We start from the raw sequence: 288,358 nt of genomic DNA, 5'->3' as shown, positions 1-288,358 counted from the left end.
ACTTTTTCACCCATATGGACAAATACATTTTTTCTCTCCTGTGTCACTTTTCTGTCAGTGGTAACTATACCATCTCACCTAATAATAGACAATATTTTTTAGGATTCTTTTTGTTATGTAAGTGAAAAGCTTTCTTGCAGTCCTTAAATGTACCAGCCACTGACATTTCTTTTCTGATTTTTGCCTCCCTTTTCAGTTTTCTAGAACTGTAAATGTCTATTCTGCATTCATTGGTATTGGCTTCTTCTTTAGTAACTATTACTCTTTTTAAAGCTGTATAGGTACTTTCATGCTGTTCTCTACATGTGGGGGTTTTTTGTTTCTTTTTAAGACACAATCTTCTTTCTAAGCTATAAAAATGGCTTTTGGGGGCTCTCAGAATTTTCTTAAATCCTTCAGTTCTCTTCTTCATTAGCTGATTAGTGGCCCTTTTTACACATGACAAATATGCATAAGGGCATGTCACAGTGTGTATGTTTCTACTTATTTAACATACATATGTAAATACAGCAGCAAAATGTTATTCTTTTCTCATACAATAAAGGCAGCTGTCTCAATCACATCAACTTAAAAAAACCCCACTGATTATGCGACATCATCATTCCCTCTAATTTTTAGAGTAAGGTCTAATACAAGATTTTTCTATTGAGGGTACAATATCTTTTCCACTTGGAAATAACAATTTTAAAGTGTTTTGAAAATCCAGATATTTTACTTTTATATTGTGTTATTTCCAACACATTGCTCACACTGAAGTCTGCAAGGATAACACAATATATTTTCCATTATTAAAAAGTACTCATTAGGGACAGTACTTTGGGGTTTTTGTTGCTGCCACAGTAGATGACAACTAAATTCTTTGTCATGTTTTTGTCTTTTAAGACCCTGACCAGCAAACACCTAAGATTACCAGCTTTGAATTGTCTGTCACTTGCAGACTTCTTTTCCTTTGACATACAATGCTAATCCTTGGGGGGTTTTGCTCAACTGGTCCTTCCTTTGTTTTAATAATAAATTTTAACTCTCTCCATCATGCTTATTTCCATCTTGCGTATAATGAGATGGAAAACAGCTGAAGTCTGTGGCTTCTTCTTACCACAGAAGGTGAGAAAACATTGCATGAACACCCCCTCCTGTTTGTTCAGTACATTTCTGCTCATCACCTTCTGTCTCCTGCTGTATACGATGGTACCCACTTCTCCTGCCTGGGGTGATTAATAGCTGACTACTTTCATCCTGGTTTTCATTTTCTTTGGTTCCTCAGCAGCCAGATCCCTTCTTCAAAGATCCGGAGAAGTGCTGCCACTCATAGCAAGAACTCCAAGAACTCCTAATGTTCTCTGATATGCCACGCTACATTAATTATCCTTTTGTTTAATTTCCCTGCCCTTTACCTGCTAGACCCACATACTGATGTGTTTGAACAAAAGTGGCAGCAAAAAAGGGACAGATTTGTATCTTACTCCTTTCTAATTTGTCACAATTCTCATACTTTCGACTTTTTGGTCTTTGTGGAGTTCTGTTTTGTTAAAGACAATTTTTGTCAACACATATATTCAGAGAAGGCCCAACATCTTCCTTACATATCTTCCTTACTGTCCACAACAATCTGTCTTTGTATCTAAGACATGATATTACATGGCTGTGATTAGACTTGCACAGCTGCAAATATATTTGCTTAAACCGATTTATTCCTGATATTACATAAATGTCAGAGCAGTAAGCCCCATAATTTCATAGCATAGCAACTCTCTTTTTAGCTAAAATAGGGGGTTATTATTATTTTGTAAAAATAAGATACTTTCATTCAGACCTAGATAGGAATCTCCCCTCCCTCCTCAAGACAACTATGAAAATGATATTGTAAATCTCCTATGGAGAAGAGACTTGGACAAATCAATAATTTATGTTACGATTTTGAAAGATTTTCACCTTGAGGAAGTTCCAGCCCTATCCAATTCTGTAGATCTTGTTTGAAAATGTTTTCCATTACTAATCAAGAGAACCCTTTTCTTTTTCTTTTTATTTATACAAGACTCCTTTGATTTCCAGTGTATGACACTTCAGAATGAAAATGGTGTCTGCATTAATTAAAAACAGAGACGAGGACTCTTACTTTCCTTCCCCCTCACTTAAAATCCAAGTAAAAAGCTGGCAGGCAACACTCAGCATGTAGTGCTCTACTTCCAATCATGAACCCCTTTTATAGATTTCTGTCATTTTAGCTACTCCTGGCTAAAATCACTGGTTATAACAGTGAGTTGGAAAGAAAAATGAACAGACAGTTAAGAGCAAAACAGGGGATAGGTACACATGGCAATTAAATAAGCTTTCTACAAACCTCAGGCAGAGAGTATAGAATCATAGAATCGTTAAGGTTGGAAAAGACCTTTAAGATCGCCAAGTCTAACTATTAACCCAGCACTGCCAAGTCCATCACTAAACCATGCCCCTAAACACCGCATCTTTTAAATACCTCCAGGGATGGTGACTCAACCACTTCCCTGGGCAACCTGTTCCAATGCTTGACCACCCTTTTGGTGAGGAAATTTTTCCTAATAACCAATCTAAACTTCCCCTGGCACAACTCCTAAACAAGACCCTGGAAGTGCAAGGTTCATGCTGTGGCCTTTGGGGGAGAAAATCTTAATGAGTTTATGCCCAACCATTTCTTTTGACCTCCAGAGCTTTGTCAAGTGTAGACTGCCATGTCAACAACTCACTTCCCAAAATCTCCCATTGTTTCCACAAATCTTCATTATGACTTGTAACAGCATGTTCAAACTGCTTGCTTGCTACCTTCCAAAGGATCTCCCAGGGATAAGATTATTACTGGTTACCTTTTCTTATGCGTTGCACCATAAGTCAAAACCACTCAAAGTGAGGCACCATGCCTAGGTATGCCCACATAAAGCACATACACAAAAGCTCCTGGAATGGTATAACCAATATAAGGGCTGGGACAAGTCTCCTGGTCAAAGTCCCACATTTCCATCTCAGCCACTGCATGCAGCTGTGACATTTCTGAACCCTACCTAGAGACAGAAGATGACATTCAGGCCTTCTGGAAGTTCTAGAACTTGTGTCTGACTGCTGTATGCCAAGTAAAATTATTCCTTACCTCTTTATAGCAAACCACATCTAAGATGTGCCAAAGAGCTATGAAATCTGGCAGAATAGGAAATATGAAAAAAAAAGCAATCAAGGGAAGAGTTCTTTGGGCTGGGATTGGGTTAGCACTGACTTTCAGCTTCAGTAGATTTAGCATTTGTTTACAATAAAGCACCATACTGCATAATTTTTACAGATTTGTGGGATGAAATCAACTGCTTTGTGCAGATATTTGCCTATCATTCCAAACACCTTTTCTACCAATTCACTGTTAACACCATGAAAAAAAACATGAGCTACATGATGCTGGAAATATTCATCTATTTTGGTTCACGATCTGAAGAAATAAACCCATGCTGTATTGAAAGAAAAAAAAAAAACAAACCACAAAACCACAAAAAAAAGAACCAAAAAAAACCCCACAAACCAAACCCCACCTCATTTAACTTTCCCAAACTTCCCAAGTCTTGATAAAGCTTTATGTTGTGGTCTCACATTCCTAACGTAACAGGACATCACATCAAGCAGGACACAGATCTAAAACAAACTCCAGAAACACAACTTTTGATCAAAACAGAAAGCATGGTTTTATTTAAATATTTTCTTTTTCATGCACAATTAAAAACAACACAAGTAATGAATTAACAGGTAAAATGACAAATAACTTCATGGTTTTTAGTCAATTTTAAGATTATTTAACCATTATCTCAAGGTGAAAAATAATAACCATTGGGTTTTTAATAACATAAAAAATTGATCAAAACTCCCAGTACAAATCAAGAGTTATACTGGGAAAGGAAACTCTAAAACATCTAAAGATTCAGAAGTGTAGTCTGGGAACGATATAGCTCAGAATCTCTCCTGACTTATAGTCCTACTTACTCCCTCCCATTTCTCATACTAGGTTTTTTCCTTTTTCCTTACCTCCCCTCACCCCTACAAAGCAGCTCAGATACCCACTTATCTACACAGCATTCATGGAGGCAACTCTGTGACTAAGACAAACTGATGAATATGTAACATGACCTTAAAAAATGCATGTGAATTATGCAAAGGCATCAACTTAATGAGTACTTTTATTTTGTCCTTTATCACATTGAGGGGTCAGTTTATCTAATAAAAAGCATCAGATTAAATCACTTGTATTCTGCAACCTAGATAACTTATCTGGTTAAAGAAGGATAATTATATGAAATTAATCAAAGGACTAAAATTCTTCTGCCACAGGATAGGATGGGATGTGCCATGGCACAGGGCATCGAGGACATTTTGGTATGCCATCAGAGGTCTCAAAAATGTGACAGAAGTAATTAACTTCTGTCTTAGCAGTCAGAAATAAGAAACCTTTTAAGAATCTTTATTGTGTTTAGAAGATTTTCATAACTGTTATTCATTTTGGTTTCTGGAACAGAAGGGATGATGTCAATATTTTGCAGAATGTAAAACCAAAAAATATGACATCATTTATCATGCCTTGTTATTTCACCTACCTGCTCGTTATCATAAAAGTGGGGTTTGTGCAGACTCTTTAAGTGCGAGAGATGAGCTTTTATTTGTGCAGTGGTTCATTATGATTATTCATATAGGAAACTACAGGTATCTTAGAAATACTCAGAAACCTCACAGATTGCTGCCTTTGTGTAGTGCCTATGAGTGCAACTATTAACTTTAAAAATAAATAAATAGACAAAAACAAAATAAACAAGGAACGATATCCGATTCCAGTCAGCCTGGCAAGATAGACAATACCATGTAGGTTGGGCAGGTATCTCAAAATGTCATCATTTGCAAACATTAGATTGCAGAAGCAATAGTCAGTGTAAAATCTGACATTAATTACCTTTGCATGAAAGTGTTCTAATAATTTTGAATTAACACATTCCTAATAATTCCCAGCCATGTTTGTTTGGAAACAATTAAACAAAATTGGTTTAAAAAAATAATCTGTTGATGCATTTTCTCCATCTCTACCAACTAATAATTCAACTCTAGAAGTTTCACTGCTCTTTTTATAATGTATGCTTTTTTTTTCACCTGGGTCATTTCTTACCCATGTGAAAGTTCTAGCTCACTTTTCGCCTTCAACAGTTTGAAAACTTTAGAGAAATCATTAATATTAAGAAGAATGCAAAAGACGATAGTTTTCTCATCTTGTCTTTGTTTCTCTTTTCCTCTGGGCCACATAAGGATGTTCAAGTCAGCAGAGACAGTGTTGCTCTTTAAAAAAAAACTGCTGATTTAATATTTAGTAGGTGATGGATTCCACCTCAACAATCAGACTCAGGAATAAAAATAGTCTGAATCCCACTCAGTACCATGCACAAATCCATAGATAGAAACCCAAAGTATTGTAGAGCACATTTCCTGCTCAGTGAGCTAGAGACAAGCTGCTGTGATTCCCTATATATACACATATATTCTGAGCTGATGCCTGTCAAACCAGCCCCTGGTTAAGTGGCAAGCATAATATAGCTTCCTTTCCCTAGAGGTAACTGTCCTCATTACTGAAGCGAATGAACCCCTAGGTGTATAATAGAATATTCTTTAAAATATTCATCATATGACAGCTGATATTTCAGCCATATTTGGCTGGAATGCTACATTTTGGGGAATTTAGGACTCCATAGTCAATTAACCTAGTATTTTACTCACCATCTTTTTTTTTTTTTTTTATCATAAATCATTAAACATTTATGCTAGTATGTAACTTGTTACTCTCCTACTCCGGGCTCAGCAAGACGTGCAGAAAAGGGTTTCTCTACTGCAGCCATGTCCATTAAAACATCTGGACTAGCAAGGCTGAAACTTTCCACTTCCACTCAGACAGAAAACACCAGCTCCTTCAAGGTGAGTCACATCACCCAGCATGGCTCTGTTTCCCTCACACTTCTCAGAATCAACAGCGCAGGCTGTGAAAACCTCCCCCTGCCAGCAGGTCTCAGGAAGACCATGGGCGGGTAGGGGGGAATAAAAACGGGGGACAGAATACTTCTCCAGGGATCAGAACAAAGAAGCTGTGTGGGGAGAGAAAAAGAGACAAACACAGCGGTGGGTTACTCAGCCTAAACATTTCCATCCTTAAACACCAAACAATACTTTTCTTTTTCTGTCTCTATCCTTACTTCTTTCTTCAAAAAACACTGCCCTTTTCCCTGCCTCCCCACTCCCATTTGATTCCCTACCTGTTCTTAATTACAGCCACAAACTCCACCAGGTCCTATTCCACCTGCCCTTCCACTGTCCCCCCGCCCAGCACAAGGACCTGCTGCCTCTTTGGTTTAACCTGTCACAACCCTCCCCAGTCCCAGTTCCACGCGTGGCACATCAGGCCAGCACACAACCAGCCCCACCCGCACAGAGGGAGGCTGTCACAGACACGCAAGGCTGTGCGGGAAGTTTATACAGCGCTCGCTCGCACTCTGCAAGCCTTCCTGACACCAACACGGTGCACCTGTATTATTTTTAAGAGATTTCTCATGTGATTAGGACTGTCTCTCCATTCCCACATCCTACTCAAATACTGGTGGCAAAAAAATCATCCTTACTCTCATCAGGACTTGTCATCAGAATCCCTCTTTAGTTTTAGTCATTTGCTTAGCCTTAATCTACTGTGCTCATTATGCTGGTCTAATTAAAATTGTTTGCTGATGAATATTGTCAGTAATGTTACAGTTGGCTAAATTAACAGTGGCTTAGCTTTAGCTTTTTTTATCAGCTTAACTATGAAGCACTGATTGATGAGCATTTAAAAGCAGGAATTCCTTTCTTCAGGTCAAATGCATTAAAGGAAAAGCTGGAGATTTGAATGTGATACATCAACAAGTATTACCAAAGAAAGTCTGATATAATTGTGCAGGAGGCAAACCAAATGCACCTCTCCACAACTTCTCTGCAAGCTAGGTCGCAACAACAAAGATGCATTTGGCCCAGACTGTTAAAACAGCAGGAGCAGAGCTTGCTTTTGCTCTAAAACTGCTGTTATAAGCAAAATATCTTGTGGTCTGACTCTTATTTACTTTTTTGGCATAAATAGAATATTTCTAGACCACAAGTATTCCTACAGACAAAAATTAATTGCAGTATTCATCACCATATATGTCTAAATGATAGGGATGCTGGAGTGTTTTACAGTGAAAACACATCCAATTTTAATGAAGTTCAAAAGAAGAAATGTTTATTTATGGATTAAAGTACACAAAGATCTGCTGCTCACACTTTCTGAAATACTGACAGCTTCTTTTTTTTTTTTTTTTTTGTTTGGGTTTGTTTTTTTTTTAAGAGAGAAAGAGAGTGCAAGGGAAGGAAAGACTTCACATCTCTTACGCAGTTGTGGTGAGTGGATCAATGCTCCCAGCAGACAGCCAGAAACTCCTGGGTCTTTTGACACTAGTTGAGAATAGATGATATACAACCGAAGTCTGAAGACAAAGTTGCCTCTGAGAGGTTGCCTCTGGTGAAAGGGTGGAGATGTTGTGCTGATAGCCCATCACAGCTGCAGGAGGATGTCTCAACACGTCTTAAGAAAGACTGCATATTTCTCTGTTCGGGGCTCAGCTTTGCTACTGCGCAAATTCAGTGACACTGTTTTAAGACTCCTATTCTACAGAAAAAAAGGTGGAATCCAAATTAGAAGAATATCCTGAAGAAATTTATTTTCTATTTAGTAGGTCCTTCAGAGAAAAAAGCATAATTGCCTATCTAAAATTACACCTGAAGACCTAAACAACAAAAAAACTGCAAGAGAAGATGTGAAGGCCTCACAGTGACAGGTAAATATAACAGAACTGTGAAAAAAAAATAAATTTAGAGAAAAATCCAGCTCTTGGATAAAATTCCCATAACGCTTTTCCCCACTTCAGGAATTTGCAGCCACTGCCTGTTGAACAAGAGCTGCTGCTGGTGGTCTTCAGAATGATCCATTAACCGATGGTGCATAGAAATACTAGGGGGAACACCAGCCTCTCCAAAATACAGACTGAGTCTGCTTAGAGTCAGACAGTGGGAAAGAAAATGCTAACACCACTAGAAAACTGTGGCTGTGCATGGCCTTGACAGTGCTCCACTGGATCAACAAGAATCCAGGTTTCCAGAGGCTACAGCAAGTTAACTAGTGCAAGAATTCCTGACTGTTTGTTTTGGGTTTTTTTTAAGTTTTTCTTCGATTCCTCTGTTCAGGCTGTCTGTCTTGACAATTCATTTTTGGGAGGGGTATAAAAGGGAAAAAGAAAATATGACAGGCAGGTAATCCTTACTGCTCTGATAACCACTGCTAACACTGACCTGCTGTCAAACCATCCAAAGACAAGAAAAGATACAATCTGTTGCCGTTATTACAGTACAAATCCTCTATGGATTCAGCCACAGGAAAACCAGTAAGTCCAGAGTTTGACCTTAGCTTACACTACATGGACAGAGAAAGAAAAGAAAATGACAAATAATTTTTGCTAAACCAGCTAACAGCGTGCTGCTTCAATACTCTGCCTCAGGCCATGCAGCCTCAGCTGCACCATCTGCCCTGGAAAGACTCCAGAGAGGCAGGAGCAGCTGAGAGTGCAACAAGTTGAGGATCCAGTATAACCATGACTGCTCTGTGCTATGAGTTCACCTGAAACCTCATCTCCCCAGATCCAATTTCTTGTTCTTAGACACGGACTTCATTAAAATTGTTATTTTTAATGTTTCCACCTCTATTCAGCTGACTTAATTACTTATTTCCTTATAAGTACTGGTTTCATATGCCTTTCCAGTGTGTAACCTTCTCCCCGAATTCACAAGGGACAGCATCCTGGGTGATATGCCACTTAATGATGGAGGTATTAGGCACCAGGAATAAAACACAAGAGATTTTTGTAAGACCAATAAAGCCCATCCAAAGTCTCAGTGACATCAATTTTCAGAGACAGAGGCAAAATGCTTTCTCCTATATTCAGCAGCAAAATTCCCATTGACTTCAACACTGCAGCATATGTCCCTGTGCACTGAAACAAATCACGTGTATATGAATGCAGACAGGAAGAAGTGGCCTCCAGCAAAGCATTTTGTTACCTTTTGGTTCTGAGGAGCAATAGCAAAAACATCTCTTTCTTCAATCTGCATCTCAGAGAAGTCACTCACAAAGAAGTATAACATTCTGGATCACAGTCTTGTTTTCCTTCCCTTGACATCTTACCATGTTTCCCATTTTGTTTATACATTTCCTTTTTATTCTTGACACAACAGAAGAGAATGACTTCATATGAGGCCACAATGCAAAGACTTTTGTGCTTTCTGAGGGTAGATCGTGTGAGCTAAGGAATAAAACCCAATGGTCTCCCACAAGGAAGAAATAAGGCAGTATGAATCACCTGCAGACATCAGTGTGAAAACCTCCATTTTGGCTAACAGATCAGAGAGCAGGCTGGGGATATTTCAGTTGTAAAAGTGCAAGTCTACAAATTCAGCTGGAGAACATGACTGTCCTGTTTACAGTGCCACAAGACACACACCCTTTGCAACTCTCCTTCACACAACAGAAAGAGTAAGAAAGAGCAACCTGTAGCTGGGCTGCCTCAACCTGCAGAGCACAGGAGCAGCAGCTGTCCCCTGATTACATGCCTGTACACCCTGACACCCCTTCTGCCGACTGCAGAGGCAGCACTTCCCATGGGGCACCTCCACATCAGGCCAGAAGACACTCCTGGCAGTGCAGAGACTGTTCTAAAACCCCTCTATGCTCCTGCAGCTGCACACAGGTCCATGTGACAGGGATGGATTCCTCACACTGAGGTCTGAGTGTAATACAATGGCTGAAATATTTTGCTACTGTCTTCATGATATCAATGTCGAACCTTACACTGTCTTTAGCAGAAGCAGGGCAGGAACCTTGCATGGCATCAGATGAGTTGCTGAATGGAAAATGCACATTACCTGGAAACTGTCTTCAAAACTCATTTTAAAGAGACACTGCAAAAATCTGCCATCATTTTCATCTTTACAGATGGATTAAAGAAGACACCTGAAAATAATTTAGAAAGCTGCCTATTTGTACATGCGTACAAATTATTTTCTGCTTATGCTTTTCAATAGCTGAATCCTGATTACTTCCACTAGTCTTACTGCTCTGCAGGAAAGCACTGCTGCTCTGCTGCTAGCTCCTCACATCCCCGAGGTAAGGGCAGGACCTGTTCTTACTTGTTGAAAATGACTCTGTTGTCTCAGAGCACAGAGCAGAATTTAATGATCAGAAAAGTACCTATTAGATAGGCAACCGTAAACAGTTTTGTGCTCAGGATTTTGAAGGAGGTTATTTCTATAGAATAGTTATGTGGAACGTTTTCTGAAGTATTCACATGTATATTTGGATCCATCCTTGGGGCCTGGATGTATAGCAGACGGATTACAAAATCTGACTTGCAATTGTTTTATTATCACTGCTTACTGCTGCCAAAGCCATTTCCTTTGATATCTCCGATATCATCCCATCATCACTTCAGGGAATACAAAGTGATACCCAGCAGACTAGGAAAGGGTAGAGGTGTTCAACAGCTACAGGAGAGGAAGTGAAATTCCATAAGTCAGAGAAGAATGTAAGGAGAGGTAAAGGAGAAGGAATGAGCAAAATGCAGCGGGTCTGTGTGTGCACATGTACGTCTCTCACCTGAATTCACGTTCGGTTCTGAGACTGAAGCCACCATTACCTCCTTGCTGCTCATGGAGAGGTACGTGTGGCTGCATGTGACCTCTGCCAATGAACATCAAAAACACTATGAGGCTCAGACAGGTAGCTGTTAAAAAAAAAAAAAAGGGGGGGGGAAAAGCAGCATAAAAATACTTCTGTAGGGACAGAATAGGTCAGAAGAGTAGTCACAGGATGCAGATCCAGCCATTCATTGTCATTCCTTACCCAGTGCAGTATTTACCACCTGAGGGCCCTCTGGCAGTAACCCATTTGTTGCAGTCCATATCCAGGGAGCATCCACAAGTGCTGTATTACCACCACACCAGCATCAGCTGGCATTGCTTTGGCTGAAGCATAAAGCAGAAGAGCAAACCAGGCAGGGAGATTTAATTTCTGTTACTGAAATGGAGAAGACGAGGACACATTAGGAGGACAGAAAGGAAAGGCTGCCCGTAATGACTCTATCCTTAGCATAAATGGAGGGGCTCACAAGGCTATCACTTTCCAGAAACACATTTATAGGAAGAAGGTTACCTGTTTGGTGCATTCTGCCAGCTGTGTGACCTATTAAATTCCGTTGTCTTTTCCACAAGTGCAAATGTGCAAAAGGCAAATTTCCACCCATCTGAACAAAGATAGTAAGACAGAGCTGTCCTTTGATACCACAGGATACTCCTCAGCAGAACCTATAGTAGGAGGTTCAGAAGCAGTAAGGAGGAGGACACTTCTGCTCACAGCATGATTGCTTTCTTCTCCTGTGGTCATACCAGAACACTGCAGACTGCGCTGTCTTTCCATGCGTGGAAAAAACAATGCCAAGGAATCTTTCAAGATAGCAGCCTCACTTACCATTGCAGTCATGAGCTTAATGAACATGGCTTTCACAAATCAAGTGAAGAGCTCACAACACGATCCCAAAGAGGATGTTGGGAAGCAATTTACTGCACTGACAATAAATGGTGTTGCTTTGTCCAAATTTAAAAGTTTGTAATTGTATTGAATTTTGTGGCTATTTCCCTCTGTAACAGCCAAGAAAGGTGAAGGGACTCTGGACATAAATTTATTATAGTTGCTTTACAGACTGTATCTGAAACTGCCGTTTGCCGCACTTACACCCTTACCATTGAGATTCACAGTCCTAAATCCTTCCATGAAATTCTCACCAAAATAATGCTACTGTAGTTAGTTCAAGCAGTGCAACAGTCTATACAAGTTTAGTTACAATACAAAAAATAGTACATTTATTAAAATGTACCTGATGCTTTTTAACTTAAATCTTAAATATACAGCATTAATTAACTACCTCTATTTAAAAAAACTATACTACCCATGACCCAAATGGTAGTATCCAGATAATGACAGGCACTGAAATCTATGATCCAGGTTTCCAGGTTCTTGCAGGTGGAGATCAATGGGGTGAGCCAGACACAGCAAGAATTTACACAGAATACAACCACAGGATCAGTACACTTTCCTCTTCTTAGATGATGTTTTACATCTGTCTATTCCTTTAGGATCTACTGCTTTTAAGGACAAATATGATTTTACTTCAGGGACAAACTGTGCTTTTACTTAATGGGAATAATTTGTAGCAACCACTTGTCACCTTTTTAAGAGCTGCCCATTCAAAGGCATGTCCCAGAGAATCACACTAATCATATGAAAAAATATGTTCTGTAGTAAGCTCTGACATATTGCAATGCACTGAATGTTTGACATTTTTATGATTATGCTAATATTGTGACATTTGATGTGCTTGTTTTTGAAAAAACATAGTGCAATTAAGTCTTCTGAAAGAAAACAGAAAGAAACAAATCAAACACGGAGAAGGCACGAAGAATGAAAACTGCTTCTACCAGCTTTGGAAACAAATGCCTGCTAGTCAATGGCAAACAACACGTTTGAACTAGATATTTCAGGATACTTGTCAGTTTTACTCTGAAAGTAAAGAGTACTGATAGTGTGACTCAATTTTTAGCACAAGCACTGGCTTGACTTTCACCTGTTCCCTCTACCTTTGAAGTATATTAGCATTTGTCATAAAATGACTCCTTCCAACACTGAAAGAATTAAAAAAAAATATCTGGTGCCTCTTAGACAACTTCAAGCTATGGATAACCCAGTTAGGGCAGGGAACCTTGCTTTTAACTTCATCCCTATTTAAAGCACATTGCCTGCTTCAGTTACACCCCAAATTAAAGTAGGAGAGGACTAAGATTTATAAATACCAATACAAATAATTTTGCAATTCCTCTTCCTGCAGACCGGAAGACTACCAGGAAGAACCAGAGAACTAAATGAGGCGCTACTGGAACACCACAGTGCTTGACTGCCGGAAGGCTAAATGGATCCGTGCTGTGGAGTCAAGAAGAAACACAGAAGAGCACCTTTGGTAAAGGATTCAGAGAACAGATGTTCAGAACAAAAAAAATACCTAAGGGAGTTAGAGTGAGAAATCCCCAAATGCCTGAAGAATGTGCTATTCACCTCATCAAGCACCCTAACATCAAAGTGTGGATGGGGAACTCTGCAGAGCTCTAGCAGAATCTTCAGAAGAGAAAGAGGTGATAGTTTCTGATAAACAAATCGTAAAAAACCACATCTACATCAGAGGTAACTGAAGACCCACCAACATCTGATCTTAACAGCGCAGCAGACACTGGAGGAGAACCAAAGGGGGAACCAACTGCATAGTTTTGGTACAAAGCTACAGGAGACATAAGAAATGTCGACAGTCCAGCCAGGGCGATGCTAAGCAGCAAGGTCCACCCCCCCTGCCAGGTCCTTGAAAGCAGTAGCTCACTGAAAACACTGATGTAACTCAGTAGCAACTTGGGAAACAAATTAAAAGAACAGTCATACCTAACCTCAGGGACTGTGTCCGTTTAATCTCTTGTTGAAGACAAATACTGGCTGGACTGAGTTTAGTAAATCTAACTTGATGGAGATTTACTATTATTTATGAAATCAAGAATCAGCTTAATTCCCAGAGATCCAATCCCTTACACAATACATACTCAAAGCGACAATAACAAGTTTAGGAAACTGCTGAAAGTGACTAAAAAAAAAGTGGTTTGATCCAAAAAATTGAACTCACAGTCAACTATTGGCAAATTCTGAAAAAAAAAAAAAGTTATGAAGAGGAAGAAGCTAGAAAACTGTAGGAGAAGTTTCAGCTCTTTTCCTTGAGACAGTGCAAGATAGCAGATTTAAGTTAAAGAATTTGTCTGGAATTCAAGGGAAGAAATAAAAAGATTATTCAAAATCAAAATGAATGAACCAGCATAACACAAAGCCTAAGAAAATAATCCTTTCAGCATGCTCAGAGACTCCTGCAACCTTTTCTGTTCCTAATAAAATGTGTACACCCAAACTTTGTTAATGTTCTCAGTTGGCTTTTTTCAGATCCATGCACTCTGGGATTAATAACGTAGAGCCACCTGACCTACAGAAAGAGCTCCTTCCCATTGGCATAGTACCAGATGCAGCATTTCTTTAACAGAAGTAACAGTTTGTGGGTACCTTTTCTGCCACCCATCCAGTATGACACAAAACCTTTCTGAGTTACTTTCCTATACTGTAAAAGTAAACCCAGCATTTCCCAGATCAAACATCCTTCCCTTGAGATGGTTTAACGTGGGACAGCTCAGTGACCCATTTATTTCTTTCCTTGGGCTTAGTCTCTAACAAACACTTTCTCCTTTTGCTGGCTGTAAAGCCTTTGAGAAAGTTGACCCATTGGCCAGTGGTGGTCAGAACTGAAGCAAAATCTGGAGGGTTCTGGAGAACTCCGTTCTTTTTGAGTAGGTCTATGCCAACATGTAAGCCCAACTACAAACACACTGCTTACCTACAGGTATGCACTTAGACAGAAATTTACCCCAAAATCTTAAGCTTTTAAAGGTGCCAATTAGCTTTTCAGTACAGACCAGTATCTCAGCCACATGTCCTGGAAAGACTAAGACTGAACCAGAACAAACATACTACACCTACTTTATCCGCTTAGGATCAGCTAGTTCCAAGCTGTGAATATTCTGGGTGGGGTTCATCTCACATTATTTTAATCACCTAGAGTGTAGATGTCTCTATCTGAGCTAGTTAATTTAGGCTTTTTTTAAAAGGTAAAGAAGAAAAAGAAGCATTTCGATATGATTCATCTATTTTAGTTGATCTACATTACAATAAGATTGATTACACTTTAAATTTTATTAAGTCAAACGACTGAGTCTCTGTCTGACTTAGTAAATGGAGCATAACTACTGGCTCAGATATTTTGAACATAAAATGCAACCTTCTCCTGACAACGGAGGCAAGACACATTCAGGTTACTAGAATCAGTACATCTGTTCTTCTCCTAGCACTCCACACATAACCTACACAGAAGGTGTGAGTCCTCCACTTCACTTTGTTTTCCACCAGCAAACAGGACCTTTGGCTTTCTCCATGTTAGCTCCCTTACATGATTTTTGTAACGTAGAGGGGTAAAAAAGGTATTTTGCTTTATTGTTTTCCTCAACCTTTGGGAAACCAAATCAGAAAAGGAAGTGTGTATAAGGTATTCACTGCTGAATATCTGGATGTCCCAGGTTCTACTACATACAGAAAACTGCCAAATTCTGCATCTTGGTTTGAATCCATTTTCCTAGCCAAGCTCTACTACTAGAAATAAAAAAGGATCTAATGCAGTAGAGTATGAGTCTTTAGACCCACCATGAACTGGTGGGTTGTTTTAAACCCAAATCTGACTAACAAGGTTATTTTCAAAACCAAAACTCATTATAATTAAATGTAATTACAATCCGCACAGCTTCAAATCAAGGTTCACTCAGAATGAAAACAGCTTCTGCTAAACTAAATTATTTTTCCCTGTAGGCGGCACAGTAAAAGTTGAACCAAATAGAGGAAGCATATAAAAATATAAAACAAACAAGCTCACAGATATATATATATACACATTTTTCTTAATCCAGTGGCATTGTAAACACTAATTAATGAAGCAGCCATAATTATTACAGTAAAATGAAAGAACTAAAATTTAAAATAAGACCAATACTTTCCCAACTATCCGAGATTTTGGCTAACTCTACTTTTGCACTGCCAGGTGTGAAAAGCCAGTTCCCTTATTTCAAAGTGCTGAATTCACTGCCATGAAAACTAATGTAATGACAGCTGAGGTTAGCCAGCATCTCTGAATATTAGATCCAGAACACCATACTTTCTTCCAAATTTAGAATCTCCTTTTGACAATATTTGCCAAAGTAGTTCCCTACTATACTATATAACTCCTCAAACTACTAACAAGAAAGTCCTTATACCAAAAAAATAAAACTTCAGTTCTGCTGAATGCAGAGGGAGTCCTGACACTAAGCGCAAAGAGGTAAAAAATAGCCTCTGGTGCAGAAATAAATGGAGGGGATGTATATGAAGTTATTTGTTGCATTTCTTATAAGGAGTCAGCCTTACCTTTAAGTCATTCTATAATAAATACCGTATCATTGTTCAATTGTATGGAAATGGTGATTAGTGGTTTGCAAATGTTTTGTTTGGGATTTGCATTTTCTCATCAAAGGATACTTCTCTGCCTTCATATGCTGTCAGCCTCTTTCAGATGAGACGGCTCAGCAAAGAGATGCCTCAACTATATCAGGAAGAGAAGAAAATGTATTAAACCACAAAAAAAGTACAAGCTAAACACAGAGACTCTGAGTTCAGCCACAAGGATTTGGACATGGAGGGAGCTGTGGCAAAATATTTTGGGTTGACTAAATACCATGCCCCAAAATTTTAGCTACTGGCAGTTCTTAAAAAAGAAATTCCAGAGACTAAGGCAAAATGAAAACCAGCAGGGAATTTTAGCTTCCACTCCCAATTTCTGGCTTTAAAATATTTTTACGTTAAGATATTTTACAATTCAAACTTTAGAGGTTCTGCATAGTTTAACCAGCTGTCAGATACATGTGCTTATAGACCCTCAGCCATCAGGGAGTGGTTGATAATGGGGAAGGGGTAATAGGGTGGGGGCAGCATCTGTTTCAGAGCTCCTGAGATAGACCTGGTTTTTAATAGGTCTCTCCCACCACGCTGGTATGGTCAAGGAGCTCCAAACTGATTTGAGTTATGAGGATCATGTTGAGCAGAACTTGCTATAGCACTTCCTTTGTTAGATAGACCATGTAGACAGGGTTCAGCTGGTTGGATTTTTTTCCCTTTTTCTTTGCAGGGGAGGGAAGGTGGCCAGGGACAGGAGAGGTCACCTTCCATCATTTTGTTGAGATACAAACTAAACCTAAGCAGTTCTGAATTCATTACTGCACCCAAAACCAAAAGACAGCTCTTCGGTTTGCATTGGTTTTGCTAAAAGGGATTTCACACAGATTGACTGCTGGCTATCACCACAATGCTATGATATAAATATCCATTTATAATGCTTTTTAGCTTTACAAAAGACAACACAACAAACTGCTTCCATTTTTTCAGCATGTCTAAAACTAAATCTGCAATAACCCATCATGTCCTTTGTATAAGCATTTATTCGAACTACTTTTAAATACACATTGTGTAGCCAGTACAATCATAACAACAGTTGGGAATCAATGGACCTTGACCGCCCTTAATTCTGAATGGATACTACTCTGAGTATTATGAATGTGAAACAGCCCTTGCAGTTGAGGAAGCAAGGTGTTCATACAGGATAGAAAGACCGAGCCACAGATTCTGGCTATGAGACGCTCCTGATCTGAAAAATTTCATTTAGAACCCGTTGCTTATTTAGGTATGCAGTATAACAACATTAACAGTAGCCATCTGAAAAATGTTGCTCTGCCTTTGTAGAAGCAAGTCTTCAGTTTTGTGATTTATAAAAGTCTTTTGAGACTCTAACAAACAAAATTATTGATGGGCCTTTTTCTGTGAAAGGATGGCTCTGGACTCTAGAGCATGACATCCTATACACAAAATATAACACAAGCAATGGGCATGCTTTTTCCAATGGTCCTTAAAGACGGAGGACAAGTGAGCACAATGCTGAATTTTCTAATACCAGATCTAAGTCTGAGAACACCAGAAATGGTGTCACCTGGAGCTAACAGAGATGTAAATTAGAGTTCAAGGACACCTGTCTATCAGGTGTGACATGAGCCCACAAACTCATTCCACTGCACAATGTGAAGTAATAACAACCTCAGTCACTAAATGTAAAGCCAGACTAAAACTAGCAACCCAGCAGCCACACACTACATATTGTTCTGCTTAAGGTTTCCATTTCCACTCAAGTCTTGGGGAACTATTTCATTTCACATGATCAATAAATGGCTCCTCAAACAACATTCTCTACTGATATAGCCTACATTTGATCTGTCACTGGATCCACTGCCTACGGAAGTCTGGAAAACAAATACAGCACACACTCAGACCACTGAATGGTTGAGGCTGGAAGGGACCTCTGGAGGTCATTCAGTCCAACTCTGCTACTCAAAAGGCTTTTGAATATCTCCAAGGACAGAGACCACCAGTTTCCTGGGAAGCCTGTGACAATGGACAGACACCCTCACAGTGAAAAACTCCTTCCTGATGTTCAGAGGGAGCCTCCTGTGTTTCAGGTGGTGCCCATTGCTTCTTGTGTTGTTACTGGGCACCACTGCAAAGGGGCTGGCTCTGCCCTCTTAGCACCTTCCCTTCAGGTATTTACATTGATAAGATCCTCTCTGAGCCTTCTTTTCCCTGGGCTAAACAGTCCCAGCTCCATCAGCCTTTCCTCACAGGAGAGTCCCTTGTTCATCTTCATGGCCTTTCATTGGACTGTCTTCAGTATATCCATGTCTCTCTTGTGCCGAGGAGGCCAGAACTGGACACAGCACTCCAGAAGTGGCCTCATCAGTGCTTAAGAAATGGGAAGAATCAACTCCCTTGACCTTCTGGCAATGCTTCTCCTAATAGAGCCCAAGATATCTTTAGCCTTTGCTGCAAGTGCACACTGCTGGCTTATGATCAACGTGGCATCCACCAGGACCCCCAGATTAATTTCTGCAAAGTTTCTTTCCAGCCAGTTAGCCCCCAGTACATACTGGTGCTGGCACATGGGGCTGTTCCTCTGCAGGTGCAGGGCCTGACTGGCACCTCCCCTTGTTGAACTTCATAAGGTTCCTGTCGGCCCATTTCTCCAGCCTGTCAAGGTACGTCTGGACAGCAGCACCACCCACTGATGGACCATAAGATAAACTGGTACCTGAAGTATAAAACCTGGGACAGTTTCCTCATTATTTCTTCTACGATATACAACTACAAAACCTCAGGACTGGACTTCAGTTGAATGACCAGACCACCCCTCCCCAGGGGAGGTTTGGGACACCCAGGCTCACTCAGTATACTCACCCAGTTCGGTGTTCATACCAGCAGCACAAGGGATAACAGCACTTTACAGATAACTTTTTAATTAGGCAAATTACATTCCTCATTAGAATGCCATCTTTAAAGCTCTGAAGTCAAGAAGGATTGTGCTTTGCACTAATTCGTTGACAGCGATTCCTGTTCTATCAAAAAAAGCTTCATATAGACAGATTCTTTCTCAAACATGCCAGCAGTTCTTTTAAGAGAAAACAAAAAACAGTATTTGAGCAGGGAAAAAAAAGGTAGACTTATAGGAAAAGTGAGGAGTTCTTTCCTGTGGAAAAAGATTAGTGTCATGAGGTTCAAGTATTTAAAAATATTAAATTTATTGCCTGGTTGAAATTCCCTATAAAAAAAAAAAAAAATGTTTTTCAAGGGAACTGATAAAAACCCATGCCAAATAGTAACATAAAAAATGAAAGCTTTGATTTTTGCTAGCAAACAAAAAAAACCCAACCCTGTGGCTTAATACTACTCTGAGGTTCACTCTACCTCTTCTTTACAGCTTTTAATTAAATTTCATTAACTTATGATCAAATCCTGAGGTATATTTAAATTTCCTGATTTCAGGAATCATTCCAACAGCACCAGACTAATGAGAGAATCAGGCCCTAAGAGTTTCTTGTATAAATACGGTCACACCTTTACATAGCAACTTTTGGGAGTGTTTTTTTTAAGGTTATTAATTTTAAGTGGGAGGGCTCTTGCAGGCTGCATATTCCTCACTCATCACTGCCACTTTGTAAAGCATGTGTTTAATGAGGCTGTGATCTAAATCAATTTTTCATGCTTGCCTGGATATCATAGGCAAAGAGCTTTTGGGCTACAGTGGTGTGAATGACTACAATACGTTAGTCTGCAAACAGGTCTCCAAAAATAGAAAGATGACCGAATACTCAAAGGGGAGTGGAACTTTACGGTACCCCAAAGAGAAGCTTCTATGAGCTCTAGAGGAGACACTATATCAAGGCAAATTGAATTCATCCAAAATGTATTTAACAAGGCTGGACTGATATGATTCGCCTGCAGTTTACTTCACAGCTGTTAATCATTAAAACACATTTCAGATAATCATCTGATATTCATTTTACATGCAGTAACATTTTTATTGAAGTTAACATAATTGTACAGCTTAAGAACATTGTTGAAAATGTTCCCTTGGGAACAAAATTATCTGCAAAGTAACGCCATGAGTTGTGTGCCTCATGGGTTAGCCACTTTTGTAAATACACATGAAGTGAACGCAATATCATTACAACGATGCCATACGTAGGTCCTGCTTTAATATGCATAGTATATATTTTGTCTGGGGGGGGGTTGTGAATATTGTCGATTTACTCATTCTGGAGAGGTCAAGAGAGGAAATGCAGAGATTGTAGGCTACTGTTTTACAGTTATCTTGTTCTTTCCTGTTTTGAGACTGAATTTTTTCAGACGACCTTTTTTCTGCTCCCCTAAGATCCTTCTCTTGACTTCAAGGAAACTCCTCCCGGAAAAATTACTTTGGCCCTAATCCTGGAATCTGATCTGTGTCAATGGACATACACAATAGCCCACTGAACTCAGCGGAGTTCAATATGAATGTGAAGGTTTTGTGGATTTAGTATGAAGAGCAAAGTAACGTTCAAAGGTTTTCCAAGGTGAGGGCTATACTTATATCTACAGTGATTAACTGGCTAGTGTTTAGCTTCAAGTTACTCTAAACTGCTTTCCTAATGGAATGTAACAGGAATCCAAGGAGAACAATAAAAATGTTTCAGATTCTCACAGATAATTTTCTGTACTGGAATTATATTCATTCCAGTGAGTTTCTGATAAGTTTGTTTCTAAAAAGGTTTCAAAATGAGCTTATGGAAATACATATTTTTGTAAACCCTTTTTCTCCAAATCACTCAATTTTGTTACACAAAAAGAAACACTCATAGTTAATCCTTTGCCTGAAAATTCTGGTTTTTCTGGTGAATAATGTCATTAATCAGAACTGCAGTGAAGATGAATGGCATGTACCTGCCAAGAGATGATTCTTGACAAAATCCTACACTAGTTTTAAAGCTTCCTTAAGTAGAAATCTAATAAACCTATAGTCACAAAAAGCTGAAGTTTTTTCAAAAGACTTTAACAAGCTGCTTGTAATTTTTTCTGAGTTACTGAAGGAAGGGGAGTCAAGAGGAAAATTCCAATAAAACTGTATGTAAGCCAAAGGTTTGTTTATGTTTGTATGGATTAGCATTCGCACGTTTCCTGTTACTAGACTTCCTATTAGTGATGTTTAACTTTAACCACATATCCTGGGTTGAGGAGTAACTCTTAAAGTCAATTTCCTGATTAGGCTAAGAAAGGTCAAAGGTTAATTTTGCAACCACATGGTTAAGCTACCAACAGCTACTGCATAGCCTTGTTTTAACATATAAAGTTACTGCAAATATTGGCTAAAGGAGGTGGCACGCTGTGGTGATTACACAAAAGTGCTGGGAAAAAAACTACCCCAGAGGCTTATTCACTCTAAGTGAAATTTACTCTCTTCACATGCACAGACAAAATACAGGAGTGGAGATATCTCTCAAATATGGTGAGGCCAACCTGGCAACGACAGGCAGCATCCATCTTTTTAAACATGGCTGTGTGACCACTGCCAGAGCCAAATTTTCATCTCAGAAACTTCCCACTATGTATCCTGTTATAGACTTATTTCCTACACTTGAATACAGACTTTCAAGAAGAAACAAGGTTTAGTGGTAATACAAGAATCCACAAACCTGAATTTATCATATTCTTGAACAAGAGGCACAAGGATTTCTGCTTCCTTAGAAAAAAAGCAGATGGATGATGAATTTGCAAACAGCACCAGTTATACCAAATCAGCAGGAATTAATAGATCAGTATTTCTTCCATTTAAATACTAAAGTGAACAGTCCTCTGCCCCAACACTGTAGATGAAACAAGAAGTATCTGAAAAAGTTTGTGGGGCTTCTGTCTGGAGGGATACTTGTTTTCAGCAGTGAAATCAATATTTTTAGTAGTGACATGACTAACAACAGCATATTCATACATACCAAAACCAGTGAGGAACTCTAGAGCTTAAGCTGATAATTCAGATTTGTTCACACTGCACAGCATTCTTCTCCCCTGGCGAATTCTCATCTACAAATTATTTCATTCTGATTCAGTTTTGGTAACTTTGCCAGCACAGAAGATGACAGTCAGATGAATGCAATCCCATGTACTGACATAATTATTTTTTTTAAGACCTGTGAGAGACATGGTGGGGAAATTTGACATTGGATTTAGCGAAGTTAGTCTTGGTGTTTAGTTACCTCATTACAACCATTGTAGACTAAAACAGAGGGCTCACAAGTCACTAAGAAACTTGTGTAGCAAGGCATAGTTTTAAAAGTGAAACTTGGTTAGGCTCTTATCCAAGGCCTAACATTGCTAATAAAAACACTTTTTGCCATGCATTCTCTGTTCCTGTGTCTCTCATGTTACCATTTACACTTGCATCAGTGTGGTGGCATTTTACACTCGTTTTGCACAGTGAAGGCCTCTAGATAAGATGCAAGATAGCAGAGACAATTGGTCATCAGTCTTAGGATTTTCTAACTGCATGTGAACAACAAAATCTACTTTTTTGTAAAAAATAATGCTTTTGAATATATCTAGAAATAGAGAACATCTGTTTCTTACACTTAAATCTGGTTAAATTCCAGTCACAAGGAACTGGCTCAGTTTGCACATTTAGGCTCTTTGCAAGTAAGACATAATTTTTGTGAATCATTCATTGGTTATAGACAGAGCAAATGTAAGTGGATGCACATGAGCTGTCCTCTATTCACTTGTGGACTTAACATTTGGAATTCACTTTTCCAGCCACATGACTGGTTCTACCAGTCAGACAGTACAACTTCTATTCTCTGACTAGATTTCCTATACTTTAACAGGCATAGCAGTTGAAAATACCCTCCAATAAAAGCAATGAAGATTACCTGAGAAATATCAGCTTCAGACAAAAAGAACAATCTAACAAAATTTGTTATATTTTATGAAAACTGAATTCATTTTTTTGTGCTGACAGATATTTCTGTCTGGCTAAAGGTATCCATTTCAGATTTTAAAAATACCCTATTTCTTTTCTAACATGCAGTGGAGCAGGGGAGAAAGAGGAAAGATACCAACCAAATATATTGGCTGGATTTCTCTTGTCACATTTGCAATAACTCATCACTACAAACATAGCTTTCCTGTCTGCCCAGGAGCTGCCACGTTACAGACCGGCTCCTCCTTCCTCTCCGTGTCTCCCCTGATTTAGTTTAGCTCGATGGTTCTTTCTGGTCAGCAGCTTTGACATTTTAGCAGCTGATTTTGATTAGTTATCCCAAAACATGAAGTTCTAGGAACATTTCCATTTTTTCATTGTAAACTCTTTTGTAGAACATGTGACAACATTTCAGCAGCACAAGTTCCTCTGATGTAAATCCTCCTGTCCCAGTATTTGACCACACTGCAGGCACAAATTCCCGGTATTCTCCAGCTGGAATACAGCGATGCCTACGGCCAAGGAATCTCACTTTCTGCAGTGCCTTTGCCCTCTTCTTTATTCTTGTTATTGGAAATGCCTGTACTATGGCACCTTGGAAAATCACTGCATTTTTCAGTCTTTTGTTTCCTTACTGCCTATAATACCTGCATCCACACATCCAGCACATACAGAATTACTGGGTAAATGACTTGGATAAAAATACAGTCTTTGGCAGCCAAACTACTTAATGTCCTGTGTCGTGTGTCTAACAAGTAGCCTACAGAAAGGCTAACTATCACGGTGTTCTAACAGTTCTCATCCTGCAACCCAGTGAATGGACATAAATATTTTGATCATAAAGTTTCAAGTTTCTGTCACTGCTTTTTTTGGTTAGGGAGAGTTGAGGAACTAGCACAAGCTCATTCATGTGGAAATACCTCACATTTCTCAGCTCTATTTCTTTGAAATGCCAGGCAAACGGCCACTGCTCATGAATAGTGGGACTCTCTGCCACACGGGCAGTGAGACAGATTACCTGTTTCTCTCCCATGAGAAGACATTTTGCATGCTTCTGATACTGACAGAAAAATTGTCAGTGCCCTTGGTTTAAATAACAGTGGAGCCACTAAAGCGTATAGTCAGATCCTGGGAGACTTGGGCAATAGGTTCTCTTGAGATAGAAGGCGTTCATCTCCTGTTTTCAAAGAGAGGGCCCTAACCACTAAATTAAAGCTTGATGAAAGTGCTCTAGTACGGCATTGCACTGCATCACACAGCAATATAGGAGCATCTACAGCATGCACCTAGAACCTGAGTCTGACTTTCGTTTCCTATTTGGAGATGAAGGGAGGAATCTGGCCTGTGGTTAGATATCGCTATTCAAGATTTCCTAGAATATATACTATATTCTTCATTAATCACTCTCTACTTCTGTCAAGATAATACCACAGTAACTCCAATGAAGTTACAACACACTTACAGTAGTACAGCCGACAGCAAAACTTGGCTCGATATCCTCAAACATAAATGGATATTTTATCTGTTTAGTACATGCTGTCTCTTATTTAAACCGAAACAGTGAAACAAAAGTTATCCTGAAGAGACCAAAAGAAACTTAAATATGTATTTTTTTCTAAGCATATGAATATTTTATGATCTATAGTTTCCATAGTGCTTGCTTACTTTGTTTGTTCAACATTTTGAGTTGTCAGAATAGGCATTAGACAGAGCAACAACAGAAACATGGAAACAAAGTCAGTAACGGAGTTCTTGCATTTTTTCTTGGGACACAGACATGAGGATATACCCACTATCAACGCATTGCAAGTAACATATTAAATGTTCATTTGGCCCAAACCTAAACCAAGACTTTAACAAACCCAGAGAGAATTTAATATATAATTTGAAAATTATTCTGGTCATATTAAAATGTAGAAAAGTCTCAATAAAAATAATCATAGAAGGAGAAGCCAAATCAGGAATATTTTGGAAAGAAAATAGCATGTCTTCAGTACAATCAGTTTATCAGGTTAGCAAATTTCTTGCTAGTATCTACAATGAGGTATTTTCAAATCACTTATTTGTGAAAATAGTTTCAGAAAGTGTTAAAATTATCAGGGATTTTTTTAAATCCATATTATCATAATTTCCTCCATTAATCATTCTTCATCAGAATTAAATCCTGATTTGCACTTAGCATTTTGGTATTGGTTTTAAACATATCAAAATTTTCTTCTTCCTTTCAGGTAATGATGGAGTAGGTAAAAGCAAAGACCAGCTTGCTTGGGAGATGCACAATATTTTTGACTGTCTTTTCTAAAATTTGTGTTGTCTCCCAGTGAAAAACAAACAGAAGTATTTAAATTACTTAATTGCCTTCCAAGGCTCCACCTAAACTCTTCCTTCAGTCACACTCTCTGCTTTCACTGAACCTCCACAACAAGGCAAACTGAAAGCTTTCTTTGTTAGCCTGGTCTACAGCACCTGAATGGTGCCAAACAAAATTAATTCAGAGCTCTTAAGGAAAGGATTTCTTTCTCTGACTCCTCCCTGATACCAAATAAAGAAAAAAAACAACCTTCTTTTTCCTCTCAGTATTATTAACTAACAGCAGAGACAAAAAAAATATCATCTCCCTGACATGACAATTTACGATTTACATTCAGCTTCCTCTCTTATTTTTTATTTCTTCCAAGTCTTCATTTGATTTCTCATGGTTATTAATGGTCTACATAAAGGCGTTACCTCTTATGCTATGAAGTGGTTTTACATGGAATCCTTGTAATGCAGCAACTCATAACCATAATCTAGGCTAAAATGTGTTACCTAAATTGCTGTGGTTTCAAAATTTACAAAAATGTATTTCCTAGAGCAATTTAACTTCTCCTTTTACAACAACAACAAAGTAAACCCATTAGAAAGACTATGAGTTTCAGCAATTAATTACACCTTAATAATATTTTATAGTTTTCTAAAGACTTTAAAGTTCTTTCCAAACATTATGATTCAGATCCTGCCACCATTCCTCACACAGACTAGGAAAATAAATGGAACTACTCCACAAGCCAATTATATTTATGTTCTGGGTAAAATTTGGGTTCTGATTCAATACTTTTTTCCTAACAATTCAGTACAAAAATTTTGACTGTATGCATTTTGCAGAATAGGAAATGGAAACACAGACATTAAGCAAATTCACTTAATAAAATAGCAGAAAGTCAAGGTTTCTTTCTTTTAAGAAAAAGCTTTGACTCTCAGTATCTCACAGAATTGAAGAGTTCCAAAGGCACAAAAGCAAAAGGTGGTCAGCCACATGATCATTATGGAAAGCCTGAGAGCTGCATGCTACCTCACATTTTATTTCTGTAAAACCTCCCCTTGCTGTGTTACTGTACCATAAGAACATAAAGAATTAATAACTATTGCTCAGAGTTTTATGTTTACTACATAACTAATGACATAATCATATCAAGAAGATGCATAAATTAAAAGATTATAATCATAATATCAAAAAATCTTAAATATCTCAAGTGTATCACTGACATGACGAAGACTTCAGCAGCTACTTAAATCACAATTTGTAAAGGCATCATTTGTCAAATTAAATAATTAAAATTTAGGTTCAAAGTTAGAAAAAAACACAAGGACAAATAGTGGTTCTGATATACCTGAGTTAGAATATTAAAAATATTAGGCAAATATTAGTCATGTAAAAAAGATGTAGATTCAGTAAGTATTAGCTATTTACTGAACGCTTAATAAAGACAGGTACAAATTAAAAAGCTCAATATGTATTTCTCAATTCTGTATAGAAATCCTCGATTTGGTTGTTGGAACCATGTCAAATCAAATTTTTACTAGGTTTGAAAAAAACTGCATATATTCATGGTTTCCACAGACTAGTCAAGAGCTTGAAATATTGGTCTTGACTATCCAGTCAAGACCAATTCTTTCCACCGGAAAGTAATTCTCAAAGGAAATTCTTTGTCATGCTACTTCCAATCTGAAGATCTAAACACAGTCTTTCCTCTAGCCTTTGGCACAACCCATAATAATTGGACCATAGGAGAGAACAACAAAAAATTGGATCCACAAGATGCATGCCAAACATCACTACCAGCTCAATCATTTGCTTTCTCACCTTTCCCCCCCATCAGGAATAATCAGTAGCTGAAGTATTAAATGACATGTCATACTCATTCACTGATGGAGAAGCAAGACAGAATGACATGTTCTGCTGATCATTTATAGCTATTGGTTGTTATAGGGTATTAATTTGCAATACACAGACCTGTTTGAATTTCAGATGAGCCGATGGCCAGATGGATTAGCCTGTAAAATTAATATTCCAACCCATACACATGTTGTATGGGTACTGTCTGCTTCAAAATCCATGAAGACCGTTTAGTGGATTTTATTTTTCAGGCCTCACTTATTATTTCCTCCACAAATGATGAAACCTGCAACAGAAAAAGGCAATCCTGGAATACTTTGGTATTTTGGTGCCACGGCTTCCTGGCGATTTCTTTCACAGTGCCAGGAGCACTCGTTTCCAGTGCACACCCAGTGAAAAGACCAAATTTCATTTATTTAGCTTACATTTGAATTTGTATACTCTGATTGTACAGTGAGGTGTACAGTGCATGGGAGCTATAGACATTGGGTGCCTGCTTTTGGCAACAGGTTTTAGCAACACCATTGAAATTATTCCCCAATAAACTTCTCAGTGCTTTTCAGAATGGTTCATGTGCTCCCCCTGTTTCGCCCCCAAATGACTGTACACGTACAGATAACTGGCAAATGTCATCCACAGTTCCCAAATTGACTTGAATACCAACGCAAACATGCTGAAACAGGCAGGAGCAACCCACCTGCCGGTATTCACAGTGATAGAGGCTGCAGTCGGCAACCACAGCCCTGGAAAAGGTGACAAGCTGCAGTTATTAGAAACTGCAAATTTTTCCTGTCACCTGGACCTTTCAGAAAAGCTCACCTCCATTGCAATCAGTCTGCCTTGGCCTCTGACCCACTGTGGATGAACATGATCCAAATCTTGAGAGAAACTGCAGTATTTCAGAGCCACCAGCTTGATTACTATTGATTATCTGCTTGCCTCAATGGTAATTTCCCTTTGACAGTAGTGTTTCTACCTGACTGTTACTTCTGGGATTTGGGTTTTCTATTCTTTTTCTTTTTCTTTTCCAGATTGGTTCCAAGAAATATATTTTGATTACCATTTTGGGCAGGGTAAGGGGGGTAATAGAAGGGAAGGGCTCAGCTCTAATAATGGCAGGAATTTATTAAAAAAATCCCTCATTGTTCTAGGGTAACTGAGAAGATAACTCTACTTTTGAAAATTAGACTGTCTCATGAGGTAAATTTTAAATCTTCCCCTTTGATAGGGGAAGAAAAAATCATTTAAAATAAATAATACATGAGACATTAGAATACTCCTATATCGTTCTAATCTCACTAGATGTATGGACTGAAAGGATTCCTACAGCTAAAACACTGTGTGGTGGAAAACTAAGTTTAGAGCTGACTCTCCAATATGATGACCCAGTTGAGTGGTTCAGTAACAATGATGTTGGGCCTCCAAGTGGCAGATGAGGCTTTTGTTTTATTTGTTTGACAGTAAATATCTGGCCTGTTGCTTAGCAGCCATACACAGAAACAAAGGCGTTTCCAGACAAAATAAACTACATTACAGCAGGTGAATTTTTCACAGCAGTTACCAAATGGAAATAGGAACTAAATTGATTGTTGAAAAACAACCCAACACCTTTGTTTCCTGCAGATGTTTTAAGCACACAAATGGCAGTTCAGGATTTCTCGATGGCAGTGTGAGAAGACTTCAGAAGTTTTAAAAAAATGAGTACACTGATTCTGAAAAATAGTATGCTGAAAGTCCTAGACATGGAGACCAAAGTTTTCAAACTTCCGTCAGCTGTTAAATCCATATTTAAGTACATTAAATAACTAGATTTGCTCTTGGATACAATGAGCACTTAGAACTGTCACCAAATTCCAGGGAATTTTCACATGCCCTAGGAGCACTGCACTCATCTGGAACTGAAATACAAATAACAGAGCACTAAAAACCGAAAAGCTTTTGCAGTAGTTTTAATACATTTATATTAATACTGTCAAGCCTTATTTCTACCTCTGCTGTCAGAAATGCATTTTCACACCCCAAGTTCTCAGGCCAAAACTCATGCATGACACTCACCCCTGCACGTTCATTTCCATGCAAAAGTCTGCAGCTTTTGCAGGACTGGCCTCCCATACCGACAAAAAGGAAATGCCAAAGCTACTCTTGCATATCACAGCTGTACAGCTTTAAGGCAGGTATTTCACTGAGAAAGCAGCACTTAACCTCGCTGAGCAAACAGAAAGGGCCAAATTCTGCTCTCAGTTACCCTGGGGCACTCCACCACAAGAAGGAATCTGCATTTGAATAACCTAGAGAAGAAATGTGTTTCTAGGTACTTGAGCTTAAAGACTAAAAAAAAAATGCTGGTGTGAATTCTGTCATCTTATATTTTCATTGATGGGTTTTGGGGGGTGGGTTTGTTGTAGGATGGGGTTTTTTACCCTCGAAATTGATCCACTGAGCATTGTCATTGTGTTGCTGTCTCACCTTTCTGTCGATAGACTTCCTGCTGGAGAGACATTATTATTTAACCGGATCCACTCATCCTGCCACTGATTTGTTTTACTTTTGTTCCTGGAAAAGAACAGCAGCTCTAGGTAATGTTTCTTTTCTCATTTGTCTAAGTCCTTCAGAACACTTTAGTAAATGAACCCCATGTCGTTCACTTAGTAAACACAGGATCTCCTGAAAGGATTTATAAAACTAAATTACTTCAGAATTTCCAGACAATCTTTGTTTTTCTTCTGTTTTCTCTGATACAAGCTTAAGAAAAGACTCAGGAAACAAACCTGAATGTTTAATTCCTCATCAAATAGGAGCTGTAAGAACAGCACGAGAGAATCAAAGCAAAAAGGCAGGGGTTTAATAAACAAAATAGATGAAGACATGCCAACTCTGTTTCTGAATTAGAAGTATTATCAATGTATCTGCAACAGTCTGTTTTTAATTGCATCAGCCTTGCCTAGCTGGAGTTACCCTTTAGCAATTGTAATCCCTCTGGAAATACACATCTTCAATTTGACCACAACCAAATTTTCAAATTTTCATTCATTGAGTTTAAGCTGCATGTACATAGAGTTGTGTATCTGTATTTATGATAGATCCTGTACTGTACACCGCCACTCAAAGAGAAGTAATAGGCTTCCTAAAAGTATCACTGAGTAAAATTTTGTCATCTCAGTAACATCAGGCCAGACAAATATAATAGTCTCTTACATTCATCTACAAATCTATTAAGAAAACATATTCAGCACAGCTGTGTTCAATGGAATATTCTCCCTCCCACACTGACAGATTTTAGAAACTTTTATCAGATGGTAAAAAAGCTTTAAAATACTAGGTTGTAGATGGCATTCATAAAACCTTCCGGGGGAATCCAATCCCAGTTTACATAGTAGACAACAAAAATAATCCAGTTAACCTAAACAAGCCTTGGTCTGAACTACAGAGTGACCAGCTACTCACCACTAATTTCATACATATTTTCTTCTTTCTAGCTACAATTATGAACATTTGCTCAGTTTGCCTGTATCCTAACAGAAGATTTCGTTACTACAGTGAGCCAAATGGATCCCAGAGATACAAAGGAATCACAGTACAGTGAAATCATAGTGTGATGCAAGTGGCCCTGCAGGATGCCAGCACATTCAGCACCTCATGCCCCACTGGGATGGTACATGACCATACCACAGCAGTACTGCGGTGGCTCCCTGGCAAAAATGTGTACACTGGCTGGACCACAATTCTTTTACGATCATGCGTATATTTTCATTTGCAAGCAAGTTACCATGACAAAGTCTTGTGAATACTTATCAAAAATACATCCAGACATGCTGAATATTCCCACACAGACATTTTGAATGGCCTCTGATTTAATTCCTCTATCAACAGAGGAATCAGTTGCTCTGTCAAGGAGAAGAAATAATACCATTTGTCCTCAAGTAATGAACAGCAAGTAAACAAAATAACTTATAAGTAACCCATAGATTAAAGTATTTTTGTAAAAAAAGCATTTGTATAATTCAGATAATTGCTAAAAAAACCCCAGGACCTACTGGAATACAGTAGATGAACACAACAAAGTGATGGACAGCCTGAACATGTTATCTCTGAATCCTTTGCACTGACTGTATTCAGCCTAGGGAGCTGGAGACCCAACAACCAATTTTTCACAAGGGAAATGTGAAATCTGCAAAATTAACTGAACTGGAATTTTCTGTGGGGAGAATGTATAAGGGTCTGAGAGAAATACACATATCACTTTCTTCTTGCCTCCCCACTCCCCAAATGCTCCAAGAATCACCAAGACAACCAGACACCTTGCAAAGTCTTCACTAATGCAGACACAAAAGGAAAAAAAAAAGAAAAAAAAGAGAAGGATTTGTGCCCTAATCCAGAGAACTGCAGCATCATGGTGAGTAACTATTAGATACATGGGCACAAGGGAAGAACCATAGAATGACAGGCTAGTCCTTCAACCTCACCCTTAAATGCTGTGTATATCCAAAGAATTTCCAGTAGTGCGACCTAGCACCAGTAACTTCTCTCTGCACGTGGCAGTAAATCTATACAGGTATTCTTTTTTTTTTGCTTAAATACTCTGCCTCAGTATATTTATAGCTATGAATACTTGACGTTAATAGCTTTTGATCTCAGTCCATAGGCAGTCCAGGATCAATTTCCTAATTACATATATAACAATGTTTCCCCTCACCAGAAGAAAAAAAGTAGTAATAATGACCTGAGTACTGCCATAATAACGAACAGACTTTTATTTAGAATGAAGTCAGGACATCTGAACAAGAGAGATTTGCAGCAAGTTTTTTTGTTAAGTATAAACTCCATTTCCTTTCACTTTCAGTCTTCCTGCCACAGTTAACAATTATTACACTTAAAGCCAAAGCCGCCCTGAAGGAGAACAAGAGCTGGAACTGCCAGAACAGATGCTTAGATATCCAGTTAATAATTTAGTAGCAGCAACCTATCAGGATATACCATTTCACATTCCTCCTTTTCCCCACAGAAACGTCTTCTTCATGAAAGAATTTCTTAGGGAGTTCACTGCTAGAGAAGAGAGTGGAGAGCACTATCTGCAAGGAAATGCCTACTCCAAGCTCAAAGGTTTAATCTTGGTAATTTGCACAGACTTCTTTAAATGTATGGTAGTAACATTCTTTAAGAATATTAAATCGTCCATACAGAACTCTTCTGCCATGTTGCAGCATTTTATCTGATTTGAAAATAATCTAATTCTTACACTTGTGCAGACCTATCAAGAGATCCATATAAAACATGCAACTGAAAAGAAGGAAGTATAATTAAGCTCTTCAAAAACTAAATTTTAAGTTTAGATAGAACAAGATTGAGAGTGAGTGAAGTATATCCATAACCTAATGTCAAATTTTGGACTGCTGAAAAGAGATTATTCTTTTCTTGTTACAAAAGAATGTTTATTCATATGCATTATTATTGTCTATTAAATATTCCTCATATTTTGCAGGACTTTCTAGCTGCCAGTTCAGGTAAATATAGAACCATTACTTCTATTTCTCCTTAAGAGAGTCATCCAAATGAAACAATATTTCTGCAGAGCACCATCAAATATGATATACTCATCAACTATGATATATAAATGGAAATTTGTAACTTCAGACTGTAAAAATATGCTCAGAAGTAATAAAGGTGGTAGAAATGAAAATCAGCTGGAAAAAGAAAAGTTCTATGCTTCGACTCATCTCCTTAGCCAAGCAAGGCAAGGCACTTATCAAAGTAAGTTTTAGTGATCAACTTTCCAGATTAAAAATATACCTTTCTGTTAAATTAAATTTAAATGCTCCTATGTTCTTTGACATATTTTTTTGCTAGGTACAGGAGAGAAAATTGAGGAAGTTTTATTTCACTGAGATCCAAATCCATCTCACTAACTGCAGGAATTTCTCTGGGGTGCCTAATTAGGAGCCCCATCAACAAAGGTTCCCTATATAAGTCAATGCTGAGAGACAGCTTTAAAGGATAATTCAGTGTTGCTGCTCTAAAATTGCCGCTTCTCATGGGCTATAGAATAGGGCTCCTAATCTCAGCTGGGTATTACAATTAGTTGAAATTAATTCTGGCCCCAGTCCCTAGGGTTCTTTCAGTAAAAGGGTATTCCTTTTTCCTCTTCATTCTCAAAAAACATTTCTACTCACAAACCCAAGAAACACATGGGACAGATGTTCCTGTCTTTCACTTGGCCCTGTAGGCTTCAGGCAAACTATGAAAAATCCCGTTCTCACTGGTGCCATGGCTTCACAGAGCCATAACCACTGCCGCCACCTCGGACTGCATTCAATGCTCCTGGTAGACACTTCTAGCTAGCTAGCCTGAACTTCACCCCATTTCTAAGTCATTGCAATCCCAGGAAGGATCTTCAACAGTCTGATGTTGAATAAATGAACAATGACATGGCTCTCCACTGCAAACATGTGGTGTTTTTGAACACAGATGGAAAAAGTCAAACAGAGCCCAGAGTAACTCTTCATCCACAACCCAGGAATCAACTCACCCTGGAGTCCTGAGGACGTCCAGGATACACAGCTCTCACAAACATGCTCTGCACTGGAAGTAACCTGTGAATCTGACATGGGAAGAACATAAGAGCCAAGCAACCAAAAATTATCAGATTCATGTATTATCCTGAGACTTCTCAGGATACACTTTACCACAGTCAAGGGACACAGCCTTGCAGAACCCCATTCCAAGCTCCATGAATTCACCCAACTTCAATATTCTTTCAAAAAACAGGCTATAAAAAAATCCAGACTAGTGACATGCCAACAAATAAGGGTCATTTAGGAATGCTAAATGAGAATATTCAGCTGTTTAGGGTTTGGATGGGGGCAGGGGACAGACAAAACTGCATTTCCCCATGCCCCTTTCCTCGAGAGACTAATTTTTTTCCCAAAAAGATGCCTTGCTAAGGAACAAACAGTGATTTCTTATCCTTTCATACTGCTCTATAAGATATATGAAAAGCTAAAGAGAAGAATAAAGAAGGTGATTTAGCTTGGTTTTACAGTCGAAATTCATGTCTGTGTACTCTGGAAAGGCTGCAGTGACTGAAAAATTTATGAAATTGTCATGTGAGAAAAAAGAAACAGAAAAGAGAAAACCTTACAGAAATAGATTGTGTTGTCTAGTGTCCTTCAGCCAAGATTTTCAAGAATGACTAATGATTTTGGCTGTTACAAAGCCTGAATCGCCTTTGTGGGGATTCATTTCCAGAAAGTGCCAAGTATCTTTCCTCTGAAAATCAAGACTCCTAATATTGTATATAGCTGGGAAACCAAAAAAGGAGGCAAGGAAAACCTTTTTTTTAAATTTAGAATATTTTTTTAAACACCCGCTTAACTACAATGCCCAAAAACACACTTGGAAAAAATAATGTCATTGTTAACGGATCAGATTATCTGCTATATAGTTACAGTATTGCAATATATACCCCTGAGGTATTCAAGCAGCTCATGAGGAAAACTAGAGATGATAATGTATTATCTGAGACATGTAGAGTTTAAAAATAGACAAAAATATATGCCTCCAGACATTTTCTTTCCTATACCAAGACTGATACTTTTAAAGTATTTTGTACATTTACTAGACATTGAATTTACCACATTAGTGATCGGCCATAATTTAAACTAATTCAAAAAAGTGTTTTTTGCAGAAATTAGTGGGGTTTTTTTCAAATGCAGACAGCCTCCTGATGTTATAGATATACACCTTGAAATCATACATGAAGCCTGCAGAAACTGGTAGATCTGATTTGCATTTAAGAGTTTGTATAAATATCAGACCAAGTGGGACTACACACATGACTTCAATGAAGCATGTGCTTGGCTGTCTTTATAGGATTAGGACCTTAACTATTTAGCCTGACTTTAACTTATATTCAAGCATTCAAATACTCTAATATCTGACCATTCACTACAATCCACTTGAAAATACGCCACAGCACACAGCTTTATTATATGCTACAGGATACCACTACTTAGTTTCCAAGTTCACCAGGAACTTACAAATTCCCAGCAAATTACAAGATGCAAACAGCTGCATGCAAGATTAAATCGCCTACCTCCAGCAGTTTTACAAAACTTTTTCATGATATATGTTCATTACACAAAGCTAAGTGCCCACCAATCAAACTGCTATGAATGCCCCCAAACTGCTTATCTCTTTAGAAGATAAAGTGTGCTGTTTATATAACTTATTAAAAATTGCACCCTTGCATTCCTTTTTCAGATAAAAAGTGTGAGGGCACCGCTTTATCACTTTAACTATGTGTTTCTTTGAACATATTTGTGCTTTAAAGTAAACACCAATGCTAGTTTTTTTACAACTACTAAAATCAAAACACATCTTTCCAAACTAATCTGTACAATGGTTCGGAAGAGCCTTTGATTCAGTACCATAATTATAAACAGGCACTTAAGTCAGACATACTAAAAGAGCATCAGTCATTTAAAATCAAATTAACAGTTTGATTAATCAAACACCAGACTGTCAAGTCAGATAACATACCTGATGGCTTTGTTCAGTTACCAAAGAGGGTTTCCATTTTAAGCACCACAGATTTCATCAGCAAAACAAAACTTACACAAGGAAAAATTTTGGTTTCCTTTAAATTCGCTCTATAGTATTACTAGGAAAATTCTCCTGGAGAAGCCAAGTTCTGCTTCACTTTCATGTGGTCACACGGCAGGAACTGAGAGACTTTACAGACATATTTCCTGCCTCTTTCAGGCCCACTTTTCAAGCAGAAAAGTGCAGTGGGATTCAGGCGGATGCACATTAATAAAATCAGGTCATGCTTATGAGATATACCAAAGTGGTAGAAAAATAGTTTATTGGCTTACTTCTAAAAGTCAGTGATTATGTACTAAAATGAGAGGTCCACCCACACCATATGATACATTGCATGCATTTTCACACCTGAATCCTCCTCCCCTCCATTAGAGTATTTTCTTTCCTAGCATAAGACACAGAGTCTGAAGATCAGATTTCTCTATGGAAGTTTGGAAAGACCCTTTGCATTAGGGAAAATATAACTGCTGCCATGATGTCAAAAACACAAAATGGAAAAGGCCATGCTATGTCACTACTCCCCCAGAGTAACTAAATATATCATGCTAAAACAGCCACACATCTGTAGGACCATTATGGACAACACCAGCCCTGTGCCACAAAGCAGGGTACTCCTCTGGGCTACTGGGATCAACCAAAAGCAAGAAAGTGTTGCTGAAGAACTGTCTTCTGCAATGAAGTAACTGATCATCAATCCATGCAAGAACAACACAATGCCTGTCAGGAGGTGTCTCAACATATGTTGCATTTGATTATAAAGAAAAGTTATGGTAGTCAGTACACAAAGAAGGCATACACTTCAATTGACTAGAAAGATCTCAAACGAGAAGACAGAGAAAGCCCTCTTTCTTCTGCAGTATCCAAATTCTCCTGATGCTGGATGGAGGCAATCAGGCAAAGATTCTTTCATGCTCATAGCTCTTGCATAGCCTTCACAAATAGTCTGAAAACATCTATGAAAGTAAAGCTAGAGTTTCTCACTCTAGTATTGGTTCACCCACTATTATTAGACACCGAAAGATTGCACCTATGACAACCACTCTGAGTTGTGAAGCAGCATCAAGAAGCAGATGTGTGCTTATGGGGATAGGCCTGTTTTCAAAAGAATGATTGTAAATGCATGTCCTTTGCAATGTCTGATCCAGAGCCCATTTCCAGCATGGCAAGGAAGGATAAAATGGAAGTATGCCAAGTATACCAACATAAAACCTCTAAATTCATAGCAGACAATTAAAATGAATGGGAACAGGGACCAATTCCAGATTAAACAGCAGCAAAGAAAAAACTGAAGAAACAAAACCCACCACCTCACACACCAAAGATCTTTCTGTCGTGATTCAGTATGCAGCCTGCATAATATCTGTGAATGTGTAAGCAAAGAAAAATCAAAAATGCCTCTTGTAAATGGTGTTTTGAAAAACCGATAAATTCTTGGCTTCATTCCATCGCTGTTTTTGATACTCGTTCACTTATGATTACAATTCAAACGTTAAATGCCTCTATGCTTTCAGCCTAAAATACGTATTATTTACTGGTTCCATACTAAGTGACAGTTCTTTCAAGGAGGTTTCTGCTTATGGGGCCATTTGGGGGCTGAACAGTCTAATTCAACTTCATGCATTTTAATGTTCAATGCTGTCCCATTGATATGCTGTGATTGAATGTGAGAGGCCTAAAGATGCACAGAAAGTAATTGGCCAGTAGGATATCCCCCCCCCCCATTACAAGAAAAACACCTAAAACTGTGTAAAAAAAAAAACAACAAAGGGAGGGGGTGGGGGGTGGCAAGGGAGAGCAGAAGGAAAAAAGCTTTCACCCACTGCTTAAGCATGTTAAGAGTAAAACAAAAATCATGGGTTATAGGAAAGCTAAAGACTTATGGTAAAAGCATTTCTCTTGCTTACATTGGAATAAAGACAAAAGGTTTCTAAGAAAACATATATGGGTTTTGACAATTCATTATAGTATTTCTGCTAAAAAGAAATTCCAGCATAGGTCAAAATCCAATGATATATGAACCACAATGTCTTCTGAGGTATCAAGATGGTGATCAAGTATGCCCTAAAAATTATGGCTGCTTATCTAATCTCTGAAGACTCTTTCCCTCCACAGTCTTGATCTCACCCTCCACAGCCTCATCCCAGTTTACTACTACTCATACCCGTCCTCAGTGTTTTCAAAATATCACATGTAAATCCCACCAAAGTCTTTTTCTTCTTCTTCTAACCACAAATATCGGTTTGACGGCTGTTTCAGGTATCAGATCTAGGAAAAGCGAAGTAATAATGTATTCCAACAGCGAGATTCAAATCCTATATCTGGTGGACTGTCTTCTTTCATATCCACAGATGCTTCCTCAGGACTGAATGAACCAGAAATCATCATCTCCATCCCACAACCCCACAATCCCATAACTGCAAAAATATGCCCTAGAGATCTATTGTATATACCATATACAAAAATTCACCTATGTACTTCCACAACTGTAAAGGGAATTTGTACTTCTCTTTTTTTTCCAAACTCATTACACCTGGAATTGATAACAGTTTGCTGGTGGTGTTCCCAGCAATGTGAAGAAGTGACTTCTTTTTAAAGCAGATGCTTGATCTTCAGGCTAGATGGATCATCAGATAATGATGGCTAAGTTTTGTTTAACCTTTAATCCTCATTGATATTAATGGACGCCCAGTTTTCAAAATGGGGCATGTAATAGCAAGCAACAACCTGCTCAATTCATGCTTTAAATGTCTACCATACTGATCTAAGAACATTTTAGATCAAAGAAAATGTGATCAGGTACTTTCTCTGGAAAAAGCAATTTTAACAAAACCCAAAGTTTTTAGCAGTTTTGATGAGATCTTAGACATGATATCTTCTAATGAAAAATTTCTGTTGTATTTTTTTAATTTGTATTTTATTTCTAATTCATCACTTCATTTATATTATACCTTTGCCTTAAAATACTGATATGTAGCAGGCTTCAATACTAACAAAGCAAAATCACTGAAGTAGCAGGTTACCATGATTCAACATTTTAAAAATAAAATTTCTCAGAATTCCCATGCCATGGAAAACTTCAAGTTTTGCTCCAAGTTAGGTCAAAAAGAGAAGGCTTCAACACATTTCATGCTGAACAACAGAAAAATGTCATTTTCAACTATGAATACAATACCTAATTTAGGAATCTAATTTTAATGGACTTACATGAAAATGAAAGTGCTTAAGATAGATATGGGCTTCATTTTCAGAAAAACAAAATAATAACCAGTGCTCAGGACTAAATTTTTAAGCACTTGTGTTCCTTATTTTTCTTCTCTCTTTTTATAAAAAAGAAACAAACAAAAAAACCCTTTCCCAACAGTATTGTCCCAGCTACAGGCAGTGAGGAATCATTCTCTTCCACATCCTAACAGACATTTGGCTCTGTCACTGACACCCTACCAATCTTGGCACTTGTATAGGAAATGTCAGTATGAAGGGAAAATAGGGATGGACTAACCCCTTTAACCTTAGCGTCTTGACCACGTGAAGATTCAGACCAACATATTTTGTCACCCCTGTTCCAGAATACCTTCCTGTGCAGACACAATACCCTAGAACGACACAAGAAAACTGTATTGTAAGGTAACAATTTTGCTCATAAACTGAAATTTTATTCTATAACAGAATCCCTGCATAAGAAGCTATTCTGGAATATCTGCAATAAAATAGCTTATTTTCATATACATTGGTCAGTCAGTTTACCCAAATTCCATAGAGAAGGTCACTTTTAACTGGTGACCAGGCAAATCGTTACCACACTAACACCTGCATGACCACTAACAACAGTAGTACCTGACTCAGTTTTTAGCCTCATATTTTGCAAAGCCTAAATTCACTTAAAAATATTTATCACACTTCATAACTTTTCTAAATCATATTAGCTTAAAGTACAAGCATCTGAAATGAACAACAGAAGAGAGTTGAGATAATTGAGTAACTTCATGATTCTCATTTGCTGTAGACAGAGGTTACTCTTTTAAAGTCTGTTGAAGACTCAGAAAAAACTTATTCAGACTGAATTAGTTCAATCACTTGCTCTCAAGCACCTGATCAATACAACAGGATTTTAAAAGTATCAGAAAGACAGTGAACTTCTCCAGAAGGCCATCTCAACTGAAATCTACACTAAAAATCCATTTGCTTTAATCCGGCATATATAACATATATGTCATCCAGCACACCAACATATATATTCCTCACCATTCACAAGAATTTGTAGGAGTCTGGACCATTTCCTTCATAAATCTTTGGGGTGTAATAAAGAGAAGCCTTTCACAGTATGTCACTGTGATTCTAATTCCATTAACAACTTTATTTCAACAGAAACTGTGCCCCTCCAGATACGTGCTCCTGAGACTGCAGGATTTTCTTTTCCCTTTTGCATTAGTTTTAAGTACAGGCTCATACAACTGCACAGAAACATAACACTCGGGTGGGGGGGGGGTGGGGGGGGGGGTGGGGGCGCAAAGAAAAAAGAAAACCAAAAACACACACACATACAAAAAAAACCCAACCATGTTATAGAAGGAGTTCTAATCAGCAAAATTCCAGAAAAAGGGGAGAAATTGGATTATTTTAATAGCTTTTTCATATTGGTACTTGCTGTATCTTTAGAATAAACATTTATGGAAATTAAATCAAGACTTTCTCAGACTTCCTGCTTCCTTTGCAACATTCTCTCCTTTTTTGGTCTACATACTGCAGAATAGATGTAGCTCCCTGTTCACTTGCCACCTTTAGATCAAGCTATCCAAAGGGCATTTGAAGGACAATTGCACCTAATTTGGTCAGCCCAGCAGTACCAAACTGCATGGGATAAGAAGCCCTTCCCACAGCAAATAAACCATAACATACTATTCTTTATATTTTTAATTATAGCTGGTACTTCTTAGGCACTAATCAAAGGACAGCTTGGTCATCTATGTGAGAATTTATACTGCTGTAACATTGGTTTAAATATCTGAAAGGTCAATACTAAGAAAAATATGTGCTCACAGTAAACCTTCCTTATCTGACATCAGCTGCCCAACACATCTTGCTTCTGTCTAAACAGTATCCAGTCTAAAGCCAGAGACTGGAAATAGCTATTGGCTCTACAAGGACAATGCTATTCACCCCTTTTCTCCACTTTTTGCTCACTGCAATGTGAATAGCTACGGTTAAAGCAGCACTTGACCATGCTCTCTTTAAACCAAATCTGAATTGACTTGCCCCCTTCCAGGGCAGTTTTCCCTGACTGTGGGCATGAGGAAAGCGATTTGACAGACAGTGTCAAATTCAGGCATTTTTTCTTGTATAGTCACCAAGAGACAATAATCTAGGGCCAAGCCTACTTTCCCGACAGCAGAGATTCAGGAAAGAGGGTGTATTATTTAAACAAAAGAATGAATTATTTATTCCATTGCCAGCAAAACTCTAACTTCCACTTTTACAGGCTTACGTAAAGGTCTATGATCTGGAAAGAGAAGTTGCATCACAAACAGACTGCATAACCTCAGAAAAACGGGCTCCCAGTACCTCAGCTTAAAATATTGGTTACGTGTGCAATGCAGCAATCCCTAAAGACCCCCAAAGAAACTTGGGACTCCTTGTGTTATATGCTTCAACTATAAATGCTAGGGGATATTGCTACAAAGAAAAAAATATTAAAAAAAAGACAAGGAGAATGAGAAAATATGTTTATTTTCAGATTATTACTGTAGAACTGAGGTACATGCATATCAGCCTATGCTGGAAGGGTATAGTAAGTTAAGTATATAACACTGATCAAGGTATCTCATGTTGCTGAAACACAAGGAAACAATTTCTTTGTTATTCCAAATCCTTCTAGAACATACGAACATATATAATTTACTTCTTCTGAGTAGGACTGTATATCCAGTGGATTTTCATATTTTTGGACAGCACAACATTCCTTGAAATGACTCCAAACCTGAATAAGTGTTTTAAAATTAACTCCGGTCACAATTTCATTCATCCTCAGTCGTGATCCAGCCCTGGAAGGGGCTGGAGATCAAAACCACCCATGATCACATGTATTCTTACATAAGAGCGGCCATGCCGGGTCAGACTCAAGGTCTATCTAGTTGGATATCCTGGCTCTGATAGCAGCCAGTAGCAGATGCCTAAGGAAAAGTATCAGAGCAAGGCAAAGCACGCAGTGATCCTTCCCCTGGTTACACTTCCAGCATCCTGTGGTCTCAGGGCTTCCTGAGCCAGAGGTTCTGACAGCAGTTTTATATGCTGAATTACAGGATTCAAATCCCCAGCCCTTTACTTCGCGTAACAATGGCAGAAAGAAATGTTTTGCAGTTAATTAATTCATGTGATAAGCAAGATCTGGGTTTTTTTAGTCTCAACACAATTTTAAGTGCTCCTGCTGTAAAGTTACATTTGTTTAGGCACATTTCCATGTCACACATCTAGACACGAATTCCATCGATCTTCTCATTTCTTTTGCTGTTTGAAGCTGCAAAGAATCCACAGTTTGTCCATAACAGATGCCAAAAGCCTAGAAACTTATTACACACTGCTCACAGTGTGGGTTCAGATACATTAGCAGCATAAAAAGAAAAAGGCAAATTAGGCCACAGTAGGAGAACACATTTTTAATATTACAGTCTGCAGCTTGCATCTCTAATTTAATGCTGCTGTTTCCCAAAGTTATGCTGCATCATTCTACATTGCTGAATTGAAGAGATGACAGTGAGCTCAATTTTTACAAGCAACTGGCCAATTCAGATAGTCAGTGCACTTGATGAATTCCAGAAAAATTTTCAGGGCCAAAGTGAATGAGACATTTTCAAAGAATTCTTTAGGCATTCATATTGACAGAAATTAGGTATGAATGTTTGGTGTCTCAGCCTTGGGAAAAGGGGAGATTTTAGTGCATTCTTCCAGAAGAACAGAAAGGAAAAACACTCCGTAGCCGTAATCAAAATGCATATACCCTCTATAAGCCGTAAATGCTCAGTCCTGTTGGTTAAATACACACAGCACACACAAACTTCACATAAATTATCATCTCAAGAAATCATTGCTTACTGAGAGAATTATCTGTGCCGTTATGGCTTCTCTCTGGAGTTGATAGAGAGTTATCTTCTACATCATATCTACTGTTTACTTCAGCTACAGCCGAAATTTTGAAAGTAGGTATCAAAGAGTAGCAAAGAAATCAAGTCATCAAGGAAAAATAAGTTGCAGAATTTGTAGTTTCATGATGCATCTTCCCAAGATTCTGATCATCTGGGGCAACTATGTTTTGTTTAATTTAAAGTCTCCTTAATGGAGAATCTCCTGGCTACGGATTAGATAACTGATATTGAAGAATACATCAGAGACAATGAAACTTTAAGTTATGTTATTTTTATGAAATTATAGATTTTTCTGTTTAGGAAATAAAAAAACAGGCAGCTCATATATATGGAAAGTTTTGACCTGATCAGATGGAAGCAGAAAGGCAAAAGCCTAGCACCTGTTGACTTTAGGCTAAATAGAAGTCTTGAGTATTAGACAGGTTCAACTTCAACAGTTTCAGTACCCTGAGATTTTGCAATACTGTTCAGAAGAGATGAGCTCATCAGAGTTTACCTGATAAACTTACTGCCAAACAATGACGAGTTCCCACCTTAAATGTGTATTTTGTTAATATTCAGAGGATGCACATGCATGTACCACAAAACCAGTCACCAATGAACACCACGTGCTCTGGCTGCTAGCTACCAAATGGCAGGCACAGTAGAAAATTATTCAGAGTTGTAATTAATCTCAGGATTATTCAGCCAGCATTTCATTTAAGATGCTTACAGCAGGTCATTTTACATTGTCCAAAATAAGCAGTCTGCTACCATTAGATATTTCCCACATGCAAACTAAAGAATTCACAGCACACGATGATTTCAAAAGCACTACATACTAGTCAATTTTCATGTCAGCAAATTGTTATCAAAAAAATGGCAAAAAAGTGGCTGTGCTTCATGATGTATATTCAACATGTTTGGGCCTCTTCTGCATTTCTTGGTTTGCTCCAGGGAACAAACTGTTTGAGACCTTTTGGTCTCTATTATAATCCAAAGTACTGTGTTACTTGAGCAAACAAATTAAATACAGAAATTAAGTGGGAAGAAGGTGTCTGTGATTCTTGATATCCTGAAGTGGAATTACGTTAGCACTGGCACTCACGTTATCAAACATATTGTTACTGTTAGATGTTTATTCAGCAACCGCAGGGCCTCAGAGCCTTTAAATAAAATTTGCATGGCCAGTTTGTAAATAGAGACTCAATAGTGCGTACGTCTGCAGTGTCTGAGGTATGTACGGTTTGCTGGAATGAATCATCAGGCAATCTTTTAATTGACATTTTTATCATTATTTTTTCAGGAAAATATATAAGAAGATAGGAAATGTTTAAAGATATCAGGCCCGCTTATCTCTCTCAGAAAGAAATCAGGATCCATTCTCGGAAATACTGGATGTGTGAAAAAACATCTAGTCGTTTCAGGCCTAAACTAACCTATGAAAAGGACTTCTTAAGATGTGTATTTTAGAGATATTAGACTGGAGTATAGAAAAATTAATGCACTCTGAGTGACAGAGAAATACTGGAACAGTGAATTGACAGGGTTCAGCAACCACTGCCAGACAAAAAGTTCTGTAAATTAATTAGTAAAAGTAACAAACCTTCTACACAGTCTCCACAGAATCCAGACTGAAACAATCACTGCAACTACCAGACTTTTTCCCCCATGTAAGTAATCTTACAAACGAAGAAAATAGTCTAGAGCACACTTGACTCATAAGAACATAAAACTGGCCAAACAAGGTCAGACTGAAAGTCAACCTTGTGCCAGAAAGTGGGCAGCACAGGATATTTGAGGAAAGGCTATAGAAACAAAATAAAAATTTCTTCTATGGTACCCTTCCAGTTTTGACAACTTGCATTTTAGGTATACCCTGACTCAAAAGCTGTATCCCCCCACTTCTTTACGTTTAGGAGTTCATCATAAACTTTTACTAAATTAATATGTTGAATAGTTCAGGTTGTACTGTAGACTTTATGAAAACCTGTAATTTTTTCTACCTCCTGTTTTTAATTTTTAACTAGTTATTACTCTATAAGAAGGCAACACATTTTAACACTATTCATTCGTTTAATATGAGACTGATTAGAATGTAAATTTCACGCTGTAGCTAATAATTTAAGGATTCCATATTTCAGTTCTCCTAGAACACCTGCAATGGCACTGTGAATCCTGGGACATAATTCATCGCATCCTGCTGATCTGCTATTTGCACTTCTGAGTAGTATCTTGTTGCTGTACTGCTGGCCAAGCTGGTTTTAGGAATAGGTTCTTTTTTAATTTTTTTCTTTGTTAGGTAGTACACTTTTACTCTGAGCCTCTAATGTAGGGTCTTTAATCATTTTACCCTGTCGGCTGCTCTTTTAAATTTCTTTTTAAGAAGCTTTCTCATTTTTAGGCGTTTTCCCTTTTTGAAGGTAAATATTACTACAGTGTGGTTTTTTCTTTCCACAGGACTCAAACTTTGAATTTGTCCTGATCTCTTCAGCCTGACAAGTAGCAAAATCTTGAGCTCACTATGTGCCATGCTGAGGATTCAGAGGACTCAGACATCACTTCTCCTTTTTTTGATTTTTGACTCATCACTAATAGAGGAAAACTTTCTAGAAAATACCAAAGCCAGTCCTTCTTAGTGGCAAAACTACAAGCCTGAACTGCTTCTGATGCATTAGAGAAATTCCTATGCTGCTGAGTCAACTTCTGTGCCTATAAGATTGTCACAAACTACAAACCATAGCTTGCTGATGAATAAGGTTCATAAACATCTTTCATACTATAGGACAGTATTTTTTAATGTAGAAAAAAGAAGAATTGTTTAAACTGCTTGCTCGTAATTGTGATTTTGCTGCATAATACTAAGATTTCCTCATTTTTTATATAAAACAGCCATAAAGTTATTCCAGTATGCTTATATTTTAATACATATGTAAGGATAGCCAAGTTAAATGCAGCTTCATATTCAACTTCCAAGAAAGTCCTCAATGGCTGGGGTTTTCTGCAAGGTAGCAAATAGAATCTCAAGAAAACTAAACAAAACCTAAGACTTGCCCACAACGGAAACTTTCAATGCCATAGCTTTTAAAAAAGTAGAAAAGAATTTGATAGACCAATAAAAATCCTGGTGTAACTGAAGCAGTATCACCCCCCAAAAATATCCCTTTTTTATTAATTCAATAGTCAAATAAGCTCTGGCAAAATGGCTCATTTGCAGCTGTAATTATGGAATCTGCAGTCTTAATTATGGAAATTTGTAAGCATAACACAACCAATAAACCTTGCATAGATAAATACAGCCTTAGCCGCATCCATGAATTAGCAGTTAGCAGTACAGTGCTTCCTAAAAGCAAGTAGAGCAAAGGCTAATACTGGTTTAGCACCAGATCCAAGGCCCTATGCACATGAAAACGAACATGATATAATCTGTATTGCAATGACTACACTACTGCAAATTGATTTTGAGACATTCTGGAAAGACTAATTTTAAAATTCAAAGACAACTTCCTTTTCAGAAATGTGTTGTATTTTTATTGAACTAAATGTTAGACCTTACATTGTTTAGAATAGACCTACATTTGTGTGTCTAAAGCCACAAAATCAATAAACAACAGCAGCCCATGCGTTTTTTAGTTTGTATTAAATCCTCCACCTTAGGACATGTAAATGACATGTAAGATTGGAATAAAAATACTGACCGCATGTTTCTGCTGAAGTGGTTATCAGTAAAAATTACCAGGGTTGATATTTAAAGGCTAGATTCTCAGGAAAACTCATCATTCAACATTTAGACATCCAATTCAGCGGACAGGTTTTCAAAAGAATTTTGTCCCCATTTTGGCACTGAAATGTATTAATTAGATATCCAAGGACTCGGTCCTACAAGGCATCAGGCATTCTGGCTTTGCAGCAGTGAAGCACTTCAGCACACATTTAATTTAAGCATGTAAACGGTCCCACTGCAGCCATGCCGCTATTTGTGCATTTAAAAGCCCTCACACAATCTATTGTGCTGCTGGCTCAGGGCCAGCATTTTCAGAACCTCACAGGACCCCAAAAGTAGTAATGAGGCCTCAGCACATTTGAAAATCTGCCACACGTACAGAGGCTTGATTAAATTAAGGAAAGTTTGTTTCCCGTTTGCCAGTAATTGGGGCCTTGCTCACTTGCTTCTATTTGGAGGAGGAAAGAATGTATACGAAGTCCTATTTTACTGAACAAAATTTAAAAACAATACCAAAGGTGAATATAATTATTTTGAAATCTAAATCTGCCCTTCCATTAAGTACTATACATCTAAGCTCTACAAACATCTCCACGTTCCCTGTTGCCATCTCTGCCTCTCTTTATTCATTTAGCTTTCTGGTCACTGATGCACCTCATCCACAGACAGCTAAGATCAGCTGAACTGGCAAGTGTTCCCTCGGAAATTTCTTATCCCATTGGTTTTAGTTTGTGTTTGGTTTTTCCAGTCTTGGACATTGGCTTCTTATTGTTCCTGCCACCACCACATAAAGGCAGAGGTCACTGTTCTTTCTCTTTAGCTTGAGTGAAAAGTGATTATCGCTGGTGAAGAGCAGCTGGGCAGATGCCACCTTTAATAAACACAAGATAAAATGCTGCACAGAAATTGCCCTAAGGGCTGTCATAGCATCAGTGTAAACTATCAGTCATAACTGGGTCTGTGATCACTCTACAGATTAGAGATGGCAGCCATTACTGCCAACAGAAGTTGTCCCCTCCTATGCTACATGGTCATACTTCTTCCCTCAAGTCTCCATAGCCACAGAAATTCTGCAACAATGGGACTACTCCTGCGCTGCTCACCCATACGCATGACCCATATGAGCCATACCATCTGGCTCTACAGCTTACCTAAGTAGCACTGTAACAGCATTTGCAACTGCTTCGGTGGGACATTTGCTTTTGTTTCTACGAAGCCTGACAGCCGCCCAGCTGTAGCTCCTCTCTAATGCACTGGTCAGGGATGCCAAGACGATAATGTCAGTTCCAGCATTACATCTGATGGCATCTTTCTGCTACCATGTGCAAAACTTCACACAGCCTTTTATCACTAGTCTGCACTTTCACACACATACGTAGACAGCTGTTAAAGTTGCCAGCATTCTTCACCGAAAAGATGTTAACTCCTATGAATTTATCACTTTTACAGAAAGCTTTTTGGATAAAGGGAATTAAAACTGTTCTTCAAAATGACGCATATTTCTATTATGTGTAGTAAACATCATGCTGAATGAGGGGAAAAAAGAAAAAAAAAAAGAGCATTCCATGCAGCCAGCAGCTGTCAAGCATCAAAGATTTCATTTCAACATTATGTCAAAAATCATGATACTTTAAGGCTCATCAAAATATGAGTACATCTCCAAGGCAGATGTTTTGACTCTCGAGGCTGTTGAATGGCTGGATTATAAAAAACTTACAAAAAAAAAAAAAGAGAAAAGAAAAAAAAACAAACCCACACACACATCTAAAATTTGCAAGAAAGAAAAAGAAAAAGTATCCATATAAACACAACAGTAACAGTTATCATTATTTTTGGTTACCTTTCTAATTTGTCATCTGCATCTACTATATCTAGCACTTCTTTTCTCAGCCGCTAAGGCCCTTTCGAAGTGTCTTGGTATACTCTCTTGGTTCTGATTTCACTTGCTCTCCAGCTCTAAGCAATTGTTACTGCTCTTTAGTGACATTTTTCCTCATTTCTCTTTGTGTGGGTCATACAGATTTTTATACATATTCAAATATACACTAATAGACTCTGCAAGAACGTATCAGGCTAAGGATAAAAAATTCGTATCAGTACACAAAAAAAAAAAATTGCGTTTAATTTAACTTTACACTTAGCTAACATGTTACCAAGGATACTGCTTCACAGAATGTTACATACCTGTGCTCTAAAACTAAATAGTGGAAAAAATAATGTTCTCCAGAACTCACTGAGATTCAAATAGGTTATTTCTTCAAATCCAGTGTCTTTAACTTGGCCTCAGCACCACTTGAAACAGTTAAAAAAGCTAGTAGCAGAAGTGTTAAAGATATAAAAGATGTATTAATTGCATAAAGATGTATAAAACCAGATCATATTGGATTTATGAACCAAATTACATCAAAATATTTTATTAACTTCAAGGTTCTAGGGGAAATAGCCACTGACACAAACTATAGCAGCAACAGATATCCAGACTCTCAGAAAGCCTTTGACAATTTTTCACTTGATGGATTAGTGCATACAGTATTAAATATAAGCTGCCCTAAGGAAAATGTTGAGACTGGATAAGGAAAATTATAAGACTAAATAATTGGTTTATAGACAGAAAGCAGAAGATCAGAATTTAAAGTATCCATTCACCATAACATGGCATGAATTGTTTCGCATGGAATTTATATCAGATGGTTATTCTTAATATTTTGATTAACAATTTACAGAAAAGAATTTTAAAAGATTAAATCCATCTATTGCCATCGGCATCAGAGTTAAGGAACTAGTTAAAATGAGAAGAAATATTTACATTTTTATCAAAATATAAGCTCAAGGTGATACGGAAATTTTAAGTTTCACATGTAAAATGATGAACACAGAAATGGTAATTCCTTAATTAAGTACAGGTCAAATAACAGGAAAACAGTGTAATGGAGAATGTGATCTAATTAGGTATGGTCACAATTTTTACATTCACTGTCTAACACAAAGTAGAAATTTAAATGTATATTGTTTTCCTCAGAAAGGTTATTTTGTAAGAGAAAAATCCTCATGGAAATTCACAGGAGTTTCCCCACTAGTTTCACCAGAAGCATCTATCATTGTTGGCTCTAACTAAATAAAGAAGAAAAATGTCACGTGGCTAAATGGTAAGGTTAAACGCACCAGGAAAGCTTTTCCACATGACAGAAAATAGGAACATATGCCGATGGGGTGGGAAAATTTATCCTGATGAATTTAGTTGACTAACTTAAGGATTTATTTTCTGCAAATTAACCACAGTCAGATGCATCAGATGCAAACAGGTCTGCCTGAAATTACCTGACAAATAGTTCCTGTAAATATACATTACACTCTTAGAAAGTTCACTTCCCTAACATGCTCCTGGCTCACACCTACCTCTTCCCTTTGTGTGCAGAAATGAATGGCTATCACCTTCTGGATTGTTTCCAGAAGGTCAATAGATAATTTAGATGAGTCTCACAGTTTTTGTAATGAAGATGCTCTCTCCTTGAGCCTCAAAGATAAAAGTAAGCAGAAGGTCATTAGAGTCTAAGTATGAGTGGGTTTTTTAATTGCACTGGAGCTGCTGATGAAAGCTATATCCCTATTTATTGGAGAGGTGGGGAGCCTGGAGAGGGAGAAGAGAGGGTTGTCTTTGAAGAACATCGCCTTGATGTATATCCTCACAGACAAAACCAGGATTTCATACAAAAGACAACAGGTTTCGTCAGAGGATACAGTTCACTGTTACCTTGCACCATGGTATTCCAGCGCTACCATAGGAACTGCAGTACCCAGATGACTATTACTCATTCCTCATGCCAAGCTAGAGCATTTTGTTTGAATTCAGTTTCCAGCTTGCAAATTCTGTCAGATGTAGGTATGGAATCAAGAGAAATCGCTGCCTCAACTTACATCCCACCTGCAGTATGAACAGAAGTTTCATGAGGTCACTCAGCCACCACGACTCACTACCCAGCAGATCTGAGAAACTGCAATCCCGTTCAAGACAATGCCTTTGTCTTTTGCTTCTTTACTCTCCTGAATCAACTCTCTGGGTTTCCTCTTGCATGCCTGTGTCTTCGGTTCTTTCCTCTGCATTTATCTACAAACACTTTCTTTCACAAGTACCATCATTCTCCTTACACACACTCACTTGCTCCATTTTGAGATACCACATACTAACTACAAGTTTAACTGGAACTGAAAAATCACGGCATTTTGGTGTCTGCACTACGATGAAATTGAAAGCAGGGCAGAAATCACTGCTTCAGTGATACTGAAACTACACAGTAAATTTTTTCTTAAAAATTACAAAGAGAACTGTAGAAAATAAAACCACACTAGGAGACCTGGAAAAAGCCATGGTGTCCTAGAGGCTACATAAATATATCAATCAAAGCATAAGTCTGATCATCATCTTCTGTGCAGATGGAGGTCTTACTGGTCCTGATTCAACCCACAGAACACTGGCATTTAACTGAGGACCTTACACAAGTAGCCTCCTGTCTCAGGAGCCTTCTGCTATCACAGAGGGACACAGACATACTTCAGACATGCTGACTGGCTTTCTGGGTAATCCTGATCCACAGGCAACTAATTGCAGAGAGAGGACAAAACAGCATATCCTTAGCAGTGACACCTCAGTCTACTGCTAGAATTAGCTGTGATAAACCCAGGTTATAGCATTTTGCCTAAAACACCTACTAGCAAGCAGTTACTAACTGTAACTTCAGGAAAAGACTAATGTTAACATTACTGACTCCCTTAGAGCCTGTGTATGCTTCAACTGCAATTAAAAGAGCATGTGAATTTTAAGTGGCCGTTATGAACAACTAGGAACAACTGAGAATGTAGGGAGATGTAGTTGGAATAAATACAGCGACACACACAATTATTCAGAAAGAATTCTGGAGTGGCTATTCTCGACTAGCTCAATATATACTCAAGCCCTCAGTCAAAATGGTTTGCCAGGTCAGGGGGACATACATTAGCACAGAAATCCTGCACTGCAGACTACCAGCCCTGGGCAGCTGACTTGCCCTCTGGAGGTGTCCATCTATCATTAGGAGTTACCTTCGCTGTCATATTGTATGCTTTTGCAAAATAATTAAAGTTATATGAAATAAATTGTGGTCGTATCAGTCTCACAAGAGTCTGGAGCAATTGAGAAGAGAAAAATTTATGAATTACTATTTTTAATTATTCCAGACAATCCAAAAGTTAATTTATCCTTCATGGGATAGTCTTGCTTCAACAGAAACAGCAGTTGCTCCACATATAATTCAAACTCTGCTTGCCAGACCACCCCAAAACTAGTATGGATGGGCCACTGAACTGGCTCGTTCAAAAAGAAAGAACAAGTGGTCCCATGGAAGGAGATTCCTTGACACTTTTTAAATCTACATGGACCTCTGAGAAGAAGACAAAACTGGAAGTATTGTTACAGATTATCTATTCATAGATTATGAACAAAAAAATCATGCAAAAAATCAATTAAAATAAATTGGAAGAGTAAGGGTAAGGTAGCATTGTGACCAGAGGAATAATAAATTTTCAGGAAGAAGTGGCAAAATTAAGAGTTACCAGTATATTTAACACAAAAGTGGATAACATGAGCGGCGTTCACTGGTTTGAGGGGTATCCATCAATTCAGCATCCACAAAAGCAGTTTCATTTTTCCAGGACTCACTGGGGATTTTAGATTGGTCATATGTTTCCTCTGCAATACTGGCTATGAACCACTCTGGTGTTCCTTCATCCTTTACTGCAAGGTCTAACTGTGATGTTTGCTCTGCTTTGAGCAGGGGTTTGGACCAGGTGAATGCCAAAAGGTCCCTTCTAACCTAAATTATTCTGTGATTCTAGAATGTTTTAAGACTCACAATTTCACAAGTGGATCAAGTTGGGAAGTTTATCTTACCTCTTCAGAAATGAAAAGCTCCTTGGACCACATTCTATATTGGGTTAATATAATACACTGCTCCACTGAAGCCAATGTTTTCAGTAAAGGACAACAGCCCTCATATATCCATTGCCCAGAAGCTACCAGACCCATAGGAATGCTAACCACAGCTGTGAAAAGAAAAAGCCCTTGGTACATGCGGAGTCCCACACAGGATGGAAATTCTTACCTGAAGGCTCTGTTTCAGGGACAGATGTTTTTGTAAACATCTTGTTTCTCAGTGAATGCCAGATAATCCCATATGTGATACTGCATAATTTTGCCTTGGTGCAAAAAGGCCTCAAGTAATCAACTCCAGACCACCTATTCTTCTCATGGAAGAATGGTTATAAAGAGTTGCTGTTACCTGAAAACAGCCAGTGATCATTATTAAAAGTTAATTATCATTAAACTCCGTACATGTAATTTTTCTGCTCTTTTTCATTTTTAATATCAGACACTTTATGTAAAATGTATTCATGCCGGCAAACACAAACCTCTTTTGCAAGAAAGAATGAAAGATTAACAAAAATGTTTAAAATATTTTGAAAAATATAGAACTTATTTTTGATGCTGACCTCATTATGGAACAGCTCTTACAATGTGTTCCTAGAATCATCTGGGTTAGGAAAAATTTCAGTCTGTAGGATTTCATAGGCTATCTAAATCCAAGCCTCCTGCAGCATAATTTCACTAATCCTACACCACCCCTGACAGATAACCATCTTGTTGAGTCTTGCATATTCCAGTGATACTGGTTACAAAACAGCCCTTGGCAGCCTTTGCTATTGCATAATTGCTCCTACGAGGGCTGAGCTGACTTTGTAGAGTTTGAAACTTGGCAAATACCTTATCCTCTTTTTTGAGGAGTCACAAAAATAAAATTTAAATTTGGGATCCGTTTTTCTTATAACTGAAATGGAGTCTTACCAGCCATGAAAAAGCTGGGGTACCTTCCGTTGGGACTTAATAACTTGAACACGTGGAAGATTTTTGCTGTGAAGTCATTGCATTCTTCCAGTATACCTTTATTTCTGAAAGCAGGCCATTCTTTGATCTTCTCTACTCCAGTCCTCCCTTCATGGCTCCTCTATATAAAGAGCAGGTTCAGTGGTTAAACCCTCAATCTGACAATAATTTCAAAATTATAAGAGACAAATTTGTCTGTCCATATATCTCACCACCAGAGTGCAAAGCTTTCTGATTATTCTTAAAATAAGGATTTTCTCCCTCCTGCTGAAGTTTAAGGCTATTCATTATTGCTCTTTTCTTATTAAGCTGTAGGAATAATTGATGACAGTAATTCACAGATATCCCTTTGAACGCTCAGAGACATAATCAGGTCTATTTCATTACTGTGGTGGGTTGACTCTGGGGGGATGCCAGGTGCCCACCAAAGTCACTCCATCCCTCCCCTCCTCAGCTGGACAGGAGAGAAAAAATATAACAAAAGGCTCGTGGGTCAAGATAAGGACAGGGAGAGATCACTCAGCAACTGCTGTCACGGGCAAAACAGACTTGACTTGGGAAAAATATTAATTTAATTTACTACCAATTAAATCAGAGTAGGATAATGAGAAATAAAACCAAAACTTAAAAAAGCCTTCCCCTCACCTCACCCTTCTGCCCAGGCTTAACTTTACTCCCAAATTCTCTCCCTCCTCCCTCGCCGCAGTGCAAAGGGATGGGGAATGGGGCTGGGGTCAGTTCATCACACATTGTTTCTGCTGCCCCTTCCCCCTCAGACAGAGAGTCCTCACACTCTGCCCTGCCCCAGTCTGGGGTCCCTCCCATGGGAGACAGTTCTCCAGGAACTTCTCCAACATGAGTCCTTCCCACAGTTCTTCATGAACTGCTCCAGCATGGGTCCACTTCAGGGCCACAGGTCCTGCCAGCAAACCTGCTCCAGTAAGGGCTTCACAAGGGGTCACAGCCTCCTCCAGGCATCCCTCTGCTCCGGCGTGGGGTCCTCCAGGGGCTGTAGGTGGGGATCTGCCCCACCATGGGCTCCCTGGGCTGAGGGCACAGCTGCCTCACCGTGGGCTTCACCAGGGGCTGTCGGGGAACCTCTGCTCTGGTGCCTGGAGCCCCCCCGCCTCCTCCTGTGCTGAGCTGGGGGGCTGCGGGGTTGTTGCTCTCACATATTTTACTGCTCTCCTCTCTCCAGCTGCAATTGCCATGTTGCACAGTAACTTTTTCCCCATCTTAAATACGTTATCCCAGAGGTGCTACCACCATCACTGATGGGCTCGGCCTTGGGCAGCAGTGCGTCCCGCTTGGAGCCGGCTGGCATTGGCTCCATTGGACATGGGGGAAGCTTCTGGCAGCTTCTCACAGAAGCCACCCCTGTAGCGCCCCACTACCAAAACCTTGCCATGCAAACCCGATACATCTACATAACTTTAGATTTTGCATGCAGTGACAGCATCTGTAACATTTTATTAGCTTGGTGAATATGATTCCATGTTCTACTATCAAAGAAATAAACACTCCTCAGACTAGAAAGGGACAGTGCTATCCACAGCAGCTTTCATACTACAAGCACTCATTCAGATTAAATGACAGGGTACAACTGATGAGTGATTTGAATTAATAACACTCTCAGGGGGCAGAAGAAGCTACTGTCTCCTAGAACCTGTCTTCCTACTATGAAATATATTCCAGTTTTACCCATAACGTTAATAAGATTTGTTTACTTGACTGCTGGAAACATTTGATTAGTGTTAGGAACATTTAAATTCCAGTGCTCATAGAAACTATTTTTACCCGTCTGGAATATTAAAAATGCCCAACGAAGGCTCAGTTGCTTCTTGTAATTTATAGACTGTGAGTGAATAAATGTTTCAAAGTGTTCCATTGGTTAACTTCAGTAAGCATCACTAAGAAGGAGAAGGGGTAAACATCCAAACAAACAAAAAAAAGGCTGTTCTGAGCAAGCATTTTTCTGCCCTTGAATACAGGGAGAAAAGCCAGCTACACATGGGGGGCGGGGCGGGTAAGCTTTTACCTTCGTGGTACATAACAGCCTTTGCTGATTCTTAGATCTTTCTCCTGTGATTCCTAATAACATAAGCTGTCAATGTTTGCTCTAATGTTTAGATCTGCTGTGCAAACATATGGTGAATTATCAAGAAGAATTCAAGGACATTTAGCACAATAAATATCATATATACCCCCAAACTCCTGAATCTGTTCCAATGTCATGATATCTGGAAATGTAATTATTCAATGAAAAGAAATTATACTCTGCTCTATTCTAAATAAGATCAAACTTAAACTGAAGTTCAATGTATTATTTTGGTGATTTGGGTTTTTGCCTCCCCCATTCAATCAAATCCTTGGTAAAGAAGCTTACTAAGTTAAAAAGCAGCACAGAGCTTGCAAGCAGAAAACTATGTTAATATTTAACTTGGACTAGAAGAATTCCCTGTGTGTTGATGGAATCAATACACAGTGACTGGAGGAGATGGTCCTCACAATGTATCTACCTGGAACGAGACCTCAGAAAACTTTTTGTAGTGACCAGGCAGCATATTGCAATTAAAATCTCTGCTTTTCCAGTTTAAGCTAATACTTCTGGAAGCTGACAAAAATGAAGCCTTTCTCGTAAATGCTTTTTACATGCTTTTTATTACTCACAAACATTTCAGAAGTTAATTTTCATTTGACAAGGCTCACTTTCTCTCTGCTGCTTGTCTACTTAGTGCACAGTGGTGCTGTTGTTCTAACGGTGCAAAACCTGTATAATAAGATGTCCATATTAATGTCAATTATATGTGAGGGAAACTGAAACAGAAGTAAAACCAAAATGTTGGAATACTTTTTGAAGACCCTACAAGGTATTTACCAAACTCCACAGAGGTAGTGGGACCAGCATATTTTTGCAAAATGCATTCCTTAAAAATCTTCTCAGTCCTGGACTCAGGAACAAAATGAAAAGGTGGGAGAGAAACACTACCTCAAACCTTACCAGGATCCAGGATGACCCAGTTCTCTGTTCTATTGTCAGTCATCATGACCAACTCCCAAGCCATGGCACAAAGCTGTTTCATCCTGCTTTTTCACAGAAGTCAAATATGTGCCTGCTTTCAATGTAATCAATAAACCTTTTATAATCATGGCAAAAAACAGAACTCTGTCCCACATCACTATGCTTCAACATACCTATCTATAAACATCTAGCAAGCTAAAGAATTCAATTAAGTTTTCATTTGTCTCAGTCAACTGCAGATCACAGAAGAAGCTCCAATGACAGCAAAGACAGATGATGAAAACCTGATCAATTGCTATCACTTCAATTTAGATAAAAAGTCGCTCACTTTTCAGCTCTGCTTGGTGCCCAGAAGAGATTAGATTAAAACTAAATCAAGAGGAAAAAAAAAATCTAAACAACAGCCAAAGAAAACCTTTTCCAGCTCTTGTTAAGTATCCTCAGTTAATCCTACCATGTAAAGTCAGGCTACCAGCAATGGCTAAAAGCAAGTTCCAGAAAGCTTTTGAAAGTTATCAGTACTATTGAGCCTTCAGAAAAAAACTAGCATGAAAAGTTAAAACTCCCTGTTTGCTAAAGTTTTCCCCCTCTATACTGGATTTTGGACTATATTAGAGACCTTTCTAGAACATGATTAGGGCAAACATTACAAATTCTTGTGTCTGCATTACCCACTATTGTGGTAGGTGCGCTATGTGTGATTCCAAGTTCTGGTGTTATTCAGTTCTTATAGTCCCTGAAGAAATTTTCTGTCTATCACAACCTGATTTATTTCATTTTTGTGATACGTAGATAAAACCACTGAGATGCAAGATCAGGAACTGGTACTTTAATTTGCATTGGATAACAGTTTTGCAAGTGGTTTCATAAAGCAGAATACAAAGAATGTGAATTTAGTTCATCCTTACAAACAGAGGATAAGGGAGAAGACATCTATTCCACCACCACGATGCTGTCATCACATACAGGAGTCTCTAATGCAACAGAAATAAAAAACCTCAACTTTATTTAAAAAAAAATAAATCTATGCTTTATTTAAAAGCTGAGGAATTACACTTGGTTCATACTACCAAATTCTGTGTACAGCACCAGCTAAAATATGAACCACTGTGTCATGGTTCAACCCAGCAGACAATTAAACACCACACAGCCAACTGCTCGGTCACTCCTGCCCCACAGTAGGATGGGGGAAAGAATTGGGAGGCGGGGGGGAAGTAAAATTCATGGTTGAGGTAAAGGCAGTTTATTAGGACAGAAAAGGAAGAGGAAATAATAACAATAATAATGATGATCATGATAAAAGAATTAGGTTATACAAAACAAGTGATGCACAGTGTAATTGCTCACCACCCGCCAACTGATGCCCAGCCAGTTCTGGATCAGCGTCCCCCAGCCAGCTTTCCCCCTAGTTTATGTACTGAGCACGACATCATATGGTATGGAATATCCCTTTGGTCAGTTGGGGTCAGCCTTCCAGGCTGTGTCCCCTCCCAGCTTCTTGTGCCCCCCAGCCTCCTCACTGGTGGGGTGGGGTGAGAAGCTGGAAAGTCCTTGACTTAGTGTAAACACTGCTTAGCAACAACTAAAACTCCAGTGTGTTATCAACATTATTCTCATCCTAAATCCAGCACACGGCACTATACCAGCTGTTAGGAAGAAAATTAACTCTATCCCAGCTGAAACGGCATACCTCAGGAGGCAGATTTAGCAACAAAGGAAACATTTTACCAAGAACAATATTAATCCTAGATTTTATCTTTCTTCTGACGACATTTGTCCCTAGCACAAATCATGCAGCCGCTTAACCTATTGTCTCGTGATGCCCAGCCCTCTGGCTGCAACACACATCAAGGCTACCTACCACAGCCCTGGCCCCTCTTTGGAACCAAGTGTACTGCCAACATATGACAATGTACGCTATGGTGAGACTGCCATAGAAAGAATAATATATATATATCATCACATGACTGAATATATCCCTCTCACGCAGCTGGGCTTACCAACTCCATCTTAGGATTTAACGTACACTCTACACACTAACAGAGCTGCACTAAGGAGTGCAGAAGGGAGGGGGCTGCAGGCATTCACGACAGCTCATACACTGGCACCAGGTACGGCTGGGGGGCCCTCACAGAGTAAAGGGAGTACAGGGTGGATCACAGACTGTGTCAACTATTCTGCCAGGCTGTACCAGGACTGCTATTGCCACCCCCAAGTGATATGAATAATTATTTGGCTTAAATTCTCTTTTCCAGCTGTCAACAATCATCATAATACAAGATGAACTGAATTTTGCAGAAATCAAAAATGACCAAAATTTTTAAAGTACCATAAAATACCTTTCTTCTTTGAAAAGTCTTATGTAGTATGACTTGGCCAAATTACCTCCTACCACCCCATGCTGGCTCAAAGCTGAGGGCACTAATGAAACTGTGAGACAGAAAGATTCAAATGTTTTTCAGTCTCTGCTGCTAAAATAAAACTGGTTTTCCTTCAAGTCTACTATTACTTAACTCAGCAGTGCCACCACCTTGGTCAGCTACATTTTTTTAGAATAGCTAAAGAGAGACAAAGCAACAAGCATATCGATAGAGAGATACCACACAACAAGTCTAAGTACTGGCTGTGCACTTGTGTACTTAGAGGGAAGAAAAATGGGACAGAAAGTATTCCCTAGACCAAGCAGCAAAACAGTGATAGCCTACAAATCCAGCAGACAGGAAGAGGATACAAAGTTGAATGACAAAAGCATTCACATCTCATGGAAGCCACACACCTTCCAAACAATTCAGAGGTCCTAAAGCTGACCTGAGTATTGAGACAGCCCATTCAGAATCCCTCTTCCCTACTTTATGCTGGCTGAGCCCACTTTCATTAGCCATTTGTCTCTTCAGTTCCATATAAACTGTTGATTGATACTAACATTGTTAACAAGTTTTCTCCTATTTGGACAACAAAATCCAAATCTTAGCTCACGACTGAGAAACTTCATGCAAAAAGTAAAAGGCTTGATTGCACAGTATCCAGGGCTTACATCCCTCTCCACACCATCATTTATACATAGAGGTTATCTTGTCACGACGATGACTGGACGTTAGGCGGTCATACAAGCAAACGGTAGAAGCAGCCCAACAAATTTTTGCAGGATATCCCTGAGAAGGCTGGATAGATGCACAAAAAGTGCTTTTAGCAGGCAACACCTTTACATTCACACAGTTTCACTTAATTCAGCCAACACATCAACACCTCCAAAGCTGTATACCACTTAACATGATTCACAACAAAAGTTAGCTGGCTGGCATGCACCACACTAGTGTAAAGGGATTGAAGTCAACCAGCTACAAGTATAGACAAGCCTTAAATTTCACAATTGTACAGACACTTGCAAAAGCATTGTTTGGCTGGGTTGTTGGTGGTTTTCATATTCTTGTACACTTCATTAGTCAACTACAAGAAGATCATGGAAATGGTACAATGAGTAGCATTTCTCCAATAAAGCAGGAAAAGGGGATGTGTAGGTCCAAGGGTTAAATTTTCACTGAAGTACTTCATGCCAGAAAACATCAGTTTAGGAAACTGCAGCTTTTCCACCACCACCACCCCAGGAAACCATCTCTATTAAACAAAATTTCTCACTTAAAAATGCAGGACTGGTTCTTCTGCTGCAGTTTTATCAATTAATTCCAAAAACGGCTGGCATTATGTTCAGAGTTTTACTTTAATTTTCATAATGTTATTATTATTCTAACATTGATTCATAAAAGCACTGTACAGTGTCATGGCTATTAAGGAAAACTGAGGAAATAATGGAAAAATAAAATCAAAACACACATCAATATAAAAACTCATTTGGAGATAAAATTACTAATTTTTATTTTGGAAAAATACACTAGCCCTACCCTCAAAGAAAAAGAGATACCCATCAACTACACTCCCATTGCTTCCATCCCAGAGGAAGACTGGAAAATTATTACTGTAACAAGAAACAGAAAAGCCAGTATTTCCCACAAACATTTATGATTTTACCCAACCCTATAGCTGCAGCATCCCATCTTCAAATTATATTTTCTCCCTTTTCTCTCCACAGACACATGGGAGGGATGAAACCTATCTGCAGACTTCATAACCAACAGCTTCCATATTTATGAAGACCCAGAAGCTAATGTAAGTTTACTGCTGAGATGACAGTTGTGTCTAAACAGAAGAAACACAGGGCAAAAAAAAGAGAGAAAATGGATGAAACAAAACACCTGAAAGACTAGCTCAAATAGTAGCATTTTAGACCGTCTGAAAAGAGCAAATGAAGACAGAATATGGGCTGACTAAGCCTTGTCTAAACTAAGGCTGCTCAGAGGATATGTGGTAACAGACCTGCAAAGCTTTAGCTTTTTCTAGCAGTTAAGCAAAGGGCAACCACACCACAGTGTGATTTTGCATTATGAGGAACATCTACCACATAAAAACAGTTCCGCTTGGTTGTGTGATTATATGTGGAATTTCAGGATTTGTTCAGCTTGGCTATGAATTTACCACTATATTATTTTTCAGAGACATTTCTTTTCCTAGATGCCCAGAGTCAGCATTTGATTGATTAGTGTGGTTTTTCTGGCTTACCCACTAAGTTGATTCGAACAATTCATTTGTTAATATAGTGAAACACACGTTCAAGATTACAAATTGTTTAACAAGACTTGACAAACAAGTCCCTTGGTGGTCTTGAAGTTTCTCAGAAGCAGATGGATGAGGTACAATTTTATAGATTCTCTTTCCTATTTGTGTAAAACTGCTAAGGTCTGAAACAGGCTTTAGTGCAAACAAGGGGCATTGTCAGAAAATAAAGAGACAATTGCCTGTGTTAGCACAACAATCAATTTATTTGCAGAGAACCACTCAGTCTATTTGTTACCAGAAATGTGCTAATTATTCCTGCTAATTACATGCAAAACCTTCATTATCACCTATATGAGGAAGAGGACCCCTCAGGTTTCAGTGACAAATTAATTACTGTGTTTTCCTTCTGAATGTACTTCTAGACAGTCCCTGTTATCTAAAAAATAAATTGGCTAGCAGGAAGCTTGTCTCTCAGAGACATTCTGCAAACTAAAAGCAAACATACAAATATCATATCAAATTACTATTGCTATTTTTTCAGGCAGGTGTATCCTGAAGCTCTCAGAACTATGATATTAATTTACAAGCTCTTAATCCTAATAAAATATACCATGCACTGCTAAATTCCACTATGTAACTGCTTTCAGAGCTCTTTACACATCTATAAAACAATGGATAAGATAGCAGCCATTAAAATTTTAAAATACAGTAAATAAGCCCAATGGTAAATTACACAGTCAATACAACATAGATACCATTTCAGTGAATAAATATGATTTAAAATTCATAATGACTGAAGTGAAAAGGACAGCAAAGTGGCTGAATTATCCACTCTTTCTTTCATTATGACCATTCTAATTCAACACATAGGACACCTGCCACCAAGTCCTTGCAATGCATGTCAAGGGCAGGGGAAGTTTCATGCAAAAGGGTGAGGAGGAGGAGGCACACAGGAAAGTATTGGTTTGGAAGGCAGGGAACATGGTGAGTGAAGGAGCTACAGCACGACGAATCTGGCAGAGGATGAATTGAGAGGCTGTAGTGAATTCTCAACACACAGGCAGATAAATTATTTTTAAATTTTTATTTTATTTAAATATATTTTTAAAATAATAATTTAAAAAAAGATAAAATGTTTCTAAATCTTTTAAATTGTGCTTAGAACCTGTTAAGTAAGTTTCAGCCACTCCTGTATGAGACCTTACCAACAGCCTGCCTCTACTTCCATTACAAGGTGCTCGGGAGTACAGTACCCACTGTCCGTCCTGCTCACTCAAGGCCTCCTCAGCGTCTGTGTTTGGCACAGCAGAACATCAATACCTTAACAATTCAGAGGATCAGCAGAACCCATTAATGGGCACATGAACATCATCGTCCAATTCCATAACGTGGACTCCAAGTACAACGTTAGCAGCACCAACAACATTACACTGTAGAAAGCAACAGCTAGTCCATGGCTGGATACAAATTGTGCAGTCTTGGCAATATGACAGGGATGGGATAGAGTAGTTCAAATAGGGCTACTAAAGACTAGAAACACAGTTTCATAGTGAATCAGATGATGATTAGCACCCACACAAAGTCATATTTCAACAGCCACTACACCTTATAAACATTAAGCAGGAGTGGGGGAGTGGATTCAGAATCTGGATGTCTGCGAGACACGGCTCCACCTCTCCAGACCATCAGAACAGAAAAGCAGGAGTGCTGAACCTAGCCTTAGAGACTAGTTCATCCATGACTCACTGGACCTATGCCCTTCCTTAATTTTAATCTGAGTATCACTTGTCATACAGCCCTCTACTACATAAAATGTAAAATACTTATCTTCATCTTTACTTGTATTTGTAGCCAATTTCTCAGACCCTCATATCTATTTTGTACATCAAGAGACTGACTTACGCCCCTAATTCACCCATGATATCTCCTGTGCCTACCTGTTTCCGAGTAAATGTATTTGTACTTTCTCCAATGTTCTCCTTCAGAGGCAGGAAACCCCCATAAATAACTATATGGCGACTTCATTATTCTTCATGTCTACCTTCATCCTCTCTTCTCACTTGAGGCCTTCAAAAACCTCAGTAACAACAATGCTAACGATAGGCTCAGCTTCCATATGCTGCAGTACTGAATACAGAGTTTCACTGCAGTTTCCATCTGTAAATCTTGGTTTGTATCTTGTGTCAGAGTGTAAGTCCTCCAAAGCAAGAGCCATCTCTTTGGTGTATTCTTGTAGTAGTTAGCATGCCTTAAACACTAATTGACTATAATTAATAATAATAGAAGAAGCAGTATTAGTAGTAAGAGGAGGAGAAGGAAGCACAGTGCAAGTTTTCCAAACCAGATATGCAGGGAAAGAGTCAACATTTGGAGGCCAATACCACTTTTAGCATTATTACAAAAAAAAATGTAAAGGTTAATGGCAGACCAGCAGAGAAAACATGTCAACCAGCATGCAACCACAGCTGCGTGCATTTATAATTTTTATTTTAATTTTAGTTTATAATCCTAACCAAGGTTCCGGCATGTATGCATAGTCTATGTTTGTGTCCTCTAGCTCAATATCCACCTCCATTCAAGTAAACCAAAATGGAAATAAGTGGATGAAAAGGAGGAGTACTGTACTGCATCTCAGTGCAGTAGTCTTTTGTTTATTTTTAAGTCAGAGACATTAATGTAAAAGTTAGAATGTGTATGGTTTTATTTCTCCAAAATAGTAAGTCATAAAATTATGCCTAAAGCTCAGACTGTGCTGCCAGTGTGGCAGCTGCTTTGTTGATAGAATATTAGTTCAGTCCATGAGGATAATAAAACAAACTTTTTACAGATGAAAAATTCTCACCTCCAAATCCTAGCTTATTACCAAGTTTTCTGTTCCAAAGCAAAGGAAAGTTTCCTTGGCATAAGCAAAAAAAAAAAATGTCTCTGGCATTCAGAACACACCTTTTTAATCAGTGTATCACCCAATATGACTGAAAACCTGAAAAGAGCACAGAATACTTAGCATTGGTGATAGGTCTCTAACAGGTGGCCTCCAACCTACCATACCCCAAAGCAGTTCAGATCCAGAAAATGTAAAATTAACCTATGCTCAATCCATTAAAAACTAGCCTCAGCAAGCAAGAGTTTAGCAGCAGAATGCAAAAGCAGGGCATAACTTAGACTTTTTTTTTCATGTGTTATAGCCAGGTTGCTTACCAGATTCTTTCATCTGTTTGTCAATACCAAGAACAGCAACATTTGACTGGCTTTGAGAGATGGCTGGCAACAGGAAGGCCATGTGGCAATGAGAATAGGATATTAAATCCGAGAGGAAAGTGACTGAGGAGGGGGACTGATCTGAAAAATAGAGGTGCATAAAGAGAGCTGCATGGCATCGAAATTATTGAGAGCTGGAAGTGAAGGGGAAGATGGAAAAGCAGGTGATTTTGGCCTATTTTTGCTATGACAGAGAGGAGGAATAAGACGTTGTTTTCACAGTAAAATATTTAAACAATAAAATCATGAATTTGCCTAGAAGGGAAACTCTTTCAACATGGGCCTTAATATCTTCTAATTTGCCTGGACTGAATTATGAGGACATATTTTTGGCCTGGCCTATACCACAAAATATGAGTAGGATTAGGAGCATTCAAAGTAGCTGACAAGATGCTGAAGAGAACCTTCCCACAGAGACTAGAAAGTAGGGGTCACCACTGGATTAGCTGACACATAGACTGCATCTTTGCGTTCCAGTGGCTTAATTGCTTCACTTAAATCTATCAGCGTGTAAAAATAGCAACAGAAAAAAATCACAAACTCTTTGTCATAGCTGGAGACAGCAACTATATGACAAAGAATGACTCAGTAGGATTTCTTGCTTCTTTCCTATGTACGAAGTTTTTAGAGATTACCTCCTCTCTTCTTATTCCTTCCCGTCTAATATTAAGGTAAGAATTTCTGTAGTCAGAATTGTTACAATTGTAGGAGTTTAGTAGTAAGGGCTATTTTTTCAAATGTAGGAGCCTAGAGACTTATACATCTACAGCTGCAAAGGATATGGATCCACTCTTCCTTGCGATACCAACACGGCCCTATCGAGTTCTCAAAAAGAAGCACCACATACTGAAGTTAGAAAAAAATGAAGTAACTCAGAATTATAGTACTACTGGAATTTATTTTATAAAAATCCATGTGCACTAAAATACCAAGTAATTTTAAACCCCTTTACATTTGGCAGGGAAGGGGAAATAGTTGTTGGGTATGGGATTTTTTTAGATCTACATTTTCTTTTAGGTTTTCACATGCCCCTGCATAAATATTTCCTGGCTCAATATAGTGTTTGCTCACACCACAGTTCTTCCACACAGGCATTTACTTCCTGCTGCAAAGAAGAGGGAGGGAGGCAGCATGCAGTGTAGCACCATTTATCCTTTACAGACAAGGTTTGACTGAGAAAAGAACCAGTCACAACTTGCTGGGTACCAGGAGCAAAATAAATGATTTTACTGTTTGATTATCCACATCATTTCAAAACACTGGAAGTAGCAATTGGCTTCCTTCCTGTCATACTGGGACCTGGGTTGCACAACAAGTTGGTCTTGCACAGAAATGCTAGGTTTCTGGAGTTGAAAGGCTCCTGGAACTGTTTGTTTTAAATTATTTTGTCTTGGACTTGAGCACCTTAACTCCTCCCTGTTCTCTACCACAGCAGCTAAAATGGAGCCATCCTGCTGGAGCCTGTACTTCCAGCAGCATCCCTAGGGACCCCCACACCCTTTCCTCGCACTACTGAGTGGCTAACTAACAGAGTAAATAGAAATAAATTAGCAACTAACTTATCTTGGTAGATGTCAAGAAAGAAGAGAATCCCAAAGAGGAATTTAAACAGCAAAAAAGATCTGTGAGCTTTACAGTTCAGTGTAAGAATAGCAGTTATGTAAGATACTGCAAGTAAGAAAGTAAGAAAATGGTTTTAAACAAAATAGAAAGTAAGTCTCCAAGGCTTGCACCATTAATGGAATCGAGAAAAGGCATGAAAAATGTTAGTATTATCTCTGGCTCAGGAAGTCCCAAAGCCATGATTCAGTAGAAGGTAGGAGAGTACACCACTAAAGGATCATTACATGCTTGACATTTTCTTATACGCTCCCCCAGGCTGCTGTCAGAAACAGGATACCCAGCTAGACAGATGTTTAGTCTGATCCTGCATGACTGTTCTTACTTTGTGATAGTAAGACATAAATGTGGATAGGAAGAACGCTATGTGCAACTCAAGGATTGCATGAAACTTGAAGTTGAGGCACAGAAGCCAACAGTGTGGGGATTCAAACTGAGGGGTGTCAACTCTGGGCAAATTCTGATTGCTACGGACTTCACCCCTGGGAGAAGTTGATACTGTCCAAAATCCTTCTCATGTATTTCATGACTTCTCTCTAGATTATGGGACACCTTTGTAGTCAAACCATTCCCCTACCCTCCTCTGGTCCTTCAGTTAAATATTTCATTCTTTAAAAAAGTTTCTTTCCTCTCTGTCTGTGAATTAATAGCTGTCATCATGCTATTGTCAATGTGGACATTTTTCTGCACTGCGTTTTCTAGGTCTTTGCAAGAAAACAAATCTTCCCAGTGCCACCAGTCCTTCTTATATGCAAATCAAAACATACTAAGTACAGTGTCCATTATCCCTCCGGCAGGCTTTTGGGAGCAAAAGCAGATATGCAGAAATATTTTGCAATATAATAACAATGCCACAATGTCAACCATAATTCCTAAGTTATACATAGATGCCCCAAATCATCACAGTTCAAACACAGCTGGAACAACGGGTCAGGAAGGGTTTTATATTCTATTAGGATAGACCACAGCAAAATGAGGAGCTACAGTCACAAGAAACTTGCTTTCAGCATGGCCATCAGAAAGACTACCTTTTCCTGCTCCTAGCCATTTTAATTCATGCTCTTGTTACAGTCAGGCAGGCTTGCTAAAGAAACTGTATGCAGAAAATGTTATACAACAGTTTCAGCAAGTAGGCTATACAGCAGCTTACTTGCTGTGACAAACTGCACAGAGCATGCCACACACCAATACTCCATATTCTCTTCTGGGTCACTGAATTAATTCTAGTTCAAATTCCAGACAAACTATTTTACATGCAAAGCCATGAAAGGACTAGAACGATCTTCTATTGCTAGCTCAGACTAACATCTACTCTAGGAGCTAGGGTAGTCCGCGAGGCAACATGCAACATGGGTGCAAGCCCACTCAGACATTGAGTTAACTGTCTAGCCACTATAATGTTACATAAAAGGGAGCTGCACCATCTTTCTCCCAGTGGTAGCAGCTGTCACTGCATTTTATGAGGAGACAAAGCTGGAAACATTTACCAGATGAGCTCTTCCCGGTAAATTTGATCCCAGAACATCTACTTCCCGGGTCCCAGCCCAGCCTAAGGAGCAGGGCAACAAGCTTTGCCAAAACAGGGCTGGTTTGGACCTCAAATGGTAAAGTTGCTCACAGAATTTGGGCGCCTGCAGGGCTAGACTGCAGTTAAGGAGGCACTCTTAACAGTCACAGTTTTGGACTTAAATAGCTTACTCTTCCAAATACCTTTTAGGTAAAAAAGGGGGGACTTCAGCGATCTATTTCTCTTAGCAGTATTGTACACTCTACAGATATATTCCTCAACTGATTGAGAAAATTACTTACTGGTTGTGTGCACCACAGCCTGATCCCTAAGATGACTGTTCAGGATAAAAATGCTGTATAAATAATACATGAAATAGTTATAAAGAAGTGATTTTCACTATGGAGGTATTCACCTCACTTCAGCCATCTTCTAAAAACCAGTATTTTCTTAATTATCTAGGATCTCTTTCATAATGGGAGGGTGATGTGGTGACAGTACCAGCTTAAGCAGCAACTTCAACAAGGTCAGACCTTCCACTTAGAGAATAAAAATATTCATGAACAATGTTTAAAACAGATGGGACAACTGGCCAGAGACCAACAGTTTCTCTCTGTTCTGACAACAGATGAAGAAGCATAGACAACTAGTTTAAATTGGAAAGCAAGGCCCATGTGTTTATGTTATGATAGGCAATGTCATCTGGTACCAGAAGAAACAAGACACATGCAGAAGGATTTACTTAAAGTGAATGCCCTATACATGCAGTGATATTACATTTTTAGTTAGCAACTATAAAATTTTTCTGCTCTGGGATTCTTGCAGAGTTGAGACTTGTACACGAGGTAAGATTCACGCTATGCTATACTACAAAAAACCCCCACAGTATTTCTCCAAACAGCAAGAGAGTTGTTTAACCTACCTTACCCTACACTGTCCATCAGAGAAACACTAGTTCTTATTGCTAAGTAAAAATATAGGCAAGTCTATGTAAAGAGAGATACACAGATGTATATTCTGTTAATTTAAAAGAAGGTTAAAGACCTTTAATCAATCTTTACATATTAAGGAATGTGTATAATTTCTATCATAATATCCATTCCAGTCATAACATTGTGCTCTTACAGAAGACCACAGTTAATCTGCTACCTCACCAACTAATATTTTGGTGACTTTAGAATTATTTAAGACCCCTTCCAGATCAATAGTCTACATGACTGAACCTGTGTTTCAACAGGAAAAGCTTTACTGAGGGAAAAATGGTAATTTCTGTGAAACCTGTAATTCTTATCAATGATACTGAGCAGCAACTGGTTTGATGCTGTCTGACATCAGATGAGAAATCACTTTCTCATTAAATGGAAAAGCAGCGTATATATGAGGTAAGAGACAGCTTCTGAGTGTGGAAGTAGTTTACCATTTTCTAATTTTGCAGGGTAAGTCTGCCTTGCTTCCTCAAAAGAAGACACCATAAAGGAAAATGTGACCTTGGAAAGATTTGCTATGTATGGCATGCAAAAACTGTTACTCCCAAGACTCCACAGCCCCTAAGTGTTTCAAAAACAGGCACAGAAGAATGAAAAACCAGACAGGTGACAATGATGGCATCAGCAAAATACCTTATGCCTCAAGTATTTTATATTCAAGGCACAAGTTACAACTCATAAATTTCATTAAATCTACTTAATTTATACCAGAATCCATTGCCTCTTTGTATTTCAAGGGAATAGAAATATATGAGATATTGTGGACAAAACTGATATTACTTGTGGGAATAAAATCCAAACAGAAAAAGAGAGAGAGAGAGAGACTTAGGCTTAATCTTCCTTATTATTTGATAAGAAGTATTTTCTGAGTAAAGGTACAAGTCATTTGTGGTTCTGATCACTCCAGTATGCTGTTCCATACCTAAGAGTAGAAAATGTTTCAAATATTTAACAAATCAGGGCTAATTATAGAGAATAATTGAATCCTTAATATAAAGCCTGAGAGACTTTATTCTTCTAACGTTAGTTGCTGCTGATGTGAATACCATGAGAAGAGATAAAGCTACAGACCCGTTAATACAAAGAAGACGGTAAAAAATTACTTTCAGTTTTGAGAAAAACACTAGGCTCTGGATATAAGTTAATTATTAAAGTCCAATTCCCTTTTTTCCCCAAAAAAAGTTACGTTAATTACTGCTTTTTTATGCCAAGTGTCTGTTTAACTTAAGAGAAGAAATTACATTTTATTTGAATCAATGCCTACTAGAAATAAGAGTTACTCAAGGGCAGTGGTTTATTGATAAAGCCTTTTGCTTTATAATCATCATATGTCATAACATTTCACAGGATCCATGAGGTTCATTTTTTTTCAAATGCAGAAACAACTGGAAGTTCTGATCTGGAGCTAACAAAAAAACCCCAAAGCACTGTCTAAAGTTGGAGTAAATTTTGCATTTTCAACCCTGGATATAGTAAAAGGCAGGGCTTCATAAAAGTAGGAAAGGTTGTTTGTTACCATAAGAGCTACCATTTTTAAACTGTTATGAGTATTTGCATACATTTACATGCACTGAAAGCACAGCCATTCAGAACAAACAAGGTTCATTATGAAGACAAACATGCAGAGTATGACTGAGTGACAATTACACAATGGCTGATTTAAACTTTATCGGTCTCCTCCATTCAACAACCATTTTCCTGATGAGGAAGAACAGCTAAGGATGCCTTACATCCCTTTGGCCACTTTTTATCTTTGATAAACCCTGGGGCTGCCTCTGTTAAGGTGAGAGAATACACTAAGCAGCCTGGTCAGTCTCTCGAAACCTCTGATACAGTCTCTGACTTCTAACAGGCAATCTTAAATGAGTCTCTCTCAAGTAGTGGAATAGGTAGGAAAACTGGTTTAGCAAAAAGACATACAAAGACATACACGGTTCCCTTAAACAGTTCAACTTTAAGGCATGCCTGCATGCATTCCTACTGCCTGTGACAATAGTAACACTTCCTTTCAGCCTAATAGGTCCTGAGCCCCATCCTTTGTCTGCTGATTAACTGCTCTATTCATTGACCAGACCACTAATTGCACGCTCCTTATAGTTACCCTACATTACTGTAAGAATTAATGAGACACAATTACAGCTCCCAGAAATCTCAGGCCTAGCCAACTGCAAAGCTCTCCAACTGAATAAGAACTCCCCAAGAATAAAGAGAAAAATTCAGCCCATTGTTCACAGGAAGCAGAATGTTTTTTGTTAAAAAATTGTATTTATTTGAAGCTGTTTCATAATTAGGCCCTGGAGAAAAAAAAAAAAAAAAAAAAGGAGAGAATAGAGAAAGAACTTGGGAACCAGCATTCACTGAGAAATCACAGTGGATGCAAAGAGACGCGCAGACAGTTCAGATATGAGGAGAAAAAACATAAGGGATGAAGCGCATGAAAAATTAGTGCTATGAATACTACAAACATCTATAATCAATCAGCTGTTTAATTAGAGCATGTCCCACTGTACGTGCATTACCACTAATGCAAATCTTACATTTGATTAATATAGCTTCAGTCTTGAACAATTTAAAATAAGCATATGGCATGCTGCTGCACTGATGTCTCTACAGTGAGGTGGAGGAAGAGGAATTTAATTTCCCATTCCCAGAATTTACATTAAATTACATTACATTAAATGACATTAGAAGTCAGTGTCATTAGCCATGAAAGTCAAAAGGAAGGACAGAAAATGAGGTTTTTGAAAATCAGCCATATTGAAAACTGCATTCACATTTAATCTGTGTAATCAACAGCCACAGCTATTCAAAGTCTTAGTGACTACAGTCACTACCTATTAGCCTGTAAGTAGTTCAAAAGCTATTATTCTCACTTGAACAATTTTCCAATACACAAGAGACAGCATTAAGTTAATGAAGTTAAGATGCGAAGTCAATATTCTTTGTTACGAAGCCATCTTCTTCCACTGGTTCATCTTCAACATATTTTCACCATATAAATTTGATTTAAATTACACGTATAGTTTGACAAAGCCACTGGTACTTAAAATAGAACTTGAAATGCAGCACTATGCTTTATAGTCCCGGTAACCATTTTCCAGGGTACAATTTATAGCAGCCACTGAGACCCCAAACTAAGAATGTCATAGACTGGCACTGCTACATTCCAGAATCAACATCTTTGGACAGAGACAACATTTTTTTGTATGACTCTACAGGGATTCTCAATAATTGCACCTAACTGCGGTAATAGTTTAAATTCATGGAAAATGGATGTTCTTCTGATACTATCTCTCACTGATATCACAGCAGAACGCTTTCCTGCATGAAGCAGACAGTTACCACCATGTGGTGCTGAATCCCAAGCAGGAAAGAAGGCACGAATATGGATCACAGACCTTTGTGTTCAGTGTATAAGAAGTCCAATATCCCTGTCATAGAAGAGCAATCATTAACTCGGGGATCTTTTGTTAAATGGCCCCTGTGGCTGGACTGGTAACAGCAGGGATTGAATTTGCAATCCTCAAGACTAGATTCATCTGTCAGGGAGACTGGAAGCCTACAAATTCATGCATTTCCACAGTTAAGTCTCTAGGACTTGAAGGGAAAATACCGACTTCTATTAACCTTGGCTGATTAATCAACCTCAGTGCAGGACCACAGAGCTTACATATGCAGCTTTGGCTCTGGCAGCATTATTTGAAATGGGCTTTCTGCATCTCCGGAAAAAAAACTTTGAGGAAAGAGGAAACCTTTGTCTCAAATTAAGTATCACCTAGCTCGTTCAAACTACTCCTGTTTCAAGCTCAAAAGTAGAACAAGTCCAAATTCCTGCAGAGTCTGATGTGAAATTATTTCTGCTAGTGCAAATAATGTATTCTGGTATCTGCTACAGCCTTCATTTCAGATGTTATAAAGTAACTTGAACAAATAGAATAAGTGCATATCCTTGAGGCTAGCTGCAATTTCTAGTTAGGGTCTCTGTATACAAGAAAAGGGAGTCCTTCCTGCACACAAACACTAAGACCCCACTCTTTAGGTCATTGATCCCAACTAAGGTAGAACATCTAACTGAAAGATAATTAGATGCATACAGAAACTGTATCTTGAGAGACACAGAGAGTATTCAAGTCATAGTCTTGAGTCCACTCACACCATTTCTACTCTCCTGTTCCATTACAAGTTTCTTTAGAATTATTTGTGATTTATGGTGCTGCATGTAGGATCAGCAAAGGACAATCCTGATCCATCAAGTGCTTCCACGTGCTTATTTTTCCTGGAACTGATTCACCCAAGGAAGCTTCCTCTTTTGTACGTCTCATCCTGTGGTTTGTGTGTCGCACATCACAAGCTGCACTGCTAGGGAATGTCCTTCTTTCTTTTTCATTGTTACATCCGTATCCAGCCTCCTTTCTCCCTGCAAAGTAGTGCAGTTTAACAATGGTTACATCTATACGGTTTCCCAAGTGTGGCCCCAAAACTATCTTCAAGACTAGAATCACCAACAGGACAGGTACTAAACATAAAAATTCATGCATTGCCAGGCATTATTCATGCAACTTGCAGCTGTAAGACAACCCTGTAGACTGAAGATGTACAGGAGACAGAAATCACATACTATTCTTAAGAGTTGCTCTAGAGGTCGTTCTTCAGAGCAATATAAGCATAGGCTATGATATATCACCTCTGTGTGCAGTGATAAACTTGCATATGAGTCCCTGCAGGATGAGGTCTACAGTTGATTTACACTAGAAAGGTTAATATAGAAATTATACTAACAAGACTCCTTTTCCCAAGCAATTTATACCTATCCCTCAAGAGAACTAAAATGTACAGGTAAAAGAACTTCTTACTTAGCTTCTGCACTACAATTTTTGCTGGCATAGCTATGTCAGAAAAAAAAATTCATATCCCTTCCTGACAGGCCTCCTTGATAACACTTTTAAGTGCAAACCAGGTGTCAGTATTTCAGTTATGACAGAAAAAGAGTTCTACACTAGTCACGAGCTGAATATGTAGCCTTTCATGACCTGGAAAAGCCCCTGCTTCCAAGGAGGTCAAATCCCATGAACATGTTTTCCACGAGCATAATCTCTCACAAGCACTGATTAACACAATACTAATATGGCAGTGTATTAACACACAGAGTAGGTGAAAATATCATATCAGTCAACATGTCATTTAAATTCTGCATACCCATCTAAAAAAATATTTATTTACACTACATTAAAGCCACAAAAAATCCAGTGCATGGGAGGTACCAACACTTCCATGTAAAAATGTGCTGTGATTTTTAGATTAGAATAAAAATAATTTTAAATCTATTAATAATTTGGTTGCATTTGGCATCCAGAAAGATTTAGATGATTCTAAGAAGAGATTCTATAGATTGAGTTCCCAGATGCATCTGATAATGAAAAAAGATGACAAAGTACAAACATCTTTCATTTTAATCAGCATCGTCAGGTAGAAAGTTAACGACACAGGTTTGAGAGCAACTAGGTAACTTTTAAACACAAGGTTTGTAACTAAATACATAGACCTAGCATATGGCATTAGGCAACAACCACACAGCTGATGAGAAGACTGGAAGAAACCATGCTGCCACAGGCAGGGTTGCAGAGTATCCCTCAAGGACCACCACCGTTTTACCTGTTCCTTACCTAGCTTACCACATTCTCATCATCTCCAGTTCAGTCGCTCTCTGATCCTATGAGATTATTTATGGAATATATTTAGGCCTTGCACTGATGTGGCAATAGATAAGGCCCTTTGAAAGTACCCCTCACTGAGGTAAAGTGCAAGGGCCTTGGTCCACCTGGGGTGTTCCTTAGTACAAGCAATGATGCTCTGTGATAAAAAACAGCATGAATAAAACAAAGTGTTTCTTACTACTTACACATCCAGCACTCGTGGCCATCGATTAGCCAAGCAGCATGAATCTGAGCTACAAGAAACAGTCAATCACATTAATTTCTTTAATTAATTAATTCATGTTCCTTTATTGAACATACAGAAAACAAGTTTCAGGAGCAAAAAGCAGTCTGTGATTCCTAAACGCTTAAATCACTACGGCAAAGTCTATCCTCCCCCTAAATCTTTTTTTTCTCTACTATTTTCGCATTTTTTATAATCCACTAAGATTACTCATAGCCAGAACTGTGGCAAAACAGGACTGTATGAAAACTGTTCACATACCGCTAGCTGAGAAAAACACTGGTATTAGTCCAGAAACCAATTTACTCCCATAAATCATCTTTATTCTTGCAAACAACACTGAAGAGAAACAATTTTGCAATGAGGCAACTGCAACACAGAGTATATGCCCCCTTCCATCCTCACCTCATTCACTTCCCTTCCAACACTCTTCCTTCCATTCATTTAGCTGCACAATCCAAAAATCGTATAACCCTGGACACCAGTCCTTGACCGGGTGATTTCCTCTTTTCTACATGACTGGTGGCCTATGCACCCTCAGCACGGTGTACTCTTAGGCTTTCTCGGTCTAAGTCCATAAGCCACATAGCCATGACAATGCTGCCAGCCCACTCAGGGGCTGGAAACTACTCCCTGCATTCTCCTTCCCCTGGTATAACTCTACTGACCTTTGAAAAAAAACAAACAAACAAACAACAAAGTGTGGTACAATTCCAACTGTGTTGAAAGAATCAGGATACCTCCTCACCCCTCCACTCATTCACCTCCTAGGCCTAGAAGCTTTCTCTTTCCCTCACCATCCCCCCTAGAGCAGCTACTGATGCTTCTCTAGGTCATCATTTGGGCAGCAGCAGAAGCTAATATCTATAGATTATTTGCTTTCTTCCAGTCACTTCCATCTACCAGGATGCAGGGCAAGGCATCCCTCTTGCCAATGACCACTGTGGTCCTGAGGAAAACTGGGTTCACGATCACATGAAAAAAGATGCACTGTGATTGCAGGACAGTAGATTCTACAGAGCATTATTTAACACTACAGTCCTTGTTTAAGTCTGCTTTCATTCCTTTCCACTTCTGCTACACTTTAAAGAAAATTGTACCCTGGAAGTTAAAAGTCTAGCACAGGAAGAAAGTGTTATGCTTTCATTGTGCACTTCAGTTAAAGATAACCTGTGTAATGAACTGACGAATGGAGCAGTCAGATCATACACAGCCAGGGGAAAGATTTATGCCCTGATTTACTATTACTAATTACAGAAGAGCAACCGGCAGAGTCATTCCAGTGACAAAAGCATTAGACTGACAAAAGGTTTTGCATTATTTAACTACCTGTGGCACATATCCCTAGCCCTACCCTTTTTGTCTGTCAAATTAAGTAGAATCTGGCTAATATGCAACTTAGGCATACACACTGGTCAAAAAACAGACTGAGTAGACAATATAGTCAAATCCCTGTTGATTTTTAGCCTTAATGATCTCTTGTATAGCATCTTTACATGGTAGCTACCTCTATTAATACCAAAGGTCTTATGTTTATTAAGTCCAAAGGTCTTACATGTCAATGTGAGAGGGAAGCTAGTCACTAGAAATTAAGTGTGCTAGTGCCTTTGTTAGGCACTAGCACACTTAATTATTAGCACACTATTATTACACACAAAGTGTAAGAGTGGAAAGAACTGAAAAGGAACAGACAGTCCACAGAAATACAGGATAAGACTAGGAAGAAACATATCCCAAAATAAAAGCATCATTAAGCATCCAAATTGCCAATTAAGAGTAAATAGCCAATGAGGAACATGTATCGAAGAATGCAGGGATGTGTGGAGAATTAAGGGGCTATATTGCAATCAAGCTTTATTCATAGAGAACTCCAAGGTATTTAGGTTTCTAAATCCTACTTATGAACTTAAATTCCCACTCAGTTCCACACAAAATTAGCCACCACATCTCTTAGGATTCAGGCTCAAGGATCGCTACCATAAGGCATCAGTGTACATGCCTCTCTGGTGCCTGTCTTGCTGTATTAGGCAACGAGAAGAACATTATGAAGAAACTCTTGATGCACCAGTGACTCTGAACAAAACTCCCACCCTGCTATACATACATTTAATGTCCTACACACAGGACCATTTAATGAGACTCAGTAAAAGCATTAGAAAAGCACTTGTACTGTAGAAATGCAGAGTATGGGGGAAGGGAAGTTACAGACAATTGCTTATCATGAACCTACCTACAGGTTCAAAAATTTCCTCTATAAAGCTGCCAGCCTTTCTTCACACACAATTATCATGTACCATTTGTATTACTGTAGAACCTACAAGCTCAGGTCATCAATCATCCCTACGCAGATGCAAAGAAAAAAAGAATATGTCTACACTTACTATGGAAGTCATGCAGCCCAAATACTAGCCATAACACAATTCTGAATTTTTTTTTGGTTTAGAGTAAATCTAATAACTATCATCCATTGTAGAATTATCATAAAAACATTCTTCATATTAGAGCTGAACAGGCTAAGAAAGGAGAAATATGCATTGAACCACAAGGAAGAATACAGATTGTTGCAGTATTACATACATTCTAGAAGAAACGCCTTCTTTGTATGCAGTGTCTTTTTTTCATAGATAGCTAGATAAAAATGTATTCCATATAAATGACTTATAAAAACTGAAGAAATGGGAACCACTCCAGTAAAATCTTGGAGAGTTTTTTGTTATAAACATGAGAATAGGTTTGTGTATCATTTATAACACATATTCCCCAGCAACGCTTGGGTTTCCACTCAGAAACCTTGTGTAAAGATACTTCACTGTTACCACAAACAAAAATCAAAATTACTTACAAGAAAGCAACACTGGAAATTTGCATCTTTCAGGCAACCTGACACTAATATCTTCATAGGGTAAACTATATTTTTATGAAGATATTCTCAGCAATACATGTGTTTATACTTTTTTTCCCTTCACACTTGGATTTTATTTCATTTATTTCATGATCTACCTTGCAAGTTTAAGAAATGCATCATTTATTCATGACCTCTACCTTCTTTCACACAGATGACCAGGTTAAAGAAAAATCAAATGGTTTGTTCGATAACATTTATCGTCAAAACCAAACTATATACATTGTATTTCTGTTAGCTGAAGTCACAATAAAAAACAAACAAATAAACAAGAAAAACCCCTAAAAATAGGGCTTGCTTTACCTTTTTCCAGAAAAAACTCTCATAATTAAACTTTCCACTTTTCCAAGTAGCTGACTGTGTATTCCTGCACAGCAGGAGGTTTTCTGCACAGACATATTGACTTGGACAATAAACAAAGCAGAAATCCCTGACTGGAATTTACAGCTAAATTTAACCATGCATATCATTAGTTAAATTTGCATATCTGTCTTTCAACATTAAGAAAAAATAAAAGTTGAAATTCAACGAATTTGGGCACTGCACTGCTTTGCAAGGAAAAAAAAAGAGATTTAAGTTGTAATTTCCATATTTATTGAGGCTATATGTCAAAGGAAATCTGTGCAAAAATATCCTGGTGCTGCCTTGATGAGATTTGAAAAATGACAGCATACTAATAGTAAAGAAGCTTCTCCTTAACAATGATGGCTTAAACAGTACCTATAAAATACCGATGAAGGGCCACTTGCTTCTAGAAAACACTTCCAGCATCCCTCTGTCCTTCAACCACAAAATACAAAGAAGCAGTTAACATGTTTTGAAGAAATATCACCCACCTTTTCCCCTCTGTGTCAACTTTCCCGATGAAACATTGACAGATCAGTCAGCATTGGCTTCTTACAATTAAAGATGGCAGAAACTTTCGCTGATACTTTTTCAATAACACTGCACCACTACTAACCCTCCAAAGCAAATATTCACCTTCTCTTTCTTGATTTTTATGTCTCTTCTCACAGTATCCAGGACACCTGGATGTCTTAGGAATTTGATTTAAATTAATCAGGGTTTCTCATTGCTTTAAAACTAAGTTACTCCACCTGAGTGCCTATCCACAAAAATTAGACATTGGGATGCAGTTGTGCTAGCACAAAATGTTTTAGATCAGCACAAATACTTCCACACTGAAGGAAGTCATTCTACTTTGAGGTACTTTTTAAGTATAAAAGGTAGATGTATTCCAGGGGTTACACTGTTGGGTCGGTGGGTGGGGTTTTTTCATTTATTATTATTATTATTATTATTGTTTGGGGGTTTTTTAAGCTGAAGGACTGAAATTTTATCAGTAAATTTCTCATTAAGTTATGAAAATACTCACACTACCACAGTGTGTACTTTATGGCTTTCCATACCTGCCCTTGCTCTGGGCAAGATTTCAAGGGCACCTGTAACCTATGCTTAGGTCTTTAGTGTTCGGCTACTCCTCACCTGGAGGATGGAGAAGGAATAAATGGCATTCTGGCAAAAGTGAGGAACCCGGTCATTGCTTTAAGACATTACCTACAGTTGACTGTGCAGATAAGTGGCCCAGTCTTTCTTTTCTTAGGTTTCAGATGAAAGAAACAGAACCATTAACACTGAAACCACAAGATTCCTAACACCCCAGTGAGATGCACAGATCAACTCACACCTCTCAGAGCACTTCTAGCATACCTTGCAGACTTGGGCAGGAGATCTCTGAATCATGCTCCTGAATTTTTCCTGCAAATATAACTGCAACTTTTTTCTTTTCTAACAAACAAGCTGTGCTGTGAGAGAAGTGCACTACAGCCACCACCTCTAGCATTCAAGCTGTGGCTATAAACAGCTTCATATCATCACAAGGTCTAACTGAGGTTGGTGAGACTCTGTAAAACAGTTGGTTCCCTACAAAGTACCCCCTTGTGAGACGGTGTTGCACCGTTACATCAGATTTTTTGAAAAATGTTGCATTAAGATATTGTGTGACAGACATAACTGACGAAGCAGAGGAGTACTTTTATTCTGCAAAAGTACAATGACAACTAGGTAATTAACCTAAAGCGATACAGAGCATTTACCTGGAAGTCACCAATGAGCTATCTGCATTCTGGCACAATCACAGCAAATGAAAAAACTACAAGAAAATATGGCTTCCAGTGAGGTAACCATGAGATGCTGAGAGCACACTTGGGTCTGTCCATGACATTGAAATCAATGGGAGTCAAGGCCCACAGTTCTCCAAATACAAAGTGCTAAGCAGTAAACCAAGCCAGCAGTTAAACATTTCAGAATCAGGCACTGAAATTAATGAGTTAAAGTTTAAGTCACTCCCAGATTGTGTGTACTTGGTCACCTCATGGGGCCATAGCCAGGAAAACCAGAGATCTTCTTAGAAGAACCAGATCTACCAGAGGCTAATTAACAGATATGCTGACTGTAAATAAAAGCAGGAGGTGGTAAACAGAAAAGAATAGGAAGTTTGATGGGACTCCCAACTGATGCTGTGTGTCAATAAACGTCAGCTGAAACTTAGATGCTGCTTTTGTACTCTCTTAAGGAAATCATTATTATCGCATTATTCTGTAACACAGTCTAACCTGATCACCAGGCATCATACTAGGGAAGATATTTTTTATCAACTCTACATTAATTAATTACAAAACCAAGCATACTGTAGTGAATTTGTTTTACATACAGAATGAAGCAGCTTGTTTAAAAGTGCAAAGTATGATACTCAGCTTTACTAACCATAAAACTAACAACCATTTCTTATATCCCAATCCAAATTAGTGACCTTTGTAAAAATACTGCTTGTTTCAAAAACACCAGGGAGATAGCCCAAACAGCTGTATAAAACAGATAAGAGACTGACACACACAACAACAATTAGGCTTTTTAAGCACAGAAACACTTTTTCAATTTTACCCTCATCATTTCCTAAACCTGTAAAAGATATATCCCTTAACTCCCTGGGTTTTGGCATGAGATTCTTTATATGCATTTTACCGCAGCATTCTTCCTTCACTGACTTTCATGAATTTTCTGCCAATAAAGGGCTACCTGTAAAAAAAACAGTCTTAGTGATAGTACTGAACATTGAAAAGATGGTGATATTCATTGTCCATTCCCTGCCCCACACCCCCAAAAGTTAACTCCCACTGCAAGCTGGATTTTGTTTGTTGTTTCCTAATCCCCTCTCCCATTTAAAGACCCAATTTGACAAACCTTTTCTCAAGCAAGCAGACACCTTAAAGTAACCAGGATCCCTGACATGAGGATAGACTATTTTGCATGAGAAAGTTTTGCAGGATGTAATCTTCTCTTTTCCTTGAAGTTTAAGTAGTTGCTACCTATTACTTAAATAAAAGAAATTTAATAGTCTCAGTCCAATTACTTGTGAACACGTTTACTTCACACCCAATTACTTCCCACAATTCTTCCAGTTTCAAAAGAGTGGACAGATTTGGCAACTCTGCTTGCTTCTCACTTCTTGACACTATCATTAAGATTCAGATTAATGCATACAAATGATGTGAGAGAGGTTGTGCTATTCTCGCTATTCTTGACATACTTTGGAGACAGGATTAAAATCTCTCACTTCACAAAATTTCTAAGTTAATTTTAAAAGAATGTATACATATTTTCACTGCATTTTTAGGAAAACATGGACATAATTTTTTCACTACTTTTTCCATCTCGTGGATTCTAATGTACTAAAACTTCTTCCTCATACAATGATTATGTGAGGTACAGCTAATTGACTGTGTAGCACTATGCTTCCACACATAAACAGCTGGAAAGTAGTACCATAGGAGCTCACTCTTATACTTCAATATTGCACTTTCCTCTCGCTGTCTTCCTTCCTGCCACAATTTTGGTACTAGAATGATGAATGTCTTTCTCATCAGTACTCAAACTATTTCTTTCTTTCAGGCATTGCCTGGCTATTATCTGTTCTTGCAAATATTTATGTAAAATCATTCTAAAATAATAACAGGGAAGATGGAAATTACGGATCACCTACTGACAATGTACTATAATCAAATTCTGCTGACTGAAATTTGAAGGAATAATGTATACTCTGTCAGGAAAAGTAATAAAAGAGACCCCACCTATTGTGGTCAATATAAGTACCAAGTAAACTTAAGTACACAGGAGTATAACCAGATATATCTATTTTCAGGTAATTGTAAAACTTCTGATGAGTTTATGAAAAATACAGAAAAAAATGAGCTGCTGTCTTACAAAGCTCATTTACAGATTTGAACATTAATGCCTGTAAAGGCTAAAAGACCGTAATATTGCTTAGCAGTTATGACGCAATATAAATAAAATTGCCATGAAAACAAAGTTAAAAATATCTGGAAAGATATTTCTGTAAAAGTGCTAAGATGCAAAACAAGCAATAAAAAATAACAATCAGCTTTTGCTTAAGAAACACCACATTACCAGTTGCTGATAGATTCTGGCTACAAACTGCATTCTAACACTGAACTAATCACAGAACATAACACATACTAAAACCAATGTAGGTCATATTAACAATTTTCCTCCCCAAATTTCAATATTTGCTCTGTTTTCTCCTCTTGTTTTAATACAAAGTCCAGTGAACGCTGCAGGAGGCTTACACTAATGTTTTACCCACCAACTTTGGAAGTACACCCAAAAAAGCTCACAGCTATATTTAAGACACAGTTGTAGAAAATTCTTTATGGCTACAAAAAGAAATGAAAGAGAAATGGAAGTTGCAAAAGCAAAAAAAAAAAAAAGCAACCAAAAATTCAAAAATCAACAGAAAGCTTGAGACTCCAGAGTCACAACCTATTCAGGTGAAATTATCCTCATCTTCATATCTTTTGTGAGGGGCTTACACTTTTCCTGGAGGAAGATGTTTCATTTCTGATAAATTTTGCTGAATTCCAGATTGCCAAAGCCCACTTACTTATCAGTGCACCTCTCCTTACCCAATGATGGCTACGCCAATTCAGATCGAAGGTCCATTTGGCTCAGCATCCTGCTTCCAAAAGCAGCCACAAGTCAGAGCCAAGAAAGCATGAGCAAAGAAATAAAATACAATATTTTCACAGAATAACTCCCCAGCCTTCTACTATATTCCGTTCAGGAATCCCTGAAACTGATGTGATTTATCTGTTTAGCTTGCCTATGGGTCTTCCCTTTCAATGACTTAGCCCGTTACCCCTTAAACTCACATATACTGTTTGCATCCACAAACATCCCAAAGCAAAGCTACCTTGGGCAAAGAACTGAGAACTATATCACATTGATGCTATGTTCTGTGCATATCCAGTGCTCAGTGGATACAGCTACTCATATTTACTTATTAAAATCCAGCCAAAATGAAAAAGCAAGACTGATGCACCCCTTGAAAGAAAATTTGAATTTGCACATATCCCACAAGTTGAGTCCAGTGAGAACTAGCATTCTGAGCACAGTAAAATGCTACAATAGCAAGAATTATAAGAATTATATTAAGAATTATAAGGTTGAATATAGCTAGAAAGGCAGGCAGATGTGATCACTGAAAAAACAGACACCCTAACAAAAGCAGCAAAAAATCCTCTGTGCACCTTCTTCAGTCCAACAACTGATTTTTGATCCAAGGAAGTTAAATATAGGGCTGCTTGAAAATTTTCCACTGCATCTATTTTTGATGGGAAACGAGGCTTTCAGCTAAATACTTTTTGGTTGGGTTTTTCTTTTTTGGCACGTCTAAGTATGTGCTTCTGCAAATATACTTTTCTTACCAAAAAGCCAAACTTACAAACCAAAATATTTTGATTGAAAATAAAAATGTTATTAAGAAATGCTAGTATAGCATCTCATTAAATCTGTGGCTTACCTGCTTTATGTGGCAGATCTCCTCTATCAACTAGACTTCCCGTTTAAATAACAACTCTGATAATAGATCACTTTGAGGTATTCCCTACTTCCAGCACTCCTTTCAAAGAGGAAAGATCATGGCACAGTGTCAAAGGTGGTAGGCAGCTTCAGGCTTGCAGAATTGGACCAGCAGGCATCCAGATTATAACGTTGGAGGACTACAGTAACACTTTTCAAATCAAGAAGCTTTAGTTTTCAGACAAAGCCTTCCAGTTCTCTGAATTCTGTCAAAGCATGTAGTTTTTCCTGGAAAATTAAAACAAAAATGGAAAAAAGCTTTGTATCTTTTATAAAAAATTCATGCAGGAAATTTTATGGGTCAAACAAAGTCTTATTCATTAACCTGCAGTTTTGAACTAGTATCTAGATCCAGCCATACACAAATTAGAAAAACTTTAAACAGCAGTAAAATGTTTCAAATTTTCCATAGCAGTCCTGTTAGCAGGACTGTTCAAAAGCCAAGGAGCTAAAACCAAACAAAGCCAATAAGGGCTCATTAGATGGGATAACTTAGTGTATGAGCTCTAAGTTATAAAAGACCAACCAGCCTAACATACAAAAGCAAAGAACGAAGGCAAGACCTAAATAATTGATACACTTACTAGGTAGGAAATCTGTAATATAAAAAAATCTGTACAGCAAAACTGGCAAAGTGGCAAGAAAATGAGATATTCAATTTATTATTCCTTCACAGGGCTCCCTTAAGTCAGTGAATTAACCAGGAGGAATACATTTGATAAGGCTAATGCAATAAAAAGTGAGAGTAACAGCTGTCCTGTTACGGCTGTTATCGCTGCTTTTCTTGGAACTCCACAATCCACTGGAAGAACTGAAAGCCTCTCATCCAGAAACAGGCCCTGACCAGACCAAGAGAGAGAAGCACCCAACTAGTACTAACAGGGACAATGTTAGAACTTAATTTTTAGTATCCATTTATTCCCGTGTGGCTGTTTCCTGCCATACAATCATGTGTATGCCCCCCCCCCCAAGGCAAAATAAATTTATGAATTAAAGAAATTTTTATCAAGACTGCATCTTTTGCAACACTATTGTGAGCCCACAAAAGACAACTGCAAAAAAACTCATACCAAAGGGCACTATTTTCTCTTCCCCCACCACACACACAGCGGACTATCACTGACATCATTAGCACCAACTAAGAACCAAGAAAACCCAAAGGAACTGGCAAAGGAATACCCTTATTAAAAACTCAGTGGGTGAAACGAAAGGAAGGACGTTTTGCTATTACAGTGAAATTCCTCTCAACACTTCGCTTTTCAATCACACCTCTTACTGAAATGAAAACAGAGAAAGGTTTTTAAGAGCAAGTTTCTGCTGAGACTAGGCACCTGAGAGTTCCCTAAAAGCCGTTCCAAACCCTGCCTAATGCTGATTCCCTGCACAGAGTTAACATCTTTGACTAATGTTATAAAGTGAAAAGTGCTAACACAACTTGTCATTCTCAAGGCCAATTTATTCATCTAAATTAGCACAAGCCCAAGCCTGCTGTCCTTATTCATATTTGGAATCACCAGCCACTTACGCGTTGTCCCAGCAAAATTAGTGCAGTAAAGGATTAGTCAGGATATAACCCTAGAGATAAAAAATTTGTTTAGAGTAAGTGAAATAAAAAGAATAAATATTCAAAGTGAGTGATGAAATATATGGGGGTTATTTCCATTTTAACTCCAGGGCAATGAGTAATTTCAGTAAGAATTTCTCAGTGTGATTTTTATCATCCAATATTTTAAAAATTACTACTGTGCATCCTGCATCAAATGTTGGGATTGGAAACAATGAAGCTTAAAAAAAAAGTCCACTTCAAACAAGTATGCAAAACATTATTCCCTTAAATTATGCCAGTACTGACTTACGAGCTGCAAGAAGTAGTGCCAGAATTTATGAACAACTTTGTATTGTTCAAGGATTTAATGACACACATTCCTCTTCAAATCAGGTATACAAAGCTTCACTTCCTCATATCTGGGTTTTATCCTGGACCATGCCTTTCAACACAAAGTGTCATTTTTTCTTTGGCTCACTTCTTACTCGTAAGTGCATCACCTCATTCTCATTTAATTTACAGCACGTGAGAGGGCATACATGTAAGCTAATGTCTCCATACAGCTTATGCAAAACTTAGTAAATCAAAGTGGACTGCACTGCCTAATCTTGTCTCTGCATCAACTCAGCCCAGACTAGCCTACTGTGGATGTGGCATCCTCAGCTCAAAGCCTTTCATATCTACCTCTTTCATGTCTGCTTCCACCAGGCTAGATCGACTAGTAGAGAGCTGCGCACAGGCTGGGCTCGATGTCTTGCCAAGGAGTCCCACGGCTCCTTGCAGTGTGGCAACCGAGCCACTCTGATTCTGATTTACAGTATACGACAGAGAACCCTGCACTCCACAGCTTCTGTGTTGCGGTTCTTCCTTACACCCTGTCAGCATCCATACTCAAGAGTTGGTAAGAGTTACTTGTGTTATTACCTGTCTGCTACCACTAAACCAGATATAGATGCCACAAAGTTACGTAGGTCAATATACAGAGCCCCCTCAACTACTCCAGTAGATCTGACATCAAAGACCAGATGCATGCATGCCATACCATCTTAAGGCCAGATTTTAATTTTTATTTGGAAGCTGCCTACCCCAGATGGCTATGGCTCAGTCAGGTGGCAATGCATTGCAACTGCATGGTATTTGTATTATGCACCAAATATGGTGACAATGAATCAATGGATTGTTTAACTCAGGACAATTTGTCTTCGAAAGTCATGATTTATCATGTGTGAACCATCGCACCATGAGCTATTGCAATCTGTAGCACAGGTAGATTATCAATAAAGCTTGCTAAATAATGAGAAAAAAGTAAAAAATCAGGAAAAAGGAAAATGAAAAAGCTTGTCCTCGAGAACACTTATTTTCTTTCGTAATCCTTATAATCCATATTTTCTTGCACTCCTTCCTCCTGCATCGTTTCACTAATGAGAAATGAAGCAATATACAATTACACTGAGTGAGCCAATACATTGCAGCCCAATCATCAACTGCATAGTGTGGCAGAACAAAAGGAAGCCCTTCCATACACAGTGATCTTATGTTGCCCTCATGCTAAACTGCTGTTCCCACTGACTTCTTACGCTCAATTCTCCTGCCTGTGCTGCTTCCCTAGTGAAGCCTACACATCCAAAGCAGCCTCCAGAAGAAGTCTAACGATGGTCTGCTCCTACGTGCAGCAGAAAATTCTCCAGCTACATTCAGGGCCACAACCTGCAGCTTCACTGTTGGAGCAATCCTCAGAACACAGCACTGATCAATCACTTTGTCATCCTCCTTTATGGTAAAGGGATAGCAAAGTACTCTTCCAGCAGTTCCTCCTTCTTCTCTACCACCTGCTTACTGCACTCCAGAAGTAGCTACTGCAGCAGGTTGTATCCACCCTATTTTCTTTTGGCTGAAAGGCTCTCTCACATCTCACCGACCAACAGTAGTGTCACGGTACTGTGCCTACCCACGACCAGCTCTGACACCCCTGAGAAGATGTAAGCAGAACATTGCTCTTCTTGTCTACAAAAGGTTCTCACAAATCACAGTAAAATACAGGCTGCCTCAGAAGATGGGTCAAGGCCATTTAATTTTCTGTGACGCTGCACCCTCCCACCCCTATTTCTTTGCAGGTTTTGCAGTGCTAGACTTAGAATTTCTGCTTTGCAGACTTGCAGAAGTACAAATCAATGTGTTCCTTCCCATACTTGGACTGCCCATCATGTTGCTGCCTTCTGAACTACGTGGCATGCAAGAGAAAATGATGGATTAGAAAAAAGTTTCTCTTACTTTTAGGCAAACGCTGAAACACAGTAAGGTGCCATAACTCCACCTCACGCTACCTACTAACTTGCCTGTAAAAACACTCTTGCTCCCTGCTCCCATTTACCCTGTCCTCAAAAAGTTCCACAATTTCGAGTTTCATGGTGTTGTTCAATGTATTGGCCATGCAAAATCCCCTGTGTCTTGCAGCTAACCAGTATTTGCGTAGACAGTCTCTGGATAAAGCTCTGTGATCTGCCATAGAAAGGAGATCAGCCTGGACAGCCCCTTCTGGGCTTAATCCATGAAATTACTGCCTTCAGTCAAGGCTTCATTCTAACAAGATTATTTGAACAATTTCCATGGACTGAGTTCTTCCTTTCAAACATTTTTATAAAAGCACCATTCATTGACCTATCCAATGCAGACAATGCCACACTAAAATGTACTGGAGAACATTGGGTAGGAATTAAAAAGCCATTTTTCAATCTAAAACACACCTGTATTTTTAAACAAACAAAATATCCTTTCAAAATAATAATAATAATTAAAAAAAAATCAAGAGCCAATTTACTGATCTTAAAAAAAAATGCCTTCTTGTTACCACCATCTGGTTTGGTGTGATCTATGTAATCCTAAATGCAAAGCCTTAGATGCACACAAAAATTAAGTTTACATTAGAGCGGCCAGTGACAAACCTAAATGTTTGAATAAGAGAGGCATGAACATCTGTGGCAGCAAAGACTTGTAGAAGTGTTACCTACTTGTCACATCTATAGGTTTGCAAAAGGTTGTACTATCTGCAACGCTCTTGCCGGCTTTATATTTCTGCATGATTTGATGACTGGACATCTGTTTTCAAACCCCTGCAAAAAGTGCTTTAAAGTAATCTGTATTGCTACAGCAAAGCTCAGCTTTTCAGAAAAAGCAGCTGCTGTATTTTCTGGAATAAACACACAAACCATTTTAAAGGCTTGACCCTTGATTCCTTCATCTCAGTACTTCTACTGACTTCAGGGAAGTCTAGGCATATGAGCAACACACAATGGGCTGTGACTCCACAGCCTTGAGCTACCCAGGCTGCTTTTCAGTCAAATGAAGTAAAGCAGCCTCCCCACAGCTGTGCTGTTTTATATACCTGAAAGACAATTTCAAAAATTATCATGGTCTTACTAGGGAATTTGGACATGCAGTCATTACTAAATTGGCATAAAGTTCCGTATTACCAACTTTGTCATTACTGAACAGCTTCAAGACACACAGCATCTTTGTGCTGCATCTTTTTACACTGTAAGAAAATGAGCACATGAACGAAATAAAAACAAAGCCAAGCGTACTGTTGAGAAACTTGGTATTCTCTTATTTCTAGGAGAGCTATAGTGTAATCCTAAACTGTAGCATTCACCATGTCTCCTGAGTTTCCTTTCTGAAATATTGCAATGGAAATTTTACAGCATCTGTGTTGCTTTTGGAAGCCATCACCTCACATCTGCTGTCTCTGTAGTGCAGAGCTTAAGTTCAGCGTAAAAAGGTACTTTGTAATAGGCAACAGGAATCCTGACAGCGGTAATTTACAGGCTCACCCAGCTCTCCTGACTAGGCTTGCTCCTTTTTACATTCTGTGGAGATTTTTACATAAGGTTTTTAAATAAGGGACTCTTCAAGCAGTCACCAGCATAGCAGTCACTGCTTAAAACGGAGCATCACATCCAGGACTGGAAAGCGACTTTATAAACCTCTGTCAGTCAGGGAGATCTCAGCTAGATGACAATTTTTTTTATTCCGTTCTCTTCACTGGGCATTGTTCCACCTCCTGACACTTTTCAGCAGGGTATTAACTAAACTAGCACTGCAATAACCGCCTCCTTTCGGAGTTCTGACTGTGAGCAGAGCTAACAGCACCTATGCAGCAGCGGGGCCGCTTTCACGGCCGGGGCGCGAACCCCGGGGGAGCGCAGAGCCCCCAGCTGGGCGCCGGGGCCGGGGGACGCGTTTTGCAAATTACCGCCGCGATTACACAGCGAGCGCGTTTATCGCCCTCTGATTGCCCATTTCCTCCGAACTGGGTAATCCGTGCGCTCGTTTCAACTGAGAGACAGGCAGCAGCGGGGAGGATCCTGTTAGCACAGCCAACAAACTTGGGATTGCTTTTTGTTGTTTTGCCTCACGCGTTCCGCTGCCCGCCGGCGCCCGCTCCGCCGCTCCCGCACCGCCCCTGGGGCGGGCCCGCTGCCCCCGGCCCCCGCCCCGCGGCTGCCGCTTTTCAAAGGCGGCGAATCACCGAATTTCACGCCGCCGAAAGATAAGTCCCGCCGCGTCGCCACCCCGCCGGCTCCCCGAGCGGCGTGTTCCCGAGATTACAGTCATTACAGCCCCAGCATGAGCTCCACACAAGCGCGAAGCGCAACAGCGCGTCAATTAAGAAACAAACGCCCCGTCCTGGGAGGACGACAACCCCCCGGGACGGCCCTGCCGCGCACCGACCCCGCGCCCGCCGCCGCTCCCCTTAAGGTGGTCCGGCCTCGCCGGAGCCGCCGGAACGCCCTCCTCCCCCCTTCCCCGGGGCGGGCGCGGGAGAGCGGCGAGCGCCCCCAGGGCCGCCCCCCTTCCCCAGCGGCGCGGCGGGGCAGGGGGCAGCTAGCGGCCTTGCGCGGCGGCGCCTGCGCGGGGAGCGAGGCCCCGTCCAGCGCCCTCAGGGCTGCCCGCGGCGCGGTGCCACCGGCGGGTCCTCGTGGCTCCACCGCGCTGCGCCGCAGCCCAGAGCTGCGCCGGGGCCCGGCGCTGTTCCCTCGGGAGCCGGCCCGGGCGGGTCCCCCGGGCCTCGGCGGCTGCACGCGGCTCCTCAGCGAGTCGCCGCCTCCGGCGCCGCGCCGACGCGAAAGCTGGGGCAGCCGCGGCCCAGCCGCACCGGGCTCCGGCTGGGCCGCAGGTCGCTGCCAGGGGGCGGCGGCTCAAACCGAGTGGCCGCGCACCCACCCCTGCGGCGGGAGCTGCGCCGTCGGCGGCCGCGGGGGCGCGTTCACCTGCCGGGGCGCGGGGCTGCTCCCCGCCGGCCGCTCCTCGGTGCGCGCCCACCGCCGGCGCGGGTCCGTGCGCGTGCCGCTGCGCGAGGCGCCGCGCGTGGCCGGCGCGTTCCGCTCGCAGCTGCCCGCGCGCCAGGACTCCCGCGGTCGCTGATGTCGCGCTTCCCCTCCCGCTGTTCGGCTCGGGCCGTGACCCCTCGCAGGCCGGCGCCGCGTCTCGGGCTGAAGCGCTGCCCGCGGCTGTGCTGCCAGCCGTGCGGCGGGCGGCTCCGGCGGCGCGGGCAGCCCGGGCAGCAGAGGCCAGGTGTCGGCCGGGTCCCTCGCCTGCCCGCGCTGCCACCTCCCACGCGCGCACGTGCGGCAGCCGCTCCGCACGCGGCATCAGCGGCGCGGTGCACAACACCCGGCACACGCCGGGAGACGGTCCGCGCTTGCGATGCTCAGACCGGCATCGCTGCAGACTCCCGCGGATCCCAAACGTTTGGAAGGAAACCGCGTCCGAGGGGACTCCGGGCAGTGGCAGAACTACTGCTGCTCCCGGAGCGAACCTGACGTGACCGGGAACCCTTGAAAGGGGGAAAGAAGTACTGTGCCGCTCCCCATGCACCGGGCAGGGAGCGTCTGACACTGCAGAACCGTGCCTTTTCCGCACGGCCAGCACCCCGTGCAACGCAGGGGAAATAGACAACAACCAAACTACCGCCACGTCCCCGGCAGCTCCGGGGCACCGAGGAGCGCCCGCCGCGCCGCAGCCGGGGCGCCGGCTCCACCTTAAGGAGGGCTGGGGCCGGCCCCCCACCCCCCGCCCGGGTCGGACTGATAGGCGGCCGAGGCGATGGGGGCGGGGCCTGGCGGCGCTCGCTATAAATATTTATGAGAGCGCGGCGGCCGGAGTGGCGCTGCCGGGGCCGGGGAGCGAGAAGTTGCGCGGAGGCGCTGCCGCGCTCGCCCCGCGGCTCAGGTGGCACGATCGCGGCCGGGGGCGTCCGGCTCGCCCCGCCGGCGGCGGAAGGGCAGGAGGAGGCGGCGGCGGCGGCGAGCGAGGACCGGCCGGCTGGCGGTCTCCCGCAAAGCTGGGCGCTTGGGCGGGCGGCGGGAGGAGCCGCTCCGGCCGCCCCAGCACCGGCCGCGCCGCTGCCCGCTCGCTCGGGGCGGTGGGAGCCGGGCGCCGCGGAGTGCACCGCCTGGTCCCCGGGACGCCTCAGCCATCTTGACCGCGCCGCGCGGGGGCTGACGGCGAAACTTCTCTGCAGCCGCCACTCCGTGCCCCGCCGGCGCTGGAGCAGCAGCGAGGGAAGCGGCGACCCCCCCTGCGCAGCCAGCCCCGCCAGGAGCGATGCGACGGCGGCTGAGGGGCCTTCCCTGAGCGGACCTCCCTTCCTCGGCGCGGCGCGGGGGCTCGCCGGCTCCCCTCTCCGGGTGCCCGCGGGGCCGCCTTCCTCCTGGGCGGCGGAGCCCCGCGGGGGCTGCGAGACCTCTCACCTGCGGCCGGCACGGAGGGGGCCGCCCTCCGCCCCCCCCGAGCGGTAGCCGGGGCGGGGGGCTGCTGTGGCGCCGCGCTCCCCGTGGCTGCTGAGCGGGACGGGAGAGGAGCCGGGGCCGCCGCCCGCCGCCGAGCATGGAGTGGAGTTACCTGTTGGAAATCACCTCGCTGCTCGCCGCCCTGTCCCTGCTGCAGCGCGCCGGCTGCGCCGCCGCCTCGGCCGCCGCCGCGTCGTCCTCCTCCGCCAAGGAGCTGTCGTGCCAGGAGATCACCGTGCCCCTCTGCAAAGGCATCGGCTACAACTACACCTACATGCCCAACCAGTTCAACCACGACACGCAGGACGAGGCCGGGCTGGAGGTGCACCAGTTCTGGCCGCTGGTGGAGATCCAGTGCTCCAGCGACCTGCGCTTCTTCCTCTGCAGCATGTACACCCCCATCTGCCTGGAGGACTACAAGAAGCCGCTGCCGCCCTGCCGCAGCGTCTGCGAGCGGGCCAAGGCCGGCTGCGCCCCGCTCATGCGCCAGTACGGCTTCGCCTGGCCCGACAGGATGCGCTGCGACCGCCTCCCCGAGCAGGGCAGCCCGGACACGCTCTGCATGGACTACAACCGCACGGACCTCACCACGGCCGCCCCGCCGCCCGCCAAGCCCCCGCTCCGCGGCGCCAAGCCCGGCGGCCCCGCCAAGGCGCCCCCCGCCGCCGCCGCTCCGCCGGCCGAGGCCCCGCGCAAGCCGCGGCCGCCGCCGCCCTGCGAGCCGGGCTGCCAGTGCCGGGCGCCCATGGTGTCCGTGTCCAGCGAGCGGCACCCGCTCTACAACCGCGTCAAGACGGGGCAGATCGCCAACTGCGCCCTGCCCTGCCACAACCCCTACTTCAGCCCCGACGAGCGCGCCTTCACCGCCTTCTGGATCGGGCTCTGGTCCGTGCTCTGCTTCCTCTCCACCTTCGCCACCGTCTCCACCTTCCTCATCGACATGGAGCGCTTCAAGTACCCCGAGCGCCCCATCATCTTCCTGGCCGCCTGCTACCTCTTCGTCTCCCTCGGCTACCTGGTGCGCCTGGTGGCCGGACACGAGAAGGTGGCGTGCAGCGGCGGCGCGGGGGCGGGCGGCGCGGGGGCCGGGGCGGCGGGGGCCGGCGGCGGCGCGGCGGCGGGGGCTGCGGCGGCGGGGGGGGCGCGGCGCGGCGGGCGGCGCGGCCGAGCTGCAGCCCGAGCTGGCGGGGGCCGAGCACGTGCGCTATGAGAGCACCGGCCCGGCGCTGTGCACCGTGGTCTTCCTGCTCGTCTACTTCTTCGGCATGGCGAGCTCCATCTGGTGGGTCATCCTCTCCCTCACCTGGTTCCTCGCCGCCGGCATGAAGTGGGGCAACGAGGCCATCGCTGGCTACGCACAGTACTTCCACCTGGCCGCCTGGCTGCTGCCCAGCGTCAAGTCCATCGCTGTGCTGGCGCTCAGTTCCGTGGACGGGGACCCCGTCGCTGGCATCTGCTACGTGGGCAACCAGAGCCTGGAGAACTTGAGGGGCTTCGTGTTGGCGCCGCTGCTCATCTACTTGGCCATCGGCTCAATGTTCCTGCTTGCTGGCTTTGTCTCGCTCTTCCGCATCCGCAGTGTCATCAAGCAGCAGGGCGGCCCCACCAAGACTCACAAGCTGGAGAAGCTGATGATACGCCTGGGGCTCTTCACCGTGCTCTACACTGTGCCAGCTGCCAGCGTGGTTGCCTGCCTCTTCTATGAGCAGCACAACCGGCCCCGCTGGGAGGCCACACACAACTGCCCCTGCCTGCGTGACCAGCAGCCTGATCAGGCCCGCCGCCCGGACTATGCAGTCTTCATGCTCAAGTACTTCATGTGCCTGGTGGTGGGCATCACCTCTGGTGTCTGGGTCTGGTCTGGCAAGACCCTGGAATCCTGGAGGGCCCTCTGCACCCGCTGCTGCTGGGCCAGCAAAGGTGCTGCCGTGGCCGGGGGCACAGGGGCAGGAGCAGGTGGCCAGGCTGCAATCGCTGCAGCAGGGGGACTTGGGGCTGGAGGCGGTGGCTCCCTCTACAGCGACGTCAGCACTGGCCTGACGTGGAGATCGGGCACTGCCAGCTCCGTCTCCTACCCCAAGCAGATGCCCCTGTCTCAAGTGTGAGGAGGGGGAAGGAGGCCAAAGGTTAAGGAACAAGGGACACTGGCCTGCCTAAAATGCCCCCTCACTGTTTGGTGCCATTAATGAACCCCTAATGGTCCTTATTAGCCACAGCTTGTATAGAACAATGCAGCTAGCAGAGGCCCCAGGCTCCAGCCCCCTCCTCCTTTCCCTCCATTCATATGCAGGGAGCATGTACTTCAAGGAGCCAGCTTATTATTTTGCTGGCAGAGGAGGGTAGAGGCTCACCCGTGCTCTTGCAGAGGGCAAGGTGCGGCAGCTTCTGATTCACTCTGGACTAACAGCAGCTTTTTGCTTGTGAGAAGGGGAGTCTTCCTCTCCACCCCACCGTCCTGAGGTGGGAGTCTGCTGGGACTGCAGGTTTTGGGATATTGATGACCAGGCAGATGCCTTACAGTACAGACTGAATCAAAACATGTCTTAATTATACACCCCAGCTAAATACGGGTTTCCTACATTAAATGATGTATTTATATAATTATTTGTTACCTTGTACAGATGTGTAAAATATGTATATATCCAAAGCTATACAGTCTGTAAATTTTTTTGTAAAAAAGTTTAGAGGCTACCCCTGTAAGAGCAAATATGAGTATTCTATTTTGACAATAAAATGACTTTTGATAAATGACTTTTTCAAGCTTTCCCACTACTCCTGCCCTGGTTATTCCAGCTGCTGTGTCTTTAGGTGGTTTTTGTAAACTATGAGCTACATTCATGTTCCAGTCATCCCCGTGTAATAGATGGCTGCTGCTGTTAAAGAGGCGAGATCGGTAGACACAAGGAAAACAAGTCATTCAACAAGTTGTTCTAAAAAAGTGTTTGCTAGAACTGGGAGGTGCCTTACCATAGTTCTCAGCTTTTTGAAAGCTGACAGTGCCTTTAAACTGAGCCTTTACAAAAGAGTCATCTTACATGGCATGTTAAGTATCCTTTTAAAATGGGTGTTATTTTAGGAATGTGCACACACACCTCTCATATCTGTGGTCTACACTTCCGTAAGCACCTGCCTTTCCAGGGATGCGTACTGAAGTGTAAAATGTTAATGTTTTAAATTCATAGATCATATACTACAGTGGAACATAGAGTTGAGATTTGTTAGATCAATCTCTTCTTAACAGATTAAACTAACATCTTAACTTTTGTATATCAAATATGGTCCTTTTTCAAGAGAAAAGGTATTGTTCTTCTGTCAGGACTAAGCTAATTTATTTGAGCAGAAGGCTGTTGAATTAACAGAAGAATGCTTTGGCAATTGTTGAACTTTTTACCTGTCTGCCCAGTGGCTCAGAACATCATTCCTTTAAGAGGAGCTAAATGAATAGGGTTAATCTGTAGGGAACTTGGTTTCTTTTGAGTTTGGGAAAACTTTGATCTTTTCTCTTCACCAAACGTGATGTATAGTCTGAAGTTTCTTTCCCTGCTGCCTGGTTCCTCTTGTTGCAGACCAATTGGCCACCATGGAGCCTTAAAGTTCTTCAATTAAAGGGACATGGGACTTTTTTTTTTTTTTTTTAAGAGGAAGACTTGTAACAGTTAGTGAACACCAGAGGGAAAAGGGAGAACAGCCTTTTAAACAGCTTTCCCCTGCATTGTTAGCCAGACTGCAGGCAGCAAGGCATAGCTTGGAGCATTATAGAAAAGAGCTATGAATGCCCTACAGGTGGTCTGCTCACATAATCTCCCCAATTTAAAACATTTTCCTTTACAGGACAATTGCATTACAAAACTCCCTTCTCTTTTGCTCCTAATTGAACCAAAGAACAACTACAAGATTTTCTTTCAAAACAGTGTCTAAAAAAAAATTTAAAATCTATCAACTACATTCTAATCTGCTTTCTAAAATTGCTCAGAATACCAGAAGTAAAAACTGCATTAGACATTATTCCAGATATTTTTATGCTGTCTGCTTATATTCTGTCAAATTAGCAATCATTTAAATGCAATTGGTTGGGTTGTGTGCTAGCAGTGAAAAGATAGCCCCAGGTCCCTTATTAACCTGTCAATCATGATAAGAGATGGGCAGCTACCCTACTAATGACACAGATATCAGTCATGATTTGTGGGAAAAACCTTGTTCCATTGAGCACTGACTTGATTACTGGTATCCCTTTCAAAGATCCCATAACTTAATAGACTCCTCCACTTCTACAAAGTTACCAGGATCATGAAAAGGAGGAACTTAAAATGCCAATGGAGGGAAAAATAATTTTAACTTCTCAAATGTAAAGGATGTTTCACTAGGATTTATGCATGGTGCCTGTTTATACACCAATTGACCAGGATCAGAATATTAACATACCTGTAAATTGAAAGGCCCTAGTATTTTCCTGTATTGCTGGGAAACTAAATTTTTAACAGTTGTTGAAACATTTAAACCAATCAAGCAATTTTCCCTGCTGTCAATGGGGCTAAGGTCTCTACCTTCTTCCTGCTGGGGAAGTCCCACCTATGGAAGCACAATCACACAATCGCTTCTTCAGATAAAAATCTGTGTTCCTTCCCCTCCAGCAGGTTCTAGCAAGGATGACTGAGGGATGGTACAGTCACAACTATTCTGTGAGAATTCGTTTAGGTAAGTTTCTCGCAGGTTGCTGGTGCAGGTTGCTAGTGCAGAGATAAAAGCTTTTCTAGTAAAAGATAGGAAGTAGCCCTGTGGCTTCATCTACCCTAGAATGAGCTAAGAGGTGCTGCAGGTGGACTTGGTCAGGAAAGCAGTCTCAGAGCTAGTGAGGTTAACAAGGTACCTGCTTTGGAAGTGACTTGAGTAATAACACAAAGGTTAAACAAAAAGGAACATTGAAATCACTGGAAACACAAACCTGAGGAAATGGTGCTAGAGAAATTAACTTACAAGTGCAGATTTTTGTGAATCAACATAAAATTTGTGTTAAGGGGAAAAAACAGCCAGAAAACCCAACAGCAAGGCATTTAGGTATACAAGAAATAAACATCTACAGCTACACAGAACTTCACATTATTATGATAACCTTTATTAGACTTCAAAGATAAATTTGCTATGAAGATCCAAAAGATACAGGTGAGGTGGTAGGAGTTAAATGTAAACTTTCAAGGTCTGATGATAAACTGCTTTCTCCCTAAATTTGCCAGGGAGCTACTAAAAATAGTCACAGCAGATCTGTGGCCCGTGCTCTTGCCTGCAGAGCAGGAGTGCCCTTGGTATCCCTGCTGGCATGGGGCAGCACCCCAGTAGCCACACTGGCTCTGCAGAGCTAAGGGAAAGCTCTGTTATCACTGATGTGGCTCTGTAGCATGACTTGTATGGCGACATTTGGAGAGCTGGATAGATGGGCAGCTAAGAGCCTCCTGCAGCACACAGAAAGGTCTAACTGCTCTGCTGAGGAGAGGGACTAAGCTAGCAGAGAAACATGGTTTGGGATTTTTTTTTCTTCTCTAGTAAACAACATACCTTTAGAATGTTCCTTTTCTTTCCAGGACCCTTCTCTGCTTTACATGTTCCTGCTTCATAAGGAAATCCTATGGATTATTCTCCTGCTGCTGTAATGGCTGAATAATCCTGCAGCCTCCAAAGGAGCTGGCCCAGCTGCCAGCAGGCCTTTTTAAAAAGAGGCAGAGCAGCACAGGTGTGTTGCAGAGTCTCAGGAGGGACATCACATCTCCCCTGGGCCCTGCTGCTGAGTCCCTGGGAGCTACCTGGAAGTGTCCTGCAACCTGCTCCAAAGTTTTCCTTGTTCAGGAGAAGCTTCCCTGGAGCTTTGATAATTAGTTATGGAAGGGACTTCAAACAGGGAGGAATAGGGAAATTCTTATATATTGAAATACTCTCAGTGTGGCTAGACTTTCTGGGAAGGCTATGAAGACTGCCACACAAGGAGTCTTTTTTCCTTCTTTCTTACACAATATTTCAAAATCAGAGCGTTGAGGTGCTCACCCATTAAAGAGTAATTCAAATGGGCTGGACTAGTCTTAAGAGGTCTCCCAGGTAGGGTAGGAAAGCTGGAGGCCAGGATGTTACACACACCCTACCCACAGTGTGCTTCACCCCAGCTTCAGAGCCCAGGTTCTTTCCAGATTCACTCAGGCAGACAGCTGAAGTTGGCTTGTAGGAAAATTTGACAACCATTTTTCACAAGAGGAAACCAGTGCTGGGAGCCAAAGCAGAATGCCCACATTTAAAATGGAATCAGTAGCTGAGAAATACCAGAGTCCCTGGGAGAATCTCAGGTCTGCTTTGAAACATAAAAACTTCAGTACAAGTAAGACCACTGTTTGATCCCAGTGACTGTGCTCAACACACTTCTTTTGCAAACACTACATGCCATGCAAAAGCCAAACCTAGCCTGCACAGTAAGTTACCATTCTTAACCAATAAAGACATGGAATTTTATATGGGATAGACAGGCTGCCTAATACAGGGAAAAAGAGAACTGGTGATAATGAAGGTTGAAAAAATGACAAAAGATGCTTCTGGAGTGAAAGCTCACCTACACTCAAGGTCATGTTGGAGGAAAGCTCAATGCGGGCCCGTCAAACCAGCTTGCAGAATCACAACCAGTTTCCAAACTGCCTGTTAGAACCTGCCTGTAGCATGCCCTGCTCCTGCACCCCATTTCCAGAGCCACATGGCCTTGTGTTTCTCTAGACACACACTTCTTCCATTCCTTCCCACCATGGCCAACCCAGCTTCTGGCCCATCAAGGAAGCAAGTGAGGAAAAATCTTTTTGTTGCCCGTCCTGGCCATGTTCCCTCCTTTCTAGTCCTGCATACCAAAACAATGGTATGGAAAAGATAGCACACCTTTTCCTAGAATTAAAGAGGCTGGGCAACAAAGGTCACGCACTGAAAGCAACAAGATAAGCCTAAGAAGAAGAAAGTGATTTACAGATGATGGTCCAAGGAAGAAATACCGAACAGGACAGACTCCCTGCACATGGTCATGATGAGTTGCAGGCAGCCTTTAAGAGGACCCAATTACAAATGTTCAGACTGCTCTATTTTTTTTAGCTTTTATAAATGCCCATTACTGTAATCAGGTATATGAATTTAACTAGTTCAGCAGAAAGGATCACATGTCATAAATGTTGTGATGGTATGGAAATAACTAGTGTCTGGTATTAAAATGTGGAGCCATAATCTGAGGTGACTAAGGACAGTCAAATCACTTCAGAAACTAGTACCCAAGGTCAAATGCTGAACCAAGCTTTTTGAAGGCTGAGATAATACTTTTGCCCTCCTATAAGTCTCTTATCTCTGATCTCAAAACACTTTACATTCACTTGTGAATTAATAGTAATTTTTTTTCTTGGGAGGCAAAAACTATAATAGTAATACTCAGGCTAATGACACTTAAATGCAAGTCCGGGGAAAACCCCTGGATTTCCTGACTCTGTCCTGTGTTTTCAGTAACACTCCATTTTACAAGTGCTTCCTCTTGATGAAGCTTCCTATGATGTGCCCCCCAATTTCCCCCCAACAAACCCCCCAAAGGCCATGGTCCCCCACGCCCAGGCCGTACGCAGTTTTCCAGGCACAGCACCAGACCCGTGTCACCGGTTGCCAGCAAAGCCAGTACTCTCCAGCACCAGTGCCACTGCAACCTTTACAACCTATAACAGACCCTGGCTCTTGCATGGGGCCCGGGCGAGAGACGGGAACCTCTTCAGCAGGAAGGCACCGAGAGATTTGAGGGAGCTGGGGGAAAAGAAACAGGCCAGCTTGAGGCCATCGCCTTGGGCTTCGCCACAGGGCTGTCTGTGCTGAAGGGCTAAAGCTTAATGGGCTTTTAAAAGCTTAGAGGAAAATGAGCCATTATTCCCATTCTCTAAGGCAAGCAGGCATGGAAGAGGGGGCTTACAGCAGGTTTGGAGTCGCAGCGGGAAGGGAACCCCGGCAAAGGGAGGAACTCCTGCAGGAATGCGGAGCGGGGCGGCGGCAGGACGGGTCGGGCTCCGCGCGCCAGCCAGCACTGCCCTCAACTGGGAGAGACTGGGAATATCACGCCGAGGCCCGTCCCGGTCCCCGCTCCGGCAGGGCTCTGCAGCCAACGTTTGCCGCCTTTTCTCACCCCCCCACGCCCGCTCTGGCGCGGGGCGGGGGCGATGCCGACCCCCACCCCCCACCCGGGCCTGCGGGGGGGCAGCGCGCCCCGGGCTCCTGCCCGCTGCCGGCTGGCGGCACCGCCGCCGTGCTGTCACCTCCGCGCGGGGGTGACAGCCACCGCACCCAGCGGGGGAACACAGGGAGCTGTGGTGGCCTTCCTTAAACATAGCGTTCCAAGAAAATACTGGTCAGAGAGACGTGGGCAAGTTAACATGCGTACCCGCTATATTACAGAGGAGAAAGCTGGACTCTCTTGGATGCTCTTTCGGTGTTTTAATATGTTGCAGAAAGAAAATGGTTCTTTCCCAATCATATTTGCCATATGTACAACTTGTTAGATGCTTTCATGTATGTTTTAAATGCGTTAGCAATATGCTCTTTCCTCCAGATGCTTGTGGTTGCTAACTTATACCTAACATTTTTCACAAAGAAGCATTAGTCTCACTTGTTTTTTCTACTTGATTTTTTGCCAGAAAACAAGCCTACAGCTAGAATGTCCCATTTTCACACCTTCTGAAATTAGAAAGAATAATTTTCGTGCTATGAACTGACGATTCAAAATGTATGTTAGACATGATGCCTTCATCGTTTCTCAGTGGTTGAAATCCAAATGGTGTCCTTCAACGTAAATCAGATAATGTAGCAATCTGGCTTACGAAACTAATTACTTGCTTTGGCTTTCTCTCCAAATGTAGGGTAGGAACAAAATGAAAACTGCCTTTTTGGAAGGGAGAGGGAAATGTTTCTCATCCAGCTGCAGAACCTGCAGCTGTGCATTGCTGCCATCCAGAGCGACAGCCTCCCAGCATTGCAGAGGGGAGACCAGCCCCACCGCAGGGAGCTGTGCTGTGTTCTTTTCCCAGACCCGCTGGGCAGAAAACACATTTACCGCTGTGATTTTTAAGCTGAAGTTACTTTTTTGCAAAACTCTAGGGAAGCTGTATTTTGCCTATAACAATTTGGAAAATCATAGTTTTCCAGGATACGGGGCAGTGCATAGGAAGGAGTCAGATCAGGAAACCACAGAGACCCACAAGGAGCTTCATTGCTGCCATCCTCTAGCTCATTAGTGTACAAGAATTGTGTGTGTTGTTTTTAGCAGCTAAAGAGTTATTTATGGCTTCTATGTTCTCAAGCCAAAGTGAGTGAGGGGTGCAACCAGGGCAAACGCATCAGAGCAATGCAAATCACTGACAAGGCATCATGAATGCAAGCTGAGCAGAATTTAAATACAATCCATGAATGAGAGGAAAGATTTGCATGAGGGAAAGAATCATTAGAATCTGATTTAACAAGCAGTATATAAAATGGGCCTTTGCCCCTTAAAATGAAGCAAAGCACATTCACATTAATCATTCTTAATGAAAAAAAAAAAAAGCAAAATCACAAAAACCCTAATTTATTAGTAGGGCTTGGAATAGAAATGGTTTTCACAGAATACCTTTAGATCCTGATTCAGAAACTTGTGCTTGATTGCTTTCTTGAATAGAAGTGGATCATAAGCATGTAGGGTGGTAAGGACTATTTAAGTCCATGCCAAAGGCCTATTGATTTCAGAGAGATTTTATAAGATGCTTAAAGTAAGCATACACGTAAATGTTTTCCTGAACAAGAGTCCTTTTCTGAATTAGGGTTTACCTCATGAATTTATACAGTGCTTTCAAACATAATTCCTTCTGGGAAAATAGGATAGATGAGAATAAAAAAAAAATATATTTCTGCATTTATTAAAATAAGGTAATGGAGAATTATTCTGGGTAGAATTATTCAGGGTAGAATTTTCTGTATGGTCCAAAACCCAACACCAAAAACTCTGTGGAAATTGAAAGTGAATGATGTTCATAGAGGAACATTCATAGACACTCTGCTGGTTTCATCCCAACTGAATTATGGAAGATTTTGAATATAAGGTATTCTATAGATAACAGCAGTCTCTTGCAAGGAAATGGATATGCTGTTTTACATTAATTGGTATTATGTCTTTGAGAAAAGATAATTGCTTTTAAGAAACTCCTGCTGTTCTTCATTTTCAGTCAGTTGTCGCAAACAGTGGGCAGAACAAACTTTTCTTTATATTTAATGCCTCCTAAAATGCAATGTGTCTACCTTTAAATATTTTGCCTTTTGAAGCAATGGCTGAGGTATCAGCTTCTGCTGTGCTGTGTTTTCTGATAATAAAGAGATCATATATCTCTGTCAACACTGGACAATCTTTTTCTTTCTATTGAAGCATAGGTACAACTGTGTATTTACATCTCCTAGCATATTGCTGTGGAACTACAGCGCTTCTTTTTATGCACTTCTCTTAAGTAAGTCATTAACAGCAATACACATGAGAATTCAAAGAACTCAGTCTACAGCTGTATGGCTACACTTCTGAAAGTTAAACTTCAGCGTCAATTTTTCTTTTGGCATTTTAGAAGATTTCACAGTGTTGCAGTGGTGACTTGCAAGATATCTTTTTGAAATCTATGAAAGATATGACCAGTGTGGTTTTGTTTTTCCTGCTCTTTTTCTAAATAATTCTACTGTGAAAATGTTTGACATCATACGATATTCCAGTTCAACAGCAATACTTCTCCTGGCTTTATTTTCTCTGTCCTTTTGTTGAGCAAAACCAATACCACATTTGGTGAAAATTAACAATTTCTACAGTAGTACTTCAGCTGTGATCATTGATTAAATATTTCTTGATATTTTCATACTTTCATTTTTTCTTCCTTCTGTTTTTCTCCCACCTTGCAAATGCCACGTTTGCGTGAAAGCTGAGGTTCAGCTCAAGATTAAGACGTCTAAATGCAGGTAGGTATCTAAATATGGTCTTTGTAAAGGTAATCTATTACATAAACTCCTGTTGCAGTCAGTAGTGTTAGTAATGTACTCAGTGAGTCCTGAAATGTGTGTCCATTTCCTCTTAAAGCAAACTTGCGGGCCTTAAATCAGTTGCCCAGACATAAGCTCCAGATGGTCCTGGAAACTCCTACCCAGTTTCTACCTGCCTTTCCAAAAGAGCATGGATTTCCTGTAATTTTCTGTCATGTCTGAAAGCCCCAGGTAAATAGCTCATTTACCCTCTGCCAACTCTAGTAACATGGGACACCTTTTGTAGACGACTGTTCGGAGCCCAGGACTGGATTTGACCAGGTGTCCTTGAAGAGGAGTGGGAGTTTGGACACCTACGTCAGAGCTACGCGACAAAATGTAGGTGACTTAATCCTGAGCTGAACCCTGCCAAGACAGTCTGGTGATTCTTTTTATCATCAGTTACATCTGTGTTGCAAGATTTCCATATTTTCTCAGTGGTGTATTCCTTAATTGCTGTTTCATCAAGTTTTAAACTTTTTTCTGGATTCTATTATGTCCTCGTACAAGCTGGTACAATTTGATTGTTCAATAGGGAGGTTGTTTCTTAGCCACAGGTCTGGTATCTTTGACTCCCTTAAAAGCACTCTGCACATTGCCTGCTAAGGATTTGGGAGGGGTTATTCTTGACAAGGCCTTTGATTGGTATAATTACAATTTATTCAGTATAATCATAATTTATTAAAAAGGTGTTGTTTTAGTATGGCCTCTTTTGGCAGTCCCCTCACCTGTAATGATATCCATGTGCTTTCTTCTACCTCTTTGCAGTATATTAACTTGTCTGTTCTTTACACTTGAAAATTTATTTTGCTGCTTCTTAATTCTCTGGCAACATTTTAGGGAGGCTATTGTATACTTTGGTTTCCTTCCTTTCTTCAGTTTTCTTCATTTATCCAGATTTTAGGACTGCTTAAAATGCATAACCACGTATCCTTAAACCTTGCAAGTTCCATCAGCTCCTCTAGAGAGCAGCAAATATGTTCAAATAAAATAGTAACAGCTTCAGCCTAATGTTCCCTGGAACACACGATCTTTATTAACTAAGCTAGCGAAGTACTGATAAAGAACAAAGAACTATGAGGAATGGAAGTCCTATACCCAAGGCCGGCATTTTCAGACATTGTCTGAGAACTGTCCTAGCCCTGGCATTTAGCGGGGATGGAGCCCCTGATGCCCTCTAAAAGCCCTGCTTGAGCCCAGCCCACACCAACCAACATGGTACATCAGAAAGGAGAAGGAAGGCAACGGGGGTGCAGCCTGGGCCAGGGACTAGACTTGGATGCCCACCAGATCCGTGGGCTGTAAAGCTTCCCGTCTTTACTCACACAGGACTGTCAGCCAAGAGGAAGCACTCACTTTCTGAAAAACACCCGCAAATTCTCTGTTCCTTGTGGCCATCAGTAAGTGTTTAGCAGATGGGGCTCGGTCTCCTGCTGTGCACTAGAGTTTAAGGGAACTTGGCACCTGGCAGCAAGCCACAATTATTTCTTTTTAAAGAAAACCAGTCAAAGTAATGAAAGGTCTTCTCAGCTCTTCAGACTAATACCACCATGTGTTTGGACCTAAATAACGCATAAATCTTCTAAAGAAGGACAAAGGTCCCTCCATTCGTGAAGGTCGGTCTCCAAAGCAAGACTGCCAGCTGCCTGCCCAAGCACTGGCACAGCTGACAGACCTAACAGCGAGACAAACTCGTTCTAAGGGGTAAACCCATAGAAAAGAGCTTTCAAAAACACGCTTGTGTTCGCAGGCTTGCCACTGGTCAAGGTTTTCTGCCTGTAAAGCTTCTTGGCCTATGCTTAAAAACCGTCTAAAGCACCTTTTGCAAGCAAAAGTGTTCCTTTCAGCTGTAAGCCTGGCCAACTGAGCCAATTTAAGTCACCCAGGATCTGCAGAAGGCCTATGGCTGCAAGCAGAGCAGCTTTTCCTTAGTTTTGTGACCCACGCTACATCTCACCGCCGCTGCCAGCCCTCCTGGCGGCACTCACTTCAAACTGCCCGGCACTGGGGTACGAGTGGGAACCTTCTGCCCCAAAACCACCACCCGAGCTCTGCCAAACGTGCTAAAAGGAGCACTGGGAGACAGCTCTGGGTGGACAGAGAACATCGCCGGTGTAAGAGCTACTGCCGAGGCCACACCGAAGCAAGGGGCTGAAATCCCTTCTGGAAAATGGACTTGCCATGGGCTGGGGCATATGGGGGGCTAGGCCAGGGTACAGGCAGGCTGGCCTGCCACGAGGAGGCAGCCAGAAGAGCTGACAAGTGGATAGATAGGGCCCACATACCTCCCATGGCTTAGCTCAAGGACGCTCACCTCGTCTCGGCATGGCAGTGGAATGTGAAGGAGACGGGTCAAGTTGGGTAAAGAGGGGAAAGACAGCAGGAGGGAGTACGTCATATGCAGCTAACAACCGTGCTTATCACCACATTTCTCCCATTCCTGGGTCATCTGTTATGCCAGGAACTGCCTCTTCATGGCACTGGCTAGCTTCTGCTGGTAGGCTGGGAAGTAGAGGCAGCACAGTGGGATACAACTAGTACAGCAGCACAGGCAAGTTGGTAAACAAGTGCTGCCTCATTTTTGGAAACAGACTTGGCTGAAGATCCTGGAAATGGTGGAAGCGGTACTCCAGGCGGGTGGTGGAGGCATTTTTGCTTTTTGACATGCGTGCTGGTAGCTGGGGCAGCCCCACGTGGGCTCCAGCTGGTGCACTAGAAAACCACAGACTTCTGCACCATGAGACCCCCCCCCGGTACTGAGGCAGACAAAACGTAGAGACAGTGACAAAACCTGAAGCAGCTGACACTCACTAACGTTTTCTCTTTACAAACTAATTCCTGCAAACATTTGCATGCACTTTGCATAGTGGTGGGCCAAGCTGCGAGGAAGATTCAACCAAGGGAGCTCAATCCTCACAGAGCTAGTAGGTGAGGTCTTCTGTCAGGTGTTGACTGAGGCACCCATACCCTCATTATATTCTTTATATAGTCCAGTTTCAAGGAAGATCCTGCTGATTCTCCAGTTCAAATAAATTTATCTATAGTTAACTTTGCAGACACAGGGGGGTGCGTGCATTTGTATTACATATCTACTAAAGGGTTATGCTGCAAGGTGGCCTTAGCTTTTGTCTGGTTTCAGCTGGGATAGAGTTAGTTTTCTCCTCAGTAGCTAGTACAGTGCTGTATTTTGGCTCTGATGTGAGAACAATGTTGACAGGACACTGATATTTTCAATTGTTGCTGGGTGATGCTTACACTAGACTTTTCAGTTTCTTGGGCCCTGCCAGCCAGCGGGCTGGAGGGGCATGGGAAACTGGGAGGCGACACAGCCAGGACAGGTGACCTGAACTAACCAAAGGGATATTCCATACCATATGACACCATGCTGAGTATATAAACTGGGGGAAGAAGGAGGGAGGGCATCCAACATTATGATGTTTTTTCTTCCCGAGAAACCATTACGCACGATGGAGCCCTGCTGTCCTGGAGATGGCTGAACAACTGCGTGCCGATGGGAAGCAATGAATGAATTCCTTGTTTTGCCTTGTTTGCACGTGTGGCTTTTGCTTTACCTATTAAATTGTTCTTATCTCAACCCTCAAGTTTTACATTCCTTTCCGATTCTTCTCCCCATCCCTCTGGGTGAGGGGGAGTGAGCAAGTGGCTGCGTTGGTTCTTGGTTGCCGGCTGGAGTTAAACCACGATAGCTTTGCAACAGTTTCTCAATGTAACCTCATAACATAGGATTAATTTTAAATAATCTGCTAATTTCTTGTGAATCAACAGAAGAAGTACCTCACGTTTAAGGTGTTCAGTCTGTATTGGCAGGGGCCTGCAGAGATGCAGTGGGCAGCTCTGTAGGGACTGGAAAGCCCTGAGACTTGTATTTCGGCGCCCCATCTGAACTACTCTTATGAAGTCTGTGCATACACTCCAAAATGAGGGCAAAATTTATGTAGAATTTGGTGTCAGAAACAGTGCAGGACAGTGTTTAAACTGAGCTGGTACCTAGCTTCCAGTAGGCTGGACCCCAGGTCCCACACAATGAGGATATTACCTAGCATTTCAACAGAAGTGAACAACCTAAATGTTTACCGAAGCCTTTATCTTTAGGATCTTTGGGTCATACCAGCAAAAATTGTCAAAAGTTAAGGTGCGCTGAGCCAAATTGTTTCTGTAAGTGAGCCTTGCATATTTTAGGAATGTCACATAAGACTATAACAACTGCTTGGATGTTTTAGTCAACTCCTTTTTGTTTTTTGTGAGAGAAGTACTGTCCTGAGGAGGAATTAAATGTCAGCTGCCATTTTTAAACCACGCTGGTACCATTTTAAGAATTTGTGCTGAAGTACAGAGAGCTAACTAAATGGGAAACACAGGACAGTTATTCTAAGGCGCTGTCAATAACTGTGCAGAAGTAATGAAATATGTTTCTAAGACATGGGTAATTTGGAGTAATTATTTCCTATTTATCTGCGCATTTCAGAGTCTGTTGTTATGAACTCTGAAAATTGAGATGGATCTCTTCTAAATTGAAGTAGCTGTGTTTCCCATAACTCCAGGCCATGGGGTGGGTAATTGGTGGATAATTGTTACCACCTCTATCTGTCTATCTATCTTTATTAAAAAATAAATAAATATGTGTTTAGATCATTCCTTAATTTAGGGTTGTCTTTTGAATTTCATACAGGTTTGCACTCTGTAGGAGCAGTTCTGCGTGACTGGTGGGAGACAGGAGTGGGGCTGCAATGCAAATTCTGTGGTTTTCTCCAGTCATTCAAAGATTCCAGACTGTGCACCAAAATGTACGTTTAAGTATCTGGTGAACCTGTACAAACAGGTATCTATCTGTCCATCACATTAGATATTCCATGTTCATGTTTAAAAAAAAAAAAAAAAGCAAGCTTTAGAAAGAAGCTTGTTGAGGCAGAAAAAAGCTTGCATTTCTTAGCCAATGTATACATGTTGTCCATCTGCTTACCTTTGAATATCTCCACTAGACCTTCAAGGAAAGCACAGAGCTTTAGGGAAACACAAGTACCAGAAAAAAAGGAGCTTATTGCACTGTATATAGTTTGTCAGAAGCAAGAATCATTTACACTGACTTCTAGAGAAATGAGCAGGAGTGGGTGTCTAAATGGCTGTCTAATTCGTCAGGACAAGGAAGGCATTGCTTAACAAGCCTAGTGGGGCTCTAAAAGCATTTTATCCTGCATTTTCTTACCAAAAAAAAAAAAAGGGGAGGGGGGGGGGGGGAAGGTCTATCTTCAGTACGAGGAAAAAGCAGGAAATCACAAAGAAAAATGCAAAACTTCATTTGCATTCCATATAAAATATTCTGCCTCTTTTCATTATTGTTAGTTCTTTGCCGAAAGTAACAAGTCCAGTGAAAGAAAATGCTCAAACACACCCTGGTGTGTGGTGCCTGAAGTCTCACAGGCAAAAAAAAATGTTAAACACATAGGAAAGCCAGAAGTGAAAGGACTTGCTCCTAATTGCTGACCTCAAAACCTCCATCTTTCTTGAGGGCATCGTATAAAAATTTAAGTTTCTAAAAAATAGCTCAGAATCTGTCATCGTCTTTGCGCAGTAAATTGTTCATCAGTGGAAGCTTTTCAAAGCTAATCCACTACTCAGCCTACAGTGTTAGCTGCAGAACCTGAATTAGAGACAGCTCTCCATCTCCTGGCATTTCCGTGTTGTGAATAGCACAGGATCATAAAAGAGTCCTTGGAGTTATCACTGTATGTGTACCCATAATTAAATTATAGTCATGGAGATGGCCTGGGACATCCTGCCTGTCCAACCCAATGGAAGAAAACAGAAGGGAAAGTGGGAGAAGGCAAAAGCTAGTGAAGTAGATTGTGATTATAATCTAGCTATATGTATGATGGATAATTTTAATTGTAGAGATACCGTTCATACTTTACGATCAGATTTCTGCCTTGGTGAACTCATTTTTCAGAACAATCATTGCTGTGCATCACGAGCCAAGAATTCATGCTATGACTTTGAACAGAGACCATCTAATTTGCAGAACATTTTAGCAACTCAATTACAATGTAAGAGCATTACATTGTAAAATTATGTCTTTATCAGTTGAACATCAGGCTATTAAAAGTAGTACAAAAGACAGAAGATAAAAAGCAGCCTTTTCAACTGCTCTACTTCCCTATTTTTGGAGATGCATTTCTTTATTATCCTACAAGCAGTAATAATTTATCTGCTTTCCATTGTAATCATGACATTAAAATAAAATAATGTGCAATTAATATCCTCTTTAATGATCCCTTTTAGAAAGACAGTCACTGCAATAACGATGTATCGCATAAGGGCAGATAATTTTAATAACTTGAAAGAATACACTGATGATCTCTCTACATTGTTAACTTCAGATTAATACTTATTCTGGTCTGAATTGAGAGATGCATGGAGAACAACTGCTGCTAATTGGAAATTATGCATTCCCTAGACACCTGTCTACAGTGTATTTCAGAGGAGAAGAGAGAGTCACGGCTTTCCATTATGCTGATGAGAATAAATCAAAGTGACCCAACCTAGACTGTGAGGAAAGAGAATAAAGTGTTTATAACTGATTGAAACTTGGGCTTTGGCTTGTATTTTGGTATTAAAAAACTTCATATTTCAAGCTAAAATAAAGAAATCGAAAAATTATGTTTTGAAGAAAGTTTTTTTTTAAATCTGTCTTATTTAGGGGTAAAAAAAATGGATATTTTTTTTTTCTTTAAATCATGCTGATACTGCAGAAACTCCCAGTGATACTTGATTTTGCTGCATGGAAAGCATGGAAATTCCAGGTCACCAGCAGCCCAATAGATACCTGTTTAGCAAAAGAAGTCCTATGATGTAGTTGAAGATACTAAGAAAAAACATTTTTTTAGGCAATTTATAATTTTCCAACAGAAATTTTATTTCCCATGTGAAAGCTATTTTATCACAGATTTCCTACTCAGTTCCAACTCTTGTTGCCAGGGAGCTCAATTCCTTTCTGTGTAGTCTCATGTTCAGTACCACACGACACTAGATGAGCAGTATATGTATCCTATGTATCATTCCATAAACCCACCTCAGAGTGCAAGTGGTACCTGCAGCTATGGCAGACTTGTCTGAAGGCATGACAAAGCTCCCTGAGGGCAGTATTAGGAGTATTGTGTTTTCAGCCCTTCTTCCAAGATGCTTTTCTGAAGTAGATGGGTTAAGAAATGATAGAAAGATGCACTGGCAAACATAACATTGTAACATTTTCCTGAGTATGAAATATGTTCTGGAAGGACTTACAAAACCAATTCACAAATTTAAAAGATTAAATGTTTGCTTAAACAGCAGAAAATCATGCTGCTTCCTTGCTCCACGTCTATTACTTCTTTCACTCACTCTTTCTAGGACATCTAGATATCTTCACAGTACCTTAACGTTCAGTGATATTGAATATAAGGACAAATTAGAGGTGATCCTTTTTGTTCTTTCAAACAGATCTTCTTTTCCATTTTCTCCTCCCCACTGTGGATGCCCCTACCAATGATCACTGTGGAAACCCAGAATAGTTCAAACACATTTGCACATCTTCCTTTCATCTTCCCCTCCTAGTAGATCCACCCAGTTTGTAAAACCATGTGTTTGTAATTAATGAATGTGACTTGGATATAATTGTTAGAAGAGGCTCAGAGACATTCCCTTAGGAGCAGGTTGTTGATGCCAGAAGTTTCTATTCACTCCCCAGTGAAAAGCCTATACAAATCCTGCTCTTTTAATATACAGTTTTTATAAACACATTAAGTGTTTATTACACTGACTCTGAATTATGAGTCAAAGGGTCCACAAGTCCTAAAAGCAGCAAAGTTTGCAGCTGAGGGACACAAACCAAAGGCCACAATCTCACAAGAAGAAACTGCAAATAGAATAAAGAAGTTAATTAATTTCACTTCCCATTTCAAACACAAACAGGATCTTTCTGATTTGGAATGAGACTACTCAGTCATTATAAGATGCCTAACTAGAGGCACAAAAAAGCAAACTGTATCCAGCCATAACACATTTATTATTTATCCTACCCTATTTATATCTCACGCTGGGGGATGTATGCGATAGACTGAATCCACATTTGTTCCTTGCATTCCTTCTCACAGCTGAGAAGACGCAATGAATCATAAAAGGTTTCATTGTTGCAATGTTTTGTCATGGTATGTGTAATCAGCCCAGGCCCCGTTAAGGAGGCTTTGGAGGATGAGAGGTTTAAATATTTAATGTTTTTTTCTGCCTGTGATAAGTTTAAAATTTAATTTCCTACCCTGGAAATGACAAATCATACAACAAGCATGTATGATAAAAGAAACAAACACAGCTAATAGAGAGGAACATTTTACTTAGATGGTAGTAATTAAAAACCTCTGTAGCATACCTCAGGATCCCAAAGTACTTTGGTGGCAGAAGTAAATTCTGCTTCCCGACACAAAGAGCAGTTCTGTTGCATCCATCTATTAAGCTACATAATTTCTGAGGGGATGCAGAAGATGAGGGATGATTAAGTAGTAGTCTTTACCTTGCATATGTGAGAAATGATACACAGATGTTATGAGCCAAACTGTCTTAAAGACTTCTGCACCCATAGGAGAGAAAAGGAAGAACGTGAAAGCTGTTGTCCCTTGATGTTCTGCACAGAAGAGCCAGACATTAAGTCATTACAGAAACTTGCTACATGGCAGACTAAGAGCAAGACTAGATCTGTGCTGTGTCTAAACAGCATTGTAGGTGCTACGTAGGTAAGCAGTATCTACAAATAGCAGTTCTTGCGACCCTCTGAATAAAACTAGGTTAGGGTAAACAAATGTTCACACATACTCCTGGAAAGCCAGGTCAGTCACCTCAGTGACAGTCCACAGCTTATTTAAGTCACTTGCACTCAGAAAAACATAATATATAATATCTTTCAAACTCTTATCCATGGTTTGCACTTCCTTGTCCATGGGGGAACACAGCATAGTAGAGTGTCCTTGCAGTATAACCACAGCTGAGGGATCCAGCTGGAACTACATGAAACCTCCTCAGTGATGAAATGATTTGTTCTGCCAGGGTCATAGGGTAGTGTTCACTCAGGGCTCTATACCCATTCTGACTTTTTTGACCTCAAGCAACTAGTACTGCTATAATTTGATTGTGCATCAAGGGTTTTTAGCTCAGCTGAAGGGTAGTATCCTAAAAGCTTGCTCTGAACTACAGAGGAAGAACCTCTAAGGTGAGACTTGATCTGAGGTCTCAGGGCAGTATCTTTAATGAAGTCTTGCTGAAGACTGGGTCTGACTTGCCCGCACGTAGCTCCTTGATGGTCACCAGTACAGGAAGGTTCTTCAGTGCTATCTTGCTTAGCAGCAAGATCTCCTGCTATACAGGGCTTGTTGCTATTGCTGTTGAGGTTAGTGCTGGCAGTTTGCTGAGAGACCACTTCAGGATGAAGAACAGCCACCTCTCCTTCCTCCTCAGAGAGAAGTGAGCAGGAGCCATCACTGGTCTGGCTGCTATTTGATACTGGACAGTCTTGATTTTGAGGTGAAGAACTACCATGCTGTACAGGGGAAAGATTTAAAATGCATTCATTCTCTACATGGAGGTTTGCCAGCAGCTTGTTCTTTTGGTTTCTTTCTGTCCTTCTCCGGAGAGCACAGACAAGATCAGCTAGGCTAAGCAGAAAGGATAGACTGCTGACTCCCCAGATGAAAATCATCATGATGGATTTCTCGGTGGGCCGGGAGATGTAACAATCAACTGTGCTTGTACAAGGTGAGTGGTAGCAGGAAAAGCGCTCAGGAACAAAAAATCCAAAAAGAAAATACTGCACAGCTGCAAAGGCAGCCTCAAGTAGCGTCCTAATAAAGAGATGAATAGTATACGCCCCAGAAAAATTAAGGACACTTAGGTTGTCTGCACCACAATCTAATCTACTGACAAGGGTACTTCTACAGAGCTCCTTCAGGTCTTTGGGGCTTGATAAACCCTTATTCCCTTTGCATCCATGTACCAAACAGTGCATTCTTACAATGTACATAGCTACCTTGTGCAAAACATAAATGCTGAATGCAGCATAAGGTAGCAGGATGGACACAGTCTGAATGAGCCAGAATCTAAAGTGAGATACAGGAGAGAACAAGTCATAGCAAACGTTGGAGCATCCTGGTTGCAGGGTGTTGCAGATGAAGCGCTCCTGCTCATCTTGGTAGAGTGGGTAGCCTGCTAACACTACCACTGCCATTCGCAGCAGAATTATTAACATTAGCCAGATCTTTCCTAGAAGAGAGGAAAAGGTGAGAAAAAGAGTCAGCACTGAGAAAGAAAGGAAGGTAGGCACTGTAGTGATGCGCTTTCTATATACAAGGCATTTGAAGAAATAGCCTCTGTAATTAATCTCCCCTCTAAAAGCTCGTCTTTGGCTTTGTTTTGACTGGGACTGAAAATATGTTAGCTGACACATTCCATAACCATCTAGACTCAACAGCACAGGAGTTTGGCATACAATGGGCCATGCCAACTAAAACCTCAGCCTAACAAAACCACTCTGAACATGTCCAGATCTGATAAAGAATTCAAAATTAATAACTCTATTTTACTTACAGTTCTTCCTTTCTGTTGATGTCATACCTCTGTACCAGAATTTTGTCAATTTTTCAATACTATAGATCAGCTAATACAATATGAAACTGTTCTAGATACAAAAGAGTTTTTCATGACATAGCATTTCTTCTTGGTCTTGGCCAATGAAATTGTATGTGAAGTTTATTATAGCCAACAAAATCTCTCTGTTGTGCCTGGAGTAGTATTCACTAGTGAGCTAGTTGAGAGGTGCTACTAGGAAACATGCAAAATGTTCTACAAATGTACATTTGTGTGTGCACATGTGTATCCCAGGCATTTCTCTCTGCTACTTCTTTGGTTGCCCCATCTTGATCACGTCTTTCAATCTTTGTTCACCTTGGTGCACAGCTTCTCTCTCTATTCAGACCCAAAGCTCCCTTCTGTCTTGATACCAACACCAAGTGAAGCTTTAGAAGTTTGGCATTTTCATGCACTTCTTACTTAGTCTTCCCCTGAATTCTTTCACATGGTTTCTTTAGGTAGGGCTTGCTCTAATTCACTTTGGTTGGAAAGATCGGGCCTTATCCTTATTTTATTACATCAACACCAGTGAAAGATCAGGCACTGGTACCTTATGTATATCTTTTGAATGAGACTATTGTTCCTGACAGTTTCTTGGAAGACTTTTGGATGGAGTAGGATTTCATTACAAGTTTTTATTTTGTATTACTGACAAAATTATTTATAAAAAAAAAATAAAAAGAAGAAAATAAAAAAGAAATCCTTTTCCTGGGCAGGACAGGAAAGTCTAAAGATATACTGTTATATTGACAAATATTAAAAATATTGACATACAAATATCTGTACAAACACATGGAAAAATTCAACACCTGAAGTTAAGTTCAGCATGTGAATTTCTCAAGTTTCCTTTTGAGTCCTGTCACTAGTTCCCTATATGTTTTTTGAAAAAGTAATAATTTAATTTAATAATCCCCTACTTTAGTTTCACATATTTTTAAAATATGCCAAGAAAACAGAAAAAAAACCCCACTTAGGAACAAAAAGGAAAAAAAAAAACAAAACCAAAAAACAAAACCCCACAAAAAGCCCAGAAAAGAATTATGTGCTTTCAGGAATGGTTATGAAACCAGCTGTAACCACAAACAAACAGCAAGACTCAGTGACTAAAGAGAAGCATGTTACATGGAGTTACTGGCTGAGAAATGCACTGAAAACCTCATCATTAATAGTGATTGTGATCTAACATACACACAAGGTTTTAAATGTAGTCTGGGAAACAGCACATTCTAAAGGGTTTTATAGAAAAAAAAACATGCTTGAGTTTTTAAAAAGACATGATTATTAACAGGTATTGTCTTGAAAAACATTCTTTTCTATTTCCCATAAAACTGTTTCCCTGGAGTTGGTGTGAGTTAAAAATTCAAATATTACTACAACATTGAGTGATACCTATTATTGTACTGAACATGCAGTTTGAATGCCCCACATAAACCATTTGTGGCTAGTAGACTGATTATGGGCTACAACAGTAAAACCGCACTCTGAAGTGGAAAAACTTCAGCATGGAAAAAAGGTTAAGGAGACATAAGGTATATGAGAGATCATCAGACAAACCTGCTGCTCCTGACAAAAGACTATATTATCTAACCATAAATAAATAGAGGCTTTTGCATTTTATCTTCAATCGCCCGAACTTTAGCAGTAGTTTTGCTTTGTTTTCAGCTTCCTGCATCTCGGGTGACAGGCTGTACTGTTAGTGTCTTTTTGACACAGTGTGGGTCAAAAGAAAGCACCAGCTGTACAGAGTCAGTCATCTTTAGCAAGCGATGTTTCATCCTTAGGTAGCATTTTTTCCCCTGTGAGGACCTCAAAGTGTTTCAACCACATTAGTTAATTAAGCTCAAAATACTACATGCTATTTCACTATCAATTTTTAATTAGAACATGTACAATAGGGAGTGCTGCTTAAGAAAAATCAATGGCTCCTTAGGAAGTAGTTTAGTATGACATACATTTTAAAGATAACCCCTCCACCCATCACCTTCCCCAATGACTCAATCTTGATTAAACATAGTAGAACAAGCCCCTTCACTGACCCCCCTGCGGCTTAGTTGGATAGTCCCTGTGATGTGCAGCACCAGCTACAGCAAACTGTCCTCCAGCAAACTGGAGGTAAAGGGGATTTGAAAGGCCCTTGGAAGTTTTCCTCTGACTCACACTTTGCTCAAAGTAGCCCATGAAAAAGGAACAGTGTCTTATTGTATTTCGTCTGTTTGTCTTTAAATGCATGTTAACTTTGTTTGTTAATAATAGAGAATGAAAAGCAATGGTAATTAACTTCAACGAGAATAAACCACAAACTTCTTCATATAAAAGAGAGGGTTTTTTTCCCCCTTCCTCAAACTTTTAAATTCATCACTAAAGCTATTGCATGCATTCTACCGTTCACTTAATGTGGTATAAATAAAGCGCTACTTCTGTGTGTTTTCAACGGGACCCCTACGACAGCCATTAGAGCTGAATGGAAGCTCAGGCACTGAGAAAAAACAAATTTGAAAACCTTGCCGGAATATTTTACGTGAAGTTCAGAAAACATATATCAGAGAAGGTGTAGGAAACTGTTTAACAAGAAAAGCAATAATTAACCACTCATGCCACTTACCTAGAAAACAACTTCTTATTGTAAGGATCACAGAGGCATAGCTAGAAATTAAAGTTGATTATCAGTAGGACACTTGGGTGGCTTTAGGATATGGAGCAGCAAAAGAAAGAAGAGAGCTGTTTTAAAGCACTTACCAACAATAGTCACATTATAGTTCAGCGTGACAACCAAAAATCCCAGTGAGTCCCAGCGCTCCATGTTTGAACCGGCTCAGAACACTTCCAGCTCCTGACGTCCTAATGAGTTTGGCATTTCCAAAGGAGATCAGACCTAGACAGGGAAGAAAAAAAAGGGGGGGTGAGGGTGGGGGGTGGGGGGAAAAGGAATTTTTGGTAAGGGTCAAGCATGGAAATGAGAAACCTGGCCACAACAATGTATGGATGTAGGATTATTTTGATGATTTCAACAGGACTTTAGTTTTGGATGTTGGAACAAATCTCCTTAAGGCTTTAACAGTTTGTCTTGCAAAAGCTCTAGCTTCTCAAATCTGATTGCTCCTACCTCTTGTGGGGATCCTCTGTTCCAGACAACTTCAAGTAGACAAACAACAACAGGAGTGATCTCTGCCATTGTAGACTATTCTTACCCTCCCGGGGCATACCAGCCTCCTGGCATTGCTGAGATATTTCAGTGGTGAAAGACAGGGTGAGGGGAGAGAGGGAAGAAAAGGATAGACCAGGAAATAACAGAGGCCTCTTTGTCTCCCCACAATAATGGCAGATGGGTAATAAAAACGAGATAGAAAAGGATGAGCACCCCTATGTTTGAAAGGCACTTTCAGATTAGATCACTGGGAGCTATCCCATTGCAATTTCCCAAAGCAATTTTGTTTCTAAAACACAGCCTCCCTGACAGGACATCATGGCCCTGTCAATCACAGCCACACCAAATTTTCTCCTGTGTGCTGAGCCAGGCAGGGGGCCAAGCCTCCCAGAAAGCATGATGAAAAACAGGAGAAGCTTTAAAGAAAAAAAAAACCAAACAAAAAAACCCCCCAAAAACGTGGGGATAGTGGGGCTGGTTTCCAAGATGCCAAAGTCACTTACTTTTAATTTGTATCAGTTCTTCCTGCCTAAACTGCTTGGTACTCTGGACATCACTCAAAGGATCCTAGGGCTGATTGCCCAGCATTCTGAAACCCCAGCAAGCCGCTGCAGCAATGATGGAGCAAGCTGCCTCCTAGGAGCAGGATGCTCCACGAGGTAAATGCTCCTTGACTGCTGGGTGCAATTGCACAGCACGTCCTAGACACTGTGTGACTGTGTTGTATCCCAGGAAAAAAGCATGGATGTAAAGATGACTCTAAACTTTTCTTTCCTAACGCCCACCATACCCAATTCCCTTTGAGAAAGTAACCTACTACCATTTTCCATCCACTGTTCAACTACTTACGGGGTATTACTCTGTTCTTTTTAGTCTGTGCTGTGACAGGGACAAACATTATGTGAACACGTAGTCAGGAAATAGTATCAGTAACCAGAAAAACAGCTGAAAAATGAGTGTGCATGTGATCTAGCAAAGGAGAAAAGTGATGTGACGACCTGACACCTGAGGGCTGCCAGCAGTCCAGGCACAGGCTTGGCACTGCAACCCTGCTCATGTGCCACAACCCACAACTTTGTTCCTGGGGGAACAAGGTCAGTCAGGTCAGACAGGGAGCTGCGTGCTGACACTGCACGAGTTACAGTCAGTGTGACTAGACTAAGCTTTGTGACTGAACACATGTTACCTGGAAAAAAGGTAAAACTAATTTAATAAAGTAAAATGTAACTGTACAAAGACTTTCTCCCCAGCTGTCTGCTCACAGGGTATGCAATGCCTTGGCAGAACACACTGAGCATCCTTTCTGTAGTAAGCCCCATCCTAAGGAAACCCTAAAAGCAGAGTTTGAAAGGATGGCAATGAAAAACTCTTTATCCATTAACGGCAAAAAGAGATTTTTAATTGCAGTAGTAAATACAGGAGTTTTCTTGGTTTCAGAATTATGTAAAGTATTTGCTAAACAACTGTTTCTTCTTTTACCAAGTTTTATTTATGGTATGTGATGATGATTTTGTTTTAGATTTTAGATTTAGATTCTTGCCCTGCCCCTCCAACCCCTTCCCCCCTGGGATGTGTGTGTGAGGAGAGGGATGGGATGGATGGAAAGCTGGAGGAAGGGAACAGAGAAAAGATGCAAATGGACAAGATATAAATTATGCTGATATATGAAGGAATTCCTGGTTAAACTTCCTTTGTCAAAAATAGAGTCAGGAATGCCAAGACGGTGGCAGGATATGAATGCTCAGCAGCTGCATCCACACAATAGGCTATAAATGGTCTCTGTCAACACTGCCAGTTAAAATATCCTTGCTCGTTGTTGCTGCAAGACCTCTGCCATTTGTGAAAGAACAGCAGCTAGGGCTTTAAGCCCCCAAACTTGCCTGCAGAACTATACCAGGCAACAACATCTGATCCCACAGCATGGATGTGCTGAGGTAGGATGGCCATTTTCTTCTAAAAGAAAGCAAGCAGCATCACCCTCCAGAGTCACTGCGCAGCCTGACTTAGGGCTGGAACAACATGAGAAAGCCTAAATTCTACTTTAGCTTTTCCAGACAGCTAGTATCTTAGTTCAGTCCAACACTTCTCCATGATGTGGTTTGTCCTCTTCCTTAAACTAGGAGGAGACCCAGCCTGTCCAGCAGTCGAGGACACTTCAGAGCAAACTTTGATTTATGGCACCTGGAGGCCTCCTTTGCCTGTGACCTGGAGCAGTCTGGTAAAGGAAGGGCAGGAACATAAACATCGCCAATGTCAGGACGTGGCCCTCAGGGGCACTGCAGTGACAAAAACTGCCTCTGAAGCAGCAATGTGTCTGTAGAAGGACAAAAACGCAGGTCATGGGCTGGCTCTGCTCTGCAAGTTCCTGTCATCGGTCCAGCTTTGGGCTGTGGGCTGAGGTGGTCATCGTAAAGCGTTTGGTCTCTGCCCAAACACAGACCATAGTTTCTTCACGCCTTGGCACTATCTTTCAGGCCAGGGTTCCCACCTGAAGGTATTCCATATTGTACCTGGAGATACTCAGCATACAATTCTCCTTGTTTATTATTTATCTTTAGCTGTTCCCTGTATTCCCTGTTTGCCTGTAAAGACTGTAAGTACACAGGGAGAGCAATGTCACAGACACGGATATAGTAGCAGAGGGACTCCAGCTCCAGTGCCACCAGTTAGCACAGCACCGCCTGCACATCAGAGAACAGCCCCACCCCTCCATACACACTTCCAGTGCTAGAATCTCACAGACAAGTATTCCTAGGCTATAAAGTTGTCAAATCTGTAAACTTGCACTGAATTCTAGTTAAATAAGAGAGGCTGGCAGAAAACACTGACATGGTTTTGAGTTAAGCTAAACTTTTAAATCCAGCGGTATCTCATCACGTCTGATTTTAGGAGGGGTCCTAAAAGCCACTGGAAAACTTTCAGAGTGCAACAATGAAACATAAGAAGATGCAATTAAATCTATTTTAAAATTCACAACTGCTGTGCACATTTCTAACCCCTTACCGCAGATCCAGGGCTTGATCCTGCAAAAATTCACAGATGTGACTCTGTCACTGTGCGTGACCCACTGAAGCTTTCTGAATTGCTGGAACTGCATCTCACTGTGGACCTGTGTCACGTCCCTAAGCTAAGATGCAGGCTGCTTGGCACAATGCCCAGCACACTTCACCTAGACCTTGGCTCAGAATGACATCCAGAGGTAAGGTACAGTTAGCTTCAAGCCACTTCGAGGCTTCCCAATCCAGGACCAAATCAGTCACCTGAAGGGTGCCACAGTCTACAGCACACATCCAAAGCCTCCAGAAACTAGAGGCATTCATCTGGTACAGCAAATCCCAACCACATCTGTCTTACCCAGCAACATCTACACTAATGACATCTACGTACAGTGAAGTGGGAGTTACTACAGGAGATTGCACCCTACACAGCACCCAACAATAAAGCAACCTCCCTCTACCAATTTACTTAATGTTAAGGCAAAATGGGTCAGCATAGCAGCTTCCCTAATATAGAAGGGGATCTGGCATTTCAGTCCAGGTTCTTTGGCAGATTATTATTTAAGAAAGAAAAACACAAATGCATAGCTAATATTTTGAAGTCTAACTTGAAAATCTGTTTAAAACTTTTCTACTTAGTAAAAGTGACATATTAGTGACCAATCTTGCAGTAAATCTAAGTCTTCAGAAGGTGATCTGTAAATTCAGGGGAAAAAACAATATATTCAGAAGGGACAGTAAACATCAAAAGGCAGTTAATCTTGATGGCCTTATTTTTAAAATTTGTGAAATACAGCAGAAGGATGAGAGAAGGGAAACAAGTTAGCCATGAAGGACAACAGGAAAAATGTAGTAGGAAAAGCTGCCCGGAACAAATGTTCTTTCCAAGACAAACATAGTGCATATGCATGCACATAAACATGTCAGACAATCTTCAAAGTAATCCCACAGTGCATGTAAAATCCTATTATGGCGTACACAGAGTGAAGGAGCCAGCACAGAGTGGAAAGCCCTTGCTTTATTGCAGGCACACACAGCACTTGTGCACTTTGCATTCCCTGGGACCTCTGTCTGTCTGCCACTCGGGTATCATTGCAGGCGGAATATGTTCAAAAGTGGCCTCTCCCCAAAGCAGCTATTGTAGCTATAGAGGCAAGGAGAAAGCAAGAAAATTACAGCTCCAGAATTAGGGCTGAGGAGCCTACACACCCTGAGGCAGGGGAGTGGTGAATGTTTTCCATCATGAACTGTTCAATGGGGAGCTTAAACAGTGTGCCACTGCTCAGCCTCACAGCCACTGGTCCCCAGAAGTGGCATAGTTCAGAAGGTCTTTTAGGGAAGTTTCAAAGAACATGTCCCTCGTCCACTTCGGTTTCTGTCTACCTTCCACTCCCAGGAAGGAGGTACACACACACATGCTCAAATATATATAAATGCCTATACCTGAATGTGTGAAACAGTCCAGAAGGACATTCAGAACAGTGACGTTCCACTCACTTTTAACTGCTCATATTGATTGGACGTGAACTTCCACACCAGCTTGGCTGTCCCCGATACTTAAGCCTGGTTCCTATAGTGCCTGGCATATGTCTTGTTGTCTCCCTTTTCCTCTGCTAATTTAGTAAATCTAAAAAAAAAGACTGGTTTACTGCATGCTTTTAAGGATTTAGACTATTCTCTTACTTCGCCTCAGATTCCCTTACTATAAATATTTTAAGCTTCAGCAAGGTCATCTTTCTAAAGGGATCCCCCTTCTAAGATGACAACAAGTGGAAAAAGCAGCTCTCCTTCACACTTTGGTTCAGCAACCTCAAAGCTATTCAACCAAGAACTTTATAAACATTTCAAGACTGATCTGAAGGGAGATTAAGTAATGGGAAGTATATGCTCATTCAGGAGCTCAGGGCCCTTCAAAAGTATTTAATTTTACTAAGCAGTAAAAGTACCGAGCGAGTCCATGGGATTTTCAAAAGCACGTTATTAGTATCTGATTTACACCCACGGAAATAGGTAGCTACATGAGTCCATGCCATTATTACTGAAATTTGCTCTGCTATAACTAAAAAAATGAATGTAGTATAAGAGAGGTTCCAGCTTTTTTAAAAATTTTTCACTTAACATTTGACACAGAGTTTTACACTTACCTTTTTGCACAGCACAAATACAAATCTGAAGGTTTGGAAAGTATTGGGATCCTGTATTTTATGATGAAACTGATGACTGCATGTTTTATTAGTGCCCAACACCTGACATTAATGAAAGGCTGAGTTCTTGGCTCAGCAGGTCCGGACCTAGCAATGGTCAGGCAGGCACAAAGCATGGTGTGCTGATATAATGGAAATTGTTTAAATAAGAAAAAATGCCTTAAGTAACTGGGAAATAGATTCCATAACAATCAGAGGATGGCAAGAATATCTTTGGCTGACTGCTTTAAATTTAGTATTTACATGCTATGGCTACAAACATTGCTAGGTATGTGGAGAGCAAATAGATCCCTGTTTTCAACATGCACAACAAAAGGAGTTATTGTGTCGGTTCATGATACCAGTAAATAAATCTTTCATCTCAGATTTAACATACAGGCAGCCACTGTGGAATTAAAACATGAGGTCTTTACACCTTCTTGTATTTTGTGGCTGATCATTTTAAGAAACAAAACCTATACTGTTGTCTCTGTTACCGAACACTGACACTGCTTTCTTTTTCACCGTGGACAGATGAATTGTAACTACGTGGTCATGCAAACCAAGCACTTGGCACCACGGAGAAAAGGCTAAACTAACACAGAAATGAAAGAGAGGAGCTGAAAAGAGAAACGTGATTTTTTTTTCCCCCGCTCTATTTCACATACGTGTTAAACCTCAGGAATCACTGCAGGCAGTACAGACTCTGGATTTCTTCTTGCATGTGAAGAAATGTCATTTTTAAGTTAAATTTATTCTCATGCAGGAGTCAAAAGGCACATTCTTTTAAATCTCATCTACATCTTGAAAAGATGACTTTAAATCCCCCAATAAGCTGTACCCTGCGCATAATAAAATCCTTATCCAAAAGAGTATTTCTGTCTAAAAAGAATGTGTACTTTTGTCATACTATTTCACAATGAGAGACTTTGATCCTCAGCTGTGTTTAAAGAACAATGAAGGAAAAATCTAATATTTCTCAGAGCTGCTACTCGCAACTTACTAGGGAAAAAAATTAGTAGATTTCTTGCATCGATATCAGGATGTACAACTTATGTATGTACATCTAGCCATAGGATATCATTTATAGGACAATACATAAATAAGTTTTTAAAGGTCATCTTGATTTTATAAGATTTGACCTTAATCTGTGACCTGCTAATAGTCTGTTTATTTAAGTTTAATGTGGCCTTGTAAAAAGCACTTAAAGCAAACTGTAGCTAGGCTAAGCTCCACAACATTGGGAAAAACCCCCCAAATTATAATTTCAGGATTTGAATTCCCCTCCCCCCGCACCTCCCCCTTTGCTTTACAATACAGACCTACCTTGCTGGTTGTCTGCAGTTCCCATTGTTTCTGTTTTGTTTTCTCCCAAAGAGCATTTTTAACAACAATCATCATTAATGTACTCAAAATACACTGGGAAGTACACAAGGAATTCCCTTGTTAAACTGAAATAGTATTCATACTTCATATATTGTATCAACCAGGACTACTTCTTCTAAAGAGAAAAGCACCATAAGCTTCCGCTAGATTGCCAGTCCTCAATAAAATGAATAGGAGTTCAATACCTGACTCTCGCTTACGCTATTGCAAATGTTTACCATAACCCCAAAAAGGTAGCCTGGATCCTGAAGGATTTATTCTGATGTTTCATAGAGCGAAAGAAAACCAAGAGTGGATCTCCTCGCAGGACCCCATCCCCAAGGCAGGCTGTGGCTGGGAGCCCAGTGGCACTGCCTGCCTCCCTGGGGCCAGCTCCCAGTGTGGTCCCAGGGGCAGGGAAATTTCACACGGTACGTTCACCTTCAAACATTGTAAGATTCTTCCAGGAAAGTAAACCAGGGCATAAATGGAGGAGGCCAATTTAGGTCCTGCTTCAGGTCCTGTTTAGGCAAGGGGAGCTGAAACACAGCCTGTCCCATTCCTGTGTTCAGTCTGCCATGGAGCTGCTGACCGACAGTGCTGATACATATAATTGTTGGCTTTAGTGCTGATGCACATAATTGTTGGCTTCGTGCTGGTAGCAGCTATTTTTATTGGTAGCAGCTATTTTGTTTTTAGCTATCAAAGCTTTTACAATCAAAGCTCTTGGGAATGCACTGCTGTAGATGTCCACTAGCTGATTACCGGAGAATTGGGTGGAAAAGCACGTGATTCCTCAAGTGCTACATGGTTCACGCTACTGGAGGAGGCCAAGAAACATAACAGCTTCTGGAGACACAGTCTAGGCTATAACATGTAAGAAAACACATAACAAATACTTCAAATGTGATTCAACAGAATATATCAGTAGCCTTACCCATAAGCGTATAAGAATTTGTTCTCTACCATCCCTATTAATAATGCGTTCTGTTTTTAAATGATAGTTTGACAGCCTATTTTCCATGAAACAGCAGGGATTACTGATTGTGCTCCATTTATTTACCCACCACTTGCAGAGCACTTCAGTCTTTCCATTAGCTGTGCCAACGACAAATGCAGACTAAATGACTTTGCATCTCTAGACTTACTCTTCTATAGCTTTGCTCCAAAGGTAGTTTCCTCCCAGACCTCAGAAATGTCTCCAACCAACTCAGTTTTGCCTCAGCAAAACCTTTCAGTTCACCTGGGTAAAGTGATTTTGCCCACCCCCAAGATATCAAACAGCTTTCACTGAAGGATCTTTTAATACCAATAACAGAAATGAAATTTCATTACCGCGGCAAGGCAAGAGCACGCAAAGACAGAACAGGACTATTAGCTCAATCTTTCTGCCTCTTCTGCATTATGACAGATAGTTTCCCATTTCAACCTAATCTACAAAATTGCTACCAATTACTGTGTTTCTGACACATCTAAAAATTGCATTAGTTCTTTTAACTGGCCACAGATATTTATTGATATATGCCTTTGTGAACTGCATCGTACCTCCCAACTGCTGGTACCATTTCAGTTTCCCTATCTTTCCCCTCCCGCCCCCCCAATTTGTTACATTTTGCTGTTTTCTCTTTTTGCTGCCTTCATTTCCCTTCAGGAGAAAAAAAATATTTAGGGCATCCAAAAAGTCTTAGGCCACATCTCAAAAACAGGTGTTTAAGTATTTAAGCCCCTGATATTTTCATTTCTGAAATGAATCCTATAAATTACTAAATACCTGCGTTCCTGAGTATACCTGTATTCTCTTTTGTATGTGACAAATGAAGTTACAGCATGCTTATGTATGTCTAGACAATCTTTCCTTCAATGACCAGATTAATTTATCTGAAAAAATAAAGAATGTTGGAAGGTTTTAACATCTTAAATATTTGAAAATCAGCATGAGTCCCTTTAGGATGTGTTTGAACTGCATTCCCTCACCACCCACCACCCCCAGTAATGCTGTTGTTTCTCCACACTGAAGACAGCCCGGAGGACTTCAAGTTTTTCACTTACTGTTCAATATTATGGTTACTCACATATTGACTAAAGCTTCGTTTAGTTGTTTGTGGCTGAATCCCCTAGACACCAGTTTCTGACCTACAGGAATTTCTGTCCCAGACTGCGATGCTCAGAAGTAGGCAACAGTACTTTTCAAGGCACGTGCCCTTCTTGTTCTTCCTGCCTTCAGCAATGACATGGCCACCCCCCAGGTTCAGAGGTGTCAGCTCCCCTGAGCTGCGTGTTTCAGTTCAGCTCTCCCTCGGCTCTTGGGGCAGGTGGCTCTCACACAATCGTACTCGACGAGACTTCCATCATCCCTGGACTTTCACTGATGTAATGCACAAACGCTATACACACTGCTGATGTACATGCAGATGAAAAACCAAAGAGAACCCACCGGCTAACAATCTTGCTCTGCTCTGAAATGCAAAAGCAAGATTTCAAAATTCCTGATTAACCTCCAAATTCAGCATTACCAACGATCTATATGAGATCATAGAGCAGCACTGCTGCTAACGCAAACATCAGCTACTGGAGCAGGGAGCAGACCAGACTGGGTCTGCTCAAAAAGGCCAGGAGCTCCGGCCAGCTCGTAGGGTACTGTGGCCCCAGCACAGCCCACGGCGCCTGGTGGCCCGGTGTGCACAGGGGATCTCTGCAGACCCAAGCAGAGAGAAACAGCTGTAAATATGTGTCAGGTTGGAGATGCGCTGGGGCTGCCCGATTATACAGACCCCGTTTCACTGAGAGGCACCGCGTCCGTAACCACAGACCTGCGTGGACCTGTGGAATTAGCTGCTTTCAGTCCCCAGGAGAGGGAGCTGGGTGCCAGCTCAGGATTTCAGCTGCAAGGACAAGGGTGAGCAGCCTGTGGGGTGGCCTGCCCTCCTCTCCTGCTTCCCTGGCCCGGGTGCTGGTGCTCAGCCTGCAGGTGCTTTCCACTGCCCCAAGAGACCCTCTACCCCGTATTCCCACTTTAGATTGTATTTCAGCTTGACTTCGCTGGGAGCATACCTCCAGTCCTAAAATGGGCTGATGAGGTTGGGGATTTCTGTTCAAACCCAATCAGGAGAATATAGTACATTCAGCAATAGGTGCTGAAACTATTTTAAGGACACTTTATAAGGAAGAAAAGCCGAGGGAGACAGGTATTAAAGCCTGCTGAAGAAATTGAAGCCCCAGTTTTCTTCTGTTCCCTGCCCCCCCAGTCCTCTGAAGCTTCCCATTTATATTGTTGATTTGTAACAAGTTCATTGTTCATGTTACAATACTAAGGGGACAGTGCCAAAACCTGCCATCTTGTATCATCGGATTCACCTATTCTTAGTAAGTCGAAGAATCCAGACAGATGCGTTCCTCAGGGGGGCAAACAACAGGTTCAAATGACATTTAAAATAATTGCTTTTTCTATTAGCAACTGCCATAGAAAATTCCTTATGTAATGCAATTAATACCAAAAATAAATGGTTGCGCACTCACTCACATCCTGAAACCATCCAGGAACATTCACAGCTTGAGTCTGAAATTATAAAAGAGAATCTGAAAAGGAAAAATTAGATGCTGGTTTGCAATCTATGTGTTTCAGAGACAATTCACAACTGATACATTGCCCTCCTTTCTTTTTCCAAAAGAAAATGCTTTTAGAGAAGTTAAAGGGAAAATGTCACAGCTGTGAATCAGATATCTAAGCACACAGATCCAGCTAACGCATGGTTTGGCTATCTGCATGCTTTACAGAGCAGAACAACTTTGTTCTGCCACATTCCAGCAAAACAGAGCAGAACAAGAAGAGTGTTTCTGAGGTACCATAATGCCAGGCCACAACAGAAAAGCAATGATTTCATGGTCTAGGTTTCTCACAGGTCAGATACACTGAAGATGTTTTCGCTGAGATTCAGAAGTAGATTTGTTATTAAATGGGAAAGCAGAAGAATCAGGCCAGTCCTTTGATCACTAAGCTCAGTGTCAGGGTGACATGACCATAATTTCTCTAGATGAAGTAAATTCTTCCACTTTATGCTTTGTAGTATTTATTTCTGTTCAGCTGAAGAAATCGTTGATTCCAAGCCTTAAATCCAAGCAGATCTGGAAAATCACTTTACCTGACAGCATGAAAAAATTCCAAGATTTACCCCACTGTTTTCCCAGGTTACAAGAACCATTCCTCTAGTTTCTTAGAGGACAGATTTAGAACTGGTGCCCTATAAAGCACTGTAAAAGTACACATTCCAACTGTGGTGTCATTCCTATGGTAAAATGTAAGGCAGATACTTGTTGGCAGTAATACGTGAGTGAAATACTTAATGTTACAAATGCTGGAGGCTATCTGGATATTTATACCATTTTGTGCAGAGTGACTAGATAAAGGAGTTGGAAGATAATTTTCCATCTCTGTTCACAGCTCAGCTAGGGCTAATGCAGAATTACGGTAACTGCAGCAATGGACTTGGATTTGCTCTTTCTTTTTTCCAGGGGTGGGGGGTGGTCTGCAACTTTTCTCACCCTTCCAACCTGTGACCTCACAAGTGTCACTAACGTGTACTGGGAGGTGTCACAAGCATGAGACTCTCTTTACCACTCTTTCTGCACAGTGTTCATACTGATGAAGCCCCACAGCACTGCCAAATTACCCCCAGCAGCTTTTCTACTTTTTTTTCTGTAAAGTCTACCTCCAAAAGTCTACCTCCAAATATTGTTGATTACATTCTAGTACTTGATAAAGTCTGCCATGCTTTTTGCATGTACAAGATGACCTTTTACTTAAGGCCACAAAAGGAACAGGATGAAATTATGTAAGGTGACCACCAATGCTTTCTAAACACTGCTGAGCCGGCAATTCTGATGCATGATATTCAAGACTATTTGGTTTATGTATTTTACGTGTTGCTTCTGTGCCACTTTGCTCCGTGCAACCCGGTTTTCCTCCTCCTAGGATTTATGGCAATACAACCTGCATATCCAGTCCCATTGAAGGGAAACAATTATCCCTCAAACTCCTTGCCAAAGAAATTTAACATCATCACGCTAAAGCATCATCAGTGCTTTTTGGTATCAACACCACAGAAGATACAAATACATTTGCTTGTCTTTATTTCCCGGTTTATTTTAAAACTATGCACACCTAATTCTGCCTCATAATCCTTCTAGCACACCAATCCCCATCTCTTTGGCATCTCCATTTTTTCCACAGAATGCTTAGCTTGCCTGAAATACAGGAAAGAGAAGTATGTGGTCACAGGATGATCCGTATTGTTTCAATATAAGGCAGTAAGTGTATCACAGCTGCCAGTTCCCAAGATACGGTTTCCATGGAGAATAATTTGTACTAATGTCTAAGATAAAAGGGCATGAAAACCCAGAGCCAGTGAAGCAAGAAAACATACAGATAAGAGAAGAATTAGCTCTATACTTAAGTGTGCTGCAGAATCTCTTAGGTGTCCTAACGCCTGGTTAGTAAAGCCCTCGTGTGACAAGTCAGCCTTCATCTGCCTTTTGAGGATGTACTTCACTGCCAGTGAATTCAAAGGGGGCAGCAGTGCTAGTTCCAAAGATTTTCGAGCTTCATAGTTTTACTGCATTAGTTACCACAGCACCCCAGTCTAAGTGTCAGAGATGCAAAGAAAAAAGGTTTGAAACTAAATTACGTAAGTATATTGTGAATTGTATTTCACAAACACAATTTTTGACATTTTGTTGTCATTTGTGGCTGTCAATCTGTAGAGACCATCAACTGCTTCACAAAAAATACTGTCCAGTGCCTTGCGCGAGCTTTAGAAACTCTGCAGAGATTCTGGACAACTCATGGAAAAGGTAGGTAAACTGTCAACTATCGCCACACCAAGCAGCTTGCTCAGCATACCGCTACTGAAGAGTATCTCCAGCTATAACAGTTGAAAGTCTCCGCTGATAAAACTGAAGCACATTACACGTGGTGTAGAGTGCATGAAAAAGCAACTCTCTCTTTTCACATCAAATTGCATCAGACCAGCCATTTTAGAAGGAACACAACACGGTCTATTTGTACTGCTCTGTCACCTGCCTTTCTTCAATCTGCCATGCTGTTGCTCCTTCTTTAATGGGAAGAGCCTGATGAGCCAGCCCAGGCAACAGAAGTAAACTCACGCATGTCTTCTTGGCTAAGGTGTGCAGTCATTTTCAAGCTGTGGTTCTGGGAATCGCCAGTCACTTTTTATGGATTCTCATAAGAAGACCCACAAAAGCAAGTTCATACACACTGTGAAACAATCATTTTAAGCATCATAATTATTTCTGCTATCACTTTTGGTTAGTGTAGGATCAGCAGCTTTTCTTCTAAATCTTGTTTCCTTTTTTCAAGCATTTTCTCCTAACAGTTGTCACTGCTTACCTTCTGACATTACCTTTAGTTTACGCAATTCAAACTCTCACGGTTTCCCCAATATGTAGTTCAGTTGAGAAAAAACAGAAACAGCAGAAAGACACTTATTGCACTTTGTTAGTATTGCACAAATTTAGTATTGACACCCAAAGTGCAATACTAACAACTCTGTATACAACTAGCTCATATTCATGCAGGTACATTGGTGTTTATATTTGTTTTCTCACAACCTGTTAGAGACATGAAGTGGGCACTCCACTGCAGAGGTAGGCAGACGTTATCAACAACTGTCAACTCGAGTGAAAAAAAAAATAAAATATATATATAATTATATATATAAATATACATATATTCTGATTCCAGAAATGTATTGCAAACAAAAGTGAGGAAAGTGCTAAAAGCTAGGCTGAGTGAATTCCTTACGAAGACCACGTAGAAGTCTTCATAAGGAGAGTAACAGGAGTCTGCAAGTGGATGTGTAGCGCTTCAGTTAGTAGTTTAAACGTGTCATTGGAAAATGCAATGCTCATTACCACAAAGGATGACTGTAAATAACGTTTTGCTTCAGCTGTTAAGGTTTTGGCTTTTTTCTGGTTCTGCCCTTCAGTTCCTCTATCCCCTCCCACATACTGTTATTTTTATATATAGCCAACACTTCCAGATGTCACTGTCATCTGCCACCAATACACCATCACTCTTTCCGGATGAAGTTTTTGCTAGTTCTAATCTTTAGGTTATATCTAAGGTTTCTGGCATTAGGAAAGCTAGGAAGTAGAGAAAAAGGTGTTGAAAAACAAAGTCTGAGCTAAGACTCCATAAACGTAAACAGTTCTTCCATCATGGTTTTAGTTTACCTGATAAACTGAGCTAAATAAGCTAAGGGAAACTAAGCCATATATGCCAATCTCTCTCTCAAAAACAGGTAAGGAAAGATAAATAATACAGACAATTCCTGAAAAGGATACCATTACCCTCCTATGGGACAGAATTTTGTATGTTTTTAGCAACAGAAAAAAAATGTATCATTTGAAAGACTGATAGGGTTTGTGGAAGGTGGAAAAGGTAATTTGACTTTTTAATTCTTTTTGCACTTGATCACGTGACTCCAGCGTTCTCAGTCCCAAAGAACAGTGTCTGTCAAAATGACACGTATCACTGACAAAAAATGAAACACAAACAAGTCTGCAAATGGAAACAGGAATTAGGCAAACATGTCTGGGCTGCAGAGGGATGCATGAATAGAAACCCTTACAAGATAATATTCAACCAGTTACCAATGCATAAATGACCAAATGAATGGCCCGCTGGCTCAACATATGCAAATAATTCATTAAGACAATGAGGCTTGAAGGGACAGGTTTATTACATCTCCTACACCTTTTCATTTCTGAGCCGGTGACCAAAGCAGTAAAGAAAACCTCAAAACAGAAAACATTTACAGCAAACTTAGTTTCAGGTTCTGAAGTGAAAAACACAATGTATTTGTGGTGTTAATTAAAACACTATTTGGTTCTTCTCCCTTCTCACACCTCGGGTGAGTCTCTAACCTTGCAATGGCATTTTCCATACAGTAATGCTTAAAAAACTGCACTAAACACAACATAATCCTAAATAATAATTCATTTTTAATTACATGGTATAGAATAACTTGCAAACAAAAGACACTCAATTACGATTTACTGACAGGTACTGTATCTTTTGGCAACCATGGAACAAACCAGAAGAAAAAGCAAAGAATCATTTTATAACCACACGAGGGAAAGAAATGTCCATCTAATTGTAGAGGATTCATACCTCAAAACTCAAACTAAAGAAAAAATCCACACTTACAGCAGATTTTTTTTTAATTCTTAGTGCAAGAAACATAACCAAGTTAATCACAGAATCAGTACTAATTAAGAATATGGAAAATTATCCTATACAGAGGTAGAGTCCAGTGCACAAGGCTAAAACGATATTCAATAGTCTAAACAAGACTGAGCCAGGTTTTATGGAATCCACTTTTTAAAGTATCAGCTGTATGTACATACATACAATAAATAGACTATACAATCTTTAAAGTAGTTTAATAAACTTCACAAAAATTATAGTAGATGCATTGAGATCTTTACATAATCCAAAGTTCATATCTCTATCACCCAAAATGGATAAAACCAATATTCCTGATATCAAGTTAAATGGAAAATAGTTTAGCAAAGTGTTGATAAATCAAAATATCTTACATATTTTAAAGCCTAAATTTACGCTTATAAAGGATGAATTTCAAATGCTCTGAAAATGTTTCTTTTGATACTATCTGTAAAGAGGTTTCAAATGCTGTAATTTGCATTTATATTGTTATAAACACTTTCCTTACATTCCATGTTCAAGGGAAAAATGGACTTGGATACTCACAGTTCTGATGCATTGGCACAACAAGAAGTGATGAGAATAAGATTATTTTAAAGGCCCAAAGACATCAGTAGAATTTATGGACAAAGCCTTCATATCTCAAACCACAGAAATCACATTAGAAAGTTAACAGAAAACTGTTTGGTATTACTACTTCAATCCTGTCAGTGCCTCTCCACCTGGAGGCATCCAATTAGCATTGCACTGGAAATCAAGTGTGTATCTCTGGGCCCCTGGGTCTGCTACAAGCCCATAGGGCTTAATAAAACAAATACAGAATCTTTATGGTTTACCACAGTAGTGCATAAATCAGGGACGTCTGTTGCCATTCATTTCAATGATAGTTGCAAAGAAAATATTTCAGGGAACTGAGAGTTTTCCGCTATATTTTCCTAAACTGTGAAAAAAAAAGAAAAAAAAAAAAAAAAGAAAAAAAAGGGAGTGGGGGTGGGAGTGGGGAAATCACCCTGGGGCGTTATAAAGCACATATGCTTATACTGACAAGTTATTTGCTATAAAAGGTTCTTACAAATTCCAAGGGGGCAACAGCCACAGTAAGAGGGAACTAGTAACAACCACAGAAGAGCTTAATAATCAGAGTTGAAAATCATGTTCACAGTTCAGTTACTTTTAGTTTCTATAAGCACCTATGCTGAAAAACACAAGGGTTTGTATTTTAGCTTCAAAATTGATTCTACTTGTGACAAATACCTTGTTAAGATTTCCATTCTGCTCTTCTACAGGCCTTCTCACTGGAACAATTTTTTTTATTATTTTTTATTTTATACAAACAGACTCACTTTGATTTAAAGTAAACATATAAAAATTGAGAATATTGCTTGCAACAATGGACCTGGAGGTGAAGGAATGAACTAGTCAGGCCATACGAAGAAAAAAAAACAACAACCCAACAAACAAGTCCCTCAAAATGAATTCTGCTAAACTTCTAACGCTATGAAAATCTGCAAAAAGAATCACAAGATCTGTTGCAAATTTCAGAGATTTGGCCCAAGTCTTATCATCATCATCTGAACACTTTAATAACTGTATCTTTATATTAAGGAAAAATAAATGATTCCAAGAACTCAGGAAGGCACACGCACCCAAGTATACTATAAATAAAACACATCATGAAATTATGAAGATCTTCTGATCCCTGTACATACTTTTGGTTCAGCACTATGGTCAAGTTCTCTCTTTTGAAATACAATAAAAGGCATACAAGAAATAACATATGCATAATAATTACGAAGAATAATGCTAGTAAGACAGCTTACAGAGAAAAGTGCAGTGAAAAACCCAACACTATTTATCTAGGGGCTTGTGCTACTGTAAATACAGACTTTGTATTTCCTGCTGTGCAAGGGGAAGAATTTAACCTGGGAAGCAGCAATGAGGAATGCAAAGAACAACAAAAAATAAAAAAGATACTAAGAAAAACCTTTAAGATGGAACTCTCACAACTTCATTCCTCTAGTGCAGTTATCTGACTACATGGTTTGCTTTCATGCTGCCATTTCTCTTCATGAGTACAGCACATTGGAAAATGGCACAGAGTTCTTAAATATTTTTCTGCCTCTACTTCATTTTTTTGTTTCTTCCAAGCACCTGATTTGCTGTTTCCTCATAAAAAGGGTAAAGCTGTTAGCAAAAGTGAGAAAAAAAAAATGTTGCCCATCTTCTCTCCCAAACAGCGATTTCTCCATTTCTCCTTCCACTAGGTATTTTACTCGTGTGCTACACAATGGGGAGGCACTGTAAAGGCAGCTTGACAGATCTAAAAATAAAAAAATCAAAAGTCTTTTTTCTTTATCCCCCCGCCCCCCCCCCCCCCCAAAAAAAAAATGGATGGATGAAACAGTACGTCCGTAGGAATATTCCAGTCTCCTCTGTTAGGAGATAATAGCAGGGGACCATCTAACCACAGTTAGATTGTCAGCACTGACTGACCGTTTCTTTGCAGCTTTCCTGAAGTCCTTATATTTATCTTCACACAGGCGGGAAATGGCCTGTAAGACAAAAGAATGAAAAAACCTCAATAGCATTGACCACAGCTATACAGGGGAATTAAAACTAAATGCAGATTTCTACATATAGGTAGAACTAAAAAAAAAAATCACTTCATTAGGCGAAACACACAGAGAGCTTCTTCCCAAATCGTCTTTCTCATTTCATTAATCTAAAAGAAAGAAACACACTGGCACTGCACTGTTCGTCACAGCTGCTTTTGAAGGACTCAGTGAGCATATTCCAAGCTTTTTCTTTACAGGCTAACCATCACAAATCTCATCGAGGTAGCTGATGATGGTTACCCACTGCTATATGGTAACTTATATAGCACTTCATTGGTGAAAAATCATGGAAAACTCAGAAAAACAACTATAGAAATTGTAAGGATATTTGGAGAATTTATAAAGAGGATGATTATTGTTTTTTTTATTTCCTAAAATGTTTTGTAGTGATTGTATTCTCTACTGATAAATGGTCTGTCAGAATACTCGCCCTGCTTTGCTTACAGAGCTGATGTTTACTTGCCTTTCAGAAGGAGATGGTGATTTCTGTGTGATCAGGCTATCTTATGTGGTGCCAGTGGGAAACATAACTCACATTCAGAACAAATTAATTTGCATTGAAAATACATAGAAATGTTAAAAACCATTTAAAGAGAGAGAAAAACATTATTTAAATGTCAACTCCCATTATACTACACTGGAGTTAGTGCTTTACGTTTCTTCTACTGTTTTTAGCCAAGTTTAAAACAAATATTTATTATGGACCTCGTATGCACAAATATACTCTGCCCTAAAATAGCATGTCTGTTATAGAGTTCATATGGTTGGGACAGGCTATGGCTGGCATCAGTAGGGGTGTTAACTCTGGTGATCAAACATGCAGAACTGCAGAGAAAGCTCACTGCAAGGAGTACTCAAGGTCAAATTAAAAAATAAGGTGAACTAAACCAGGATTTTTATTTACTCAGGTATGCTTTTGAGTGGTGTCTTAAGATAAGGCATTTAATAAAAAGTACTGTACAAACAAAACCAGTACAAGTGTTTGATTATAAAACAAGGCAGTACAAATAAACAGCCTGACTGCTGATCATCAGTTTCTTTCTTGATCTTTATTTTTACAGCACACCAAATTGTAGCACTGAAGAGTCCTTTTTTAATAGTCCTGCAAAGACCAGGGGCAGGTATGACAGAAGTACACTACTCATACATCTGAGAGCAAGTTCACCTAATGCTTTGGTCAATTCAGCCACAAAACATTGGTAAAAAAAAACCCCACCAAACCAAACCGAAAACCAAAACCAAAACAACACAAAGCACACCACCACCACCACCACCACCAAGAAACCAGCTGACCAGCTGTAACTTCTTAGCTGGAAACTTAATTTCCTTTTGTTAAGACCATTCTTGAACTCAGTTTTCTTTCTTGGTGCACATGAAGAGAACAACAGACTATAATAATGCAAATACTCCCGCTGGTTTGTAGACCATAACTTAATTCACTCAAAACTGCTTAACACCACTTTGTTTAATTTAACAAGGAACTCAATGAACTAAGAAAGTTTGTGAATCCTAAATATGACTGAATTGCAACAGATGAAAAGCGTTTAACCATGAAATAACGCACCAAGGTATGGCTTGGCAAATAGGTGTACTGAGGTGGAGCCCAGCTTCTTTCAGCTGCCGTATCAGGCTGTTACCTTAGGCACCAAACAACCAGAGAAGGTAATGACTTCAGAATTGTCTGGTTCACAAGGAAAATTTCTGTTCTGGCACTTGGTCAGACAAGATGAAATTTTGCTTGGAAATGACACAATATCTGGCATCTCTAGGCTCTGGTGATTAATCATATGGATATGAAACACACTAGCTGCTGTTTAAAGCAATCCTGTATCTAAAGACACCTCTTCATTTGCAAATAATTTACAAAATTGACATTTGCAGCCTACCTGGCAAGTTAATCAACTTTAGCATAACATATGGGGAAACAAGACAAAAGCAGAAAATTGTAAATATTTATTATTGTCTTTCAGTTAAAATAAATCCAAATAGCTTATAAACACCTTTCTGACATCTGGTATTTCAGTTGCTTTTATTGCTGGAAAAAGAAACTAATTTTTGGCAGTTGCAAGTGACCGCTTCCCATATGAAATCAAAATGTTCTTAAAAACATCAACACTACCCAACTGTGAAATTTTTTTTGGACTTGGTTGTAGTATCATGTAATCAGCTATAAAAATGCATATGTATACATTCTTCCATTATATATATGCATACAGAACTAGAGGTCCATTCCTCTGCTGAATTATATGACTCTAGATGAGACTGTTACTGGTGAAGGGGCTGAGTAAGGAACAGGGAGCGGGGAGAAAGGCAGTAGTAGAAGTATAAATTTTGGCTGCATGTACATGTTTGTGCAGGGCAGGAATGCATCAGGGCTGGCTATGGTTTCACTGCTAGGGATGCACAAAGGCACACAACCATGACTGCTGCAACACCCCAATGGGCAAACCACTGAGAACTTAGCAGGGGCAGACAGTTCTAAGTCTAAGTCTGGAAGGGTTGTATATAAGGAAGATGTAAAAAAAATAAAATAAAATAAATTTTTAAAATAGCTAGAACAACTAGAAGTTGTGATGATGGGGGTTCTCCTTAATTTATGGAGAATGACAAGAGCAGCAATCAGGTTACTCCTGACAAAAGAGCAGGCGAGTTTTGCTCTCCCTTTGCTTCCTGGCTAAGAAGGTTCTGAACATACAAAACCCACAGGATTGCAATCAATCACTGCGACCATGGGAAGCTGGAGGAATATAAAGATACCTCTCTACTTGTAACTTACTATTTTTCTCCTCTTTTTTGTCTGTTTGATCCATGGGGCTGTACCTCTTTAGGGTCAAGAAAATACAGCACATAGTTCAAAGGGTTTGAACTGTGTGCTCAAGCACTATCCTAACAATAAAAAGCTCAGACAACATACAGTCAGACAGGGAGTGTGCTAATGAATGCCCTTACAAAATCTAGCTTTGAAACGATCACAGTGCTAAGATCACAAGCAGAAGTAAGGTAGACACGTTTTGTACACTTACCCCAAAGAGCAGAATCTGACATATTTAGCTCAGCACACAGGAGAGTAACCAGGTGCAAGAGTAGGAAATTACAAAATAGTGGATTAAGGTTGGATATCCAACAACCTTCTTGGCAGAAAAATCTCCCATATTAGAAAACAGTTCTCAGGAGAAGCAAAGGAAGCCTTGACATTTGACATAATTAAAAGGAAGGAGAAAACACACTACAACATATGCTGGTTGGAACAAACAGTACCGGCAGGTGGACAGACTACATGATCTAATGAAAGGGTATTTGTCATTTTTAACTTGCATGATTCCATACAATGGGAAAAAAATACAGACATAATTAAAAGGAAGGAGAAAACACATTACAACATATGCTGGTTGGAACAAACAGCACCAGCAGGTGGAGAGACTACATGATCTAATGAAAGGGTATTTGTCATTTTTAACTTGCATGATTCCATTCAATGGGAAAAAAAAACCCCAGAGGCATCAAGAAAGTGGTTTCTGGCTACTAGGTGCACTGGTATAACAAATTCAGGACACTTTAAGGCCACAAGCTGATGAAAAGAAAGAAAAAATTACTTTCATTTAGTCATTTCAAAGACAAAGCTGCCTCTTAAGTGTCAATTGTGGGAACATTAGACAAGAAAAAACGTTCACTGCAGATGCTCCAGAAAGCGGTATCATTTCACCTCTAAGCTTATGGATCTTTTCCAGCATTTCCATTTGATGAGGAACAGTATTTACTAGTCCTCTTGGGGCTTTTTTTTCATCACAGGTACGTCAACCTCATGGTATTTGCATACACAAACCAGCTTGAAAACGCAAAAGTAGCAAAAATGTGTTGTAATATAACCATTCCTCTATGCAAGACCTTTTGTGATCTCAAATGCCAGTAAATAAGTTGTTTTAAATCTTAGGACTGAGCAAGGTCCTTTCAGTTTACCACAGAAGGCAAATCCTTTCCCTGCATACATACATTTGCTATGAGTCTGCTGCCTTTCATCACAGACTGCAGCTTTTTCTCTCAGTATCAAAAATATCACAGCCTGTGTGGTACTACATCTACTCCACTTGACAATACAGGCAATTGCTTTAAAAACAGAGAACTCTGGGCTGAACGGCACATGAGAGACCTAGAAAAGTGTGGCAAGTGCATTGATAACTCTTGGCAAGCTAAATGCTTAACTGTGCTCAAGGAACTAGGCTATAAATTATACTGTCAACTGGTTTCAAGGGGACACTAATGAAAATGAAGTATTGACAGGGAACAAGGGAGTTCCCTCCCTCCTGGCCACGGAACAGAGGCAAAGAGGTGGTAGACCAAGCTGGTTTCATAGCAGATATGCTTCCTCTTCCCTGAAGACATCCTTTTGGCTAGCGGCCTGTTTTGCTTACGGCCTACTTCTGCTAGCAGCACAAAGAATCCCCAACATAGAAAATGTTTAATAATATGGGTTTAATGAAAAATATTCCATTATTTATTTTTTAATTTGCCTTCTCTTTAGTTAGTACAGAAAATTCACCAGTATTCTCTGGGTATTTACAATTATTTCCCATTTTCTTGTCTTCTAAGGTGTTAGGATCTATCATTGTTACCTTCATTTGTACCCCACTGTTATACATCGTGTACGATGCAGGCTGACAGTGTTGGGAAACTGTGTACTAAATGCTCTTAAAAAAGTTCTCTTCCCTCAATTTTAATATATGTAATGGCACTTATTCTCAAGACCCCCATAACTCAGTAAACCACCTCTCTTCCTTTAAGATTACAATACTAATTACTTTTCATTTTTTAAGATTCTCTTCAACAGAAACAAAATCTGATGCAAATTTACACCATACTCCATACACAAAGTTACATTCCTATTGAAGCTATCCGTAAGATTTAGAAAGAATATTTAGAAAAAATGAGAAATACAACTTCAGTGAAATCTGCTTTAATTCTTTCTCCACCACTTTCTGCTTCCATTACAGTCACAAACAAGTCAATTAACCTTCCCACGCACCATTTCCTCCCACAAAAACGTGTATAGTTCTGCCTGCCTGCCTATTTTACAGGAGTGCTAGGAGTTTCAGAACATGCAAAGCTCACTCTAACCCACAGGCAAACCACCTCCAGTGCAAAGCTGTTACATAATTAAAGATGTGCGATGTTAAAAGTAGTTAGCATCTAATGACAAATTTCAAAATTAGTAACAAAATGTGTACATACTCATACAACAATGCCCTTATCTGAAAAGCTTCCTATCAGGAAAAACAGATTCCAGTCTTGCAAAAAGCCCACACTTAGCTGATGATTTTAAATTCCTCCTGTGTCTGTGGGAATTCATAGTGCCCTGCACTTCACAGGTCCAGACCATCCCACATAGTGCTTTCTGCACATGGTCTATTCAGGTCTCATCAGCATTCATGACTTATTCACTAAAGATGTGTGCTCATTTCTGGCTTTCCATTACTGAGAAAAACACCACAGGAGATAACAGATTTGGATCCACATGAAGCGGAGCAGTAGCAGATAACAAACACGTGGAATAGTTATTCTCAGCAGTACTTGTTAATATTCTGTCCTTTAAGGCTGAAAATCAGTTCTAAGAAACCAAATGAACACACAAAACCCAGACCGTGAATAAAGTTACTGTAAAACTTGTGGGTACTTCCACAAGGCCAGTTCAGACAACTGGAACTGAAAAAGAATTGGAAAGCAAGAAAAGGTATGAAGCAAATTGGGCCAAAAAGCTGTTCCCATGTCCACAAATACCCAAAGCACAAATCAAAGAGTCATGAAAATTGGGGCATATGATATTCTAATATATCTCATGGGAATATTTTGGAAGAGAGGGAAGAAACAATGGAAAAATCCCAAATCCCCTTATATATTCAACTCAGCAATCTAAAAAGAAGGTGTCTTACCTCAAGTTTATATGCCCTGTCCCTGCTGAGGGGCTCCAAAGGAAAACTCAGGTTGTTCGCTTCTGCCAGGGAACGCAAATCAAAATAATACTTGGCATAAACACTGGAGGGAACATTAATATTGAACTGCAACAGCTCAAGAAACTGGCGTTCCAGCTCATTCCTGTAGAAAGAAGATAAATATGGAAACATATTTCAGGCTGTGCATTCTGAATGTAATTTACTTTAAATTGCAAATGGTATAAAGTAAATTCATTTCTTATTCTTGCTAGATGCAATTATCTTAGCCTAAGGTCTGACCTAGTCTACCAAGTTCCATTGATGTACATATGCCAATGAGTATGAAAGATGATGCACCTTGCAGCTGCTACTGTGATGCCAATTAAATCCAGACACAAACTTTTGCTAGTGGAAGGGCACCTTTATCAGTTTAGCTCATAAAATCAGGGCAAGAAAAGCTAGCAGGAAAAAAAATTTCTTGTAGTTACTGCTGTGCCTCCACTAGGTGGATCTGCACACACACCTATGCAATCACGAAATGCAGACATGCCCTAAATTTGTCTCTCATAAATGCTGCAAATTACTCTAACACCTAAATCACTGGATAACTTATTTACTTTCTTCAACCTTTCATAATCAATCATTCAGAACTAGTCACAGGAAACCTGAATATTTCAGCATACTGTCTTGTCTTTATGAAAAGAATGAAGCAATTTTTCTCTAGGTCGTGCAATCAAAATTCATGGTGGTGATTGCTGTTTTTCAGTACCTACAACAAATGTGTCTGTCAAAATACCTGTAGCAACAGAGGTTCTGTTTGAGCTCCCACCCTATGAATACTTTGGTATAGCAATACATTATTACCTACACCAGTAGATTAAAAAGGAAGCTAAGAATTAATCTAATTAACAAAATCAAGGACTGGAAATCTTCATAAACTGTATGGTAACTACACATCCTACATAATAATTATACAGGGACATAGGATATATTCAAACAGTGATTTCAAGATATAAGAAATAAAAAAAATAAATGTGTGGTAAAAGTTGTACATATTTGCTGAAAAGTATAGGACTGCACAGCTGTGTTACCAGCAGGTATTGACTGACTACGATACTGCATTTAAATTACATTTTGACTGCAGTGTAAATGTGCAAGGAATGTGCAGGCAGTTGACAACAGAAGAGGAAGGATCTGAGGATAAAAATAAAAAGTACTGGTACAGCAGTTTTTCAACACCGATTTTTCACCTTCTCACTCTTTACTCTTACATCACACTTACATCATAAGCATTGTCCTTCATTACCTTCACACACTCTCTGCCAGAGTTCTGTGTTTATGTAATGATAAATATTAACATTAAAAGACTATCCAAAAGTTGAATATGGACTCTTTGGCAAGAATTCACATTGTTGGAAGATTCTAGCTTTTAAAAAATCCAAATTAAAAAAGTTACATTTTAAGACGTCTATCAATAAATACAGAAGATTATCTTTAAATATCCTTTTATACTGCCAAGATTTTATTTTCTGCAAACTAAGCCTAGAGATCTATGTTAATGGATAATGTAAAGCCTATTTTAATGGAGAAAAACATTGGCTGCACCTCTTCTGAAGACCTTCCCCAAATCTTTAAGAAAAACACATAGCCTCAGATTCTCACTATCCTCTAGCTCCCAGATTGAAGGTTAAGATCAGCAGACTAACTACAGCTGAGAAAGAACAAAACCCCCGCCACGTATTTCTTATTTGAACTAATGTGATTTAACTAACCACCATATCCTTCTTCCCCCACACATCTACAGTAGGCTGCTTCAGCACGTGCTTTCCCACACCCTCTCTTCAAATTCACACAAAAATTTAAGGTAATGATACATACATGACTATAGATACATACTGCACTTCATCCTCCCAAATCCTCTGTTAGCTTTTAGGCACAGTTGAATGCACTGCTGGTGACTTACAAAACACTGAAAAGTCTGCACGATGTTTTTTAAGATACACTTATGCTGGATGATTCACAGCACTTGAAGATTTTGACCTAGAGTTTTTCTGCGTTATTAATACAAACAACAGAAGCCCCCATCTTATACAGAACTAGACCCTTCAAAACCACAATACTGTACTATCCCAACTACCTGAAAAATGAGGAAGGAAAAAAAAAAAATCCAACACACTAGGCAAAGGAGGGAAAAAAAAAATGGAAAAACTGTCAGCAGGAATATAAACATCAGGTCATCAAGCACCAAAATCTTTACTACAGGATACACAAGGAGCCCCAAACACAAAGCCCAATGAGCCGAATCACCAAGCACCATATAGAGAGCACAGGCTCCCCCCTAAGGTTTCTGGTTTTGCAGTTTGTGAGAAACCTCGAATCTTGAAGAAAAAGTTAAGAAGCTAAAAACTTTGAGGGCAAGGACTCATCACAGTCTGGCTTAGGGAATGCGCAGTGCAGAAAGAGGGCTGATGTTAGCATGGGAGCACGGGTCTGCCATGTGAGTAATGGTGTTACATAGCTCAAGTGCAACTCCTAACAGTAGCACCATCACATGTGTTTGTCAAAAACAATAACCTCTTTTTTTGTTTCCTTTCACGCCATCACAGTATGCCTCATCACCTGCCTTCAAAAAAAGCCCTGAGAATCAGCGATTTCCAAAGTTGTATTTATAACCATTCCTGATTAATACTGTCATACAGCACAGTCAAACCTGTCAGTATGCTTCAAGCTGTTCACTACTCTACTTCAGCTTGTCCCAGCTTCAGAAACACTTTAAAATCTCCCAGATTTCCCTTGGAGGAGAAGTGAATGGAAGGAGGCCCTTATAGCCACTGAGTAACCAACAGCATGAAAAAAGGATCAAGGGAAAACTGGCTTAGCAAAATCATTCAGAAAACGCTCAAAACAGTCAAAGAAGCATTATCACATTGTTTTGCATGGAGTAACATTGCACACAGAAATGTGAAGGGCCTTATTTTAGCTTCTTGACCACCCCCACCCCCCTACCCCTTTTATCTTGGAAACCTCATTCTGTCTGGGTTATGTGGCAAAAGAAGTATCTTCAACCATCCTTAAAGTAGCTTACATATTTAAAGCAGATACTGAAATGGCATTATGTGGTATTTCCCACCTCTATTTTGAAATGAGAGTTTTACCCGAAACTAATGAGAGTACCTACAGCATACCACAGAAACGCAAGACTCGTGTTTTTCACTTTGACTTAGGGAAAAAAAACCCCACCTTATTACAAATTGCTTGTTAACACAAGATTTAGAGATAACAATATTTGAACAATGACAGCTACTCACAATTTATGTCTTATCTGGCTGTGTACAAGCATGCTTAATTTAAAGCAATCAGCTGACTCCTAACATTCAACCTTTCCCTCACAGATTATTTTTGGACTAGCTATAAATCTGACAAACAGTGAACTATTAAGAAACTAAATTAAGTCTGCTTTAGCAGAAATGCTTGGCCTTTCACTACTTTGAGATTGCAAACTGAGATTCACAAAACATTCTGTCTGTACAAACATTTCTCCTCATTTAATTCCCTCCTCCCAGAGTGGTCATCCACAGCAAAGTCTCTTCAGTGGCTGCGATCCTGACTTCAGTTGAGTTAAAGCCAACACAAGTCTATATACTTCTCACTACACTTTGCTTAAGAGCTTTGAAACACACAGATACTGTACCAGAACATCTTTTTAATAACTTTATCGTTATTACTTCTTACAAAAAATGATGTGCAACAGTAGACTGAAAACATGACTCTCCAAATGCATGAGCTACAGTGGCCTGTTGAGGCATCTGCCCCCATCCTGGCACCATCCCAGCGCCAATTCCACCTGCAGCCCTCCCAGTACCGCTCTCGCACGCGCACCAGCTCAGGAAAGGGCACTTCGGAAAGTGTCCGTGGTGTGTGACTCCGCCCTGAATGCACAAATGATACAAACACCAGGCACTTCAGCCAATGTATGTGATACCAGCCAGCCAACCCAACAAAAAAAGCACTTGATTATTTAGCAACATGAGCATTCATTTTAGTGTTTGTAAACATCAGGTTTTTAATTGTGTTTGTTGCTACCAAAGTTCTTTTTATTACTGCTGGAATATACTTTTACTACGACTCAGGAATAACCAGCCAGATATCACAACGCCCTGTGCTGTTAAAATATGCACTTCTTAAAAATGCCATCGGATAAAAAAACATGGAAATTTCTCTTTGCAAGTTAAAATACTGGATTTTTAACATCTTGGAAATGAACTCAGCAGGATATGGGGACGGGGGGAAATCCCAAAAGCACTAATTTTGAATAATCGCAATAAATAGGTGGGTGATCATCTAAAGGTTATTAGGATTACAACAATATTTTTTCCTGCCTTACATGTTAGTCTACTGTCTGTATGAAGAACCAGCACAAGAGTAAATGTTGCTGAAGTGAATATATGCAGGCTCACTGGGCGTGGGTTTTTTTGTCAACTCATACATTTAAATATTCTGCAGGTCTGTTTTCATCACTGTGCATGAACATCCAGTGGTAAAATACACTTCAACGAGAAAACAAAAATAATTCATGTCTTCTGTGTAAGCAACTGTCAAGGAGACCTCATGCCATCTATCAGTATCCACCATGTTTAGATACAATGCAAATATACAAACTTCATATAATTTATGAAAGAATTTCCTGTCCCCCTCATACACACAGATCATAGCATTCATTGACAAAGATAAACATATTGCACTCACATGTCTTCGACTGTGATATCTTTCAGGATCTGGCAGTAATCCACGTTCCACACTGCCTGGTCATCCCAAACTTTGGATGCCAGCAGAATTGCACCCAGTACAATTCGCTTCCAGTTTGCTGGACAAATATCTATCTCTGCATAAGTTAAAAGCCTTTCAAGATATACCTGTGGAAACACATTAAAATCAAGACTTAATTATTTTGCTATTAGGTAGAAATGAAAATCATTCTTATAAACCCGTTACAGTAACTTTAAAACGGTAATCTGCTCTCAGGAAGATTCTTTTATGAAAGATGTAGGTTTCAATACATACATTTGTGCCAAGCTCAAGACTGGGAGTGATAAATTCATTTTTTAGTTGGCTGTTGCCTTCTGATCATACTACTAAAAACCCCTGCTATTTTTCTGCTTGTAACTGTTGGTAACGTAGGCACATATTAGAATGAATTCAAATGATAGCTTAACTAAATTATTAAAATAAAAATGTAAACAATAAAATGCTAATTACTAATGAGGAAGGCAAGGGTACACTAGCAGTATAAGTTACTAGCTATCGTACAAACAACTATACTTGTAATTTACAGACAGTTATCAGATACGGCATCATGTCATGCAGGGCCCCTCTGGCGAGCCAGTGTGAAGAGATTCTACAGGCACCTATGGGACAGGTGGAGAAAGAGCTACCACAGAAACAGCAAGCTGAAGAGAGAGGAAAAGTGTGTGCTAAGAAGGTAATTCATAACAGTTCCCTCTGGATCGTTAAGATCAAATAACAGTAATCCTGCTGGACCTACAAGAACTGACAGCCTCGGGACACCACCGCCTGCCCAAGGCCACCACCACAGGCGAGCACCACCAGAACTCACATAGCCCACACCTCGTCCAGGAGGGGGGTGGGCACCACTTACAAAAACTACAGGATTAAATATGCACACCTGATGAAACAAGGGACGCTGGAGGGACTTTCTGAAGGCCCACCAATAAGCTGCTGGGGAGGCAGGGTGTATAGCACGACCCTCTGCTTCCAAACCCAGAGTTAGGCTGGCCCCCCCGCTGGGGGGAATTCGCTGGGGGGATTCCGGGGGAATCTGTCAGGGATTCACGGGAGCCATTACGTCAACGGGCTGTGTGAACAGTACCTGCTATCAGTAACAGCAGCTCAATTACATTAGTAATACCAGACTGACAAACCAAATGCATTCGAAGAAACAGTGGTTGGGGGTGATCTGTGTGCCCCCCTACCCTATCCCCAGTTAGGGACGGGGAAATAACAATTCTGAATGCTTACATGCCAGGTGAACAATACCCAATACTTCTGCAAGCCACAACATTTAAACACTTCATATACTACCTGAGGGGACACATAATAAATCCCCTGCAGTCTAAGTTAATGTTTATTAGCACCTAAACCCAAAGAATAGCTAATATATCCAAAATTCAGCGTAGGATGCAGGCTGGTAGGGATTTGATGGGAAGGGGAAAGGGGGGGACGTAGGGGAAAAACTTTTACAACCCAGAACACCTCACTTGTAATTTTCTATAAGGATGCACACTCACACAAGCACACAGAGGTCTTTCAGTGGATTGTGCTTCTGGAAAGTCTAGCAGTAGCAGAAAATATTACATACTTAAAAAATAATAATTAATGTATTTTGAAGCTCATGTATTTTTATGAGTCAACAGTAATATCAAGGCCAATTATATCCTTCGTATGGTTTTGTTCACTGATTTTCACAATTACAATTTGTACAAGTAATTAAGAGTTTGGTACAAGATCATAAAAAACAGTAGACAGCTGTTGTATAATTTAAAGTTTTACAGAAAAAAAATACATTTTATGAAAAAAATATTAAACATCTGAATATGTGTACACAGATATTCAGCCCACAAAATGAACTGTCCCAGACACTCTGCAGTATAAATGGTGTATTGAGCAAGATAATCACGGGAAAAAATACACAGTATTAGACAACTTTCATTCAAAGTGCTCACCACAAAGTATAAGTTCTTTGCTTCCTACTCTTACTGAAGGAAAATAAAACTCAAGTTACGGTGTCTGTAATGGTCACTAATACAGTTGTATTACAATGAATTCATGTGTAGTAAGTATAAAATTTTTCTCCTCAACAGACCAATCTCTCCCAAGCGACAGGCTTCTCAGTCCACTGTGAGGTTGTTCCAAACAGGTTTCACTGCACTCTTCTGGCAATGATTTAAGGAAAAACAGGTGCAGTCATTTATTGAGTTAGCAAATTCTGCTCTGATTCAGAAACAAATTTTTTTTACTGCCTCCACTAGCATCAAGGAAGTGGAGTTGTTCTGCAGTTTTGCTTCTCACCCGTGGAACAACTTGCTGTGCATGAAGGAGCAGAACTTGAAACTGTAAGTGCTTCAACATGACAACACAGACACACTTACCGAAACCAACAATTAGTCCCGATACGCTACTCTATAAAAATACGGGTTTGCATTTACTGAAAACCAACCTATTCTTCACACCTTGTAATACATCTTATAATACCCTCTTCATTGCATTGTGATAAAAAGTAATTAGGTGGTTACATAGGCTGCTAGAACTCTTACTAAAAAAGTCTACACTGACTGACAAACTAGCAGGTTTTATGAGATACTCTGATGAAAGTACAATATACATGCAAAATACTACACCTACCTGAAAGACTGTATATTTTATAAAAACAGAATACTGCTTGAGATTCTGAAGGGCCAGCATTTTGTTTTAAATTTTAAATACCTTAACCTATTCTTCTATAGACACTGAAGGAAATTTGCTTCTGCTCTAACAGAAGAAATACAGGGCTGCTAAGAAAACTGAAAACATTGTTTTAAAATAATGTTTTGTACTTACCAATTTAAAACATTTTTAAGATGAATTATGAATGATTTATAGGTAATTACTAAAACCCACAAAACATTTAGAAAAGATTTATCCTAAGTTTTGGGGTATCTGTACCTTCAAAAAATACTGGACTAACTTTAAACAAGTCACAACTACTAACGTAAAAGGAGTGTACATACAAAATAGCAGATGTACAGAAATCTTATTTGAAAATCGTGATTTCACTGATACTACTAATGCCAAAATAGTTTCAACAAATTTTTGAAATCACAGAATATTCAAAAAGTCTGAATAGTTACAGTATATTGGATACTACAGACTGGTCAAATAAAAAAAAAGTATCAGTAAAAGACCTCTGGTGTTCTCACTTCCCAAAAGGTTCTCTATTTTTCTGTGTTAATGAGGCATTAACCTTAAATCTTGTTTATGACACTTTGTTGAACTCAAGCTACATCACTAGGCACAAAAAGACAAGCATAATAAACATTCAAAAATCTATGAAAACAAAGTTATACTCAGCTACAAAATCAGAATATTTACAGCATAAAACCTCACAGATGGAACTGTTGCTTTTAAGTTTTGTTCCTTAAAAAATTAGAAACATTTAAGTAGCAAGGTATCATAAAACTAAAGCTCATTTTTTCAAAAGGCCAGATGCCAGACTCCCGAATACACCACTTCTTCTTTAGTTACAGTTTGCCCCGCCTGCCATTCTAAAGCTGAAGAAAACCATAACACGATCCTATAATACTGTAAAACACAATATCACTAATTGTTCAAAGATTTATTTCCCTTCATAAGGAAGGCAAAACGCTATTTAAGCACAAAATCAAAAATTCCAAATTATATGTCAAGCTCATTATTTAAAAACAGTTTGACTTTTCAGTTAAAGCATCACTCTGAAAAAATTTTGGTGTATAAAATTTGGTATTGGGAGACCACAGAAACACAAAGCTTAGTAAAATGGTGGCACAACGATCTCACCAGAGGCTGCACTACCTGACCATTCCGTTTAAAAGGCCGCCTTTTGCTTTCCAGGCAGCCTGTGTAAACAAACCCCTTACATACTATACCACAGAAAAAAATGTATTTAACTTAGCAAGCTAAACTGCTCCTTAAATTACGAACAAACAGCATTCCCTGGAATTGTCCCTAGGAAGCAAAAGACTTCTTTTAAAGCAATACACCATACTAATGCAGGGAGCTTTGTAAGCAGAAAGTGTATGGAAACCATAGTATCATTCCACTCTTAAATTAGGAGATTAACTTAATTTGCTTCACATCAGTGCTGAATTTAACCCTTTATTGCCAATGCAAACCTCTTAAATTTCAACTTCCCACAAGCAGCTTTAGTAATATTGAACAGATACATAAAGCATACAAAAATCAGAAAATAATATCCTTTCTTAGGTACAGCTCCAGCTTAGAAAGAGAAAGAAAAAAAAAAGTGGTGGTAGAAAAAAAACAAGTAAGGATTTTGTTCTGGGCTCAAATTCAAAGGCATTTAGAGAGGAAAAAGTAAACGATAAGAACAAATAAGAATTATATTGTAAGGAAGGACATGAAGGAGAATAATTTATAACAGATCAGAGAATCAGACAATCACAGAATGGTAAAGATCACCTAGTTCCAACCCCCCGGCCATGGGCAAGGACACCTCCCACCAGCCCAGGTTGCTCAAAGCCCCATCCAGCCTGGCCTTGAGCACTGCCAGGGATGGGGCATCCACAGCTTCTCTGGGCAACCTGTGCCAGTGCCTCACCACCCTCACAGTGAAGAATTTCTTCCTAAAATCTAATCTAACATCTACCCTTTCTCAGTTTCCGCCCTTGTCCTGTCACTACATGCCCTTGTAAAAAGTCCCTCTCCAGCTTTCTTGCAGGCCCCTTTAGGTACTGGAAGGTGCTATAAGGTCTCCCCGGAGCCTTCTCTTCTCCAGGCTGAACAACCCCAACTCTCTCAGCCTGTCTTCATGGGAGAGGTGCTCCAGCCCCCTGATCATCTTCATGGCCCTGCTCTGGACTCGCTCCAACAGGTCCATGTCGTTTTTATGCTGGGGACCCCAGAGCTGAATGCAGTACTCCACGCGGGGTCTCATGAGAGCAGAGTGGAGAGGGAGAATCACCTCCCTCAACCAGCTGGTCACACTTCTTTTGATGCACCCCAGGATACGGTTGGCTTTTTGGGCTGCAAGGGCACATTGCGGGGTCATGTTGAGCTTCTCATCAACCAACATCCCCAAGTCCTCCTCAGGGCTGCTCTCAATCCATTCTCCATCCAGCTCGTATTTGTGCTTGGGATTGCCCCGTCCCAGGTGCAGGACATTGGACCTTGCACTTGGCCTTGTCAAACTTCATGAGGCTCACATGTGCCCACCACTCAAGCCTGTCAAGGTCCCTCTGGATGGCAGATGACCTTACACACCAAAGTAAAAAGGGAGCAAACACTTGCTACTACCTTCCCACCAGCAAAGAATTTTTAAAGCTAGTTTCTCAAATAAATAGGAGCTTGATAAGAGACTATTCTTATACCACCTTTGTTACCATATTTGAGCATCTTCTAGTAGTATGTTGAGGGATATGAATAATCACTCTTGAGTCCTTGGTGATAACTTGGGCTTAACTCCAGACATACTGTTTGCTGGAGGCTCTGTATCATCATCCAAAGAAACTGGAAATGATAAATACCTCGCAAGGAGAAAGGTTTTTGGCTCCTTTCTTGAAAATGCTTTAAAAGACAGCATTATGTTTTGTTCACTTGCAGCGTCCTCCCTGACTCAGTCTTGGGTTTTAAGTGTGTGTGTTCAACTAAAAGAAGCCAGAAAAAGAACAAGACTTCTTCCTGCACCAAACATTTGTAAAAGTGTATTGAGGTCCTCGGCTAATGTGGGAATATCCCAAAGATACACCTACTGTCACATTGGTGTAGTTCTTCAACTTTCAACCAAGCTCACTCAGTTGCACAGAGTCTTCATTCTAGCTCTCCCTAGCTCCAGTTTGGAGAGAACAAGGTGACTCTACAGAGAAAAGGCTGGTACGTACTGGAGCTCTTGCCGTACTGACGTAGAGCAGTATACATACAGCCAAGCGAGCCCTGTCTCCTATGCAAATGTGAGAAAGTTCATTATCGCTAACAAATGGAGCTCTTGAGCACTGTTTCCATCTCAGAGCATTTCAGTATACTAGGCCCAGACACCAAGATTTTGACTTTGATGAGACATCAGAGTAAAAAGGAGAGGTAGAGTCTGCCACACACTTGGCAGCCTACACTACTGCAGGGGGATGCTTCTGGCTGCTGCAAAGATGTGCTGAATCGGTGCAGACTGTTGGAGAAGGGCCAGGTGGCTCTCAGCCTGTTTGAAGAGGAAGGCTGGTGCGTGGTTAGTCACTACGCTACTCATCCCAAACAAACTCGTGGCTGGTGGGAGAACAGCACCTGCTTTTGCTGGCAAAAGCGAGCAAGTCTTCCCACACACAGGGGCAGGCATGCTCCACCTCATTAAAAAAAAAAAAAAAAAAAAAAATAATCACTGAAAATGTTGACCCTCTGTCTAAGTGTGACATATGGAAATGCCATTTGTATGCAATTATGTCTATACATTGAACAGTGTATTTAAGTACAGGGGTCATCTTAAATATGGGGTTTGTATCAAACAAACTTGGGATTCTGTGTACACTATGCGGTTCAGTATAATTGTGTGTTGTAATGAATTTCACTGGCTTAATTTTCAAAAGCAAAACACTTTCTGCATTTTCTTCAGGACTAGCTCCTGTAAAGTCATATAATAAAGCTGAATGTTAAAAGCTCAGCATAGAAAAGAATATTGTAACTTGTATCCCCGAATGATGTAAGAAATTTACTTATACATCAAAAGTCCAAAAAATGCAGAAGAAAATGTGACAAGCCTTTTATTTTATTTTTATTTTTTAAACAAGTCTGAAAACCTCATCTCCTCTGGATTATTTCAGCAGGTGTTCCTTTATAGAACCAGATCTAATAAGATTTTAGTATCTAGAAGACATAAGTTAAAATAAATGCCATGATTTGCCATCACCCACTTTTAGCAGCTGTACCCATGCTTAAAAATGAAATTAAAGCTTAAAACAAATTGAAGCTGTTATCTCAATATTACTTGTTTACAATTTAATATATCCTTTGCAGCGCCTCTTCTGAAAGCAAGCTTTTGTGGCAAAACATTTGCGCACTTCTCTATTAAACATCCAGAAGTCGAATCCCAAAAGGACAAGAGATTTATTCTGCCTTAATACACCTTGTTCTCCTCAACCACTTCAATAGCTTCCAAGAGCCATCTTCATCACACGTATCATTGACCCACTTAATTCTATGACTGTATGTTTATAGATTTTTCACAGAATGATAACAAGACTATTTAAATAAAAGATGAAAGTAACTGATGTGACATTAGCAGAAACACTCAGTGGCTTCAGTCAAACGTAACATTCTGAATTTTTCACACCTTGCAAAGAACAAGTATAACTCAGTGTTAATACCAACAACACTACAATCTTCAAAACTAATTTCTAACATAATTCCTAGCTGAAAAGGAAATGCAATTCTGATCTGGAAAATACCAATGGACATTGGTCCATCAATACATTTTTACTTACAAACAATACCTCAGAGTCTGATACCTCCATTGTTAGTCTACTGTGCTTGTGAATGAACCACACGGTTTTACATGACTGTCAGTCTAACAAGCTTTCATGGACAACACTTGCACCTCATGGGCAACATTTTAATAACCTGAGTACACATCAGAGGATACACTGCACAGAATTAAGATTTCAGAAGAGCAATACTGGATTATTATTTTCCATCACTTCCCACAGATTCACACCAAGATTTTGCAACAATTGACCTTTACACTTGGAGTATCAGCAAATTATTATTTAATCATAAGTGAAACCAATTGGGTGATCTGCTTTTGTTAAGAATTCATTTACCTGACTTAAGAAGAATTTAATTCTATTAATTAAAACTACCACTCTGTGGGTATAGATAATCCCAAATTTGCTTCGAGTTCAATGAACTCTGGAGAGGTCCATTAACTTAAACGCAGCACCACAGGAATGTAGTTAAATGGCTTCCAATGCCATTTCAGGTCCAGAACCAATTCGTTTCAGCATGTATCTTGAGCTCATAAATCTGCCAGACCCAAACTGACTCCATGCTGACTTAGTTTACATGCCTCTGATGTTAACTCCCAGGACTTGGACTTGCAATAGCACGGTAGAGAAACATTTAGCCATCCATTATCACCGCTAGTCCTGGGGGGCCCTTTTTATCCAGACACAGAACGGCTACATGGCACAAACTAACAGGATCAGGAACAGCATCCAAGCTCCAGCAGCGCTGCTTGAGCAGAGCCACTGCTGAGCCAGAACTAAACCCCGGTATGATTATTTGCAGTTGGGTGCATCCATCCTAGATTTTCCAAGTGTCTGATAGTAACCAGTGTTGTCCCAGTTATCTAGATGTCCCGCTCCCCATGATCCTGGATAGCAGAGTGTTGGTTACACAACATCCCCATCAACAGAACATGAATCCGTTTGAAGAAATTGAAAACTAAAGATAGTATTTACGAGTTCAGTTTTAATTAGTATGAAACAGGATCTCATTTTTTTCCATCTCAGGGGACATTACAGCATACTTTGTATATTATATAATAATCTCAAGTAGAAAGAAAGGTTAAAACATTGGAGAAGGTTTATTTCCTCCCCCACTCACTCCCACCCCTTCAGGAGGATATATACCAAATATGAAAGCATCAAATAATTTCATTCAATATTTCATAATCCAAAGGAATACTAAAATTTTATCAAAATCTTGCTGTGGAGTCTTACAGAAGTTTTGTTTCTCTTTCTTACTTCATTCTGAATCTTGTTCAACATTAACTTCCAATGCAGTCTAAGCATCCAAAATATGGTAGTAAGTTTTTTAGGCTTCCCTAAAACAGTGGAGCAGGTTTTTGTGTGAAAGTTATGAAATTTCCATCCTTGGAGAAATTCAGAACTCAACTGGTCAGGCCCTAATAAGCCTGATCCAGCTGGTCATGCTTTTAGAAGAGGCCAGACCAGATGTGAACCCCAGAGGTCCCTTCCAACCTAAATTATTCTGTAATTATATCTGTCTGAAGTACTAGAGTTTCCTGTGGTGCAACATGGAGAGGTCAGAAGCTGTGCACTGCCTCCAAGGAGGCTAAGTGGAGTTTCAGTAAATCTCAGCACACTAAAGAAATGGGCAATCACCAAGGTATGTCACTGACATTTCTAGAATACTTCTGAATTTTGAGGCAGCAGCAACAGGAAAACATCTTTTCTTATGCTGCTTTTATATTGCTTTATGTCAAATTCTATCTCTATTTTACCAATAAAACGCTAGTGGCTTTAATTATTTCTCACTGGATTTACACTGACAGGAAGGAGACTATGTTCTCAGTATTTTAGTTACCATAACTGAAAATGTGCAAATGAACGTGTATTTGCAATAACCTCATTCCCAGCCTCTCCCATTTAAACTCCGTATGTATCCACTAGCTAACCCACACAAGCTGCAGGAGCACAGAATAACTAACAGAGACAGTTTCCATCCCAAGACATCATGAAGAAATACACAGTCCTTCCTCTTTAATGAGAAAACTTCAGTGTGTGCCACAATGCCTTGAACCTAAGAAGATACTTGTACAGAAAAAATTATAATTGGTAGTGGGTGCCATATAGCCAAATTACTGCTCACATCCAATCACTAAATTGCCATATGTGCTGTTCTAAGCAAACAGCCAGTTCCCTACCACAACTCTCCAGAAATAACTGTGCTTTGCAGTTGCCCAGCTGGGTATTTAAAATGTTCCACAGAAGTCTGGTGCCATCCGTTCGGTGGAAAAGGACATCACATCATCGTGGTCCCTGCAAATTCATCCAATTTTTATTTTTGAGACCAAATGTTGAAAAAGAATAAGAGAGTCACAAAACTCTGAAAATGTGAACAACTGCGAAGTACCACTGCAGATATTTATAGGAAACACTAATGGAACTGAGAGAAAAGTCACCCATCTCCAGGTTTACCCCCCGATTCACTCATTTTAAGACGCAGTTCTACAATACAAATAAAATGCTCTCAAACTACTAGGCAACATTGACTTTCCAGTCTAAAACCAGGATCAGTATTCATTCCTTGCCTACACAGAAACCTTTAGAGATGCATCAGAAAACAGACACTTATTCTGTAACTGAACGTTCTCTTCTCTTGAGGATTTAAAAAAAAAATTCCCTCGCAATCTCCAGCTTGAACGTTCTGTTTTTATGAAGTGTAGGCTTAGCAGGCCTAAAGCAAGGCTTGACTAAACAGACATTTAAGAATTAACTGATAATCATTCATGTGTTGCATGTTACACTGTAGTCGAAAGATGAGAACAGCCGTAAAACCAGGGACCAGAATCTGAGTTTTCTGCGCCCACCAGTGCTTGGAACACAAGTATGAAGCCCCTGGTCCTCTCGGTCTTCTCTGGAGCATACCCTGACACATGGCCAGCTGCCAAGGGGCTCAGGGTCCACAGCACGGGTGGAGAGACCTTCTCTCTGTGCCTGGAGACCTTCTTCAGATGTGGCAAAGTGGTGGGCTTCGGCCACCTCCCAGGGAATGCTTGAAGCCCAGGACAAAGGTGGACACCAACAATACTGGATACACACAACTTTCCCCATGGGTTTCTTACACAAGGTGGAGCCCAGCTTCCAACGCTTTGCTTTGCTCACCCAACTGCTCTCATGATCCCTTACAGTCGCTGGTTGGAGAATGACAACGTCAAACCAGGCAATAAACAGTATTTTGCATTGTACTCTAAGGTCTTCAGAGGAATCTGCATCTTCTCTTAGATGCACGAGGGTTGGTATTCATTCTGGGCCAGCTGAAAGAGACCTCTGGCTGCAGATCAAGTGTCTCCACGGACTCTAATCACTTTCCTGTTTTTGTTTTCTTTTAAAGTATCAATTTTTGGTACTTCAATTGAAATAGGAAAAGAAAAGGTATTTTATCACCATGTAAAAGTAAAAACATCTCAGCGAAAGAAAACTCAGATAAAAGCTTTCTCCTTTCCTCCACAAACACAGAAAACAAAATTTTCCTCAAACAGTGTAATTTTCACAACACAGTTCAAAATTCTCTCTCTACCTAGTCCTAGTTGCTGAAAATGCGACTGAACAGTACAATAAGAACTCAGGAACATCTGGCTGGATTTAATTAAAACCCTATTTTTCATAAGCAGAATTTATTCTTGCGAACTTCAAATTTCAAATTTCTCAGTATCAAATCCTCTCGGTCACAGTATGAACTTTGCAACATACTTCAAAAGCATGCTCCTCTCAACTTCACAGAAATCATTCAGCTCACGCACTGCACGTATTTACATATCACGGTATCTGATCAGTCTACAGCATACAGACCTAGCACCTTTGCCTATTTGCAGATGCAAAAGTTATCCTCTGAAACTACTAAGGACACAGAAGTGTATCAGGAGCCATAGATTTAGACTATTTGCAAAAAACCCTCAGAAAGTCATACCAAGGCAAAGCAGAAAACGTGGACCAGTCTCCTCTTCAGGTCTAGTTAATAGGATTGTTTTTACAGAACAAAAGAACAAAGCATAAGTATTTAATTTTCACGATATGCAAACACTGTATTGTTTTCTTATTGGTATGGATAATACTCCTGTTCACGTTTTTAATTGCTATTCAATCAGTAGATGAACGTAATTACAACTTGCCACCCCTGTATTTGAGGAGACATGTAAATGAGACAGGCACTTCCCAGTTTTAGCAAGGGTGGGAATACTCTGGGTCGACGAAGAAGCACCTGTACATTATTTTTCTCACAAAGTCAGGTCACTGAATACAGTTCAGCTATTCACTGGGCCAAAAAACATTATCTACAAGACTTTAAATCAGAACACAATTCTTAAAACTAATTCTATTCTTATGGTATTATTTTATAAATAAATAATGTGAATTAGTATTTAATTGTTTCAACCTGAGATTTTAATTTTTCACCTATCAGTATGGGAAATCTCTTGGCAGCTCTGGAGGCTGTGTGAAGATTAAATTTTTTTTGTTTAATTATAAATTGGTTTTGCTGTAATAGTGGAGGCTTTAATTGAAATGTTTTAATTAAGTGCTTGAAGCAACACAATGCCGGCTTTTTGCTGGAGACTAGCTTATCTAACAGTCTGAAGTTTCACATTTACTCAGCTCCTATGCTGAACACACAGACTGCTATATAACCAACTGTAACTGCTGCTTCTAGCTGGCTAATGACATGTAAAAAGACAAACAGCGAGTGCATTCAACTACACACCTTAAACTGTGGTAATAAGTTGGGCAGTAAAAAGCAGCGGTTAGGACTATTTTAAAATAATGAGGGCGAGCGAAAGAAAGGTATAGTTGTAGCATCTTGTTCAAAATGCACTGTCATCTCCACAGATGGACTTCCTGCCTTCTGGCAACCATCCCACCAGGAGTAAGTGACAGACAGGGCTATCAGATTGCTCTCTGACGGATGGCCCAATAGACTAGAGGAAAACATAAGCTCCAGCAGGGAATGCTGCTCTCTTCTTCCCCAGACGGGGTATCAAAATCGAAAGCACTTGGAAGGTTCATAAATAGCAATATCAACACTATTAAGATTTCAGGAGTGTGGGGAGGGGGGAAGGGTTGATTGCTTTTTAACAGATTCATTTCCACATTTGAATGTTTCAGAAACACCACAATCTGTCTCTGGGGCCCCTTCTGATGACACTAACAAATAAAGAAATAGGACTTAGAAGTAGAGAGGAAACTGAGAACAGCAGTAGAAAAATTTTATACTTGTAATCCACTATTTATTTAAAAACTGAAACCTTCTGGGAAGAGGGGTCAGGTAGGTGCTGAAAACATGGGCAAGAACAGCAGAACAGTAATGCTGATCACTTGCACCAAACCTATCCACAAACACCTGCATGACTGCTTTGAGAACTAAGCTATAAAACAGCTTATCTGTTACCATTGTGCTGGGTAAAAAAACCAAGCCAGCTAAGTTTTCAAGCACTAACAACTATGGAAATGGCCTCTGCAATACAACAAATGAGTTAAAAACATTTATACTTCATTGCAGATCACACCAGAAGTTACTTGCGGGGAAACCACGTATGAACCAGCAGAGGCAAGGAAGCAGTTACAAATGAAAGATACTGAAATATATGCCTGGGTTAACTATTCGTGGGGAAGAACTTTCCATGCACAACAATATCTTCCTGTTACTGCTAATAAAAAGAGCCCTCTTCCTTTCTACTAAATATTGCCCTCATTGATCAAATAACCTAAGACCAAACAACAAATAACTGCAAGAAGGTTCCACTGTACTTGACAGTGGATTAATTACATTATAGAAGAACATACTGACCACACAACATATCTTGCCTCCAGCAGAAAACACTTAGGACGAAAAGGGAGAAGGACAAGTACTTAGTGCAATTATGCATAAGAGAGAGACAAAATGTCATTTTAGAAAAGTAGTAATGGTTGGGTCAAAAAACTAGGTAGAGCAATACTTCAAAATGTAAGGGTGGAGCACTGCAGGGTGTTTCTTGCCCTATTTCTCTCATATTCCTGTTCTGTACTGGCTAGTACGATTAATTCTGACTGTCTGAAGGAGAAAAGCCTGCCAACTAATCTTAGAAGCCAAGGGAGAGAGATTAACAAAGGAAATGAGTAGGTCCGGGCTTCAAAATCCACCTTCTCCAATTTCCCCTCCTTCTATCTGAAGTGCATAACAAAGTGGTTATGAAACCACATGCTGTAGCGGTAAAAAACCCCATTTTGTTCTTTTAAAATCTCCGAGTCAAGAACATGGGCAAAATTGTGTCTGAAAGCTGAAGAGGCTTGTCAGAGCTGGCAGGATACAAATTTCAGGAAAATTAAGACATTCTCAGCTGGCGGAGCTCACTTTAGCTCCTTTAATCCACACTGTTATGCTGACCCACACCAACTGAAAATCTGAGCCTTCTTTCGTGTCATGCTATTTTTAAAGTAGCTAAACGTCAGCCTTGAGTACAATTGTTCAATCCTATGATGTGGTCCTGAAAGACAAGTACAGGCCAAGTAAAAAAAGAGCCATCACTAATGTGTCCCAGTCATTCACTGAATCCTTCATGTGCCCGTCAATCCTTATTAGTGCTATCAAATTACCTACAGCTGTTCCCGAGTCTCTGCTGGGAGCTACAATGATACAGAGCAAACCCCCCAAAAGTGGAAGCCTTTCTGCTTTTAACATTCCCTCCTGTTCAGACCACTTATGCCATCTGCATTTTCTATCACTCACCTTAGTGGCCTGTAACATTATCACTTTGTGAGGGCAAGATGTAACCCCAGCTTTTGTGTTGCACGTCACCCAATCTCTTCTTCCATCACCTAATCTCCCCAAGAAAATGAACTGTGGTATCTCTTCCCATCAAGAAATTTCCTTGGTCTCCGTGGTGAGAAAGAAATCCCTGGTAACACCTAGATTTATTAAATCATACAAACCCAGCCTTTGAGAACAAAACTGGGTCTATCAGATGGTTGATGTCATCGCTCAGACACTCACCAGGGTGACAATGGCACATTCAGCAGTCAGTTGAGCAGCACTGAACAACGTCCGAACAAAGCGGTAAATCTGTTTCTGCTCCGGGTCATGTTTGTCATAGTCTGGTGGCACTTCGGATTTCTAAGGAAGAAATACTTCCAAATATGTGACTGAAACAAAACGAAGCAGACAAAGACAGACAGTTCACATGAAAGGGAAGAAGAGGCAGATGTACTTACCGAAAGGGGATGAAGGTTTTCATCAAAAATATCTAAGAGCATTCTTCCGTCTGTGTCCCTAAAAAGTATTAAAACCAAAGTAGTGTCATTATCTGAACACAACAGCACGCAGCTCTCATACACACTAGCGTATCATTAAAATTCCGATACTCCTCATGCTGTGGGGTGCTTAGAAACACTGCAGAGATGTGATTTTCAAATTGAAGTTGGACCTGTTCTGCCATAAGGTTCACATGTAATATGAAATCCATGTTACAAAGTAATAAAAAAAAAGCTTTCAATGCCAAAGATACATAGCTCTTCTGCTCTCTGCTGTAAGGCTTCTTCACAGCCTAAGCAGTACTCCTATAAACCATAACGAAACCAGCCCAGCTTACTCTCCTTTTAACTTCATCAGGTCAATCCTTGCAATCTCTTCATTCCTCCTCCTCCTCCTTTATTGCCAACATTGTGAACATTTACAAATGTGCAATACTATTTTTACAGTTACCCTTTAGTTCATACAGACTTACTTTTTATTTATTTGGAAAAAGTTATTCTACTAATGATTTCTGAAAGCAAAAAGTAGTACATACAAAAATAAATCAGACAAAATAACATTCCTATTCATTGGTTTTATTTGCTATTTCTCTCTCAGGTCCCCCTGTTGCTCAAGATCGGCATGCAAGCTGATGCAGCTTCACAAGCCGAACATCCAGGATGCAATGTAAGATTTCTCCTGTGTGTAATCTTGGCAGGAACACAAAAGTGAGTGGTATAACAGTACCAGTTAGAAATGGACACTTTCCGGACAGATGCATCCATGTGACCTACTTATTACAATCCCATCTTTATTTATAGCATCTCTGGTACTTTGGTCATAGAGTTCTTCAGAGAAAAACCACCGAATGTGTTTTCTGCTCACAGCACGTGACTCACAGCATGCAAACATGAGTTTTACAGTGGATTGATATCTACAAAATGTATTTATTAGCAGCCAACATTCAAACCTCAACATCTGATGGCAACATTTTTTCTGCTATAAAGCCTGCTAACACTGGAAATAGACGGGGTTTTTTGGTGTTTTTTTTGTTAAAAAAAGGAGTTCCTAAATTAAAACAGAAAACCAGATTGAGATAATTGAGATAGAAAAATCCTCATCAGGAAGGATTTTATGCCAGACTCTTTTACCCTTACATAAAAAGGCTAGTATCTTAATGCAGAAGTAGTTTCACTGGAGTCACTGAGATTTGCTACAGTAAACTGCGGCCCTTCACAATGAGAAGAGACAAAACAAAAATCTCCTATTTTATTTCTTTATGCTGTAGCTGCTGCATGCTATGAAGGCACATTTGAATACCCTAAAGAAAATCTATTACACAGAAAAAAAAGCTCATAGGTTTTCATCTTCATTAGAACAAATTCACATTGTTATCTTTTAAAAATGAACCATCTGCTAGTTGATCTAAGCATTGTTTTTCACAGTTAGTTTGTTGGGGTTTATATTATTTTGTTTATTTATTTAGCAAATGCACCAATACTTATGCATTCCTCCAAAACCAAGATAGATGTGTCTTTTACCACATCACGTTGCTGAATAGCTAAACACAACAAAAGCTGCAGAAAGCCAATCAATGTAACAATGATAGGAGACACTGGGAGAAGAAGGAATGAGAACTAATTAGAATGTTACAGTCAAATGAAATCTGGGAAACATATGAAGGAATATTCTATTTCTTGTATTGTTTCTCAAAACACTGGGACTGCTGAGAGTTTGGAATATTATGAAGTAATTTAGTTTTAAGTCTACTGTGCACGAAAAAAACGGAACAACTAAATACTGTCTGAAAAGAATTCTTCTCCTGTGCAGCAGATGCTTGACTCGTTTTCTGTCAAAATCAACCCCGAGTCGATATAAGAGTTGCAGTGGTTTCTTACTCCCCAGCCTCCCTAATGAACCAAAATCTACCACATTCATCAACAACTTCCTTTTTGCCTGTAACGGCAGGAAAGAGAACGTATATTTTGCTATTGCTCTTTCAGCAGCCAGTACAACTGAATGCTGTTATCACATTGTCCCTCTGTTCCTAAATCAAAGACAACCAAAGACAGAACAGTGATTTCACAGTTGTTAATTGACACACGCAAGCCTGCTCCAGCATCAGTGCTGAGACCATCTGTCCTGAGTGCAGCACAGGGCACATAGACAACACACCTCCACGCCCCAGGCAGCTTCAGAGGGAGAAGCAGCCACCAGTTCTTCTGGAATAAGCCACCTCTCCATCTCAGAAGCGAAAGGACAGATAGCAAGTTTCCCAAGCAGATAGTATTTGGCATGTATTTGTTTTCAAGACACTGATATGGAACACTATTTTATTTTATAAAGGTTTAACCTCTCTATCTGCTAGTTGTACGTCAAATTGACATCAAGTTCTGTAGGCTCACGAATGGGCATTATTGTACTGCAGACAGAAATCAGCTCCTTGGCAATCGGCACAAAGCAATGGCTCTGGATTCCTCCTGCTCTTTCTGCGGTTTCTTACCCTTTGTAGTTCCTAATGTGCACCATCCTCCTGAGCCTTTTACTCAGTTGGCATGACACTTAACAGAGCATTTAACAATAACTTATTTCCCCCAAACTTTAGAGTCTGATTGTCTTTGAGATCTCTAGTATTTAGTCAAGCGTAGTAAAAATTGACTAGTTAGGCAAACTAACCCAGGAACAATGGAAGGAAGGGGGAAAAAAGGAACCACAGATGGATAAACAAGTAATCCAAGCATCATCACCAATGTCTCATTTCCTAGGAAACAAGATTAAAAGTTTGTGAAAAGAATTCACTCCAACTTCTGCTTTGCACATTGCCATGTTTCAGTCCAAGGCCTACTGACGTCTTGGAAAGTCTTCTAGGTGCTTTCAGCAGGGATCAAGCCCTAAGCCTTTCTGCCCTTGTGCACTTCTAAAGGTTTCTCTTTAGATGTCAGCCTTGTTTCAAGAAGCATGATGTGTTCCAGTGACCTGAAACGTGGTCTCAAATGATGTACCAGCTTAACTTTAAACTTAGAAGTAATTCCTTTTGTTCTAGTTGGACTCCTTACAGTCCAGAATTAAAAACGAGTAAGTGGCTTGTTAGATCAAGATCTAAGCCAAGTTCTCTAAAAAGACACATTGAAGCGCTATGGATACAAAAGTCTTTTAAAAAAGTATTTATACACTCTCTCCTTAGAAATGTCAGGATATATTATTTTATGATACTGTGACATATCATGAGGACAGGGAATTTAAGATACAAAACCACAATTCAACATGAGGAGAGCTAATTTATGTACTAAGTTACTTTTTAGAGAAACTATTTTCTACTCAATATCAATCAGCTTGACTGAGCAGCGATCTAAACCATACTACACCAGAGGAGATAAACCAACGAGCTGCTCTGTTTCGGAGGCATCTTGAATTACATCTATTCAATGTCACTCTTACCATATAATTAATGTTTTTTACTTCAAAATCCATTAACATTAACTGATCACTGATTTACACAGCTAACTTTACAAACTGTAGCTAAAAAAATAAATCTGGAAGACCAATTCAGATTTCTTTTTGCAACACATGTAACAACGCAGAAGTGACCCATGCACATAAAATCAAACACTGAAACATCACAGTTTTTCAATGCTGAGCTGTACTTGCAGATTTTTATGGTACATAACCCTCTAATTTTTATTTTTCTAAGCAAAATAATATATATAAAAATATAAAAGAACATGTTTCTCATTTCTAGCATGGGAAATAAGAAAACTACCACCCAAAAACATTCTGAAAGAAACAGAGCATGGATTTTTAGCGTTTGGGCAGTGCATTTGTTTTGATTATATGAAAAAACTGAGATATCTTCAGTACAAGATTTGATTCACATACCTGTTTTTGATGTGGTAATATATTGCAAGAGCTACACTGTAAAGAAAAATACAACGTTAATATCTCAGGACTGTCAAATTATATTATTTTTCATATTAACATGTAAATTTAAAACCTAACACAATGCGTGACAAAGTATGCTCAACAGGCTATTTTCTTCTGTTTGCTCTTAGATACCCAGAAAACTGCTGTAAACAGACAATTTTATAAGCACCTCCTTTTCACTAGTAACAAAGGAACTTACAAAAATACTCATAATCCACATACCAAGCTGAACATACCTTTCATTTAATGCCCTACTCCACTAAAGTCAATGATAAAACTACTGATGTCCAAGGTTGAAGACAAAGCACCACTGGTATTAGATCTTCTCTTTTACTGTTTGCTAATGCTGCCAGGCTAACATGAAAGGTTTTAATCACTGTTGTCTTATGATTTTATATTTAAATCCATTAACTTTTGGCTGTCTTTCTATGTAGTTACTTACATACCAGACTTGAACACCAGGCTCCTACATTTTTATGTCATCAAGTTACTTGTTTTAACTCAGGAAAGATGACTCCCTGAATAACTTACTGCATTATACATTTCCCATGTTCTCAAACCACACACTGAAGTGCCTCCGTTTAGATTCTGCACAAAGACAAAAAGCGTCCTTATGTACACAGAAAGCTAAGATTTTACCTATGTATACAACTAACTGATCTCATTCACATTTGAATCTGAAGAAAATTAAGACGTAGTTTCTAATGGTCATTTTCCAGTTTCCAACTCATGACTCCAGCATTATCAAAGGATGCATGCTTTACTCATGACATGAGTTTTATAGTAGGGTAAGGCAGAAGCAGCACCCTCCCTACTTGTTCCAGCAGCATAAAACCCAGTCAAAGCTAAAGGGGGAGGAGGAGGGAGGGAGTTCGCCAGTTCAATCTGTTGACCATTTGCCTTGTCAGTGATTCACTATAAAGATGCTTATGTCTTACACTGACACAAAATTCCACCCCCACCTTTTCTTCTCCATAAAAGGCCTTTTAAAAAGAAAGTCAACTGGTTGCTCTGTAATTTTATTCCAGAATTTTTACATTAAAACTGGTACACTTGAGTGTTGGGAAAACAGTATCTTTGAGCTACTCTGTTAACAGAATTTTATTTCTGCTTTGGTTTGGTTTTGGTTGGTTTGTTTTTTGAGTATTTTCCACTACATGACTGTTCAAAAATATTTTTTCTTACTTGAAAGTAAATATATTTTACTAATTTTGTATCAGCATTATAGCTTTTACCTGGCTGCATTAGAAGTTTTTAGAACACAAATGCTTTTTAAATTTTATTTTTTCTATAGATATGTATTTAAGGAATTAAGAGATACAGCGTACCATGGACATTTCAAGGACAAAGTCTTCACTGAACACAAAAAATACATTTATGAATTAATTTAATTTGACGGAAAGCTATTCACAAAATGAATTAGCCCTAAAATTTAATTTTAAATTATGCCCCTAGGAACACACTTGCAGCTCCAGTTCACTTTATGAAAGCAGATGCAAGAATCTACATTCAGAGCTCTGCTTGGTGCCCATATGGTTGCTTTTGTAACAAAATGTAAAACTGAGTTTAGAAAATATTTACTATTTAGACATCTGTATCAGAATTTGCAAGTCTTTCAGAGCTGTACTAGATTAACTCAGATCCAAGCTTCATTCTGCTTTTCATATGCCGGTTCAGCTAGCACTCGCTGTGCATGAAAGAATCCTATGGAGCTTTCCCCTCACCTACCCTGGCCACCCCACTGATGCTGCAGATCTCCAGCTGATGTGCTAATATTTTAAACACACCAGTGCATAACGTGACCCAGAAGAAATAAACGAGCTGGCCAAGAGACATCCCTCATTGATATATCTACAGGCAATAGCCATTCATCTGCAGAGTCTGCCAGGATGGGGGCAAGAAAGGAAGTTGTACTGGAAAAGCAATAACCCTGCAATCTCCCCACCCCTTAAACCTGTTAAATGTGCAGCCAGACAGGCAAGAAGAGGACAAAAAGACTCCTCTCACCCAGAGGCTTAATGTGCCAGAGGGCAGTTTCTCACCCCACATGACCCCTTTGCAAACCCTGTGACCCCTTGCAGCTTCCAGCCCTTCCCATGCTGGCATCCTGGCCCCAGCCCTGCACAACTCCTCCTGCCCAGACCCAGAGCCAGTTTTTCCAGCCTGACATGTTCCCTCCCCTCCCTACAGCTCTGCCCACATGCCCCCCCCCCCCCTCCCCCCCCCCCCCCCCCCCCCCCCCCCCCGACACACACCCTGAGCCTCTCCCAGAGGTCCCCACCTTGCTCCCCCCAGCTTATCTTTCTGTCTCCTCTTTCATAAGGCTGCTGCTGGCTACCATGGCCTGCTGAAAATGCCTCTCCGCTGCTGCAGCCAACTGAACCCATGTCTTCTTTCCAGGAGCAGGTTCAGTTCTGATGCAAAAATGGACCTGAAACCCACCCAAAAGGCTGCACTCACCAAAATCTGCATTCAAAGGATTTTAGAGCAGAAAAGTATTGAGATTCCAGGAGTAAAAAAACCCCTCAAAACCAAAAAAACTTTTTCCAAGTGTTAATCTGAATAATTTTTAAGTTACTGATTAAAGAAACTTGAGGAAAAGCAAGATTGTATTTCAGAGAGAAAGAGCTGATGAGGACTTAGGTGCCAGTCTGACTGCAAAACCCTTCTCCACTCCCTTCTTTTTTCCTTAAACAGAAAAATTAAGAACATGCTTTGGTGACTATCAACATTACTAACTCCTTTGGACACATTAGTCTGAATACATCTGTCTCTCATGTAAGTTCCTCTGCAGTTTTACATTTGAGTACACCAAGGTAACTGACCTACAAACAACTCAAGGGAGTATACCAGCAATCATAATAAACAAACAGCATAAAATGCCTGACCATTCATTTTCTCATTTTTCCCCTTACTGTACAAAATATAAAGAACAATATTCTATAAATACCAATTTAATTTCTCTCCAAATGTAAAAAGGCACCAGTGGAACCTGAAACAATCACCTGAGATGTCACAAAAAGGTAAGCCAATGTGCACACCACATACAAGGCTCCCCACTGCTGTGTAATAAACTGTTAGTGCTGCTGTACTCAATAAGGAAATGAATCTGGAAGCAATTAATTTCCATTTCAAACAGAAAACTGGAAAGAAAACTTAGCAAATGAGCATTTTCTCATGAACAGAAAAGAGCTCTCCAATTTCAGATAATTCCAAACTTCTGAATAAACAAGTACCCAAGTAAGTTTTGAGGACTCATGCAAAGCAAGCACCCGGTTGAACACTGAAGCACAAGGATTTCAGCTGCTGGATCAGACCCTTAACTGCTGTGCTTTCTTTTGAGATAGGCAGTATTGGGAAGTTGATTCTGCATGGACCCAAAGTAAGAGTAATGCCCTTTGTTCATCCTATTCCTTGCCTCTGGAACACAACTGGATTAAATAAATTTACTACTTCAAAACCTAAAACCTTTGAAGCTTGCTTAGTAAAGGTTCAGAAATAGGTATGTATAAATACATATATAATGTACGTCCTAATAAAAAAAAAAAAAGGAATTATAAAACCCACCATTTGATGGTATACTTGAGGTTTGGTTGACTGACTGTGCTGTCATCCAGGAAAATAGTGGAGCAGGAACTGTACTTCCTTCTCAACTGCCCAGGAGGATGCTGTGAAAAATATGCAAAAGAACAATGGCAATTATGTAATACCAAAGCATTTTTCTGAGATGTAAGAATTTAGAAAAAACAAATTTCTCTGTCTTTTACAGTGACACACAGAGTAATGTGATCATGTTTTGAAGCAGTTCAGAAAGTTCAGAAATAATCACCAGTCAAAAGTCACAACAGTCACCACCTGAACCTTGACTAGTGCTTTCAAGTTCCAGTCTCCCCTCCATCCCTCATTCCCCAAAGCCATGCAAAAAATGTGCAGATTTACTCACATACATACATACATTTGGAAAGCAAATATGAACATGATCTGTTTCTGTCCTCATTCCAAAAGAGTAAATGGAAGAGTGAAAAAGAAATCATGTTAACAATGAAGGTTGATTTAGAAACAGATGCAAAACCATGCTTGGAGGAAAGAAGATTAAAAAAAACCCAAACAAATTTTAACAGAATGAAGTAGGGGAAAGAGGTCTTTACATTAAAACTACTAAACCCTCTAAAAATTAACAGGGAAAAAATCAGAAAAATTAAACAGGAATGAATTGTTATTAGACAGGAAGAAAACTGATCAAAGGATATAAGAGAAAGTGGATATGCAAATAAAGAAGAAATAGATTTCTTAACAGAGAAAGTTTTCAACAGATTTCAATCCTATTTCTGCTCTCTCATAGGAAAACATTGGAAAGCTCAGCCACAAAACTGTATTTGACAACTTTAGTTATTTCTGAAGATTTTTTGTTGAGAAGGCTTCTCCTTCAGCTGTTTAGAGCAGCCAGCACTCCACTGGTCTAAAGAGAATAGCTTCATCATTCCAGCTAATAGCTATGACAGTCATTAATGCCCTTTGATTGCTTATTCTAACTACACTAGGTGAATAACTTGACCAAGAACCTGTGTCAAGAAAGTTAAGACCAGTCAAATTACATGTTTAACTTACAACAGAATAGGTTTAAAATTCAGTTGGCACATCAACATGGAGATTTTAATTTGCCTTACAATGAGTGTTGTTTCCAGCATTTCAGCGGCGAGACCAATGCCAATACCATTGGGGGAATCCACAGGCATTTCCCAGCTCAGAGCAACTGAGTATTATCTAAGTCCTGTGACTATTACCTCAGCGTATCTTTCCCTGCCTAATTTCCAAAACAAATATTATCACAAGTCCCAGCACTCCATCATCTCACTAATTTTTCATTTTCCATAGGCAAGAGAGTTCTTAGCAGTACTCATTAGACAGAGAACAGATAGATTCCTGGTAAAACCTACATGCATCTGAGTCATCTTTCTAATTCTCCCAGCTATCAGTGAAAGAGCATTCAAAGTCTTCTGTTCATTGAAAAACCACATAATTTCTGAAGCTGTTACAATTGCAGAAACATTATGTTCAAATTATTTGAAAGCTCATCAACAAATTCTGTCAAGGTCCCTCACATGACCAATAAAGTAGTAGGTTGAGCTGCTTTTCTTGGAAGTGAAAAAGTTTACTGAGAAAATGAGAACTATCCCCTCCCAAAAATTCTCCAAAAGTCTGGAAAGATACTTTATAACACTTTGGAAGCTCACAATCCATCTACCTTCCAACTATTATATGTTAAGCAAGGTTACAAACAAAATGTAAAAGCACTGGAAGCATTAATGCCATTAAATGTATTATCTAGCACTGATGTATACAAAGAGAATTACAAGGGGACTGGTGATTTATAGCTTTTATTTGCCACAGTTTAGTTCAAATTTCTGGATTAGTCTGTTGAGTACCTTCCACAGGCATGATAAACGCAAATCAACTTAAACCCAACTGAAAAATCAGGCTGTCCAGTGGTTGAAAAAAAGGGAGAGGTACAGGCATTTCAGCATCATTATAAAAAAAAAAAAAAAGCACATGGAAAGTTTTAATTCTACATTTTAAGTGTCAACAGTCTTAAAGGTTTAAATAAAATTTAAGATAAATGGACCGGATTCATTTAAGGTTAATATGAGTAAAAAACAGAAAACAACTCTAGCAACATCACCATCCAATTTAAATTTTCTTATGTAAACAACACTCTAACTCAATAATGAGGACCACACACCTTCTTTCTGAAACCACCATCTCACAGAACTCCACTGTTTTCAGCCCACATCACACTTCATTCAGCTTAGAACTTTTCACACTTCAGAAAAATATGTGGTGTCTCATGCCTCACTTTCTGTTCATAACAGTTTGGCAGGAAGGGGTACCTCTCCCAGTCTGAAGAATGGTGCCAAGTGTAAACCTACTATCAGGGGTAGATACACACATTTGTGCCATGTGAATAACCAACCTATGGGTAGATCAACATTCCCAGCTTCTACCCTGACATCCAACTGCAGCCATACGGTATGCCAGGTAACAGATTTTCTGCCTTTTCCAAATTACTGGAAAACACTCTGTTTCATATTTTACCTTGACTAAGCTGGAAGACATCTAAAGTCCCACAGTTCAGTCAAATAGTCTTTTCTGAACCTCCATAAAATCCTGCACAGGAACCTTCCCCACCCTGGCAAAGGGCAAGAGAGGTTACTGAGCATCATCACCTCAGTATTCAGCGCTGTCCTGTAGAGAAACCCCCTTTCTGGGTCCATTTCAACGGGGTAAGTCCATATCCAAAATCGTACAGAAGCTTAAATGAATTCACATTTTGAATCCACCATGGCTGACCACAAAAACCTTCCACTTAGACAAGTCAGAGACGCTTTAAACAAGAAGAATTGGATGAGCTGAGAAAGAATATAGACCCTTTGAAGAAACTAGCAAAACCCCCTAAACATTAATGGGATCCCTTCTCAGGTTCTGCCCCACCATCAGGGCTGATGTGGGAAAGAAAGGAGTGGTATAGCTCCTTTTGCAAGTCTTGACATACAAACATGACAGCGAGCGTAGGACACACGTGGGGCCTTGACAATCTCTGCCATCACAAGTATTTACAAATTAAAAGTACTGATATGAAGTAGATTCACTTTATACATACTTTAACTTGTAGTAGTGATATTTTTGTACCCGAGCTGAGATTCAGTAGATATCATGCTTCTCAACTTCAGCAAGGCCTCTGATTTCATCTTGCATAAAATTCCCAAAGGGCAAAACAAGGAAAGGGCAAAACAGCAGGTAAAAACTACTTGGAAAACTGTACTCTGGTTACCCAGGGATCACTTTCAAATTAGAAGGCTGAAGTAAGGGACATTCCAAAGAGGTCTGGTCTACTCAATGTAAAATTTTGAGCAATAACTTTGATAAGTTATAAGAACCATAGTATTTTTTACTCAATTTGCAGTGGCATTAACTTGCAGAAGACTCTTTCATAGAACAGGAAAATATCACATAGGTTTTACAGATTTACCATGCATACAACAAAGCAGAGCACCCTTCCACTCTGCTCAGCTGGAATTTTATGTCCAGTTTGGACCACTGCAGTTCAAGAAAGATGAACTGATTTCAGAGAGTCAGGAGGAGAGAGCAGCAAGATTAATCAGAGGTTTGAAAAACCTGACTTAAAAGGAAAACCCAAAAGACTGGAGAGGTTTTCTCCAGGAACAGTGGAACAATAATGACCTTAAGTCATGTTGAAGGGAGTTCCAAAGAAGAGAACATTGTTCTCCATGACTTTTGCAGATGGGATAAGAAAGAGAAAGCTTATAGTGAACTAGGGAAAATTAAGATTGGACATGAAAGTGTGAGAGGAGGTGATGGCAAAAAACCCCCAAAGCAAACCCAAATCACCACTTTTTTCTAATAGCAGGGACACCTTGAGTGACTTGAGCCATGATAGAATCTCCATCACTGAAAGTTGTAAAGAAGACATAAAACAAACATATGCCAGGAACACCTTCGATTGAGGATTCTGCTCTTAGGCAGGAAACCAGACTGAACAACCTCTTGAGATGAATTCTGGACCAGTTCTCTATCACTTCTGTGATTATTTTTTTTTTTTTTTGTGGGGAGGATTTGTAGCTCTTTACTCCAGAAGCAGTTGTTATTTTTCCGCATTTGAACAGAGATGTTCATTAAGAAATTCAGGGATTATAGGTTACAATAAATGCATAATTCCTGTTCCGTGGAACTTCTTTCTTTACAGAAAAAGATGTAAAATGGAAAAAGTTGCTTTATAACTTGCTAAGCTTTTACATGTGTTACAGAACAGGCTCCAAGAAATCAAGATTCAACATACCTCAAATTAATGCCAGGTGTTTCTAGCTCTTAAAAACAGCCGGTTTTCCCTCTTGCACAACTAGTACTAAGGAATTATCACTGCTTCATTTTTCTCCATGCTTCATTCTGAAACCTTCCAACTTTCCAAATGACATTTGTTTTCAGATGTGTGAACAACAGGATTTACTGAAAGTTTACATAAAATACATCTTACCAGAAGCAGAATGGCTTAGTTTGCCATCAAAATCATACTCGCTCCACAGAACTGTTTCTATCTACCTGCTGTGAAAGGAATCACAACAAATTCCTAACTAATTTACAATGAGAATACACAAAAGGATTAATTTCTCTCAGCTTTCATTTTAGCATCACTCAGAAATTAAATTTGTGGGGAAAGGGGAAGCACTACTATTTCTTTTGTTAAAATAGTTATTTCAGGGTGTTCTGGGGTAGAAACACGCGGACCAAAAAGCCACTCTCAGACAGCTAGCTGTGTCCTGGAAGCTCTTTAGCAACACTAGTATGGCACTCTGCCCTGATGCTCAGCAGGATTTGTTCATTTGGGTGCAACGCTCCCCTAATGAAGCTATACAGAGCTTTTGTACCAGAGCTGGCCTTCAGCCAGTCAGCTTCCAGTTTGGCAGAGGTGCTTTGGCCTTTTCCAGTGTTCTTTTGCTTTTGTCCATCAAAAGATAATTTGCAGCTTCTGTCCTAAATAATGATAGTACTGTCTCCTCTTCCATCAAACCAGGTGTAAGTTACTGCATGATTTTAACCATTTAATAGTAGCTCCCTCCATCGAAAAAATTGAGGCTGGCTTGCACCCGTCTGTGGAGACATGCCTGTTAGCTTCCAGGCAGCAGAGGCTGGCCAAAATGCTAATAGGCAAAACTGGCATGTACAAGTACACATGGAGCCAAATTACAACAGCAAGCAAAAATACCAGGACTGCTGCTGACTTGGAAAAGGGAGGCTCCTATCCTGGGAATCTTCTGTTGCTTCTGGACATGATTTAGTTCTGACAACATTTTTCACAGAAGAAACATGACTTTACAGGTCAACAAAGTGCTTCCAAAATCAAGCAAGCCATGCAACACAATTCTCTGCACGGCTCTGCAAAGCTCTGCATTTATCTTCTTCATCTTGCATAATTTGATACTACAGCACAATTGTCTACATTTAGTGGCTCGATCTGGATATATGCACCCAAACAAAAGCCATAGGAAACTGCAGCATTGTATGCTTACCTTTCTCTGCCAACATCTACAATAATAATTTAAAAAAAAGATCTAGTCCAGCCACTCTTGAATAACACTCATTGTACCTCACCAGTCACGGCATGATTCAAACTTGTCCTCAATTGATGAGCTTCACCAGTGTTTGATAACGTCCAAAACTGATGCCTCAGCCTAGATCTGTACCTGCACATTTTTTGCTCTCAAAGCTTGTCCTTACACATGTCAGTTATGGAAAACTATGTCAGCATACCACTGAGCTCCTGGGGGGCTCAGCAACCGCTGGTAAATTCTGCAGCACACCACAGGCCCTACTTAACCACTGATAAAGTGCTCTGCTTTACAAACCTGCAAGATTAAATATTTCTCTGAATGCTAAAAGCAGCTCAAAGGCTTGTATTTACATAGCATATAATTGCTAGTGTTGTGCAATTTGACCAGAGGGACTTCACTAGGCTCCCAGCACAGCAAGTATTGTATAGCAACCTTGTAAAAGAACCCTCCCACATGTTCTCATTCTACCCCAAAAGTTATCTTGTGTTCCTCCCCCTACAACAAGTTTGTCACTTCATATAACTTATTGCCTTGAGGCTGATAGAAAAGGTAAAATTCTTCAGAAAACAGGAAAAAAGCAAGGGGCTGAAAGATACTAGAAAAAAAAACATTTCAAACAGTAAGCTTAGGTAAGCCATTAAAGAAAACTTGCTCATTCCAACTTACTGGAAACCTGAAAAAGCTTCTTAGACAGCATCTGTTAGGAACAGCATCAGCATAGGGAATCTGCTGGATGGGCCAGATGGCCTATAGAGGCCCCCTCTAGACCTGCTTCTTTGTGATCTTGCAATGGAGAGGAGCAAAGACTACATTAAGCAATCTCTAGGAGAGCTTCAAGAGCACCTGAGGAGCCTCTAATCTATCTTCCAGTTTATCTTTTTCCTTCTCTTTGATTAAGGAATGTTAATTAAAATACCTTAAGGAATTTGGACAGCAATTATAAACCTTTACAATACCCAGCCTCAAGCAGTCTGCTTAAAACCAACATTTCACATTTTATGTTGTGCTTTTGCATTTTTCACAGATTAAACTACTTTTCAGGCTTTGTTCCCATTTCAGCATGTTCCTTATTGACTCTCAATCACTAGCTGGAAGTTTTTGATTATCAGTCACATCCCTAGTGGTTTTACAATAGAGAAGCAGAACAGCCTCATTATCCAACCCGACAAGAAAATTTGGGGACTACACAAGAACAAATACCATATATCATTTCAAGCATACAAAAAGGCTCACAGAAATTGCTTGTGCCACACCACGTACAGCAAAGGACCCCTCTGTCCTCTGCCAGTCCCCATCAGCAGGACTGCCTGGAAAGAAGCTTCCCCTGTTGCGAATCACTACAGGGACCAAGGGGTTCTGACATGAATGATGCCCAGAAACTTCTTCCCAAGATGCTGAAAAAATTTTGGTCTATACATAGGTGTTAGTTTTTCTAATTGAAATGATAAAACCAGTATTAGGCTGCTGGGATTTGAACATCCAGTTGCCGAGTAGCAGACAGTAGAAGATGATGCTGAAAGGAAGCTGATTCTACAAGGCTGAGGAAAAGTCTCCAGAAAAAAAAAAAAAAAAAGACAGTTATAATTTCCCTTTATCTTCCTTCCCTTTTTCTTCCCTCCCTTTTCCTTCCCTTTATCCTCCTTCAGAAATATTCCAATGTCCAAAAAATATTCCTTATTTTTACTGGACATTACTGCTCATAAACACAGATTCGACTTTAAGAGCATATCTTGTCAAGAAGAGAAAGTACTTTGGCAAACAGAGAACTTTTATCTCCATCGAGTTTTTCTAGAAGTTCTCCCTTTCAGACAAGATTACTTTTGCCTCCCCTGTCCTGCTTCCTTCCCTGCAAAAAAATAATCACCCAGTACAAAGAACCAGATACTGCAAACAATAATAAAAATTTCACTCTTTCTTCACCCACCCCCTCAAAAAACGTAAAATACGTCTTCCTGTTTGCTTTCCTTGTACAGAGATACTGATGCAATCTCTCCTCTCTGCAAGAGGAAATGCCTCTGTATCAGTCTGCATCTTTATCCCCTCAGCAGCTTGACCAAGAAGATTAAAAGACAAGCGCACACTGAAGCAGCATTAAAGCCGTAACAAAAAACTGCAACTGCCAGTTCAACAGGAAAGGGGAGTCTGCTGCAACTGTTCAGAAATTAAAATAGGCTGGAAGAAAGCAAACACGCCAGGTACACTGTGGGTAGGTAACTTCCAGCACCTACAAGGATGCAAAGGTTCCAGCACCATCCCCAAACTGGCGTCTGTCTCCCTGGGCTCTGTGGGGAGACTGATGACAGCATTCTCATAGCACCCTGTCACCCCCCACTTCTATTCCCTCCCCCTTGCCTTCCCCACCCCAAAACCAGAACAGCTGCTGGCTTCCTCCATCATACCTGACATTCACTGACAAGGTGAATCAGAAACATGGCAACTGCCAGCCCTTGACAAAGAGCAACACATCAAAGCAGGAACCTAGTATCTGTATTCAGGATCAAAGGAAACTATCCAGCCAATTAAAATATTCTAGAAACAAAAGGAAGAAAGAAAGGAAAAGAAAAATGGCATGATCATACTGAGAAAATGCATTTTAAAATGAGGAAGAGTCAATATTAATTCAATATTTTTTTTTCATAGGTAACATTCTGAAACTGTGTTTATATAAACTGCTATTCTCATCTGCTACTACACAGAACTAGGCAAGCAGTTAAAAAAGAAAAAGCACAACTCTTCTCGATATTTCTCTTTGCTAGCCACCCTAATCACTTGGGAGATGTTCAACTCTGCCTACAAAGTAACCAGTAAGATACCGCACAAAGGGATAAAAATATTTTGTTGCTCATCTTGGTTATTTATCACAAAAGGAGAGTAAGTATAAAAGAATTAGAAGAGAAAAAAAAAGAAAGATGATGTTATGGAAAAACCACAGGAGTGCTGCATTATGGCGAGGAGTTCTTGTAAAAGGAAGACAAAAAACAATGCCCCAAAATTTATGTCCGCTGGCTTGCTTCCTCCAGAGCAGATGTGGAGACCCAGCACTTCACATCAACAGGGAAACACATAACTAGCAATAGCTCCTGTTCAAAATGCACTTAGCACACACTGAAAAATGGTGGAAAAGAACAGAACAACCAATAGGGTATACCATAAATTCCTTTATCATGTAAATTTTACCCATTATTTGTCACATTACAATCATTAAATCTATTTCCTCAAATTCCTCCAGACAAGGCAGTCTAGGAAAATTAGGATGGGTCCCTGCAGTCTACAAACCTAAACACAGTTGTCAGTTAAAGGCCACAGCAATCATTTCAAAAACGATCACCAGTTTGTGCGTCAGCTTTAGCAGACTGAATATTAAGGAGGTGCTGAATGAATACTCACAGGTGTGCTGAAGTAACAACTTAAATATCACAGGGCACGTTTGAAAACAAGCTATGAGTATTGTCTAAAAAAAAAAAAAATTAACTGACTTGTAAAGACATACAAAGAAAGCCATGGTTAGGACTTCAGCTTCATAAAGCTTATTTTTAGCTTTGTAAGTCAAATGAAGTACTTTGTCAGTACAAAGAGTTCAGACTTAAGGTAGCAATAAAGCAGACTACTGTGGGAAGTTTACACTGCTGCAACCTTAGCCAATGCTTTGAACAATACTTGAAAAAAACAAAAAAATTAGGAAGAGGTACAGTGCTTAGGGCACCAACTGTGTAAGCTGCTGTATTGCGCTCCCAACACTACAGCCCCTTCGTGACATGATCACCCTTCCCTTTTCTGCAACAAGTCCAGCACTGCCTAAAAATATTTCATACCAGAGTCTGCAGCACTGTGCTTCCAGCAGCATTTGTAATAGTCATCTTTGTTCAGTCTTCCAGAGGAATCCACTCTCAGTCTGCCTAATGCAGCACACATCTTTTACATGACATGAAAAGATTCTGGATATGTGATAATTTCATCTATGTCATAAGGTAGTCACAGAAACTCAGTTAGTACCTTGCTTTGCATTGCCTAAATCCTCACTTTTTTTGCACTGAACCCTCCAAATTTGAGGCTAAAAAGCATCCTGGAAATTACTGAGCATACATTATTAAGTTTGCAGGAACCCAGTGCATTAGCTTTGCAAGTAATTCTGTAACAACACAAGTGCACTGGAAACCACCCTCACATGCACTGTGAACAATGGAAATGTTTTACAGGGCGAGAAGCACTGAGAATATCCGCTAACCTAGTGGGGCCAACTTTAAGGCTTTTATAAGTCTCACAACTTCTCAAAATCTTAACTCTAGAGAAACCAAAAAATTTCAGCTTGCTTTTGAAGCCAGGCAGTAGTTCCAGAAACACTCAGCACAAACCACTTCTGCCAACAAATGAAGCAGTCCTGCCTTCTCACCCCACTCAGTGGCTCGTTCCTGCTTCCGTGCCTCCCTCCCTTTCTACAAGTACAAGCCCTGAAGTGAATCACATTGAGGAGCATATTCATTTTAGCTTTTAGCTGTGCTGAATCTACCTGCATTCATGCCCCAATCTAGTTTACCTGGAGCCGCACAAAGGGCTGCAGAGGCTATAATCCACATCTGTTTTTTTCAACAGCTGTACCAGCTTAAAAATGATTCATGAAATGATGGCCTATATTTGCAGACAGAGGGAAGTTTAAGAACTTTTCCCCATTTCACCCTGAAGGTAAATACCATTTAGAAGACAATTAGTTCTTCCCCTACTCAATTTTACTGAGGCATGACTCCAGACGTTTCGGCACAAGGCTTAAATAACTGGCAACCGCACTGGTTCCAGGTGCTTCAGTAGTACAAAACAATACTAACTGGGGCAAAGAGCCTGGTCCTGCACCCAAAGCAGGCTACAGAGAATTTGCTCTCAGCTTCACTGAGAATTTGATTCAAACAGAAGAGAACTGCACAGAAAAATGCCTGGGGTACACAAGCCTATCAAAATCCCATCTTCATACTCAGCATATACCACGTGTCATCCACATTTATGTCGCATCAACACTGGTCAGGCACTTCAGAACTTCTTTGTAAATATCCAGTGCTGCAGCTCTCTGGCAAAGCAAACTTGCATACAAACGTCATTTGAAGTTTTGGGAGTAAAATTATTCTGTATATAATTTTAGAAATCATACTAATGTGTGCAGCTCTTTGTCCCAGGTACTAGTTACCTCTGTACACTGGTAGTGAGCATGATACTGTCTTCAAACCAACAGATCCGTTCCACTAACTCAATAGCCGAGACCTATACTTCTGGATCCTGATGCAGAACAGACATTTGAAGCATCAGCACCTTCTCACCAATACAGAAATCACGTGTGATAACTCTTATTTACTGTATAATATAGACAACAAGGAGAAAGCTGCATAGCGAGGCATTTTCACTTACGTGGTTTATATAGAGACTCTTGCGTTTTTCTCTCACTGCAAAAACACAAAATATGATAGAAATATTACATGACTATTTTTCCCGATCAAGCTTCTTATACACTATTTATAACAAAAAGAACAGGAGGCTATCTATGAGCAACATTATAACTGCTTTTGCACTAACCAGGTATATTTATATATCAAACACATATATATTTGTATGCATAAAGGCATTTATGCTCACTAGTGTGGTGATGGATTAAAATTCTCATCCATTTGGGTACTTCACCAGGCGTTGGTCCGCATGGGAAAGTTAATATGCAGTAAGCTACGGTCCAAGTCAGCAATGGATTAGCCATCCTTCACCAGTTCTCTGTGTAGGTACTCCTGAGCCACCAGTGCCTTCATGCAAGGTACCTTGTTGCAAAGTGACCTACGCTACCTTGCAGGTATGAAAGCACCTAAAAAGCTACACCATGGAGTTAGCAAATTCCCATCATAGCTTACTGTGCACTAACTCCCATAGAGGAGCCTTGAAACCATATGCATTAGACCACTGCCTTCTATAATGATCAGATGCAAGCCTGAAACTATTACTCATGTCGCACATAACAATGAAAATAGATAACTTTGGTGAGTATGAACCAGTCACCACAAGCAAGGCTTGCAAGTCAAAGCCACAATTAGCCAAAATATTCAGAAAGTAAACAGCAACAAGGGAGACAGATGTATAGAGTCTTAATTGTCAGGCAAATGTTTATTACAGCTGATAAAATATACTGTATTTAATTTTTTTAAAGCACTTTCCCAATTAACTCACCCCATAGAGAGCCTGTGGAGCTCTGTTCCAGTGAAAATACCACAGCATTTAGGATATAAGTCTGGAGGCAACTAACACATAAATCAAACTGCAGGATTAAAATAATAATGGTTTCATGCTGTAGGTGATTAAATGCACTTTGGTGCACCATGATTTGAAAGCTATGCAACCCAACGCACTCAGCAAAGTAAGAGTGTTCATAATGGTAGGATAGCCTGTCCATTCCCTGTTGGATGAGAAGCCATTACTCGTGATTTATTATAAGCAAGCAATCTCACATAAACAAGGCTGTATGTGTGAATATTGTGAAATAACTATGTTTAATGCAGACATAAAATGAAAAGAAAGTAAGAAAAAACTTATAAAAATCCTTACATAATTTTCCTCCCAGGGAGCAGAAAGGAGAATCACACATGACAGATGTTAGCCATGTCACTTAGTACATGCTCAGATCCACAATTACGGACATTGTATAAGAAACAGAATTAAACAGGAACATCAGGAAAATTCTGATTGTCTAGTAAAGAGTTAAACTGCTTAAAATCCTTCTAAAACACTGCACTACACTTAAGCTCCATGCACTGCATTTATCACCAGCAAGGGACATAAGTGATCTAAAGGGAAACAACAAAATGATGGTAGATACTCACTTCTAAGAACAGCCAAAGTATTTGTCTAGTATTGCATATTGCAACATAAGGGCAGTAACAATTCTGATAAGCTGCATATAAACCTAATAAGAGTACATAACTGAAAATTAACACCTATTAACTGCAAAATTTTGAAGACAGTTAAGTATTTAAGTGTTTTAATCGCAATTATACCACAAAGTTCTTATGGACAAAATCCTATAAAGACAGCCTGCACATACACTCCAAATTCCATTTTAATCACCTTTTTTCTCCTATCTTAGTTTTTATCTTCTGTATTTTCCCTTGTATCTATTATTCAATTCCTCGTGAAAGTACAATTATCTATTTATCCAAGCAAGAATAACACTCACAGATCATTCCCATTTGCTATTTCCAATCTCCAGAAGAATATGTTAACTTATTTATACGCACCCCTCACTTCTTCCTGCTCAAGCACTGCTAATGCTGCACATTCCTCTAAGCACCATGTTGACCTCCTTTCTGTTATTTTCCCCATATAACAGAAATTCAGTTAGCCTGGATTCTCAGGTGATAGACTACAAGAAGGCAGCTGCGCTTTTGTGCTACTGGCGCTCTCTGCCATGGCGTAAGGCTCAGCTCTTTCTAGAACATATGCCAATGGGAAATTGGGCACAGCAGAAACCCATTTTGTCACAACTGCTCTCTTTTGTGATCACAACCCTCCCTCCAAACAAGGGAAAGACAACTATTGCACAAGGCAAAAGGCCACTTCTGCCAAGCTAAAATGACCATAAAGAGGTAATTCTGTCACTTGGCTGCTCACACAGCACAGTATGGTCTTCAGCAGACCAGCCCATAGTATTATAATTAACCACCATTCTGTAGCATAAACTCTTAACTGCAATGCCAGGCTTTGGGCTTTCAAGCATGAGCTTTTGACAAAACGAAGCTGAACAGATTTAGAGTCAGTTTAAACAATTAGACCTCTACGTTCTTTCTAACATTTTAAAACTCGAAAGTTGGAATGGAACTTTTCAAGTGGAGACTGAGATCCTGCCAAATTGTCTTGGTTTTGCTAATGTTGAGGTCAATGACTTGCTCCTATTTCTGGAGGCACTTTCAACTGTTACTGTTGAAACTTTACAACAGTAGGAAAATACATTATCCTGAAACAAAAGGGAGTGAGGAAATACACACATACATATATGTACGTGTGTGTGTATGTATGTATTTTTCATTGAGCTGTAATAGAAACTTTGTGCAATTCCTATACGCTATCTTAAAGTTGCCCATATTAGGATCAAAGACACACTCCTTAACGATTATATCAATGAAAATTTCTTGCATTTTGGGAGTTTGTAAATAATTTCTTTTTGTTTTGTCCAAGACAGGAGACTAATCCTAGTTAACATTAAAGAGTAAGTGTAGCTTACTTCACTTCCATCCATTATATAAATAAGTATTCAAAATTCTCTTTGTCTGAAGCCCATTGTTGCACGGATACTCCAAAATTTAGCCAGCGCATTGAAAGTGTAAAAGCCTAATGTAAGTTAGGAGAGGTGGAGAGTTGTAACCCACTTAACAGGAAAGACCATTACCAGCCCCCTGAAGCTGCAACTTGCTATTATAAGTTGCCTTCTTGCTATTGTAAGGAAAAGAAGTTACATAATTGGAGTGCTAAGGTTTGGAAAGCCTGGCTTAACCACAACCACACAATAAATAGTGCATGGCTTTGTAGTCACCTAGACCATGCTGCTTACAGGCCAAAGTAAGCAAACAAAAGAGAACTTCCATAAAGCTCTCACAGAAATTAAATGACATAAAAGGTGAAATGCTTTACTAGCTCCCTAAACAGGGAGAATTACTCATGCAAGATTTAGCACCTAGAAAATTCCCACAAAGAGTTGGAAACATTTGGAAGAGCTACTTTATTTAGGAATTGAATTAACATTTACGGTGTTTTCAACTTTTCTACAGATTAATTAAACTCTCAGGTAATTAAGGATGCATTCAGACTACTGACTGAGAGGGACTGGACAGATTAGATGCTTAGCATGGCACCCAGGCTTCACACAACAACGGGAAATTCAGACCACATAATATCCAGAGGTGCCGTATCCCGTCTCATTATATCTGGGGTAGTCAGCTTGTTGCTCTTCACTCACATGTCGATCGCAAGCAGCTCAAGCACAGCTCCTATGCTAGGACACTACTACAAGATTACTAGGGAGGCTGAAAGAATACAGGGCTACTAGAAAGCCAAACATGGAACTGCCTGAAGGTAATGTTGCCAAGTCACTCTAGCATGTAGCAATGGACTTGGCCATTTCCTATTGTGCAAACACGTGACATACACTCCAGAGTCACAGGCAGATCCTAGATGAAACCTTGAGTCCTGATGCCCCTCAACTCTCCAATACGCATATTTCAAATGTCTGTAGGTCTTACCTACAGAAATATTTTCACTTACTGTCAACAGGAAGGTTTGCCAGTCCAATACTATACAAGCAATGGAGAGAGGTAGTTACATGCCCAAGTTTGGCATTTCCAACATTGCCAGCTCAGCTGTCCCTTTCTACATTGTCTTAAGAAGTCTTGGGAGGTCCCCTAGACTACACAGCAGGCTGTCAGAATACACCACCACAGACCACAAAAAAACCCTTATGTTTTCCCCTTAACAAGCATTTTATTGCATTTTGGTGTTAGGCAACATCCTTGAATGTTGTAACTCCTGTAATAACTCCTACAGCTCACTTGGTTCCATCCACAAGAGGCCCAAAGTACAGCCAAGCACAATGCTTACTGCTGTGAACTGTCCCTCCAGAACAGGATGGTTCTTGGCAATACATCAGCAGTTGAATGTTTGCAGAATCTTTTTTCTTTTGTACAAGCAGAATAGTCTTTGGAATTTTTCCACTGTGATGAAGGATAGCTGAACAGATCTTAAACTCCTATCGATAACATTTATATTGTTTCAGTAAATTCATTGTTCTCACTCGAAAAATATGTCCTGCATATTATTTAAACTAGAACAAAGTTTTATAGACCAACTTTAGCATGGGTGTAAACTGTCATTTTAAAAACTGCTTACACTTAACTCCATACTATAATAAATTAACTGCTATTACTACAAGTAAGAATAATCAACAGGTCTGATCAAAATTTTAGTTCTCGGACTTCAGATTTAATTTTTTTTTGTCCCTTCCTTCAACAAGCTTTAACTAGAAGCAGGTGGCATCCATATGGGATTATACAGTCTCAAAACACTATAAAACCACTGTAAAATAGACATCAATCTTCATAATACAGTGTACTATAGAAATATTATCATATTCATTTTACAGACTACCAAACCAGATTAGATAGTAAATCACATCCAAAACCACGTAATAAGGCATTGACAGAACCAGGGCTGAATTCAGAAGGACAATCTGAAGGACAAAAGAGGTACTCACATAATCAACTCTTCAGTTACAGCCTAAATGTACATCCTCTTTGTTCTAGTCATGCTCAAAACTTAGCAAAAAATATACAGTACGTGAAAACTACATTATTTTTAAGTGATGTGTTTGACACTGCAATTTACTACATAAATAAAAAATGGCATTTATAGGCAGCAGAAAGAAGGACAAAGAATTCATACTGAACAGTCAGAATTACCATGTAGAAAAAGCTTTAAAAGTCTTAGTAGAAAATTATGTGTTTTGCATAGATTATTCATCTACTTCTAAACCAACGCATCATACATGTCCGACACAGAATGAGAGAGCCAGAATAAATGGCTTCTATTCTACTAACTCTATCAAGAAGCTTGTTTAACAGATGTAATTCCAGAGAGATCATTTTGTCTATGAATAAAAAAAACAATCCTCCAGAAAATATATGATTATATATCATTCATAATGAGAGAAGAAGAGAGACTGTTTGGGTGGGATGGGGGTTGTTTTATTATTAAAATCTACTGCTGAGATCATTTACAGTATCAGCTATATTAGAGGAAACTCTGGACTGTCTTCTTAGCTAATGTAAACTGGCATTTTCTCAAGAAAATACTTTCCACACATTTTCCAGAAGCCTAGCCTAATGTTCAGTTTAAAAAACAAAAACAAACAGTTACACAGAAAACTTTGGATTTCGGGAAAGTATTTTTTAATTATAATTATACTAAGCCTTTCCATATATGTAGTTCTGATATGATGACTACTTGGAATTCACAATTTCAGTACATGACAGGACTCAAAATCTGTACCTTCTATTACTGGTCTGACAAAACAATTAATTAGAGGTGTGACTTTTTAAACTCTAACATGATGCCTCTAAAAGCCTCTTTTTTGGCAAGGGACATATATTAAAAGACTATCACACACATTCTAACAAAGGGTTTAGAGATAACTGCAATAGCAAATACTGTAATAAATTCAGTAACCTACCATCTGTTTGCGATTTACTGAGAAATATCGTACTGGCCCGTGGATGATCTGATGGGTTGAATTCCATGTTCAAATCTGGAAAGAAAAAAAAAAATAGCACAAAAACATTTATGATTATCCAATGGCATACACAGATTCTCTCATTATTTTTAATAAGACCAAGTTTACATACTTAAGCAGCTATTCTAAAACAAAATCCATCTTGAGGCCCACTTTTTTATCCTTCACGTAAGTGGTTCTTTTGGCATGCAAATCATTTACATCAACACAGCTTTGGGATTAGACTTCAGTTCTAAGGGCTGCTTTTTGGATTAAAACAGATAAAGCCGCTTGAGAAGTCTGTAAACAAGAAGTCAGGAATTATCCATTTACAATCAATTTCTTCGCACCATGCCCCAAAGCTACTGCCAAGCACAGGAACACAGCTTGTTATATGTAATTATAGAAGAATTAAGCATTACATATGCAACCCTCTGTAGATAGATGGGTTTCCAAGATTAGATGTGATTAAAATAAGCAGTTATTGCAGCTGAATGTAAACAAGCTAAGCCTAGGCCAGAGCGGTCACGATTACAAAAAACCTGAAACTTTCCTGATAGTTCACAGATGAACATATTCCTTGCTGTGACAACTTCTAAAAAAACCACAAAAAACCGAAACCAAACCAGTCCTACAAAACATTTACCAGGTTAAAGATTCTAATCTATTGCACATAGTCATCACTATGATGATATGTCTGACTAAAATACCTGTATCTGTATTAAAGACTATAACCATACCCAGTCAAAAAGTTAAAGAAATCTTAAGTTATGGCAGTTATAAAGGGGCCTTCAAAGTTAATGTATAATTTATATAATATTAATGTATAATTTATATTATATATAAACTTCTATGAATGTTATTTTCCCTAACAAGGTTAAAATCCATTGAATTTATTTGTTCCCAGATTACATTCCTTTATCAATTTGTCAAAACTTCCATGCCCACATCCACTTCAAAGCGTGCCACTAAAAACAGCACATAATTGTTCAGCATTTTCTTGCTCTCCCAGTGTGGCTATCTCAGCCTTAGTTCTCTTACATTCTCCTGACCTCTAGATACACATTCTTTTGCATTTGAAGCAGACATTTATGTGAGACTACATACGAGCACTGATAAGTTTCTCTTCTGTGATTATCCCAGGCTTTCTACATTTCTGTCACTCCCCTTTCATACCTCTGTGAAAGCTCAGCAAAACTGGAAATCAAGCCCCAGGTCTTACAAAAACAAAACAAAGACTTTTTGCCCAGGGGTCAAGTTTTCCTGTCTAGAGCTTTCCCTGTTCCTTCACCATCCATCACCATCCCTTTCCCTTTTATTTACTGATTTACTAGGTCTTTCACTTCCCTGCTTTTTTCTCCTGACCACACACCTCTCTACAAACGTACTTTCTACTTGTATTTTCCCCCTTTATGCTCTCTTGGTTTCCTTTTCATCTCCCTGCATTCTGCAGCCCATGAGATGATCAACTCAACATGCTGTTGCTACCAGGACATAACTTCTGAAATAAAAATGATCTTTCATACAAGGAAGAGCCCAGAAACACAGAAGAGCAATTCCTCAGTTGGAAAAGGGGCTTATTATTATTATTATTATCAAAGCCACAATGGAAAAGAAATCTAGGAATTTCAAAGGAAAGCCATTTTGATTCTTCCAGAAACCACGGTTTGCAACCAAATTTGAAGAAGATTCTAGGAATGTCATCTTACTACTAGGAGTTCTGACTTGAAAGGACTGTGAATCAGAAGGAATGTTTTCATGTTACTTTCTGCATCTTATTTAGACATAGAGAAGACGACAAAAAAATCAGTCATTGTGACAGACAGTGCTGGTAAAGATAGTTTTCCATTTCAGGATAGTTTTTCCATTAAGCTGAATTCAAGATGCAATTCATTAAGAGTAATCAGCATTTTAAAATGGCAAAATACATTGTCTTCTACCATCCTCTTTATCTTCTATCAAACAGCACATCACCACAAACAAAAACTGACTTTTTTTAAACCACTACAGATTAATTTTTTACAAATCTTTTAAAGTACAGCAACGTAAATTCAGTCAACAAAATAGGTCTAGCAACACGAAACTGAACTCAATTTACAAAACACTGAACAGACACATTCCTTTCCTTCAGGCCTAGAAAATTATCTGTTCAGGGAGTAACAACAACCCGGTACAGGCTTACAGTCTGCTTGCAGGGCTGAATAGAAAGGAAAACCAATTGCCACATCTTGCAGTCAAGTTGCAACTATTTAAGAAAGTCTGTTACGCAGAAGCAACAAACCAACAGAGGACTTCAAAAGCCTTTCTGGAAAAAAGCACGAACTACCAAAAAGCACTAGCTCTTGAACTGTTATTCTTCTGACAGGAGCTGAAAGGCCAGCAAAATCCAATCTCAGCAGCTGCAGAGGCCAGACCAGGAATTCCGCACCATCTCTGGAGAGGCAGCTACCTACTGCCAGGCAGTGGCTGTGGCTCCTTCGCACTGCTGAACTCCACAAAGCACCACAAGTCCTCTTCTCTCCACATCCCTTCTCCCACGTCCTCCCCAGCAACAACAGCGATCGAACACATCCATCTGTCTTTCTCAAACTGTCTGCACAAAGACTGGAGGAGCAGAACATGGGTATGGGGAGTGGCAAAGCCCACCACAGTGCAGGTTACCCAGCAAGAGGCACCCAGAAGAACACAAGTGATGCTGAGAGAGGCTGCCTCCCGACCTCCCTCTGAGGAACAGCACAGGTCTTATGGGTTTGCAGGCAGAAGAAAGCACTAACTGCCTGTACCTGCAACGATATCCACTCCCAGCCCCTCCAGCAAAAAGCATCAGGCAAATCCGAGCATCCCACAGGCTACCTGTGGGATCACATCAAGCCACCAATGCTAGCACACACGAGCATTAGAATGGATTAACTTTCACGACACACAAGTAAGATTTCAATCTGGTTGATCTTAGATGTCTTCATTTATTGTACAACTTGAAAACAAATGCCTTTTTCAATATGGCAACAATTACATACAAATCTGACACTAGAAAACATGTTACAGAGAGATCAAATGACATACAAATATCTGAAGCTAGTAACTCATCACCAAAGGACGTTATCCATCAAAAGGTCACCTCCACCCTAAAGAAAATACTACATTCATACTGCTTTAGTGTTACCAGTAGTTCTGCCTAGTATTAGAAAAGTATCATGAAAACCAGCCATAATATGAAAGGTTTATGCATTTTGTAATGGAATAGTCAGAGATAAAGAAAGATTTAAACTCACAAGCAACACTCTACTATTCAAGAGAGGAAAATGAATTTCAATATGGAAATCTGCACAAAAATTTTCTCCATTGCTAGGTCTGCTGTGACTCATCATCGCCTTACCAAGGAAAGATTTAAAGTGGGTACTTCTCCTAGCAGTTACCCTGCACTCCAAAATCAGCTTTTAAGAAAAAAGTCACTTCTCATAGACAAACCAAGTCAAAACTCTTTCACTATAGAAGTTCCTTCCACCTAAATGTGGAGTATTTTCCTACATCTTTTCATTGTTCAAAGATCACATTTTCTTTTTTTCAGTATCAAAAGACTATCAGGTTATGCAAAATATAACTCCCATCCTGTAAACACCTAAATACGTGATACTCCACAAAAATTTCAGGGTTTTTTTTCATCTCAGGATTAGGAACCAAAGGTATGTGTCTATAAATACATATATACATACATGTGCATATATCTATATTGATGTATATTTAAATCAAACCTAATTATTGATTAGCCAAAGGAAAGTCAGCCTCAGGTAAACTTCAGCTAAGAGATAGTTTGTCTAACAGATTCCACACATCTTTGGAGGATTTGGGTGACAGCAGTTACAAATGCATGCAAATATACTTAAGACTGCATTTTCTTCCTTGCTTATTAGCATGCCAAAGTAACAGTTGTTATAATGGGCATTCTGATTTATCATGTCAAAATAAATTCACTCTCTCTCCAAGGAAAAAAAAAAAAGTAGATTTTGCACGTTGCATATAACAAATTGGTACATAACTGCTGAAGTGTAAGACAACCACCAGAAGACCACAATGAGATTCATCCTGCATGCTGTGAGAAATTTAATTCCTAAAGCCGCAGTAGCTACATTCATATATAGCCATAAAAAGAAGCAAATTGTAAAACAGTTCAGTTTCAGACTTGGGCTAAAGCCCAGCCAAGATTTTAAATCTCAAAACAAGATCTTAAAAAGCATTACTGAGACAAAAACACTGAATACAGCCTCAGTATGCACTTTTTAAAAGTGTAAGAATAAAGTTCAGGTAAGTGTAGAAGAGAACTACAAGAATGACTGGAGACTGGAGAAAAAAAACTTCAAATGAGAGCCTGAGTTCAAGCCGCTGAGCTGGTCAAGAAGGAAAACTAGGAGGTGTCTGTAGTTCCCATGTACCTTCACAGGGGGAGACAAGTACGTACTAAAAGCTTTCTTTAATCTAGCCCACCACACAACAAAAACAGTGGGAAATGAAAGCAGAAATATCTTCATTACAAACTTGGATGAAAAAAAAAAAAAAAGGGAGGGTAATTAGGCATTGATGCTCCACACCCATGGAACGTGCACTCAACTTATTTTAATGTTTTCCTTTTCTAGAAGATCGTTTCAGCCAAAAAACTAGGCTTTAGTCCAGCATGAGTATTTAGGCTCAATTTAAGAATAACTACATGCAAGTTACTGGCTTATGATTCATATGCAGGTCAGATCAGATGATCCCAGGGGCCTCTAGCCTAACGTCTAGAAAGTCTTCAGAAATAGCAATACTTAAATTATTAAGCACAAAACCTCAGCAAATCCCAGTGGCACATCTGTAAATTTTCTAAAACTGCACCGAACTCTGCTGCAGTTCTTCAGAAAGGGCTACACTTTCAGACTTGTGGTCAGTACACCTTATGCAATAGGAAAACACAAAAGAATGAGACTAAATCTTTAACGGCAAAATTTTAACAAAAATAATAAAAGCTTCTTCTACTTCTGAGTCTATCGAGACAGAAACAGGCATCACAAGGGGATAAAGGACGGGTGCTGTAGCAACCATCTTCTGAGCAACACACATCAAAGCTTATGCCATGACACAAACAGGAAAAACTAAGCTGCTGCTTTTATAACAGTGCACGCGGGCTGCAGCACAGGCAGCAGGTCTGAAAATGTGTTAATTCTGTCAGAAAAATAAGACGTTACTTCCTTCCCTTTGAACAATGACAGTCAGGTAAGTTTGCACTGCCAAAGCTCTGATGCTGATTCAATAGTGGACTGAAGTCTAAACTGAGTAAAACACTCGTTTTGGATTTAAATAGTTCTGAAATAATCTGGTGAGATTACTTTCCTTCCCCCCCTTCACTCCTGGGACCACAGGCTACCACTACCACTCTACAACCACTGCTGTCATTAAGGAAAGAGATAGTGTCACACATCAGTTTAATGACCTACCATATGCTCAGAAATGAAATAAATCCATGTTTCTTCATCCCAGAAGTTTGGGGGGTTTTTTAAGTTATTTAAAGGGATTTCAGGTAAGAAGAGAATAGACCTGTCCAGGGCACGTCACGGAGGAAACTGCAGCTGACTGGGCACTACACAAATTACTTCTGTGCCGTCTTTTCTCCACCCACAGCCTGATGTTACAGAGCAACTGTCTGATATGGCCTGGTGGGTGGAAAACAAAACCACCACAAAGGTTGTTTTGTTGAGGAATCCAAAGAATGCAAACAAGCAATGTTTAAGCCCTACATGCTTGCAGGAAACATGTCAAAAGGGAAGAGAAAACAAAAAACAATCGCCAGGGGAGCAGACAGAAAGGGAAGCAGAGGTGACCCGAGGGAAGGGAAAGGTTTTTACTGAAACGTCAAGGGCAGGGCTTTCACGGTGCCATGATGCAGGTGCATAACAGTATAGCTATGCCTCCCTTGCCTATGCCACCTCCAGGATACCGGCAAGACCTGAGACATTATTTCTCTGGCTGGCAGAAAGAGTGAAGTTGTTGCTCCAGCTCTGCATGTACCAGCCCATACGAATGAGCTGACGTCATCCGTGAGAAGAGAAACGGGAACAGTACTCTCTAGGCACAGACCAGCAGATAAGTTTGTCCAACACCGAACCTCGAAAAAAAGTAGACTTCAAATAGTTTTCAAAATGAAATCATTTCAAAAGTCTCATTACACCTTATGCATTTCTGCTTCTCTTTTACTCTGCTGGGCTGCTCCCCTCTATTAACAGCAGTTAGCACCATTTAAATGTACAGTAATGAAAATACTCCCTTAAATATCATTATGTTATTATAATTCCCTCAGGAGATGGTAAGAGTTAAATGGATACCTTAGTTAAGAGGATCACCCTCATCTCTCTCTAGTCAAACGAAGGAAAAAAACAAAGACTGAAAAAGAGCAGAGACCAAAGAAACAAGACTGAAGAAAACAATCTCTCACCTTTATTATCCATTTCCTCAGACTTCATTTTAGATCACTATAATTTATGCAGAGGAACCACGATAAAATCTTACATTTGGAAAACCGTATGACTAAATCTAGTACTAAAATTTCCATTTGAGACTTCTGTACATTAATGTCTCTAAAACGTGGGATGTGCCAAGCACTGGGACTGAAATAATTCCCTGGGATGAATATATAAAGCAAGCACTTGGATGCTTTCTGTTCAGAAGTTTTTACAGCTTTCAAGCCAAAATAAGACTGAATTGTATAGGCTGATTTCACAGGATAATCACAATAACTGCATCTGCTTTTACACTAAAGCTTCCAAGATGTGAGGTCTACAATAGAAGTTTCAGCTCATGCCATTCAAACATCACATAATCACAGCATGAAGATTTATCAGTGTCAGACCACAAGGTTTATCTGTACCTTTGTACAGTACTTCATGTTACGTGTAACCAGTAACTAACCTACCCCAAATGAAAATGCCTCTCAGTTGTGTTACTGCCTGCAGTATTCTTGTAAGAACAAATGTTAATGAAGATGTTCCAGTATATTTTAACAGTGATTATGAAAAGAAAAGAAAGTTGGAAATTGGAAGGCTTTCAAGAGGCAATTGGCTGGAAGGGTAAACTCCTTCAGGTTTGGCTAGGTCGCTGGAAAAACTTGGATGTGATCTTTGCTACCCTGGAGTTGTGGTTTTCTCTGCATACCATGCCAAGCAAACAACAGGCATGACATTTCTCAGCAAGCTCCAATTACACAGTGACTCTGTTCCAGGCTCTGCTCTGCTCTTGGTCTTCGAGGGAGACAGAGATAGTTCACGAATAAAAGCAGCCCTCTGTATCAAATAATGCTCATTTCTGTACAGCTATTCCTGACCAGTCAGCCAAGTTACAACACAGAGCAGTTCTCATGGACACAGCTGTATTTATCTTCTCTTCTAGAAGGAAAATCACATACAGAACTTTTCACAGAACAAGGCTGAACAAGGTTTGTATCCAGGATTTTCACTTCTGTATCATTTTTCAGTATTTACAGTCCCTTTCACAGCAGTCTCCCCCAACTAGACACATCTCAATAGCAAATTGTATCATCTAACATTATGTGACATGTCTCTTTTATTAAAATTTTTGATTAAAAAAAATTCTTTTAGAAAAAGATGCCAATTAAGAAATCTTTTCCCTCTCAAGTTCATCTCATGAATGTCTTTCAGATATTCCAGTACTGCATTTATTAGTTTTTGCTTAACTGTAATGAAAACGAAGTTTAAAAGTTTTATTTATACGTAAGATAGCAGAAGATAAGGAAAAAAAACAAAGGCAAACACATATCTATTTCCCTCCCTCCTCCCCCATCAGGAAAACAGAGAGGAAAAGACAATTACTCCACATTAAATGAAGAATTCAGCACAGACTTTGATAGCAACAATTCTGTGCTATTATTAATTCAGAAGCATCATCACCTTTAAATAGAATTTTCCACTGTAAAAAGTGCCTAATGCAAAATACATGGCTATACACTTCTATATTTACATCATACTCAAATACTGCTTTCCTGGCTTTGAGTATAACGTAGAGCATGATTCTTCATTACAGTACCCTAAAACACCTGAAGTGTAAATAAAATATAAACATAGAATCATTTATGTTGGAAAAGACCTTAGAGAACATCAAGTCTAACCATTAACCCAGAACTGCCAAGTCCATCACTAAACCATGTCCCCGAGTGCCACATCTATGCATTTTTTAAGCAACTCCAGGGACGGTGCTCCCACCGCCTCCCTGGGCAGCCTGTTCCAATGCTCGACCATCCCTTCGGTGAAGAAATTTTTATCAACATCCAAACTAAACCTCCCCTGGTGCAACTTGGGGCAGTTTCCTCTTGTCCTGTCACTTGTTATCTGGGAGAAGAGACCGACCCCACCTGCCCACAGCCTCCTGTCAGGGAGCTGTAGGGAGTGGTAAGGTTCCCCCCTGAACCTCCTTTTCTCCAGACCAAACCACCCCAGTTCCCTCAGCTGTTCCTCATCAGACTTGTGCCCCAGACCCTTCACCAGCCCCGCTGCCCGTCTCTGGACACGCTCCAGCCCCTCTGCGTCCCTCCTGCAGTGAGGGGCCCAGAACTGAACACAGGATCGAGGTGCGGCCTCAGCAGTGCCCAGTGCAGGGGGACGATCGCTGCCCTTGTTCCGTTGGGCACGCTGTTTCAGATGCAGGCCAGGATGCTGTTGGCCTTCTTGGCCACCTGGGCACACTGATGGCTCATGTTAGCTGGCTGTTGGCCAACACCCCCAGGTCCTTTTCCACCAGGCAGCTTCCCAGTCACTCTTCCCCCAGCCTGTAGCGTTGTGTGGGGTTGTTGCGACCCAAGTGCAGGACCCTGTACTTCTTGTTGAGTGTAAATAATAATATATTAATAGATTAATATAATAATAATGGAATGCGGAATGCAGTCTACTCTAAAAGCCAGTTCTTGATATCAAAGTATCTTGACATAAAGAATATCACTTTCCCTACACTTACCTGAATGGAAATCTAAGGTCAGCAAAGAGGAACAACTCAAATATGCTACCTTTAAGATTTTTCCAGTTTTCTGTTAAAATCTGCAAGAGTGAGGACAAGCACATGCATGAGCATGTCTCCCTGCCTTCCTGCCAGTGTGCTCAAGATATGGTACAGCACAAGAGCACTTATAAGTATTCAGTTGAAAACCATCCTCCCAGAAAGTCTCCCACTAATGTTTCAAAAGGAATTAAATTCTTTTTCATGACACGTTCAACAGAATCCAGCCCAAGAACTACAACTGGACCCAAAACCTGTTCACACATGGGATATCCAAGGATATCAAAGCAGGCACGTGCCAGAATGCAGACAAACTGACTCCATAGATGAGGACAACATTCCCTATGACATTACTGGTTTTCATGGACAAAAATTTCATTTAAACACAATTTTCATTATACTGAGAGCATAACCAGTCTTCTAGAATGAACAAAATTACATTGGAACAGCAAGTGGAGCCCTGCGAGTCCAGCATACATAAGAGCTCACTCACATTGCTTCTGATGCCTTGGCATCAAGTTGGAAACAGGTTTCAGCCCAGCAGATTCAGGCAGCCACAGCAAGACACAGCAGCCTCCCTCAGAGGTCACAGGTCTACAACCAACCACCTGCCTCAGCTCATCCAGATGAATACACTGTCTGGGAAACAAAGCTGACGCCACGTGAAGCTGGTCTAATTCTTCTCACCAAAAGGCAAGGAAATGCACATGATGTTTCAGTTCTGCTGCTGGAATACAAAGATGGGGCGAAGCTTGCCATCATTTTTTCAGAAGCATGGTCTGCTCTGAATATTTTAAGTAATATAAACAATAATATGAATACGTTATTCCCACAGAACCTCTTTTTTCAATAATCGGATGTGATAAGGTTGCCCTCAAGTAATGCAAGATGGAGAGGAACTGCAGCGGACTATTAAAAAGAGTATCTTGCTTTGCACTTCTTCACTTTGCTGTGTATCTCCCATCATTCTCATTTTCTCACTGCTGATCTTTACATTCTGTTGCTAAACACCACTTTTTCGTCAGTTTCCCAGTTCCACCTTCTCTTAATAACCTTCCTCCATTAAAGGATGCAGAGCCAGCTAATACATGGTAGATGTGATTGTACTGGCATACAGCCCTTCAGAAACATGGGCTGGCATCTCCCTATTCCAAGTGCATTTCTATGCAAGGCAGCAGAATGTCACCACCTGGACTGCTTCATCAGCTGTTTCCAGCTGGTTTTATTAACACCCTAACTACTGCCTGCTTTTGTCAATGGCACTCGTGCCCCACTTACAGCATGTGTGGCAACAAAAGGAACAAAGCTGCTGTCCTATTAACCTCAAACTGAAATTTATGCATTTCTCTAATGTCCCAGTGACACTGAGCACCACAAACACTTTTTCCCTAATGTATTTTTACTGCACACATGTAGTACTTCAAAGAAAATTTCCTTTACCCTATTAGATCCAAAGGCAGACAGAATGGAATCTATACAGTTGCAAATGACTCAAAAAATATTAATAATTTAAAAAAATCTTCTTTTTCTTCCCATATATGTATCAAAAAATTATGTGACAATGCACTTACCACTCATTATGATAATAATTTAACATGGTAAATGTAAAATCTTTTACAGATATAAACACAGTACCATTACAGACCGAAACAGATGATACCAGCTGTTGCCATACCAAATTATTTTACTTGTCATTTCAAAACATTCAAAACTACCACATTCTACACCAAAAGAGCCATCAAGCCATCAATGCCCCAAGTGAGGCTTGCTGTGACCTCAGCCAACCTTGCCACTAATTTAACCCAGAGGTTAGCAGCTGGCAGGAAATTATTTGTCACAGAGTCAAACACACAATACCAGTCAACAGAAATTTCCAATTAACCTACGGCAAAGTGAACCAATTTTACACGAAGATACAGATCAATAGAACGTCAGCAGCATAATCACCATCATTTCACAGATGAGCAGACTTTACAAACTGGAATCTTAGATGGAAGCATTACCTGCAGCTTTGCACCAAGGTGTATGCGTTTCACCATACCTCAAAAACCAGACATTATCTCCATGCAAATTGGTAAGGAACAGAATGACCTTATGTTATGTTCTGCAAATCAGGGTACAGGACCTTGAGCTGTAGCTCAACTCTTCATCTGTAAAAAAAATAAATCACTTCACAATAGTGACTCAAGTTCTGAGGAGCCATCACACCAGCCCAACAAAGCAGGACAAGCTTACCCTTCCTAATTCCCTTACAGAAATTATTTTAATAAATGCCTATTAAAACTGCATCTTTCCAGGGTCTCTTCTTTTTCCTTTTGCCTCCCTACTGAACTGTGTGACCTAAAGTGAAAGTAGGTAATGCATGAAATACAAACAGGAAAGAGAAAAAAAAAAAAAAAAACACACCAAAAAAACCCTATCCTGGTTTCTCAGAAAATTTAGCACAAGTAAGGGTAAATCTGTGACTCCAAGGGCAGCAGCTGCTTTTTTAATATGCAAAAATTTGCAATCTTTTTTGAGGAACACCACAGGATACTTGGTAAACTACAATAATAGGTTTTCGATTTTTCCCTTGCAGATTTGCATTCACATGGCAACCAAATTAACATGCAACCGAGGTACAGCATTAAAATCAGTACTGCATGCAGATTGCCACCTAAAACTGAAAAGCAACTGACATAAAATGAAAAACTCTCTCATCACTGAAACTCTGTACTTGTGCATACATGCAAACACATACAGCTAAAGCACATGTGCATGTATATACGCATGTATATGAGCCACTCAGCACTTCCGTTACCAACTTGTAGTGCTGTCCCTAAGCCCAGGAGGTTTGGTCTCCTTAAAAGTCTTACGACAGAATGCATACAATATACCTTGCTCAAAACATATTTACTACAGATGCAGCCACGTAATTCTTGCCCAGACTCCAGACACTACAGCTTCCGAAACCTGAAAACCTACGACCTCCACGTATTTTGCCTGTTCTCAAACTCCCCTTAACTCACACATGTCCTACATAACAGGCAAAGAAGAGGGAAAAGGATACATTAAACTTTGAAGAAAACAATTGCAGATCTTTAATTGACATTTATTCTCAGTGTTTGAGTTCTTTAATTGACATTTGTTCTTAGAACAGTCAGATCAGACTCATTAATTGCTGATCTTGAAGCACCACCTTGTAACAACTGAATATGTTGCAAAAATTGTCGCTACAGGAGGTACCATTTCCAGAGTAATAAAAAGCAGTATATCGATATCTTGTTATTTGCTGTGAATTTATAATGATCTAAAACACTGCTATCCATCTTCATTGTGATTTACCGTATTAATCTCAACATGTGATTAGCTCTAAACAGTCACAGAGAAGTCTTAAATTTACTTTTAAATTAAAATCATACAAAAATGGTTTGTTCTTGTCCCAAACATGGACTTATTCCCAAAATTACATTGGCTCAATACGTGGGACAAGTAACGTTCAGCCCCAGAGCACTAATTAGTTTCAGATCCAGTCTCTAGCTCTTAATATCAGCTCTGGGCAACTGAAAAAAGAGATAAAAGCAACTTATTTGTTCTTTTCACAGTCATGTGGACACAGCTACTGCATATAATATTCAAGTCTTGAGGCTGACCTGATCAGCTACAAGTACCGCAGCCATTTTAAAATCAGGCAGACAAAACCTCACCAGATCAAACCCAGAACAGTGGATGGTCACCAGTCTAAGGAAACTGAGAAAGGCAGAGTAAATTTCCTCGATTCCGTGTAATCTTGAAAGTTCCAGAATCAGTTTTTCTTCCTTAATCTTCTAAGACTTTTCTCAAAACCATGAATACAAATTAAGTTTGCTTGAACACATGGATCATTTTCTTCGGAAAACCTGCTGCCCTGAGAAGCTGTAGTCTCAGACCAGATTCAGGAGAGGACCTAAAGCGCCAAGTAAAGTCATCAAACAGTTTGGTCTCTGCTGTTCCTCAGGCATGTCAGAGATGGCCATACTAGGCCTCCCCTCACCTTTCCCAATACATTTCTTGACAAAGGTACCAGGGAATTAATTCAAAATATACAAAAAAAATAAAGCACTACACTAACGTGGCCATAGTTTGCTATAGTCTGCTTTTAATCATTCACACTGACACTATGTGCTGCTTATTTATTAAGCAGTAGCTTATTTCCAGATTATGGGAATTGTTCCATGTACTAAGGCTACTGGAAAGACACATGCAAGTGTCAGATCATACATAATGTAAGAGTTTTGGACAAACACTTCATATTATTGCCTGGCAGGGAAATGCTAATTTAACTCACCAAGTTCAACTCTTTTGAGCTTCTTTTGCCTTAAATAGCTCAACGCTTTCAAAGGTTCATTGCCAAATTCAGACCTGTCCTCAACCAACTGAAAGTAACAACAGTGAATTGCTACCATAGAACAGTTAAAATCACCTCATGTCAGTCTACAATACTGCTTTCAGAGTTGCTACGACAAAAGAGAATCAAAAAAACAATATACTGAATCAGAAAAGATAACGTCTAATGCAGTATGCTAATCAGAATGATTTCATCAAGTCTCCTCCAAGACAATCTACTGAGGGAATCTACCGACAGGGAAGAATAACCGCATCATTAGCAATTTGTAGTCTTGTCAGGAATGCATTTAGTCACACCATAGATTAAATCTTTAAGCAATTGCTAAGCAGACGTGAAATTTTCCAATCTGAAGGCCATGTCTAATCTGCCAATAAAAAAATTAAACATGGCAAGTCATTCCACTCCAGACAGCAGTTCCTCACTTCAAATCTCATCAGAGGTTTTTTCATTAAAACACGACGGACAGCAGACATCACAGGAGAGGTCTTACTGGCAAGTGCTGTATGTATAGAAACAGATATCCAGTCCAACTCTGACTGTGCTATAAAAGTGAAAAAAACCAAACCAAAACAATTTCATACACTCAGGAACAACCACATAAAGTGAACGTGTTATTTACCTGAAGGTCCAACTCTCCTGAAGAACCTATTTTTAACAATAGTGTCCTATATTTAAAGTACCTGGATACACAGAGGGAAAGCTAAACAGGTTTTTGTAATGGGACGGAATGTCTCTCAGACTTTCTGAAGTTCCTTAAAGGAATGACAAACATTTGCATAAGGGAGATTGGGTAGATACAACCTACCTGGGCTTCCAGAAGGCTTTACAAGGTCACCTGCTTTTGAAACTAAGCAGACATTCAGTGCTTAAAAAGGCCAGGCACTAATTGCTTAAAAGATAGGAAATGAAGCACAGGATGAAATGGCCACTTTTCAACAACTGTTCTCAGTTGTTTTTCAACACATTCAAAACCATGAAGTAAATTTACTAAGATGGCAAAGTCTACAGATGATATAACATAGCATACTAGTATCGGCTACAAAAAATGTCTTAGTTACTGGTCAACAAAACAGCAAATAAATGCCAAAAAACTGGGGCACACAGGAAAAAAATATCTAAATTCATCTTCAAAAATTACAAGCTTCAAATATGCTCAGAAAATATGTTGTAGGAATTGGGAACAAACGCAACTAGTACAGACAGATTCAAACCACACAAAAGGAGGAGGCACTTCAGCCACGTTAATGCTGTGGAACTGCCTTCCACATGACACTGAAGCTTCTACTGAAGTGTTCAAAAGGGATTAGTCAGGTTCCTGGAAGACAAATTCACTAAGAATTGCAAAATACACAGTGACTGCTCAGGAAGTTCTCAGGATGCAATTTCAGGGCAACTAGGTATTCTGAAGAAATATTGTTACGCTTCTCTGTTTTACATTCTGGCATCAGCTCCTGCAGGAGACAGGAGAGAGGGCTGGACAGAACTCTGGTATAACCAACACTTCTCACATTAAAATCCTGTTACATTGTAATCCGATACACTACCAAAATAAACAGATAAATTAAACTAAATAGGTCCTTTGAGAGCTATTAAAAATATCTGAATTAACTAAACTCCAAGCAGCGAATTTACTAGACCAGCATGTGCTTTTTAAGTATGGAGAAAAGCTGTCATTGCCTAGTAGTTTAACATTAACTAACTTTCCTCCACTGCTGTAGTTCTGTCAGTTTTCCAGCATGAGATTTATTGCAGCATATGGACTTTCATCCTCAGAGAGCACCAACTGGACATGCATCTGCCTTTCTGGGTCTAGAAAGCAGCGGGAAAGGGCAGTATGGCATGCCTGGTGCATCAACCACAGGAACCAAAATACAGATGAGTCAGAAGTGAAGCAAGTCCAAACAAAATTTTCAGTAAGGGCCCAATTATTCATCTGCTCCAGGCCATGCTACAGCTTTAGTTAACTCCCAGGTCAGCAGATTGCCACGCTGCAGTTTTTCTGGTTGGAATAATGCTCATGTCCCATCCAACACTATACACAAATCGATCCACTGAGAACTGCCTAAGGATCTGGACCAGTCCAGGAAGAACTGGTCATTAACCTTTTCTTTTTCCTACTGGTGTATATCTAGACTGAAGCTATACATTAAAAACCATACATCTCCGATTTGTAAACCAATTATTACGAGTTGCTAGCTCTGCAGGAAAAATTTACAGTACTTTTTGGTAGAGACAAATGGAGGCTTTAGGGTTTGGTGGTCTAGTTTTCTTCTTCCACTTTGCAGATGGACTAAATGCAGAGGATTTTGTAGGCCCTTGCTGTCTTTAAAAGGAACACAAGAGGGATTTCAGCTTTCATTTCTGTTGCTTTGCTTATTATGGTTCCTACATTTTGCAGTGGGCAGTTACTTCAGGTATGTGGAATAGCATGAGAAACAGGAAAACACAGTATGAAATAAAGAAGAGAAACACAGTATCAGAAATTGGAAAAAAAAAAGAGGTACTATACTGGACAGGCAATACTGTGTAAAGCACCGGGAAAAGAAGAGCTGCAACAGCTAGTAAAAGAAAATATCCAAAACCTGAAAGCCTACTCAGAAACAGGCAGGGGAGACCACCAAATCACGGGATGGCAAAGCAATAGTTCATGAGTTAGCATCTAACAACTTTGTTGAACACTTTTGACAATATTTATTAAATATGTTATTCAACACAGCTTATCACACATTTATACAACAAAGTGAGGTTTTGAAAAAGCCTTGGCTGTAAGGAGGGACTGGATCGTGATGCCACCAGTGCCTACCAGGCTGCCTGCCACACCTGAAGCACATCACTGCTCAGTGAAAGCCACAGAAACTTCTAACCCTTCAGTAAATGCAGATCAAAAACACCATCACTTTTTATACACCCCAAGACCTTGGTGGAATGATTTTTTTGGTCAAAATACCACAAGTTCACATTTCTAAAAAGTAACAGGTTTTGGATGCAGAGAAATGTTCAATGTAACATCTTCATTCTATACACACTTTTAAAAATAGAGATTTCCCACACTTTGTAAATCATGACCATTGCCAGCGAGAGAGACAAACTACAAAATGGAACATAACAAAGCGAATAAAAAAATACTCTTATTAAACTATGATGTTTAAGTGTTCCCTCATTGTCTTAAATTTCTTCAAATGTGTGAAGGTACAATGACGTCTTATGATTTGAAGACCCAACTGGCCTCTGACCACCTCCAAAAAGACAATGGCTGCCTTACTCTGCCTGCCCCTCATCTGCATCCTAGTTGTGCAGAAAAATTACTTGTATCACCAGTTCCACCTGCTGCCCGCATTTACTTTGGATCCAATCTGTACTTGGTCCTCATCACCAACACCAAAAATTCCTTGCTACTTTTGCTGTAATAACGTTGCAAAATTCGGCAGCTCACAACCTCCTTTTATATAAGGACAAGAATTAATTTCACTTTGCTGTTTGTACTTTGTCCTAGCGACATGAAACACACCGAGGATTTGATTATATAATGTCCAGATATGTGGGAGGGATTTGGAGGCTTGCCGGAAAACCTGCCACTTCTAATGCATTCAAAAGCTCGACAGCATATTTTTCCAAAGTACACATCCATGTAGCTGAAATCACAATTGAGTTCCTTCACTTTTTATTGTCAAAAAAATCACCAAAAATCCAAAAGCCACACAGGCAAAAAAGATAAAATAAAAAAAATTAAAAATATATAGGACATCTATTCAATAACTCGGGCTATGGTCCTGTCATAAATGAGAGGAGCTCCAAAGAAGTTAATAGATTTATACCAATTTATACTATTCAATAACCTCAGTAGTTTCAGTCCAAATACCAGCAGATCAGTCACCATAAAATACAAGCATCAGAACTGGCATTGACGTCATTGCTGTTGGCAGCTTTTTCTGAGAATCTGTGACCCGCCTGAACCTTAGCCTTTTTTCAATAAACACTCAGGCACGTAACACATCAGTAGTTTAGTGACAGCAGCGCTGGACAGGTCTGCCTGTTCCCTTTATCACTCTTCAGCCTGCCTTGGTCTTAAGGCAACTGGAAGTCTTCCAGGTATCAGCAGAGTTAGTCTGTTTTCATTTACCAGCAACAGGCTATGATACTCAAAAATACCACAGGAAAAAAGTTTTAAAATTCACTTTTTGCAACATTAAGGAAAGTTCCAAATATTCTATTTGAAGACTCACAGAACTGAAGAACAGCACAGAAAGGAGACAAGGTTCAATTTGACATATTTTTATAGCACAAGTACTAGCAAGGTGAATCTGGCTGAAAGTTATCAGCCTTTGAAAAAATCATTAGCGTCAACTTTATTTTCTCTTTTTCAACTTTTAAAACTTGACACTGTCTCCAATCTGTGCAACTTCAAAGACGACAATGATTTGTCCTCAATACGATTATACCTGCATACTGAAAATCAGTTAATGAGAGTTTTTAATTTTTTTCCGTGGTTTACCTTACGTTTCTTGTTTGAGATATGCAGATGAAACTCCCACAACTGGACACCACCTTGCTCCCACATGAATAAGTGGAAAACAGTCAATCCATTCCTGAAGTCTTTTTAAGATCTTAGTCACTTTTCACCAATGCTGACAGGAGATGCTCTAAATTATTTTGATCAACTGAATATGGAAATATATTCTGTGAGTTCACAGTACTTCATTTCTTCAAAATACCAAGATGAACAAAGTAAAAAACAATTTTTGAGACCCTCATCTCAAAAGGTTTGCTTCATGCCTTGGCTTTGGGTACATACATTGTATTCCACAGCACCCGCAGGCCATCAGCTACTGGTATTTCTGGTATTGTCTTTTCTTCAGCATGACAAAGGGAAGGTTGTAATTATAGTTGAGGCAAAAGGCTGAGACCCCTGAGATTCAGGGTAAGCGTTACCCAACCCTGCCACAAACTTACTATGTGAATTTACATAAGTTATTCTCCTGAATTCCTAACCTCAGTGTATCGACTCAGACTCAAAACATTTTAGAAGAATGATTGTTTCTTGCTGTACGCCACATAACACCTTAAGGCTCACACAGCAGTCTGTAAGAGACCGTTTGCACTTAGCAACACAAATTAATTTCAAATCAATAGCCATGTGTAACGATTCAGGGAAAGAGTTTACACAGAGCCTATGAAAACCTTCAGATTTTAAGAAGTTGCTACTAAGAAAGCTGCCACATCTTGGAGTGCCTTAGTCTATCCTTTCTAAACATGACCTTAGCATGTACCCACCAAATTAAGCCAACTAAAACATCTGTACTTAAACCAAATATTTTAAGGACTAACGAAAGCTGAAAAAGCTACTTAGCTGTCTAAGAAAAGAAGACTGGGGACTGGAAGCTACCAAAGGAGGCAAGAGGACAGAGCTGGCGCAGGCAGGCTTTGGGCGGGTTTGAGGTGGAGAAGGAATGAACATATGTGCTCTCACAAAAGAATCCTGGATCTTCCTCCTGAGCCAAACAACATTCCAGAAGAGGAAACAGAGCAGAGAGTATACAATTTTGCCTAATTTGTGTGTATTTTATACTACTAAGTAAATAGCAATGACATCCTAAAACAGGGTGACACATAACACACACCTATACACGCAGTGGGTGCCCCAGAAAGCCAATACGGATGGAGATCTAGGACACTGTAGTGTTTAAGCCCTGAAATACCCTGGAAGTTAGCACAGATCTGAGAGTCTAAGGCAGTCAGGATGTGAAGCTCCATTTTGGACAAAGTAATAAAAAGCCTAAACCCAGGAAATCTTTCAGACCTGCCAAGAAAGAAGCAATGCCATAGTCTCCGGAGACACAGAAAGCATAGCAGGTGTCCCAGCACTGCTGAGACCCTCAGACAGCAGGCTAAGGAGTGTTCAAGTAGAATGGTGTCAGCTCCACAGATCTGATCAGTCAAATCGGCTCTGGAAAAGACTGGATGCTACAAAAAAAACTTACTGTATTTCTGCCATTGGGTGAATCCATCATGATGTAAGTAAATTTCCACTTTCTGTTTTGCTGACACTCTAAGAGCTACTCTTATGGGTTAAGTAACTATACAGGCAGCCCGTGTTGGCATACTCCCATTATTTATTTTTTTTTTTTTTTACACTTGTGAGACCAGACCACAGCAGAAAACTGTTCCCTATTTCCCTGAAAATCTAACAGAATTACACCTTTTTTCTTCTGATAAGACATAAACTATTTCTTTTCACTTTTGTTCTGAGTTTGTCACATTAGTGTCAGAAGAATCATATTTTTACTAACAGAGGGCATCCAGAAAAGCCACCGCTTTGTTCACTTCTGATTCCAAGGGGACCTTAACAAACAAAGAGAAGACAAGCTGGTGTCTCAAAATAGCCTTAAAGTTCTGCCAAAATGTTGGGGTTTTTTCCCAAGCAAATTTTTCGCGTTATTTTTAACTGTCATAAGGAAAACTTTCTCTATGCTCTTCCTCCCACTTCTCATCACTAGAAAAATTTCATATCCATTCTGTAATAAATTAGTATGTCTCCAACTGTCATAAAATAACACATACACAATCAAGTGGAAAATCATTTCCTTCAAGCCACCACAGAAAGCAATAAGCAATAGAAAAAAAAAAAAAAAAGGAATGATTAGAACAGAGCAGCAGCTTGCAAAATATCCTTATCTACCTCCCTTTCTTTTACAAGGATCAATATATCTTATTGGATTTCTCCAATAAAAAATAAAATAGTTAACACCACCAAGAGCATTCTTAAAGCCAACTTCATATTTCCTGGAATGAAAAAAAGCATGTGAATGCAAGTTTTTGCCAGCTATGTATAACCTCTGTAGCATTACAAATTTCACCGTGTACACAGATGACTGATTGCATATTAATTTTCCTGAAGATGCACACTTTTCTGTTGAACAAAACTCTCAACAGAAGTTTTAAAAAATTACAAATGAACATGTCAGCAAATGAAGTGCAAAAGCCTTAAAACAGCGAATACTGTCAGTTTATGTAAATCAGTAATCCAGGCTGCACTAGTCTTCACTACACTCACAGAATCTAACCCCCACTTCCCATTTTCTCACTTCATTTCTGACTTCCTCATTTCAACACTGGCAACTCCAAGCTTCGATTATCTTCTGTTTATAAAGGGAAGAACTCAACAGTAAAGGCATAAGAAATGATAGACCACTGCACAGAGAACTGAATTCCACCACAGTCAGTTATCTCAAGCCTTCACTACTTACAGGCAGACAAAAGTTCATAAAGATTATCAATAAAGACCCTTGATTATATCTAAATTAAAAGAAAAGCCTATCTTCCCATTATTATTTAACTTCTACTCAGCCCAAAAGCAGAGCTTCAAGAAATATTTTGCATTTTGCTATAGAATACCTTCTTTCTAGTTCACACCAACGTTCCTTGAAAATATTTACATTCTCAACACTACTGGTGCAGCCTGGTGTCCACACAGCTGCTGTCCTCCATCTTAAGACATTTGTATATACGTATTATTTTGGGAAGTAGAAATATTATCACACTTGGAAAAAATAACTCTTTAAATCTACACTACCGACAGCAGAACATTGTGACGTGTTTTGGCTAAGTTACCCTTCAAACAGGACTACATTATTACTTGGTCTTCAGTAAAGCGGACAAGAAAAATTATAAAAGGATGACCTTACTCAAGTCATCAAAAGTAACCCCTTCTGCAACCGATACAATAACTTCTCCAAGTACAACTAACTTGTCTTACTAGTAGCAGCTGGCGACCATCCATCACTTGCTGCTCTGTTACTTCATCCAAACCCTCACCATTCTCCCCCTTACGAATGTTCCATTCCATTCAAGCATGTGCTCTAGTACATCTTTTCACAATAGTTTCCAACGCTGCCAGGCTTTGAATGTTTTTTTCTGATCACATCTTACTAGCTAATAAAACATTTGGAGAATGTGTCTCTAAATACAGTCTGGACCGTGATGGGCCAGAGAATCTTAGCCAGAAGATTCCACTCCGCACCAAAAAGAGGAACATGCACTTTGCAAGTCCCCATTACCTCAACCTCAGCCTTGATTTTGTCAGGGAAAAACCTGAGAAAATCAAACAAGTAAACAGTTATAAGTTGGTAGAAAATACGTTTTCAAGACGGTCAGAGGGTGCCAAACAACAGCAGATGACTATTTGGAACAAATTCCATATAACTTACACTAGCAGCTACATCCTGGAGGTTTTTCCAGGATTTTCTACTCAGCTGCTGTGGGGAAGCACTCAGGGCTCTGCAAAAGGGCTGCCTGCAAGATAGGATGCTCTAGCACAGGCCCTCACAAAGACCTCCTGCAGAGAAGAAACTCAGAAAAAAAATCCATGATCCTCCTAAAATTCAAGGTGAGGTGCAAATGAGAATAGAAGGGAGAATAACAGAAAGGAAAAAAGTCTAAGCAGAACATAAAACTGCTCCTGTTCAGTGCTAGATACAAGTCCAGAAACACAGCTGTTAATACAGCTCTAAAGCCAGGGACTGGTGTTTGGCAAGAATAAATTTCGTACTTCCAAAAGCCAGTGAATAATATTATGCTACAGTCTCCTCCGACCACCACAATGAACTCCTGCAGTGCTGTTCCTAGTCAAAGCTGGGGCAGAAATCTGTGCAAGATAAATGGGAGCGGAAGGAAGGGTCAAAGGAAGGTGTTTAAATTAAGAATTTTTCCTTCAAAAAATTAACTATTAAATAACTTGAGAGTTTTGTCTGTCCTGGGCTTAGCCCTCAGGGTGTTTGTTTAAGTTTTCCCTTATATTTTCAACCGATGCTTTAAAAAGGTTCAATTGATGCGAGTTGCTGACCAAACGTTCAACTAGTTTCTGTCAATAACTGCTTCTTCTGCCAGTGCAGAAGCTATTTTCATTAATAAAACCAAGTGAACAAGTCAAATTCAATTTGAAATAGGAAAGCTTGCATAATCTATTAATAAAACCAGCAGAGATTAAATCATTAGCTCAAAAATCCAGAAGGATAAAGGGTCTTAAAACAGGACAATAATATTTGCTGTATCTCCCTCCTTATCAAGTTAAAGAAATATATTAATACTTTCCCTTTCTTACCATTCTTAGTATATGGGTTACTTTATTCAGTAAGACAGTTTTAACTTGGTTTGTGTAGAGGAATGAAGCTGGGTTAATTAACATTGATAATATACAGCTGTGGGCTGGCTTCAGGGCCAGCGGGTTGGCTGATGTAGATAAGGTGCAGGTGTGACTGGCTAAGTTAAGTGGTTGAGAGTCAATGAAGAGAGAGCAGCCGAGGAAGATGCAAGAGAACTGAGAGAGCAAGCACTGGATGAGGTGAGACGAAGAGAAGGCAGCAGAGGGATTGGCATGAAGAGTATGTTGGTATGAGATGGTAAAAGACCTTGTTGAAGCTTGATAGTTTGGAGAGTGCTGTGACAGGTTTGTCTATTTCTTTTAAATCCTAAATCCCTTGCAAGTAGAGCCTGAAATACATCACATTTAAAAGTGAGTTATGTGTTAGCACAGTGTTTCAAGTATACGTTTTTATTTTTATCAAGCACAGCTAGCCCTACTGACACCTTGGAAGACAGCATGAAATATTACTAGTGGTTATCCTTGCTATACATCAGACAGGCCACCATTCTGAATTAATGATTATAATATTAGTATAATATGATAATATTAGTAAAATATGCATGAGTGATGCACATATTTGGGGAACCTTATTCTCATGTAAATAAAAAGAAGAATCATTTAGCACCTTCTAACAGAAATATAAAGATTAACCTATGTAACCAAATAAAGATAAAACTACAGCTGCTTATCTAACCTGTAGAACTTTCTTCTCTGGCCAACAAAAAGATTTACTATATAAACCAGATCTAACCAATTCTCCCTTAGAAAACTGAAAATGTAAAACATGAATCTAAATCCAAGTTTCCTACTTCCTTATTTGAATAAGAATAAGCCTTACTCAAACTAACACCCAATTTTTAATTACTCCGTTCTAGACTTTGTTCAGGCTTTGAAGAAGTTCATTGCAACACAGCTTCAATGATCACAACACCCTTCTTCAGAACTACCACAGAAAAGCCTATTCAAACATTTTTACCACTAGCTACAGTTGCTACCAGAGAAGACATTTTGCCCCAAAATCAAGTTTCTATTAATATACAGTTGAAAACAAAGCTTGCCATTTAGAACCTCATTTCTTGTATTGCACCTTTGAAATTTATCATGCATTACAACCAGTACCACCACCATCAAATTCCCTGTTAATTTTAATTTGCATCAAATGAACTGATATTCTACTATCATTCTGCCATACTGCATTACCAACTAGAGAACAGGCTGTTGGTTTTGATCTGCAATGATCAATGACATGAATTACTATGTCAGTAGACTGGCAAACAGTTCTACTTTTAAATCGCAAAAAACACATGTTGTGGCTTTGTTATTTCATAGGGAGATGCCACCAACCATTAGTGAAAATTAGTAGAAATATCTGGTGTTCTCACTTTCCAGCTCTGGTACCTTGATATTTTTTTCTTTTTTTGTTTACTCACCAAAACATTTTAGACCCTTTAGGTGTTGGTGAAAGATGTTCTTTACTCCTTGTTTTAACGGAACTATCATTAAATCTTCAAGTTAGTTCAGGAACATTTTTCAATCAAAAATGACATAGTCTTCCTGTTAGGTGTTTTCTTTTCATCTTGCTTGAATTCCCACACGTCTATTAGCTCTGAAGAACAACAGTATATTAAGTTAAAAAAAAAAAAAAAGAAAAAAGGCATTGAGAGGGCTTTCTCCATTCTGTTTTATTTTTCGCAAGAAGTATGCAGAGACAGCTCAAGAGGAAAATTACAAGTGCCTGCAATATACAGGAACAGCAGGAGGAACAAAATCAACAGAGAACAGAGGCTGACTGGATGAAGGAAAATGGAAAAAAGAGGTTCATTTGTAACTCTTATCAAGCTTTTCTGTAATAATTGAATTTTTTCATCATCCTGATAGCTCGTAATAGGCTGCAGTGACCGAAAATGCAAATGAAGAAACATTGCCCATTCTCCTGATGCAATTAAAAGCTTTGCTTTTGGCTCACTCTACTAGATCCAACAACAATGCAAAGACTCCCCACGGGACAGAGCACTGGACTGCTCCCGAGTCACCCTCTCTGTTCTGCCAGTGGCTCTCACTACACGTCTCACTACATTTAAAGACTGCCATATGCCTTCTCAGTGCCACAAAAATTAAAACTTTGGGTTATCTCACAAAGGTTGAGAAAATCTTGCATCCTGCCGCTCTGCTTGTAAGAAAATGCAGCCTTGGAATCTGGAACACAAACTCAAAGAAACCAACATTCTACCGAATCTCACCTTCCCCCCCCACCCCCCCCTCCCATTTTAGAAGTGGAAGACAGCAAATGAGGCACCACAGAAAAAATATCAGACAACCATGACAGTAGAATTTAGAAGTAACTTAGCTATTTAGGACAGTCAGTTACTGAGGAAAGCAGTTAACCTGGAGATCCATCAACATTCCCTCTTTTTTTCCTTCCTTTTTTCATTGACTTTTTTTATACGATATGCCAGGTGATAGATAAAACAAACCTGAAGCTGAACTAACTTGTTTTCAATATTAAAAGAAGGAAAAATGTCAAAGATGCTAATAAAGAAATAAAGTAGGACAAAAATGAAATGAAGAAATTGCTATTCTAATGGACAAAGTCTTTTTGACACAACAGAAAAAACCCTCACAATACAATTTCACTTGCTTGTAGTGGGGTTTGGTCTTAAGAAAAATAAAGAACAAAGAACACCTTTGGCCATCAGGGAAAAAAATTTATACTAAACTATCTCAGCACAGCTGTTCCTTTTAGAATAATAAGGAATAACATAAAATAATTTTTCAGAATTATTCCCAATTGAATAATTCTGAAATTATTCAGATTTATACAGATTCAGTTGATTAGTTGGACAATCAAAAGACTAACAGTACATCAGGGAAAACAATTACAAACCAGATTTTATAAAAAATAACAAATCAGGCACTCAAAAAGATACTGGCTCTTATTTACCACAATTATCCCTTCTGGAGCTTGAAGGTATATAAATAGAAACTTTTCACTGAGAGGTTTATTATATTTCATTTTGAAATAGCAAGAAGTCTGACACTTCAGACAATGAAGGACTTCACATGAATGTATTCTTCATTAATAATTAATAAAAAGTCAGCTGGTTTGGCTGCTGTCAGGGTAGCTTGGTTATTTTCTTTTAGCTGCTACCCTGTTCTAGGTAGCAACGCTTTCTCCTTCATGCCAAATCAGGACAGTACTCCTTAAATACACAGGCTGAAATAACTGTCTAGATTACACTGAGATGTCACTATTCTCTCTGTGACTTTTATCTCCATAAGAGTTAAACTCTAACAGCTTGGCTTAAAAATATTCTGAACAACAACTAATAATTTTTTTCTCCTTATTGTTAAAATATTTTAAGGCAATGTAAACTGGTAAGGAATATTAAGAATATTTTTAATACCTTAAGTATAAATGCATTAAGTAGGGCAAACTGTGTATTTTATTTTTTTATTCCATAATGAAGTAAATAAACGCTACTGGTAGAGCATGTCAGACTCAGCCAAACCACACAGATTTTTCTACAAAACTGTAATACAATAAAAAATTCTGTTCTAAAATGAGAGATATAGTTGATAAGACTAAGAGGAATTTTTTTCCATATTTTTATAGTGGAAATATATATATATTTATAATACACAGCGAGAACCTGGATCCTTTTTGCCTTTAGAATCAGAAATAACTAATATTATCTGAGATTTCTCCAGATATGTTCTGCGTTCATTCTGAGTAAGTATTAGTATACTACAACAATATCAATTTCACTGGTAAAAAAAAAAAAAAAGTTGTTTGTGATTTCACACAGCCTGCATGGGTCATTTCACAATCACATTTAATACCTGCTAGTGTAACAGAATTTCAAACACAATTCAATATTCCTAATGCATGACATAATCACTACATGCACATATTTTCTATTTAAACTAAATAAATGCAGCACAGCTCAGGCAGATGAAATACTCTGAAGGCTAATAACATTTACAGTTACGAATGTTTTGCTGGAAACCTAAGCACCACACTACAGGACATAAATTCAGGAGAGAGTTCCCCTTGACTTGTCACATATTCTAGCTAGAACACCATATATTCATTTTACTCCGAACCCTGAAGTACTAAGCAGCTGCTGCAGAAGGGTTCCCAGGCTGGCAGACTGATAAGATGTGGCACAGCTAATTTTGCTCTCAGAGGTGCCAGTCAGGAGGCTGATGACATGCTAATGAAGTCTTAAAAGGTCATCACTTAGAGGTCAACACCACCCTAGTAAAGATTTCTGTTCCACAATAGGGATGAAATCAAGGAGGAATATTACACTACTGAATGCTTTTGTTACTAAAACCAAGTTCTGCACTAGATGCATGCCCAAAACTCATAAATGCTCCTTTCCATTCTGCTTTCCCTCATTATTTCTTCACCTGCTTCCTATCACACTTCCCCATATTCCCGTACTGAAATTACTATTTTCTTTATATGAAATATTAAGAGCAGGAACCTAGAAAACTAGTTCTCACAAGGATAGAGGAAAGTCCAACAGAGCCAAACCGTGTTATTCTGTGACTAAAGAATGAATGGTTCGTTTACTTGTTGCCAGTTATGACATCAGGATCAGGACAGGGATTTTGGAGTAGGGATGGTTACTAGACAACTCACAATTCTCAGTAATTCAGGAATAACACCCACACCACAGCCAAGGGGGATTTAATGAACTACCTCTCTGAGGTTGTCCTCAAGCCGTTGTTCTGTGCATCTGCAGATCAGGACACATGGCACAACAGGCTCCTCTCTCTGAAGGGAGCCAAGAAAATATACAGTAATGGGATTATAAGTAATTGGCATGTGGCACTACAAGTGAAAAGTGCAAAGTATATGGCATGAGGTTCCAGTTAATTTCTATTATCCTGAAATATTCTGGATCATTATCTTAACCATTATATTCTAAATTATTACCCTAAATATCCTGACATATTCAGGTACCTCCCATTCATTGGACTAACTTTCACCACTCTTTGAACTGAAGGTACGGTCTCACAACCGAAATCAATACACAAGGTACTGTTCTATGTATGAATTTTTTTTTTATGTACTATATTCCAAAAAACTTGTATTTGGCTAGGCTAGTAGCCTCCCCAACGCTCTCAGCTAATCAGTTTATGTTTCCAATATGCAGACTTTAACCTACTACTAACAACTTTGGAAAACTTTACGTGGTTCGAAAACTTTCCGCACAGCGCTCAAACTTTGGGAAGTTCAGCCAAAGCAGCATAGTCCATGTGCAACTTTAATCAGACCTCCTTCGTTCTGACAAGTCTTTACTTACCCGAAGTACAAACTTCTCTCTCTCCCCAGTGCTTACAGGGGCACTAGATGGAATGCATAAAATATGCTAGCTGTAGGAGCAAATCTGCAGCACGAAATGAAGATAACAGTTATTTGAAGGATCTCTTCCTTTCGTGACAGAACACAAGGTGTGCAGTAGACTGTAAAAAGTGAAATCAAGTCTCTCATGACAGCAGAAAAAAAAAAATGGTTCCTCTGCCTCCAGACAGTGCTTGTTCACTGTGAGGCAAAACACAAATTTTACATAGGGAATCCTTGGCTGCAAGTTCCCAATACTCTGCACATCCAACTCTAACTAAGGCTTGATTTAAAGACTGCCGGAGTAATCAAGAATTACAACCCTCAATCAACAACAGCAGCTTTGCTAAGAAAATGAACCAGTACATAATTCTATGATAATGCTCAGTATTATCTGGGCACTTAGAAAAGAGCACTAGATTAGCAGCCCTTTGCAAAATGACTCTGTATATCAACTCACCATCTGCAGTGCAAGGATAAACCTGAGAAACCTCCTGACAGACTAGGAAAAACACTGAGGTCCACAAGCACTACTGTGCAACTTACCTTGCAACAAGATTTGAATAGCAGAAGACCTGAGCCCACAAAACAAAGAAGAGATGAGAAAGACGCTGAGAAGCTGCCCATTATGTGCCCAGTGCTACTTGATAAGGCAGGAAAGAATCTGTAGTTCTGGAATTTGTGTAACACGAGGGGAATGGCAAGATGAATTAAGTTTGAAAGGGAACTTTAATTCCTGACATTTCCTACTTTTCGAGGGTTCAATTTGGGGACTTTAATATTCTTTGAACGCACCATTTATAACACAATTAATACAGAGAATGTCCACCGCCCACTTGCTTCGTAACATGTTCAAGATATGTTATACTGTATGTGCTTTATACAAAAAAATTTAGAGGAACAGGAACTGTGCTTCAGGGCTGACCACTATCTGATTTTAAAAGCACGTTCTTCTCTTTTGGTTTTCCAGCTGAACAATTCTTTCTATTTAAGTATCGGCCTGAAATAAAAAAGCTGTCTTAGTTCAGAATGAAATTAAGTAAATAATTCCCCACTGCATTTTTTCATAATACTACTAAAAAATAATTGAAATAATTTTTCTAATATTCACCGTGAATTCAAGATCCTTCATTACAAGCTCAACCCTGAAAACAGTTTTTAAACTTCATTCTAGATTATCTATTTATTGTCTCCAGAAGGCAAGAATGATGAGATAAATATGTATTTGGTTTTATTGTCAGGTGCAATAAGACGTTCAAGAGAAGAAGTGGTTCCTGCTCTAGAATTCAGGGGTAGAGCATCACAACAAAAGCTATTGGCTGTCAGCTTCCCAGGCATGCAGTAATTGACACAGTTCTTTAAAACGTCTGTGAACTACTTGTTTGTAAATGATGAAACATACTATGCTAAGTGAGCAACTATTACAGACACTTACTCTGAATAAACCCTAAGTACATCAAGTCTTAGTATCAGTTGAGATAGGCAAATGATTGCCCAGGATCATTTGGTCTGCAACGAACAACAAAAACCATGAAGCTGTCAGAACAGATTTTCAATGCTGTATTTTCAAATCCATTAATGTGTTCTCTCTTACTCTACTGTGTGTTTACCAAGTAAATGAAGTAGCTAAGCTGTTGGTCTCATTAATCTCCAGTTCTTCATTAAATATCAAGCAGCGCTCATTTCCCTGTGAGTTTTGTTCCACTAAAGATTGTACTTAACTACATAGAATGTCTGGGGCAGATGCAGGATTGCTCAACCTCATCTCCAGGGGCACTGTGACTATGTTAGCATCCCATCCACTCAAAGCACAGCAAAGCCTGTTACGTTGCTGTTGTATTGTGTAAACACACCTATAAGCCTACCAAGATCATTGCTATTCTGTTCTGCATCTTTGTGGCGAGTGCCAGACTAAACAGCAACATGCAGGGCTTTAAATGCGTCTTCCAGTTCGACTGCAAATATTTCTAATCAAATCAGAAATCTGTTGCCTGTGATGGGGTTAAACAGCTAAAACTGATTTGCCCTAAGCTTACAGTTAAGCATTATTAACAGCAGCTAGAACTCATAAGAAGATGACTGGCATCAGAAGAGTGACTGAATAAACAGCTAAGTTGTGCTGATAGAGGAGCTGCTTATGTCTGCAGATTTCAACATGGAATCACACTTCAAATCACCAAACACTATTATCGCATTGATAAAATGCAGCCTTCTTTTAAATCTTATAACCAAAATATGTGGCTATTTTAAAAATGTTTTTTATAATCATCTAATAGGACACTGACAACAGAGAAGATTGGAACAACACACAAAGGTAATATTCAAGGCATAAAAATAAGCACCTGAATTACAAAACTGTACCAGAGACAGTATTTTATTATTGCTTGTTCCATTAAGTGCTATATTTTCACACTAGTAGTAGAACTGCCCTTGAAGAGATCAATTTTTCCACTGTTTGTGAACTAGCAGGTATTTAATAGAGAACATTAGACAAAAAGCCTAGTTACATGGAAATCTAAGTGTTTGTATGAGGGCTGTTGCTCCAACAGCAGCTGTATTCATCTTGGCAATAAAGCAGCAGCTACATGCACATAAGGAGGCTCTGGATTTGGGTAACACAAACAGGGAGAGGTATGAACTATCTGAAGAGAGTTTTCATTATTATGCTGCTAAAACTGGCTGCCATAGGGAAACTTTCATTAGAACTCAGTGAAACTCGGGCCACTTGGCAAAGTGCTACATGGCATGCAGAGTACAATACCTACCCCAAAGGCCCAAGCAGTCTACCACAACATAAAATAATGATAGCAGAGTATTTAATATACGCAACATACTATTTTCTAGATGTGCTTCTAATTGGGCGTGTATTTAGATTAGTTCTCACACAATTTCTGCACATTTATTAAAATATTTTTAATATACAAATCAGGTCCTAAGTAGTCAACTACATCAAAACAGTTGTTATCTATTTAAAAAAAGAAAACAAAAAAAAAAAAGAAGAAAGGGCAAAAAAAAAAAAAAGGCAAAAAACCCCTAAAACCAAAAAAGATAGGATGCATTTGGGTAAAAAAAGTAAGTACGAAAGTACTGAGATGCATACTACCTCTAAGTAACCAATGGTTAGGAAATTTCAGCTCTCTCTCTTCTAAATTGACACATAGAGAAGCGCCATACTTACTTATTTTTATTGTCCACAAACAGGGCTCACAGACAATAGATGATGTCAGCTTCTTGGCTTGTAGATAAGTATTAAAGCATAATACTATTTTTAGCTAACTTCCTAAGGAAATCAGGCATATGCAGCTCTGTTAACACTCAGCCTTCTCTCCTACTATTTGTTGAGCCCACAACCAGCTTCAACAAATTTTGTTAAAAAGCTAAATATCTCATACATACAACCTGCCTGCACATTTTGGGAAAGCTGACAGGCCAGCGTAGGAAGACAGTGTACTAAAGCCCTCGTTAAAAGGAAGGAGGGCATGATGGCTCACTCCAAGGTGCAGCGGCTGGCCGACACCCTGCCATTTCCAGCCCAGGGACAGCAGTTGTGTCAAGTCAAAGAGGGAGGAAGATGGAGCACAGCAGCACAGGGCACATGTAAAAGGCACCTATTAAGAGACAAAGAAAGAGGGAGGCAGAGCAGAGAGAGACTTCATTAGACTTGCTGCTCATAAAACACCATATATACATCTGCATATAGCATGCTACGCTCTGTCTTGGCAGGAAGATTAGTTCAATTGTTTAAGGGGACTTATCCATCCCCAACTAAAATGACCCTAAGTGCTCCTTACAATCTTCAAAATATGTCCCTTAGCACTAATAATTTTATGATGAAGGCTAAATGATGTTCAGATAGAATTAAAAAAATTGAGGTAAACTGTATTAGGCTATTTAATACAAATGCCCATTCTGAACAGCAATTACATGTTTATTCTTACATCCTGTAGGAACAAAGTCATAAAGGTGATCTGTCTTAACAAAATCTCCAGATGCAAAGACAGGGGAGAACTTAACTAACGGCATCTGGTTTTCCTCTGTGTCAGTGGCCTTATTGCTGGTAACCACCATAAATTACTTTTTTATCATCAACTAGGAAGTCACACCACCACGTGTCTACTTCCATTAACCTGCTCCTAGTGCTAGTTTTCCTTCACTTTCCAGATGTTTGATTTTCTTCTGCAACAAACTAATGCTACAGTAACTTACAGTATTATCTATCTGTACATCTCTCTCTCTGATTTTAGGTTTCCTGCTCTGTAGTTACACAATTCAATTTTTCCCCCTCCAGATATTTTTTCTCAAAGTTACATTTTTTATCTTATCCCTTTTTTGTATTTATTCCTCTCGCCCCAGGGCTTTGTTTTTAATATTTACTATATTTTCTCTCTTTCCTCTTCCCTAGCAGAAAAGAAACTGGAGACAACTTTGCTTCTCTCTGCTCCTCCAACACCAACGTTGAGCACTCATCAGTTATTTCCTCACTAGGTACATTTACTTCCTATGTTTTCTTTACCAACTTCCACCCATCCAGCATTACATGTAGCACTGAACAAACAAAAAGCAGCTTCACCAGTGGCTGCCCACTCTACAGCAGGTGAGCTACCTGGATATCCATTAATCCAGCACCAAAATCAGAGTCTGAACTAATCTAGCAAGGCTCACTCGAGGGCTTCAACGCTGAGAAGAATGGCAGGAATGGCCACAGCATGCAGAAGGTGAAGTGGCAATGATTTCTTAGGCACTGGTGCGCTCAGTCTATGGGCAACGCCTTTACTGCAGAGGCCAGATGGCTTCAGGTAGCCAAAAAGGCCCAGAGTGAAGGAGAGGAGGTGACCCAGGACACCATGATCAACTCTGGAAAAAAAAGACAGGAGCATGTATCAACTGTGGAGAGCCTCATGGATGTCAAAGCTGGGTGGCACAAGGGAAGCCTCATCAATTCTTTCACAAAGAAAGGTGACAAGATATGTATCTTCTCAATATAAGAAATGCAGTTGCTAAAATAGAAGGTTGCTATGTAGGGGAAGCACGCTAAAGCATAAAGCAGCTTTAAAGGAGGGTTGTGGCCTAGAAAAATAGAGGTTAAAGGGGCTTGCATGAGAACAGTAAGAACATGCATGAGAACAGAGAACACACTAATACTAAATTGCACTTAAAAAATCACTAGTTTTCCCAAAAAAGAACAAAATCCCTTTGCTAGGCTCCCACACACTCAGCCCATCCTGCTAAATAAAGCCTAAATTATCAGCTGCTCACCTCAGCCTCCCTGCAAACAGTTGACAGAGATGAATCCAACGCCTATGTGTAATTCTGCATACATTCCAACATGGAGATACAAAACAGAAATTGACTACATTTAGAGAAGAGTTACTTCTAAAAACCCAACCCAAGACCAAAAAGATCAATTTAATTCCTCCTAGACAGCTGGCAGCACCTTTGCTTTTCTTCCCAGTGGATCTGACTGATCCTTGCCTCCTACCCAGCTCCGATTTCTCTAGCAAGCTCCCAGTCTTCCCACACTGCCTGCACTCTTACCGTGGGTACACGGCAAGTCAGAACGCACCTACCAAACGTGTATCCCTTGCGCATGTTATGCGCTATACCTCGAAGAAGAGTGCTTGAGTACATTTAGAAAAAAATATATACCTGAGAGAAAGAATGAGACGCAAGTATGTTTCATTTATAAAATATGATGGTAAACTGTATATTTGATTTAATGTGTATATTATGCATATATACTTTATATAATTCATATATCTCACACAAAGGGAGGCAGGCATTCAAAATCACTATAACCTGATAATTCAATTTTATTATCTGTCTCCTGTCTTGGTAAGAACTTCACACAGATGGCTCAGGAAAATTTTCAGGTGCTTTTCCCCTCCCAAATATCTCAGCCTATAGCTGGGAGCTGCTCTGCACCATCAGATACACTACCCGCTTAACCAAGACTTTAATCTTGTAGATAGTAGCATTAAAAATTTCAGGGGAAAGTGAAAAGAGGGAGCCAAAAGAGAGAATAAATAAATAAGAGAGGCAGATGTAGGTTTTCACCTCCACAGGCATCACTCAAGTTACAAACTGTGTCAAACAGCAAAGCGCTAGACCTTTCTTCCTGTCCAAAACTTTGCAAGCTTTCAACTCACTGCTGTTTTGTCATCTTAATTAGAACCCTCCTGATTTTCTCAGTGCGAAGACAGAGCAATAGCATTTCCCAGCATTCTATACTCACAATGCAAGCCTAAACATCAAGCTAAATTAAAGGGTTTTATACACCACTGGATGAGCAGAACTAAATGGTTTTCTGAGTGACAGGTACTTTTGCAGAATACCTATCCACATTTCTAAGGCATCTATCACCATATGATCTTCTGACAAAAAAGCTTTGCTGTATTTAAGTCTCCAAATACTTTCTTTTTCAGTGCTGGAACACACTAAACAGAAGCTAGAAAAAAAATAAGTTACCATATAAATGCATGCATAGAAAAATCCTGCAAGTCCCAGATTATGTTACTGTTTCCTTCTCTGCTTTGTGCACAAAGACTGGTACAAACAAGACAGAATCACACGTACACAGCAGACAGGCTGCAAACTCATCAGGGGCACATTTGAGAAGGCATGTACTCAACAACTAATTGCTTTGGGAAAGAAAACAGTATAGAGGGTTACACCTACAAGGACTCTGAACTAATTGTAGGGCAAGTAAACAGCCCTGAATTACGACAGGTTTATTATACTGCTCCAGAAACATTTTCCTGTTCTGTACCACAAAACATATGCAGAATTAAAACTTAATGCTTGGGCAGAATATTTCAGCTGTATATTATAATGCCAAATCCCTCAATCGGAAAAACAAATCAAGAAACACAAGTCTTGGGGATGAGTCTTCTGCCATTTCTTCTGCATGCTGACACGTGCATCATCCATGCATGGGGGAAATAAACACCACACATGCCGCCTATGAACTCACAACCACTCTAATGTGTTTGCTGGTGAAAAAAATCTATTTACAGAAGGTTGCTAAACATGACTGTAGAGACAGAAGAGCAAACACCTTAGTGAGGTTTAAAGCTCTGCTTGGGGACAGACCCTACCTATCCCTGATGAAACAACTACTGCAATACTGAAACACATCGTTCAAATTTTATTTTCTTTTAGCATTTCACTGACAATCCTCCAAACAACTAAAACTGGTCACAATACCTTTATTAGAAAAAGTTCGCATCTTTGTAAGACAATATTTTTTATTAAATTAGTAGTTAAATTTTTAGGAGATATATGTAGATCCACATAAGTATTTGTTACGGATAAAAACAGCAAAGGTTCTGTAGACTGAAATGTTTGCTTATTTTAAAGGGAAATGAGAAAAATACTCTGAACAAGACAAATGGGCACTTAAAAATAAGTCACACTAGGGATGACAGAGGCACCTGTGCAACCTCATCAGGTGGGATGAATACAGACCTGATGATCTCTTGCAAGGATATTTTCCACAATCAATTTTTAGGAAATAGTTATGAATTTTGAGCTTAATGCAATCTAATAATGGCTTTCTGTATACAAAAGAGCAGATAAAACAACGTTCAACACTGTATTGAAACAGGTAAGCTTCAGACCTGTAAGAGGAATTACTGTTTCAAACCATTTTTATCCTATGAATCTCTCAAGGGCTGGGGAAGTTTTGCATTATGGTCTGTAATGCAGCGATAAAAGCTGGAGAACTACCTCCCACTGGTTTCAAAATAATAAGTTAAAAAAATGTACAAGCACATAAATGTCAACTGTATTTTTGCACTACATAGGGCAAAACTTTGGCTATAAAGAAAATAAACAAAAAGAAAAATCCGATCTTTACTGATTTTCCTCTAAAAACAAAAGCTTCCCCCCCCCCCCAAGTATTTCCTTACCCATTTATGAGGGAAATAAAGATTTGGCTTGCATTCACATTCAGTCCCAGTTATTAGCTCTATAGCAGCTGGTCAGCGGCTTCAATGAAGCTAGAACATTAATACCAGCAGGAGAACCACTACACCTTACATAGCAAAAAGGAGCCTGTTTACTCAGCAAAAGGGTTAAAATTGAGTGACACGGGGAATTACAACAACAAAGTACCCCTACCAAAAGGATTACACAAGTAGCCATGAAATCAGTCCTCCATCTCAGACCAGTTCTGGGACAGACTGAACATTCACAGCACAGGGCATCTACTCTGAACTGTCACCCCTGTTACCAGGTCACTGACAGAGGTGACGAGCAAGTGACAGCACTGTCCCGCAGGTATTCTCCTACATAGAGAGGTGAAATCCATCATGGGCCAGTGGGAAAAACTCAGAGAAAGCCCCGAAGTGGCCCTGAGACTGTGGCAAAGAGCTGACAGCTCCAGAGTCACTCTGCTATTTTTTTGCTAGAGGTGTATTTACGCGCTTTACGATGTACATCCAGAAGTCTAAGATCAGCCTTTATTCTACATTTTTCCTCCTAGGCTGCAAAAGGCTACGTCAGAAGTCATACCTGCTCTGTTCATTTAAGAGATTTCACATAATCGCCCTTGACAGGCACACAAACAGCATGTCAGCACACATGACGCCTACCCAAACCAGTCTTCACTACTTGACCTTGCCTGGACAGCACCACTGGCGGAAAACTGCAAAAAAGAAATAAAAACCCACTAACTGGAAACCTCAGACCTAAATATCCCACATTAAGTTCAAGGCACTGTAAACCTGGACCCAGACCCAACTTTATCCAAAACACATACTGCTCAGGAAATAAAGAGAACTAGAAATGTCACTGTGTAACAGCCTGTTGGCAGACAAATTAAACACACTGACAGGTTACTACCGCCGAACAAGGGAAGGGAAGTGTCCCTGCCCCCCTCCTTGTGCCTAGCAATGTGGTTTTAACTGCTCCCTTCAACAGCAGCGGGTGCAGAAGACTCTTCCAAAGTCACTCCTACTCTCTGCTTCTGAAGGGAGTTACAATCCAGCAAAATTATTTAATGAAATTTAAAACTGCATTTTTCACTTAAATAGGAGGCAGTACACATGCAGACTTGGCCTGCAATAAATATCTCCCTACAACAGCAAGCAGGCTCAGCAGAAGACTAATGCCCCTGTGGTGCGTTGACCTTGGCTGGACACCAGGTGCCCACCAAGCTGCTCTATCACTCCCCTCCCTCAGCAGAACAGGGGGGTACAAAATACGACAGAAAAAAACCCTTGTGGGTCAAGATAAAGGCAGTTTAATGAAGCAATAGCAAAAGTCATGTGTGCAGAAGTGAAAGAAAAGAGAAGATGTTATTCTCTACTTCCCATCAGCTGGTTATGTTTGGCCACTTCCAGGGCTTCAGTAAGCTTAGCAGATGCTCCAGAAGACAAACATCATAAATACAAATGCCCCCCCCCCCCCTTCCTCCCCCTTTCACTTAGCTTTTCTATCTGAGCTGACATCATATGGTACAGAATATCCCTTTGGTCACTTTGGGTCAGCTGTCCTGGCTATGTCCCCTCCTCCCAAGACCTTGCCCACCCCCAGCCTACTGGGGGGAAGGTTGGAGAGACAGCCTTGGTGCTGCGTGAGTGCTGCTGGGCAGTAGCCAAAAGTGTGTTATCACCACCTTTCTAGCTGCCAGTACAAGCACAGCACTATGAGGGCTGCTGTGGGCCTCAGCCAGACCCAGTACAGCCCCACTGGTAGCTACAGACATGATCGTGCTACCCAGCCACCGGGGTTTGGTCCCGCAGGCAGAGATGGGCGCCAGCACCTCCTACTGCCAACCACAGGGGGACACCCTGAGGCACACAGCAAAATCAAACCGGACTTTTGTTTAGAATAGGAAAAACACACCCGTTCAGCAAGGTCTGTGAACCAGAAATTGGTACACAGCTCAGTCTGCCAACTGGATTACAAACAAAGCCCCCACACAAACCAAGGATGAGTATGGACTCCCCACCAAAGCCACCACCGCCTGGCACGCTGCAGGTGGGCATGCAGGGATGCATATCCACAGCTGGGAACTTGCACAAAAGGATGGTAAAGGAGGGGAAAAAGCAACGAAGACCTTTCATAGGGCAGATGAAGATCACAATAGGAGAGCAAATACTGGATAAAGGCAGTAGCCTATCTTAAGAAAAAGAAAATACAATGCTGTAAACTAGTATCCACTACCATAATAATCTAGGTTACTGTTGTAGTTTGCTTTGAACAATGCCCAATGACATTTTAATAAATTGGTCAAAAGGTTAACTAGCTCTGCAAGGTTTTCCACCTGACACAGAATACTATACTGCAGCATAAAATACATTTTTCAGCAATTTCGATTCACCTTTTTACCTTTCAGAGCAGCAATTCCACACGCTAAGATTAAATAATGTTACCTCATTGGGGGTGACAAGAGACTTTAGTGGCAGCTGTGTCTCAAACAGAGCTAAAAACTTCATCTCACAAACCCTTCCAGAAAATAGTCACAATAAACATAGTCCTGGACTAGAAAATAGAAGCCTTGAAAGTAGGCATTTTGCAGACCACATAAAAAAAGTTTCTGCTTATATTTTTGTTTTGTACTATTCTGACTTAATTCTATCCATCTTCTGTTACTACTTCGCACATGTCACAAATCACTTTAATATTTAGTTTTTCTTACAAAAGCCAGGCTGCCTGCTCTCAGTGTTCACCAAGTAGTGAAAAACAGAGGCGACAAATCACTGCTTCAGAGAGCTCACCTTTGAGATTCTGTATTGAAAGTGTATTTTCAATATATATATATTCCAAAATATATGAGTGTACTGAAGTTCAGTCAAGTCCTTTCTGAACCATTTAAAAAAATATATTTTATTGCTGCATTAAACAAACAAGCGTGGGTTTATCTCATTTAATCTACTCCTTTAACTCAGTCTTTATACCAAGCTTCACTTGAAATGGCAGATTTGTTATTCTCCAGACACTAACTACTGAACCACAAAACATGTTCTTCTACAGAGGTAAGAGCAGACATTACTTCAAATACACTCTGTATGCTGCCTGCTTAAAACAGAGTAAGAGAGCACTATGTTAAACCACTGAAAAATATTCCTAATGAGCTAAGAGTGCCTCTAAAGTTGAGAGAAAACAAATTTAATTAGCTCAGTTGTTAAATGATGTCAAAAGGAACTTCAACATTTTTTCAGCCGAAAATGGAATATACATGTACCCAAATTAGATACTGATTTTAAAAGACAGGAAGGAAACTGTGCATACCAGATGCAAAAAGGGGGACCATAAACTTGAAATTACTAAATAGAACTGGTTTGTCCCTCTGCTGTCCTTCAGCAGGATGCACTGACTGACCAAATAGAGGCAAAAATCGAAGACCTAAGGTGTATGCAACACGTGCTTCATACAGCAGCCACAAACTCCTAGGACAAGCCCTTGCTTCAACGAGGCAAACTGAGGAAAGAGATATATTACCCCACCAGCAATTCCTCTTGTTCTAGTTCTATCACTCCCCTTCCTATTAGCAGAAGCATTTAATATTTTTTTAAAATACATTTCATCTTACATATCACTGAACCTCTACAGATCTCTGCCACCTGGCATGCACCATGGCCCATTCTTTAGGGCACTACAGGCTGCGTAAAGCAAACAGGCACAAGATCTTTGTCAGAGATATATATTTAAGGTAATTTTCTTCTACTTAAGAGTCAGAATAAGATGACTAGCATCTTTGAATATACGAGAAATGAAATTATGAAATTAAAAACCTATCGAGAATGTTGTGTAAAGTCAAATACTGAGCTCTGCACAACTGAAATTTTAAAAAGTAACAAAACAGAAGAACAACACTTACCCACACGCCATTTCACATCTTAACGCAAGAAGAATTACTACTGACAACAAGAAATCAAACAAATTAATCCACAGAAATGCAGTGTTTATTTTAGGAACAATCTTTATGCAAAATTAAAGATCCCTTTCTGAAGGAAATGGCTGTAGACAAAAACATCTGGGGCTATTGGTAGAAGCGATCACTTTCTTACTAAAATGGAGCTACATTACCAAAACGAAAGAGCAAACGGTAGCAATGGGAAATCTATGGAAAAGCAGAGAAAGGCAGCACAGAAAATTTTGTTGAGCAGCACAGGAGAGTTTAAACCTTTTCTTACAAAAACCTGAAGGAGGAAAGACATACATAGCTTCCAGATATACCAACTTCACCAGGAGAGGACAGGAACTGTTTTCCATTAACATTCTAATAATGGAAAAATGCCCAAGGGAAGCAAACCCGTCATGCAGCAGAAAGCAAATGTTTCAAAAAGTATTTGTGGCAATAAACTGCACAGAGCCAACACCCACACAGCTCTCTCCAGCCAGCTCTGCTGAGCTCCACTCCATAGAGCAGGCAGCACTGGTGAAAAAATGGAGAATATCAGACAGAACGTACAGTCCACATACAAATATAAAGGAAAAGCAGTCAGGAAAGGGAATAAAATAAATAAATAAATAAGGGGTCTGGATGACAGATACCCCTTCTGAAACTCCTGGGAGATGCGAATGCAGACAGGCAATTGGAGACTGAATTTTCAGAGGCTCTGTGCTGCCCTGAAGGAACACTTCCATCTGTGGTCTTCTGCTGGTGGAAATGAAGATAAATACACTCCAAGACTTCAGAACACCCAGAGTGTTTTTTTCCATTGTTGGTTTGTTGGGAGTTTTTTTAGTTTAAAAATTTTCAAATAACAACTGGCATCCAAAGGGAACCCAAGTGTTTTGTCTCATTCTATCAGCAGGGTGAGAAACCAAATTGTGTAGCTTCTCCCTGAAGCAGAGTACCTTCTGCAGCAGTGTCCAAACAGCCTCTCCAGAAGGATGTCTCCCCAGACAACACACACTTCTACAAGGAACCCATGCTGAAGGGAAATATATGTATCTTCTCTAGCACCCCAAATCCATAAGCCCAAGACACAGACTATTCAATTCTATCAATACCACTTAATTCATTTTTCTAGACAACTCAGAAGATAGGAGAACAAATAACACAACAAAGCCAAAGCAGTAGGGTTTTGTCACAGCCAAAGAATGAAGAGCAGCTATAAACAGGGCACTGTTTGCACGCAACATTTTTCAATTATTTATAGGAAATAGTTGTTGGAAACCCACAACAGGCGCACCTCTCTCCCGAGAGAAGCTGGAAACCAAGAAAAACCAAACTCTACACCCAAAAACCCAAACCCCATTATTTGGAGAATGAACACCACCCCTTTCCCCACTGCTGCCAAGTCCCGATGAATAAATCAGTTCATGCCAGCACACGCTGGCTCTAACGCAAGGCATTACATATGCACGGGTTCACAGGGAGACACAACCCAGTCGCTGCTGTACAGCCCGCTCCTCCGTCCGTGAACAGCGAGACCTTTTTTGAAAACTGAAGGACAGAAGTAAACGTTCAGGAAGCCCACTGAGCCCTCATGCTTTTTTCTTTTTCCATGCATTTTATGCAACAAGACTTCACCCGCACTTCCATTAAAGCACAGAACACAGCAATTCCCTAGAATAATTACACAAGTTCAGAACCCCCCACACCCGCTTTGTCCCTTGGCAGTGTGCTGAAGCTAACCAGCAACACCACCGCTCAACTACTGCTAATATACAAAAGCCAACGGAACCGAGTATCTACTCTGGCCCATAATTGATGTGTAAAATATCTATTTATGGATGTCACGTAAAAATCACACGTTTGGGGATAGAAATACTTCACAGAGTGATTTAGTCAGGGAAAAACTGATGATGAAAATAATTAGAAACATAAAATGAGAACATAAATACAAACAAATGAACAACTTTGAACTTAACTGTCCAAAAAGGTGTAAGAAGGAGAAAAAAATGGGTATTAATTATTGCAATCGTTTCCACTATAAATGATTATTTCTAAATATCAATAATTCAATATAATTATCTTGCTATTAAGTCAATTTTCTTTAGAGTAACACATTCCATAACCAAGTAAGTATATGTTTCCAATCCCCCAACTCTCATTCTTCCTTTAAAACAGTAATAAGAGTAACTACCCAATGAGAAATGTGGGTTCAAGTAAGCCCCAGAATGCGTGGGCAGCCACAGTCCATTTCACCCAACGTTAGATTCACTTTGGACAAGGGAGAAGAAAAGGAAGATCAGTTACCTGAATAACCCTTACAGAAGGAGAAAATAATCAGGAAAATAACAACACAACTAAGGTTTGTCTTACAAAATCAAATGTAACATTTATATACTTACCTGCACTTTATTCTGAAGCATGGGAAGCCACAAAACCCTATCAATTTTTAATGAGATCTTTGAACAGCCTTTAAGGCATGCGGAAATTTAAAGAACGCTGAATGTTCTGAAGAATCATCTTGGTCTATGGCATGGGATGCTGGCATATTTGCCTGCCTCAGGTTGATTTTTCTGCCCGATTCAGTATTTTAAACGAAAAACAGCTCCTTAGGATGAAGGCTTATTCAAGATTTTGCATAATCCAGCTAAAATAGATAAAAATTCCGCATCAAGAGTACTTAGGTGACTTGATGTTCTTGAAGGCCTAAGAGTAATACAATAGCAATATTCACAGATTGAGACTCTCTGAGCAGACATCAAGGTTCAACACAAAGCCGCTCTGAAAGGCTATGGCTTTTACAGAGCAGACAAAGCACGACAACAGGATGGATGTAACAACACTGCTGGGTACTATTACATCAGAAAGATTTCCACTAACTGTAATCTGTCTCTCTCTTCTGTCACTAACTATAAATAGCATCAACCCCCAAGCACTAGGAAACACAACATGCCAAGTGGAACCTCTCTGCTAAAAGAAATCAATCCAACCACAAGCCTGTATTTTGGTGTGGGCCAACAGTTTCCTGAGCCACAACATAAAACAGCAGGCACACTAACGCTGTCCACACTAGGAGTACAAGTAATGCAGGTCTGAAAAAGCGGGAAGCATGAAGCTTGCTAGGGAAGTAAATACAGATTTTAGTCCCAAGACATAAGGAAGCAATATACTGCTTACTTGGCCTCATATTGTAGTGGATGAGCCCGTTTAATTCATTTTCAGAGTCAAGCTTCCACCTACGCAAGCTTCTGCATTAAATCTAGGTCTAAGATGGTGGCCAATGAGGATTAAAATATAATTTATGACTAGACGTAGACATAAGCATAGATTTAGCACTGGGCTAAAAAGCCCAGTCACGCAGCCTTAGAAGCCCATGGTACATTCACCCAAATCTTCAAACTGCTTCGTCATTGGTGTTCCTGCAATGGCTAGTGATTTTCACCCAGGAAAAGCCTTGCAGTAGCTGGCAGTGACTGAGGTGAAGAGATCCCTACTGACATGAGTGTAATTCTGAAACAGTCTGAATCATGAAACTCCATTAAAGAAACTGATATACATCAATAAAAGCAGGTGTGATAGTAGGGGAGGAATTGTAATAAGTATTTTCCCCATATAATAAAGAGTGAATCTAATACGGCATTGGATTTATTTTTTGCAAGTTTAGTCATGTTAGAAAGTACCTTACCATGCAAGCATTTCTACCAAATAAACTGTATAAACTAAATAAAAAAAGTTACACTTACTGAGAAAGTGAATTATTCAACAAGAGTCAGAGTGGCAGATTTATCAGCCTTGCAAAGTAAAAATGTATTATGTATCTAGGCTACTAAGTATTTTATTTAAAAAAAAAGTCCAACAACAAAAAAAATCTGCAGTAAATCAAGAATACAATAATTGCACTTCTAATGAGAATGCTGCTTTGATGTGCATCTGTGTTATGGAAGCAAAGGCTTCTTCACTGAGCAAAAAAGAAATGACACTAAATGTCCCCTAAGAACAAATCACACACACTCCCACCCCAGCCACCTGGTCTACATTTCACAGGACCACTCAATCTAAAAGTAAATAATGCAACAATTAGTGTAGTGTCTTCTCAGACTCTGAAACCACATTCCATATTACCATTAAAGGCATATAGTTATGTAGTAATTTGCAGTTCACTTCCTCCTACAACGTGCTCTTTTTGGGCACTTTTTTGATCGCGAGGGCAACTCCTAACACTATTCAAGTTATAAAAGATGTATGTAGAGAGCAAGATGGAGAGAAGATGTTGGGGGGAATCTTTAAAAAATATTTCACTAATTATGCTTCAAAATTATGAAAAGCATCTCCAAGGAGGATGATAAACATACCAGTGCCAAAAAGATTTAACACCCTGAACTGGAAGAGTTGTTTGGGTTTTTTTCCCCAAGCTTCACCAAAACCCTCTTTGTTAGCAGTTCCTGTAAAAACACTAGTAATAGGCTGTATATGATATCTACAAACACACAAAGTAGACAATTAGCAGGTAATAATTCTACAAAAGCCATTTTGATCTCTCTTCCTTTGAGGCAAACGTCAACCACCTGAGGCTATTAACCATACCTGTTGCAGCACAAGCAAGCTATCAGGCTGCAACAAGCCTTTACCGTTGGCCAGATTCTACTGTCTGTGCCATTTCTCCTTCCTCCAGAGGCCAGACCACTCTGCTCCTCCTCCATCCAACCCCCTCTCCCACACTCCTCAGGGCTATTTAACTACTTAGCAGGAACGAGCTACAGCTGCACATCATCCATGTCAATCAACCCACTGCCTTCAAGGTAAGGCCCCAGCTGCATATTATCAATGCTAACCAACCCACTGCCTTCATTCCTTTACACATACCTTACGTCAACTATTTGCATATAAGTCAACCCACCTTTAAAGAAAAGAAAAAAACAATTTTGAAATCTCAGACCCTAATTTTTTCTTAAAATACTCTCAAGCCCATCCAGAATCAGGGGGTGGGGAAGAGAGAGAAATCAACTATTGGTTACTCAGATGAAGAGTACCCCTGCTTTCAGCAAAAAAGCTGGGAAGGAAAGCTATTTTGAATTCTTGCTGTGAATCACATTAAAGCAAAAATTTAAAGTCCATATACCCTAAAGATGATACAGGTCCATCCTTTCCTCAGCCAGCTATTAATGAGAACAAGCTTCTGAAGTGAGGGGTTATGCAATCATTAAAATAAAACAGTCAAGACCTCCCAGAAACATCTAAAACAATGCCATATGGTAAGTAATAGGGGGTATTATTTTTTTTTTTAATTTCCAAGAACACTTACAAGCATTTGTTCAGATCTTAATAGAATTTATGATAGCTTTTGTCCTTCTCAGTAATCACTGCTCATCTTTACCAGAAAGGCAACTGCTGCTAGAACGCTATATATTAGGGTCTAACATTTTCAGAAAACGAGACAAGCATTTTTCAAAAATTAGGTACTTCTTTAGTCTCGGGCATACTCAACAAAGCAGGACAGAAATTCACAGCACAAGAGGCATAGTATTCCTCAACCTTCTCGTCTACAGCGCAACAAGCAAAGACGCTACAAAATGATAAGAACGCCAATTCAGGTGTCGTTTGCAAGGTAAGTAACAGAAACCACAACTACCACCTGCTATGTGCAGTTAATGTACACCTTAAAAACAGCATCATCATGGGCCACGTATCCACATCATATCAGAAAGATCACAGAATCACACAACAGTGAAGCATCATGTATGTATGTAGCATGGTTTTCCAAACTAAAACCAATATACAAGCAACAAAGACATGTAAAAAAATACCAAAGTTAAACAGAAAAATGAAAGCATGTTCAGAATGCAAAATTTTGCTTTAACGTTCAAGAAAAATGTAGCTTTTGTTCCAACTCTTTTAAAATGAAAAATATATAGCTGATATAGCAGATCCAACCTGCATATTGCCTCGATCTGCAGTTTAGCCCTGTAAGAACTATATTTATAGAAAACATAGCTGGGACAGGTATCAGAGATGTCTTCCTTCTACACCTCAGTCACCTTATTAAAATGAAACCTCAGTGCAAAATTCAAACCAAGTGTAATAATCGTATCCTATTGAAGAAAACTAATTAATCCCAAAGGTCTATCAAAGCTTAATATAAACTTGTACAGGGTTAGAAAAGCAAAAAGCTTTGTGCTTGTCTATGCTGCATACTCTTCATGTACCAAAGTTTGTTAGGAAAAAAAAATAAAATTAAAGCATCTCAAGCAAAGAACACGGTAAAAAAAACCCTACACCTGAGAAAATTTATAAATAAAGCCAAATTAGCATTGCATATGTCTTCATTCTTTTATTCCTTTTTTTTAAAAAAGCTGTGTAATCTCAATATTGCTGCATTTATTTGCGCAATTAATTCCCACCTGATCAGAAGTGCACTTAAAGATAAAACCTCCCTCCAGAACAAGGCAGAAACACTGTTAAAATACCAAACTTCCCTCCTGGGCAATCTGCCAGAAAACAGATTCAAATATCTGGATTTCTTCCCAACCGTGTGAACGCATAACAACAGAGGAAGAGCCCGCTGCCACCGTATTTCCCTCTCAGGACTGTGGTGCACGGGCTTACACAAAAGAGCAGACGAAACGTGCTGTGCCGTAAGCGCCTCAGTGCCCTGACTGCTGCTGAAAACGGTGCAAATGGCAAAGATCGTGGATGGCTTCTGGTGCTCCTGAGAGGTATGACTGAGCCCACCTCACCTCTGGCAGCTTGCCTTACCGAGTCGTTTGAAATGGTGTTTACGGCTTGAACTGAGCCAACAGCTCCCCAGGGCACAGCGAGCCGCAGCTCTGCGCCCCAGGTACCGCTGCCCAGAACCCCGCTGTGCTGAGGGCTCACCAGATGTGAGATGCAGGTGCCCATGATGCTACCGTGCATTTCGTGGCTGACAAGGGTTATTCACACAACAAACCAGAGTCCAACACCAAAAGGCCAAATTCTCGCGGTGCCAGCCCTCCCAGCCCCGGCGGCAGCCAACAGCACTCCGGCTGCTCCCACCTGCCCCATGAGCACCACTTCCAGTGTGTCTCCGGGATCCCCCCAAAGCCATTTACAAGCATTCTTCCACAAAACCCTCTTCAGCTCCCTTTAAGAACTAGAAAATAATAAATTGGACTGGTTTCTTGCCATCAAGGCTCTCACAGATTTTGTTGGGTTTACGGCACACCCGGCAGACATAATGCACGAACATGAAGTGCAGGCTGGCACAAGAGAGAGCACAGACAGGCCTGACGATGGACCAGTGCCATCCCAGAGGCTGGATGAGACAACTTCCCCTCCGTTATCATCACAGCAGTGCACACAGGACAGAAAAAGTGCAGAATACAGCCATCACCTTCGGGAAGAGTGGGGGGAAAAGGCAGTTGAATAAATGGGCTGGATGGAAAAGATTACTGATCATGTTTCAAACGGATTACCGATTACTTAACGGAATAAAAGACTAGGAAATAAAAAATATAATTTACCATTCTGGTACTAGTTAGATCTACCAGTCAGGTTGGTACGTGAGAAAGCACAGTGCCCAAGAACCACTGACAGCAGTATTTTGACGAGCACTAAAATTCTTAAGGAAAATAAAATTAAGCAGAAATTGAAGGGGCACATAAGTACATAGTAGATGCAATACAATGTGTTATTAAAGCCACAGTAAAACTCAATAGCTGGAAGCAGTGACAAATAAATTTAGATATAACTTCACTGGAAGAATAATTAACCTTTAACAATTTATTGATGTGGTGATTTTTCTAAGTGTTCAAATTAAAGTTGAACATCTCAATGTATTTTAAGGGTAAACACTTTCTTCAGTTTTGGTTTGCTACGACAAAGAAAAAAGGGAATGTATGAGGATACACGCTTGGATCTGCACAGTAAACTAAATCATTTTGTTTAAATGAGATCCTTGATCCAGACTCAACCTGAACATGGTGCTGCCACAAAAATCTTTCTCCATTAAATGATATGAACTTAGACGTATTTTTCTATATAAGAATTGTAACTGCATGTTAGAGAAGTATACCTGGGGCAACACTGGTATTTCTGACCTCTCAGCTGATAGAGGGATTTCCTAAACAGCCTCAAAGCATCTGGGTCTGCCACACGGTATGGGGATGCCTGAAGAAAAAGCACCTCAGAAAACCTGAGCCATTTGCATACCAAGAGTGAATCACTAAATTATTAGCAGCGAGTCACCTCTATGCCAACCCCCTGACAGGACGATCAAGCAGGGGTGGGTCCTATATCCAGGCTTCAAGATTTTAGAAATACAACAGTAAGACACTTTCAGGAGGTTCCCTCCCATGCACTTGCCACTGACGTATTTCCTGGTACCACATGGGTTCAAAACATTCTTTCTTAAGGCAGGAATTTAGAAACTAATTTAAAAACAATAAAATCCAAGTAATGGATATAAACAATCTGTTATACTATAAATTCAAACTGATGCTTTATTTTATTTGGGAAAACATGGCAAATCCCTTAGTGACCAATACAGGACCACAGAGACTGACTTTCATGACTCAAGTCATAAACCTGTTTAATAATCCAATGTTTATCTGCAGGCTCCCTGAAGATCTTTGCAAACCTATTAGTAGCATGGTTCTGTTTCAGTTAAAGGCTATGGAGAACCAGCAAGGGTGGTAAATTCTGCAGCATTATTTTTCCTTCTTGGTAAGTTAACTCAATCTAATCTCCATCAAACATAACACTACTTAAAAGCCTGTGCCTGCTCAGACTGACAGAAACGGCAAAAATTCCACTGAAACTGAACAGGCTCAGAAAATCTTGCATCTTAATTAAAAATAAATAAACTGTAAATGAGAACAGAGTCATGGCAAGAAATAAAATTATAATGGGAGCTGCTTTTAGCTGGAACATAAAACTGAGCAACTGCAGGAATTCTCTGTTTAGATATACTTCAGTGTAACAACTCACACGTTCTAATACTATAAGAGAAACAAGACACTGAGTATTGACTCAAAGGACAAAAATATATTTCAATGATCTAGCCCATAATTGTAACATATGTGCAAATGTTCCACAAATCAAAACACTGTGCAAATTCAGGCTATTCACAACAGAACACACTTCATGAATACTTTTTAAGGGCTTCCCAAAGCCCTACAAACATTAGCTTCAGAATAATATATAAAGAACAAATTGGGCTGAAGGGGATGCAAGGAAAAAGCATTCTCTAATAGTGAGACAAATTTGCAGTGTATTTTTTACACTTTGCATGTTTTCCAAACGGCAAACTCCCAAACTAACAAATCCCTTAAGATCTGAGCTCTATCTTCACTTTGTTGTATGGTAGCTTTTAATAAACGTTTAAGATGTAAGTCACTCTAGAAAGAATTTCTTTTTCAAAGTTCCCAAAATTTTTTTCATTTCCAGAGTCAAGAAGAAAGTAAGGCTGGAGAAGCGCAGGCAGCACTTTTATGTCCTATACACTACCATGCACATTAGCAGTTGTAAGGCAAGAGACTCCCCTCAGTGTACTCGCTGCACTACAGCTATGCACCCGAACCAGCTTTCTCCCGCTGCTCCAACTGACATATTTCTGAATGTACCAAAAATATTCTGAAGGCAACACTTACAGTAAACACTCACCACAAGCAAAAGGAATTGTTATATTGACGTGGTTTCTTTCATCCCGATTTGAAACCATGCTGAGATCCAACGATAACAAGAAACACAGAATGCAGAGTTTGTCACTGTTCTTAGCTCCATTTTTGACATCTGTTTCACAGCTCTTGGAAAGCCCATTTCCATTAATCTATCATGAGAAAGGACAGGAGACAAAATTCCCAGGCTGCAGAGGGCATTAGGAGACTTTCTTAGCTGCTGTACATTAAGAAAGAACTGTAACAGCCAAATTATGTTACTGTGAATAGACAGAAGATGTTGTAATTCTATTCCTCCTTTTGTCTTAATGGAGTAGTTTACGTTGCGATCTTGTGGGTAGACCACTCACCAAAGACATTACCAGCCACCTGACACACAGAAACAGCAGGCTAAGAACGGGAGGTGACATCCTAGTCCCACTCAGCAGAAGCAGGTCTAGGCTTCCCCGAGTTAAGCCTACAAATTATCATTTGTAAAAATTTACATATATTACTCCTGCTGCACACTAACATTTAAGCAGATTCCACCAAACAACCCAGAGACTCATTATCAAATCAAGGTAAAAGGGAAACGATTAAAGGCCTCATCACAGAGAGCTTTAAATGACTTAAAAGCACAGCCTTTGTAGTATTTATGCATTTTAAAAATAGGAACAAAAATACAGTTGATATTCAGCATCATTAAAACGTAACCATAACAAGCTGCTTCAAAGTTGAATACTTTCCTAAGATCAGTATCGTAAATCAAAAAGGGATAACGTGCTGGTCATACACAGCTTCCACAGAAGTAATGTACACTCAGCACACCATTAATAACTGGGCTTCTTTTAAATAAAAGATTAATTTCAAGCACCCGGCTTTGAAAGCATGAATCTCTATTTATATGACAGATTCGAAACTGGCTTCTCTCATACACAAGCAAAAGCAACATTAAAACCCAATACAGGCTCTGACAACAACAAAAGCTTGTGGAGAATGAAAACAGGAGGAGAAGAGGGAAGACTGTTGTTACAAAAAAATGGAATTAAAACCATTGTAGATATGTAACTCATGGGAGATTTTAAAACGTAACAGGTTTTCTGTTTTTCTGAAGGACAGTAGCACCCTGTTGTACTCATCATACTTGCTACTAAGGAATAAAAACAAAGAGGTAACTAAAAAGCATCTACCAACCTTATGTAACCTTGAGTTACTAACCCCAAATCCTACGTTTACCAAAGTAAATGTTAGAAAAGCACCTTCAAGCATGAAAAATGGTCTGTGATACTAAAGTGTGTTAGTGCTCACTTTGCAATTCTGAGTACAGAAACACAGTGGTCAGCCATTTAGAAGAGAAAAATAATTGCAACTAGCTCCTCTGGATTAACTTAATAATGAAAAAGCCCAATCCATATGGCAGGACCTGTGTGGGTGGAAAGGTATTTCACTTCTGAGAGTCTACTTTGAAGTCTAAAATCGAGTAAGCGTGGTGGTCTCAGCCCAAGTCCCTCCAAATGCCACTAAAACTCATCTCATTTAATCTGGACCAGCTGACTTTCTGGTAGGATGCATGAAAGAAGAAACTGCGTTTCTCTGAAGACTGGTGGTAGGAAAAAAAAAGCACCAATAACTTTACAGCACAGCTAATGATCGTAGAGGAGGTCTCCGTCTGCATTGGTTTAGGGAACAGAGAACAATCACATCATTCCCTTCAGGATGATTATTATCTAGTGTAACGAAAGCCATTTCAGTTAAACTGCACATGGCAAAGTGCATGAATTAAGAGCAAATACCAAAACTCTTGTCAAAAGGAAAATTACCGCAACAAGCTATGAATACTTGCCATTATCATATGACTGTAGTTACTAAGCTTTGACTTGCTCTTAAAGAGTTTCCTTTCAATCTCAGACAGCATGATAAACTACACTTCCAGTTTGTTCTGTTTTCCCACTCAAGATGGGGCAGGAGACATTCACATTTGCAGGATATTATAGGACTCAACAGGATTTAAACACAATACGACAAAAATACTTCCCATTTGAGGACATTTTCAGGTACAGAAAAGGTTTTGGGAGCCAAGACATCTCTTAATTTGTAGGCTACTTTTAACGAAGTAAAATATTGACAGTACATTTCTCTAAGTATGAAGGAAACCAAGACAACAGTCCAGTTTGCCACACACTTTGTGGTTTAACCACAAGAAATAAGAAGCAGTTGACCCACAGGAGAACATCTGTATACAGTGGGGCCATGCTTGAATCAAAACCATCCCCAAAACTGCTTTAGCTATAACAAAGCAAGAAAGAGAGGACCCTGCTTTATGTATTACATAGTACCTTCAGCATCCTACTTTTGATGTTGCACAACAGTGATTTTCAGTAGTTGACATCCACTGGAAAATATATATATGTTGAATTATGCTATACACCGCCCTCGAGCTACAGGAATAGTTCTCTGCTTATCAGTAAGATACATGCTGATTGGTGATGTAAGTCCTTCACTTCCACCACACAGCACATATTTATTCCTCCTTTGTTTTCAACTTTATCATACTAGAAAACAGTAAAAATTTATTAATTTCTGCTCCTCTCTTTTGTCAGGCTACCCTGATAAAGAAGGAAAAAGTTCATCCATCATTGACAGTGAGTTTAACCAGAGAACCAAAGGACAAAAGAGAGGCCAAGGAGGGATGGGTGCTTCAGATACTGGAATCCAAGCTATAATCTTACAGACAAAAATGCATGAAATGTTTTATTTTGCTCTTTCTCCTCCAAGATCACACTACTGCTGAAACTGTATACAAAAACCAGAGGAGAGGACAAACTAAAAAAATACTTGTAACAAAATGACAGCCAAGGCCAAATCAACACTTGGCTTTATTTCAACCCAAAAGAAAAACAAACTTCAACACAGGGAAGAGCAAACACTGGGAAGGGTGACCATTTGCAGGCAAAAAAGGTCAAACATCTGAACAAACTTGCTGGAGGAGGGGACCTCTCCAGACAAACACTTCCTAATGGCAAACGTCTTCCCAATTACAATCTCCCCCTGTAAAAACACGATACAGCTACAATCTTCCAAGTGTATGTAACGTGCCACTGGGCACCTGAGATATCCTTATGATGTTACCAAAAGTTAGCCCATAGCAGAAGTCTCCAAGATTTGCATCAGCACTGAGCACATCCCTAAGAAACAGAAGAATGCGGCTTGCTCAGGCTACTGGTCCACTTTGGTTAAGCACGCTTGATCAGCCAGGCACAAACATGACAGTTTTCTTCCCCGTCACAAAGTGCTCAGCCAAGGGAAGCATGACCAGTAAGTTAAAATATAACAGTCCTGTCACTGTAGCATTGAAATAAATACTATTTCTTACTAAGACTGACATCAAAAATGAAGTTAAAATGCACCAAAGTTGGAAGAGGGGTTATCTGAGGACAGGGGAGAGAAGGAGGATACATATTCAAAGTAATTTGGTAAAAAGCTAAACTGATTTACAAAACAACAATAAGCATTTCTGCAACCAGCAAATAATTCTATATTATTCTTTCCCAGTGATATAAACATGTAGAAAATACAAATTCAGCAGAAAGGCTGGAACTGAGTCACTTACCTCCCAACATGACCAGCCTATCGGAAACAGATTCAGCTTCAAATTGCTCATTCTTAAAAATTATAACAACCTCGTCAAATTTAAAGAATAAGCTATGCAGAGTTCTCCATTGGATAACTCCTGAAATCTAATTATGTAGCACTTTTGTTTTCAGAAGACACAATAACTGGAGGAAAATAAACTATAAGATGACAACATACCTTGATTCAGAATCAGAATTCAAAGGTATTTCTAGTGCACTGGTTACATTTCAATGCAACAGCAAAAGAATCAGGGCAAGTTTTTTACTTCAATGACCTTTTATTCAGAGTGAAAAAAAGAAGAAAGCTCGTCAACCACATTAGTTCAGAGAATATTAAATGTTTGTAATTTTGAGTACAACTAAGTAAATAAATATGCTAGAGCAATGTAACTTGATTTTAAGCATCAAGTATGTAACAAAATCTCAGTTTCACATCACTGAGGACACAGTATTTCCTATTTCTCTACACAGGTGCAGCAGAATGTTCCTGTATACAGGAACATCCTACCTGAGGAACTCAAAAGCACACACAACTCATGTGGCCTTAATAACTACCTATTCAAACCGGTGGAAATCTGGCAGGGACTTCGCAAAATCCTCAGAAAAGAGGGCAGCCAAAGGCAAGCCAAAAGTTAACATGACCTGTCCCATTAGGCCTGATGTAACTTCACAGGCACGAGTTATACACCTCTGATACCCACAAATCAATGACCAAGAAAACCACAAGAAAGTTAAAATCCTCAAATCAGAAGGTAAGTTTTAGGAAGATTAAGTAAAAGCAACAGTAAATTCGTATCATGTAAGACACTATATCACACTTGTGCAAGAGGTTTGTGATTTAGACAGTTTTCTTCCCATTTGTTCAGTAGTTGCCCATGCTTATTCGCACAAAGCTGAAACACAGATTGTTACAGAGCTCCAACATTTCCATTTTAGTGCCAGCTACACTCAGGTCTATTTTGCAGCAGTCTCAGCTGTATAAAGAGTTATTTCAAAAAACGTCCTTCTCATAGTCAGCTCGCTGATGGCAGTTTTCAACCCTCTCGATGTGCAACATGCCATAATATATGCATGATCTACCAAACCATTAAAAATTTCATTTATGTTAAAACTGAAAGATTGATGGGGTCCTACACCTGAAATATCTCAGAATTAAACAAGTTCTGGCATGAAACAAACTGACTCCACAAATCAGACTGGAGATTGTTCGCTGCTTAGCTTTAACAGCATTGTTCTGGGTAGAAGAAAAATTCAGGAGTTATATAGCCCTAGAAAAAGCCTCTGAAAATATTTCTCTCTAACACATGGAAAACAAACATAGATGACTAAATGCAGAAGATCTCTTAAGAAAAGGCACACACTACTGCTCATTCAGAGGCCACTTACACACTTTTTGGATCCCTGGTTGTTTTTACAACTACTGAAACCAACCAAAAAAATCCACCCCAGAAAACACATTAAAAACCCACAAATCCAATATAATTTTTTGAGAATTTTTTAACATCGTGGTTATCATATCTGCCATATATTTTAATGGTCAGTATCTACTTTTGCCCCAAGCAGGACACTACAGTTCCTCTCTACCTAAAAGCTGTATATCTGTTAGAAATTATTTATTCACCCCCCTCTGTTAGACAAGAGTGTTGCTTTACAACATAAAATACAGCCTCTACTAGTTATCCATTCACCTTTGTAAAAAGATGTAACTGCTTTAGGATTTGTTCTTGTTTTACATGAACTTTAGAACCTATATAGTTCCCTTCCGATAAAGACTCGGATATGGGGAACCCTAAATGTGGACCTTTCCAGGGTCTCCCCTTCAAGTCCACCCTCAACTGATTCCCAGAAGGGAAGCAGCAATAACTCAACATTCATAGTGGCAAAAAAAAAGAGAAAATAACTGCTCTTTTCCTACAACACCATGACTTCACCGACGAATGTGAAGGAGCTTTCAACTGCAAAGTAAAGAAAAAATATCCAATTTCTCTCTTAGAGCATGCCAGAGTCCCCTTTCCATTTTGCCAAGATCTTAAGGCCAGCTCTGATTTGCTAGTATTTCTAGGGACTGAAAGACCCTTGTTATCTCCAAGCAGCAGGACCAACACACACACACAGAGGATGCAAATGTGCTGTATTTCTATCCTGCTGGGTTTGCGGCAGGGAATTCTCCATGAGGCTGCAGACTCCAAGCCCACTGTCTCATTCACCTCATAAAACTCTGGGAACAAATATACACGACCTGAATCTGCAAACGCGCTCCCAAGACAAAACCAAAGCATGCTATACATTTTATGCCCTACCGTACCACTGCTTGATAAACAGCATAGTCATTTCAGAAATATTATAAAATCTGAAGCCTTTCACACATTTCTAAAGTCCAGTATTTACATGGCAGCCTTGTATGAACCGCACAAGAAACATTATTTTAAAAATACAGGTTTGTATTGTTTCTTTATTGGTTATTTGAATGGCACAATATATTTAGAATACAAATGTAAAATGATTACACCAGAAATCTTGCCTACTATGGGCACATTATGGCAGACAGCGATAAAACTCATCAGGCTCCAGCCTGCCATGGCCTCAGATGCTATCAGTGACCAACTTCAGTGGATGCATGAGTGGCTTTGAAAGGAGACACTATGCCATGAGGCTGCAGATTAAAAAGGAAAATTCAGGCCCTTAAATGGGATTACAGTGTTGAGATAAATGAGCACAGGTGTAACCAGTTTATCTGAAATCAGCATCAGAATTTGGGACTTCCAAAAACTTAGAATGTTTAAAAGTCTGTAAATAAAGTAATTTAGTGAAGGAAAATAACCTGTTAAAGAACTTCATTACTCAAGGGTAAAGTTTCTCCACCACAGAAGCAAAGATTAGAGCTAGACAAAACACACAAAGATACTCCTTCCAAGGGATCAATGTGCCCACAGAGACCAGGGTTAACCCTGAAGCTTTTTTGTTCTCAGCACACTTGCAATTCTGTTCTGACTTCAGTTTTGCTAGGAAATGAACAATCTCTGCACTACAGCATGGAGCATCACGCTAAATCAGCCTTAAAGAGAGAAATTTCATTTCTTTGCAATGGAAAAAAGTATTTTCCAGCAATACTATTAATTGATACAAAACTAGTATTTTAAACACTTAAACATGAAGGCATACAGATGTGATCTGGTGTTACCCTAAAAATAACATATCTGAAATTCCCTGAAAAAAAAACAAAAACATTCAATTGTACGCTTGAAGCCTATTGAATCATTTGCCTTCTTCAAAGGGGACAGGGAAATAACCCAGTCAGATCTTTCACGTAATTAAATGCTTTAACAGACGTTTTAAAGATTGAATTCTGTGTCTTAATTTCACAGTGCCATCCCAGCAAGTTACTTAAATTCATTAATAAGCATCTCTTAAGACAGCAGGTCCTCTCCAACGTCTAATAATAGACTTGTATTGTTCTTGCTGATTTGCACTCCTTACTGAGAGATTTTGATTCCTCCCTTTGCAGACATGTATTTTATGAATGCTGAAGCACAACAGAAGAAAATGAGAAAATTCTATTTGAAAAAACGAGACCCCAATCACTCTGATTTAGCACTTGTTAGAAATGGCACATGTACTTGGCCTTTCCTAACTGTGTTCCCCTTCAAAACTGGAAATACAATGTAACTACTTTTTAAAGTTTTAATTCAGATAACTAATCAATCAAAATTATGATAATGAAACAGCAGATTCACAGTCGTAAAAAAATTTAATTTGCATTATTAGGCATCAATTCTTTAATCAAATTTAAAATTAAAAGAATATTTCTTAGTTCAGATCAGTTTCTTAATATGACATTTAAACACTGTTAATCTCACTTTCTAGCACACTTACATTTCAAGGTGATGCATCTGTTTTCTAAATATTAACTTTCTATATCAAACATTTAATAAGCAATGGGTAATACATAAACAGAGAGGACAGAAAGGGAGGGACAGAGACACTATATTTACTCAGAAACTCTGTAACAGTATTTCTGGCTTCTGCACAACTTTGCTGTGTTCTGCATGTAACCCTACAGTTCTCAATATCCCGCAGTATATAAACTATCAGAAGCCCAAAACCATTCTCCATTATCTTAAGCATATATATATATATATATGCATGTATGCAAATAGCGTATGTAGGAATTGCCAGTGTTACTAGAGTACTCAAATTTTTAATACATTAAAAACAAGCATATTGTAACACAGCTAGGCATATCAACAAACAGTGAATTTACCCTATGCAAAAGGACATTTTTCACATAGCAACAGAGAAAAAAGAAAAGCAGAAAATAAGTAAGAGGACTATAAAGGATCACTTGAAATGGAAAATAGTCAACGTAAATTGGTAGGATTTCTATTATAACAAGAAGCTTCTGAAAATATATTCATTTCAAAACCAGAATATTCAACTATTGAGAACAAGAAAAAAACCCAAGAACAGCACTCTAGAAAGCAGACAAGTCTTCAGTAGTGTATAGGGATTTCTATACATCAATCAGCATGAGGTAAGGAAGTCCACTTGAATCAGAAAATAAGCAGTGTTCATGAATAACAGAAAAATTTCTTCTGTAATGAATGAATGAAGAATATTTCAATGGCAATACAAATAAAACTGGAATTACTTACTAATAGTCTAAGAGCTAACTTAATCTTATCAAAATGACAGAAGAGCAGCCTCACAAAAAAAATGCTTATATATTGTGGTTAGCAGATACAGCTGAAAGGATAAACACAAACCAGAACTAACAGTGTTAACATCTGATTGCAATTATTTTTCTTTAATTCGAACAACCTTCTTCCACTCCCTAATAACAAAGTTAAAACAGAAGAAAGAAGTGAGATGATAAATGCCAAAGCAAAGACTTTCATGTTGTTAAATCTAAAAGCCTTCTCTGCTGTCCTTCCATCAAAAGCAACTGAGAATACCCACCACTGGGCAGGCATTACTCTGCAAAAATGGCCATTTTGCATATAATACTCCATGTCACACTGTACACTTGCACCCAAAGTACTTACCAGCTGGTTTCATCTTTAGATACAAGAAACTGCAGAAGACCAAACAGTTGTTTGTTACGTGTGCATAAAACTTTTACTTTCAGGAAACAAGCACAAAGGAGCATCAGAGACATCAGTGAAGTCACAGGCAGTGGCTAGAAGCATGTAGCAGCAAGCAGTAACAGAGAGATGACAGAATAGTATCACCTTCTGCCTATTTACTTTCATATCCAGACTTGGAAAAGTAATATCACACAATGCAGAGACTTTATTGCTATTTCAGAAATTACTGGGGAGGGTTTTAAAACAATGACAGAAACTATATTAAAAATGGCCAAGATTTGAAACCTCAGAATTTGAGCTGGGTAAGGAGCAGTTTCAAAAATACTGAGAGCATAACATTTTGTAGGTTTTATCTGTTGAGTTCCTCATTAGACTTCAAATCAAGATACGCAAACAGACACGTCCAGAAATGAATTTTTTTCTTAACTAGCCCAAAATTGCTGGGGTAAAAGGTGAAAGTAAAAGTATTTTCTTGATCAGTGTACTGGATAGGCTTTAGATGAAAGACATAAAATTTATGGTCTTAGAATGTCACCTGTTGACTATCCTAAACCGAATATTGTGAACACTAATCTTTAGTGAAATGCAATCTTTTAAAAGGTTCTTCTATTCATTGGAAATTAAAGGGAACTGAAACGCTAATACCACAAATGCATGAACACTTGACTGTGGTCTCAAATTGCAATATTGCTTCCTCCTTGAATATCTTGTGAGTAAGTGCAGTACGGAATGGGGAGTGTGGAGGGGAATGTTAGAATTGGTTTTGCCCCTAATATATTAAGGCACCATCAGATTTGATATCCACACTTATTTTCACCATATGGCTAGTCCTCAGCTTTAGTTTAACCTCTCAATTTTAATTTTTGCAACCACTAAATCTGCCTATATAATCAAGTACAGTATATTCTGGAAGACATCCTTTCCAGAAGAAAGCACTTCCTTATATCCAGTAGTAATTTATTTTCTAACATAAATCCAATTTTCTTTTCAGTGTGCTAACAATGCTCTCCAATACACAAAGCAGCAAAAATTGAACTCTTAAAAAAAAGTTCCATGTTTCCAGTTTCTTTTCCCCTATGCACACTGCTACCAGTCAAGGAAAACCCAGACTATGAAGCACAGCTGATGGCTTCACTGCCTTTTTTACCAAACTGTATTTGTAGGCCATGTCATACCCAAATCATCCCCAGTATTCTATATAGAAAAAGTTAAGAACTATAGACACCATAAGGCTTTCTGTAGCTCCTTCCGAAATTAGTTTACTTCAGTTCTGGCCGCCTAATAACTTCGTTTTGGAAAGCCTATGCCATCTCCGTAACTGACTGAGAACATTGACCCCTTGCTCCTCCCTTTAAGGCTAAAAGCAAATGTCAATCTGTAAGGGCATGCAATTGTATAAGCACTAAAATCATATTTCACATTAAAATCTAACTTTAAATCTGCATGTCTTTATAAAATCTATCGGTATGGTGTACCTGTATTTCAGAATCACTTTTTTTGTTAAAAAAATTAAGCAAACAAAAAACAATTGGTGTTTTTCAACATTCTAGTTGACTCTGAAAACTTGTCACAGTGTGCTCACAGACCCTCAGCGCAGCCTAGGCCCAGCAAAATGGAAGCATCAAGCAACCAAGGACATCTGCTGCTCACGTACCAGCGCATTTCTGTAGGGCTCCAGCATGTGCCCTTCTGCCTGGGAAACAACAGCAGCCCACTCCAAAACAATCCCACGGACAAACTTACTTTCCTGTACCAGAAGTAATCCAAATCTAATACAAAAGTTCATAAACAAGCAATGTAATATTATTATTATTTTTTGTTTAGGCCAGTACTACCTCTCCTTTAAAAATGCGGCCACATCCAAGGACAGTTCTATTCCTTGTCTCTGTCTTTTACATGTTTACAGGTATTCTTCACTTCTGTAAGGCTCTTCCTTAGCCGAGCACAGTGCAGATGTTGCCACGCACATTCTCTGAGCAGCCACTGCTGTCAGGGGCATCCGCTTCACCAGCTGTGGGATTTCTCCAATTCTCTGCTACACGCTGATACAACACTTGAAGACAAGTACGTAAAACAGTTTTTGGAAGGAGGCAAAATTTAATAAAGGCTCGTTTTACATATTTTTTTTTAATCTTAATCAAGTGGCTTGCCTTTCTGAAAGTCAGTCTTGTATAGTGAATAACATAGCATACTACACACATACAAGTACTCATCAAAAAATAATGTAGGCAGTAACAGACGCATAGTCTGAAGGAAGGGAGACAGAAGAGCTGATGGACAGCTCCACTTTAAATATGCTTTTCACAGAGAAAATACTTGAGACAGGAAAAAAAAATCTGTCCTTGGCTAAAACCCACAGGGAGTTGAAAAGGTGAGAAAGGATTTCCATAGCTCAAGGTTGTAACTATTACTAAAGCAACTATAAATTAAGCTCTAAGCAGAGACACTGCTGAACTTCACTCAAAAGAGAACAGCATGTCAGATGTATCATTTAATGCTAAATTCACCTTCAACAGGAGAGCAAAGTTGCTGATCTTGCCTTACATACATCCCAACCAACTGCCCTAACAAGCACACCACATGCTGTTGACCTTGCAGGTCCTGTAAGGCACTTTTCAGCATCCATCCTGCACACCTCAGCGGTAGAATCTTAGAATTGTTTAGGTTGGAAAAGACCTTTAAGATCATCAAATCCAACTGTGAACCTAGCACTGCCAAGTCCACCACTAAACCACCTCCCTAAGTGCCACATCTACATCATCTTTAAAATACCTACACTTCCCTGGGCAGCCTGTTCCAGTGCTTTCTTCAGTGAAGAATTTTTTCCTAATATCCAATCTAAAGCTCCCTGGCACAACTTGAGGCCATTCCCTGTCGTTTTATCACTTGTTACTTGGGAAGAGAGAGCAACACGCACCTCGCTACAACCTCCCTTCAGGCAATTATAGAGGACAATAACATCCCTCCTGAGCCTCCTTTTCTCCAGACTAAACACCCCCAGTTCCCTCAGCCGCTCCTCACCAGACTTGTGCTCCAGACCCTTCACCCGCTCCGCTGCCCGTCTCTGGACACGCTCCACTGAATAAAGCTTTCAGCTTGGAGTGAAAAACTCTGGTGTGATCCATGAACCAAGGACCAAAACCCAGAAGGATACCAAGTTTCTGACTGCAAACAGGAAGGTCATTTTTCACCTTTTTTTTTTTTTTTTTTTTAGAATAAGAGTCAAGAAGACTATTGTACAGAGGCATAAAGAAAATAGCCAAAGACTTATTTTGCCAATATCAGCTCTACTTGATTTGCATGCTCCTGGTAGAAACCAATGTCTCAATGGCTTCTACATTCACAGAATCACTGTTTTCCTTTACAGAAAGGTTTTAGCTGTGTTTTTTTAATATATATTCATATATATATATATATATATATATACACACAAAGAAAAACCACCCACCACAAGCCCATAACTAAAACCAAACCTATTCCATAAATCTTACAGCATTATTTTACTTTCAAGGAAGCAATTTTACTACAAGAACTAGATTAACTCTTAACCTGGTCTCAACTGGCAGAAAACTGTATTTTTCTTACAGTCCTCAGAAAACTGACACAGCCTGAAGGAACTCCAAAACCTTGGATTTGATTTTAAGAGGTGTCTTGATACATCACCTTAGAAAATAAAGAGATACATTTTCTTAAATGTAGTTCCACTGAGTTCAGTTAAGCTTCTTTAAAATAGATTAGTATTTAACCCTATGCAAGTTTTAAAGCTGAGAGAAGGGTATTTAAGGAAGCAATTTAGGAACACTGAAATTCCTACCACAGTATCTAGTACCAATGAATAAAAGAGTATTTCCCTACCCATTCACCCTATGTCTTCTAATGAGTTTCAAGGGCTTGTAATTCTCACAAATATTACCTGTTACCAGGGAGATTGCTTTGCTTGAAAAATGTCTACTGTTATTTTTAATGCTAGCTTGTGGCATCAAGATAACTGTCTTAAAAAAAAATATCTTTTATAACAGGGAAATAAAAGAATTTCCATTAAGGGGAAGGGCACATGTATTAACTTAAAAATACATTCTGTTCCCAAGAGTCAGGCACAGTATTTGCATGATTATTTAATATCCAAATCGCTTCCACCTTTCTTTGTAAATCTTATCAATCCTTTGTGTTTAATTCCATCTTTCTGGTAAACAGAGAGCTGAGGACATTTCTTTACTGCTGTCCGAGCTTGAAAACACAGTAAGTCACCCATTATTAATATATCAATAAGCACAGGCATAAACACCTAAAGAGTGTTGTTCATCACAACCACTTTCATTTGCAAGTACCTTTTGATTCTCCATTGTTTACTAGGTAAACGTACCACCATGGAGATGATAATGACACCTTTTAATCAAAGGAATGAAGTTAATGGAAATAATTAATGGTAACTATCAATGTATTAGCTATTTATTTAAGATATATAGGTATGTGCCAGGGGCTAACGGCTATATATTGTCATAAGGAAACTGCAGCTTTTTCCTCCCATCTGTTTTAAGCTCCATCAAGAAAATACATTAACCACAAGTTTATTTATGGGATCAAAAAATGGTATCATGACCAAATCCTGGATAATAATTTCAGCCTGCTAGGATAAGAAAGCTTACTTGTTGCAAAACAATAAACCCTGCCAGAAAGGGATAAACAGAAGACAAAAGAGAAGGACCCAATGAAAATATAGTGGGTGAACAAAGAAACCAGATCCAGACAGCAAGATAGACAGAGGTAATGCCATTTAGCAATGACACAAAACTGGTTTCTTGACCCAAGCCTCGGGTTTTCTCTCCAAACGGTAAGTAAATATTGTCAGACACTTACTTGAAAGATGCTGCAAAGACCTTTCCAGAGAACAAACAGGCCCTGGGTCAAATTATTTCCCAGATTACAGCTAGGTATTAACACCTGTCCAGAAGACATCAACAATAAAACTTTATCAGCACACACCTTCCCTATTGTTTTTTAACAGATATAGAACAAGAAGTACCTGAGTTACTTGCGGAAAGACAACTGTAGCAAGCAGCAAGCAGCAGGAAGTTAACAGGACTATTTATAAATCGGATGCAATATCCTATCTCAAGTGCTTTGCTGAACAGACAACTGAATACTAAGCATCTTGCAAGAGCAGGCTCCCGGTTTTGAATCACTTTAACCAGCATTATTCTCACACAGGTCCTGTCCAGCACAAACTTATCATAGGACTTAACTGCAAGAAAACAAGCTCAGATGTTTTAATACCCTTGCAAATAAGTGCTTTACAGCTAGCAACAGATTCGAGCATACAGTTTACACGCACTGCTGAACTGAAGCTTCACAATACTTAATTATATACCGCTGCACCCCTGCCGAAGTGGTTATACTGGGTGTTATCCCCCCTGCCCCTTTTGGTAAGTTACCTTTAACAGCTCTTGCTGGTATACCTGCATCATTTTTTCTGGTATACCTGCATTATTTTTCTGGGATGAAAAACAGCACTAAAATCCCCACGTAAGAACTGACAAAGGCTCAAGCAAGTCAGCACACTCCCTTGAGACCTCACTAATTTTCATCACATAAATAAGTCATACAGCTACAGCAACACTTGGCAGTATGCTGACTTAACACGTGACATTCCCTACAGGTCTGATTAGCATAGCATGATTAGACTGACAGAGCTGCTTGTGGCATGGCCAGCAAGCAGAGCACAAGAAGCACTCATGACCATTTCAGTCACTTTCTGTAAAACACTTTTTAATGAAAATAGACAGCAGGGCTGGAGAGCCTTTCTGACCCACAGAGCTACAAACTAAAACCTTCACGTGGATAAGAGCCACAGACCAACAGAAGCAAGAGAAGGAAAAGTACCCAACATGGGCCACAGGTGGGAGATGAAAACTCCCTCTTGGTTCCACCATTACCCAGCAGGACGGGGTCCCTGCAACCCAACAGTGACAGCACAACAGCCCTTCTCACTCTGCTCACCCTCTGGAAGCCACCTGGTTTGCCAGGTAACCCTGGCCAGAAAGGCTGCTTGCCAGTCCCAACAACCACCTCTGAGCTCAGAAGTCATGCATTCCCACACCCTCAACAGAAGGGAAAACCTTTTCCAGCAACAGATCCTGCCTTTCAATGAGACATGCTAAATTAATCACATTTGAGTCCCCAAATAGAAACCAAGGAGATTCCTCATTTACATGAAGAAAGAAATGCAAAAATGTGTAGTCAAGAGAATATTTACATACAGCTGGACACATTGAAGCATCGGAAGAGTATCAATTACAGAGATTGTAATTACCAAGAAATTTCTGCCATAAATTGCAAATCTTAATCCTGCTACTAAATCTCTTTTCAGCTTTTTATTTAGAAGAAAGCACTGTATATGCATTCCACTACTCTTTAAAAAGAAAAAAACCTACACAGCCTCAAAACCTATTTTAAGAATTACAACTCATGCACCATGGTTCATTTGTAATCCAGGACATGAATTCATCGTAAGGCACGCATTTCCAAAAGTCACAAAGAAAACTGTAGAGATCAAAAAACATATTCAATGCTACTTAAAAGTCCAAAGATAGACTGAGGAAACACAGAAATCTTACCAATATGTGGATAATTGTCACACAGATCTGGGAGAACAAGGATTATTTTATTTGCTTGACTGTCAAACACACAGGAGAAGTAGGAAACTAATTGTTTGCAGCAATGCAAACATGATGCAATCTAAAACAGGGTTTTGAAATCAACACCAAAAGTTATGATGCCATCCTGGAGTCATCACACAGACCCTGCTCTAAAACACACTGTATGTATTGTGTACTCCACTCAAAAAGCACAGCAAAACAGAGAGGGTCAAATAAGAGCAGATGAGATCAGAGACAGGAACTTCTGTATGTTGTGGGTAGAAAAAGGCTGGGCAGAGAAGCACAGGCAGGAGGCAAGTAAGAGGGACTATGAGATGTAAAAAAAAGCAGGAGTGGGGAAAGAAGAGAAAAATCTGACAGTCTTGCTAAATCTACACGGATGGAGGACAGCAATGAGCAAAAAGGAATATATGTATCTTTCAGATCAGTGCTAGTTTTAACATTATGCTAGCAACCAGACAAAAAAAGAGAAAATAACATTTTACTGAAAAAATGCTCTTTTCCAAAACATTTGTTAAATATAGTCTTAGGTACAAAGATTTCATTCAAGAAAATTAAAAAAAATAATAATAATTCGGGGAGACCCTGCTACCTAACCCTAGTCTGTGTTTCCAACAAAGCCAGGAGGTCTAGCCTTCTCTTCTGAAACTTCCTGAAGCTCACAAATATCCTAAGGACATATGCCACATTGGGTTTACATCACAGGTATCCAGCAACCGGCTAACAGAAGAGGCCCTCAGCTAACCTCAGCTACCAGGAAGAAACAAAGACAGCAGCAGCATGCCCACCCACGACCTTACTGCACACGCCAGCTCCATCACGCAGTGGCTTACCCACAGCGAGCAACTATCCTCTCTTTAGCATGCAATGTTTGGCAGAAGTCACAATCTCAGAAAGTACCATACTTCACTAGAACAAACACTGCGTATAAGCCACTATTAATACACTTTTTTTTTCCTAGAGTAACAAATATGTTGAGATACATGTGAACCCGTTTTGAGATAACCCACACAATCAGAAACGAAAGAATGACTGATGTGTTCCTTTAAAATCTCTCCTCCTTTTCTACCCGTACCCATGCATAATGTCACTGCTGTTGAATGACAAATGTATATTCAAAAATTAAAGCATGAAGCAGGAAGAAAAAGGGGGGGGGGGGGGGGAACAACCAAAAACCCAACATAACCAGATATGTGAAAATAAAAGACCAGTTACTCAATTTAAGTTCAGGTTCTCATGCAGTAACATAAAGATTCAGTGTTTGGATTGCATAAACTGTGATTCAAATACTTGTTATAAAAATAACTCTTTACTGTACTATTTTTTAAAGAAACATGACTTAATGCAAGCTTACTTTTCACAAAACATTCATTTCCAGTTCAACTTGGCAACGTCCCTTTCACTTAAATATCCATTTTGCCAAGGGGAAACAAGTTCCTAGATGTAGAATTTACATCACTGCTTATATACGGAATTTTAAACGATATTTTTCGTTTGCCTTAGCGTTCAAAGGTGGTATTACTTTGGTTTTCTCCACAAGACCACCAGTTAAATCCCTCCTACTGCATATTATTTTTAACACGATTGGATCTCTAGGACTATCTCAGTTACAGGAATCCTCCTACCTAAACTCTTGAAAAAGTACACACACCCCTTTGCAAAATTAAAATACCAATTTCTGTCTGACACAGAGAGGATAACTGTATATTGCCGATGCAATATACTAGACACTTACCATCCCAAATTAATTATCCTAAAAGGAAGGAGGACATTTAGCCGCAGGAAGCATGACTTGAAAGCTTAAAACAAAATTTCACTTCCAAACTGTTCACTCCCTTTCCACCTCCACTGACTGACTGAATAAAATCCATACAGATTTCTGCCAGGTAGGAATAGTCACAACAAAAAGCCTCGCAAGTATCACCGAGAGCTATGCATTCATAGGGAGCAAGAGGGGGGACTTGCATATGACACATATGCAAAAGATGGTATTCACTCATGAAGCTGGATTTCATCTTGATGTTTAACATCTGAACTTCAGATTTACTACGTATGACCAGCAAGAAATATCAAAATACTGATCAGAAGAAAGCTCACATATACTCATTTCAGAATCCCCTTTCAGGAACTGTTCACTCCAAATGCAAATAAATCTATTACTATATAATAGTCAAAACACTAGAATTTTAAACCATATATATGAACAACTATGTCAAGAGGTTAATTACACTCCCTATTATAATAGGGATAGCGAATAGGGCAGATTAATTTGAAATTGAAGTAAGATCATCCTCAACAGACTTTACCAAGTTTGGGGATCCAATAAATTGAAGATCCTGCCTATAGCTGTGGTTGAAACTATGTTAGCAACTAGAAATAAAATTCTTTCTAAAAAGATCTGAAACTGTTTTTTTCCTAAGTACATACACAGCAGAATAATGCACTGAACAGTTCAGCAAAACATTCTGCAATAACCGGACCTACCATTATGAATTTTATCTCTGTTATTTTCAGTTACATAGTTCCATAAACTTAATTAATTAAACCAAAACGAGCCCTTTGAACTCCTCCAAACAAAACAAACAGTTATCAGAACAGATTATAAAGATCCTGATTCCTAACAGCTGTGATACAATCTCCCGGACACACAGGAGACTGCAATTCTATAATAAGCAAACCAACCAACAGCCTAGAAATAACTATTTCTATTAGGATTGTCTGCATGTTCTTGATCTTAACTTTTTCTAACTTGTATTTCACATGGGTTATTTTAACAGCATTCTTTGAGGAGAAGGAAGTCAGGGACACATACCAAATTAGAAACTACAGCTACTGAATGTAAACTTTATATATGACTGTGTAACACAGACACCTTTTTTTTCAAGCTGGAAAATCAGATGAGGTCTAAAACTCTGAACATCAGCCTAGGAATCAACAGGTCTAATTAATTTCAAATGCTGAAAGGCTTTCTTCAAGGTCTTTACATCACTTGCATCATTTTACAGAATAACACAGCTCACAAAGTACTTCAGAGATGTAATTACTGCTCGCAAAGCTCACTGACCACAGCCAGAAAGTTTCTTTCAGCCACAGCAGGGAAGCATGTCCTGCCTTGCTGAACACCAGTTACAGTTCCCAAATTTTGGAACTCGGATCAACGCAATCTCCTTCCTTAGGAAGGTCAGAAAAAAGGATTAAGAAACCACAGTATATTTAGGTGTAAAACAGAACTACTGATAATACTAAAAAAAAAAACACCACCAAAACAACTACAAGCACAGATGCGTAACTAGTGCCAGTCACTTCACATACACAACCTCACATATACTCACAACTCCTAAATTACCCCCTCCTTAGAGAGTCTGCACAGAAGTGAGAAAATGTAGGCCAGTATTTCAAAAAATCTTTGCTGATCAAGTATAACTTCTTTCTCCTGTCTTTCAATATCTGAAATCAATGCATTCTTTCCAGGAACAAAGATGGTCCTAAGTTTCTTTATCAGCTGGAAGCATTCAGTAAAACGTCATAGCACAAATAATGCCACAGCTACAAAAAGGTACCATTTCCCAGAACACTAATATGCAGGGGTAAACTGCACACCAGAAAAAAATTTAAGCATGCCAATAACTTGCTAATTTTGCTCCAAATCTAGAAAAGGATCCCTGTACCACCAGTCTGACACCTTCATTTAATAACAATGCACCTTATCATGACATTTTGGGTAGCCTGGCTTTACAAAAACCTGGAGCAGTTCACACTTCCTCTGTATCATCTGTTTGTTTCTGTTTTGCCTCCTTACAATCCAACTTTTGGATTCAGGAATAACTCATCAATTCCCACACTTAATGAAATACCAATACAGCAAAGATAAGAAGCTTTTAAAATTTCAACACGGTCTCATACTGGTTTCAATACTATTGAAAGAAAACCTATTCACTTCCAATCTGGTATCTTCTGGATCTCAGCCACAGGTGTCTAAGAATCATTTTGGGGACACAAAAACAAGCAAGCAAGAAGTCTGAGACACAATTTTTTTAACTAAAGTTGGGTGGGATTTTTTTTTAAAGAAAATTATGAATGACTAGTTGAAGGCTGACCCTTCTTGCAAAGAGAAGGCTATTACACAGGTACCAGCGCAGATATCTTCCCCCTTAAGAGTCACATTGGAGAAGTGTCAGAAACGTTATGTGAAATGGATGACAATTCACTTTTAATCCTAGGAATAGCTCTGTTCCACAAACTTGTCTTAGGATTCACATAATACAATTTTCTGCAATGTTTTTATACCAAAGATAGCAATAAAGTAAAGGCAGTAAAAAAAAAAAAAAAAACACCATTGCTTTTATTGATACATTTTGTCCAAACTGTCATAAGCTATAGGCTAGGACAGGAGCACAGCTTTTGCAGTGCAAACCGCACCTATGACGGCAAAGGTATTTCAGTAGAACAGTTACAACAGTAGCCTGACTTAACCGAAATAGAATAGTTTGCAGGGACATAAAGGGAGAAGTAAATAACACCAGTTAATGGAAAATGTATGTTCTGATCTGAGAAATCTGTCTTAGCTGAATGGTAGTTGGTCTAATAAATCCTTTACAGTTTGCAGGCCCAAAATGTTAAAAGCATGATGAGAAAGGAAAAAACCAAAACAAAAAGGGGGGAAACAGAGATTTAATGCAAATTCTCCAGCCAGCTTTCACTAGTAATTTCCTATTAATGCCAATCAGAGCCCCCTGGCCAGCTTCTATACTAGGCTAAGGGCTACTCTTCAGGACAATGCTGCTGCTTGTAAATTCTTTCTCCACCCAGTTCAGGCTAATGAGTGCTCTAAATGTAAGCTAGTCCTCCCAGAAGAAGCTCATGAGCTAATGATGTTCAAACTGAATTGCCTGGGAGATGGGCTACAGTAACATACGGGGTCTACACTATTAGCAACAAAAGTAGTTTCAGCTGAGCTCAAGAAAACCATCTCTGAACTCTGGTCAACTTTGGCAAAAAGTTTCAGCTTGGGAAACATGAAAATCCCAACAGTCCATTTCAGCAATCCTGGAATATTTGCTTTTAAAGTTGGATTGTAAGGAGACAAAACTGTTACAGAAGATATGTAGGAAGCAGAAACTACTCTAGTGGAGGTACCACCTAAGCATACCACTGGGAGTATTCTATCTAAATAACAAATTGCTAAATGTAAAAAGTTTATTAACATTTACTTAGCTTTTCACATACATTTCAGAGATGTGTGGCACATATATTAAATATCCTGCAGGATGAAGTAAAAAAGATCACTCCATATGTCAGAACGCACATAGAAAATAAATAGATTTTAAAAGCTCTATTTATCCAAGTTCAAAGGAAAAGTAAAGAAGCAAAAGTAACGCTGACTCATTTCTGCATAGAAAGCTCAGAGAAAAGCTACACATTGTTTATGTGTTCAGTTCGTAAAGTGTATTTCATATTCTTGCAAAGAAATCGAACACTTAAGATATTTATGCCTGCAGCTGGCTGGCAGGACAAGGACAGCTGTTAGGTAGCGCTGGGCACTGCTCACTTACTCCCCTTCCAACATTATGACACATTACAGAGAGCAGCTTAGAAAAAGGCATTCACAGTGTCAGTAAGTTGCAGCAAACAGCATCTCACATGTTTCAGAAAATGGTGTGCCACCACTCAAGTGCTCAACTATAGGGCTCCTTTTTGTACTGTCTGACCTTGAACAAGGCCTGAAGATGCAGTAAGCACACCCTGAAAGTCTGAAAAACCTTCAGTAAACCCATCAAATGAGGTAAAACAGCTATGGCCACACAGTAGAGAGGTTTTCACTTCTTTTAAATACATTACATGTAAAATCAAAGGGGGGGGGACACAGAGGGGACCACCTCAAAATACAGCAGTCCTTCCATTTTCAGAGACCTATAATTTTAAGTCTTGTCATTCTGCTTCAAGTACCAATTTAGTCAGCCAAGATTGCTGATCTTGTGTAACTCGCTTTCAAAGAAAATGTTAATCAGATGGCAGTGCGCTAATAAAATTTGTTTGAAATAAGTTCCAATATGATTAGTCTAAGCGTGCTAAGCCAGCATCTGAAAGCTTCTATAGCTAAATTTGAAAATACTGACTTTATAAAAGGTGTAAATTTAGTGATTTGATGTGAACAATGTGAAAGTGAGGCTTTGTACAACACGACCATGCCGCTTAGGAGAAGCGGGGCATAGCACAGCATAAACACAAAGCTGATAGTGGAAGAAAAAAACCCAAGCTGTGAGGTATGCATCACTAGCAGCATGCAGTACAGGGCTAAGTTCAGCAATGTAGGCCAGAGCAGGCTCTATTTTTAATTTTTTGAGGCACAAGGCTGCAGTGGTACCTCAATACATGACCTCTGACAAACGCTTAGATAGGCAACGCGACCAACAGTGCTGAAAAGCATAGAGATCACCTCTGTGTTGCAATTCTGGCATAGGGAACAAGAAAATTTTTGAAAAAGGTTTTTCTACAAGATAATTTTTTTTTTTTAAGAAGGTCTATTCTTTCACAACCCAGGTATTAGCAGGAATGTGTATGCAACATATTAGATCTTTAATTTGCTTCTGAAGTGCTTTTATCTTGACTTCTGTGAATGTAGGTCAGTGCCTTTACAACACGCAACCCATCATGCCCCCACTCTTGAAAACACCAATATCCCATTTCAGCAAAATTTCATTAGGTATATGGGGCAGACATTTTACAACTTTCCTGTATTTTGCTAAAATCTCACAAGTCTTATAAATCCCAGTAGACAGAGCCACACAAATACTAACTAATCTCATTTCAGAGACTCCCATATGCCAGTTTCAAGAAGGTAGAGAAAAAAAAATATGTAAATTAATAAATAAATGGCTTTTTAAGAGGCCATCCATTCTTAAGAGCCTGTATATTACGCAGCAAAAAAATTAAGGATTGGCCCATCATGAAAAGGCCCGAAGAGGTTTATCAGTGATGCACAGTTGCACAGTATGACATTATCTGAGCTAGCAATGAAAAACGACCTAGTGACTTAGCAGGAGTTTACAAAGAGGTAGAAATAAACTAAATCTGATTTTTGCAGGGGGGGCACAGTCAGACACAGCCTAGGAACTCTCCATCTAGTCTCTATTTCAAGAACAGCCTCTTGGCCAATTTCATTACAGAGTATCAGCTTTGCTTCATGCCATCATACTTGTCATAAGACATCCCCTTTGCCCTCTCCCTACAGCTCCATACTTGAAAAGCTTACTACAGAAACCATGCTTCAAACAGAGAAGCCATATTTGACCACATAAGCACACGTTGCTTTTTCACAAGTTGAACCAACAGTGGGTCTGACTGTGTGACCTACTGATGTAAAGAGTTAAGCGCAGTCTAGACTACAGTCAGTCCAGCTAGCCAGGATTTAAATAATGCATACAACAAGATGCTTACACAGCTTGCACATACAAAAAATTATATGCAAACAAGATACAGAATATCATACATAAAGGTTTCTACCAGTTTTACTTATTGTTATCATTAACTTATGTAAAAAAAATGTCTTGATGGCAAACTGATAGAGCTAGGAATCTGCAAGTCTTGGATCCGCTGCCATAATTTTCTCAGATTTTTATAAGTGAAGCACTTAGCAATAAATCATCAAAAATAGACGGTAACCTCTGTATATTACAAATACCCTCTTGCTCTTTCTCAAAAAAAAAAACAAAACCCAGAAGTAAAAATCTGTTAGGTGTTCTTCATTACCATGAGCCTGTACAAACAAAAAAATTAAGGGGAGGGGGAAGCATTCTGGTGACTGCACAATATGCATAAAGGCAATTTTGCACGTGTGGATTTTTATAGAAGGCCATTATCTTCTCAGAAATTTTAGAAGCAAAAAAATGAGAAAGAAAGAAATTCACCTTTATCATTCTCCAGAATATGTGATTTGATAAATTCCTCCTAATCAAACCTCATTCAAAATTCCCTCCTGTTTCAGACACCACTTCATGAACAGTTGTGAAATATTACAGAAATTGAGATTTTCTGACAAGGTACCAGAGACAGAGGTAAAATCTTGCTGTAAAACCCACTCCTACTGAAGCAGAATTCTTCCAACCATTCTTTGAAAAACCGCTACTGGACTGGCTATTGTACTTGAATTACAGAAGACAATTCAAAGGCGTGATCTTGAAGGCCAATATTGACAAGTATTTCTTTATGAAGTACATAAGGCTGACAAATGTAAAACAGTTCCACTCTTTTTCTGTCACCTTTTCATACTGCCAGGAACAGGGCCTGTAACAGTGAAAACCACTCATTTCTTTTAAAAGCTTAAACAGCCCACAGTTGGTTTAAAGGTTCCAAAAGTTCTTATTTTATTCAAGCAGCTTTACTCACTATAAAAAGATAAAACACTTCACGCATTTCCATGAATATGACCATGAAAGCCACTTGCACATGAAACATACTAGCTCAGACACTATTATGTCATGATTTGCCACAGTCCCCATAAGCACCACTCATAACTAGGGACACGAATCTGCACTTCAAGAGCCTGTCACAGCCACGTGTACTGAGCCTGATGGAAGGGCTCTCTCTTGAAGAATGATGAGAAACTTAAGTCTGAAGTGTCAAAAAAGTTGCCTTTCAGTACATCAGTCTGTCATCGCTTAGTGTTTGTTTGGGGTTTTTGAAATTAATAAATTAATAAGCACATTTAGCAACGCCACCAATTTGAGAAACTCTTGGAAACACTTTATGACTTGTAGGAACACTGAAGAATCAACATCCAGCATTTTCTCTTCACGACACAGATAACCAGACTATTGTTCTTTCATTGAACATAATTGTAAAATGGTAAAAATATTGTTAAAGAGTTCTCTGTTGTAAAGGGTTTTTCCCACCCCACTATCCCATCTGTAAACATTTGTATGCCATACAACTTCAAACAACCTAACAACAAAAACATAATAGCTAGTCTAACAGGAAACAGAAATTTAGAAACACAGTTACCATCTTATTACATTTAGTAATCAGTCTGTCATCTTTGACCGAAAGATTTTCAATGAAGGTTAACAGACCTGCAACAAAGGACACTTCAAAAAGCTGTTTTACCCAAAGCATCTCCAGTTGTTTTGTGCAAACATACATTTACTGTACATCAGTCACCCCAGTGAAAACTTATTTCTCAGACTCTCTCCATAAAAAGGAAACCCAAAACTGCTTGCTCTTTTTTGGAATTAAAAGACAGCTTTCCCATTTGAAAATGCAGCATTGCACTGACAATAATCCCAGATCAAAACCAGGAAAATTTAAGAATAAATAGAACAAGTTATTTTCCGTGTTCTAACAGGTCATAACTCTAGGCTTGACACATGCCACAGTTTAACGGAAAAGGGAAACAGCGCACACACATGCCTTGATCCAACAAATGAGCCAACTAACCAATAAAAATATTATTCTTATATTTTTTTTGCAAACAACTACTAAGATGCAGGAATTTATCTGCATTACGTGCACATCTTAACAGGCACACATGCATTTACTATTTCCACCTGTGCCCTTCTTCCCATCCAGAAAAAAACCCCACATCAGGAACAAGGCACAAAAGCCATGCATCTCTGACCAGAAACTTTACTGCAGACTGTGTTGGTATAGATGGAGAAATTGGTACCATCAGAGAGGGCTGCATGCTGCTATGCTGGGCAACACTGGTGCTGGAAGAATTAATCATTCATAGATCAACAATTGGTTCTTTCATCTCCCTGGCTTTCTCAGACCAGACCATTATGTATTTTTTTTCCACCTCCTGATCCTGTTACACTCCAATTTTTCAGCTGCATGTAGCAAAGACATCTGAAAAACGTTCAAATTTCCAGAACGTATCTCATTAAAAGAAATAATCTTAACCAGAGAGGGAATCTATCGGCTCCCACGGGCTTCCTAACTTTGCCAGCATCAAAAACTGAGTTAACGTAAAAGTCTAATAAAATCACGATGGAGTAAGCTATGAAAAATAGGTGCAAGTTGAACCAAAGCGCACCGAGGTCCCTCTTCCTGGCTTTCTAGCAAAGGCAATTCACCTAAACTAACGCACGATACAGCCGACCTTTTACCAAGCAAAATTTTAAACCTAAATCCTTCAGCTAATCAAAAACTAAATTACACGTATACATTAAGCCGCATCCTTCAGACTAAGCTGCATTCTGGTTAGCCAGAACAGCCGCACGTTCCGTCACCCCGAGCCCCCGAACGCGGCTGCCTGAGCACCGCTGCGGCGAGAGCGGGCGAGTAGGCGCCCACGGCTCCCTGGAGCAGCGCCGCGCCGTGACAGCAACGGGGGAAGGAAAAAAGTCACTGGAAAAGAAGGTTGTCATGGGAGACACTTCTCCCAGTTTAACTGCTGCCTGGGTTTGTCCTTTACGTGCCCACCCCCGCAGCGGCCCGGCAGGTGACATGCCCGGCAGGTGACGCCCGCCCGACGGCGCTGCCCGGCCCTGCCGGAACGCGGAGCTCCCCCGGGCCCCGTCCCAGCCCCCAGCGCTGTGCCCGGGCCAGCCGGGCCTCCACGCCGCCCTGCAGGGAGAAGCGTGCTGGCGGCGCGGGCCCGCGCCAACCCCTGCACCTCGCCAGGGGACGCGGCGGGGGCCGCCGCCCAGCCCTCCCGGCGGGGAAGGGTCCCGCACGCCGCTCCCCGGGGAAGGCGGCAGCTCTGGGGCCACGGCCCCGCCAGCCCCACGGGGACCCAGCGAGGCCGCAGCGGCGGGAGGGGCGCGGTGCCAAGGCGGCGGGGCCGGCCCCACCCGCGGGGGAGCCGCTCGGGGCAGAGCCCGGCCCTGCCGCGGGGAGGGGAGGGGAAGCGGGGGCTCCCCGGGCCGGCCGCCCGCCCTCACCGTCGATGTTCTCCCGGTCGCTGATGTGCTGCAGGTTGCAGCCCGTGTCCTCCCGGCTCAGCTCGGCCTCGGGGCGGTAGGACTCCAGCCGGGAGTGGGCATTCCTGCGCAGCTTGGGGCTGGAGGAGACGCAGCAGGAGGTGGTGTTCCCCATCTTCTCGGCCCGGCCCCGGCCCGGCCCGGGAGGAGGCGAGGGGCGGCCGGTCAGCAGGGGCGGCGGGAAGCCATGGGCAGCGGCGGAGACGAGGGGGTGCGACGGGGGAAGAGGCGGCTGCTGCGGCGCCCTGCGGCTGCGCTCGCCGGCGGGTTCCCCCGGCGGTTCATCCGCGGAGGCGGCCCCGCAGCGCGGCCCGCCGGCGTGGGCTGCGGCAGGCTAAGCCCTCCTCCGCGGGCAGGCAGCGCAGGGCCCGCCGAGGCACAGCCCCATCGCCGGCGGCGGGGCCGCCGCGCTCCTCCCCCGCCCCCGCGCGGCCGCCGCGCCCGCTCCACGCACGCACCCACGCGGCAGCGCCGCAGCCCCCGCGGCAGCGGCAGCCGCAGCAGCAGCAGCAGCAGCAGCAGCAGCCGCCCCGGGCGGCCCCCGCGAACCGGTTCCGGTTCAAGGGGGCGGTAACACCGCCCACCGGGCGGGCTGCGAGAGAGCCGGCGGTAGCCGTACCCGCTCCCGGGGGACGCCGGTGCCCGGCTCGGCGGAGCGGGCCGCCCCGGCAGGCAGCGCTGGCAGAGCCCGCCCTCGGGCCGCCCGGGGCGCGGAGGGGGCTACGGGCTGGCGGGAGCCCACCCCCCGGCTCGGAGCGGCCCCGGTCGCCCTGCGCGCACGGAGGAGCGTTTTGACCCGAGCGGAGCGCAGAGCGCGTTGTTCGCGGAGGCAGGCGCGGCGGCGGCGGGGCGCGGGGCGCTCCCCTCAGGGCGGCGCAGGCCGGGCCCGCAGGGGCCGCTGCTGCCGCCCGCCGCCGGCCGTGCCCAGCCTGGCCCTGGGCTGGGCCTGGGGAGCGCCGCCCGGCCCGCCCCGCAGCTCGGCACTGCCGGCAGCCCCGGCAGGGAGCTGGCACCGGTGCTTCTTAGATTTTTGTACGGAACGTACGAATTCTCCTTTGAGAAGTTGCTGTTAAGAACTCCGTGAGGCTGAGGGTGTCAAAGACAACTGGCCGTAGGGGAAGGGGGGTGTGCAGTGTGCCCCTGCGTGCCGCGCGCCCTGTGCGCACAGCTTTCCCAGCCACATTCTGCTTTTTTTGGTGTCGGGGTAATGCTAAAGATGGGATGCTTTCCATTAGCGGTTGGTGGTTTGTTTCATTTGTAAAATCTCTGTAATCTAAGCATATCTCGTGACTGCTGGAGGTCTGAGTCATGGTAGTTGGTTACACTGATAATTTGATAACAGAAAAACACATTTGTATGTTTCAAAAAAATGCTTCTTATAAAAAGATATAAAACACAGCCCCATGTCCAAGGAACAGTTACTTATTATTCTACCAGGCATCTCATGATGACTGATGTTTCTGTAAGATCTGCTTGAATCAGATGATTACATGAAAGACAAGTTTTCATCCTACAGTTTTTTAAGATCACAGATTGCAAAGAAAAATTAATTTTTAATTTTCAACTATCTTTGAATGTTTGTTTGATGCGTACGTACCCTAGTGAAGTACAAAGAAACAAGAAGAAGAAAAAATGTTTTTTAAAAAAAACACCTTTGAGGATGTTTTCTGTTGCTAATTTTGTGACACCCCCACAAGCGTGGATGGGCAGCGGTTCATGAGTTACGTTGTCCTTTTGTGTTTGCGTAACTCAAGATGAAGAAGAATAGATTTAGCATCTCTTGTGTATTAGTGTCTTCAGTACTTTGCATCCAAACAAAAGGAAATTAAATATTTGCTGGTGCTCTGGTTTAGAAATGTTACCTTGTAGGATGTCATACTGACTAGTGCTTTCCACCACCACGTGGGTCATTGCTTGCTGAGGGTACCTTGGGCTTCTCCCTTGGAGCACACTCTGCTCTTCAGCTGCCAGCTCAGCCTGCTTGCAGCCCGCCCTTCTGCTCAGACCAGGCCGGGGCATCAAGCATGCTCTTGCTGGCAGGGTTCAGTAATCTCAAATGGACTTAAACAGCAATCGGAAAATTTCAACCACAATTTTGTAACAATCAAAACATCTTAGTGTATATATATATATATATATTTTTAGATATACACAATGTAATAATGTGTTACTGAAATGCCTAGCTTACCGCATCTCACAGGAGGACTGCCACAGAGCTAGAGAGACCTCTATGGAAGAATTATCTGTTTGCTTGCCTGCCATGGCTCCCTGACCCTCCCTGTTAAATCCTACCTTCCTGTAGGAATCCGGGACACTTACCCATTTATGGCCTTCCTGACCTATAGTCTCCCGGCATGACTCCTCCTAGGGCATCAGTGCCATTGTCTTTTTAAGTACATGCTTGGGTAGTGTTATCTGGGAAGCCATTGTGTTGCCTTTCCTTGCTGTACCAATCCCAGTAAATTTTCTGGCCCTACAGCAAACATTTCATAACCCCTAATTATTTAGAAAGTTTTTCACAGCTCTAAAACTGTTGTAGCAAATCCTTAGTCAATTTTTTCCATTTATACTTACTCCAAAATTTTCATAAGCTTCGAAAAAAAAAACCCAGGTAATGATATAATGATGGAGATGGGTTAATTGCAAAGTCTGCTTCTTAAAGTAGGTAAGCAGAGCTTAAAAAGACATTTTCTTCATAAAAAAGGAATGAGTAAAACTTTGGTTTATATTTAAAACTAATATTCTAAAAGTAAATATTTACAGTGTTTTAAAATATAAAGTATTAAAACTTGTGATCGTCAGTTGTGAGCATGTAATCACTACGTCGCTCCCTGTTTTCTTACTTGCAGTCTTTTGTTCTAAATTTTTCTTATACCTTTATTCCTCCTCCTGTCACCCTAAGACCTTGCTGAAGTACATTACAGTGACAAGGGTGCTACAATATATATTTAAAGATAAAGTCAAAGAAAAGGAACACTACTCTAGGATAATAGTGTCCTGCTGGTATCTAAGAGCTGAGAAAAGTACGTAGGTGAAATATATGTCAGGAAAGCATATTTGGCTTCCAGTTATGATTACTTTATTTCAGCTCTGTCAAGTGTATGATGCAAGTGTTACTCTATTATCTGATAAATCTTGCTACAGTAAAGCAAGAAGAGCTCACTGTACCTGAATGGCATGCTTAGATGTCATGTATGTCTGTCTTTGATTAGAGACCATTCTGTTCTTGAGGATTAAGATTATGTATTTTAATGAGTTTGCTCTGCTGAGCAATTTTGTGCATCAGCTGAGGAACATCGTAAAGCTCCTTAAACTCAGGCCATGGCTTTCAAGATTGGTCAGCGCTGAGGTACCTCTGTTTACAAAGACCTTATTCCTGCACAAAGATATTTTTAAATCTGTAGCATCTCCACTATATGGAAGACAATTAATTTAGTAGGTTAAATATTAATGATGTGACCCATTACATTTTGTGCTTGAGATCTTCCTGGAACATTGTAGAAAAATGTGTGTGTTTCAAACCAGCAGATATAGGTCACAGTTTTGCTTAGATAAGATTTTTATCTATTTTGAGCAGATAAAAATGATAAATATTATTTTATCCAAAACTACTTTCTGCTTGCAAACCAAATGATATGGGAAGCACAGTTTAAAAAAAATATCCTTAAGGTAAATGATTGGTGGCAACAGATCTTTTGATTCTGCTTGTCTTTCAAATACAGTCTGAGAAATTTGCGTCACAAAATACCTTCCCCACACCGCCATCTAATGTTTAATAGGCATCCTACTAGCAACTTGGGCATACGTTCACTCTAAAATGTCATATTGTCAAATTTATCACGGAGCTAAATGTTGTATGGAGTTCAAGTATAAGCTTTAAATGAACGTTCCTATGTAAAACGTAATCTTACCCAAACCCCTGTTTATTGTAATAGCTAAATTTCTTTTGACTATAATATTAAATTCCAAATCGATTAAAACCACAGTGATGAACCCAACTGAGGAATGTTCATTATTATCCCTCTGATAATTCTATTTGTTATTACTTATGTTTATTGCTACAAGCCTAAACTCCAGCAGCAGTAAAAGACTTTCATAAATCAAGTCCAGAATGCATCATACTTGATTCTGATTCAACCCATACAGCAAAGACTTTTGCTGTGCCCCTCAAGAGAATGTGCTGGTGGATCATGTCTTAGATTCCCACCCAATGGATCTGAACGGGCCACTGTTGCAGATTTCCTCTTTGCCTAAGGTGTGGATTCTTCTACGATTAAGGCACTCCTCTTTCTTGGATGGAGAAATCCAGTCTCCATGGAAAAAAAAATCCTTTCAGCCTTGTCACGCGTCACCTGAAGCTCTTTCTGTGCCTACCCTAACCATGGCGCTGCTGTCAGAGACACTTGGAGGTTTCTTGTGGTGCTTAGCAGATAGCTGCAGCTACTGCTCACAGGAAAGACATGGAGATCTAACAAGAAGTATGTAACAGATGGGAGTTACTGCTTAGCGTTACCTAGCTTAAAAATACTCAAGTGGTATCAGTGAAAGTCCTTTGGTGAATACCACTCTTGTTTTTCAGAAATCAAGTAACTGCTTTGAAGCAGAAAGAAACATGTAAAGAGCAAATCAGGATTTCTTTTGAAGATCAAGGGAGAAATTTGGGGTACCTAGTTCATGTATTTAACTTTAGTACAATAATTAGGATATAAATCTCATGCTAGCCGATGAAGAAATACAATCCTAGGCAGTAATTCAGAGCACAAAGTCAAGGTCCTGCTCGGAAGTGCATGGCAGCTAGAGGAGCCTATCTATTTTCATGTACTATACAGGAGGAAATAAGTGATTGAAGAACAAAGGTGATACACTGGAGAACAGGTATTAGAATACTTCCCTAAATGTACATAGCTCAGATAAGTGTCTATTATATTCTTACAATGTTTATTATTACCATGTTATTCACTAGCTTGAAATCACTGCAGAAAAAGGCAATTTCCCCTTTACTAGGGAAAGATTGTTCATTGTTTTAGGTGAAGCACTTCAAGAACAACTATGCAATAATATTAAAAAAACATATATAACTGCTCCTCATATTTTTTTTTTATTTCTTCAGGAATAGAACCAGATAAGATCTGTACTTGGAAGCAGCCAGAAACCCACGCATTCTGCGTATGAGGTAATATAACCCATACAGCACAGATCTGCCATGAGAATTGGGAGGGGAGGAGTCATTTTAGCAAATTGTACCATGGATGCTCTTGCATTGTGGAGGAAGGCACAGGCAATTGGATTTAGCCAGCTGGGTGGAATTTGATTTGATTAGCTTTGGCACAGTTTCACATACTCTTAATTCATCAGTGAATGTAGTAACTATATTGGAAAGCTACTGGGGAAAACCAACATTGCCCCTGATGCTACTGTTGTAGGCAGAGCACAATCCCATACAGTCTCCCTTTCTGTGTTTTTCTCTCTTCATTGTCTCCCTAGTTAGTTTTTTTGTGCCACTGTGTGTCTTTCTATGTCAGGATAGGCTGCCTTTCCTTGGCCTGAGATCTTGGCACGTAAAGAGCAATAATTACCAGATAGTATGGCTTGATGACTACGAATGAGGGTGGGAGTGCCCCCTCTTGAACAATGAAACCCCTTGTAGAGAAAAGCCTAACTAAACAAAACAAAATAATGTATAAAAGCAGACAGTGTTGCCACAAAGCACTTCGCCAGCTAGAGTCTATATGGAGTATGAATAAAAGCCTACTGTGTTTTAGTCCTTTCTGCTTGTCAAAGATTCCGTTCTACAAAGAGATATCTGTTAATCTGTTCTGATTTCATACAAGTCTAGGCAAGTATAACGTATTTAGTTTCAATGAAGCTAGTCCTAATTTACAGTAAGAATGACATCTGAACCAGGCCCAGCAATTTCAGATAGCCTGTTCAGACAGAACTATTTTCTCCCAAATTAATCCTAAGAAAATAATAAAAAAAAACACTTCTGCCCAGCTCTCAATACCTAGCAATTTTGAGTATCAGTCATGGCAGCTTGCAGTTAGAAACATTTGTGTGTAGTAGGAGCTTACAAGTCCTGTAATATGAGCTAATATAGGTTAATATGCAAGGGATTCAAGTATTCCAAAACATAACTCACCAGAAAACCATGTGTCTGTACATACATTTGCTGAGGCTGAGGCATCTATATGAAGAGCAGCATCAGGGAAGTTTAATACTTTAAACTACGGCTCCCTAGAAGACCAGCCTTTTTAACTAGAATAATTCAGATATTTGTTTGAAGAACAGATTTTAAAAAAAAGTTAAACGTTTCAGAGGCAGGGAATGAAGCTAAATGTGGTGAGCCATACAGACCCATCTCAAGAACTGTTCCTGCGAAACACATTCTCAAACTGCGTAAAGTTCTCCTAAGTATTAACATCTATACTGAGTGAAAATAGACTTTCCTCAGTTAATTTTCAAATCAAGAGGTGAAATGGAAAAGTGAGGAAATTCTCAGTATGAAAATTAAATATCTTGAAGTGTCCAGATTTTCAATAGGGAAGTGTCCAGGCATGAACCTTGTTGATTTTTTAGGAAGGTACTACCATTGTAAACCTGTAGGAACTCATCTAGAATTGCAGAGGCCAAAAATCACCTTTCTCAAGACAAATTCCCTGTGTATATGACTGGAAAATACAGAAAATGGAAATAACGGATCTTAGAGGTAAAGAACCAAAAAATAATTAATGCACTTAAAAAATGAACAGCAGATACGTAATTTTGAGTGTGTACTTAAAGATTTTGTTCTGCTTCCTCAGGTTCTACATGGTATTAGGCAGTACCCTTTCCTTTGAAAAATAATATAAGACTGAAAACTATGCACCTAAATGGGCCAAAAGTTTTTTCTTTATTTTCTATTCGGGTAGTGAATTGTGTCCACTGTCAAAGGGCACTGGTATCAATGACCTTTGAGTAGAAAGGCTAGCCTACAAAAGTCATAAAAAAGTTAACCTCTTTGTACGATTTCCAAAGTCCTTGCCCTCTCAATGAAAAAGTACCCAAGACATAAGCAAGCCTACAGAATTAAAAATGAGGCTTCCGCATCAACACTTAAAAAATTTTGTCTCAAATACAGCAAAAGCTGACATAATCATTAGAATCAGTTTCCATTACTTTGGCAAAAAAAGGAAGAGAATGCTTTCTCCTTTAAGCAGGTAAAGTGAGCTTTTTTTTACTTCAGTTGCTATCAGCAAGCCTTCAGTCAGACAGATCGTAAGTGATCTGAAGGGAAAGCTTGAACTCCTGCTTATTCATTTACTATATTTCAGACTACATAATCACAGAGGTAGTAGTACTGCTTGTTTTATTTTTGGAGAATAACCACCCACTGATCTGCACACAGTCAAGGAACCCAAATTCAATTTTCTGCTCCACTGCAGGCTGTGCAAGACTTTTGAAAATCCCTTCATCCCTGTTTCTCAGATCCCTTTCAGTGAACTGGGAAAAATACAATCTCACTGTACAAAAGGGTATTTTTTAAGACTAAAATCTTTAAACCAGCAAGTTGTTACTGTGTTACGGGAAAGGGGACCAAATAAATAAAATGGCTAGGTTACTCTGTAATCATAGATACGCTATCCAGTCGTGGTACTTCCGATGTGCACACTAACGCTGCTTGGTGCAGACAGTGCCTGTACCTGTCATTAAGTGTGAAACAAATTCTTGTATGTTGTAATGCATTTTGCCACTTGTGTAGCTTATTAACTTTGCTGTCATCATCACTCAACAAGCAGATGCATCAGCTGATAGAAGAAATGCCAACGTGAGAATAGTAAGTTCATAGGTTAAAAAAGTCATCTTTCCTCTATAAATAGAGTTGGTATAAATCACCAGAGTCTGCAAAATGGGCCTGGGAAAATTAGTCACTGACTTACAAACACTTCCCGCTGTATGTCTGTGAATCCACTTCACACAGTTCCAAGTGACAAGAAGAAAAGGAGATAAAGAAGCAGGATGATATGGTAAAATTAAGAATAGAATGCTCTAGCAATCATGAAAATAAAATGAAGAAGTAATAAAAATACATTAATACTATTGTGCAATTATTCTATATAATCAAAAGGCAAAATGATCTATTTAAAGCTGCTTTTAAATAAAAATAAAAATCAGGGAATACTTTTTAAACTTTTAATACAGAAATTATTAGATATTTTCACTATCTTGTTGTCCTGTGGCAGCTCTGGAACTTTAGCAGCTGGCCAGCCAGGCGGCCTTGAGATCTGCCGTTGCAACTAGCAATACGTGGCTCAACAGGGAACCCAGCACAGCAATTTCTGTAGAAAACTGCTGACTAGTCAATTTGAGTTATACTTCACATTAAAGAGAATGTAATTAATGAAGATATTTTTATTTCAAATAAGGATCTAGCTTGCTGGTTTTCCTTCTAATTTAATGCTGCCCTTCATTGCTGGAACACTTCAGCTAACACTTTACCAAAGTGTCCTCTGCTGATAGACCTCTGTCACTCATAAAACACCCCGTGGGGAGTGCTACAGGAAATAAAATATGTGCGTTCCAACAGGTATTTTCCTAGGCCCAGTTCACTACATCGCCAGGTTTATTGTAGCATAATATTTTTGCGCTCATGAACATGACAGTTCAAAAACACTGACTAATTTGGTGATGAGTGTCCCTTTATTTTAAAGCAACTTAACTGGAAAGGATTTAGAGACACCAGATTTTCATATTCCAGGAACTTTGAACTGTCACATATTTTGACAATTAAGTTCTAATAAATAACATAAAAGCCTGTTACAACATATGACTATAAATGGCAGCTCTCCAAGATACGTCTGGCTCCAAACTGAGAAGACTGGCCACCTCAAATTAATTTTTTACAACACAAAGGTATCTTGTATAATACAGGACAGAATATCTGTCTATAAGCATATGCAGTTTTTCTTCAAACTTTATTATAAAACTTCTAAAATAGCAGCAAGATCTTGTCAATAAATAACAACCGCACAATAGAAAAAAGATTTTTTGTTTCTGCCAGCCCTGAGTTAAAAGTAATTTCTGAAACTAGGTGAATTACATGAATTTCACCATTTTGCACAAGATTACAAAGCAAAATTCTTTCTTTGGAGTGCTTAGGCAATTCAGGTCAGATGTTTGCAGTTGCCACTTAAAGCTTTAAAGGCGGCGAAATCTAGTCTTTGGACTTTATGTATTTGAGTTATACAGTCTCTAACCTCAACCTTCATTGTCTCTGTCTTTAATGAAGTCGCTAAAGATATATCTCACTGTTTAAATATGGTAGTTTATCCATAATGATAATACAGTGATTTCTCTGAGTCTGTTCACCAGTTTTATAATATTCCCAGTTGTTCAAGTAAGATATGTTAAGTATTCACAGCTGGTATGGGACTGCCTACACAGCTACAGTATGTGTCCTGGTGGTGGCTAATATTTCTCATCAAATACATGTCGCCAAAGTGTTTAGGTTCAAGATAAATCACGCTGCTGGCCACAGTGTAGCCAACAAAAAGAGAAAAAATTACACATGAAAGTAATGCAAAATACATTTTTCAACTTTCATCTAGAGCGTTGGGCCTCACAGACTCTGAGTTTGATCTATATCCTTAATCATGCACAACCTCATTGACAAGACTTAAAGAAAATAAAAAAAAGTCAAACAAACAACCCCCCCGCAAAAAAAAAATAAACAAACAAACAAAAACCAAACAAACCACCAAACCAAAACTCCCCAGAAGCAGCCACTGGAAGAAACAGAAATACAATCACTGAATTAACTGTCTCAGTGCAAGCACTCACTCCCGCAAATATCCTGCTTTTATACATGCTTAAACTTAATGTACAAATCTGCAGATGCTATCAAAGTAGTAAAATTGTCAGGGCCCCCTGTAGGATAATGCATCACTAAAAACTGAACGGTAAGGTCAGCCACAGGGAGAGGAGTCCCAGCACCTCCAGGACCAGCCTCACCTCACCAACCGCTCCTTCATCCTCACTCTACCGATCACTGCTCGGTTTTAGCAAGTCCATATTTATCAAGAATATTCCTTTTTTTTCATAGAGGATAGGTCATATTGTAAAGAGTGTATTTCCTCTGACGCTGCGTCAAATCACTCGGGCCCAATGACAGCAACACTTGCACGTACCTAAGAGGGTTATTTCAGAAGGGAGATTTGCCACCCTGAACTTTGGAGGTAAATGCCTCCTTTCCAGTGAAAGTAAACAAGAACCAACAGCCTAACTTTCATTTGCACCATTGCAAATCTCATTCTACAACAGAAATTTCCAATGCACAGAACTTCTAGATCCTACTAATGATACAGAAATTATTTCAAAATGGCAAACACAGAAAGACACGAAACGGTCCCTCTTTTATTTTCCCTGGGACAAAGCATATTAAGTAACCATAGGAAGGAAAATCATTGTGTGTTATTCCCTTCTGCACACGCATGCATGTGAGTTGGGAACTTCTGCTGCCCTGAGGATGCGGTTTCCTAACTTGTACACCGATCTCCCCAAAAAGCCAACATACGCTATCTGAAACTCACTCGGAACCAGAAGTGGTCACTGTTACGACGCTGGCTGTCTTGATCTCCTGTATGCGTGCTCATGTGTGTTCCCCACTGCCAGTATTATTATTTGTGTGGCCGAATAGGAAGCTACATCAGGAGCCTGTTCTGGTTGAAGCTAAATCAGCCAAAAAAGTTCTCAGCCAGTTTCTAACGCAGCTTACCATGCAGTTGCGCTAACCTTATTACCAGCTCAAGAGAAGCGGTGGAAATATGCAACTGGGGAAAGACAGAACTGTTTTTCTGGGTCATGGTCGCACTTGAGGGGTTTAAGTGACTGAGACAGCAGCCTAAATTTGGGAATTGGGTCTGAGAGCAAATGTATTCTCACCAATCCTCTCTATTACTACTCCTACCCTGCCACTTCCTTTTGCAGGACATTTTGATGTTTCTTCTAAGAAAGGTGCTGAAATAAAAGTAGGACAGTATTTTTAATCAAGTAAATTTGACTAGTGCCAAACAACTGTAGCTTCAGCACTTTATTTGAAATCTTCCACCGTGCTGTTCTCTTTATATTGGTTATACCATTTGCTTCTGCTTCAAGAACCTGGAACATCAGACAGCATTGTTGAGCACAGACTAAGAATCAGATATATACAATATGGATATTGAAACAAGCACTGGCTTTTTATTAATCCTGTTATCTTCATCTATTGTGCTGGAAATTGTAATTCTGAATTATCTCATTTCATAAGTGGAGCTGCTGGATCTCTGCTTCTGTAATTTTGGAAATGTGTTTTCAAGTAAAAGATGCAATGCTTTCTGCTGTGTCGAAGGAAAATTAGAACTGTCATGTTCTGTCAGAGGAGGAGTTGCATATTTTTGACAACAGAAAAAAGTTCAGCTGGAAATGAAAGTCTGTGTAACCAAGTGAAACTTAGTCTGTTTTCATGCCACTTCTCAGAAAGAAAATATTTACAGCTACTGCACCATCACCCACCCACTCCAGCTTACTACTGGTTAGACATGTGAAAATTGCAAGCTACTGGATTCTACATCCAAAGTTGCAATGTCATGCTAGTCTTGAGTTCTAGCAATGTGCTTGAGAGTTAGAGGAGGGGATGCAGTAGAGAAGATTGAGAAGGATGTTACACGGCTGCTCCCTACACAAAACCAACAAAAATATATTACCTTAGGAAACAATCAATTATAATACATTTGAGGTTATCTACCTTTTGAGGAAGGGCCTACAAATGCAAAGCTCTCTCAATTCTTACTATTGCCTTTGAGATCATACCATATTATTTTTATGAGAAGCATTGGCATGAGAGTCCTAGAGAAATAATTTTCACACACTTACAGAACAAGCATAGAAGCATAGCCTGGAAGAATTAAATCTTAGCTTCTTTGCAGTTGTCTGCAAGTTTACTGAATTCCACCTGAAAGAACAGAAAAATTACTCCTTCAGTTCTTGAAGTCTAGGTTAAGAGTGGGCAGGTTTAGTTCTGGGTATTTTTGAGATAAGGGTACTTGCATATTATCCCAAGTATCTCATTAATACTTCTACTTACAAACATACTTTTTACTATACACATTTGGGACTTCCCCTGGAAATATTTTTATCAGCAGAGGTCAAGGGTTTTCAGCTTTTGTCCAAGATTTCTAGGCCCAGATATGTCCAGATAGGACTACTGCATTGTCCATATCACCTGCCTGTCAACTCTGCATGCATTAATTTCTCACATTTCATGGATATTCACAGCATTTTCAGGTGTGTATACCAAGTATACTTGCCTCTTCTTGCCCATGAGATCTGGAAAAACCTTTCTTCTCTCTGTTAATGCATTCCAATTCTTTTGCTTTTACATAGGAGGGAAACAGGCCCTCTTTAGTATCTCTATTTTATTAATCTTAATGTCATTCACATCTTTGAAGCTTCTCTCACCCACAGTACATACAGTGCTGGGTAGCGGCTGTCTTGGTTACCATACCCTATATATACACGAAAAATTATAAAGACTAAGAAAAGTAGAGTTAAAAAGAGAGTTAAAAATACTATTTGGAAAAAAATAAAACTTTTAGAATAAATTTGTCCATCTGCAGTATGATTTTGGACCATATAAATGTAACTTAATAAAGAAACAATTCCTGCCTTCACAGTCAAATTTCTGCTGCAGAACTTGGAAGCTGCATAAGGCAGAGGCTGGCCAACAGTCCTGGGACAGAATTCCCAGCACAGGCACATTGCCATCCTTGTCTTTGCACGGGAGTCCACCACCTCCAGTATTCATCCCGTCTTTATAAAGGGCAGATCTCTCAGGAATACAATAGAATCCCACATTAGAAGTGAACTTTGCCTCATTTGTGAAATTAGCTATCAATTCTGTCATGGTTTAACCCCAGTCAGAAACTAAGCCCCACACAAATGCTCACTCACTCCCCCCACATTGGGATGGGGAGAGAATCAGAAGAGTAAAACTGAGACAACTCGTGGGCTGAGATAAAGACAGTTTAATAGGTAAAGCAAAAAGCCGTGTGCAGAAGCAAAGCAAAACAAGGAATTCATTCACTGCTTCCCATGGTTCAGCCATCTCCAGGAGAGCAGGGCTCCATCACACGTAACCATTACCTGGGAAGACAAACGTCATCACACAAATGTCTCCTCTTCCCCCTTCTTCCCCCAGCTTTACGTGCTGAGCATGATGCCATGTGGTATGGAATGTCCCTCTGGTCAGCGGGGGTCAGCTGTCCCGGCTGTGCCCCCCCCCCCAGCCCACTTGCTGGTGGGGGGTGAGAGGCAGAAAAGCCCTTGGGGCTGCGCAAGCCCTGCTCGGCAGGAACGAGAACAGCCCCGCGTTATCAGCGCTGCTCTCAGCACGGATCCAAAGCACAGCCCCGTACCAGCTACTGTGGAGAAAATAACTCTATCCCAGCCAAAACCAACAAAAAGTCAAAGGAAACCAGACTGAGTCACTCCCCTAGAAAATTAAAATGCAGTTTTTACAAATGAGGGACAGAATGCAAGCCCTCCGACTGTGGTGGTACAAAACCTAACCTGACGTAGAAAAGTGGATTCAAACACTTGGCCTGAATAAACACAAAACCCAGCTCTCTAATAAGGCCTGAAACAGAGAAGTGTTGCACAACTTGCATTACCATTTTTCATGTGATATCCATATATAAGATGTGGGACTGACGGTAGAACACTGCTTTCAGCTCAAGCTCCTGCACATAAAGATGTGCTGTCTTCACTAGCCACCAAACTCTGCAGAACTCCATGTGATTTACGGAATTTTATTTGCAAGACTGTTGTCCTCAGGCATTGTGCAGGAAGCTTAGGCAACAAACTAAGGTATCAGGATTTCAGTACTGGTGTAGCACTTACAGTATATTTGTGATCCACCCAAGAAGTTGTTGGAGATGGTAAGAATAGAAATCACAGAAGTAAACATTACAATGAGAGATGCATAAGCCACTAAGCATTATCAAGTACACACACTGGCTCATGTTCAGGCGGCCCTCACCCAGCACCCCCAGGGCCTCTTCTGCCAGGCAGCTTCCCAGCCACCTTTCCCCAAGTCTGTAGCGTTGCATGGGGTTGTTGTGACCCAGGTGCAGGACCCGGCACTGAGCTGTGTTGAACCTCACACAATTGGCCTCGGCCTATCGGTCCAGCCTGCCCAGACCCCTCTGCAGAGCCTTCCTGCCCTCAAGCAGATCAACACTCCCACCCAACTTGGCATCACCTGAGGGTGCACTCGATGCCCTCATCCAGATTGTTGATAAAGATATCAAACAGGACTGGCCCCAATACTGAGCCCTGGGGAACACCACTTGTGACCGGCCGCCCGCCAGCTGGATGGAACTCCATTCCCTACCACTCTTTGGGCTCGGCTGTCCATCCAGCTGTTAACCCAGGGCAGAGCACACCCATCCAAGCCAGGAGCAGCCAGTTTCTCAAGGAGAATGCTGTGGGAGACAGTGTCAAAGGCTTTACTAAGGTCCAGGTAGACAACATCCACAGCCTTTCCCTCAGCCAGTAGGAGGGTCATCTTGTCACAGAAGGAGATCAGGTTCATCAAGCAGCACCTGCCTTTCATAACCCCATATTGGTGGGGCCTGATCACCTGGATGTCCTGCACGTGCTGTGTGATAGCACACATGATGATCTGCTCCGTAACCTTCCCTGGCACTGAGGGCAGGCTGATGGGCCTGAAATTTCCCAGATCCTCCTTCCTGCCCTTCTTGTAGATGGGTGTTACACTGGCCAACCTCCAGCCTTCTGGGGCCTCCCCACTTTGCCAGGACTGTTGATAAATGATGGAGAGCACCTTGGCAAGCTCCTCTGCCAGCTCCCTCAGTACCCTCAGCTGGGTTCCATCTGGCCCCATAGACATGTGGCGCCTAAGCGGAGCAGCAGGTCACTGACCATCTCCCGGCCTGTGGGGACTTTATTCTGCTCCTTCTCATCCCTGTCTTCCAGCTCAGGGGGCTGACTACCCAGAGGGTAACTGGTCTTGCTATTAAAGACTGAAGCAAAGAAAACATTGAGTACCTGTCCTGGTTTCAGCTGGGACAGAGTTAATTTTCTCCTCAGTAGCTGGTGCAGCGCTGGGTGTTGGCTCTGATCTGAGAACAATGTTGACAGGACACTGATGTTTTCAGTCGTTGCTGGGTGATGCTTACACTAAGTCAAGGACTTTTCGGTTTCTCAGGCCCTGCCAGCCAAAGGGATGGAGGGACACAAGAAATTGGGAGGGGGCACAGCCAGGACAGGTGACCTGAACTAGCCAAAGGGATATTCCATACCACATGGCATCACACTGAGCATGTAAACCGGGGGAAGAAGAAGGAAGGGGGGACATTTGGCATTATGGCATTTGTCTTCCCGAGTAACCATTAGCGTGATGGAGCCCGGCTGTCCTGGGGATGGCTGAACCCCTGCCTGCCCATGGGAAGCGGTGAATAAATTCCTTGTTTTGCTTTGTTTGCATGCATGGATTTTTCTTTACCTATTAAATTGTTCTTATCTCCACCTCTGAGTTTCTCACTTTTACTTCTCCGATTCTCCCCCTCGTCCCACTGTGGGGAGCGAGCGAGTGGTTGCGTGGGGCTTAGTTGCTGCCTGGGGTTAAACCATGACAGCACCTCAGCCTTTTCCTCATCCTTTGTGGCAATATTCCCTCCTCCCCTTCCAATAAAGAATGAAGATTATCATTGCCCCCCCTTTTGTTTCTAATGTATGTGTACAGGTGTTTTTTTTTGGGGGGGGGGGGGGGGGGTGGCATGGTTGTTGGGGGTTTTTTTGTTATCACTTTGCAACAGTGGCCACCCTGAGTTCTAGCAGGGCTTTTGCCTTTCTAATCTTCCCTCTGCCTAACCTCAGACATCTTTACAGTCCTCCTGAGTTGCCTGCCCCTTCTACCAAAGGTTGTAAATGCTCTTTTTTCCTGAGTTCCAGCAAAATCTCTGTTCAGCCTTTTTTTTTTTTTTTGCTTCAATTCCCAGCATTTAAAGAATGTAGCACAGTGTGCACACAAGATATTCTGTTCCAATCTTATTTTGAAATGCCTGTTAATTGCACAGCCCTATTCTTTCATCATATATCCAAGGGGAATGCATGAATTGTTGTAACAGAGCAGGCACTGTAACCACCCACCTTCACTTCCTGCATTATGGATACCGTGGATGCAAGCTAAATGGTATTTGTGGTAACAAGCCAGTTTCTGACAAGAGTACCCTGTTCATCTCATTTTGTACTTTCCAGAGTTCATTTTTATGAAAAAACATAAACCATCACACCCACTGGTCTCTTCAGGTCAAATGAGGCCAATGGGAGATATCACAGGGAAGTTTTACATTCTTACACACACTCTGGGGTTTCATACTCCAGGGCTGTCAGATCAGAAGCCTTCACTGATATCATATGTTTGGTTTGGGGCTTCTTGTGTGTGTGGGTTTTTGTTTGTTTGTTTTGACTTATTTTTTAGTTGAAAGATGAAACATTATTCCATCACAAACCAAGTACTTTTAGCCACCCATAGCAGCTGCCTTTGTCACTAACCATTTTCCTTGATATAATAAAAGATGGGTTCCCAGTAGAGACTAACTCAGTGTTTGCACAATTTTCTGAGGGAGAAGGGGTGTATGGATCCATCTCCCTTTTGCAACTAAGCTCAATTTTGTAACACTTCATACCACTGCTACTTCCATCATTGATCTTACCGAGTATCCAGGAGTCCTACACTTACTGCACATAGATGCCAGAACCCCATTATGTGTGTAATTTATGGACTATATGAACCAAAATAACACCCATTTTTAGGGAAAACTTCCATAACAGCCTTAATTCAACGAGCTGATCTGTATTTCTTTATCCATGTGTATTGGGCACCATCAATAAAAAGACTTTGCTATCCTACCAACTAATGCAAATCAATTTAATTTCAATCAACCAGATTGTGTAAGTAAACACAACGGTGAGGTGCAGAGGACAACATACAGAAACTGCAAGAGCATAAGACAACTGCTGGATTCCAGATGGGATCGAATAGGTCATAGGCATATAGAATGGTAGAAGCAAGACCTGTAACTCAAGACTTTTTTGTGAGGTACTGGCAAGACTGTAAGCATATGCTTAAATACAGGATAACAAACAGGTTTCTGTCTGCACAGAGAAGTAATCACACAGGTCCTAAAGCTGCCAGCATCAGTGGCAAGTGGTACTGCAAATGAAGACAAAAATAACTTCAAACGTTTTCAGATCTGCACTGATCATTAATTTATTTTGTTCATCTGAATAACACAACTTTTGAAGTTGACATCTGGAATCCAAACAAACTAAATAACTATCTAGGTTAGACTAGTTATGGGTTGGGGAACTCTGTTGAAATATACAATATGTATATTGTACAAAGTTCAATTTTAAGCCTTCCTCCCTAACAAAGCAAAACAAAAAATCTTGTGAAGAGTTTTGGGGGTTTACTGTGAGACTGTTTCACTAGTAATAGTGAATTTTTATTTATAGACCATTGCTGACAATTAATTATTGAAAAAAAATCCAACTTTTTTTTTAAAAATAGCTTGACAACACTTCAGAATCTTCTTCTGGGATTGTGTATTTTCAGTTCCAAATGAAAATTTGACTTACTGCCAAGAGTTTCAGAATCACACGTTAGTTTAAGCCCTGTTTGTATTCTTCTGCAATTCCACTCTGTAAATATCCGTAAGACACTTGTAGAATATATTCAAAAGGTTAAGAACTACTCAGAAATAACCATGGGTTACGCTAAATAAGGTAAAATATGCTAGCTGATTAGGAAAAGTAAAGAAGGGAGAAATAAAATAATCATTATCTAGTATGTAATGGTCATGGGTATCTTTGTACTTTCTGTATCTATGTACTTACGAAAGCATTTATATCCACATTCACCAAGGTAGAAGAATTAATGAGAACACGATGAGATATCTGGCGAACCATACTGCAACAAGGTCAGACCTAAAGAAAGGTTTTGCTATTTAAAATGGGATATGATACAGGGTATCACATCACATGATACAGATAAATGGGATACAGTCTTGGTCCTGGTAACAGCTACAATTTTTTCCGTCCTCATAGGGCCACTTACATCAGCCTGACCAGAATGCAGAACATAGGCCTGATACCAATAGGGGTTTCAATTAGCTTCAAAGTTGCAAAACCTACCTCATGCTTTCAGATTGAACTTGCGTAGGAGGCCAACAAAGCTATTACTGCCCTTTAAAATTACATAATCCAAGCCGGGGACGCTTAAGGAGCATCTTCTGTAGCACAGAATCTGGATCACTCTCCCAGATGTGTGGAAGCCGCATTCGATTCCTCCTCTGCCCAAGAACACTCAACCTCACCTCTCCTGGGAAGAGCCGTTCACTGCCATGCTAGTTGGGCCTGCTTTCGGACAATACAATCTCCACTTCCTTACCATAGCTGCTCCTCTCGGAATGATTTCTTCGAGATAAAAGTTGATGTGTTTTCAGAAAGGTCAGGAATTTATAACTTTGGTGCCAGGTGTATCTCGACAATTTTAACCATTGAAAAGTCAGCCCTCTCTTCCCAGTTCTTCTCTGAACCGCTTGTATGCTCAGTGGAAGGAAAGGGACTTCATCAAGGACAAACAGTTGCATCCTCAGAGAGCTACGGACTGCACTGTGAAAATGCTACCTGCTGTCCCACTGAAATAATTAGACTACAAAGGAATGCTTAGATTTTAGATTACCATTGTTAGATAAGACATATTACTTCAGGTAATAAACAAATCTGGCCAGGAGTCTGAAGAAAGAAGTTTTGGACTCTCCATGTCTACTCCTATAAACATTTCTGAATTTTAATGTTAGTCACATATTGTGTGGACAGCTTGTGCACACTGAGAGATCCCATTACCATACTCAGGACCAATATCTCTTTTAGATAAAATTAGAGTTTAGACATACAACATTTTACTGTATGATCTAGTGCCTGGCTGTTAAGGCAATGCTATTTCCCACAGTAGGTTCACAAATGCCATTGTAGTTCCCTTGAGTACCATCAGCATGGGATGCTCTTTGAGGTTTCACCCCCTCTAGAGCCTCTGCGGTGATGAGGCACAAGTAAATCTGCAGTTTCGGTTCTGGATGTGAAGCACTCTGTGCTTCAGGCAGTTCTGCTGCTCTCATCATTGGACCTTCAGAGCGCTGAAGGAGAACCAGGTATGGCACTCCAGACTCGTGTCACAGCACTCCCACTGAACACAGTAGGCACTACCATTTTTTCAATCCCATTTGTTCCAGTAAACTCTATTTTGCCTGGGGTACCCCCTGGCTTTGGGTTTTTTTGTGGCTGGGGAAGAGCTGGTGTGTTGGTTTGGGTCTGGGCATTTTAGTTTTAGTTTGGTGGGGGTTTTTTGGCTTAGATAAGTAGCTTTAGAGACAACTTCAGTAAAGCACCTGTTGGTTCATGTGAAGAAGCTGCTGTCAGGTCCAGCTAGGCTTTCTGCTACGGTTATCGACTGACTGGAGCACACAAAACCTGATTTGAGCTACATGTCACATACCAAGCATCACCTGCTGTTCACAGATCAGCTACATCCCCTCTATTTTTTAACACCTTTTACCTGGCATTATATTGCTAAAGAATTCAAAGCAGATTTATCAGAAATATAATCTTTAGTCACATTCTCAATGTGTTTAGCCATTGTGTTCATGAAGAGATTTTACTCATTTGATCGATTTAACTTCCTTATAAAGTATGTATTTTAAAAACAAGCTGCTGGTTTTACACCACTTCTCTATATTACTGCAAATTTAATGTTTTATTTTAATAGGATTGGTTTTATATCAGCAGTTTCATTAAGTGTGTTTCACTTTACTGGGCATCCATCCAAGAGCCCAGATAACTAATCTCTAAAAAGTGAGCTACATACTTAACCATTGTGCTCATTCATAAGGGACACTAATTAAATCATATTTTCTGTTTGATCTATCCACAATTTCTCTTGTGCAAGTGTGTAAATCCTTATACTTCAGTCATTTTTTCTGTATATGACAATTTTTTCAAGAGTAATTCAGACAGATAAAATTGCCCTGTATCCTAAAAAAACCCTAAGTTTATGTTCACACTGTTAATCTTTTTCCTGCGTCCTAAAAACAGTCTTTATGCAGTGCATAACAAACCCAGGTAAGCAGTAGGTTTATTTTCTTAGAATTGCAGCAAAGGTGGGCATTGATACCAGATTTGTTACACAGTCTGCTCTAAACTGATTCTTCCAGACTCTTTAGACTGGCTGTACAGCTGAAACCTTTACAGGGAGCAGAGGAGCGGGTGAGGAAATGCTTTGGCCAGACTGAAAGTGTGTTACGAAACTTTAGAGCACAGCTTTGATAATTTCGAGGGTGCCCTTCCTCCTGGGAAGAACCTTTTCCTACTTTCGATTTTGAGCATATGCCTTTATTTTACCTTCGTACACTCAAAAAAGCTCTTCAACATCTCTGTAGCCATTCTCTTAGTGTGAAGTGTGTATGAAAAAGAATAACAAGTTCCATTGCCAAAGGTGGAAGCTGACAGCCTTTCCAGAGAAAAATTCAAACCTGAACATTGTTACCTAGAGGCAGCTAGCTCAAATACTACAAGAGCCATCACTTTGAGAGAAGACTAAATACTACAAGAGCCATCACGTTGAGAGAAGACTTTGAAAAACCAACTAAAAGGAGTTGATAGAGAGCGAAACCTGCAGAAATAAATATAACTTGTTCAAGTTCCCTTATCTCTGGTTTTGGGCGAACGTCCAGTAGAGAGCTGAGGTTCTGTTGTCAGTCATTTATTAAGGAGACCTGGTACCAGTGTGCCACTAGGAGATGGCTCTGACCCGAGGCCTGCAGATCCTGCAGTGCTATTTGCACAGGTTTCTGCTCTCCCCGCACGTTTTCAAGTCAGACAGTGAGACCTCTGCTGTCAGTAAAAGAAAAGAGCTCAGCTGTGTTATGAGGCAGAAAACTATTTCTGATCCCTAGGGTGCTAATGGGAGATGCAGGAGACCAAGCAGAAGCCTTTAGCCAATATTTTAGTCCTGGAAACACTTAAGAAATGCAGCATTTATTTCATTCTAGAAATAAAGAGATGGTGGGGGATGCACACACAGAAGGGCTTTGTCTGTGAAACCAGCTGATCTACTCAAACAGCAAGAGCTGATGTTAAATGTTGCTCGAGCGTAACGTTTCAACCAAGCCAGCTATGCTGAGAGCAGCCGGGACAGCCGGTCAGCTTGGTAAGCTCTGCAGTCAAACGCTACCACGAGAGCAGATACTGACCCTTCTCGGACTGCCTCAGTTGCAACACAAACTTTAAGAGCAGCTTTAAACTGTGACCAAATTAACATTACATTTATGACTGGAAACTGCATGGTATTAGTAACTGATTTAACTGTTAATTATATAAATATGTAAATTAGTATCTTAGTACCAACAACTCTGAAACCACATCTCTTTTTTCATAGAACAGGCCCATTAACTTACAATATGGAAATTTATTTGTTGTTCTAGATCTTGAGATCACATCTCATGTATTTGGCTAATTCTATTGAATGAGGAAAAAAAATTCTGTTTAAGTGCTCAGTTCATGGGACTTATGGAAAAACACTACACAGTCTTGCATAGTCTATGCATACAGACAGACACTTGCAGACTTGACTATAGAATGGAATACTAAATATCCGTGGTTGTAATGCAGAAGTAATGTATTAGAAAAGTGAAATCTATCTAGTCTGAAGAATGGCTTTTCTTCATCACTGTGCCTTTTGTCTTTTCCTGGTTTTTGTATTCCCACTTTTTATCCAATGCACCCCCTTCCATTTCCAAAACGGTATTTCCATGTCTGGATTAAAATTGTAATATTTGCTTTTCCCTTCACACCATGATGTTTCAAAAGATAGCTACATTTTTTATTGTATTTCATTTTTGTGACCTAGAATTAGTAACTACTGTGCTTTGATAGCAGCATTTGTAGTATCATTTTAAAGTATTCAGGTAACATTCTATGACTATTAGAATTTATATAGATCAAGATTAAATAACTATCATTTTCTCTTTCATTAAATGGGACTTGGTCAAAAAGACACTACAAATGGAAAATCTGTCAATACAATTATTTTTTCCTGTTAGAAGGCTATCAAATTACAAATCACTTATTACTAACTACATTAACATAGGAACAGCAGGAAAAGTTTGTGTCCTTAATAGCCGCAGAACACAGACGCAGAAGAAATTCTATACTTGTGTAACATCCTTTGGTTTCTCGGTTTGGACGTAAAGTCTAGACATTTATACTCCACAAGGTGTCACTGTAAAACAGCTGGAAAAAATCATGTCTTTTTGTTTCAGACGTAATCCGAAACGACTAGCATTTCAAATTTAACACTGAGCTACCAGACTCTACTCAAAGCTACTGCAACGCAACAGTAAAGGCAGTGTTGGTTTTTTTTCTTGTAAATAGTGTATTTCAAAGCCAGTCTATTTTTAACCCATTTGCCTAGCTGAAGTGTGCAAAAATTGTCAGCAACCGTTTAAAATCTGGGACAACATCCAGCAAGTATTTTATCAGGATACATTCCACTGCCCTTCAGTCAACTACTGTCGGCTTAGTGAAAAGGCAGAGAACAACTTCAGACCCCAAAGGGTTGGGTCTGCAAGGTATTTAAGCTTTTTAATAAAACACACGTTCTCTATAAACATATTGTCCTTTCAAATAAATATGGTGTATTCCACAGGAATTTTAAAATTCCCCCAAATACAAATAGTTATCAGTGATAAAACTAACGAAAGCTCATGGTTCACCTGTAGTTGGTGAATTAATGCTCTGGAATCTAACGAGAGAATTCCAAGTTAGTTTTCTTGTATCTAACAAAACTTACATTGTAGGTTTTTCTTTAGTAAGTCCATGCCTTCTTTGGTAATCACCTATTCTCATGAACTTGTGAGATATCTTTGACACATCTATCAACTTTAATTGAACCTGACCGTCAGGTTCAAAACATATTGGAAGAAATCAGACACAGACATGAGTGTTTAGCTGTCATTTCACAGGAAGCAAGAATAGCATTTCAGGAAAATGAAAATATTTACGAGAAAAGACACAGAATGTATGGAACAGATCTGTTATGAGGGACATAGATATCTGTGACAATTTACACAAAATACAATAGAAACTGGAAGCAATTTTGAAGTGTTAACGCTTTTCAGCCTCTGCTCAATACAGCAGAGCTCTCGCCCCTGCATAGACCAAGAGGATTCTTACACAGAAAATACAGAAACAAAACAAACAAAAAGTCCAACATGCAAATTGACAATACCTGCCTGCTTGTGTTACTCTGTAACACTACAGCTTTCAAACACTTTGTTCACTCTATCCTGATTTTTTTCTTCCTGTTTCTCCCTGGACCTATTACATGTTAGGCCCATTTCTAATAGACATGCTTCAGAAAAGCTAATTAGGTCAGGCTTCAAATGAGAGAAACAGCAGAATGTCTATTTTGGAGATCTCAACACATTTTGTTACCCACTTGTGTCAAGAAGGCTGCAGCTCCAGGCTCATGCACAGATCTTTGAATTAACTGACAACTTCACTGGTAGAGAGGCAAGTGTGTAAGGATTTAAGCATTAAAGTTCTGAAAGCTTATAGTTCATGACCAGGATCTTTGAGAATCTAGTTCTTCAAAACCAACTCCATCAAGCAAAACACCTCAGTATGCATTAAAGTTGTCTGCGTTTCTCTCACTTCGTAAGAATTAATGAAAGCTAGAAATGCAATAAATACCTTGCTGAAATTTTAAAAAATAATATATTTAAGAGAACTACTCTAGAAGAAGCAGATCCTATGGTCCAGGCTGGTCTTGGTAAACAGCTCTGCTGCAGCCTGCAGTCCTTAGCTGGTATGAGCACAAACACATTGGGGGGGGGGATGGGGGGTGGGGTGGGGGGTGGATCATAAAAATGAAACCATTAAAAGCCTCATTCAAGACCATTTGGAAATTATATTTTTTGAAACCACAAAAGAAAAACAATGACTTGGCTAGGTAACCAGATTTCTGAATTGTGACATTTTTACAGTTGTAATTCCGTTCACAAGATGTATTAATCACACCCGATTCCACTGATATGGCTATTAATGGAGAGGAAAAACCTCAGCAGTTACCATAACAATGACACTTCCTTCACTGTTTTTTCCATTCAAGTCATACAGAACACAATGAAGTTATTTTTTTCCTTAGTCTACACAGAGCATTCAACTCTCACATTACCCTCCTTCACTTTGAGACTTTGTACACAACTTCTGTTTCGTAACTATAACAAGCGAGTTGCAAGAAGAAATCTCTATGTGAGAAGCAGCAAAAAAGAGAAACCTGAGAAAACAGACTAGCAAAGATTCATTAGACAGAATAAACAGATTTTTGCTGCCTGCCATTGCCAGTCTGCATGAGATACTATCAAATAGCCCTATAAATTAAGTCATTTTTTTTCAGATTTTAAATTAAGCAAATACTAGTACTAACACAGATTTTGCTGGAATAATGAAATCATCATTATCCCTCATCCAGAAAAGCTTCACAGTGCCTTTGAGGAAAAAAAAAATACTCATCTCCAACTACATTAAACCTACTCCCTATAAGACAATATTTTATACAGGGATGCTGACAATCAAAATGCAGCTACTTCTATCAGCTGCTTAACAGCTCAGCATTCAACACATTCTTGTCATGTACACACCCACACACAAAACACAAAGTAGATAAAACAGAAAAAAAGTGTGGGCAAAATGAGTCAACCCAAACCAGAAGCTGAGCAGACCCATTTGTTTTCTTCAAAGTGATACTTCATTTAGAAGATCACACACTGATGTCTGCAGGATCAGCAGACAGATCAGCAAATACGTTTTATGAGAATGGAAGGAAAACGTGGGAGACAATAAAGCTTGCACGCACTCCTAAGGATTGTATTAATGCCAGAAAAAAATTCTACAATTATTCTTGCAGAAAGAAAAATCCATGGGAACTAACAATTGAAAAAAAACCCAAAGAAATCTAACTCGCACCTACTCACACAATACACTTATTTCAATCCTTTTTTTCCCAGATCACAACAGCTGAAGCTGTTTTAGACAGTCAAGAGACAGCTCTGCCTGGATAGCCTAGAGATTTCTCTTTATAACTCTGCTCCCCACTCCATTTAGTTGGGGAAGAAAACTGCTTGACTCAAAGCTGTACCTTTAGAGGAAGCTGGATATTACATTCCTCATCACCCACAACTCTAGGAGGTTGAAGACATTTTTCAAGAGACCATTTCCCCTGAGCTACATTAGATTTTACATTTAAAAAAAAAAACAAAAAACAAAAAAACCCCCACACAATCCATGCAGTCTTGTGTAAAGTAGAGGTTGATCCTCTATCCGTCTCAAAAAAATTTGCGAACAGTTGTGTGGTTTCAGGAAGGGAGAACAGTTTCATACCATAGAGACAGAGTTTTCTTACAGAAAGCAAACCACAGTTATTGCAGCTTTTTTTCTCATATTTAAAAAAAAATAAATCCTGGCTCTGATAAATCAAAGCTTGGACAGTGCTCAAATTCTCTTGTTACAAACAAAATCAGATTCATCTAATATTTCTGCACTACGAATAATACTGTGTTCAAAAGGCCTCTCTCCTGCACTGCATCAAGCACCCTGCTCCACAGACCTGAACTGGAATCAAATTCCTGGGGAAATTATATTGGTTATCCAAAGCTCAGAGCTATGTTTTTATTAGAGAAGTAGATTCTTCCCAGCCTTGTCAAATGAGACTGTGACGCAGCCATTGAGTAAGATAATTAAGACTAAACACCTCTTCCATTGCTGTTTGTACATTCTTGGCAACTCTGAGAGTAGAAACAGCACCAAATCGTGGGAAAAAGCATTAAAACTAACACCACACACATGCCATGAGACAGAAGGTGGTTTTTGATCTTGCAGTCAAGTTCTCTGGAAAGAGAACTGAACCCAAAGCCTGGTTCAACTTGAGATCTGTAGTAGTAAGATGGGGACAGCGGGCAAGCCCCAGAGTACTCACATGAAGCACAACAGCCACTGACACTGTGTTTCCTTAGGTATGTGATTGACGGCCACATCACAGACATTTCACAAAAATTAAGCTAATTTGCACACTTGCACTGTACAGTTTTAGGTGATAATACTTCTAGGAAAAAGGATGTATCTATCATTTACATGAAGAATGAGAGGTGAAGATGCTCAAAGGGACAGGTTTTCCAGCCATTGTCAATGAAGGAAACACTCTGAGCTCAGTATCTGATCCACTTCGTAATTCTCTGCAAACAGACTGTTTGGCCTGTGGGTGAATGAGAAATAGTCACAAAGTGAAGAGACAAAATACAGAAAGCAGTTTCCTTTTTCCCATCCATGTGTATCATCAGAAAAAAGATCAGTAACTGATTTTGATAAAAACCTAAGAAACTCAACACAATCATTATAAACTGACCTTTTCATGGTCTGGTATCCAGAATGTGGGTGCCATTATACAAGCACAGGCAGTACAGCCCCTAAAATGTGCTAGTGTCACCTCCCAAGAACTTTGGCAGTTAATGAATTCAGACCCTAATAAAATTTCAGTTTTCTTCCATGACGAGTAATAAGTAATGATGAATAGTTCCAGCCATGTTCACTTCTTCTGCCCTTGGAGAGAGCACTAGCAAGTGCAGGTCTTACATGCACAAATGCAAGCTAGACGGACAGCAAGTTGAAAGAAAAATTATCTTCTCATTCATAGCACATGTGCATCTACTCTGGATTCCAGTGCTGACATACATTTAGAAACGTGATACTGACATAGGATAAAATGACACTTTAAAGAGAAAAAATAAACTGAAGGAAGACTTAATATGATTTACTTTCCTTTGTAATCTAAACTAATTTGTATACCCTAGCATATATCTTTATCTATCACTTTAATCATCCGATGCACTGCTTGAACAGTGTATCAGAGATATCACAGACCCAGGCTCCAGCAGTCCCACCTCACCTAAGTATTTTGGTACGTATCTCATGTAAGATTTTGGTATTACTTCTCTGATAAATCCCAGTGGTACGCTGACTTTTCCTTTAAATCTTCATTTAATCTCAGGGAAGTTTCTCACAAAGTTTTCTATGTACATCCCAAACCAATTTAGAGCTGAATTTAATGTTTTAAGTAGTAATTCTTGCAGTACCAATTTAACAACAAATTCTTGGCCTTTGTGCAGACCTGTCTTTGCTCATTTTCAAATGCTATTTCCTTCACCACAAGATGCATCTTGGTTCTAATGTACCAATTGTACATCTTAAATGTTCTTATTCACCAACAAAATCACTCAATGTCACTTTAAAATACAGAAATTTCTAATTCTGTCAAAATTAATGCCATATCAAATTAAATTATTGAGAATGAAATAATACGTCATAAACTTTTCTTTTTTCCTAGTCTTGGTCTAAACGACACATGCCAAGAGCATTTGGGTTTAGCTCCCATTATTAACAAACCACCACCCCCAAGTCATTATTTATATAAAATTAATTATTAACCAAATGTTTTTGAAGTATTAGCAAAGAAATTACTGTAGACTACATATAGGACGAATCCTTGTCTGTACCACAGCTCAAATTTCTAACTACAGTTACTACCAGATACTGTTGGGAAGATAAAGGTAAGTTTTTACTGGAGAGACATCCACCACATGCCCAAGTTTCTTTCTGCTTAAATTTCAAAATCCCTTGAGAGTCAGGAGGAATAACTACCTGTAACAGAAAAAAAGATTCTAGTGACAGAGCCACAACAAACAATTTGATGGACACTTTTGTTGCAGTCTAGAGGCTGTGACATGGACCTGCAGACTGTACCCATCCTGTCCAACTTTAACTGCTAAAGTCAGCAGAAATCAAAGGTTCTGTTAAAGATATATTTTCTCACAGTGATAAAGGTATTTCAAAGTTTACTTTACTTTTGTTCCAGACCTGCAGCAAAGATTGTGGGCCAAAAGGGAGCCCATTTCCTTTTTAAACCAACTGATACAACTGTGGGAAGTGAGAGAGAATACCTCTTCTTACAAATGGTCTCAACTGGGTACCTAGCAGGATTTTCAGAAGATTTGAGAAAGTTATCCTGTGTATTTCAAGTAATTTGGGAAACCTAAAAAAAAACAAGAACAACAAAAACAAACAAAAGCACCACAAAACACACACACACATAAAAAAAGGACATCCCCACCCCACTCCAACAATGTCAGAGTGAAGACTGGGTTAAATGTGAGTTCAGTTTAAATTAAGTGAAGAAGTTTCAGCGGCTTTAGTAATGGTATGATTCCATCCCTCCCCCACTCCACACACACACACTCCCCCTATAAAGCCAGTTAAGCAGGAACTACACCTTTCTTCCTACCACATCAGTAAGCTAGCTCCAGCAAAGCTCCCGAATACTCTGCTCAAAGACTGTACTGGCCAACAAACAATTAGATCATCCCTGAATTAAAGAAATACCCAGGATCAATTTTGCATAAGCATTATTTTCTTTCAAAGCACAATGGAAAGTTGGCACATACTGCATTTACCAGAACTGTAATATGGCTTAAGTGTGGGTTTATTTTAAAAAATCTTCAGCTCTCACCTATAAGCTATTCTGCAACCCTGTGAATCAGCAGATAGTTACTGTTTATTGGAAAGCTTCCTTCTCTTAAGTCACCTTTATTTCCTCTCAGTACTTTGCACAGTGTGAGAAGAATTACACCATCAGCCTTCACTATAGGCAAGTGTTCAGAATCTAGAACACAAAATATTCAGGATGCAAAATTGAATT

At 39.9% G+C, this 288,358-nt stretch overlaps 3 protein-coding genes and 1 long non-coding RNA gene across 10 annotated transcripts; 1 reads left to right on the top strand and 3 right to left on the bottom strand.

The window, feature by feature from the left end:
* Positions 1 to 3,702: 3,702 nt before the first annotated feature.
* Positions 3,703 to 11,725, bottom strand: LOC114011201 (uncharacterized). Its single transcript, XR_003553048.2, has 4 exons — positions 10,994 to 11,725; positions 10,748 to 10,874; positions 7,435 to 7,711; positions 3,703 to 6,125 (listed from the first exon to the last, which is right to left on the bottom strand). It is a non-coding gene; the product is annotated as an uncharacterized LOC114011201 (long non-coding RNA).
* An 80,060-nt stretch (positions 11,726 to 91,785) lies between these two features.
* FZD8 (frizzled class receptor 8) lies at positions 91,786 to 94,557 on the top strand. The gene is given in 2 exon segments (XM_055806040.1): positions 91,786 to 92,943; positions 92,945 to 94,557. Coding segments are annotated over 2 exon segments (2,007 nt in total). The 5' UTR covers positions 91,786 to 91,903; the 3' UTR covers positions 93,912 to 94,557.
* Positions 94,558 to 109,596: 15,039 nt separating this feature from the next.
* Positions 109,597 to 116,427, bottom strand: GJD4 (gap junction protein delta 4). The gene is made up of 2 exons (XM_005233924.3): positions 116,272 to 116,427; positions 109,597 to 113,169 (listed from the first exon to the last, which is right to left on the bottom strand). The coding sequence occupies exons 1-2, from the start codon at positions 116,333 to 116,335 to the stop codon at positions 111,989 to 111,991; spliced, it is 1,245 nt and encodes a 414-aa protein (XP_005233981.2). The 5' UTR covers positions 116,336 to 116,427; the 3' UTR covers positions 109,597 to 111,988.
* Positions 116,428 to 130,957: 14,530 nt separating this feature from the next.
* CCNY (cyclin Y) lies at positions 130,958 to 260,282 on the bottom strand. 7 transcript variants are annotated; one of them, XM_055805147.1, is made up of 10 exons: positions 259,417 to 260,282; positions 183,761 to 183,835; positions 177,916 to 177,950; positions 166,967 to 167,067; positions 163,355 to 163,390; positions 159,460 to 159,517; positions 159,242 to 159,361; positions 144,752 to 144,918; positions 140,006 to 140,168; positions 130,958 to 134,018 (listed from the first exon to the last, which is right to left on the bottom strand). In XM_055805147.1, exons 1-10 carry the CDS (start codon positions 259,568 to 259,570, stop codon positions 133,902 to 133,904), a joined length of 1,026 nt encoding a protein of 341 aa, XP_055661122.1. In that variant the 5' UTR covers positions 259,571 to 260,282; the 3' UTR covers positions 130,958 to 133,901. The 7 variants fall into 7 exon arrangements, with proteins under 7 accessions (XP_055661122.1, XP_013151875.2, XP_055661126.1 ...); XM_013296421.3 differs by lacking the exon at positions 259,417 to 260,282 and adding an exon at positions 207,762 to 208,021; XM_055805151.1 differs by lacking the exon at positions 259,417 to 260,282 and adding an exon at positions 194,830 to 194,852.
* Between the last annotated feature and the right edge of the window lie 28,076 nt (positions 260,283 to 288,358).

Source organism: Falco peregrinus, chromosome 5, assembly GCF_023634155.1.
Source record: "Falco peregrinus isolate bFalPer1 chromosome 5, bFalPer1.pri, whole genome shotgun sequence".
Lineage (NCBI taxonomy): Eukaryota > Metazoa > Chordata > Aves > Falconiformes > Falconidae > Falco > Falco peregrinus.
The sequence above is the reverse complement of the archived record's forward strand: the minus strand, read 5'-3'. Positions and strand labels throughout refer to the sequence as shown.

Excerpts from the sequence above, each read along its gene's own strand:
- GJD4 (XM_005233924.3), bottom strand. The coding sequence starts at position 116,335 with ATGGAGCGCTGGGACTCACTGGGATTTTTGGTTGTCACGCTGAACTAT. Across the intron at positions 113,170-116,271 it reads CTATAATGTGACTATTGTTG|GAAAGATCTGGCTAATGTTA; the intron begins GTAAGTGCTTTA and ends CCTCTCTTCTAG.
- CCNY (XM_055805147.1), bottom strand. The coding sequence starts at position 259,570 with ATGGGGAACACCACCTCCTGCTGCGTCTCCTCCAGCCCCAAGCTGCGC. Across the intron at positions 183,836-259,416 it reads CGACCGGGAGAACATCGACG|ATTTGAACATGGAATTCAAC; the intron begins GTGAGGGCGGGC and ends TTTTCTTTCCAG. Across the intron at positions 177,951-183,760 it reads CAGTAAATCGCAAACAGATG|TGAGAGAAAAACGCAAGAGT; the intron begins GTAGGTTACTGA and ends GTGTTTTTGCAG.